The sequence below is a fragment of the Muntiacus reevesi genome, chromosome 9 (genome assembly GCF_963930625.1).
Source record: "Muntiacus reevesi chromosome 9, mMunRee1.1, whole genome shotgun sequence".
NCBI classification, from domain to species: Eukaryota; Metazoa; Chordata; class Mammalia; order Artiodactyla; family Cervidae; genus Muntiacus; species Muntiacus reevesi.
Window position 1 is genome coordinate 15,749,624 of NC_089257.1, and position 241,148 is coordinate 15,990,771.

Genomic DNA, 241,148 nt, shown 5'->3' on the forward strand with positions numbered 1-241,148 from the left:
AGTGACACAGGGAGCTCGGCTCCGGGCTCGGTGATGGGTCTTTCTGAAGTCTTCACCTGCTGCTGGGCAGAGCTGGGTTGCTGCGAGGACTGAATGAGGTCATCCGTGTAAGGCAGCCCAGTGTCTGACACACAAGAGTTGCCAGAGCGACCGCGGGGCCAGGCTGGGGCCGACCCTCCGCACTGCTCCCGCAGGTACGATGACTTCCTCAAGTCCACGCAGAAGAGCCCCGCGACGGCCCCCAAGCCCATGCCACCACGGCCGCCGCTGCCCAACCAGCAGTTCGGTGTGTCCTTACAGCAGTGAGTGCGGGAGAGGCGGGGTGGGGCGGGCATCCGGGGCCGGGCGGGCGCCGGCCCTCACGGCCTCGTGCCCACAGGCTCCGGGAGAAGAACCCAGAGCAGGAGCCCATCCCGCTCGTGCTGCGGGAGACCGTTGCCTACCTGCGGGCCCACGGTGAGTGCCGGGCGCCCTCCGCCCTCGGCGAGCTGCGGGGCAGGGCCGGGCGGGGTCGCACGCGCACCAGTACCCGCTCTGACCCAAATGGGAAGCCCAAGATGCGCGGAAGGGGTTGGGGGAGCCCACACGGCGTCCCAGAGCTCTGAGACTCACCGGGCCCGACCACCCTCAGCTCTCACCACGGAGGGGATTTTCCGGAGGTCGGCCAACACCCAGATTGTCCGGGAAGTGCAGCACAAGTACAACATGGGTGAGTGGCCCCCAGGGGTGTGCTGAACCCCGAAATCGTGTGGGGGGGCATGCGCGTGTGGGTGTGCGTGCGTGTCTGTGGTTTCTGTGGCATTTGGTATGGTTACACCCGTCTCACGCCTGCCTGCTTGTCCCAGACCTACTTCCTCCTAGATGAGGTTTCTGGAGGGAGGCGAGGAATAGCCGTGGTGCTTGTTCAGGGGTCCCTCTCCGCAGACGGCCTGGCCCTGTGCCCCTGTCTCGTGGGGGGCGGGGCTTGTGGCCAAGGGGGCGGTCAGGATTGGCTGCCGGCCTCCAGGCCCCGCCCAGCTCCTCTGCACCGCGCCCCGCCCTCGCCTCTCCAGGGCTGCCCGTGGACTTTGAGCAGTACAACGAGTTGCACCTGCCGGCAGTCATCCTCAAGACCTTTCTCCGGGAGCTTCCCGAGCCTCTGCTCACCTTTGACCTCTACTCCCACGTGGTGGGCTTCCTCAGTGAGTGCCCCCGGCTCCCCTCCCCGGCGTCCGCAGCGTGGGGTCGCAGCTGGCCTCAGAGCGAGCCTGTCCGCCCAGGAAAAGTCTGGTTGGGGGGTCTCCCTCGGGCCTGCTGACAGGGCTTCCCGTACCCGTGTGACCCGGCCCCCATTCCACACAGACGTTGACGAGAGTCAGAGAGTGGAGGCGACGCTGCAGGCCTTCGGAACACTGCCCGAGGAGAACTACCTGGTGCTGCGTTTCCTCACTGCCTTCCTGGTGCAGGTGAGACTCGGGGCGGGCCTCTTCCTCTCCCGCTCACCTGGAGTGGGGTGGGGGCCGCTGCTCCTGGACTCCGTTGCCGGGCGTGGGAGGCGGGGTCTGTGGTTTCCGGCTGCAGCGCCCCCTCCTCCCCCGCCGTTCCTCACACAGGTCTCGGCCCTCTCTGACCAGAACAAGATGACCAACACTAACCTGGCCGTCGTCTTCGGCCCTAACCTGCTGTGGGCCAAGGACGCCGCCATCACCCTCAAGGCTATTAATCCCATCAACACCTTCACTAAGTTCCTCCTGGATCACCAAGGAGAGTTGTTTCCTTGCCCCGACGCCAAGGGGCTCTGAGTGCCCACCCAGCCCGCCCCCTGCTCAGACAGCCCCCACTCTGGACTTTCCCTCCTGGCTCCAACCTTATGAGAGTCTGGGGCTCCTGCCCCGAAAAGGGGCCCTGAGTCCCCGGGAGAGGGAAGCTGAAGCCCGCCCCCGGGACAGCTCCTCCTCCCTTCCTGGCCGGCTCACCTGGCCGGCTCCAGTGGCCTCACTGTAACCACAAGACCTTCTCTCTTCGCCTTATACTTCTCACTGCCTCCTTGGGTCCCTGGCTCCTGCGAGGCTCTGCGGAGCTGGCTCTTCAGGCGGGAGGCCTGGCCCCGGCAACTGCTCCCCTGCTTCCTCCTGCCTGTGTCCCTGGCAACTGGAGATGCCAGAATCACTGCCGGCTGGGCTGGTAGCCGGGGCTGGTCCTCTCCCTTCTGCCTTCGGGGGAACGAAAGGCTGCGCTGGCTGGGCTGGCCCTGCCGAGGCTCCTCCCTGTCTGGGGGAAGGCTCGGTGGCAGGCACCCTGCTCCTGTCCTCTCCCCTCTGACGGCTCAGCCTTTGGCACTTCCACAGCGAACGGATGGCAGGCTGGAGTCCCACGCCTGCCTTCTCTTCCGTACATCCTAGGTCAGCCTTTCCCAGATGGTACTGCCCCCCGGGCATCCTCACACCCCTGGTTCTCCTGCCAGGACTGGGAGCTTGGGTGACGGGGCTGGGACCCTGCCTCTGTTCACAATAGACGCCCCACTCTCAGCCCTGACAGCCCCCTAGGGTCCACTTAGACCGGTGACCAGCAGCCCCCTGCCCACCCCCTGCCTTGCCTCTCCTTCCCCCCAACTTGGACACATCCTTGGCCTCGTCTGTCCTGGAGTCACAGGGGGCCCTGCCCCGGCCTGGCCTGACTCAGGGCCTCAGATGGGTGGTGGCTCCTTCCTCCAGTTGCAGACTCCTGGAGGGGCCAGGTAGAGACTTTGCTGATTAGATTGGCCCCTGCCAGGTAAGTTCTAGCAGGCTCCCCCTGGACCTGGTGATGGCGGAGGCCCCTCTTTCCAGCTGTCCCTTCCTGGTGAACCTCCTTCCTGAGGCCTCGGCCGGAGCTCACACCGTAGAGGCCTCTCTGACCAGCCCTGCCCCATCTGCGAGCTCTGTCCCCAGGACACTGATGTGTCAGGGCCCCCACGGGCGGATGTGGCTGCTGTCAGCCACTGTGTCTCCAGGCCAGGCCCAGGCTTCTGCTGTCTGCCTGCCTTGGTACATCAGGTGTTGCTCACCGTTCCATTTACTACGGAGCCTCGTGGATCTGTTAGGTCTCTCTCCTGTCCCCCTCCCCCCAGCCCTCACCGCTAGTCTTTACCTGGGGGCGCGGGGGACTTGTACTGTGAATCAAGTGTTCACATTCATACTTAATGACTTCCTTGGCACCAATCATGTATTTTACCTTTGCACTTTTTATATTTCAGTAAAAATCGAGATGGAAAACTTTGCATCTGGATGATCATAGAAGTGGGCATGGAGGCTCAGAACCGGGTGGGAAGTGCAGAGTGGTTGTGGAAGAGGGGCAGATAGGGCCACAGGAAGCCCCCGCCCCATTCGTCTGACCCCTTCCACATCCCGCTGGGATGAAGCCAGCTTTCTGAGCATCTTCCAGACTTAGAAGCATAAACAGTCACCTTCATTCCAGCTGGCCCCCAAGCGCTATATCCTATTAACCAGGACCTCCGTCCCCCAAACAGAGCGGACTGTGGCGGACCACGGCACGAGCTCTGGAGTCAGGCCAGGGTTTGAGTCCTGGTTCCATCACTCACAACCAGCTCTGACTGGTAATTGTCATCAGCTGGTCCCATCGCTGAGACTGTTGCTTTGTGTCTCAGAAGATCAGAACTACAGTTGTCCTTCCTAGATGTGGGGGATGTGTTCCAGCCACCCCCACCCCGAGATACAAAAATCCAAGGGTGCTCGAGTCCCGTATATAAAGTGGCGCAGTATTTGCAATATAACCTACATACATCTTTAAATTATTTCTAGATCACTTAGAATACCTAATAAAATGTAAACGCCATGTAAATAGTTGCCAACATGCAGCAGATACACATTTTGCTTCTTGAAACTCCCTGGAATTTCCTTTTTCCAAATATTTCTCTATCCAAGTTTGGGGGAGCTCTCAGATGTGGAGCCCACAGGTGCAGGGGCCAACCATAATGTACACACAGGATAACAGAATGAGTGCCCAGTGGAAACGGGAATGCTGGCCATGTCACAGATGAATGAAGTGACAGTCCCAACCTCTGGTAGCAGCCAGGGCTGGAGCCCTCAACTCCTGACCATTGCGGTCCTGCCCATACTTCCCTCAGCCAGAGAGCTTGGCTGTTTCCTCCTGCTACCCAGTCACGTGGAGGCTATGAAAGATCCAGCTTTCCTCTTTTGAGCGGGTTTGGCTTTGCTTTCAAGGTTAAGATAGGGACTTCCCGTGCTCCAATAGCTAAGACTTCATACTCCCAACACAGGGGGCTTGGGTTCAATCTCTTGTCAGGGTACTAGATCCTACCTGCCGCAACTGAGTTCACACTCCGTAACTAAAAGATCCCATGTGCCACAACTAAGACCTGGTGCTGCAAAATTAATATTTTAAAAAAACAATAAAGGTTAAGATGGTAAAACTTATGTGTATTTTAACACATCTAAAAAAACGTGGTATGTCACAGGGACCACCGGCCGGAGTTTCACTTGGCACAGTGGCCAAGCTCCAGCTGTTGGCTGCTTGCCGGCCGATTGCCATCAGGAGGGTACGGTGGTCTCCGTCAGGCCTGTTTTTTTAAATCTCCTTATTGCTTGATTTGGTGGAGGAAGGCAGGCCAAAGCTGTACGGTCAAGGCAATGGTTATAAACGTTGAGGCGCTGAGCTCCAGGAAGCCAGTCCCCCTCAGCCCACCCCCTCTGTCCAGGTAGCTCACACAGAAGGTGCCTGCTGCCTGTCTCCCTGGGTCTGCTCAACTCTAAGCTGGGGGACTATTTGGAACAGAGGGGCGGTGACCCAAGGAAACGATGAGGCAGGCGGTCGGGAGACAGCTGTTGGTTTGGGTTGGCCTCTGGCAGGGGCCTCTGCTGAGTGACTCAAAAGCCAGTTTACCCCTGCCTTGGCAGCGGTGGGTCTCTAGGGGCAGAGCGTAGGGACGTGCTTTAAAGGGGCAGGACGCTACCAGACGTGGGGCAGTTGAATACTTTGCTTTCCGGGGCGGGGGGTGGGGGGACCCCACTTGAAAGTGAGGACTCCAAGGACAGTCTTAAGCACCATTTCTGACCCTGGGGTGGGACGCCTGTGTGGTCAGGTGTCATGGGCAGCGTCACATGCAGTTCGCTAACAAGAGAGGGCTCTAGGGCTCAAAGTGGCAGCGGTGGGCGGGCCCATCCTTTTCAGCCCCTTGGAGCTGAATTTAGAATTTTCTAACCTGCTCTTTTCTCCCCTGGGGCCTGGCTTCAGCCTGAGGGGCGTGGGAGGCAACCAAGACAGCACTCGCCTGGGTTTGTTGGCAGCTCCTCCTGCTGCTCCCTCTCCTACCCCGGGCAAGGCAGAGGAAGGAGCTGGCGGCTCCCAGGGGGCCAGGCAGTAGTAACACCCGCAGGGCTCTTCTCCTCTGCCCTGGGGCCAGCTGTGCGTCAGATCGGGGCAGTGCAACATGAGTACCTGGGCCCTGGACTTCACTCAGCCCCTCTCCTCCCGTCTGGTTTGCTCAGCCATGACCCCTCACACCAGATCGGCAAACATCCCGGTGGTTTGGGGGGTCCCCCGCCCCCGGCCTGGTCTCTCTGGAAACAGGACAAGAGCACTGCCAGCTGTCTTTTGCTGTCTTTCCCTCTGAGCCAAAGGCTGGCACCTGGGGTGAGTGGGGAGCTTTGCCGCAGGGAGCCGGTGAGGTCGGCAGGAGCTGAAGATGACAGCCTGCCGTCCCGAGGGCTTTGCTTCACACGCATGTCTGCGTCACACCCGTCACCTCACTGAACACGTGTCTCACGATGCTCACACACAACCCCTGAAATGGGAACATTACAGACAAGGAAAACGAAGCTCTAAGAGGAGCTTCCTGGGACCTCCCTGGTGATCCGGTGGTTAAGACAACCAGCTCCTACTGCAGGGGGGGGGCATGGATTCAACCCCCAGGCAGGGGAACTGAGATCTTTCGTGCCCCACGGTGCAACCAAAAAAAGAGAATGAGCGAGACTTCCAGAGCAGCCCAGGACCCCTAGCAGCCGGTCAGGCTCTGAACACTTGCATGCCTCACGGGGCACTTCTCTTCCCTCCCTAGAGCCTGTCAGCAACATGGGGCTGTGTGACGCGGGAGGAGGCGGGCTAGGTTTTCTGACAACTTGCAGGACAGGAAGCGATAAAGTACAGAAAAAGTTTATTGGAAATCTCTTGAATACATTTTAAAGTAATAGCTTAGTATTTCCAAACAGAGTCGGCTGGAGGCGCGGAGGGGCTCTCCCCCGGAGATGCGACTGGTCCCAGCCCTGTCTGGGGGATGCTGTGGAAGTCAGTCTGGGGCTCATACCTGCCGTTGCACAGGGCTGAGGGACAAGGGCCGGCCTTGACAGTTGCTCTGCTCCTCCCAGGCTCGGCTCCAAGTCTGGGCTCAGCCTCCCTGGCCTCCCACTGAAGGGGTCCTGAAGAAAGGCTGCTGCCTGCAGAGGCCAACAATTCAGAGTCAAAGAGGACAGCGGCTCAGAGGTCTTCCCCTGCTCGGCCTTGGAAGGAGGGCTGAGAGGCTGGGTGAGGTGGGAGTGGGGGGCATCAATAACTTACCGGGGCCTCCATCCCTCTCAGTGCTGGGGCCCTGGGGGGTAAACCGGGATTGGCGTGGCAGGCCACAGGTGCGCTCAGCCCCACACCAGGAGGGCCAGCTGGATGCCACGAGGAACGCGCCTTTGTGGCAACAGCAGGTGTGCACGAGGCTGGGCTCAGCCCCATGGAGGCGGGGACAGAGCAGAGCCCAGCCCTGAGATCAGCCTCGCAGGTGGGACACCGCCCCCTGCACCCGCTAACAAGCAACGGAGGGCCGCCTGTTCTGTTGCAGAACAGCTTCTGCCAACGAACACCCAGGTGGCCACAGTGGGGAGGCGTGCCTAGTTTTCCTCAGATGGGGCTACAGGTGAGGTGATGAGGAACAGTCGATCAGGGAGTGAGGCTGGGCCCTTGGCCGACTCAATAACACCTGAAGGGTTAAGTCAACTGAATGCCCAGCTTTGGTTTCTCAACAAGGAATCGATCCAACTAGTAAAGCTCAGGGCAGTGTACAGACCCTGGGATTAAAGAGAGCTGGTGGCCAGGCCCAGGTGGAAAGGGGAAAAGGCCCATGACCCCGCCCCGAGAAACCGGAACAAGTTAACAGGAGAAGGGGGCTGCCCAGCCTTCCCCAGGGCCACAGCGGGGGACACACACAGCACCCCGTGGGTACTACCAGTGGCATGACCCTGGTAAGTCATCACATTTTGAATCCAAGACTTCCTGGGCTGCCAGGACAGGGCTTCTGTCTCTCTGCAGGAGCAGGGAGATTGAAGCTTCTCCCCAGGAATATGCACGTGTCTAAGAGTCTGTGGTCAGTTGTCAGTTCAAATGCAGCAATTCTGGGAGGCTCTGTGGCCCCCCCGGCCACATTCTGGGATCCCACCTTCTACGTCTGGGAAGGAAGATCTGAGAGCAGCAGCCCCAAGTCTGAGGAGCTTCTAGAGGAAGAGGCGCTGCCCCGGGTGCCCTCCAACCTTCCCAAGTGAAGACGTCTAACCTCAAACATGTTCTCTCTATAAAGAATCTGATTTCTCTGAAAGTAATAAATAGTGACTGTGTCCTGTAACAGGAGGAGAGGGTAGGAGAAAGGAGAACCTGTGCTGTGACTCCAGTGACAACTCCTAGAGATGCAGGACTCTGCTTCCACACGGCTGGGCACAGGCAGCCGCCAGGGCTGCCTGGATGGGTGGGCACAGCTGACGTTACAGTTCTCATCGCCAGGGGCGGGAAGCCCGCCACACTGCCGAAAACACAGGCCCGGGACAGAGGCGGGAGAGAGAGAGAGAGCGGAAGAAGATACCAGAACTAAGAGGAAAAGACCCTGGAGGAGAGCGTCCTGCCTCCCTCCTCCCAGCCTGGTCTCCTTCCTCCTCCTGCCTCCGCTCCAGTCTCAGGGCTACCAGCTGGAATGTTGAAGGCGGATGGCCACGGCAGGCCGGCAAGGGGCCAGCTGCTGGGCAGACCCAGGCTGGGGGGCTGGCAGGAGAGGCAGGAGGACGGCCTCTGTGAGGCCGCTGCTGCGGGTGGCGTGAGCAGAAGGCCCGCAGAGGGCGGGCAGATGAGGAGTCCTCTCGGATGCCGTTGCGAGCCTTCACTGCTGCCACCGGTCTCCGGGAGGTGCCAGAGCAGGGACTTCCGGGTCCCCCGAGGGGACCAGCCTCCCCGCCGCCAGGCCTGGAGCAGGACAAGGGGTGGGAGCAGCTGACAAGGGGGAGGCGCTCTGTCTCCTGGGACCACAAGAAGGGGATGCTGCTGGGACTCAAGGACACCAACTTTTACTGCAGGGTTTCTACAAAGGCATCAAACTCTCGGACATTCTTCTCGTGCGCAGCCAGCTTCTCTGGTAGTGAGTCCTGTGCAGGGAGGGGAGACAAGAGCTGCTTACTCAGTAGGCCGGGAAGCCAGCCGTCAGCCGGGGCCGCAGGCAGCTCCGCAGGGCTGGGTTGTGGAGCAGCTGAGCAGGCACTGGCCAGTGGGGGCTGCGGAGGGGGACAGAGAGCCTAGAGAACCAGGTTGGTCACACACACGATGAGACGGAAAAGGGCCACGCCCACAGCGGGACAACACGGAGAAATCCAATGTGAAATATCTTTGGCACAGATTAGACTGCCATTAGACTAAGTGGGTTTAGAGCCCCACAGGTTCAGAAAGCGAGCGCTATCTTCACAGCCCGCGCTGGGCCAGCAGCAGAGTCCGGCGGGGGCACACACACCAGGCTGTCCCAGCCACACTCTCAGGAGGTTCTGACCCGGCAGGTCGGTGGCCAGGCCTGGGAGTCTGCATCCTTACACCAGCTGAGAAGGGGATGGGGTGGGGGGCGCTGAGAGAGAACAATGAAAATGGGACAGAAACAGGAGTTAAGTGTAACTGTCCGCAGGCACCAACCGCTAACGAAAACCTGGCCCTAATCAGGCGGTCTGGCTCCACTGCGCAGCGCATCGGCAGGGTCCACCCTCCACAGAGGATGCCCTGCAGGCGGGGCAGCTGGCGCCGCAGCATTTTGGAAGCTGCACAGGCACGCTGGCTGCCCAGGTGGGTTCGGGGGGCCGGGGCAATGGCCAGGGTCGGCTGCAACTTCATCTTAAGAGCTTTAGGACTCTGGCTCCTTCCAAGCAAATTTCAAATGAGTCAATTAAAAGCCTAAAATCAGAAGCCCCACTCTCAGGGGTCAAACATTTGTTTTACTGGCTCAGCATAATCAACAGCAAGTTATTTGTTTCCAACATCATTCTTCTCATCTGTAAACTAGGATAATAAGAAAACCTACCTCTTGGGGTCACTGAAGATTCATGGAAAGCACTTAAAAAATGTTTGGCACCTAGAAAGCTTCAATAAATGTTAATAATGACATTTTTGCTATATTATTATTACCGAGCAGGCTTTTCTGTTTAAGGCAAATCAAGGGCAGCTGAGCCAAGATGCCTATTCCTAAAGCCACTCCTGATTTCAGTATAGGAGGTGGTATTTCCACCTCAGGCAGGCGGACCCTGACATCTCGTGGCATGGGGCACCCTGGATCTGTGGCTGGGCCAGGCACTCATCTGCCCGTTGAGGACAGGAAATAGAAAACAACCTAAACAGAGATGTGGTCATTACAGTCAGTATCAGGACATCTGGCTGAACACGGGAACAAGGCGATGAGTGATGAAAGGGCAAGAACACCACCACTCGGTCCTTCTGCTGCTTCTGCCCTGTATCCCTGGCACCTGCCTGGCAAGCTGAACAGCTGATGGCAAGAGCTGCTGAGGAAGGCTGGCTGAGTGGCATCAGCGAGTGGAGGACATCAGGCAAACAATAGGAGAGTGTGAGAACTGCTGGGATGGGAGTGCAGAGAAAAGGAGGAAATGAGGGCAAGCAAATTCAAGATAATGACCGCAGGGCGCAATGCAAATCTCAAGTGTGAAGGCAGGAAGGTAATGGTTTAACAGCAGGGTTTAACCGTCTTCTCCTGTGACCGCAAGGTGGGAGGTGTGGGCGTGGGGGAGTAGCTGGAAGAAATCTCCAGGCCTGTGGAGCAGGAATGACCATGGAAGGAGGAAGGGAGGCCAGAGGACAAGGTGTGGTGGGGCAAGGGGTTTCCGTACCAAGTCCTCCGCCATGGACTGGGCCCCGATATCGATGGAGAGGCTGCTCAGCTGAGGGGGGTTCTGAAATTCACGATAGAAGGTCCCCAAGTCCATCGGAAGAATGTCGTCTTTAGAAAAAGCTGGTTTCTTGGGGAAAAAAAAAAAAAGAGACCGACTCAAGTTTAGCTTGCCTTAAACCACAGCAGAAAATCAGAGGGGCTTAGCTATCAACAACCCTCTTTCCTTTCAGTGATTAGAAAATAAAGGGCTCCTCCAGGCTGACCCTTGTGGAATCTTTACAGTTTTCTCTTCTGGGCAGCTAAATGCATCCTGGGGATGACCTCCCTCTACCCTGGGGAAATCTCTGTCCCCTTCCTTCACATTCCTGTCTTTAGCAAAGGACTATCCATTCATGAATAGGATCTGTGCAGGTCCCACTGGACAATCCAATCCCATTTCGAGGTGAATTTCAAAGACGCAGCACAAAATGCCTTGCTGCTCACAGGCTTCCACATGTCTCCCCAAGCGGTGTGTAAGGGCACCCACGTAAAGTGCATAGCCGGCACCCACAGTGCCTTCCCTCTGCCTGGACCGGCCCATCTGATCCCCGAAGGCCTATGTAAGTGCAACAGAGGCTTCCAGGTTTACTGCCCCTGAAGCACCAACTGGCAACGAAGGTGCTGGCAACTTACGAAGTCGATCATGACGAAGTCGTCCTGGGTATGGCCGCTGCTGCCCCCGCTGGAGCCGTCAGAGTGCAGGCTGCCCTGGAGAGGAGACGTAGTCTCTGGGGAATCTGGCGGATTCACCTGTTTCAGAACGAGCAGGAGGCAGGGGCTGGTCCTGGGCACTGGCTGTAAACCATGAGCCAGGGGCGTGGCTAACAGTCCGCGGGGGAACAGTGAGCAGCCCACCCAGAAGGACGACCACTGTGGCGCTGACTCCCTGCAAACGTCACTCAGCGACGGACTCACCATGGGATCCGCATCCTCCAGCTCCAGGTTCTTGGGAGCAAACATGGCAAAAGGTATGTCCAAACTGGTCAGAGTCACCTGGAGACGCGGGAGAAAGTATTAGTGCTCCCCCTTCCCTCAGCTCGTCCGCTTCCTCGGGGGCTGCCAGAAGATGGGTGGGGGAGGGGCGTCCAGCAGGGTCACACACCTCAGCTGACCATGCCACCCTCAGGCTCCTGTCTTGCTGGAGCCCCCTCCAGTCTGCCCTGCTTCCCACCACGTGCCCACAGCATCCACAGGACCCTGGAGTTCAGCTCTGGAAGCCTGACCCACAGCAGTTCAGTAACAAGTGTTCCTCACTGGCAGAGCTGAGGAGGACCTTCCTGCCTCAAGTGAGGCTGAGGCGATGACACTGCAGTGCAGCCAAAGTGTGTGCTAAATAGCGTGGTCTCCTCTCCTATGAGACCACAGAGCAATGGTTCTTAACTTCTCTGGAGTGATGTCACAGGCTATTAGTCCTCTCCATAGAAAATTCACACCCACACCCACACCATTCTGCGTGTGATTTCAGTGGTTCCACAGGCCCCAGGTAAGACTTCACCCTAGGGCTCACACAGCCTCACAGGTTGCAGGGGCAGAAAAATCACCTGGTTGATGGGCTTGTTGACAAAAGCCCCCACTTTCCGGACAAAGATGGTCTCCAAGACGTCGTGGGGGGAGGCCCGTCCCTCGCTGCTGTTTGATACAGTTTCAGTGTCCTCGCTGGAGAAGAAAGGTCATGTCGGCTCTCCTTCTCAAACCACAGCAGAGCCTCCTGGGTGCCCCATAAACCCACCAGCTTGTGAGGCCACAGCCCAGGAAGGAGCTGCCCCCACCAGCCCAGGCGTGTGGGAAACGGCAGTGTAAAGCCTGCCTGGGGCCCCTGTAACCCTCACTTTTGAGAGCAGAGGACTGCATTTCCTGGAAGAGCTAAAAATATGCATATGTGAATGAAACTCGGTGTTACAATTGCACAAAGCTTCCATAAAATTTACCCTGTCATACTAGGGATAAGCATCAGTCACTGTGCATCCAGCTCTCATACATGAAGGCAAGCAGCTCTCATAAACAACTAATTTTAATGTCAATCTAGTTACAGAGCCAGACTCAAGATTTTACATTTTCCCCTTCCTCGTTTTTTTGTTTTGTTATCTGAAGCGCCACACCACGTCTTCTCCCCTCTCCTTGCCCCGAGTCCTCCCTCTGTTCAGCAGGGTCTTTCAACAACACATCCATCTGGCTGCCCCCTCCCTCTCCTCCCAGGTGGTGCAGTGACAAAGAATCCGCCTGCCAACGCAGGAGGTGCGAGTTCGATTCCTGGGTCAAGAACATCCCCTGGAGAAGGGAACAGCTACCCAGTCCAGTATTCCTGCCTGGAGAACTCCAGGGACAGAAGAGCCTGGTGGGCTACAGTCCAGGGGGTCACAGAGTTGGACACGACGGAAGCAACTGAACAACTGCCCCCCTCCCTCCAGACTGATGCTGAGTCCCGAAAGGTGGGGGACGCCAAGCAGAAGAAACAGGAGCTCAGACTGTCAGCCACAGCCCTGCAAGAAGCCGGGGACGGAAAAGCCCCAAAGCAGGGGCTCAAGATGGGGAGAACTATGCCGTCCAAGTGGCTCCTGGACTCCAGACACCAGGGACGACCAGCATTTGGGAACCCCCTACACAGGGTCCTCTGTCTTCAGTTACTCCAGGTCATACCCCAGGAATCTAGGCTCAGAATATGTGAGTGTAAAACGACTACAATGGGGCTTCCCTGGCTGTCCAGTGGTTAAGACTCTGTGCTCCCACTGCAGGGCACACAGGTTCAACCTCTGGTAAGAGATCTAAGACCCTGCATGCTGCAAGGTGTGGCCAAAAAAACCAAAAAACAACACTAAAAGGATCCCCCTTTGATTATCTAATAAGAGGAAGGATAAGAGGTGGAATTTGAGGGGCCAGGCATGAAAGTAATTATTTTTCCTGATGGATGGCATGGAAAGATCCTTCCAAATAAACCCCCTCCCCCAACTCCACTGTGGGAATGGAAAAAAAACCCAGGAATTTCTAATATCTGAAAGTGCATTTAAGATGTGATGGGGCAATTGACGTCATTATCTCTGGGGCCTTCCAGTTAAGAGAGGGCAGTGCAGGTCAAGACAGGCCCAGCTTCCCACAGAACTCTGGGTGAAATGGAAAGAGGAAGTCTGGGCTCCACAATCCGAGAAGCCAGGCCTGTGCCTGGCCATTCTGTGAGCTAACTGCTCTCTTAGGCCAATCACTTAACCCTTCTCAGATCCTGTCACCTTTTAAAAGGAGGTAACGTGGTGATTTCTGCAGGGTGGGATTATGAGAACTTTCCACCCAATCCATGTCTTCAAAATTTGACCTACAGACTGTATCACTTCTGCAATCAGAAAAGACAAAGATTTCTTTTTGTATTCTAGTAAGGAAAAACGGTTGTTTCTACAGGATCTCCAGGAGGCACTAACACAGTAGAAAAAGAAAATGGATCCTAACTCCTACCGCAGATACACCATGACTCTGACGTCACGGTGTGGTTAGCACCACCCTGCTCTGGTCTCAGGAAATACTGAGGACGCCCAGGGAATCCACCTCAGGGGACGAGAAGAACATCTCAAAACACCTTCCCTGCCTCAGGGTGAGGCGTGCCAAGCCCGGCTGCCTGCTGTCAGAAGCCAGTAGTGGTGCCCCGGGCAAGCCCCCCTCACACACCAGCTGCAATGCAAGATTCTTATTGGGCATTTGAAGGATTCCACATTTTCCCTGCAAATGCCAAGCCTGAGCCAATGCTGAAAGCTACTCTTTACTTGCTGATACCAAATAAGCAGATGTGTTGGAGGACAGGCCCCTGGCTGGTCTGAAGACCGGCCGAGCCAAGACGTGAACTCACCTGCTGGATGGCGTGGCGGCGCAGTGGGCCCCATCGGAAGGGGTGTAGGTTGCCAGTCTCTCCTGGTCAGCCTGAGCACCGTGGGCAGGCTGGTTGGGACCAAGGGGTACCCCACCTTCCTTCCCGGGGACCATTAGCTTCGGGGAAAAACAAAAAAATTCAGTGAATCACGGCAACGTCAGGCAGGAGGGGAGAGTTGCTGCCTAGCGTGATGGCATCGGCTTTCCAGCTTTCCCATCACCAGTGCTCCCACCAAGTGGGCAGGAAACCCTGGAAATCTTGATCCTTTCTGGGACTCGCTCAGTTAATGGAACACATGCACGGAAGTGACTACAGAGGGAAAGAGAGGGGGGGAAAAAACTCGGGAAGCTCTTCTTTTCTGAAGTGTAAGAGGCAGCCTCTCAGAATCATCTTAGTCCTCCGAAGTTACAGAAGAGCTTTGGTTCGGAACACTTAGAACATTGGTGTCTCAAGAGGCCCCTCGAGTGTGTCTGGGCAGGGGAGGCAGCACAGGAACCCCTAGTGTCCTCCCCATCTTTAAAGATACCTGGTGAGGGTGTGTGGCATTTAAGCCAGCAGCAAACACTACTGGATAAGCCAGGTCAGCAGATCCAACGCCCAGGGCAGCAGGCTGATAGGAAAGGCGAGAGCTGGAGAGCTAAGCAAGAGAAAAACAAAGAGGGGCAGAGGAAAGGAGGAGGGAAAAACAGGCACTCCTAGAGTATGACCAATGATCCAGGTCAGGAGAGTAAGGAATGGATCCCAGCCCGCAGTCTCAGTGTGTGCATTGCAGGGGAGGGCCTGATGTGAGGGTTAAAGACAGACCAGGCCACTACTCTCTAAGTAAGAAAACAGACTGATCTGCGGTGGGACTGACAGTCTCAGCTCTGTGCCTTCCAAAGGCCTCAGATGAGTTGCCTGCTCCCCCTTCTCCCAGGGGTTCAGCTAACTGGTTCAGTTTCCAGCCCAGCAGATCTGTGGAGTACCGTCTGGGCAGAACTGGGAGGCAGACCATCAGTTTTCCCAGGTCATTCTAGTCTCTTCTTTGACCTTGAGGTCCCTTTGAAACACAAGGCATCTTCTTTAATCACACCCTCCATTACCATTGGTTTTGGGAGGGTTCCTATTTATAGTGAAAAAGAAAGAAAACCACTCTTGGAAGGTTTATCTGGGGAAAAAAAAAGATCTAAACAACTCCATGTACTTTTCACATCAATGGTAGGAGGAGGGGTGAATGATGAATCCTATTTTGGGCTGCTGTGCAATGGCTGCATCCTGTTAAAAATCAACTACCGCACCTCAGAATAACCCACAGAACACTTGGGGATATTTAAATAACTATACCCTGTGCTTTATTTATAGTTTTCAAATAAAAAGAAACCATCTGATAATATCCCCTTCTTCCCAGTATGGACTCACTTGATGGGAAAAGGCCAGTCCTGCCGTGGGGACCCTCAGAGTGTCCGTCACCACAGGAGTAGGGGTCTGAAAAAGTGCCTTTGTGACAGTAAACACACACTGGGCACAGATACACACAGACAGGAGGACAGAGAAGAGAAAAGAAAAGGGCTTGAGAAAGACGTGAAAAAACTCTGCAAAGGGCAGTAGCAATAGAGGCTGAAATGTACAGTGAAGTCAGGAGGGAAGCAGGGAGAAAGCCGTATGACTGCCTTCTGAAGAGGACCTCTTGGAAAGGTATGAAGAAGAGAGTTTATCCCTGGTGTTCTCCCTGACGGGCAGGTGGAAAGCAAAGTGGAGTTGAGTGGCTATGACTTAGTGAAACCTGAATCAAGCATTAGCCTGCCTTTAGTCAAAAGAGGGTCTCTTTTAGAAAACTTCCAATAGGAGGGTCCTGAGAACGGACACAGGGTATGCTAAACAGGAATGAGGATGCTAAGACTAAGATATTAGACTGAAAGCCTTTTCCTGGGGACTCAGAATCTACAGGCTCAGGTTTAAACAGTTGATGTTTGATGGCTGCACTTTTAAAATGCTCAGGTAACCCAGCGGCGAACTTTCCTGCATCAGCTCAGGGAAGATGAGGCGGTGTGCAGGTGTAGGCATCAGGGTGTGTGTGAGCACACCCTCACAGTCCCTGAGGGTGTAGAAGAACTGAATGGGGTAAAGGCTGGGGTATTTTCAAAACTCAGGATTTCAAAGCTAATTATAGGCAAGATGATTGTTTTGGGTCTTGCTGTTCCATCTTTAAGTCTTGCCAATTACCTAATTAATTAATGCCTAGAATTGGAGGTAGGGCCTCAAGATAACCGTATAGGTTCTGAGTCACAACTATTTCTTAACTCAGCTCTGTGGCCAAATGATAAAATGATCCTTACTTTACTAGAAAAACAAAACCAAACCAGCCCATTCACAGGTATTTACTGGATCACAGCAAGAGCTCAAACAAATTGTTGAACTATTATGCGATTCCCTAGATTAAACCAAAGAAGAAACTGTTTCAGTATTTACAGGAATGAAGAGACCAGGTGGTAAATGATTTTTCTCTCTCTGTTCTACCATCAAGCTTCAAAATGAGTGTGTCTGCACCAAACTATAGTCTTGACTACAGGTTCTCAGGGAGCAGTGCCAAGGCTCACCCACTGGGTGCTCTCTCTGATGGAATCTTGACGGGATCTACTTTTAAACCGTAACAAGACACAATAGGCAACTGATAACACGAAACATACAGGCTCTCCTTACACAGGTTAATGAACCCTTCTGCAAAGCTCAGCTACAGAAACGACTGAACTTCCATTTACCTTTGGGATCAGGCTGAATTTCCACTGTACCAGAGAAAAAGAAAAACTGATGTGTTAAAGCCCCCAGCTCACCATCCCTAACATCGCCCAAGTTTACATATTGTTTATGAGTTTATCAGTTGTTAAATGAGCATTAAATGACATATGCATATTTTGATGATTTAAAAAACCATCAACTCATGAATGTGCACTAGTAAGAAAGTGAGCTTTCCTCCTTTTTTGGGTCAGTATTGCTCCCTGTCAGCAAGCATACCAGAAGCCACCCTCTTCCAGAGCAACAGCAAAATGTATGCCTATATATATAAATGGGGAGGGGGGAAGAATAACAATTCCTACACCCCCAAACCAAACTGAAACAATTTCACAAGAATCTCTTAAACTTTAAATTGTCACATTAGAAATAGCAGTGATCCACGGATTTCTGTAAAGTCCTTCATACATACGTTAGCTTTTGTGCTTAACCCCTGCTTTTAAAACAAATTAGAACCATGATTTTAATTTAGTATTTAAAAGCATAGGATGGAATAAATTAAATTTTTTTCTTAATGAAGAAAATATAGAGGATAAATATGTATGCATAGCTAATTAATTTGTTGGGTCCCACTCCCCCAAGTAAGATGGTGAAAAAGGATAATTGGGGGCTAATTTAGGCTTCCCAGGCGGCACTAGTGGTAAAGAACCCACCTGCCAATGCAGGAAATGTAAGAGACGTGGGTTTGATCCCTGGGTTGGGAAGATTCCCTAGAGAAGGGCTCCAGTAATCGCTTCTCGGTCTTTTGGCTAAGATCAAGTGAGAAGGGCTCCAGTATTCTTGCCTGGAGAATCCCATGGACAAAGGAGCCTAGCAGGTTATAGTCCATAGGGTCACACAGAAACAGAGTTGGACACAACTGAAGTGACTTAGCATGCACACATGCATGGGTCTAATTTAAAGGAAAGTAGAATTCACCTAGGGAACCATCTAATATGAAAGAAAAGAGGAGGGAAAAAATAGAGATGATGCGCAGGCAACAGGTAGACGATGAACAATTTGGGGTGGAAGAGAAGAAACGTGCCCTAAAATTCAGTAAGCTGGAAAAAAATGACTCCTTATCTGAAGCAGTCTAAGAACCACATGTATATCATACAACACTTCTTTGGGGAAAGTGTTCATATTGCTTGGAGCCTGTGTTTTACTGAAACTGGCTGTGACACTGAAGATGGATCCTAGTGGAAAAGTTAATGGTTAATCATGTTCAGAGAGGGAATGCAGACAAGCAGATATCTACGTAACTATTAAGGAAAACTACATAGCTGGGGTCTTAATGGCATTTTATGCTAAATGATCACTGGCTCCTTTTTTGCTCCTTCCATTATCAGGAACCATATTTAGGAACCACTTCAAAGAAGCAGCAGCTACTGGGACTTCCCTGGTTGTCCGGTGGTTAAGACTCCATGCTTTCATCATGGGGGCACGGGTTCGATCCCTAGTCAGGGAATGAAGATCCCAGATCTCACGTACCACTGGGTTCGGCAAAAAAAAAGAAAAAGAAGAAGAAGAAGAAGTAGCTACTAGTCCGAACAAGTGTAGGTTTCAGTGCCTCTCTGGTACCAGAACACAATTCTGATTTTGTAGGGGCTTTCTGTGACTGATTTTCTAGGGAATTTTAAGATGTCGCCAGGGAGGTAAAAGTTACATGGAATCTTGCATGTTAAGATTACAGACTAGAAATACTACAGTATTATCTGCTGGGTAAGAAGGTTCTCCTTTACTCCTCAAAATAACCCCTTGAAATAATCACCACCACCACCACCACCAGAAGAGACTGTTATCTAAATTTTCACATGAAATTTTCATTTCATAAGGCCCATCTATGTACCCAATAACAATCGCCACGCCAGAACCTGTTCCCCCTACCTGGGAGGGAGGCGAGGTGGAAAAGGAGGTGGTGCACACTTCTTGAGAATCTTCCACAGAAGGATATGCTACTCCAGTGTCCTCACCGGCAGTTCTGCAGTGAGGGGGAAAGAAATCATGACCTGACTGGTGGCAGTCAGCTTCAGCGAGGACCCAAAGAGAGCGGAGATAGGGATGCAAGTTGTGAGAAGAATTCTTTCTAGCAGTTCCTAATGTCAAGCGAGGTGTATTGAGTCCTTGATAATTTCAAACATGTTCAGAAAGCAGCATCTAGAGGTTGACAATGGCTTTTTTTTTTTACTCCAAACACTGCATCTGATATATCATTTGACAGCATTTTTTTTTAAGCCTGGCCAGTATAGGGTCAAAGAACCATCAGCAACAGAGAATGCAGTGAAATAAAAATCTAGACTCCAAAGACAAAAACCAATCCAACTTCATGAGTCTGTCACAGAAAGGTAGCATCTTTGGAATAGGTGGCATTGGAATAGGTACAGACCTATTCCAATCTCTCAACAATTCTGTTTTCTGGGATCTAGGCCTGGAGATGTTTGATTCTGAGGAATAAAACTGAATTGTGCCAATGGTGACCTGAAAACCACCTAATTTGCAAAGGACATTCTCCACATTACTGCCACTCTCAGAGTTTCTAAGTAAAATCAAACCAAAAGTCAATCAGTACTGTCTAGGTCAAAATATCCACGGATTTTCTGAGACGTGGTCTACCTTTAGTCCTGGGGTACCTGACAGGCAGCAGCAAGGACACAGCCAGCCACTCCACTTCCCTCCCCGTGGGGTCTCCATCCGTGTGCCCTGTCTTTCGGTGAGTGTGGATAAAGGTGCTCTACGGGCCTGGGCGAGATGGATGTTTCCGCTAGCCAGTCTGGAAAAGAGTTTTCCACATTCCTCACCTGTAATTGCAAGGGTGCATGGGCGAGGAGCTGGGATAGGGACGGTCCACAAAGTGATCAATAATAATGCCCATGATAGGTGGGGTCCTCTCAAAGTGCCTGTAATGCAGTAAGCAGATTGCCCCATTTGTTAGAATGCCTTGTCACGCCCCCTGAAGCCCTCAGAGATCCCTTTGCCTCTTATCTATCGGAAGGAACCACAGAACCTCAACTCCTGCATCCCTGAAAATAAACCATCACTTCTATGTTGGCTCTGTGACACTCAGCTTCTCCAATCTGGAAACTGGGTTCTCTCAGTTCAGCAATGGCAACGCTGAACTCTAGGCCTAGCTGAGGGGAGGAGGAGGAGAGGTTGGAAGAAAAACAACTTTAATATCTTTGGAAGAGTTCCTTTTTTTTTTGAAAGAGTTCTGTTGGATTCCAAGGTTCTTTCCTCACCTGGTGGACATGAATGCCAAGTTAATTCTGTAAGCACAGGAAAGAGTGATGGTGCCCACGGGGGTACCCACTGTCCCAACACGAACTGTCTGGAAACCTAGGAAAAGAGATAAATAATTAGCTTTTTTCCAGACAGTGCTGACACTACCATCAGTACGTCTTTCCCTGAACCATTCAGCCACTTGTACAACCTTTGGCATGACCCACTGAGCTACCTTGAATGCAGCAGACAATCGTATGAAGGATAACAAAGAACTCTGAGTTCCTAGAACTTTTGGGAAAATTATTCAGTCATTCGCTGGTGGCTCTCCAGACCTCCTACCTGTCTTCTCCTTATCTGTCCTCTCCTTACTTATCTTCTCCTTACTTATCTGTCCTCTCCTTACTTATCTGTCCTCTCCGTACTTGTATCACACACACTAAAATCACAAGCTATGTATTATCACAGGCAGCATCCAAGCACGTCTCTGAGGTCAGGAGAACACTCAGCAACACTACAAATGCTTTTAACCTTGACACATACCTTCCCCTAAGCCAGTCAGCTGGACGTCCCCAAAATATATCCTGTAGGGAAGACAGAAAAATATGTTACTTGATTCTTTATTCTAAGGGCCTGCACACTAAACACCTAGAAACAGAACCAACAAAACCAACCCTTCTTTTCTTATCTGCATGAACATCTCTCCGAATGGAGCAGTATTGCTACTACTTGATTAAGCTGTGGGCATGAGGACAGTTATGGAGAGACTGGTTAAAAAATTAGAAAAATAAAAATTAAGTGTGACTTGCAGTTTAAGTTTCTTATTCCTGCTTCTGCAGCATATTTGTAAAGTTATATATGCATGCATGCATGCTAAGTTGCTTCAGCTGTGTCCAACTCTTTGTGACTCCATGGACTATAGCCTGCCAGGCTCCTCTGTCCATGGGATTCTCCAGGCAAGAATGCTGGAGTGGGTTGCCATGCCCTTTTCCAAGGGATCTTCCTGACCCAGGGATTGAACCCGCATCTCTTATGTCTCCTGCATTGGCAGGTGAGTTTTTTACTACTAGCACCACCTGGGAGCCCTTTGTAAAGTATACCTACTGGGAAATAGAGAATATACAAACAAAATTGGCAGATAGTTCTATTAGAAGATATAAGATATAATATATCTATTAGAAGATAGAACTTCTATTAGAAGATATAAGACTTTTTTTTTAGAATTGACCTATAATTGACACACAACATTGTATTAGTTTCAAGGATATATAATGATTCAATATTTGTACACATTGCAAAACAATCACCACACTAAGTCTGGTTAACATCCGTCATCATTCACAGTAACAGAATTTTTTTTTTCTTGTGATGAGAACTGTTAAGGTCCACTTTCCTAGCAACTTTCAAATATGGAATAGAAGTCACTAGATCTTGAAGTGTGATCTTCATTCAAAGTGGGCTCACTCTGCTTATCAAAAGTCATTCCATCATTCCAAAGTAAACTGACTAAGAAATTAGACTATCTTTTCCACCACTGAATAAATAGGCAAGACTATTCTAAAACTATAAAAATCTAAACACAGTAGAACCTTTCCATGAATCTCCCTGGGAAGGTCAGTCTATATTAGCAAAAAGTCTGAATTATAAAATGCTTACAATGTATTTTTATATTTTTCAAGTAATACTGTTGAAAATTATACACATACATGGGTTTGTTCAATAAAAACTAAGCTCTGACAATCTACAAAGCCCTATGGTTAGATGTTAGGGATGAGATAAAGATAAACTAGGGACAAGCCCTAGGATGAACCTGAATCCTAGGTCTCACAGATTACAGTCTGGAATGGAAGAAAAGAAACGTATATACATATCTGAAATACATGCACAAAAGTGATAGATACCATAAAACAGGGGTTAGCCAACTTTTGTCTAAAGGATCAGTTAGTAAATATTTTAGACTTGTGGGACATATAGTCTAGGGCATCTACTCAGCTCTGCTCTCATACTACAAAAATAGCCACTGATAATAAGTAAATGAATGGGGTGGCTATGTTGTAAAATAATTTTATTTATAAAAACAAGCAGATGGGGGAAGAATTCCCTGGTGGTCCAGTGGTTAGGACTCTCTGCTTCCACTGTCAGGGGCCCAGGTTCAATCCCTTGCTGGGGAGAACTAAGATCCTGCAAGTTCTACAACTTGGCCGAAAGAAAAAAAAGGCCTTGAAAAGTAAACACATGTAGGGTTGCTAGATGACTTCAACAGAACTAGTTAATTCTCTAATCCGTGGTCCTTCCATCCTGTTATACCAATTCTTTACAAAATCAGCTCTTTGCATGTAAGCCAAAGGCCAATACCCATGCTCCTCATTAACATGAAACAGAGTCCCAGCCGATTTGGGAACCCTGACTTTCTAGGCTCTGCTCTCACACTTGGCTACATATCCTCTTCACCACCACTCTGGTCCAGTCAACAGCCTGTATCAGTTCAGTCGCTCAGTCGTGTCCAACTCTTTGTGACCCCATGGACTGCAACACGGCAGGCTTCCCTGTCCACCACCAACTCCCGGAGCTTCCGCAAACTCACATCCAACTTGGTGATGCCATCACTTCATGGCAAATAGGTGGGGAAAGAGTGAGAGACTTTCTTTTTTTGAGCTCCAAAATCACTATAGATGGTGACTGCAGCCATGAAATTAAAAGACTCTTGCTCCTTGGAAGAAAAACTATGACCAACCTAGACAGCATATTAAAAAGCAGAGACATTACTTTGCCAACAAAGGTCCGTCTAGTCAAAGTTATGGTTTTTCCAGTAGTCATGTATGGATGTGAAAGTTGGACTATAAAGAAAGCTGAGCGCTAGAGAATTGATGCTTTTGAACTGTGGTGTTGGAGAAGACTCTTGAGAGTCCTTCGGACTGCAAAGAGATCCACCCAGTCCATCCTAAAGGAAATCAGTCCTGAATATTCATTGGAAGGACTGATACTGAATTTGAAACTTAATACTTTGGTCACCTGATGCAAAGAACTGACTCACTAGAAAAGACCCTGATGCTGGGAAAGATTGAAGGCGGAAGGAAAAGGGGACGACAGAGTATGAGATGGGTGGATGGCATCACCGACTTGATACACATGAGTTTGAGTAAGCTCCAGGAGTTGGTGATGGACAAGGAAGCCTGGTGTGCCGCAGTCCATGGGGTTGCTAAGAGTTGGACACAACTGAGCGACCAAACTGACTGAGGATTTAAAAATCCTTTCCACAGCAATCAAGACTGTGTATAAACAAAAGGATAAAGAACTTGGTTGCTTTGGAAAAAGCTGAGGTTCCTAAAGGAGAATAGATAGGCAATCACAGTAAAGGTATAGCATCAACCATCCAAACATCTGTCCAAAAATTAATTATGGAATACCTGAATGCTGGTCAGACAACGTGCAAATTGTTGAGTCCAAAGTGTGAATCATGGAGGTGAGCTGTTTACCTGTATAAGATGACATATTCATGGCCTTGCTTCCTGGAGAGTCGGTACGCTGGAGTCACCCTAGTTATGGCGAGCAGAGACTTCAGCAGCAAGGACAATCGGTTGTACACGGCATAGGAGACTTTGATTTCTTTATCGCACCTGAGGAGCAAAGACACATCAGCGCTCTCCTACTTGGCTAACACAAAACAAAGAACAAAGACGCAACGGATAGAGACATTAGCTATGTTCCATGGAGTGACTGACATTATTTGTCAGCATTAGGATACATAACTGAACAACCTTACTGTACACTAGAAACTAATACGACATTAAAAATCACCTTAATACTTCAATTTTAAAAAGTCTTAAAAAAATCTGTTGGCATTATTTATAAATTCTGATAGAATATAACCTGATTTGCAGCCTAAATAACATTGTACAGAGTATTACAGTCAAAAGAGATAGTTGCTAATTAAATGCTGGAACTGTATAAGATTAAATTTATAATTAAAACATCTTCTGAACTAAATTTGTAATTAGAGTGCTCTGTCAGTTTATCAACAAATTGTTGATGTTAACCAAAGTTTTACTTTCCCATGCACCAAAGTCAGGTGGGCAACAAAAGGTCTCCAATATATTTTTTTCTAGCTGTGAAGCAGTTATCTTTCTAAAAATAAAGCAGAACACTTAAAAACAGTTAATTCAACATTGCAGTTGTATTACTGAAAGTACAAACATAATTTCAGTGTACTATCTTACATCAGTCTACTACCATACATCTAATAGGAAATCTGGAGAAGTGCTTGGTACAAAAATTTTGGACTATAACCTGGCAATTGCTTCTTATTTAAGAAAGAAAAATAATAATACGAGTACCTACACCATTCATACTTATTAAAAAGTTTTTTTTTAATGTGTCGCTATTTCCTCAATTTTCCTATATATTCTTCTTGAATTTCGAGCAGGAATTCAGCTAATCTGCCCTGAAAAAAGAAAATGGAGGGGAAAATAACAGGCATTCCCAGTCCGTGACCAACACAGCATGTCTGAAGGAGTGGTGAGGGGAAATCTCATTGGATGTCTGCCACACAGAAATAGACAAAACAGAGTAGTCATGTTACAAGAGCTCAAGGGATTGAATCAGAGAACTATGTGTACTCTGGGAAAACAACAAATCCTTTTTCAGCCTTCTCTCTGCTCCTCTCCCTGGGTTGTCTGAGTCTCTCTGGACCGACACTCCTTCTGAAGGTCATTGCTGTGCCTGGGCAGGAAGCCAACCATGAAGCCAACTGTAGCAAAGACCTACCGGCTTTGTTAAGTGGTCAGAACACTCTCCATGACTGATACAAGCCCTGCTTTTCATGCGCTGTCGTGCACTTTATCCTCAGCAACCACAACTAAGGATTCTAAGAGCACTTACATATTTTAAAAATTTATTTATTTTTAATTGAAGGATAACTGCCTTATAATACTGTATTGGTTTCTGCCATGCATCAACATGAGTCAACCATAGGTATACATATGTCCCCTCCCTCTTGAACCTTCCTCCCATGTCCCACCCCATCCCACCCTACTTGGTTGTCACAGAACATCAGTTTGAGCTTCCTAGAGCACTTACTTTTCATTCATTTCCAGACACCAGATTTCTAGCTCCATGGAATCTCCCTGTAAATGGGACAATAAAAGGTATTGTCAAGATATTATTAAAAGATATTTCAGTTTTGTTTTTGATAATCTTTTTTCTTATTATAAATCACAATACAGCCACTATAAAAATATTACAAAGTATAAATAAGCAAAAAGAAGACATCACTTATAATACAATCAATGATTTTTCTAAATAAAAGTAAGCTCATACCATATGTTCTATTCTTTATCTTTTTTTGTTTTGTTTTGTTTGAATATACTATTTTTATCACTTTTTTTGTGCTTTTGAACTGTTGGAGAAGACTCATGACAGTCCTTTGACTGAAAGATCAAACCAGTCCATCCTAAAGGAAATCAGTCCTAAATGTTCACTGGAAGGACTGATGCTGAAGCTGAAACTCCAATACTTTGGCCATCTAATGTGAAAAACTGACTCCTTGGAAAAGACCCTGATGCTGGGAAAGAATGAAGGCAGGAGGAGAAGGGGACAACAGAGGATGAGATGGTTGGATGGCATCACCCACTCGATGGACATGAGTTTGAGCAAGCTCTGGGGAGTTGGTGATGGACAGGGAAGCCTGGTGTGCTGCAGTTCATAGGGTTGCAAAGAGTTGGACATGACTAAGCGACTGAACTGAACTGATCACTTTTTAATTAATAAGTACAACATGGAATTCTCCTTAAAATTAAAATTTGTACATTATTTTTAATGGCCGCATAGTACTCTACCAGGGCTTTCCAGTGGCTCAGGAGCAAAGAATCTGCCTGCAATGCAGGAGAGCCAGGCTCTATGTGAGGGCAATTCTTTGGTTGCAGAAAGCGAGGACTAGTCTGAAGTTGAGGTGCCTGGGCTTCTCGCTGTGGTGCTTCTCTTGTTGCGGAGCACAGGATCCAGAGCACAGACTCAACAGTTGCTCCGCAGCGTGTGAGATCTTCCTGAATCAGGGGTAGAACCTGTGTCTCCTGCACTGGCAGGCAGATTAGCACTGAGCCACCAGGGAAGTTCAATGACAACAGTTTAGAATCTGATTTCACAGATGCCTGAGAGAGGAGAGAGTTCTTCCTTTTGGACTCCCTAAGGATCACTAAGGAAAATAATTCACAGTATACACTGGTAATTCAATAAAGAGAATAGGATGTTTTGTTTTACCTAGTACTAAGATTTCCACAGAATAAGTACTGACATCATTCATACAATGAAAAACTGAGAGCCTACTATGTGCCATCCCAGGCACTGTGATAGGTGCAGAGATGATTATTTATTATATCCTGCCTCGTTTCAAAAAGAATTGAAGAACTATACAGATAAACAAGATGTGGCATAGCTGCTGACCTCAAGAATAAAAGTGTAAAGTATCAACAGGAACATGTAATAATTGCCTGCCATATTTTATTTATGTACTTTACAAATAAGAATTAAATGAAGAAGTATAGCCCCACAAGACTGTGAAGTGTGGTGGTGGAAGAGGTGGGGCTAAGTAATTTGGCCAGAGTTGCTCAGCTAGGCTCTGAATTTGGGTCTGTATAGCTCCAAACTCCATTAGCCTTTTATTATTCCATGCAGCCTCACAATCCTGTAGTGGAAACAGGTTAATAAACATACAAAAAAATATATCTGCATCATGGAAAAAGGTGGAAAAACACATTAAAAAAAATCACATTCCAGCAAGTTATACTCTAAGAAACAAATATAAACAAAGCACACGGGAAGTCTCGAGAGGGGCTAGAAAGGGAGATCTTTAGAGCATACGAGTGTTGAAGGATAAGTAGAAACACATCACTTACAGATGATATATGAAGATGGGAGTGAAGAGTCTACTTCAAGTGGTTGGAAGAATAAGTACAAAAACCATGACCTCCTTGGAGAACCATGAGACAATCAGAGAGGGAAAGCGCAGGAACAAGGCTGAGTTGGAACCAGAGTGTCAAGTGCTTCGGGTGCTGAGTTAAGACCCTGTCCTGGCCATAACCTTACCTCGGAAGTCTTGAGTGAGATCTCCACACACATGGACCTCCCAACAGCAGGCAGCTGCCCTGCCAGGGCCTTCTTTGCCTCATGTGTAACCTCTGGGATGTCTTTGATCGCTAAATTGAACTAGAAAACAAGAAGAACTTTGTGTTAAACACTCGCAAGGAACATTATGGAATCAAAGTAGTAAGACTGAATGCTGAACAACATAGGCCTTGCCCTTGACTGATTAAGGACAGTCATTCACTTCTCCTTTCTCCTTAAGAGATGTTTTGTACCAAGGCCCCAAAACTCAGGTTGATAAGTTTTCACTCATCACAGAGGAAAACCAAAAAACATCCAGGACTAACATTCAATGAAGAACATACTTTGCAAGAGAATGGATCAAACAGAATTAGGCATTTTAATGTTATGACTTAGTAATACTAGAAATATTATTATTAATTACTACACCATGATTCCTTGTGACAAACATCACAGTATATCCCTCAGCAAAGAATAGGAATTTTACCCAGTCTGAACCCGTTGGGGAAGAAGATGAACGAGTACAAATCTTCTCTCCCAGTCGAGCCTGGACAATCACTTGGACAGTCTAAAAAAAATGAAACAAACAAAAAAATCAAAGATGAAAAGTTTCAACAAACTGATTTGGCTCCTAATCAGGATTAACACCCTCTCAATGCAGGGTTAAAAAATGCCAATGACCATAACTATACTTCAGGAAAGGATAAGATTTAAAACCATCAAGAACAGAAAAAACATGGCACAAAAATAATACTGTAAATATTCCTGAGGACCTAGTGTCAACCAATTAAGAGAAACCACAGTTTGAGGCTTGTAATCTATAATACACTCACATGGCAGAAGGAGAGCTGCACATGGCGGCTCTGACTTTCATAAAGAAACAAGTCCAATTGTAGGTTTAAATATTCACTGCCATACACTTATGTAATCATAGTAGATTTAAACCAAGGAAGCCACAATTATTCATATGACTTGGCCCATATGGCAAAAGTCTTCCGGCTAATTTTACAACCAGAATCTACTGCATGGCTTGTTCTTACATAGCAATGGTTGAGAGGAAGGAGAGATAGAGGTGGAAATGATTTTTAGATTTAGGAAAATATGCCTTCTAAAGCACTCAAAATCCAAGTTTTAATTTTTCATTTACACAGAAGGGGACAATAAGTGAAAAGTGAGACACTTCAGAGGTAGTTAGTTGATGCTTAGGGAAAGATGCCTGAACTGTTGTTGTCCATTCTAGTCCCGTCTTTGTTCTCACCCCAAGGGAACATACTGTGCCAATAACCTGGCATAACAAGTATGACATTTCTGCAAACAGGCTTGCAAAAAAAAAATGTTATTTTTTTTTTAACAAGTAGCTTCGGAAAATTGGAAGCTTTTTAGTTACACCCCCAGTACCGCCCCCAAATTTCACAGTTTGGTTTACAACAGACAGAAGTATCCCTTAAAATGGGCAAGCTGCAAGCTGTTATGCTGTATTTCCAAAAAGGGAGAGGCATGAAAGTTATTTCTAACAGTTCTAGGCTCAAGAGAACGGATATATTACCTTGAGGGCAAAAAACTTAATGAACTTGTCCAGGTCCTTTCTGTCCTGGGAATTAAGATCAGTTTCCATTGCCTATAGGAATCTAAAACAGAAAAAAAAAAAAAAAGTGTTGAATAACGTGACTGTGTTTTAAAAGGGATTGCTACAACAAAGCATACAGAGATGTCACTGTCTACTAGCTGTATGAATAGTCTTGTAGGAGGTAAAACCTCCCCTCCCCTCGACTAAAGACACCAACATGAAAAACAGAAGATACTATCTTTTGAGGAAAATAAACTCTAAATCTACAGACCCAGAAAAAAGATGAGACAAGCCATTTTACCTGCATATGAAACTTTGAGCTTTTAAACTTATTCATTAAAAAAGTTTTATTACCCAGCATATGGAAGACTAAGTTTTAATGAGGTGAAAACTTTATTAAAACATAAAATAAATTAACATCCCTTCAACCAATCCAGGGATCAAACCTGTGTCTCTTAGGTCTCCTGCATTGGCAGGCAGGTTCCTTATCACTAGCGCCACCTGGGAAGCCCAACATTCCTTCAAAAGACCACTAAATCAATTTAACTTTGGGCAGGAGTAGGGTGGGGGAGGGTTGAGAAGAGGCTGGTAAGAAGAAAGCATTTAGGGGAGAGAAGAGCATGAACAAAGGCATATAAGCCACAGGAGAAAAATGGGCTTGGAACTCTTAAGTACTCCAATTTTCCAGCGATTGGGTATGGCTGGTTTGGGCCAGAGCACGAGCGTCTCAAATCCAGTGCTAGAGACTGACGCCAGAAAGGGGAGCGCCCTCAAGGCTTTTGAGAAGAGGAAGCAGCACAGTCCAGACGGTGCTTTAGAAAGAGAGCACTGTAGGCACACTGCAGAATAGTTCTGAGTACGCAAAGCAAGGAAATCAATTAGGCCCTTGGCAATAATTCAGGCTTGTGGTCAGGGCTAAAAGTCCAATAGAGACATGATTTGGAGATATGGATGGGAGGTGTTTTAAAGGAAGAGCTGACAGGATTCAAGGACTGAGTGCAAGAAGTTTAAGTGGGTTTCAGTTAACAAAAAAGAAAGTGAGAGGGAAAGCTAGTTTTAAGAAAAGGATAGAGTTGAAGCAGGAAATCATAAGTACAAGTTAAAACAACACTATTCTTTATTGAGGTGTGAACTTACACGCGGTTAAATGTACAAATCTTTAGTGTACAGCTCAATAATTATTTTATATGTAAACACTCATACAATGACAACCCAGATAGGAGTTATAGAACATTTCCTATAAGCCAGAGGCTCCATTGTGTCCCCTTGGTCAATAAACCCACAGAGAAGTAACCATTATTCTAAACTCTATCACCATAGATTAGCTTTGTCTGTTTTGAATTTCTCATAAATAAATGGAATCAAATAGTATGAACTCTCCTGTTATGTAGCTTCCTATATTCAGTAAGATTCATTTAGAATGCTGCATGTATCAGTTGATTCTTTTTCATTGCTATGTAGCATTCCATTTTATGAATATACCACAATCTATAAATTCTACTGTTGATGAGCATTTGGGTTGTTTCCTGCTTTCAGCTATTATACTCTTACATGAGATTTTTGGTGAATAAAAACCCTCACTGGTATCAGATGTAAAGCCAAGAGCGCTGATTTTGGGTCAGCAGGAATACCTTGTTTAATTGCACCTCACTTTACTGTGCTTCACAGATACTGCTTCCCCCTTTTTTAAACAAATTGAAGGTTTGTGTCAACCTTGTGTTGAACGAGTCTATCAGCGCAATTTTGTGTCTTGGGTGTCGTATTTTAGTAATTCTTGAAATATTTCAAACCTTCCCCACCAAAAAGATTACAATTCACTGGAGGCTCAGGTGATGGTTAGCATTTTTTAGCAATACTCTTTTTTTTTTTTTTTTTGGCTGTGCTGGGTCTTTGTTGCCGTGTGGGCTTTCCTCTAGTTGCAGCAAAGTGGGGGCTACCCTCCAGTTGTGGTGTGAGGGCTGCTCTCGTTGTGGAGGACAGGCTATGGGGCGTGCAGGCTTCAGTAGCTGCAGCATGTGGGCTCAGGAGTTGCAGCTCCCGGGCTCTAGGGCACAGGCTCAACAGCTGTAGTGCATGGGCTTAGTTGCTCTGCAGCCTGTGGGATCTTCCCAGATCAGGGATTGAACACATGTCTCCCGCACTTGCAGGTATATTCTTTACAAGTGAGACACCAGGGAAGCCCTAAAGTATTCTTAAATGAAGTTTTGTACATTTGTTGTTGTTGTTTTTCTAAGGCTATACTGTGGGGCATGTGGGATCTTAGTTCCCCAATCAGGGATTAACCCGTGCCCCTGCACTGGGATCACTGGGCTGCCAGGGAAGTTCCTGCATGTTGTGTTTTAAAAACATAATGCTATTTTACTCTTAATAGTTTATAGTTTAAACACAACTTTTATATGCACAGGGAAACCAAAAAATTTCATATAATTCACTTTATCACAGTGATCCGGAACCAACCCACAATACATCCAAGGTCTGCCTGTGTTTAGCTTTGACAATTACTGCCAAATGGTTTTCCAGGGTCTGTACCAGTTTACATCACCACCACAAACACACCGGGGCTCCTGCGGATCCACAGCCACATCACCACTTGGAGCTGCTGGTTCTTTCATTTTAGCCATCCTGGTAGGAGTGTGGTGGTATCTCATTTAATCTGCACTGAATGACTGATGATTCAATTAAATGCCTTTTTATTTTTTTTTTATTAGTTGGAGGCTAATTATTTCACAACATTTCAGTGGGTTTTGTCATACATTGACATGAATCAGCCATAGAGTTACACGTATTCCCCATCCCGATCCCCCCTCCCACCTCCCTCTCCACCCGACTCCTCTGGGTCCTCCCAGTGCACCAGGCCCGAGCACTTGTCTCATGCATCCCACCTGGGCTGGTGATCTGTTTCACCATAGATAATATACATGCTGTTCTTTCAAAACATCCCACCCTCACCTTCTCCCACAGAGTTCAAAAGTCTGTTCTGTACTTCTGTGTCTCTTTTTCTGTTTTGCATATAGGGTTATCTTACCATCCTTCTAAATTCCATATATATGTGTTAGTATGCTGTAATGTTCTTTATCTTTCTGGCTTAGTTCACTCTGTATAATGGGCTCCAGTTTCATCCATCTCATTAGAACTGATTCAAATAAATTATTTTTAATGGCTGAGTAATATTCCATGGTGTATATGTACCACAACTTCCTTATCCATTCACCTGCTGATGGGCATCTAGGTTGCTTCCATGTCCTGGTTATTATAAACAGTGCTGTGATGAACATTGGGGTGCACGTGTCTTTCAGATCTGGTTTCCTCAGTGTGTATACCCAGAAGTGGTATTGCTGGGTCATATGGCAGTTCTATTTCCAGTTTTTTAAGAAATCTCCACACTGTTTTCCATAGTGGCTGTACTAATTTGCATTCCCACCAACAGTGTAAGAGGGTTCCCTTTTCTCCACACCCTCTCCAGCATTAAATGCCTTTTTAAAGGCACTAACTTAATGCTTAAATGATGACGGCCTTTCCGCTACTGGCACTTTTTTCATGTTATTTCGTTATTTCATGTTATTTCATGTCATTTCGTTAGACATTTGGATATCCTCCTCTTTTACAAAGTGCTAATTCAAGCCTCTTGCCCACTTAAACAAATATTAAAGTAAAAATAAAAAGACCTTTTAAAGCTTTAAACAGCCTCAAGGCCCTGAATCAACCCAGCCATAGACCTGAGGTAAGAATAGTGCTGGAGGACTGTGCTGCCCCTAAAGTGGGGAAGTGTTCCTACTATCAGAGAATCTACCGATGGAAACACTATAATGGCATGACTCTTTTGACATTTTGTACCACTGGAAGCACCAGAAGGATTATCCAATAACTAGAATTAGTTATTGACCCCGAAGTGGCGGGGGGTGGGGGGCGGCGGGTTGTCTCCACAGAGAGAAAGACACCAGCACTTATTGTCTCCTTAGGCCTAGGATACCAAGGATGTTAATTCATCCTCTACAATATACACGTAATAGGTAGTTTACCTTTGCTTTGCTCTTAGAAAATTCCTTCTTTGAGGGCTCCCAAGATTATAAAGGGAAATTTGGTACAAACATTAAAGAGAGATCCACAGTTGAACTTTTTTCCCTGTCCTTTACTATGCTAACCAATTACCAAATCCTTCAAACTTTTGCTTATATAAAAGCCTTTATATTTGCGGCGTTTTCATTTCCATAGATAACCACCTTAATTCAAGCCTCATTTCTTATCTGGAAGAGACACCGGATCTCACTTTACCTTTGAAGAGGATCAGGCTATGCCATTCTAAAATATGCTACTTTGGCATAAAGATTATTTTAAGCTAAAGACATTTGAGATTTAACAGATGTAGAAAACCTTTTCAGCGCTTCCCTTATCTGACTAAAAGCAGAAACTTCTAAGAAATGAGGACTGCCATAAATTCTCATTTCAGGTTGGCGTCTACTCCCAGGAGAGACCAAGAGTAAACCTAATATAAATCCCCCATCTGGGGGAGTTTCATGGTCATGAAAAAGATAAAAGACCATTTGCATCCACAGAAGCAAATATTATCACCAACTTTCTTATCTCCCATTTGTTTTCCTAAACATTCGTGTTTCCTAAAGAAACTTGTTTCCTCTTCCCATAAAAGCCTATTCCCCCTCTCTTTCTTCTACTAAGTTAGGCATAGAAATTCCAAATTTTTACCACTTCTTTGAACTATTCATCATTGAGCAATCCTCTGGTATAAACTGTACAGGCTTTAATAAACTCTTTTCTCTTGCTAATCTCGTTTGTTAGTTTAATTTGCACACACCGAACTACGAACATAAGAGGGTACAGGAAAAGTTATTCCCCAACCCTCTAGATTATATGGCAAACCTCAGGTAACCACTCAACGGTTAGACTAGTACAGCACTGTGTTGTCATATTGCTCCTATGTGCCAGAATTTTGGCTAAACTCCTCAGTCTGATCTTTAAGATACCACATGCAAAATCAGTAGGGAAAACAGGGAAGTGATTTTTGAAAAGGTAATTGGAAGCCTGTTGGCACTTTCAGGAAAGATACTGGACACTGAAACTAGCAAATAAAGGATGATCCTGGCCCAGGGTCTAGTGCTTGGATGTACATGCTCAAAAAGAAACTAATTTTATTAGTTCAGTCAAGGTTTGGGGGGACTTCAGTTACAGGAGGGAGAAGGCAATGGCACCCCACTCCAGTACTGTTGCCTGGAAAATCCCATGGACGGAGGAGCCTGGTGGGCTGCAGTCCATGGAGTCACTAAGAGTCGGACACGACTGAGCGACTTCACTTTCACTTTTCACTTTCAGGCACTGGAGAAGGAAATGGCAACCCACTCCTGTGTTCTTGTCTGGAGGATCCCAGGGACTGGGGAGCCTGGTGGGCTGCTGTCTATGGGGTCGCAGAGTTGGACATGACTGAGGCGACTTAGCAGCAGTAGCAGCAGCAGCAGCAGCAGTTACAGGAGACAGTTTATATACATAAATGCAATTTATGCAATTTATTAATTGAGAAATAAAACTGCTAAATAGATAGAAAGGAAGCATCAAGTGATTGACATGTCGCCTTTCTTAAAAGGAGACCATTCTGGGGAAACTAAAATTCTATCAATCCACAATTAGCTTCATATAGCTTTCACCACCTTGGGGGCATGTTGGAATTCTGACACCAAGAGGCTAGAGAGGGTCTTCTTGGCTGACAAGGCACAGATTTGATTTTTCTCTTTCTTTCTCTTTTTTTGACTTTTTCTTTACAGACAAGTACCCATATTAGTCACTGTTACCAACGTGTTATAATTGCCAAAATAACTATCTACATTAAGACCCCTGATGGGACAGGTTTTAAGAAAAATACGCTGCTAAGTCGCTTCAGTCTTGTCTGACTCTTTGTGACTCTATGGATGATAGCCCGCAAGGCTCCTCTGTCCATGGGATTCTCCAGGAAAGAATATTGGAGTGGGTTGCCATGCCCTTCTCCAGGGGATGTTCCCGACCCAGGGATCAAATCTGTCTCTCTTAGTCTCCTGCACTGACAGGAGGGTTCTTTACCGCGAGTGCCACCTGGGAAGCCTAAGAAAATATATCGGCTTCTAGAGGACTAAGCCACAGTAGGGCTTTTAGGTCTGTTGTTGTTCTTTGCAATCCCATGGGCTGCAGCACAAAAGGGTTCCCTGTCCTCCACCATCTCCCGGAGTTAGCTCACTCATGTCCATTGACTCAGAGGTGCCCTCCCACCACCTCATCCACTGCTGCCCCTTCTCCTTTGGCTTTCAATCCTTCCCAGCATCAGGGTCTTTTCCCAATGAGCTGGCTCTTCAAAACAGCTGGCTAAGGTATTGGAGCTTCAGCATCAGTCCTTCCAATGAATACTCAGGGTTGATTTCCTTTAGGATTGACTGGTTTGATCTTCTTGTAGTCCAAGGGACTCTCTAGAGTCTTCTCCATAACCACAATTCAAAAGCATCAATTCTTCAGCACTCAACCTTCTTTATGGTTCAACTCTCACATCCATACATGACTAATGGAAAAACCATAGCTCTGACTATATGGACCTTTGTCAGTAAAGTGATACCTCTGCTTTTTAATACCGTACCTGGGTTTGTCATAGTTTTCCTTCCAAGGAGCAAGTGTCTTTTAATTTCATGACTGTAGTCACTGTCCACAGTTATTGTGGAGCCCAAGAAAAGAAAATCTGTCAGGGTTTCCACTTTTTCACTTTCTCTTTCCACTTTTCCTCTTTCTATTTGCCATGAAGTGATGGGACCAGATGCCATGACCTTAGTTTTTTAATGTTGAGTTTCAAGCCAGCTTCTTCACTCTCCTCTTTCATCCTTAGCCAGAGGCTCCTTAGTTCCTCTTCACTTTCTGCCATTAGAGTGATATGTGCATATCTGAGGTTACTGATATTTCTCCTAGCAATCTTGATTTCAGCTTGTGATCCATCCAGACCGGCATTTCATACAACGTACACTGCACGGAAGTTAAACAAGCAGGGTGACAATATATGGCCTCGTCATACTTCTTTCCCAAGTTTGAACCAGTCTGTTGGTCCATGTCCAGTTCCAACTGTTGCTTCTTAACCTGTTTACAGATTTCTCAGGAGACAGGTAAGGTGGTCTGGTATTCCCATCTTTTTATGGATTTTTAAGAATTCCCTTGCTTTCTCCATGATCCAATGAATACTGGCAATTTGATCTCTGGTTCCTCTGACTTTTCTAAACCCAACTTAAACACCTGAAAGTTCTCAGTTCACCTATGCCGAAACCTGAGAAATCTGTATGCAGGTCAAGAAGCAACAGTTAGAAATGGACATGGAACAACGGACTGGTTCAAAATTGGGAAAGTAGTACATCAAGGCTGTATATTGTCACCCTGCTTATTTAACTTATATGCATAGCACACTGTGCAAAATGCTGGGCTGGAAGAAGCACAAGCTGGAATCAAGATTGCTGGGAGAAATAGCAACAACCTCAGATATGCACACGACACCATCCTACGGCAGAAAGCGAACAGGAACTGAAGAGCCTCTTGATGAAAGTGAAAGAGGAGAGTAAAAAACCTGGCTTAAAACTCAACAGTCAAAAAATGAAGATCATGGCATCTGGTCCCATCACTTCATGGCAAATAGATGGGGAAACAAAGGAAACAGTGGCAGACTTTATCTTCTTGGGCTCCAAAATCACTGCAGATAATGACTGCAGCCATGGAATTAAAAGACGTTTACTCCTCGGAAGAAAAGCTATGACCAACCTAGACAGCATGTTAAAAAGCAGAGACATTACTTTGCTGACAAAGGTCCGTCTAGTCAAAACTTTGGTTTTTCCAGTGGTCATGTATGGATGTGACAGTTGGACTAAAAACAAAGCTGAGCGCCGAAGAATTGATGCTTTTGAACTGTGGTGTTGGAGAAGACTCTTGAGAATCTCTTGACTGCAAGGAGAACAACCAGTCAATCCTAAAGGAAATCAGTCCTGAATATTCATTGGAAGGACTGATGATGAAGCTGAAACTCCAATACTTCGGCCACCTGATGCAAAGAACTAACTCACTGGAAAAAGACCCTGATGCTGGGAAAGACTGAAGGCAGGAGGAGAAGGGGACGACAGAGGATGAGATGGTTGGATGGCATCATCAACTCGATGCACATGTATTTCAGCAAGCTCTGGGAGTTGGTGATGGACAGGGAAGACTGGCATGCTGCAGTCCATGGGGCTGCAAAGAGCCAGACACAACTGAAGTGAACTGAAACATAGCTTGAAGGATTTTGAGCATAACCTTACAAGCTTGTGAAATGAGTGCAACTGTATAGTAGTCTGAATATTCTTTGGCATTGCCCATCTTTGGGACTGGAATGAAAACTGACCTTTTCCAGTCCTGTGGCCACTGGTGAATTTTTCAAATCTGCTAACATACTGAAGGCAGCTCTTTAACAGCATCATCTTTTATGATTTTAAGTAGCTCAGCTGGAATTCCATCACCTCCACTAGCTTTGTTTGTAGTAATCCTTCCTAAGGCCCACTGACTTTACGCTCCAGGATGTCTAGCTCTAGGTGAGTGACTACACTATCATGGTTACCCAGGTCATTAAGATCTTTTTTGTATAGTTCCTCTGTGTATTCTTGCCATCTCTTAACTTCTTCTGCTTCTGTTAGGTCCATACCATTAATATCCTTTATCATGACCATCCTTGCAGGAAATCTTCCCTTGATATCTTCAATTTTCTTAAAGAGATCTCTAGTCTTTTCCATTCTATTGTTTTCCTCTATTCCTTTGCATTGTTCATTGAAGAAGGCCATCTTATCTCTCCTTACTATTCTCTGGAACTCAGCATTCAGTTGGTTATATCTTTTCCTTTCTCCCTTGTCTTCTGGTTCTTTTTTCCTATTAGGTTGGTACAAAAGTAATTTTGGTTTTGCATTGTTGAACTTTGCCATTTGATACTGGAATACATTTTTAAATAAAGGTGACTATGTTACACATTATTATAATGCACATTTCTTGCTTTATGTGTTTTTGCTAATGACATCACTTGCTGTTTACTTTTATTTTAGATTATAGAAATGATGTTATAGACAAAAAGCAAATTTGAGTGACTTTTTTATTGGAGTTAAAAATGGGTAGTAAAGCAACAGAGACAACTCACAACATCAACAACGCATTTGGCCCAGGAACTGCTACGGGACATACAGTGCAGTGGTGGTTCAAGAAGTTTTGCAAAGGAGATGAGACCCTTGAAGATGAGGAATGTAGTGGCTGGCCACTGGAAGTTGACGACCAACTGAGGACAATCATTGCAGTTGATCCTCTCACAAGTGCACGAGAAGTTGCTGAAGAACTCAACACTGACCATTCTATACTCATTTGGCATTTGAAGCAAACTGGAAAGGTGAAAAAGGTTGATAAGTGGTGCCTCATGAGTTGACTGAAAATCAAAAAAAATTGTTGTTTTGAAGTGTCGTCTTCTCTTATTCTATGCAACAACAAACAATTTCTTGATCAGATTCTGACGTGTGACAAAAAGTAGATTTTATACAGCAATCAGCGATGATCAGATCAATTGATGGACTGATAAGCTCCAAAGCACTTTCCAAGGCCAAACTTGCACCAAAAAAAGTCATGGTCACTGTTTGGTGGTCTGCTGTCTGTCTGATCCACTACAGCTTTCTGAATCTCAGTAAAACCATTACATCTGAGATGTATGTTCAGCAAAACAATGAGATGCACCAAAAACTGCAATACCTGCACCCACTACTGGTCAACAGAATGGGCCCTATTTTTCTGCAAGACAACATCCGACTGCATGTCGCTAACCAAGACTTCAAAAGTTGAGTGAATTGGGCTATGAAGTTTTACCTCATCTGCCATATTCACTTGACCTCTTGCCAACTGATTACCACTTCTTCAAGTATCTCAACAACTTTTTGCAGGGAAAGTACTTCCATAACCAGCAGGAGGTAGAAAATACTTTCCCAAACCAGATCTGAAAGAGACACATGTACTCCAATGTTCATCGCCGCAGCACTGTTTATAATAGCCAGGACATGGAAGTAACCTAGATGCCCATCAGCAGATGAATGGATAAGAAAGCTATGGTACATATACACAATGGAATATTACTCAGCCATTAAAAAGAAAACATTTGAATCAGTTCTAATGTGATAGATGAAACTGGAGCCCATTATACAGAGCGAAGTAAGCCAGAGAGATAAACACCAATATAGTATACTAACGCATATATATGGAATTTAAAAAGCTGGTTACGATAGCCCTATATACAGGACAGAAAAAGAGACACAGATGTATAGACCAAACTTCTGGACTCTGTGGGAGAAGGCGAAGGTGGGATGATCTGAGAGAATAGCATTGAAACATGTATATTATCAAGTGTGAAACAGATCACCAGCCCAGGCTGGATGCATGAGACAAGTGCTCAGGGCTGGTGCACTGGGAAGACCCAGAGGGATGGGATGGGGAGGGAGGTGGGAGGGGGGATCGGGATGGGGAACACATGTAAATCCATGACTGATTCATGTCAATGTATGGCAAAAACCACTACAATACTGTAAAGTAATTAGCCTCCAACTAATAAAAATAAATGAAAAAATAAATTAAAAAAAAAAGAAAGAAAGAAAATGCTTTCCAAGAGCTCGTCAAATCCTAAAGCACAGATTTTTATGCTATGGAAATGAACAAACTTATTCTCATTGGCAAAAATGCGCTGACTGAATGGTTCCTATTTTGATTAATAAGTATGTGTTTGAGCCTAGTTATAAGGATTTAAAATTCATGGTCCAAAACTGTATTTACTTTTGTACCAACCTAATATCTGTAAAGCCTCCTCAGATAACCACTTTGCCTCCTTGCATTTCTTTTTCTTTGGGATGGTTTTGGTCACTGCCTCCTGTATAATATTATGAACCCCTGTCCACAGTTCTCAGGCACTCTGTCTACCAGATCTAATCCTTTGAATTTATTCATCCCCTCCATTGTATAATCATAGGGGTTGACTTTGATCACACCTGAATGGCCTAATGGTTTTCCCTACTTTCTTCAATTTAAGCCTGAATTTTGCAATAAAGAACTCATGATCTGAGCCACAATCAGCTCACAGCGTTGCTTTTCTTGACTGTATAAAGCTTTTCCCTCTTCATCTGTAAAGAATATACTCATTCTGATTTTGGTATTGACCATCTGGTGATGTCCAAGTGTAGAATCATCTCTTCGGTTGTTGAAAGGGTGTTTCCTTTGACCGCCGTGTTCTCTTGACAAAACTGTTAGCCTTTACCCTGCTTTATCTTGTACTCCAAGGCCAAACTTGCCAGTTACTCCAGGTATCTCCTGACTTCCTACTTCTGCATTTCAACTCCCTATGATGAAAAGGCCATCTTTTTTTGGTGTTACTTCTAGAAGGTCTTGCAGGTCTTCATAGAACTGGTCAATTTCAACTTCTTCGTCATCAGTGGTTGGGGCACAGACCTGGGTTACTATGATGTTGAATGGTTTCCTTTGGAAATGAACCAAGATCAATCTGTAGTTTTTCAGGGTGTACCCAAGTACTGTATTTTGGACTCTTGTTGATTGTGAGGGCTACTCCACTTTTCTAAGGAATTATGGCCCACAATAGTAGATATAATGGTCATCTAAAATAAATTTACCTATTGTCATCCATTTTAGTTCACTGATTCCTAAGATGCTGATGTTCCGTCTTGCCATCTCCTGCTTGACTGTGTCCAATTTACCTTGATTCATGGACCTAACATTCCAGGTTCCTATGCAATACTGTTCTTCACAGCATCGGACTTTACTTTCACTACCAGACACACCCATGACTGAGTGACGTTTCTGCTTTGGCCCAGCCACTTCATTCTTACTAGAGTTTTAAGCAATTGCCCTCCACTCTTCCCAAGTAGCATACTGGACACCTTCCGACCTAGGGGGCTCATCTTCCAGTGTCATATCTTTGTGCCTTTTTATAATGTTAATGGGGTTCTCAAGGCAAAGATACTGGAGTGGAGTGGGTTGCCATTTCCTCATCCAGCGGACCACATTTTGTCAGACCCCTTCACTACGACTCGTCTGACTTGAGTGTTGGCTTTGTATGGCATGGCTCATAGCTTCATTGAGTTACACAAGCCCCCATGCCATGACAAGACTGTGATCCACGAAGGGGAAGGCTTTCAGGTTACCACTCAGTTTAAGTCAAGGTCATTTTGCCTCTTAACAGTCTAGTCTCTCAACTATGTAGCAAACTCTTTTGTAAACATTCAAATTTCTTTTCCCTTTCTTGTTAATATGCTGAAAGAGTAAATTCATCGGAGTTACTTAATACCTTCTTTGTTAAATTTTTTCACCTTAGGGACATGACCCAGTTACTATGTATAATTTTGGATATTTACAAGAAGTTCTATGTGGTTCCCACCCACATATATTTGATTAAATTTATCAGCTGTCACCTTTCCTGAAATGGGTTAATTAGGTCAAAAGTATACTTATGAATCATAAAACTCCTACAAATACTGCTGTCCCTTCAAGCTTCATCAACGCCTATTTTCCCAGACTTGCAAATACCTCATTTAATTAAGGCTTAACACATTCAACAAATAACAAAAACTATTTACTGGACCTTGATTAACAATTTCAATTTCAATTTAGCAACATTCTCTATATATCATTTTCATTTCATTAACAGAAGTTTGCTACAACCAGTAAGTCTGTCAGCTTGCCATAGTGTTTGTACAATACTGAAGTCTTTAAATAATTATCTGAAAATATAATGGATAAGCAAAATGTGGTATATACATACAATGAAATATTAGCCTGCCATAAAAAGGAAAGAAAATTTGACCATGCTACAACATGGATGAACCTTGAGGACACCATGCTAAGTGAAATAAGTCAGTCACAAAAAGACAAATATTGCAAGATTCCACTTATATGAAGTACTTAAAAGTCAAAACTGCAGAGACAGAAAGTATAATGGTGGTTTCCAGGAGCTGGGGATAAGACAGAATGGGGAGTTACTGTGTAGTAGGTCAACTTTGCGTCACAAGATGAAACGTTATGAGGATGTAGAGTAGAGAAGGATGAACAACTGTGTGCACATATTTAACACTGCTGAACTGCACAATCACTAATGGTTAAGACGGTAAATTTTAGGTGAATTGTATTTTAATGCACACACAAAGATGCCATTAAATAAATAAAGTTTCCCACTGTTATGCAATGGATTTAGATAAGTACCAACATCCAAATACTAGACAGAGATTCTACAACATGACTTAACTGCAAATAATATAATCAGCTAAGCACACTTATTGGGTAGAGAGGTTTCCCAGATCTTTTACTTATGTTCACACTTAAAAGCTAATTTTAGCATTTTAAATAAATGTTTTATAAATAGTAAATCTTTTAAATGAACAGATAGAAACCATTCATCTCACTATTTTACCAATCCTGAATTGAAAGTACAGAAATACAAAAGCTATAAAGCCAGAAGAGGAAATAACAATGAAAGATGTCAACAAAATACTGGGGAGAGGCAAACAGACTGGTTAAGGATAAACGTTTTAATGTTTCTATTTTGTTCTACTCACTTCTAAAAAACAAAGAGTGAGGAACTTAAAAAGCATACACACAGACAAGAGATAACAGCATCAAAGTCAAAGAAAGTAGGACAAACAGATAACTGAATAAGCCAAGCATAGCTGATATCCAAGCCAGCAGCAGGAGAAACCCTAAGCAAAGAAAGCTCATCTGAACCAAATAACCTGAGAAAGGCTAAGGAATTAGTTACCAGATAGCTCCTAAAGTAGGGTGGCAGATGGGGCTGAAAACAGGATTGAAAACCCCAGAAGAAGCAGTTAGAACCCACTCTACGGGGTACTCTTTTGCCCCCTTCTGATGCCTATATCAGAAGCTTTCTCTATCTCCTTTATACTTTAATAAAACTTTATTACACAAAAGCTCTGAGCGATCCAGCCTCGTCTCTGGCCCCGGATTGAATTCGTCTCCTCCGGAGGCCAAGAATCCCGCGTCTTATCGTTCAGCAACAACCTTTCATCTTGAGGGCTCGTCCGGGATCCTTCAGGACAAGGTAAGGATGCTTGGAGCTCTACTTCTTTGTTCTCCTAGCGAACACGTTTTCCGCTGTTCTTTACTAACTCTAAGGTGTGCTTGTGTGAATGAATGAAAGGCCCTGCTCTGCGCTTCCTCGGCGACCTCATAAGGCTTATGGCAGAAACTTGTCGGGGGTTTATACCGACCTGCCAATGCCAAGAGGCAACCAGTGTCCCCTTTGGGAGCCGACCAGAAACGGGCAAAGCATGTGGACCGAACTCTTTTTTCTCGGTCAAACTTTTCGGTCTCTGACCATTTCATAACTCCTTGGGAATTAAAAGTACTAACCTTATCTCTCGGATCTTAGGCTTTCAAGAGACTTGTAACCTATGTTGCTACTCTATTGTGGTCTAGGTCTCAAACTTGGCCTAATCTATGTAAACGAAACTATTTGTTGGTACAAGGTGCAAGTCAATAGTTTTATGGCCTGGGATGAATTATCTGGTGCCATTCTAGATTTTATGACATTCCTTTCTTTTCATTAACGGACTGTGAGTGACCATATACCATACAGCTAAAGACTAGGAGGGGGGTACTCTTTTGCCCCCTTCTGATGCCTATGTCAGAAGCTTTCTCTATCTCCTTTATACTTTAATAAAACTTTATTCCACAAAAAAAAAAAAAAAAGAACCCACTCTACACCCTGTAAGTGTTTCCCCCCTAATGTCAGAAAACTGGCCTTTGGGAGGTCCTAAGGTACTGGAATAGGAAGACTCTGAGCTCACATCCTCTCACAAGCACCAAAATTACAATTATTTATAGAATAATTATTGAGGAAAAAGACCAGAACCTACCAGAAAAGATCTTCCACAACTAAAGATAGAAAGAAGGAATCACAACGTGATGGGTAGGAGTGGGGAGTCCTAATACAGTCAAGACCCATGACTCTAGTTGAGGAACCTATAAACAGAAAGATTGTTACAGTATATTTTCCCTCTGAGGGAATTTCTCCAAAGAAGCCCCCAGTCTCCTGCTGAAAACATGTTTTCAACTCCTTTTAGTGAGGAATGGGCATGCAACTGTTGGATAATATGGTAAGAGTATGTTTATTCTGTAAGAAAGCATCAAATGGTCTTCCAAAGTGGCTAAACCATTTTGCATTTCAACCAGCAATGAGAGAGAATTCCTGTTGCTCCATGATCTCTCCAGCATTTGGTGCTGTCAGTGTTCTTGGATTTTGGCCATTCTAATAGGTGTGAGATGGCAACTCAATGTTATCTTAAAAGATATGCCATTTGCAAATATTTTCTCCCAGTCTGTAGTTTCTTCTTTTTAAAAAAGATTTATTTATTTATTAGATTGACTGTCCTGGGTCTTAGTTTTTGCACACGGGCTTTTTCTAGTTGCAGTGAGCAGGGGCTACTCTTCATTTCGGTGTACAGGCTTCTCATTGCGATGACTTCCCTTACTGCAGAGCACGAGCTCTCGGCGTGAGGGCTTCAGCAGTTGTGGCTCGTGAGCTCTAGAGAGGAGGCTCAGTAGTTGTGGCTTAGGGGCTTAGTTGATTCGCGACACGTGGGATCTTCCTGGACCAGGGATCAAACCTGTGTCCCCAGCATTGGTAAATGGATTCTTAACCACTGGACCACCAGGGAAGCCCCTGTAGCTTATCTTCTAATTCTCTTAGACAACTTGAGCTTTTTTTTTTTAAAGCATATTTATATATTGAACTACTCTAACATTTAAGAGTTAAAGTTTCCTTGATTTAAGGATGAATGTTATTAAGCTAATGCCATTGTTTTGAGTAACATCTCCTGGCATATTATCAATACCGCTTTCACATTTCTTTAATGCCTATTTCTATTCACAATACTCTACAAAATATTAACTTCAAAACTATTACGGAGATAACAGGATACTTTTCCTTTAACTAAAAAAATTTTTTTTTGGCTGACAAACGCTTAGCACAAACATTTTCAAGATTGATAAGTATTTAAAAAACACTCTGTACCATCAAGTGTTTTTAAACTCATGTTTATCATGCAGTATGTAAATCTGGGGAACACTGAAATTGAAACTGACAATTTTACATTTGCTTCTTCCACTAACAGTGGAAGAGCAGAGATAATCTTTTCTTGCCATAGTCATTATTATATACCAAGAATTTTCGTATTTTCTCCAACACTGGTTTCAAAGGCAATTATATAATAAATGGGGGCAAAAAAAAAATTCTTCCCTGTAAACTGCCAAGTAGTAAATGTATAAGAAATAAAAATTATTAGAAAAATCACCCATTTTGCAACCACTGCAGGACTAACTGGTTCAAGCAAATCACCAGTGAATGATAAATTCATGGCTTGAAAGTGTGTCTGTCGGCAAATGGTATATTAACAGTCTTCCTGCGGATGATTACTAATTTCAGAGTCATCAGTGAACACAATCTTAATAAAGTAATCAGAGAAATATACCAACAACTGAAAAACTGACATTATATTCTCTTGATGTGATATAGTGAAAATGACCTGACACGGCGCTTTTCTAGTCAATTGTATAATCCAAATCTAACCACAAGGAAGCAATCAGATGAGCTTATATTGCAAGACAGGAACTTTTACATAATCAGGGGCTTTTACCCTTCAAAAATGTCAATCTTAACGTGAGAAAAAGTCTGAAGAACTGTTACAGAACAAAGGCAATAGAAGAGGTATGACAACTAAATGCAATGCTTGATCCCGGACTTTTTTTTTAAACTTGCTATAATGGACAGTATGAAAACTATTTGGCAACATTTGAATACTGACAATACACTACTAAAGGCATTGCATCAATATTAAATTTCTTGAATTTGATACAATTATACTTTGGTCATGTTCTTATTCTAAAGAGATACAAGTAACTTTTCTCAAGAGTCCAGGAAAAAAAAAGAAATTGTGTATTACTCTGTTATACACTGTGTGATATTGACAGAGAAAAGTAAAGCAGTGTGGCCAAGAGAGAACCATATGTGAACCAAGCTGAAGAGTATATGAACGCTCACTGTTATATTTTCACAATTTTTCTGTATTTCTTTCATTTTTTAAAAAAAATTTAAATTCAGAAACAAAATTCATTCTCATCAAATGGGCTATAGTAGGCTAAAGATCTTAACTAACTTTCACCCAGCATAGAAGTTTTCTATCTCCTTGTAGATCTACTGCAAATACAAGTTTTCAAACATTGGAATGACTGCTCTAGCTGTACTTCTAAGATCCCATCAAAGGATATCCTTGCCTTGAGAGTAAATGAGACAAAGAGTTTAATGCACTGCACCATGACAGACATGAACTTGAAATCTCTGAGGAGGAGGTCTGACAGCAATATGGACTGAACTGATGTTATCAGTCGCCCCTACCACCTGTCACTACAAGCACATACAAATGCAGATAAAATATGAAAATAAAAAAGGTCTTGATACATAGCTAAACTAAAAAGATTGAAAAATTCCAGGTTCCAGAGGAAAGGTGAGTTAACGCCATAAATACAAGGGAAAACTGATGACAGGGAGCTGAGGCCTATGGGGAGCAAGCTCAGGTTCTTGTAATGAACACATGAGAACAAGACTGCAGGGGGTGGAAATCGTATCTCAAGCTTATAAGCAGGTAGAAACCTATTGCATAAAACCCCAGAGTCAAGTGCTCCATGATCAGAGGCCAGAAGAACCCTAGAGAAGCAATGAACAGGTTTGCCATCTATCAGGGCAAGGTTCAGAGGCAGAGAAGTCACTATAAAACTTCAAAACCATAAGTCAGTAAGGTACAAAGATATAAGATCCAAAATTTACATCACCTACGTGAATCGTAAGGAAACAAAAAGCCGAGAAACTAACCTAAAAACTTGTCTAGAACCACCGAAACCCCTAGAAACAGGCAGAAGAGAGTTTGAAGCAGCCCTTGAGAGAAGCTTTCACAGATCTGGATCGTTGATAGCCAGGCCACTTATAACCCTTCCCTCCAACTTTTAGCTAGATGATTTCAGAATTTTAAAACTTATGGATTACACATGGAAATAAAACACCAAGAACTCAAAAGAACAAGAAAGTGTAATAGCCTACACATCTGAGGTAGCAGATTCGGCACCCTAGGAGAAAATATGCTTATTTGTGAACAAACATGCTGATTTAGAATGCTGAGAAAGGTGGTGGGTCAAAATTTTTTAAAGAATCACTTTATATAACTTTTCTTAACTGAGTTATAACTCACACACCATAAAATTCAGTGTTTTATAATTTACAGTTCAGTGTTTTTTAGTATATTCACAAGGATGTGCAACCATCCCCACATTTTTATCACACTGAAAAGAATTCCACATCTGTTATCTGTCATTCCCCTTCTCATTCTCCTTGGCAACCACTAGTATACTTTATATCTATGGACTTGCTTATTCTGGAATTTTCTCATAAAGAAAATGTGACCTGCTTCCTTCACTTAGCATGTTCTCAAGGTTCGTACATCATTCCTTTTTATGGCTGAATAATATTCCACGGAATGGACAGATTACATTGTGCTAACTGACTCATCAAGTGATGGACATTTAAGTTGCCTCCCCCTTTTAGCTATTGTGAATAATACTGCTAAGAACACTCATTGGCAAGTTTTTGTGTTAACATATGATTCTCTTGTATTTCCTTGTTACTCTTTTCCCTTTTAACCCATAATAAATAACCCAGATAAAAAGGCTGTTGTTGTATTTAACTTTTTTTTTTTTTAATTTCCAAAAACAGTGGATAGTAGTTCTCTCAGAAAACCAATGTAGTTGTAATTAGTATGACTTCAAGCTAATTTTTTTTAAGTTTTATTATGAAAGTTTTTTCACTAAAGTAAGCTTTTTAATTGAAAATATACACCCAGAGAAGTGTACATATCATTAGATTGCAACCTGATAAATTTCCACAAGCCAATCCCACCAGTGCAACTGGCACACAGATAAGGTACAGCACAACATCATTACCCAAGACTCCCCGAGTGTCTCCTTTCAGGCACTTACCTCCCAACAGAAGCCACTGTTCTTACTCAGTCACCAGATTGGCTTTACCTGTTTTAAAATTTCATATAAATGGTTTTGTCTGATTTATTTAATTTACTATTAACATTATATTTGTGAGCATCACTGATAATAGTTGCATATAGCTGTAGTTCACTTGTGTGTGAAAAATTTCAAACATCATCCAGCTTCAACAGTGTTGAATAAGGTGGGCCCTTAGCCTCTGACAAAAGCAAAGGTAATTTCTTGCTAAAAGAAAATTATGTTATCCTAGCCCACAAATTATCTCTATAATTTTTCATATACAATTTCTGGCATATGTTAAAGTGAATTAGGCACTCATGGAGATAAACACGAATGACCAAAATCCAAAAGACATTAGAAACATTAACAGCTACCAACACAGACCTCAAAATTACTATGCAATATGTTCAATTAAATGAAGGACAAAATTGAGAATTTGGATAGAGAACAAAAATCTATAAAAAGAACCAAACAGAGATTCTAGAACTAAAAAATAAAACACTAATTTAAGAACTCAATGGTTGAGTCTAATAGCAGATCAGATCGGCAGAAGATACAAATATTGAAAGGAAATATAGACTGAAAGAAAATATCCAGAACAAAGCAGAGAGAGACAAAAGGATGGGAGATACGGAAAAGTGTATGAGAGATACGGAGTAACCACAAACTTTGGGGATACTTTTGAGTGTGAAAGGGCACTATTTAAGGTGTTTAGTTATATCATGACAGTAGGTACAAAATGATACGTGAGGTTATCTAAGATACTGAGGACACAGGGAAAGGTCTAACATATGTGTAACTGGAATCCCAGAGGGGAGAGGAAAAAGAAGAGGGGAGAAGCAAATTAGGAACTATACAGCTGAGAATTTTCATGTAAAGAGATAAAGTAAAATAAATTAGGTAAGTACAATCAGTCCAGATTAGTAGGGAGACATAAAAGTGGGCAAAAGAGACTAACAGTATATCAGGGAGTCAATGGAAATTCTTCTACAGGTAACAATTTAAGGACATTAATCTGACTACAGTAATTACTTCCATAATCCAGATGAGAGTTGGTGATAACACTGGATTAAGGTGAGGCAGTCAATAAAGAAAGGAAGAGGCAAATAATTTCAAAGCAACAGCTGAATAATTTGGTATGACACCATACAAAAATAATCCCAGATAATATCTCTAGCCCTTAAAACTGGGAAAAGTTAACACTGATCACTGAAAAAATAACTTCTATGTTTTATAATTTTTAACATAGAGTTTTTGTTTTGATTTTATTAAAAAAAAATTTTTTAGGCCGCTCGGTGTGGCATGAAGGATCTCAGTTCAAGGGACACCATAAGTTGATCATGTTCTTGACCATCTAAAAAATTTTCTTTCCAAGCAAACTAGAAACATAATAAAAAGTTAACTATGTATACATTAGAAAGATTTTTATAATAAATATTGAAATAAAAACCAGTTACAAATGATCCAGAAATTAACAAAATGAAGAATACATGATAACAAATGAGACAAAGAAGTCAGAAGAAAATGCCTTAAATGCATTTATAACTAAAAAAACAAAAGCCTCAAATAAGTATTCAATTTAAGAAACCAGAGTAAAATAAACCAACAGAAAATAGGAGGTGGCGATAAAGATAAAAGCTGTGTCTGAGTAATTATGAACAATTTAAAAACTAGTCTAAAGAATAAATAAGGCCAATATCTGATTTCTTGAAAAATCCAACAGAAATAGATTAAAGGATTAAAAACCCCCTTAAGCTCATACTTAAAACAAGACTTCTAAACCTCTACAAGTATTTCTCAATATAATATCTTCTAATGACCTAACAGCTGTGGGCAATACAGAAGGAATGTGAGGGTGGGGACAAACCTTAAGCCTGAAAGGTATAATATGATTTTTAACTTTCTTTCTTTTATATTTGTATCAATCAAAAGTCGAAAATGAAAGCAGTATTTTCCAAAACAAGAATACTGGGTTATAACTTCTATAAATTCCTTTTTTTAATTTACATAATACTTTTAAATGTTATTTATTTATAATTGGAGGACAATTTATTTTTAATTGGAGGATAGTTGCTTTACAATGTTGTGTTGGTTTCTGCCATAAAACAACATGAATCAGTCATAGGTATACACATTTCCTCTCCCTCTTGAACCTCCCCCTCCCACCTCCCACTCCATCCCACCTCTCAGGTCATCACAAAGCACCAGGCTAAGCTCTGTGTTATAAAGCAACTTTCCATTATCTGTCTATTTTACACATGGTAATGCCTATATTTCAACACTACTCTCTCAATTCATCCAGGTCCTCCCCTCACTGTATTCATAAGTCTGTTCTTGATGTCTAAGCCTCTCTTTCTGCCCTGCAAACAGGTTCATCAGTACCACTTTTCTACACTCCATTTATATACATTAATACATATTTGTTTTTCTGACTTATTTCACTCTGTATAACAGGCTCCAGGTTCATTCACCTCACTAGAACTAACTCAGATTAATTCCTTTTTATGGCTGAGTAATATTCCATTGTATATATGTACCACAACTACTTTATCCACTCATCTGTTGGTGGACATCTAGGTTGCTTATAAACTCTTTATTTACCTTTACTTTTACTAAGATACTATTGACAGATTAACTATTCAACGTTAATTTAGTTGTTTTTCTATGTAATGGTGATTCACAGTCTTATCCTTTCTCTTATTAATTTTTCTGGGCTGTGTCAGGGCATGCAGGATCTTAGTTTCCTGACCAGGGATGAAACCCATGCCCCCTGCAGTGGAAGCTCAGTCTAACCACTGGACCACCGGGGAAATTCCCTCTTATCCTCTTATCCCATCGCTTGTAACCAAGGGCATATGGGGGACACCACCAGGGCAAAAACAAATTTCTGGTGCCACTTACTCTGGCATTTCGGGGATTTTGCTAGTAAACTGGCCCACATTTACTCTATAGTTTAACACAATTAAAAACTAATTTTAAGTCATTTTAAGGGATTTAAAATCCTTTTAAGATTTAAAATCTAAATTTTTAAGTTTCTTTTTTTTTGTCTGTCTGCTGCATGGCATGAGGGATCTTAGTTCCTCCACTAGGGCCAGAACCAATGGCTCCTACAGGGGAAGTTCAGAGTCCTAACCACTGGACTAATAGACAATTCTCAAGAAAACTTTCTCTATTCCCCTTGGTCACAGAGGACTAGCTAGCCTTCTTTGTATTCTCCCTGGCTACACTGCCTTTATACCATCAGTGACTACTTGCCATTTTTACTGTTGTCTATGATTTAACAAAGAGGAGGCAAAGATCAAAACTCCATGAACCCTCTCCTCTATTAAATTCATGCAAGAAAAGATGGTGCCCTATGGAAATTCACCTTATTCTACTCATCACCAAAAATTGGAAATTACTTCTAAATCATCCACACATAAAGTTTAGGTAAGCTTTTTCTAAGAATAAACTTTTAGTATACATATTTTAAGACTCTCAAGTCAACAAACATGTCAAAAGAGTCTTAAACAATATGGCAATTCAAATATTACCCGAATAGCTTGTATTTCTTATCAGTGAGTTACTGTACCTTTTTTCCATTAAAAAAGAAAAACACTTAAGTTGAATAATAAAGGGTCATAACTGAGGAATTTTTTAGGTGTACTCTTCATTCTCTGTGATCTAAGCGGTGCTTCAACCATAGTGTTATGATGTCATTTTCATCTCTTCTATAATAAAGTAAAAAATGTTTAAAAAGTAAAATACTTAAAAATAAAGTTTTAGGGATTTTCAGGTATAACTAAGATTCCCTCCAGATAAAAATTTCAAAATAAATAACTTCCACTACAACTGGAACAAAATGTAACTGCAGAACATCAGTAATGAACCTTATCAAGTGAAAGCAATAAGTTCTACAGTGGTTGCATTTTCTGATTAGTCAAAATTATCTTTGAAAACTCACTCATGTATAATTAGGTCTTTGGAAGCTCAATATTAATGTCTTAGGCTTCTTTTTGCATTTAGACTATGGACACTCTGTTCTGGGTCATGGAGGTCATAAGCTTAAGGCAGTTGGGTAGAGGCAAGCAGCTAAGACAATGGAAAAAAAGAGATTATTGCCCTCTACCTCTATACAGTACAATCCTAGGATGTGTATATAGTAAGACTGAACTGTGTCCAGCTGATTCCTAGGCTTTAAATAAAAAAAATATGTAATTTGTATTGTTTAATAGTTGCAGACCTGCAGTTTTTGCAGATCTTAATAACAACCCAAGGAAAAAAAATACAAATATACAATAGGAACTGTTAGGTCTAAGTACAGTAGTTGCAACTTTCGTGAAATGTAAATCTCAAAAGTTGCCATAGCAGTCATAACTTTAGACCCAAAGGGGTACAATTTGAAAACAGCAAGAGAATTAACCACACACATTCTACTGTACAGATCAGTATATATGACACTTGCTTCAGCACTTATTCATCGTCCACTAGGTATTAAAAATACTAACTCAGGATTCCATTCCACAAGCGTTTAACAAGACTTCTGCTCAGCTGAAAAATGCAGTTGAAAGAAACAAAGAAAAACTTATAATTTAGTTGGAGCCACAATATTCACACATTTTTTTAAAAGGTCTAACACATAAAACAACACACAATAACCTGAAGCTAATTTAGTGTAAAGAAAGGATCTGTTGCTTCTTATTATATTACTGCACATCTCCCACTGAAGGTGTTCAATAAATTCTACCACCTTAGGAGATGTCTTTTAAACTTATTAAACTAATTATAATGAAGAAATAGGTACTTTTGTTCCTCATATATTCAGTTAGTTCGTATCTCCCCCCCCACCCCACCGCCCCACCTTCCACCCTTTCTCTCTGGCTGTGGGATGGCCAGAAGAGGAAGAAATACTAAAAGTGAAACGCTACCTCAATTGATAAGGAAAACTTGGTAAATAACTGACTGGGAATGTCAAGTTAGTGATGAATCCCAAGAAGGTGCTTGGCCACTTACCCAGAGATTTATTTAATGAGAATGGATCGCAGGTTTCCACAGGTCGTTCCACTGCCAGTAAGAGAGTCGTGAACCTTGGGTCCCTTTTTTCACTAGTCAACAGTCTCCCTCACCTACACGCGGAGTACATATTTGGCACTCAACAAATCTTGATTGACTGAAAACCTATGTTTTTCATACTGGTACCCAACCACAGAGGTATGGCCCCACAAATTCCCTCCAGAAAAGCCTTACGATTTAACCCAAAGAACTGAGAAAGTAGTCAAAAGCTCTGGGGATCTTGGTAAGGACTGGGAATGATCAAGGGCCAATGGGGCCTACACTGACCGAACTTCCCAAAGAAAGCTCAGGGGACTGACCTACAGCTAGCAGGCTTTGGCTTCGCCAGGAGATACCCGACAGGCCGCAGGCCGCAGGCCGCAGATCCACAGCCTCCCACCCGGGGGCGCTGAGAGACCCGGGGGGGTATTTCCTCCTTAAGTTAGTACCTGTGAAGCTGCGACACAGAGTGTGGCTCGGGGCTCTCATTACGGAGGCCGGGGCCTGGGGCCGGCCAGCTGCGCCTCCTGGCTGAGGGCTCCGCGCTCCGGAGCTGCAGTGACAGCACGGGTCGCAGATAATACCTCACACCTCGGGAGCCTCGTGGCTCGCAGGCCCCGGGAGTTTCGTTCCCAAGACTGCGCGAGTCGTCGCACTCACGTCTACAAGGCGCTCTTCAAGGCTTCCCTCACAGCTCAAGCGATCACTCCTGCCTTAAGCCCAGCTACCGGTCGCTTCCCGGTGCCGCCATCGTCAGTGTTTGTTTTCATCCGCTTCGGTGACGGCCGGGGGAGGAAGAGGGCTACGGGGGAAGTACAGCTACCTAACATCAGTCGCACTTTCGCTACAAAGTGGGTGCCCTACTTAATCTTCTTCCTCTTTAATGTGCCCGTAAAAACTGGTTTCCTTACCATACAAGTCTGACTCCCCAGTCTCTTCAAGCGTCTGAGAAAAGAAAGGCGTAAACAGAGACGAGGGGAGGAAGGGTTGGAAGAGCGCGAAAGTTAGGGCCGTGTGTAGAATGTGCGCTAACGAATCGCAGTTCACGGCGGCGGCAGCAGTGAGGACGCGGCTTGGGGCGGGCGCTGACGCGGAGGGGCGGGGCCTATACTGAGCGCCGTGGCGGCTCGTCTTCGGCCGCCGGTTCCGGAGGCGGGCCCGGTGGATGGGTGGGGAGTGTGACGGGTAACCTGGCAGCCGCGGAGAGGTGGGTGAGCGGCCTCGGCTGACTTGGGCTGGGACCATCACACTTTCGTTTCCACTTCTAAATCAGCTTTTCAAAGCCTTTGAGGTGGAGTCGCCTGTCAGCCCCTAGCTCTCCCAGCCTCCTCTTCTGCGCCTTCCTTCCCACCTGCCTGGTCTGTGCTTCCTAGCCCTCAGCCCCACGACTTGGGTTTCTTGGGGTGAGGGGAAAGCCTTTTGTTAAGAGCACGTAATCTGCCTCGACAAGCCTGGGTCGTGGGAGGGTTTGTTTTTTTTTTTTTTTTTCCCCTTCCTTGTTACACGGGTTTGAACCGCCCCCCCCTCCCCGCCCCGCGTCTCTTTACCCCTTACTTATCCTGTGGAGCCAGAGGGGTTTGTGTCATGAATCCCGCCGTGACTAATCTCTGTCCTGAGTAATTATGACTTCTGTCATAACTTCCAGAAGTTATGACTTCTGTCAGCTGCTTCGTGGCCTGTCTACTTAGGAGCAGACCTCTTACTTTGTGAATAATTCTGTCATCACCTCCATTAACCTTTTGCTCTTCCCAGTTCAAGTTGTGGTGGTTCAGTCGCTAAGTCATGTCCGACTCTTGTGACCCCATGGACTGTAGCCTGCCAGGCTTCTCTGTCCATAGGATTCTCCAGGCAAGAATACTGGAGTGGGTTGCCAGTTCCTTCTCCAGAGGATCTTCCCAACCCAGGAGTTGAACCTGGGTCTCCTACGTTGCAGGCAGATTATTTACCAACTGAGCTAGGAGGGAAGCAGTTCAAGAGCCAGGCAGGCACTAAATGAGCCACTGATACTCAACTCCCATTCTCCTCCAAGCCAAAGCAAGCCCATCCTGTGGTCTTGAGTTAGTGGAGAAAAACCCAGAGTTATAGCACCTTTTGCTTGAACAAAATGGGAATTTGAGAAAAGAATCTGTCGTGGCCTTTGAATCACTTTAAAGTCTTTTGTGGATTTCTAATATCTTGATTTTTTTTTTTGTTGTGTTGTTGTTTAACCTTTACAGAGAGAAGATTATAAATGCTGCAGCCACTTAAATGAAGGTTAGCCGTTGAATTCTGATACTTCCTTAAATACTTTCTTTCATCAGCATCTTCACTGGGAAGAGTTCAGGAAAAGTAGCAGAGGGAAAGAGACAACATTTACATGTACCATGGCTATACCAATAACAGTACTTGACTGTGATCTCTTGCTATATGGCCGAGGTCACCGGACATTGGACCGCTTTAAGCTGGATGATGTAACGGATGAATACTTGATGTCCATGTATGGGTTTCCACGACAGTTCATTTATTACTTAGTGGAGCTCTTGGGGGCGAGCCTTTCTAGACCTACTCAGAGATCCAGGGCTATTAGCCCAGAGACACAGATCCTTGCAGCACTGGGCTTCTATACCTCAGGTTCCTTCCAGACTCGGATGGGAGACGCTATTGGAATCAGTCAGGCATCTATGAGTCGATGTGTTGCCAACGTCACCGAAGCGCTTGTGGAAAGAGCTTCACAGTTCATCCACTTTCCAGCTGATGAAGCCTCTGTGCAGGCTCTAAAGGATGAATTCTACGGGTTGGCAGGGATACCAGGGGTCATAGGGGTAGTTGACTGTATGCATGTAGCAATCAAGGCACCAAATGCTGAAGACCTTTCCTATGTGAACCGTAAAGGTCTTCATTCTTTAAATTGCCTGATGGTGTGTGACATCAGAGGGGCACTGATGACTGTGGAGACAAGCTGGCCAGGAAGCCTCCAAGACTGTGTGGTGCTACAGCAGTCTACTCTGAGCAGTCAGTTTGAAGCTGGGATGCACAAAGAGAGCTGGCTTCTTGGTAAGTCTGAGGTATAAATGCTTCATTCTGTAGATAGTGAAAAGATCCTTGGGGAAAAAAAAAAAAGGAAAGATGCTTGGGACAGTAGGATGAAATATGAATGTCTATAGACCTGAGTCTCAGTCCTGTTCTCTTTTCAACATGACCTCGGATGAGAACTCTCTGAGCCTTAATTTTTTAAAGTCAACATTTAAAAGACACTTATTAACATGAAAAAATATTTATTTGGCTGTGTGGGGTCTTTTTTTTTTGTGTGTGGGGGTCTTAGTTGGGGCACACAGGCTCTTCCTTGCAGTGTGAGGGCTTCTCTAGGCACAGGGCCTTCTCTGGAGTTGCTGCACATGGGCTTAGTTGCCCCTCTGCACGTGAGATCTTAGTTTCTGGACCAGGGATCGAGCCTGAGTTCCCAGCATTGGAAGGTGGATTCTTAACCACTGGACCACCAGGGAAGTCCCAAAAGACACTTACTAACATTTAAAAACATGATTTGACACAGTTCTTCTAAGAATTTATCTTGGAGGTACATGTTCAGAAATACGTAAAACAAAATTACACACAGGAACTTGTATCACAACAGTATTTTGTAGTCACAAACAACAGTAGCAGCAACAACACCAACACCAACAAAAATTCCCCTTAAATAAAGCCAAAGTACTTATCAGTGCAGATACAATTGAGCCTTAACTTTTTAGAGTTTATTTGGCTGCACCAGTCTTAGTTGCAGTACATGGAATCCTTGTTGAGGCGTGTGGGATCTAGTTGCCCGACCAGGGATTGAACCTGGGTCCTGTGCATTGGGAGCATGGAGTGTTAACCCCTGGACCACCAGGGAAGTCCCAGAGCCTTCATTTTTATCATCTGTAAAATAGTGAAAGTAATGTTAAGGGCAGTAATATCTATTGTTAGGATTAGGGAATATATATGGAAGTTCACTCTGAAGTATTGTGCAAATGTATTCTTTTTGCCATCGGTGACTGTCACCATGATGTCTATAGGAAAATGATAGTAGACAGTGCATTTACACAGTTCTTATGGAAACTCACTTCATAGATCTGCCTGCCTAAGTGCCCTCAGAAAGCCAGGCTTAATGATCTGAGTAGAACAAGAACCCATTCAGTACGAAGCAGTGCAAACCAATGTGACTGTAGGGCTGAGAGGAATACAGTTAGTTAGCACTGATGAAACCCTCAAGCCTGGCAGATTTCTTTTTTGTTTTATTTTTAAAGCACTGCTTTTTTCTGAGCAACAAGATGGGTTATCTTGTATACAACATATGTAAGAGGTGAAGGAGCATATTAAGCATCAGAAGGCCTCGCTTTCAAGACCATGAATCTTAACCTGGTTTATTACGGCCAATCTGCACTGCACATGCTCATTACACAGTGTTTCACATGTAATGGATGCTCAGGAGTTTTTTTTTCTTTAATGTGCTTACTGACAGTTAAAAACCTCCACTTGGGACTTTCCCAGAAGTCCAGTGGTTAAGATTCTGTGCTTCCAATGTGTGGGATTCAGGTTTGATCCCTGGTCGGAGAAATAAGATCCCACATGCCTGACAAGGTGGTCCAAAGAAGAAAAAGAACCTTTTCCCCCCTTCCAGGTGAAAAGAGACTGCTGTCACACTGACTGGTTTAGAGCTGCCAGGGCACCGTGGTGACATCTTGGGACTTAACTGATTCTCTTCAGGTTGCTCCTACACACTGTTGTCAGTACATCACCTTCTCATTGCCCTGCTGGCTGTTTGTCTTAATCCTGCCTTTTGCCTACTCTGAATTTTTAAATTCTGTTTTCATACAACTCGTACCAAGAAGAGAAGGAAAGACTGTGCAAATGTCTCGTCCAGCTTCTTCTTCCACAGCTGGGGAAGTACTTGGGTTCCAAGCTGATTTCTTATGACATCACCTGGGTACCCTAACTCTAAAGCCAGCTAGAAATGACTGAGCACTTCCAAGTTAGTCAGGCAATCTTGTAAGTACTTTGCCTTGGATTATCTCACTTAATCCTTATAAAAACTTGTAAGGAGTTATATACTAATGTCAACATTTTCACAGAAGAGGAAATTAAGGCACAGAACATCTGTGCCAGTTGTGTTTATTTTTTTAGAATGAATCATATGAGGAGTTACTCTATTTGGCAGATTGTCTTTTTGCTAGGACTTCAAGGTCATGTACCAATTACTGATTTTATTTTCCTTCATAATTGGGGACCCCAGATTCAATTGGAATTATGGCTTAAAGTAGTTTTTTAGTTGTTTACAGGACATAGTTGAAAATAAGAAACAATTTGGACAAATTTTTATGTGTTTTTCTGATTCCCCTCTTGACAGAAATGGAAACATTGCAACCACACTTAGCAAATGTTTATTAAGGCCAGTTTTGGTACCAGGCCACATGCTAGACACTAATGATGCAAGGAAAGTATACCCACAGAAGTTGATGATATGGAAATTAATTCCTTTAGTATCCTCAGTTCTAACACAGACCCTTTGAAAAGCTTCCATGAGCTGCAACAGGCAAACTAGTTTGAAAACATGTGAACTAGTGTAGTGTTTCACAAATTTTCCAGATCAAAAAGAGTTTTATTTATTTTTGACTGCGTCAAGTCTTAGTTGAGGCACAGGGCACATGGGCTCTACTCTAGTGGTGGAGTGTGGGCTCCAGATTACCGGCTGAATAGTAACAGTGCACAGGCTGCCCCTCAGCATGTGGGATCTTAGTTCCCTGACCAGGGATCGAGCCCTTATCCCCGGCATTGCAAGGTGAATTCTTAGCCACTGGACCACCAGGGAAGTCCCCTATCTGGGAAATTTGTTTAAAATAAAGGGACCCACTTCAAACTTCAGAAATGAGATTCTTCAAGAAAAGAATCCGATCATCATTTTTAACAGGTGCCCCAAATTATTTGTAATGAATAGACATTTGGAAAACACTGGTCTGGACATGTAGGGAAAACTGGCAGGATTCTGAGGAATGATGAGATGTTAAAAAAAAAAAAAAGATAAGATGACTGATTGTATCTTAAGTACACCATCAGATTTGTAGAGTGGCTTTTTGCTAAACCTAGAACTAGCTGTGATTTCCCCTTGGGTTTTTTGTTTGTTTTTTGAGCATATTTTCACCTTGGGTGTCATCTCTTCACGTCCTCATTCTTGTCTGCCCCTTCAGAGGGCAACAGCTAATTCCTCTTCTCTAAATGTACCTGTTCCTACATACAATTCAGCCTGAGTTATTCCTTCAGCTCTTGACCTAGTCCTGTTAAGCAGCTTCGGGTAAGCTCTGCCAGAATGTCTCTTGGATGACTGATCATATAAGCAACTATAATCTGTTTAGCAATTCTGATCCTAATCCCCTCCTGAGTGTCTATCTTTCTGGATTATAACCAGTTAGTGGTAATGGTCTGTTTTATAAAAGGTCACCACTAACTAGCTGGTCTTGTATGTTTACCCAATTAAAGCTCATACTGTTTCTTAGAGTGACATTTAACAAATATTTAGCATCTCTGTGTTTTCACATTCATCTTTTTATTTATTTATTTATTTGTTGTACACGAGGCATGTGGGATCTTAGTGCCCTGACCAGGGATCAAACCCACACTCCCCCAGCCTTGGAAACACAGAGTCCTAACCACTGGGCTGCCAGGGAAGTCTCTCGACATCCATCTTAAATTTTTTTAAATTGTCTCTTGCAGCATTATACCATTGTTTTAGTGACTCTGAGTCTGACATTATTAGTGTTTAGTTGACTAGCTCCTTCCTCTTCCTATGCCTGACAGATCATAGGATGGTCGACATATATTTTTATTTTCTCATTTATAAAGTGAGTTCAGTAATATCTGCCTGTCAGAGCTGGGATTGGAAAAGAGATAATACGATGCCTGCTACATAGTAGGTATTCAGTGTCATAGATATTATTTTCATTATGACTTACAACATCAGTTTCTTATATACAGTATTTAGTAGGGACAAGTTCAATTAAAGACGGTTGTACTTAGAAGGAAAAAAGTCAGCTAAATATACAATTTGAAAATATTTGCTATCTCAGATACTTAAAGTTAATCCAGGGGCTTCCCTGGTGGCTCAGTGGTAAAGAAATCCAGCTGCCAACGTAGGAAACATGGGTTTGATCCCTAATCCAGGAAAACTGCACATGCCACAGAGCAACTAAACCCGCATGACACAAGTATTGAGCCTATGCCCTAGAGCCCGGGAACCACAACTGCTGAAGCCCTTGTGCCTAGAGCCAGGGCTTCGCAACAAGAGAAGCCACTGCAGTGAGAAGCTCATAGGCCGCAACTAGAGAGGAGCCTCTGCTCACCAGGCCTAGACAAAGCTGGCGCACAGCAATGAGGACCCAGTGCAGCCATAAATAAATTAAAAAAACTAATACAGTGTTATATGTCAATATCTCAGTTAAAAAACTGCATTTAAAGTTAACCCAGTTCTTGGAAATGTAAGCGCCTAAAAGAAAAGAGTTCTATATATTTGGAACAGTGCCTAGCACTCTCTGAACAGTCCATAACTATTTACTGAAATTGATGGTGGGTGAGGAACACAGCAATTATGCAAACTGGTATTCCTTAGGTCTATTTGTCTCAAATTTCTAAGGGTTTGTTCTTGTATCTGAGACATTTCACCTTCCAAGTTTAGTGAATCAAGACAATTAAACATTGTAGAAACATTGTGCTATTGTAATGGAACACTGCACACCAGTTTTGTTTTTAGTGCTTCCCAGAATCGTTGATATAGAAGTCATTTAAAGGAAATGCCTTGTGTATATTATTTTAATTGACTTCTGATTTTATCTCCCTATCCCTGACTGTTACTATTTGCATCATTATATTTATGCTTCCTTGTTAATGTGAGATTCTACCAGTTCCTCTGTTACAAAGGTGTGGTTCTAATGAGTATAATTTCTAGACTGGCAGAACACCTGAGTTCTGATCTTTGCTGGCACTTTTATTCTTCTTAGCACTGGAAGAATGAATGATTATTGTCTATAAAATCCTCTGAAATCCCCTAGTAGTGCCTTCAGACCTGACATTTTAATGGTAGAGTTAGAGATTTTTTTCCTCACAAATGTTTCGAGGTCTTCTGGCAGAACTTCCTATTTCTCTCTTGCACTCTTGCTCTTTAGAGATTTTATTTTATTTTTAAATATTTATTTATTTATTTGGCTGCTCTGGGTCTTAGTTGCAGCTCGGGGGATCTTTAGTTGTGGCATACAAACTCTTAGTCGTGGCATGTGGGATCTAGTTCCCTGACCAAGGATTGAACCCGGACCCCCTGCATTGGGAATGCAGCGTCTTAGTCACTGGACCACCAGGGAAGCCCCTGGAGATTTTAAAGACTGGCTTGCTATGTGATAATTTCTACTAACTTTTTATTAAAGAACAATATCTCTGAATTTAGAAAATCCTGGAATTGCCTGGCCAGTCCAATTGCCTGGACTCTGTGCTTCTGCTGCTGGGGGCCCAGGCTCACTCTCCGGTAGGGGAACTAGGATCTCGTAAGCCACATACCACGGCCAAAAAAAGAAGGAAAGAATTTCACTTGCCCTAGTGCTTTCACCTCCACCCCCATTCCGTCAGACTTCGCTTTCTTTAGCCATGCCAGCTTTTTTCCCTGTTGGTTTTAACCGAGGGTATTCCCAGCCAAGACGCCTGTCTTTCTGCTCATGACATGGGCATGCCTTCACTATGCCACAGCATTTCCTTCTCTGTTTCCCTGCTCTGCTTTGGCTCCAGAAACAGTTACATATTCTTGTCCATTCTCTGTATATGCACCTGGATTTATTTATTTATTTTTTTTGTATTCTAGTTATAAACGCCTGTGATTTCTCTGGGCCTTCCCCACAGGTGACAGTTCCTTCTTTCTCCGCACCTGGCTAATGACCCCACTTCACATTCCTGAAACTCCAGCTGAATATCGCTATAACATGGCCCATTCTGCAACTCACAGTGTGATTGAGAAGACCTTCCGAACACTCTGCTCCCGATTCCGCTGCCTGGATGGATCCAAGGGGGCACTGCAGTACTCCCCGGAGAAGTCCAGCCACATCATCCTGGCCTGCTGTGTCCTCCACAACATCTCCCTGGAGCACGGGATGGATGTGTGGTCCTCTCCAGTGACTGGCCCGGTGGAACAGCCCCCTGAGGAGGATTATGAGCACATGGAGTCCTTGGACCTGGAGGCTGATCGCATCCGTCAAGAGCTGATGCTCACTCACTTCAGCTAATGTGGAAGGTGGGGAGGAGGGAGGCTTTCCAGGAGCTGTGACAAACTTCCCCTCTCAGTACCCCCTCCACAGTCCCGTCGTCTAGCATGACTGAGTGTGTGGACACTTGTCACAAACTGATATATAATCTGCGTGTTTTAGAAGGGTTTGGTCAACACCAGAATATCTTGATTCATTTGCAAATTTATTAACTAAACAGAAACCCCCAAGACCAACAGTTCCCTGCTATGCACTGAACACCAGGTTAGCACCATTCACTCATTTGAAAGTTCCTTGGTTGTAGACATTTATATCATGCTTACAGAATCAAAGAGGAAAACAGCATCTAGCCAGACAGAATGCTTTGTTTGTTGCAGTTATCTAGAGATTTCAAAAGAAAGCAATATTTGTCCTGAATTATTTGAATGGTATTTTTAGCTTTTCTAATTTCCTACCTATGTAGACATAATCTGAGGCAAGCGTGAATAGTGAATTTCAGCTGGGGAGTGGTCTTCTGACAAAAGTAAATGGCTATTAATCTGAGTTTGCACTGTGCATTTTTAAGAGGATGTGAGGGGCAGTCTGAAACCTCCATCTTAATCTGTCTGCAGTAATTGAGCTGACTTGGACCTAGCTCCCAGGGAGAATATCTGGACTCCAATCTCCTACTTCCAACCCTGAGTAGGCGCTAAAGGCTAAATGGGTTTAGGAATTCAATCAGCTTAAAAAAGACAAGTCAAATAGAGATAAAACAGAAAGCTTACACTTTTACAGAGGGTCTAAAGACCCTGATAGATGGATGGCAAAGGAGATTCACCCAGGTTTAGACAGTTCCCATCTAAATGGATCACATTTCTTATGGTCAGGATGTTAGAATGTCCGTTTGGCCATTCTGCTTTGAAATTCCTTGTTCAAAAGGAAAGTTTAGGAATAAAGGCGTGAAAGTATTAAGAAAAAAAGAGAGGTCAAAGGGATATAATTTCTTGGTTTGAAATTAATTTTGAAGTTAGATCTATTTGAATATCTTGTGTGCAAAGTGATGGACAGAATTTCTCAGGAAATAAATAATCCCCCACCAAATCTTATTCTAAAATTATACTGATATAAAAATAACCCGATTGTAATAATGAAAGTGTGAATTAGGTTCACACATTGGTGCCTTTGCCGGGACGAAAAAGAGACTTTCCTGAGGTTTGTTTTGTTCCCGGTTTCTCAGCCACTCACCATGTGATCGCTCTGAATTGTCCTCTTGGATCTTTTCCTACCTGCCTCTGGCAGTGTTAATCTGGTGATTTTCAAAGTAAAGAAATGAACAGCTGATGACAGAAGAAATTTGGAAATAAATCGAGGTTGACTCATCCTCAAGATTAAAAACAATTATGGATTATTATCTGCTGTTTATTTCTACTCCAAATGCTATTTCCCATCACCATCCTACTCTATAAAGAGTGGGACCATTTGGCAGGAGGTGGAGCTTGACAAGTATAGTGAGACCATTGAGCTGGGAGTGGACAAAAAAGAGGAAACTGGCAACTTTAGTTCTATTCATTATGAAATAGAGGTGCCTGGTTATGTTTGTTTTCTTTTTTTTTTCTTTGTGAGGTTTTAACTTGTGACCCAGGCTTGCTTTGTCCCTTAAAATAAGACAATATTTTAACTCTCACAGTCTTTCCAAGTTTCCTGAGATGGGTATTTTTCCCTATAAAGTTTTGGTTCCATTATGAATATTGCAAGAGGAAAGGCTTACTGCCACCTGTGCATGTTAAATGGCAAGGTGGAGTGTAATCTTGAAAAATGTCTAGACTTTTAGCCTTCAAAAACTACATTAAAGGAAAATTGGGGTTTTTACAACTTAACTTATTAGTTGATGACAGGAAGCCTCAATGGGAAGGACAGTCAGAGTGAATTTCATTAGCAATTTCAAGTCTGTTACTTGCACAACAAAGATAATTTCTGAGTGCTAAAAAGACAACATTGGCTGGCAGTGTTTTTCCCCAGGAGCATTTCATTTCCTAATAATTCCACCGAGTAACTGTTCAAATCTATTCCTTTAATTTCCTTTGGATATGGATTTCTATAGGCCAGGGTTTTTTTTCAGTCCATAGTTATACTTTACCCAAAATGATCTAGGGGCGGGATCAGGATCTGTATTTCCACATTACCAAGGGTTTGCTCATAGGAGCTTTTTATAAGTGCCTGAGAAGTCTTCTCTTGAGGGCCTTATTGTGGATATATAGTATCTTCGTGGTATAGCTTTGGGAAAGAGTCAAGGATTTTGTTCGTCTTATGTAAGCTTCATCTTCCCATAGATGATTCCATCTGGCCAGTCTGAGAGTCTTCCAGATTTGCCCTTAGCTGTTCCAAAACAGTAGAAGTCTCTGGTTATACTAAGGAAAAACTGCAGTATTGGGTTACCATCGGTTTACCAGTTCCAAATGATACAGACGAGGGAACATAAACATATGCTTAGTTTAACATGAACTGAGCAGAGATGGAGCTCCCTTCCTGGACTATAGAGGATCTATAGCAAGTTCATCTAATTTAGGGACAAAGAAACAAGTCACAATCTTAATGGGATCAGATATGAAATAGTATAAGAGATGAGGAGTAGAATAGAGCCTAGATAGAGAATAAACATACTATGATAGTATCCCTACCTGAAATAATAAACTGAAAACTCAAGAACTAAGCTTAACTGTTGATTTCCCTAGCGAATGGAGGGGAAGTTAAGAGGAAGTTAAGAAAATCAGAAAACAGGGGTTTTAACCACTGTGCATGCACATATCCTCAGGGCTCTTTTTTTCCCCCTAGATCCCACCTAGATTTTACAAAATTGTGAGTACGAGAGATCATGGACTCAGCACTAAGTAAGAATGATAGTGCAGAAAGGAAGAGAAAATATGAGTTGAAGGCTGGGGACACCCCAGGTATCTAACACATAAAGTTCACAGGCTTTTTTTTTTTTTTTTTTAATGTGGCTACCATCTAAGATCCCACTTTGTGATAAACAAATAGAAAATATGAGATCCCCTGATATTATATGATGCAAGCAAAGTAGGCCTTGAAATCATAGGATGGTAAATTTCAAAGTCCTTTGGAAAGGAATCTCCATGTATGCCCAGCAAAACATTCAGTTTCATACTGTTGAGACTCCTAGCCCTTACATATACAGCTGTCTTTATAGAAGGACTGAGTTTGGTGCCATTTTAGAATCTTAAAATGTTCATATGTTTCAATCCATTGACTAAATTCCACTACTAGAAATTGATCCTAGATAAATAATCCCAGATATTGTTCTGTGAATGGTTAGTTGCTGTTCTGGGAGCTCTCCTGTTCGCTGGCAGCTCCTCTATCGCTATACTTCTTCTACCTTTACTGTTCAGCTTGAAGTGTGTACATTATCCCAAGGTGCCATGAGACCAGATGACAAAAGAACAGAATAAAATTGCAACCGCAGAGCCTCCAACTGGCTCATCATTTTGACCCAGGAATCTAAACTGCATCTCCTACTTGGCAGGCAGATTCTTTACCACTGACCAACCTGGGAAGTCCCCTCTTCCTGGGCTTCCTATTAAGATAACTCGTGGTACAGCTACAGAGTTATCTCACCCTAGCTTCAGACTTGATTCCTAACCCAGTGTGTTAAATTTCTGAGTCCACAGCAAAATAAGGAACAGTCTCCTCCCCTTCTTTCCTGTCTCTTCCCTTCACCCTTTATCACAAGCAATTCCCCCAGGTCAATAAATCCCAGGCCTCATTCCTGCTTTAGTCTTTCCAAATTTTTCCATACGATTGACAGCGGCTTGGTTTATTCTTAGGGTGACCAACTCTCCTGGTTTGCCCTCCGCTGTCTCAGTTTTAGCGCTGAAAGTGCTGTGTCCTGGGAAACTCTTTAGTCCTTAGCAAACTGGGACAGTTGGTCACCCTACTTCAGGGGAAGCCTCCTCTTATTTTCAAGGGGGTGACTCCTCCAGAAGACTCCTACCAGGATACAATAATGAACAATCAACAAGATAATGAGTCACTAAGTTTTTTAACACCAAGTTGAAGGTGTCTGTTATGTATCTCAGGATGATCTGGCTTCTTTTTTCAGGTCTCCCTCCATCGTGAGAAGATTTCTGTAGGTTTGAGGGTTTCAGCCCCTGCTCTTTTGTTATCTTCTCTTCTGCCCCAATAGACTTGATAAGAATAAGTAAGGTTTATTGTCACACTTGAAACAGTTTCTCTAACAAAATTTTTCTGTAAAGATGCAACTCTGCCTGCAGAATAAAAACCGTTTCCCTGGTTTCACAGAGCAGTCTAGCCTCAGCTCCTCAAACATCTGCATTTTCAGATGTGGATTTTAGATTTATATTTGCATAGCCTTCAAGTGTTTCTCCCAAAATAAAAGTCTTCAGATTCAAAAAACCAAAAGCTTCCTATTGCCTTGAAGTTAGTTTGTTTAGTTTTCCTCATTGAAATAAACGTTTCAAAGTAAAGTCATTGCATAGGTCAAGTTTGAGTGTGGGCTGTAGCTTTAGATACTTAAGCCCCACAAGCCTCTCCAAGAAAGAAGCTTCTCTAAAGCATGTATTCTAGGGGTAGAAGCCCAGCCCTGATATAACAGCAAAACAAGGTTAATTTGCCTGCTACTCAACTTGCTCCAGGAACTTGGCAGAGACTGCTTATTGTTGTTTAGTTGCTAAGTCGAGTCCAACTCTTTTGCGACCCTATGGAGTGTAACCCGTCAGGGTCCTCTGTCCATAGGATTTTCCAGGCAAGAATACTGGAGTGGGTTGTCATTTTCTCCTCCAGAGTCCTCTTGCCCCTGACTTTTCATGGGTACATGGCTTCCCAGGGTAAAGACAAATTCCTCGTTAGGTGTGGCTATGTGACTCTATTTTGGCCAGTGGAATGTAAGTGGAAATGTCCTGTGCTATTTTCAAGATGTGTCCTTATGGCTAGGAGACATGCCTTTCCTCTTTGAGCTTCCTGCTGCTTGGAATGTAGACATGATAACTAGAGCTTGCGCAGCTGTCTTGGACCTAAGATGAAAACCACTTATTGACGATGTCACAGCAACACGATGTAAGCCTGATCCCTGATGCTGAGTGGCCGCACCTTACCATAGGCTGTGCATCTCTGGATTTCTTTTACATGACAGAGAAATAAACCTCTGCCTTGTTTCCTTTCTCTTTTTGTTTATGTGTAGTAGGTCCTAATCATAAATAATAAGATTAAAACTGCCTCTTTGCAGGAGCTGCAATTACAGGGAATATGTTGGAAGTAACATACATATTCAAAATGGGGAGCATGGTCAGTAAATCTTCTCAACAGGATATTGTGCAATCATTTAAAGTAACAACTGTTAAAGGCTTTAGGAGGGAAATGATACAATGCAAAACAATAATGCTATTGTATCTCTGCTTAAATTAAACAAAAATTATGTAGAGGAATTCCCTGGCCCTCTAGTGGTTAGGACTCTGCACTTTCACCACCATGGCTTGGGTTCAGTCCCAGATTGAGGAACTAAGATCCCTCCAACCACATAGAAAGTGAAGAAGTGAAGGTGCTCAGTTGTGTCTCTCTGTGACCCTGTGGACTGTAGCCTACCAGGCTCCTCCGTCCATGGGATTCTCCAGGCAAGAATACTGGAGTGGGTTGCCATTTCCTTCTCCAGGGGATCTTCCTGACCCAAGGATCAAACCCTGGTCTCCTGCATTGCAGGCAGACACTTTAACCTCTGAGCTACCACAGAAGCCCATAGTGAGGTCAAAAAAAAAAAAAAAGAAAATAAAAAATTATTGTAGGATATATCCAAGAACTTCATGGGAATATGAATAAATTAAAACATTGTGTTTTGGAAGATGGTTACATTCTTTTGTTTTAGGCCTTTATACATGTTGCTATAATGGTTCCTCATTTGAAAAGTCCTCTAAAACAATGATAGACAATAAAGCGTTTTGTCCTCATATTTTGGATGCTGGTCTTATCCTGCATTTTATATATATATATATATGAATTGCCCCTTAAATAGTTTCATGCATTTAAAGGATTTTTTAAAAATTACAGAAAATTGTAAATTGTAAATAATTGTAAATAAAGCTAATGCTGTAAGTATGTGGGCTTTCACTTTGGATTATATACTCTTTATTAAAGGGCTGGGGCTATCTTTTCTTTTTTACACCTAAGGAGGGTAAGATAAACTTATTGCTCACAGTTGGTAATCCATACTGGGGTGATCTACATGATTTATTAAATTATGCTTGGGATGAACATATTATCATATTTGTGCTGACCATATGACCATATTATCATATTTGTGTGGATCGTATTTTTGCTGACCATGTGCAGTCTGTCTACTAAGAGAGTTCAATAAAAGGCCATAGTTGTGACGATAACACACTTTGTTGAGTTTAGAACCCAAAGAGACTATTGGTTATTATGTATTATTAAGAAGCACACCTGTGGTTCTAGGCCTTTGGAATAAAATAAAAGCAGTATGTGTATTATATTTCCTGCCTTAAGATCAGACTGCATAACCCTGAACGTTCCCAGCTTTTCTCTGCTATGCTTATGGGAGCTATTTGGAGATTGAATAGATATTATTTGTTCCTCAGCCTGGATTCTCTCTGTGCCTCTGTTATATCTTTATCTATCTACCTATCTTTTTTAAAATTCACCTCACTGAGCCAATAAGGTCAAATGGGCTCAGGTGGAATAAACACTGTCGAGAGTCCATAATGCAGTCGCTGAATTACAGTTAAATAACAAAGTGTTATTATACTATAACTTGATCTTCAACATTCTCAAGAGAAATTCTGGTTCTCTAAACAATTTAGACAGCCCGCACTCGACACAGAAAATGGCAGAAGCCCAGTCTACTCTGACTCCACGGCTTATGATCTGGGTTCGTTTGTTTATGCCTTGGACAGGAGCCGGACCCGGAGTTGGAGCGAAGCTGTTTCTCGACGATCGACTGCGGTTCCCTGAACGATTGCTTGGGCGCTCCTCCTTTGAGGTCTGGGGCGTTCGTCTATTCGGTGATCTCCTGCGCCGTCTTCTCGCTTGATGTCTCCCGAGCGGCGGCGGCGGCGGCGGCGGCGGCGCCGGGTCGAAGGCTGTCTCGTCCGCGAGGCCCCCGCGCTCAAGCTGCTTTCTCCCGCCGGTCGGCGGAGCGGACCCCTCGCTTCCTTCTTGCCTCTCCTTCTAGTGCGCGGCTCAGTCCACCCGTTGGACTGCAAACCGAGCCCCCGCCCGCCTCGCAGGTAGGCCCGGGAGGAGCCTGGGAGGCCCGGGCCCGGCATCCTTCCGCCGCCGGGTTCGGAAGACCTTGGCGCCAGCGGGCCGGTCGGCCGCGGAGACTCAGGCAAAGGAGGAGCTACACGGCGGCGGCGTTCGGGGGCGCGGTCGGAGAGGCGGCGGGCAGCGGAGGGAGAAGCCGGAAGGAGGGAGGGATGCCGGGGCTGCCTCCTGGAGTGGTCCGGGAGGGAGGGTTCGTTGGGTCCGGGTAGGGTGTCGGTACCCCCAGTGTTTGGGGGAAGCCGCTTTCCAGGAACGGATAGAGCTTTGCGCGCTTTGACCTCCCGCCCCCCAAAGGCTCCGGGTGTCACGACTCAGTTGCACTGGGGACAGTCTCCGAGTTCGGTCTTCGAAGGGACCCTTGATTAGGTGGAGGCTTGCGGCCGCAGGGCCCTCCGGTTCCTCTGAGCCAAGTGTCACATTCTCGCCTTTTTTTGGGTAGGGAAACTGAGGTTGATCTGGGACGTGACTTTCCCCCGTATCCAGCACAAATCATTAAATGCACCGTGAGTTCATTTTTTCGTTGTTTACCAGTTCACTGTGTGCCTCCCCCGCCCCCCGCCCCATACTTCACCAGTTATTTTATCCACATAGTGATTTGTTGTTTGATTGTCTCTCTTAAGCCCCTCCTTCCGAGGAATATAGGTAGATTCCGTCCCTGGAGACTTCAGAAGTAAAGGGAACACGCAGTCTTGGGGCTGGTTTTGCTTTGAAAGTCTGTATCATTTTAGCGGGAGGAGTCATGACAATTTCTTTCTGTTTCTTGATAGAAAATTTTGCTCGCTGTCTGGTTTGCTTTCGGGTTGATACTTTCTGTCTCCTCCTTCCCTGTTTCTCATTGGAAGTCTTTCAACTGTGGTGTTAAGGACTTAATGTCCTGAAGACGATGGTCAAGATTTTGAAGTCAGACATTTGTCCTGAGAGACTGCTTTCTAGGAAGAATCCAAATAAAACCCAATGAGTCGCTTTTGTGCCAGGGTTGTGGTATTTCATTAGTGACTTAGTTACTGCATGTACTAGAGTTAAAAAGGCTATGTGTAGAAATCACTCAAATATTGACATATTTAAATTGAAAGTTTAAATATGGGAACTCATTATCTTTTCCTTTTCTCTCCTAGCCCGGAAACTTTGGAGACTAAATGTTCTTCCTCGTTTTATTTTCATTGGATTTAGTGGCGTGATTCTAATTTGTGTAATTTCTTTGTTGAAAAAGATAATCAACCTAGGGGTCATTCTAGGTTGAATAAGTATTTCCATAGTACAAATTTAGAATCAGTAGGAGTTGGGTTTTCTTAAGGGAGAAGGGACTAAATTTGTAGTCCTTGGAGGGAGACTATACAAGTCTATGTACTTTAACAAATTTAGACTTCTCACTTGAGTTTTGGAAGGGTTATTGTTTTTTCTTTGTATTATTATTATGATCATCATTTTAGTGAGGTCAGCAGGATTTAAATGTAGGGCCCTTGATCTTGAGTGATTTCCTAATTGCCAGATCCTGAGTGCTCCCAGGAAGAGATTAATGAAGAGTCACTAGTCTGTCTTTATGGAGAATCTATATTGGGAAGTTAGGCTAATGTGTGTTCTCTGAAAAAGTTTCTATGACAGAAGAGAATTTAATATCAGAGAAAAGAATTTAGAGGGCTTCCCCAGTTCTATCCCTGGTCTGGGAAGAACATCTGGAGAAGGAAATGGCAACCCACTCCCATACTCTTGCCTGGGAAATCCCGTGGACTGAGGAGTCTGGCAGGCTGCAGTCTATGGGGTTGCAAAAGAGACACAACTTACTGAACAGTGACAACAGCTAAGAATTTAGAAAAGGGAGGGACATATTCCCCTGGAGATTGATAGGTTCTGCATAGAATTAGGAGTTAGTGGCTCCTAATTAATGCTAAATAGGAAATGAAATTCGCTCTGAGTGTCAGGAAGAAATGTTAGGAGTATTTTGTTATGCTTCCGTGGAAAATATTTAGCAGAGGTTTAAGTTGAATTGAAGAGGACAAGAAATTTGGTTGTGGTGTAAAGGGGTAGAACTTCTTATCAGCTCCCCCCTGCTTTGTGGTAGACATTCACTCAACTTTTACCTTCCTGGGTTAAATCTTGTGTTCTGCTAATGTCTGGCCTTTCTTTTCAGAATTTACAAATTCCGAATGTGAGTGAATTATTCTGTCTTCTCTTTTAGTAAGAAAGTTCTTGGGGATTGTTAAAGATGTGAACTTCTTTGAATGTCTTTTAGAATTTATCCTGAAAGGAGTTATGTATACCACTTGAAAAAGATTAGTTATATATATCACTTGAAAGCAGTTGGTTATTTTTATTAACAGAATAATAGCTTAGTTTTATACTGTATAATTTTCAAAATATTTTCAACTTGTGTTAGGTTACTTATGAAACTTTTATCCTTTTGATCATGCTCCTTTATGCTGTTTATTAATATTGAATCCCAAACAAACATTTATGGTCTTCAAGGATCTTCATGAATGTTGACAATTTACATTGGTGGTTTATCTTCACTCTTCCCATTTACCGACCTCTTAAAAGACTTGGAAGAAAAAGTTTGTTGTTAGCACACTGCGGTCTCTTTTTTTAAAGAGACTTCTCAGCCCTGATCGAGATATTTTGGAATGGGATGCAAATCTTTTTGCCCAGTGGTTTGGTTTACCAAAAAAAAAAAAAGAACCTAAGGTTTTTTTAAGTTCCTTTAATCATAGCCATGCTCGTTTCTTTCTCCAATTGTTCCTCATAAACCCAGAGAGAACTGTCTGTTTCTTGTCATATTTTTCTGTTTGTACGGAAGTGCTGTGGTACCTCCTCTGCTGCGGCTTGGGGATATAATTTATGTTTTATATTTTCAAACCCCTCCTCCCCCCAAGTTAATTAGATCAGGGTTTTTTTTTTTTTTTTTGGTCCCTTTTTCTCAAAGCTAAATTTAGTTACTGATAGATAAAAATTTTGTGATCAGTTATTGTCAATTTATTTATGTGTCAGTAGTATGCGGCATTCTGCCAAAGCGATGTGGCTGGAAGAAAACAGATTAAGGAATCAGGCGGCCTGGGTTTAAGTCCTAGGTTTACCATCTTACTAGCGGAGAAACCTTGTAGGAACTATTGAAGGAGGCCATAGGGAAGGTTGCTCTCCTTTATTAAGCTAAATTTACTGTGTCGTGTTCTCTGCAAGTGTTAATCTCACTTAATGCTCAGAACAGTTCTTTAAGGTGCATATCATTTTTCCCCATGGATACTCAGATCACAGAGAAGTGAATAATTTGTCCAAGATCACACAGCACTTAAGTAGCAGAGGTAGAGTTCAAATTCAAGGCTTAGAGCACTTTTGTGTGTAAAGAAGGGGAAAGATAATGCTGTTATTGTAATGACTTCTGTTGAGAAAAAGAAAATACCCGCAGCTGCTTTGAAAAGATAAGGTGCTCTTCTATGTTATCTTGCAGCAACAATGAATTGATGTCATCTGGGTTCTTGGTCCATTTGCTTCTTTGAAGGCAGCATTGTGTCTGACAGTCGCGGAAAATAGAAGTGACGAACGTTCAGTGCCCTGGAGAAGCTCACTAGCGTGTTGGTGTCAAGGAGTGTGTCCTTGGACGTGCTAGGGAAAGAGGCTTTAGGTGCTGCCTGTTATCCCTCTATTCTAGTTAGTCCTGGCTTGTTTGTGGAGAAGTCTTTTCTAGCTTTTGTTCTCTGTCTCTTCCTTTGCTCTTAGGGTTGATGATCTTCACTTCTTCACCTAAACTTTCTCCTTTCTTCACTGAGCATTGTTGTGGTACTATATTTTTGTCCTGAGTTATGAAATACTCCAGTCAGACCTTTTGGAACTCTTTCTTGATTGTAACTATATGTTTCAACCCTTACCTTTTCAGATTTTGTTCATCTAACAAATAATTATGGAAGGTTCATTAGATGCTGGGGTACAAAAGTAAGATATGAGTGTTCCTGACTTGATGGAATTAATTCAAGTGGGGAGCAGAATTGACCAGGTATCTGATAGATTTAAATTTAGGCTGTGCTGTTAAGGAAACAGAGAAGGGCTGAGAGAGAGAGAGAGAGAGAGAGAGAGATGAAGGCATGAGGAATGCACTGGGCATTTGTGGGAGTTGACACTAAGTCTCCTAAAAAGTTGCAATCACAATATACCATGATTCAGTGATTTAAAGTTCTGTTGCCATTACAATGGAAGTCTTCATCTAAGATTGCTGTATGTAATGTTTGTCTGTTACTTAATGTATGATGACACTGGATTTGGCTTAGTAAAGGATAACCGTGACTTAATAAATATCCTGCATGCCTGACTAACGAATTTAATTTTTACTTCTTATAGTTTCCATTTATTAGTTTTTTCCCTGAAAAAGCTATTCTTTGGAAGTTGAGTTCAGTGAATTTGAAAACTGCGTACGAGTCCTCATATGTTCATAGCAGGGAATAAACGGAAGTATTTAGCTTTATGTAAAGGGAGAGACTTGGGGTTTCCCTGATAACGCAGGAGTAGAGAATCCGCCTGTAATTCGGGAGCAGCAGGAGGCTCAGGTTCCGTCCCTGGGTCAGGAAGATCCCCTGGAGGAGGATATGGCAACCCACTCCAGTATTCTTGCCTGGAGAATCCCAGGCACAGAGGAGCCTGGTGGGCTACAATCTATGGGGTCGCATAAGTGTTGGACATGACTGAAGCGACTTGGCATGCTCGCAAAGGGAGAGACTGAGGGGAATTGTGAAATTAGGAGAAGGAAAATGTAGCCTGCTGTTGAGTGTATGTGTTAATAATAACACAATCTTCTTTGGTACTTTTCCTTCAAGAAATTAAAAGCATTTTGCAAACATTTTTTTCAGCTACTCACTGGAATCATATTTATGTCTGCAGAATTAACTCAGGCAAATTTCACAGTTCATGATTTCATTGTTTGTTTATTTCTACTTCCCAGGATAGAACATACATTCTCCCATGAACCAAAATTATGTTGCTTTAGGTATATATGCCAGTGATATAATGAAACATCTGAAATTTTGCCGAGTTGGAGAGGATTCGTATGTGTTCTTGATTTGGGGGAGAGAATCAGAGTATTTCAATCTAGCTGACCTGTGAAAACAAGGCAGAAAAACATGTCTTGCCAAACTCTTGAAATAATAGCATAATGGTCCTGACTCTGAAGGCAGGCAGTCTGGGTCCAAATCACAGTGCCAGTACTTACTAGCTCTGTGACTCGGGCAAGTTATTTAACCTCTCTGTGCCTCTTCTCATCTGTAGAATACCAGACGGTTGTTGTGAGAATTAAATGAGTCGACATATGTAAAGCATTTAGAATAGCACATTGCACTATATACTCCAGCTGTCAAATTGTTTTCAATGTTATTTTTTTTCTTTTTGTTTTCAATATTATTATAGCAAGCTAAAGATTATATGCTTTTCAAGAGCAGAACAGATAATAGTGATGTGGAGATTGAAGTTTAGGGTCTCTTGAGAAAGCTTGAATAAGAAGTAGGAATAAGGGGCAAGCACGTAATTGCCCCTCCTTCCCCTCAGTGTCCTTCCGAGTAACTTAGAGTCAGAGGAGGAACCTTTGCTGCAAAGGAGGAAACCTCCAAAGCAACAGTGTCTGAAAGGATTCCAGATACAAGGTAGATGGCAAAGCTTGGAGGGTTTTGTAATATATGTAGCAAAACAGTCCAGAGCTATTTTAGGAACAGAAAAACACTTCTTTGCAAAACAGGTAGACAATATTAGTATCTAATATTTCTACTAATATTAGTATCTGCTAAAGTTAGATGAATTTTACCATCTATTTAGACTGCGGTTAGTGCTTGAAGGATCTTGAAGAAAATGATTAAAGTTGTGGAAGAGGGTGATACTTTATGGAAAAGTCAAAGCTACCAAGTCTCCTTGGGTAAACTTCTGGAAAAGTGAACTGTTTTTTTTTTTTGCTTAGCTATGAAGACTGAGCATCCTGTTGAGTTAGTTTTTTTTATTACTCTTATCCCTTTATGCCATTATAAACTGTGGGTTGCTTCACTCTTTGCATTAACTGTTTGTGTTTTTATCTCCAAATCTCTATAATATTCCTGCTTTATCATTTACAAAAGCCTATTTAAAGATTATGGTAAAGCCTTTTTTCCCAGTCATGCATCCAGTGAGTGTCTGTGGAATGCCTCTGTGGTAGGTGGTGAGGATGCTCTAGTAAGAGCCGATCAGGACCAGTGTTGACTGACGTGTTCTGCGCCAGGGGCTGTTCTCAGTGTTTTCATCACTGATTCTTTCCATCCTTAGAGCAGCCTCATGGTGTAGGGACTTTGGTTCTCCCCATTTTACAGATGCGGAAATGGTGGCACAGAGAGGTTAAGCAGTTTGCTCAAGGTCCTGGAGCTTGTAAGTGGCAGAACCAGGATTTGAATCCAAGCAGCCTGGCCTCCCTGCTCCTAATCCCTAAATTATACTGATTCTGAACTACATTAAACAATTCTAAACTCTCTAAATTACTGCTACTATACCAGGACTACAGTAGGGGGGGTGGGGATCATATTGTTTATGCCCTTATGGAGAGAGTGATCCAGAGGGAGAGAGAGACAGTAAACAAAAATACGCAAGTATATAATTAGATAGTGTGCAAAGTTTTATGATGGAAAAGTAAAAAGGATTTTAGTGGGGGGGGGGGCATGAATTGTATTGGAGCTTCAGGGGAGATTTCTATGCAGAAGTGAGGTTTGGGCAGACGTGAGAAGGACAAAAGGGGAACTGAAAGGAATAGCATGTGTGAAAGCCTTGGGGTGGGAAAGAGCTTGGCACATTTGAGAACCCTGAAGACGCCTGGTGTGGTTTGAATACAGTGAGCAGGAGGGAGGATGGGGGCAGAGGGAGGAGAGAGAGACTGAGGCAGGACTGTGTCAAGGATTCTGTATTTCCCCCAGTATAATTGGAAGCCTTTGAAGGTTTTAAGAATGAGTGTTGTGACCTAACATATGATTTTTTAAAAATTATCCTGGTTATGTTGTGGAAATTTTTGGAAATCTTTGAGGGAAAAAATTGGAAATTGTGGAAAATCTGGAAGAAGAGGAAGTTGGGGCACGTATAGAAGTTAGGGTGGTTTATAGTGGTCCAGGGGCTTCCCATGTGGTGCTAGTGGTAAAGAACTAGTGGTAGTTCTTCCCAGTGGTAAAGAACCCACCTGCCAATGCAGGACACACCTGAGACGCCGGTTAGATCTCTGGTTGGGAAGATCCCCTGGAGGAGGGCTTGCCAATCCACTCCAGTATTCTTGCCTGGAGAATCTCATAGACAGAGGAGCCTGGCAGGGTATAGTCCATGGGGTCGCAGAGTTGGAAGCAACTGAAGCAACTTAGCACGCATGCACACACAGTGGTCCAGCAAAAGATGATGATGGTTTGGGTTAGGCAGTAGGCATAGCAGATGGAGGAAGGTAGAAAGATACAGTAGATATTTTAGAATGAGAACAGGAAGACTTAATGATGGATTGGCTGTGTGGGAAGGGAGAGGTGTCAGGTATGATTCCCAGATTTCTGGTGTGAGTATCTAGTAGATTAAATTGCTAGTTCTGAGATGGAAGCATTGGAGGAGGAGTAGATTCCAGCTCACGTTGGGAAGGCCTCAATTTCAGTCGTGCTGAGTGTGGGTTATCTGTGAAATAATACAAATGGAGGCATCAGGTAAGCTGTTACTGAGCTCATGCTCAGAAGTGGTGCTGGAAATAAATCTGGATGCCTGTGGTACATAGGTAGTATTTACAGCCAAGGAAAATGGATGCGTTTACCCAGACGAAAGGTGTCCAAGACTAGGATTAGAAGGTCGCTCAGGACCAAGCTCCAAGGAATTTTGGAGAAAATCTCAGAAACTGAGAGAGGAGCATGTTTCAAAGAGGAAGTGACTCCCTGTATTTTGTTTGATTTAGCAAAACAGAGATCACTGATGATCATAGCAAGAACAGCGTTGAAGAAGTGAAAAGGGAGGAAGTGGAGATGGTTGGTGTGTTTTGATGATTAGCATGTCTGTCTTCCCATAAGAAGTAAGACTGTGGGACTTCCCTGGTGGCCTAGTGGTTAAGACTCTGGGCTCCCAATGCAGGGGGCCTGGGTTTGATCCCTGGTCAGGGAACTAGGTCCCTCATGCCACATCTAAGACCTGATGCAGTCAGATAAATAATTTTTTTTTTTTTTTAAGTAAGACTTTAAGAAGAAGAAGTAATATTAGAAGGCTTGGGAACGTAGGAACCATACCATTTCATTTTGGTGTCCTTGGCTGCCTTAACCTTGGTGTCTTGCAGAAAAGTTGTATTAAAGCAGAAAGGGGAGAGGGAATGAGGATATTCACAATGATGAGATAAAGATTCTCATAGTCTTTATATGTGGCCTCAGAGTTTAAGGCTTAGGTACTTTTCAGCTTTGCTATCATTAGCCTTTCTGTCTTACTCCCTAACTAGTGGGTCTTTTTTACTTCAGTATTGGTTCTTAAAGCTCATTCCATAGCTAATTAGCTGATATGCTTGGTTATTTATTTTACTTCTCTTTATTCATTCACCTGTTTATTGACTCTTCTTTCTATGTAGGATACTGTGTAATTATGACTGTAGACTTTATTTCAGTTTCTATTTTGTTTGCCTTTTACACACTCTTTACTCAAAGTCTAATTGGGTATATTGAGGTAATATTAAACATTTTGGCTACTATTCTACGTAGAATTTTGTATGATGACTCTCCTGGGAAAGGCTAAGGATTTTATGGTAATTGGGCCCATTAGTTCTCCTAGCAGTTTTTTTTTTTTTTTTTTTTCTTTAAAAATAATTTATTGAGGTAAAATTCACATAACACATAATTAACCATTTTAAAGTGAACAGTTCAGTGGCATTTGCATAATATTGTGCAACCGCTACCTCTGTCTAGTTTCAAAACATTTCCATCATTCCAAAGTAAATCCTCTTCCCAATTGAGCAGTTTTTAGAAATTTTTCCTCCCCCTGAAATGCAGCAGTCTGCATTCTGTCTCTGTGGATTGATATATTCTAAACAGTTCATGTAAGTGGAATCGTCCAATATGTAACCTTTGGTGTATACACACACACACACACACACACACCATGACTTGTTGACCCATTCATCTGTTAACAAACCTTTGGGCTGGCTCCCCCTTGGGATATTATGTTGTGCTACTGTAAACATCAGAGTGTGTGTGCTAGTTCTCAGCTGTTTTGGGTTGTACCTAGGAGTGGAATTGCAGAGTCCTATGCTAATGTAATTGTTAATGATTCTTTCTGAAATGTACAGATCAAAGCCAACACCTGCGGTTTCTGTAGAGAGTGTGTGATTTGTGAGTTGTTGGCTTAGATTGGGATTGAGACTCTCTTTCCTGTATGTATAACTTTTTCAGGAACTGAGTTCTCGTTTACTGGTTTTATTCTTTGCATTTTACTGATGGCATAATTGAGGTACAGCATCTGCGTGGTTTTAACTTCCTATCATCTTCAGAGCAAGTCAGTGTGGAACTGGTAGTTTAAGGCTCTTAATTATGTCCTTTGTCTAGGTGACCCATTTAAAGCCATGTTGCATTTACATGAAATCATTTGAAATAGGCTTCCTATGTTTTATAATCTCTTGAAGGGATGTTGTTCAGGTGGTGGTAAGCAGATGTTCTTTTTCCATAGTGGACAAGACAAGAGGAGATGTGTTTTAATTGCAACAGAAGGGGTATAGGTTACAAATTAGAAAGAACTTCCTGACTACAAGATACTTAAATGTTAACCAAGGAAGGTTGTGAAATATCTTTCCCAAAGACTTCCTAAAGATCTTTCTAGGGTGATGTCGGTGTGGGCTTGTTAAGAAATGAGGGAAATGACAAAGATGACTTGCTGAGGTCCCTCTTAATCCCAGGAAATAGTAGTGTGATGGTTAATCAAGCAGTGTTGCTGGCATTTTAATGAGTATATTTTCATCCTTATGAAGAAATCATCATTACAGAGTAGGTGAATTGCTCAAGGTCTCCTGGTGAAATAGAAGATGAGCATTCTGAACCTTCTTGGCTCCCATGTTGAATGCTTAGGGGTGTGTTCTTTATTATAAACGAGTCTTTTCATGACGGTATGATGTATTATTATTGTGATTCTTCCTAAGCTGTAGGGATCAAAGCCAACACCTGCAGTTTCCATAAGGTTGGTGATTTGAGAATTGTTGTTGGTTGGGTTTAGATTGGGAGTGAGAACCTATTTCCTGCGAAAATGGACAGTCTCCTGTTACATTTACAGAAAAGGGAGCACATTTTCAGTAGCAGGCTAAGATAATAGATTCTTTTTTAAAATGTATTTTTAATTGGAGGATAATTGCTTTACAATGCTGTGTTGGTTTCTGTGAACAGCAGCGTGAACCAGCCGTGAGTATACCCATATATCACCTCCCTCCGGAGCCGCCCTCCCACCCCCCATCCCACCTCTCCAGGTCACCGCAGGGCGCAGGGCTGAGCTCTCTGTTGTGTAGCAACCCCCCACTAGCTGTCTGTCTGACACATTGTAACATATGTAATCCCCACTAGCTGGCTGTTTGACACATTATAACCCATGTGGTTCCTGCAACTTTCTCTCAGTCCATCCCTGCCCCACCTTGTCCGCAAGTCCTTTCTCTACCTCTTTGTCTCTACTCCTGCCCTGCAAATGGGTTCATCCACAAGGTGGCAGATTCTTAGTGATGAGTTTAGGAAGGGCCAGGTTACTGTTGCCTGGGTGAAGGTGCACATGAGATCAGCACATTTTTGGTTTATAGTGCTTGGAGGAATAGAAGCCAGAAGATGGGCAAAATGAACATTAGATTCTGTTGTAGAACATAAGCATAAAATTACTCATTAAGTGCAGTATTAAGTTGCCAGTTTATATGCTCAGCTCAGGAAGTGCCAAATTTAAGGTGCTTAGAACAACACTAACACATTCGTGTGACACTTTTGGTCTGCATTATGGTGCCTCATGAGGTATCTCAGGTCTGCTGGGAAAGGTGTGCTCTGAGATCCGTGGGTCATTGGAAACTCGGCTGGGAGGAGCGTGACCAGTGGTCTCCTTAATGAAGGGTTTGCTCGGCTGTTTATTTTAGTTGAGCTACGGGGGCATTTACTCGTTTATGTCTCTGCTACTGAAAATACCATCAAACTGAGCTTTCTTGAATTGGCAGCAACTATTACCTCTGCAGGATAGAAGAGAGGGGAGCCAACTTTTGAATATTTACATATTCTGGGAAGTTTATATTTGTTCTTTCACCAGTTGTTGTAAGAAACCTATAAGGTGGATGGCAACATCTCTGTTGTAAAGGATAAGAAGCAGTGATGCCTCATGAGGGATCTCAGGGCTCTCATGAAAATCGTGTGGTGAGGTCCATTGGTTCTCATATGAGTGTGTGTGTGTGTGTATGTGTGTGCCCAGTCATGTCTGACTCTTTGGGACCCCACGGACTGAAGCCTGCCAGGCTCCTCTGTCCATGGAATTTCCGAGTTAAGAATACTGGATGGAGAAGGAAATGGCAACCCACTCCAGTATTCTTGCCCGGAAAAGTCCATGGACAGAGGAGCCTGGCGGGCTGCAGTCCATGGGGTTACATGACTGAGCACGTGTGCATGAGAGTGGAGGGAGTTGGGTTGGTAGCAATAAAGTGGTAGAACTAAAAAAAAAAAAAAATACTGGAGCAGGTTGGCGTTTCATATGGTATTTTTATATTTTATGTTTTATATTTTATACTTGGTTTGATCTGTTTTATATTTTAGTGTTTTCACCTAAGGTCATTTGGACAAAGGATTTTGCTTCTTAAAAAAAAAAGGAAAACGTGGAAGACCACCAAGGAATCATGAAAGAAAATTAGTTAAGACAACCTGAAGATTGAAAAGATGGTTAAATTACATAATTGCCACTCAAGAAATAATGTCAAAGTTTGAGGCGACTTGATGTCACAGCCACATGTACAGACAGGGCAGATATTCTCTTCCTAGGGAGCATGGGGTGGGAAAAGAGCATGGACTCTATAGAGTTTAAATTCTAGCCCGGCCCCTGGGCAGCTGTGGGGTTTGGGGATTCTTCTTTAAACCTGGTGTGCACCAATATACATGAAAATGTAACACCTTTTTCAAGAGTGGATAAGGATATATATCTAAGTAAGGATAAGGAATAGGATGTAAATACTCTTGAGTAAATGGCTCATAGTATCAATAGATATCCCTCCAGTACTAGCTATTGCTAATGATGACATATGTGGATGATGGCAATTTTTTAGTGTATTAACATCTGCCTCCCAAATGCCTGAAGAGCTCCTTCCATATCAAGGGTAGACAGGGTGGAAGTAAAGGGTCTCCTTTCCCTGTGTGTGTGTATCCCATGGGTGCCTAGCATTCCTGTTTGTGACAAAGCTTGTCTTTAAACTGCACGTGGTTCATGAATGCATCTATCATTGATGAAATGAGAAAAACTTGAACATCACTAAGTTTGTTTTCATTGGCCATAAAGAAGAAAGGGTGGAAAGAAACGCCATACGATGAGTTGAGAGACCTGGGCTTTTTGTCTGAGAGCAGCCCTTGTGAGTCTTATAAAAATGGGCAAGTGGGTTTATACCTTTTTAGGACTCTGTATTCAAAGTGATGTCTAAGTCACATTTAACTCTGCACATCCATGATTTGACTAAAAACATCCATTTCTTTTCATTGCCAAAATTTCAAAGCATTACATACAGCATTAGGGAACTTTCTGCTACTTTGAGCTGGCAAGCTTCCGTTCACACTGAGCATGTCTGGGGCAGTGTTTTGTGCAGAAGGCCACTGCACACCTTTTGCCAAGGATCACAGAGAGAAACGTGTGACTTGTAGAATATCCGAATGGAACTGAAACTAAGAACAGTTGTAAGGAAGCTAATGTGAGAGAGTGTCTTGCTTTGGGGCTGATGGTTGGATTTTTCAAACCCACAGCACTTTGTATAACACTTGCCATGTTTCAGTATGGTAGTTACAGTTCCAGTATACTGCAGCTGCCTTCAGAAAACTCTGATGTTGGAGACCTTTTTCTGTGTTGTATTTGTTGGGTTTTTCATCTCTCTGTCACTGTCACCTATAATAGGTCCTGGCACATATATAGTCCCCCCAGTCATGCTAAATGGAAAAGCATCTGATAAAGTGGAAAAAACACCTTTAGCTTTGAATGCCATCTTCACCACGTACTGGCGTTTGATCATGGGTGAGTAATTTCACATTAAGCCAGATTTTGGTCTGTAAAATGGCAAAGGGGTAGCAAGGGGCTCTAGAGATGAAGTACATAAAACGTGAAGCACTTAATAGTGGTAGTCTTCACTGTTATCAACAAGATATTTTGTACTGCTGCCTGAAGGGGGACTATATTTTCAGGGAAGTTGGTTTGCTGTGGCTTCGGTATGTGGGAGAATTATCTGCTGTTGCAAGTTTTTGCTCAAAAGAAATCATTTAGCATTTCTTCCTCTGTGGGCCCATAAGGATAGTTACTTGGAGGAAGCAGAGAAGGGGGCAGGATCCTGGAAGAGCTGCCGCAGACCTTGCATTTCTGCAGCTCTCTTTAGAACGCCACTTCTGTCTTGTGCTCTCCCTGAAGGCACCTGACTCAGCGATGGCACGCGAGCATTAGAAACACTTGTCCAATTTGCCCCAGTCAGAAAACATTCTATACCTGCCATCCTGCTTGGCACTTAAAGATTTCTTTTTCTCCCCGCAGCTCTCTATGATATAGTGATTAAAAAAAAAAGAAAGAAAATTGGCCATGTGGCATGTAGGATGTTACTTCCTCAATCAGGGGTTGAATCCACACCCCCTACAGTGGAAACACAGAGTCCCGGCCACTGGCCTGCCAGGGGAGTGCTTGTGTGACAGGTGAAGAAGGTAGGCTTTAGGTTCATGTATAGTACCTGTGATCCCATTTTGATACAGAAAACAAAAGCTGTGGACCACAGACTGTTGTTTTACTTGTTGCAAGAGGCATGTGTTACCTTCCCCCCTCCCTTTTTTTTCTGATGAGACTTTGTTTACAGATAATCACAGGTTTCCATGCAGCCTTGAGAAATGCCAGTGAGATCAGTCCTGTGTGGCCTGTACCCAGTTTCCCCCGTGGCGGCGGTGGCATCTTAGAAACTTCAGCACGCTGTCACGGCCTGGGTGCCGCACGGACACAGTCAGGACACCAGACATCCCCCTCCCGCAGGGCCTTTCCTGACGCCCTCTCACCGTGAGGTGACAGTGCAGTGGATAAAGCTGCAGGAAAGGCTTTGTGCAGAGTCTAGAGAACATATCTTCTGGGGAAGACGGCCAGTGTCTCGCTCCCCCAGCTCTCTAATCCCACAAATCTTCCTTTGTCATTTCAAGAACGTCACGTAAGTAGAATCATATACTATGTAACCTTTTTTTTTAATTAAAATTTTTTTGTTGGGGGGGGCCGCTCCATCCGTTGTGGGATCTCAGTTTCTAGACCAGGAATTGAACGTGGCCCAGGCAGTGAAAAGTACTGAGTGCTAACCATTGGACCGCCAGGGAATTCCCAGAATGTAGCCTTTTGGATTGTTTTTTTTTTTTGGTCGGGGCAATGTAATTCCTTGGAGTGTCATCCAAGTTGCATGTGTCAATAGTATCTTTCTTTTTAATTGCTGGGTAGTATTCCCAAGTTTGGATATGCTTTAATTTTGTTTAGTGACTTGCCCATTGAAGAACTTCTGAGTTTTTCCCCAGTTCTTGACTGTTATAGATAAAGCTGCTGTGAACATTTATGTGCAGTTTTTTTGTGTGAATGTATGTTCTCTGGATAAATGCCCAAGAGTGCAACTGCTGGGTCATATGGTATGTATTGCTTTAATAAATTTTTTTTAAAGGAAAAAAATTAGAGGTAAAACAACTCGCTACATGATTCCTGACCCCTACATTTCTCTTTTTTTTTTTAAATCCTGGCTGCACCAGCTCTTAGTTGCGGCACATGGGATCTCCAGTCTTCCTTGTGGGGTGTGAAACCTTTAGTTGTGGCGTGCAGACTCTTCAGTTGCAGCATGTGGGGTCTAGTTCCCTGACCAGGAATCAAACCGTGGCCCCCTGCATTGAGAGCACAGAGTCTCAGCCACTGGACCACCGTGGGGGGGGGGGGTCCCTCAAACCCTGCATTCTTGGTGCACATAATTTACTTACATCGATTTCTGGTGTTTTGCTTTAGCGTCAAGGCAGTAATAATCATAGCACTGTCGTTTTCCTTGTCTCTTTCAACGGCTGATCTGCGTATATATCACAAGTAATAATGAACACAGCCTACCAGGGGCAAGTCGTGGTTAGCGCTGGTGAGGTTAGCTCCGTTATAGATAGGAGGTTAAGTTGTGGATCTTGTGGGATTACGGTTGTAGCACTGTGTCCTGACTTGGAGTCGTTCAGATTTATTCCTTTTCTGTCTCCTGAATTAGCTCTCTGTGACATAGGTGTGAGCGCATGAAAAAGGTTTTTTTTTTCTGTATCTGAGGCTTAGTGCTGGTTCTGTAGAAGCAGTATAGCATAATGGTGAGCGCATCTACTTTGGCATCTGATGGAATTTGAGTCTCCCCTGCAGGTGGGCAGACCGTTTAACCTTTCTGAGCCTCAGTCTCGTGCCTTGTAAATGGGGATAACGATGGTGCATGTCTTCATGGTGTCCCTGAGCAGTAAATGAGGTCATGTGCAGGAAAGGGCCTGGTTGGCCGCGTCAGGTACGCTGGGACACGCAGTGAGTGCTCCGTAAAAGCGTCGTCTTAAATGCGTGTTACGTTCTGCCGCGCGTCCGTGCCGGTCAGCGGGTGATCAGCACTGGGGTCTTACTGCCATATGCGTAAAGCTTGCTGTGACTTTTGAGGGAAGGATGTGGCCTTTGAAGGCTATTTCAAATTCAGTCTTATATATGTAGTCATTTAAAAATAGGAAGTGATGTTGGATTATATTGTAGTATTAATTTGAATGAAAGTATTTTAACGTTTCTCCTTATTCATATTTTCTCAGGCTCATGGTAATCGAAAAATAGAAATGATTCTGAATTCTTGACTTCCTCCCTGTAATCTGTCCCCTCTAGACAACATTACTTTTTATATATTCTTCCTAGCATTTATCAGTACTTGAAACTGTCACTCTTTTATTGCATAAATAATCTCATAAGCTCCTTGAGGGCAGGAATGTTCTCGTTGGCTCTAGTATCCTCAGTGCCTAGAATAGTGCTGAGGGCGTAGATATCCAGTAAACACTTGCTGGCTGTAATTGCTTTTGCATTTTTCTTGTCCCCCTTAAGTGTTTTTTGTTTGGAAAGTTGGGGAAATGCAATCCAACTTCCAGTCAGAGCTTAAAACAACCAGTTTCTTAAAATCCAGTGCCTTATTTTGATTGGCTGAGGAATGTTATTGGCGAGGTAGAAGGGCATCTGGACCTTTTAGCATAAGAGCTCTGCGTTTAATAATTTGACTTCTCCTTTTCCTGAAGCCTTGAGGGAAATTTTTCCTTCCCCTATTCTAGTCAGCCAAGAACCTGACCTGGGCTGACTCTAACTCTGGAGAACACTGAACACAGTATCTGCTGAGCCAGGGACTGGGAGTCAAGCTCTGATATTGTCTGGAGGGAAAGCCTGAATTCAAATCCTGCTTTGCCTACTGACTCAGCTTGCAAACCTAGATGAATTTCTTAGTCTCTTCCAGGTTTAAATTTTCTTATTTGCCTGGGGAGTAATCCTATCTGTGCGGGCTCGTGAGGACACCTGAGGTAGTGTCCGCAAAGCTTTTTTACAGTGCTGTCGCTGTGGCTACAGGGGTGTCCAGGAGCGATGAGGGGCAGTGAGGTACCTGAGAGAGGAGAGCTGGACGCTCGTGTCCCCGCAGACTATGCAGAAAACAGAAAGACGTGATCCTTTGTGACTTGAAAGCGCTTCCACTTCAGCCTTGTAATGTTGTTTGTGGATGAGAGGTATGTTGTTGCCAAAGCCGTTAGGCCTGCGTGCCTGAAGCAGCTGGGGTCCGTTCTCAATTCTGGGGTTAAGCTGTTTTTGTCTCTGTGAAATTTCTTCCCTCAAAAGCTACTCTTTTTTCTTTCTTTCTCTTTTGCTTGCTAGTAGGAAGTCTCTTGCCATTTTTGTGCACTTAGCAGTAGCCTTCCTGGTCCTGTTGATAGCTTGCAACTCAAACATTGAGCTTCAGTTTCTTCTTGGTTCAGTGATTTCTTTTGAGTTCTTCCTTGTGTTCTTCCAAGAACCTGAAGGCGTTCTTATGGTTTCAGCTCACTCTTTGCCCCAGAAGAGTTTGCAGGTAAAAACTTCTTTTCTTTTCATTCTTCTGAGGTGAGAATAAGGAAGATTGTCAGTCTCAAATTTGGGTCTTACAGCTCTCTGTTTCCAGTTTTGATCATATTTTGTTTTTGAGCATACTTTCCTGTGTTGCAGTCGTTAGGTTACATCCTTGTGAGTTACTTTTGGAAGCTCTAGTCAGCAAAATCTGTAGCAGAAAAGCTGCTGTTTTCTCCCTCCCCTTTATTATGATAAAAAATCACTCGAATTTATTTAGTTTCGTATCTTCAAAGCATTTTGAAACTTGTCAGCTTATTTGTGCTTTACCCTTAGCGGTCTGCCTTACACTGAGTTTATGTATTTAAAAAGCTTGTTGAGGGGTGTGGATATAAGAAAAAGAGGTCACATTGCTTGCTTATCTCTTGGTAAATTTGGGCTGACAACCTTTGTACAGGTATTTGATTCATTATAACCTCTTAGCCTCACTTTCTAGAAGCAGACTGATTGTATTTTAGAGTGTTTGTTATTCTGAACATAAATGCTGTGCATGTCTGCATTACAGGTGCAGGTCATTTAAAAAAATTATTTAGTTTATTTGGCTGTGTTGGGTCTTGGTTGCAGCAAGCGGAATCTTTGTTGCGTCATGCATGATCTTTCATCGCGGTGGGCCGACTCTCTAGTTGAGGAGGCGGGCTTAGTTGCTCCTTGACATGTGGGATCTTAATTCTCTGACAGTGGATTGGACCCATGTCCTCTGCGTTGCAAGGTGAATTCTTAACCACTGAACCACCAGAGAAGTCCTCTATTAGCATTTTACTAATATTTCTGGTCTTTGGCTGCTTATAAAGTGACTTTGTGTAATTTTGATTATATAGGTCTTGATTCCATCAAATTAGTTGCTTTTAGTATGTGAGGTGATTAATTACAGGTAGGTACTCTCTGATTCTACTTCATAGCCAGTGTAGTTTCCTTCGCACTTGTGGAGCTGCATGCGCCAGACTTCTTTGTGCAAAGTCCTGTTATTGTGTATTCTGGTTATTGTTGGTTCCTAACTTGACTTTTACTTTGAAAAGTTGTAATCTTGCCTTGAGCTTTTTGTAACTCCTGAGATATTCCAGAGATATTATTCCTTAAGGTGGGAAGAGAGGGTGTTATAACTTTCAGGGTGTTATTACATTTTATATGTAGAGTGTGATTTGTCCAAGATTATGTAACACCTCAGTGGTAGAACTCAGTCATTGAAGCTTCTTACCTCTTAGTCTTATCTTTATCCATTAAATCACATTACTTTTATATTCAGCACTCTTAAGCTAGGAATATACAATAGCCCATGTTCCCAACCCTGCTCTCAGAAAATCCTGCTTCTGTATTTTGTTATGAATGTGCCATGTTTCAAATGTGAGTGTAAAGAAGCATTGTTACATGACTAAAAATTATAGAAGACTCCTGTCCTCTCTGGGGTATATAGTTTTTAGGTTTAAGTCCCACCCTCATTCCCCCCAGTTAGGAGTGGTGGGGATAGATTTGACCTGTGCATACTCTGTTGCCTGGCCATCTCCTGATTCATGACATGTGCATGATAAAATGACTGGCTGAGATTAGTTAATGGTATAAAGTTTTCTCGTTTTGGAGATATTTGACTTGTGGAAATTGAATTGATGACCTTGAACCATCAGCACCACCTGTAAGTGGCCATTTTTTTCCACCTAAGTGTTGCTCTTTATGAGTTTAGAGTTTGCTTTGGGCTTCCCTCATAGCTGGATATAAATATACACACATATTCATTCTCTTCTGCACTAGGCGCTGGGCTGAGTACTGGACCAGGATAGACATGTCCCAGAGCTTGTAGTCTAGTGAGGAAGAAAGAGCCCTAACAAGGAATTAGGTGCACTGGATATTAGGTAGGTAGTAGTGTTTTAGTTACCTGTTGCTATGGAAAAACCACTTCAGTGGGGGTGTTTTTTCCAAAACTGGCAAGCATTTCTCCAAATCTCAGCAGCCACTGACTGGGTGTTCTACAGATTTAACCAGTCCTGACACCTTCTACCTGGAGATAGCATCTGATCCCACAAGTTTAAGGGCTCAGTCCCACAGAACTGTACCACCTGAGCTGATTGCAGGTCCAGGTTGTCACCTGTGCTTCTGGTGGATGGTTTATAGGTGGGAGGTAACCCTCACTTTGAGTTGGACTAATTTGATGGAGTGATTCACAGAACTCAAGCTTACACTTAACAGTTTGTTGTAAAGGATTCAGATGAACAACCAGATGAAGAGGTACAAAGAGCCAGATCTGGAAGGGTCTGAAACGTAGGAGCTTCTGTCCTCATAGAACTGGGGTATATCACCCTCCTGGTATGTAAATGTGTTCACCAATCTGTAAGGTAATCAAATCTTGTTCAATAGTTTTTAGAGTGCTTGATATCCTGGCCCATATAATATAACTCCTATTCCCTTTCTTTTCCCCCTAATCACTTGGTTTTTCTGGCGACCAGCCCCATCCTGAGGCTTTTTCTAAGGGTACCACCCCTAAGTCAACCTATAAGTTTAAAGGAAGCTCCTTATAAATGACAGAAGATGTCTCTCACTCAGGAAATTTCAAAGGTTTTAGGAAATCTGTGCCAAAGGTGGGGACAAAGACCACATGTGTATTTCTTATTATAAATCATAGTCTCACACCACCTCCACATTTGTGGCTTAGGACGATGATGATTTGTTGCTTCTCACCGCCCTGTGGGTTAGGGGCTTGGGCAGGGCTCTTCTGGCCGGCTCTTCTGCTCTGTGTCACATCTGTGGGGGTCACTCCTTTGTCTGTTTCCAGCTGGTCTCTGGGCTGGGTTAGACAGGACAGCAGAGTTGCAACTCTTAGTCTGGGACCTTGATAGTCTTCAGTGTGGCCTCTCTCTGAGCAGTGTCTTATCATCCAGGGTGTCTCTATATGGCCTCTCTCTCCAGTGTGATGTCTTGAATTTCCTTGCAGCCTGGTGATTGGTTTCCAAGGGTAAAAGTGGATGTTGCCAGGCCTGGAATTGGCATGTCATCACTTCTGCCACGTTCTGTGGTCAAAGCAAATCACGTGGTCAGCCCAGGTTCAGGGATGTGTTCTTTTTTTTTTTTTAATTTTTAATTTATTTATTTATGGCTCTACTGGGTCCTCGCTGCTGCTCGGGCTTTGCTCTAGTTGCCGTGTGAGGGCTTCTCATTTCTGCGGCTTCTTGCGTTGCCGGGCACAGGCTCCAGGCACTCGGGCCCCAGCAGTTGTGCATGTGCGCTCAGGCTCACGTAACTCCCTCACTGGGAGTCACGGCGCCCAGGCTCTAGAGCACCGGCTCTGTAGCTGCGGTACATGGGCTTAATGGCTCCATGGCATGTGGGATCTTACCAGACCAGGAATTGAACCCATGTCTCCTTCATTGGCAGATGGACTCTTTACCACTGAGCCACCTGGGAAGCCCAGGGATGTGTTCTTATTTCTTGATGGGTAGGGCAGCATGGGAATAGGGTAGAAGAGACTGATGGAGATTGCCCCTGGAGAGGGTCTGTCACAGGCAGGTAGACTATGATATGGAGAATCCTGACTGGCAGTGCAGGGAGGTCACTAGCATATGTCTCTGCTCTGTGGGTGAGAACGGGCTGGTACGGAGCTCTGCGTGCAGACTCCCCGCGTCCTTCTGCCAGGTGTGTTGATGTCATATTTCATGTTGGATGAAGGGATATGCACAGACATGACAGAGTTTGCTCAGTCACATTCTTTGTTGACTATGTTTTTTTTGAGATTTATGTTCTATTCTGTTTGCCATGCAAAAGTAAGTTTACTGTGGCATCGATCTCTATTTCCTGATAGGTAATTTTTCTTACTTGGATGGAGTTGGTAGGTTTGTAGGATAAATACATAGTAACTGAATTTCATGATGTAGTTTTATTTGGTACTTTATCAAATTCAGAGTTATTTCTGGTTGAAGGTTTTAAAGTCCCCCTTCCTCCCCAAAACTATGTAAATAAATTGCTATAAAGGAAGGAGTGAGAATTTTTTTTTTCATTTTTCTTCAACATCATTTTTTTTTTTTTTTTGGCTATACACTGTAGCTTGTGAGATCTTAGTTCCCCAACTGGGTTTTGAACCTGTGCCCTTGGGAGTGACAGTGAGGTCTAGTCTAACCACAAGACCACTGGGGAATTCCCCTCAGCATGACTCTTCAATTTCTTGACCTTTGGGGAAATGAGCATTGAAAATACAAAGTAGGCTTATTTCCAGTTGATATGGTAAGACAGTGAAACATTGATGGAGGGCCTGCTATATGTGAGACTAGCCCATGAAGTAGGAGAGACCTCATAGGAGGTTTTGTGTCAGGTAGTAAGGAGTGTTCTGTAATAATGAAGCATGTACGCTGGAGCCAGACTGCCTGGGTTTGGATTCTGAACCCACCGCTGACAGTGAGACTTGTTCTTTTAGGGTCTCGTGTATCTGAGGATTATAAGTGAGTTACTTTTTATGTAAAATGCTGAGGACAGTGGGAATGAATAAGATGATGAAAGTGTTGTTATTATCTTAACCACTATCTTGAGATTTTCTTATTTTTTTAAAGGTGACAGTAGTGAGATATCTTTAATACAAAATGGGTTGGATACCTTTGCGGTGGACAGTCTCAATTTGCTTAGGATAATTTTCTTTAATTTGGCTGATTCTTTTTTTTTTTTAGAATTGCATATGTATTTATTCATTTATTTTTGGCTGCGCCATGCAGCATTGAGGATCTTCCCTGACCAGGGGTTGAACCAGGGATCAAATCAGCATCCCTTGCATTGGGAACATAGAGTCTTAACCAGTGGACTGCCAGGGAAGTCCCTGGCTGATTGTTTATAGGACTTTGTGGCCTTAAATATATTTTTCTTATTGCCATTCTGCAGTTCTTCATTATAGAAAGAAGGTATTATTTGGTACAAGCACTGGAATTATATAATAGCAAGCACTTTTCATTTGGTAAATCTGTTAATGCTAGTGATAATCCTATCATATATACATTGCCTTTACAGATGATGAAACTGGAGTACCAGGAAGTTAAGTAACTATTCCAAGAAACTGTCCTATACGGAGAAAATGGGATTCTCTGGTGGCTCCGGCGGTGTAGAATCTGCCTGCAGTGCAGGAGACCCAGGTTCAGCCTCCGGGTCGGAAGATTCCCTGGAGAAGGGAATGGCTGCCCAGTCCAGTATTCTTGTCTGGAGAATCCCATGGACAGAGGAGCCTGACGAGCTACACGCAGTCCGTGGGGTCACAGAGAGTTTGACACGACTGTGTCGGACACTTTCACTGAGAAAATGACAGAGCTGGATTCAGTCAGCTGTCTGTCAGGACCCATATTATCAATCTACTACACTGTCTCTTATTTAGAAATTATGGATAAAAGGATTAAACACTAAAGTTTCTCTCTCTAGACTTAAGCCACAGTTAGCAGTTTGGTATATCCTAGGATCTCCTTTAGCAGCCTGCACACAAGTCAAGTAATAGTTGAAACGTTTGTGTCTCCAGATACGTCTGCCTTCAGAATTTGTTACCTGTTTTACAGTTCTAGATCTGTGATGCTTTGCGCCAAATCTCCTGCCCCTCTCCCAGGTTGAGTCTACTCCAAGAGTCAGGCAGGCGCTGTGTAGGGGCAGAGATGGCTGCTGCTCTGGCGCTTACATTTTGGACTTGGATCGTATGTGGTGTCCTAAGGGTCCTGAAAAGCCCTTTAGAAAGTCCTATTAATGCAAACAAAACCGCTAGTTTTTGAAGTTTTTTAGAAAACCCTTTAGAAAAACCCTGTGTATTTCCACCCACATGGAGTTTCTAAAGAGTACTTGGACACTTGTAGGCCTCTATTAAAGGTCTGACATTTTGTAGTTAATTTTCCAGTTGTTGGGAGACCTTCCTGATCCTAGATTGAGTAAAGGATTTTTTTTTTTTTCCTTTTAAACAGTTAACCTTGGGTTGAATTCTGATTTTTTTTTTTTTTTTTGGATATACATTGGCATCACATGGCTGATTTGACTCTTTTTTTTTTTTTTTTTTAAACATTTATTTATTTGGCTGTCTCCAGGTCTCTGTTGTGGCACGTGGGATTTAGTTCCCTGACCTGGGATAGAACCCAGGTCCCCTGCATTGGGAGCTGGGTATCTTACCCACTGGACCACTAGGGAAGTCCCTGATTTGACTCTTAAACTTTGCCTACATGGGCACAGTGAAGTGGGGAGAGATGCAGTTACTCAAATAAATGAGGTCATTGGCCTGCATTCTCACAGTCGCTTCCAGGCCTAATAACTTTCTGATTCATACCCTTGGAATGCTATTGGTAAGGAGGATTTGGGGTATGAATTATTGGCCAGGTTTTACAGATACAGCTCAAAGTTGCTGAATCTTTTTTTTTTAAATTCATTTTTTATGTATAAGTAGCCCAAATCTCATTTAATTATGTTTTGCCACAAAGATGAATACTTTTCCTTTAATTTGTTGTCTGGTAACAGCCTTTGAAATGTTTCTTAACAATCTGCTTCTCTTGGGAATCATGGCATCACAGGTCTCGGGTTTTATTGATAGTTGGGCACACTGTTTGGTGAGGGAAACCATGGTAAACCCCAAAGAGGATTCAGTAATAAGAACGACAGTAATGGCAACGGTCTCAATGCTCTACCGTGCTTTTCTTAGAGCCTCACACCAACTGAATTAGGCCAGTAGCATGATTCCTGTTTACAGAGGAGGCAGCCAAGTCTCAAAAGAGCTTAGACAATTTGTCCAAAGTCATATTGCTAGAAGAGGGAATGAAATTGCTAGCATAATAAGGTGATCAAATTGCAAGGGGAAGGGGCTTCCCTGGTGGCCTTGTGGTGAAGAATCCACCAGTGCAGGAAGGTCCCAGTCCAGGAGGATCCCACAGGCTGCAGAGCTGCTGAGCCTGTGCTCTAGAGCCCGGGAGCTGCCACCCCTGAAGCCTGAGCTCCCTAGAGCCCGTGTTCTGCAGCAGGAGAAACCCCCGCAGTGGGGAGGCTCTGTGTTGCTACTGGGGAGTAGTCCCCGATTGCCGAAACTGGAAAAGCCCACGCAGCACTGGCGACCCGGCACAGCCACACATAAATAAAATTTTTTTTAATTGCAAGGGGAACCTGTAAGTCTAACTTTAGTTTCCACTGGGTTGTGCATAATCTTAGTGACTTTTTTTTGGGGGGGGGGGGCGTGCCATGTGGCATGTGTGATCTTAGTTCCCCACTCAGGGATCGAACTCACGCCCCCAGCATTGGAAGCACAGAATCGTGACCGCTGGACCACCAGAGAAGTCCCCTCTAGGTGATTTTTATTAGTGGTTATTAAGTATAATTTATGTCCTAGAATTAAGCAGAGAAGACCTTTCAAGGTTTTCTTCCCATCTTTGTAGGGTGATCGGTCATGTTATGGGGGAAGTGGTTGGGGGCAGGGGCGGGGGCGCAGATCTTGGCACTTGTGTTGCATACATATCCTAATCGTGTCCTTCTGGTTGTACGTGCACAAGGCTTTCAGTGGTTGAGAATTGACTTGGGGGACTGTGTAAATGGTGTCACAAAGACTGTTCTTGGCACCTTTTGTCCCAATCTGGTTTAAGGGACAGGTCGGGAACCTTGTTTTTTTCTCCTTTTTAAAGAGAGGAATGAAAAACACATTTGACTGGGACTTCCTCAGCCACAGGCCCGCCCAGCTGCAGTTTGATTCAGCTCCTGTCCTTTATAGAGAACAAAGTAAAGTCTCTTCTCAGGTGGCTGTTAGGAGTGTATCAGGAGAAGGCCCCTTATCCTTTTAAAGAAACAGAGCAAATATTTTTCTTCCGATGAAAGAGAGACTGTGAGGGTGTTTTAGTCCCTTTGACTTCATGCAGTCCCCCAGACTTCTCTGCTTTTTGTTTTTTTTTTCAGACTTCTCTTCTTTGAACCGTTGGTGTGTTTAGGTCTCTGGGAAGTGGTAGACAAGCTCTGCGGTAATCCTGAGCTTTAGTTTTTGAGCTTTCTTGATAACTGGTATTTGCAGCAGCTCTTCCTTGTCCTTCTGGTTCATGTACGAACTTAAGATTGCATCACAGTTTTCTGAATCACCCGATGTCTATGACCTATATTTTCTTCTTCCTCTTGAGTTACATGAGGTCAGAAGGTCAGGTTTTTGTTTTTTGTTTTTTTTTTAGGAATTGGATCGTTGCTGTTTTTACCACATTGTAAGATTATCAATGGTTTAAATACGTTTCTCTCAAAGTACTTTTAATGTTGCACCATAGGACACCACGGGGTTTCCCTGGTGGCTCAGATGGTAAAAAATCTGCCTGCAGTGCAGGAGACCTGGGTTCGATTCCTGGGTGGGGAAGATCCCCTGGAGGAGGGCATGGCAACCCACTCCAGTATTCTTGCCTGGAGAATCCCATGGACAGAGGAGCCTGGCGGGCTACGGTCCATGGGGTCGCAAAGAGTTGGACACGACTGAGCGACTCGGCACAGCACGCAGCGTTAGGAACCCTCAGAACTCATTTCTGCTGAAGACCTCCAAATTAGGTAAAAGAACGATTGGCTCTAAGAAAAATTGCAGTTTGAATAAATGGATGGGAACTATATTTCTGCCATCCTCCTGGTTAGTAATTATTCAGCTTTGTGGCAGTTTCACTTCCAGACTTTTGGTTTTGAACCATGAGTTGTCACAGTCACCAAGGAGATGATTTCCTTTCCGTCAGTTTATGCGGGAGGCTGGCCTGCACCGTGTCGGCACAGTCCGTGTGTGCATCCGCTCATTTGCGTGCTGCTGGCGGACGAGAACTGTACGACGAGGATATAGGCTGGAGTTTGCTCCTTACTCACTCCTGACGAACCTTCTGCCATATGCACCTAGGAACTCAGAGTTAGATCTTTCTGTAGATTCCTTCCGACTTTTTCTATTTTAATATTCCAAAGAGAAATCTCATTTCAGCACAGGCATTAAGTATTTTCCCTTCTGTATTTGGATGCGTCTTACTGTGTACTTTTTAGATTGCAACCTTTCATGAAATGTAAGGAGTTTATTATTGTTTGACTTTTTACAATAAGCAATTATTGCTTTTTAAATTTAAAAAATGAATAGTGCCTTTTCTGATGATGAAGTCACCTATAATCCTACCACCCAAAGAGAACCATGGTTTAATGCTTTTTTATAATTTTTTTGTATCATTATTTTTAAAGTTTTTTTAAAAACAAAATTGAGATCACACTGCATATATATAAATTTTGTGTTTTGTCTTTATCATTTAACATTTTATTCACATCATTAAATATTTTAAGAATAAATTTTGAATAGGTAATTTAAAAAATGAAAATGACATAAAATGGAAGCACTGAGAAGTCCAGCTTCCATCTTTGTCTCTGATCACCTTGTCCCTTCAGTCTCTAATAAATGGCCATTAGTTTCTCCTCTTTTTCAAAAGGTAGCCTTGCTATATATATTGTTCTGCTGCTTGCTTTTTCCCCCTCTGAACAATGTATCTTGGAGATCTTTTGTTATCAGTACTCAGAGAATCTTCCTTACTGTAGGTTAGTCATCTTGTCCCCTTTAGATGGGCACTTGGGTTGTCCCCAATTTTTACTATTGCAGATATTAAGTAGTAATTAAAGGGAAAAAGTTAAACATTTACTCTACTTCAGTTATTAAGGGAAATTCTTTCCGAAAGAATGCCAGTAATGTAGAAATAATGATGGAATTGGAAAAATCAACGTATTCCAGCCCCCAAATGAAATAATTTGTGAGGGAGTCATCAGTAACTGCTAAACTATTAAGCAAAAGGTTGAGGAGGAACGGTATTCACAGGGTGCCAAATGTTAGCCACAGGTTGCTTACTGTAAAGGAGGAAATATGCCTTCTATGAAGAGCTCTGGCTGCTACAGGCTCGACCAAGTGATCATGTTTTGCCAGATGACCACATAGTTTACCAGATCTCCCTGAGTGGGGCCGTCTAAGAACTGCATTGTGACGTACGTAGGTAGCATCACCTATGAAGCATTCTTTCCCAAACCTCTCAACCTCGATCTAGTCAGTGTTTACAGGAGGTGTTAGGGATAGAGAGGCAAGCTGAATGGCACTGTGAGGAAAGAATCAGACATAACTGAGATGTAACAGTCAACTACAAGTCATCAAGTCAACTGTTCTGGTCTTTTTAGAAAGCTTGTGTTGTAAACAAACAGACCATGAACAGAATCAAGCAGAATAAAACTTGGAGGCCATTCTAGAATAAAAGAGACTGAAGAGACATCATCCAAATTCATTTCTTGAGCCTTGATTGGGTTCTGGATTTTTTTTTTTTTAAACCACTATTAAAGACGCTTTTTGGAGTATTTGGTATATTAAAGGCACAAATGATAATGGGTGTGGTAATAGTGTTGTAGCTATGAAGCTAAATGTCCTCATTCTTAAGAAATGCACAGTGAGGTGTATAGGGTTAGACTGTCTCCATGCCTGCTCAAATGGTTCACAGGAAAATTAAAAGTGACCCTTCTATATCTATCCATTGAGACAAATGAGGCAAATTTGACTATATATTAACAGTTCGTGAGTCTAAGTAATGAGCAGTATGTATTTATTCTACTGTGTTCTCAACTTTTTTATTTGAATTTTTTCATAGCAGAGTTGAAGAAACAGTGCCGCAATGAGTAACAATTATATATGTATTTTCAAATTTCTTTAATTTTCATATTTGTGTGTGTTTTGCTGCTAGTTGACATTTTAGTGGAATTTGTGTTTATTTTGTGACAGTTTTATACTGTTAAGCCTTGCGGTGGATGATTAAAAAGGAAATGAAATTTTTTCTTCTCTTTCTTCCTCTATCCTTTATTCTGGAACTTGAGTGGGAGATGAGAAAAAGAGAATGAAAGGTACCTCAGAGTAGCTCTGTACTCTTGCTTTTAGGTAGGAAACAGAACCGAAGCCAGTACATAAGAACCATACCTCAAGTAATACCTTTTAAATCAGTAACCCATCTTTTGCTTTGGAGGCTGTCCAAGTGATCAGGAGGGGTCTAGCAGTTAGGCAAGACGCATGGCACAGAGGAAGGAGTGCAAATATTGTGTTGTGATTTGTCTTGTTTGACAGGGTTTTAAACCTTTTGGTTAGTAGTAAAAGTTCTTAGTTGCCTGATAAAAAGAATAACTCCTTTTGACAATGTTCTGTTTTTTAAAATTCTGTTTATTTATTTGGCTACACTGGGTCTTAGTTGTGGCATATGGGATCTAGTTCGCCAACCAGGGATCAGACCCGAGTCCCTTGTGCTGAAAGTCTGGAATCTTAGCCACTGGGCCACCAGAGAAGTCTGGTTCTGTTCTTTAGATATAAGGCTGAGCTATGGAGGATAGAAGAGGAACTTAAGGGTGAAATATTCTTGGATGAAAAGTTATAGAAGAAGCGGCTTTTCTGAGAAGGTGTCATTACATATGAAGAGACTAGTACTTTCATCTCTCAACTAGAGTCGTATTTGAGGTGGGAACTTGCTCTGATCGCAGAATAGATGCTCTTTGACATTAAATGTCTTACCTTAGATTTCCATGAAGACACCTTCCGAGGATCTGCATGGCCTCAGTTTAGCTGCTTCGGTGTGTGGAGCTGTGGCTCGCTCCCCCTCCCGTGCCTGGTGTGACTGTGCCTGCTGAGCGCCATGAAGGTTGTTCCAGAGAAGAATGCTGTCCGGATCCTCTGGGGGCGAGAACGGGGCACTCGGACCTTTGGGGCTCAGCGACTTCTGCAGGAGCTGGTTGAAGATAAAACCCGGTGTATGAAATGGGAGGGCAAGGTAAGAAACCTGGTTGTTTTTCACATAGAATTTGTAGGGATGACAGCAGAATGAGGCCTTAGAATGAGTTAGTGACTTAGAGTTGGCACACAATTTATTTTGTGTAGCAGAATTGATATATCTAACTTAGGTTTCTTTGTTGTTTTGGGGTGTTGTGTTTTTGTTTTTACAAATATGGAAACATTAATGGGCTAGAAATATCTTTTTTCTTTGGAGCTAGATTTCCTGAAGGTAATTTAGATTTCAGTTCAGTTGCTCAGTCGTGTCTGACTCTTTGCGACCCCATGAACTGCAGCACGCCAGGCCTCCCTGTCCATCACCAACTCCCAGAGTCCACCCAAACCCATGTCCATCGAGTTGGTGACGCCATCCAACCATCTCATCCTCTGTCGTCCCCTTCTCCTCCTGTCTTCAATCTTTCCCAGCATCAGGGTCTTTTCCAATGAGTCAGCTCTCTTCGCATCAGGTGGCCAAAGGATTGGAGTTTCAGCTTCAACATCAGTCCTTCCATTGAACACCCAGGACTGATCTCCTTTAGGATGGACTGGTTGAACCTCCTTGCAGTCCAAGGGACTCTCAAGAGTCTTCTCCAACACCACAGTTCAAAAGCATCGATTTAGATTTATCTCTTTCAATTTGTAGCTTGATCGTTGTCTCCAGTTTTTCAGCTTATACTGTAAATACTAATCTATGTAGAATAGTGCATTTGAGATAGAGTGAACCATAGTTTATAAGTAATGTATTTTAACTTTTGTTTGTTTATCTCTCAGAGAGTAGAACTGCCGGATAGTCCACGCTCCACCTTTTTATTGGCTTTTAGCCCAGACAGGTACGTAGTTCTTGCCTAAACTCTACCTGAGACTTGGTTTCTGTGTATTTTGGTAGTGTTGGTTTCTGTGTATTTTGCTGAGCTTCATCCAAGTGAAATCCGTAAAGACTTTTTGAGGCACTGAATGAACAGAACTTTGCCAGTGTTATCAGAAAGAGGGGAAATAGATGACCAGTGCTAACCATTAAAATAATGGGAATAAGCAAAGGAACCTGTGAACATTGAGGATCAAAACTTGGAAAGTTTCTCAGTCCTTTGCCGGTGTGATATAGGCCACTAATAGCATAATAATTTTCCCTGCTGGAAAAAGTATTCTCTGAAGGGGTTATGTGTCATTTGGGGGCAGAATGGAGAAGCCAGGAGCTTTAAAAGATGAGAATGTTTCTGTTGTTAGTAAAGCCCAAGGTGTAGTTTTTTCCCTGTTGGGATGGGGAATGAGTTTCAATTTTCTCTGTTGTCCAAAGCTGATAGTTTGCTAACCCTCCCACGTGCTGTACTTTGACTTCCTCCTCTTTGGTTCCCTAGGACTCTCTTGGCTTCCACTCACGTAAACCATAACATCTACATCACGGAAGTGAAGACGGGGAAGTGTGTTCACTCTCTGATTGGACACCGCCGCACACCATGGTGTGTCACTTTTCATCCCACCATCTCAGGCCTCATCGCTTCTGGCTGCTTAGATGGGGAAGTTCGGATCTGGGATTTGCACGTAAGTGTTTCCTTTTCTTTGGTACTCTAGGTGCAGAGACTTATTTACCCTTGCATTCTTCACTCTGAAGGAGGGACTGGCCGTGTTCCAGGACCGTACCTGAGTACTTCGTAGTTATTGCTTACTTACTGAGAGGGAGTCTAGCCCACAGTGCTCCATTTCAAGTGCACCCTGTTTAACTATCTGCCCATTTGGCAAGGTAACAGGACCTGCTGAGACATCTTCAGGATGGATTTCTCTTTTCTGAGATCAAGGATTGAACTGTTATTCTGATCACGATCGTCAAGCAGTGTCCGCCTTGTCCTGGAGACTGGCTAGTGGGTTGTTGTGTACCATGTTACGCACCAAAGCTTGAGTTTTCACAGACTGTGGAAACAAGTGCTCATTGCTTATAGATTGTAGATGACAGAACTGAATTGACAGTAGTGTTTTTCTAGTAAATTTGGTGGCATTGCCAGATCACTGATTTTGTATCTGGTTTTCAGAAGACATATTTAAAGTAGGCCCTACAAGTAGTCATTTTACCCCACCTGGACCGTTTTGTTGAAGTAAACGTAGTTCGCGGGCAGCTTGTAACTTGAGAATGCCTGGGATTTGTTCATTCACAGGGTGGCAGTGAAAGCTGGTTCACAGATAGCAACAATGCCATTGCCTCCCTGGCTTTCCACCCCACGGCTCAGCTCCTGCTCATTGCCACTGCCAATGAGATCCACTTCTGGGACTGGAGTCGCCGGGAACCGTTTGCCGTGGTGAAGACAGCTAGCGAGATGGAACGGGTCCGGTGAGCGCTCTGGGCACCAGCAGTGTCTGGCGTAGGATTAACATGCGGAGAACGTTTAACGGTGCTCTCACCCCAAGAGACAGACAGTTCTCTCTGTATTGTCCCAGCTCAGGGCAGGGTGTTACCCTGGGGCTCTTCATGCTTTCTAAGCTGTTGGCCAGTCAGCCAGGAAGTGGTGCGTGTTGTTCATTTCAGCTGTTCCTTATTGGCCTCATCTTCACATCCTTGTTGATGAAGGCCTTTAGAATCTTTTTTAGGTTCAAAGCTATCTGGTTTGGGATAAAGACTTGATTTTTTTGAACCTTAAAAGGTGTTCAGGTGGTGGGTAACTTGGTGGGTAAATTGCTCATCCCTGGTTTTCTGTTTTTCAAAATGGAAAGTGGAGATGTAGATAGGTATCAAGTCTGCTAATATTTACACATGTAGCCTTCAGTGTCAGTGCACATACCGCCTGAATTGAAGTCAATGCACTGTTTCCCTTTGGTCCTCTTGGTATTGCCATTGGATCTTCACTGATTTTCTAGCCTCAGGTGGGTCGCTCGACACTGGGACTGTTCCTTGTCCCCAGCCCTCACGCCTCTCGCCAGGGTAGCAGCTGTGCGAGGGGAGGCGCGAACCTGCGGCAGAGTGTGGAAGCGTCCTCTGCTTTACCATCATGACGGCCTCTTGGCCACGAGCGGCTGTGTACTCAATGTAGCTGCTTCCTGGGATGCAAGCCCAGGGGTGTTCTTGAAATTATTTTTGTGAAATGTATTCCCTTACTCTGGCAGATGTGAGGACGCAACAAGTGGAGTGAGCTTTATTATTTTAATCGGTTTGAAAGTTTTGGAAGTCTCTAGCAATTAGGTGGATGCCTGGATAAATCCCACAGTTTTCAATAACGATCGCTAGAAATTTTCTCACGGATTTCCTTTCCTCAGTTAACAGAATTTCTCTCTCCGTGTCTCTGTCCGTTTCTTCTGTGTTTTCAGTCTGGTGAGATTTGATCCCCTTGGACACTACTTACTCACAGCAATTGTTAACCCCTCTAATCAGCAGGTAAGTTAGTCAGCAGGTCCAGCTCCATCTAAACTGTGGGTTGTTTGCTCAAGTAGTGCTCGGATTCTGATGGTATTGGACTTTAATTTTCAATGTCCAAGTGTTTCTTTCCAGTCAAGATTTAAAACTAGCTGCAGACCATATTCAAAGTTAGAGCCGTAGGTCTTGACGGGGGAGCCCATCCTGAAACCCCTGAGTGGTCGTCCTGGTAGAAGTAACCAGACTGCGTCGGATAACTTGTCATTCAGGTGCCTTTGGCTGGCTGACGTCTTGCTTCCCCTCACAGCCTCCGTGTCGTGGAAATGCCTATTGTAAGAGAATTGGGTGCCAGCTGAACTCGTTGAGAAATGTTGCTAGTTGCAAGTGAATGATTTAATACTGATGATTCCGAATCTGGACCCAGTTAGTTCTCAGTGCTTCAAGGGTGGCGTTGTTGCCTCTCTAGAATGAGTGTTGTCCTTGGATGATTATCAGTAATTTCTCTGGATTTACCTGGAAGTTCTACCTAACTGCCTGGCTCTGCCCCTGCCCCGCCTTGGTCCACGTTGCAGGGTGATGACGACCCAGAGATCCCCATAGACGGAGCAGAACTGTCGCACTACCGTCAGCGGGCCCTCCTGCAATCTCAGCCAGTGCGCCGGACGCCTCTCCTCCACAATTTCCTGCACATGCTGTCCTCCCGCTCCTCTGGCATCCAGGTGGGAGAGCAAAGCACAGTGCAAGAGCCTGCCACCCCCTCACCCCCACCGCCTCCCCCTCAGCCCTCCACGGAGCGCCCCAGGACTTCCGCTTACATCCGGCTCCGACAGCGGGTCAGTTACCCCACAGCCGAGTGCTGCCAGCACCTTGGGATCCTGTGCCTTTGCAGCCGCTGCTCGGGCACTCGAGTTCCTTCCCTCTTGCCACACCAGGACAGTGTCCCCCCTGCTTCTGCCAGGGCTACTACCCCTTCCTTTTCTTTTGTGCAGACCGAGCCCTTCCATCCCCCGGAGCAGGCCTCGTCAGCGCCGCACGACCCGGGCCTCCTGAGCCGGCCGTCTGCCTTCAGTACAGTCCAGAGCAGCACCGCCGGCAACACGCTCCGCAACCTCAGCCTGGGTCCCCCCCGGCGCTCCCTGGGAGGCCCTCTGTCTGGCCACCCTTCCAGGTACCACCGGGACATAGCCCCCGGGCTGACGGGATCCGAGTGGACCCGGACAGTGCTCAGTCTGAACTCTCGCTCCGAGGCGGAGTCCATGCCCCCGCCCAGGACCAGCGCCTCTTCGGTGAGTCTGCTCTCTGTGCTGCGACAGCAGGAAGGTGGCTCGCAAGCCTCTGTGTACACTTCAGCCACAGAAGGGAGGGGTTTTCCAGCCTCGGGGTTGGCAGCTGAGTCAGATGGAGGGAACGGCTCCAGCCAAAACAACCCGGGCAGCATCCGCCATGAGCTTCAGTGTGACCTGAGACGCTTCTTTCTGGAGTACGACCGGCTTCAGGAGCTGGACCAGAGCCTCAGCGGGGAAGCCCCCCAGGCCCAACAGGCCCAGGAAATGCTCAACAATAACCTTGAATCCGAGCGGCCAGGGCCGTCCCACCAGCCCACCCCGCACAGCAGCGAGAACAATTCCAACCTGTCCCGGGGCCACCTGAACCGCTGCCGCGCGTGCCACAATCTGCTGACTTTCAACAACGACACCCTGCGCTGGGAAAGAAGCGCACCGAACTACTCCTCTGGTGAGGCCAGCTCCTCCTGGCAGGTCCCCGGTCCCTTTGAGGGCATGGCCACGAGCGGCAGCCAGCTGCCCCCGCTCGAGCGGACTGAGGGCCAGACGGCCAGCTCCAGCAGGCTGGAGTTGGGCAGCGCTGCTAGCCCGCAGGAGGAGAGGACTGTGGGGGTGGCCTTCAACCAGGAGACGGGCCACTGGGAACGCATTTACACCCAGGCCAGCCGATCTGGAACTGTGTCACAGGAGGCCTTACACCAGGATCTGCCGGAGGAGAGCTCTGAGGAGGATTCTCTCAGGAGGTAAGCAGGTACTTCCTTGTCTCCTCCCGCGTCCCTTCCTTTTCTCCTGATGCTTCAGCCCTGTGGGTCTTGGTGGCTGGATCTGGAGTATCTGGGACCCATGCATCTGGTTCTGATCTCCCTAGCTTCCATTGCATCTTTGTGGAAAATCTTGCTGTGGTGGCGGAAAGAGGATAAGGCCTGGCAGCCTGAGTCCAGTGACTCTGCTCGCTCATGTGACTCTGGCTTGGCTCACGTGTCGTTTAGCCTTAAAGGAGAGTTGTGGGTGAGGTTCGAGAGGCGTGACGAGGTAGAACCACGAACTTCCTCTGCTCTGCTTTTTGGCCTCCTTAAAGGATTGTCTGTGTGGGACTGGTTATCGTTAAACAACAAAACATCCCAGAGAGGCTAGGGGAAAAAAAAATTTCTAATAGTAATAGAGAACCCTGCTTGGGACAGATGAGTGTACTAGGTCTTTGTATTGCTTTGGACAAGTTCTTAAACCTCATCTTTTGGAACACTGCAACTTGACAAAAGGAGAAGAAAATAGTATATATATATATATGTCGAGGACGATTTTTTTTTCCTGTAGATATGTATATGTGTATATTTTTTTTGGACAGTAAGGACAGGGAGGCCTGGCGTGCTGCAATTCATGGGGTTGCAAAGAGTCGGACACGACTGAGCGACTGAACTGAAGTTACTTAAGAGTTTTTTTGAGTAGCTCTTTCCAGAGGGACATCACCTGCAGGTGGGGAAGAAGAGATTCATAGAAGGAAGGCCTCTTCATACTTGGCTCGGCATCCCAGGCGACTCTTTCACAGAAGACACAGTGTGGGTGTGGTTGATCGCCCACCGCATGTTCCGTGTATGGCTGCGTGTGCATCTTTCTTGATTTATTAGGGACTTCTTTCTGTAATTCTGTAAAGGTCAGATCTAGCGTAATCACCGACTCCCAGAATATGCCTGTTGGATTTAAGCAGCACATTTCTCTGCATTGCATCCTCTGTTGAAGCAACTGAAATTTCTGACATAAGCTTCTAACAAGGGTGGGAATATGGATTGTGCACACCGTGTGCTTGTTATTTTAGGAGGATGCTTCAGTGAGTGAGTGGCCCGGTTAATAAGTCTTGCTGAGTTACATTTTCCCCAGCACTGTGCTGGGCACTGTCAGGAATACAAAGGAAGCTTGGTACCTGGTCTTGGCCCACTGCAGTGTAGAGTGTTGCTGTAGAGGCAAGACTTATTTACATGTAATTATATAAAAAATGTAAATGAGCCAAATGCTTCATTGTATGGTACTGAGACTCAGTGTGGTCTAATTTCAGAGAAAGGGAAGTATCATCAAAGAAGGCGTTGCGAAATCAAGCCTTGAAAGAGGGCTAGGATCTGGAAAGGGAAAGACCTTTTTATTTTAGGGGAATAGCACATGCTGAGGAAGAGAAGAGTGCAGTGAATTCTAGATAAAAGCGGTTACTTAAGGGCAGTTACTATCTGAGAACACAGCCTTGGTCACGATAGGAAAGATAGGTGAAATGACTGAGGCTGATAGTATGCCTGTATGGTTGAGGCCACTTCTGGATTAACACTGCCGTCTTTGTAATATTTTGCTTTGTATCAGGAGCCGGAGACTCTGTTCTTGCTTTTTGTCAAGAGGTAAGACGGAGAAGGAAACAGCAACCCGCTCCAGTGTTCTTGCCTAGAAAATCCCGTGAACGGAGGAGCCTGGTGGGCTGTAGTCCACGGGGTCGCAGAGTCAGGCGCGACTGAGCTCCCGAGCACGTGCGGTGGTAGCAAGCGTGGTGCCTGACATGCAGTAGGCATTCAGGAAGTGTTTACAGGCAACCAGAGAGGACTGTCTGCAGTTCCTGCTCTGGAAGTCTCCCAGAACCTGGTGCACTGGCGCCAGGGGGCTTGTGCTTAGCCTTTGTTCATTCTGTTCTAGCAGAGCACTCTGCCTGTGTTGCTCTGCTGAGAAATACCTGAGTCATTTAAAGCAAACTCTACTGTTTGATAATAGTTAGAGATACCGATTACTGAGAGCCTGCTCCTGTGTTCTAGCCTTGCATTATTTCTAATTTCTAGAGTAACTCTGTGCAAAGCAGCTATTAAATTTCCCATCTTTAAGTTGAGGAAAGAGAGGCTCAGCGAAGTCAAGTTTCTTGTTAAAGGTCACACAGTAGGTTGCTGAATGGAAATTTGAACTCTGGTGTGCATAAAAAAGATTTTTCCAAGTTGCTCTCCATGGTGTATTTCTTAAAGTGATAATCTCATTTTTAGGTGAACCATTTTTATGTTTTCTTTCTTTTAATTTTTTGATTACAGAAATCTTCAAACATATAAAAATAGAAAAGTAAAAAAAAAAAAAATAGAAAAGTAGTATAAACTCCCATAATATGCTTATCACCTGACTCCAGAAATTTTCAACACTTTTGTCTGTACCTCCTACCCTTCCTTTCCATCTAGACATCATATAATTTTGTTTGAAAATACTCCAATGTGTTTCTAGACTAGTGCTGTCTAATAAAATTTTCTGTATCTGTGCCATCAAGTTTAGTATCTACCAGCCACATATGACTGTTGAGCATTTGAAATGTGACAAGTGTGATCTGAGGAACTACATAGGTAACCACATGTGACTAAGATATTAATAGTCACTCCTTAATAATGTATGCCATTTAAAACCCTGAAACTATTATTAAGGATCTATCAAAATTTTTTGTAGACAAGAGGTAGTATGTATTTGTGGTTTAAATAAAAAGAGTTCAAGCATTTAGAAAATGTATGATGCAGAAGATGAAACCCCTTGTCATATTGCTGTAAATAATTTTATATATGCTTTTTTTTTTATATGCTTTTTAAATTCAAAATATACAGATGCATAGTTCTCGTTGTAAAATAGTGTATTAATACAGTGGTTGGATACATTATTTATGGAGTTGCTTCTTTTCAGATGAGCTTCAGTGAGATGAGGGTGTGTACCATGAAGGTTGACAGCCTACTCAAAAGTGAGGTATATTATAAAATATTCTAAGCGCACACCCATTAAAGAAGGGCCACCACTTCCTCATACACTGAGAGCTTGCATTTTGGTGTAAATGATTGCTACGTGTGAAGCGGCAGCTCCTCCTGCCTCCCGGAAGTCCCACGCTCTCTGGCTGTCGAGTGGCCTTGAGTTTCCCCAGCAGGTGTCACTGTTGGGCTGTTGCTGCCGCTGGGCTGGCAGGGACGAGAAGGTATAATTGCTGTGTGCGCACGTCTGCTTGAAGGGAGGGGGTTTCTTCTTCAGCTTTGTAGTAGGAGATAGTCTAAGGAGGCATGTTTTGATCCTTGCCTCTGCTGATACAATCTATAGTATTTTCAGAAAGTGAGAATGTGAAACAAAAGCATGTGTATTTCAGTATAGCGCTGTGTTACTTAACAGTGATAACCAGCTCACAGTTTATCTCCTTTTACCTGTGGGCAGTGGAAAGCGACTCTCTCTATAGTCTTGATTCCAGATTACAGTTTATAACTTGGATGGCAGGCCCTTTGCTTCACCACCAAGAGAAGCTACTTTTGGGGTCTGATCGCCTTTGAGCTAGCAGGAGAAGATGAGGGTACTGTGGCTTCTTGCAGCAGGAGTCCCTGTGGCCCTGAAAGGCTGGTATTAAGGAAAAGAGAAAATTATTTTAAATGGCATCTTAAAACTGGAGACAGTGTAGACTTTATGTAGCCCAGCCTCTGTCTCTCTCTCTCTCTCTCTCTCTTTTTCTAATTGATAAGGAAACTTAGATACAGTGAGGGGAAGTGACTTACTGAGGTGCCTGTAGCAAAGATGGGAGTCAGAACTCCTGGGTCCTCAAGAGGGCACTCTTTCCTCCTCTTCATTTGAAATGAATGCTTTCACTGTCAGTTTTCTCTGTGAAAACCTCTGTTGCTCCTGTAGATCATTGCCTGAGGGGCTCTTCAGTAGACTTTGCTTTGTAAGAAATTGGAGCTCTGATAGCCCATTTGTAATTATTGTCACTGGGTAAATCAACATGATGTTTATAGGGACATGGGAGAAACACTGTTTTAGTTATTTGCCACAGAACTGCGTTGATTAGTTCTTTTATTTATTTAAAAATATATTTTTAAAATTTATTTAAAAAATATTTTTAGTTTTATTTACCTGGCTGTGCCGGGCCTTAGTTGCTGCACTGGGCATCTTCAGTCTGGGATCTTTAGTTGCAGTATGCAAACGCTTAGTTGCAGCACATGGGATCTAGTCCCCTGACCAGCAGTTGGACCCAGGCCCTCCTGCATTGGGGGTGTGGAGTCTTAGCCACTGGACCACAAAGAAGTCCCTTTTTAAATATAATTTTGTTTATTTATTTTTGGCGGTGCTGGGTCTTCGTTGCTGCGCGGGCTTTCTTTAGTTGTGGCAAGCAGGGGCTCCTCTCTTGTTGCAGTGCGCAGGCTTCTCATTGCAGTGGCTTCTTTAGTTGCAGAGCTCGGGCCCTACGGCGCTTGGGCTTCGTAAGTTGCGGCTCCTGGGCTGTAGAGAACAGGTTCAGTAGTTGTGGCTCACAGGCTCAGTTGCTCCACAGCATGTGGGATCCTCTCAGATCAGGGATTGATCCCATGTCTCCTGCATTGGCAGGAGAATTCTTTACCGCTGAGTCACCAGGGAAGACCCCAGGTTTTTTTTCTTGGCTGCACAGCATGTGGGATCTTAGTCCCCCAACCAGGTTTCAGACTGGCATCCATTGCATTGGAAGCAAGAGTCGTAACCACTCAACTGCCAGGAAGTCCTCGTTATTCCTTTTAAAGTGATTCCGTTAGGGAAGTTCACTTTTAAAATCTCAACAACTGGGGAATCAGATTTGGGCTAAATCTTCCCTAGCTGAAATCCCTGCATTTCTTCTCCAGATAGGTAACAAGGCCTTTTGTGGTTCAGTTGCTCAGTCGTGTCCAGCTCTTTTCAACCCATGGACCGCAGCACGCCAGGCTTCCCTGCCCTTCACTGTCTTCCGGAGTTTGCTCAAAGTCCTATCCATTGAATCGGTGATGCCATAGGTCTGAAATATTTACTATAAAGTTGTGTGTGTTCTGAGAACAGGTGTGTTTTGATCTGTACTTTTTCCTTATGATAGACGAAGATTGGGGGAAGACATTCATGGTTATAAGCATAGAATTTGACCCAGACCCTGGAAGGTTAGCATTGAAAGTCTTCATTAGATTTGTCTTTTTTTTTTTTTTTTTTAAGACTTTTGTGAGGGGGTTGCTTTGTTGGAGCAGCCTGAAACCTGTTGAGGCTTCATGAGCCAACAACTTGCTTAACCCCTTATTCTCTCAGCACTAGTCACATGGAGATTCTCCTTGGAGCTGCAGCAGAATGTCATTGATGGAGGGAAGTACATGAATGGCCATGTTCATGGGGGTAGTCCCGGGTCCACAAGAGGGAGGAGGCAGATGAGAAATTAGGAAAGTACCTGTCTGCTCAGCATGATTGTAATATATGCAGGGGTCCATCTCACGTAGTTCTGTGCCACTGACTTGGGTCTGCAGGGTTTTATATATCTAAAATCAAGAGTCAGACTTAGCAACTGAACAACAACAGACTCAGCTTATTATTCAGAATCTAACCCAGCGGCCCCTTTTCCTTTGGGAAACCTTGTCTGCCCCAGATAATCACTTTCTCCTCTTTGCTGTTTGTGTCCGGACATAGATCCTTCCTTGTCGTGTCATGGCCATGACAGAGAAGCATGTCAGCGAGCTCCCTGAAGGCGGTGATTGTGCCTATATTCCTTACTGTACCTAGAATAGTGTCTGGCATATAGTAGGTGCTCAGTAAATTGAATTCAAGTTGTCGAATAGAAGTTACATCCTCTGTGATTCAGTATGCAGTGTATATCCTTTTTGGCTTTTGTTAGTTAAAGGAGAATTTAAAAAAATCATTATATCACATCCTTAGTCTCCTGGAGAGTCGTTGGCTCAGTGAGTGCTTGTTGAATAAACCAAGTGGCGGGACTGGAGTTGTGCCTGGTGAAGCCTCCGTCTCTAACTTGAGCCCGGGTGACCTAGAGTTTGTTCTCCGCTGCTGCACCCCTGAGCCGTGTCTCTGGCCCGTGTGTGGCCTGTGCCGGGGCCTGTTGTCAGCCTTTTGCAGCCCGTCCGCTGCCCTTCAGACCGGCCCGTGCGGACGTCCCCGGGTCTGCACGCCCAGTGCAGTACTCGAGCCCCTCCTGAGCCCGTGTTGTGGGAATCGGCTCGGCATCTCAGCGATATTGGTGTCTCCGCCAGTCGGTGCTTGTGTTTTGTTTTTCTCCTTAAATGCTCTCTACAGTCTCAGAGATGAAATACTTGATCTTGATCAAGTTCAAATTAGATGTGAATAAACCAAATTAGATGTGCAGGCTCTGTTTCCCATATTTGCTTTATGTTTCTCTTAGTTTTCTGTTGAAAGCTTGCAGTGGTTTTGCTTGGAAATTGGATATTTGGGGATTGAAGAAAATAGGTTCTCTCATCTTTTTTTTTTTTTTTTTTCCCCATTTTGAGGCATCTGAGCATTATTAAACTAAATCCTTTTTTTTTCTTTTTTTTTTAGTTTTGAAATGAGTTTAGGTTTTGTGTTGTTTCCTGGGGGCAGAGTCCTTATATTAAGAAAGAGTTTTGCTTTATCTCTGTGATTATGCCCTTAAAAATTTGGTGGACTTGTCGTGTTTGATAGTCAAATTAAAATAAGCCCTTCCTAACTTTTGAGTTCTTACTCAGAAGTTTAGGATTTGAGGACAAAGAAGAGAGGAGAATTCTTGACCAAGGGGAATTTAATATCTGGGTGGGCAAATCTTGACTTGGTCCTTCCGAGAAAAGAGAACCAGGTATTGAGAAATCAAAAAAGCTGATGGTAGAATTAAGCAGCTTAGTGTTAAGAGAATAAGGGACGCTAAGGGAAGATAAACCCAGGCCCTAAAGGAGGCGGCTCCTGTGAGGGAGCGTGGGTCTTTCTATATAGCCCTGGGTTGGTGAAATAATTACTCTGGTCAATTTGTTCATTCATAAATTGGCAAATATTTGCCAAGTATCTGCGGGCTGTACTATATATTATTTAAACACCAGCATCAAGTCTCTTATTCTAATGGAAGAAAGAAAATAAACACATAAATAAGATATCTAGTGCACCAGGTGGTGGTAAATTCTATGGAGAAAAATATTTTTAAATGTAGGGGTTTCTAGGGTGGAAATTTGCAATGTTAAATGGGGTCATCAGAGGGAGTCTGGTAAGGTGACGTTGGAGCAGACACCTCTTCCTTCAGGCAAGCAAGGGAGAAGCCTCTGTAGAGTTGGGGCAAGGACGTTCTCGGCAGAGAAGGACAGGTCAGGTTCCCTGAAACGCTTGGCTGGAGCACAGCGAAGGACGGTGTGACAGAGGTGAAGTCAGAGAGGTGATGGGCCCAGATTATGCAGGCCTTCTAAGCCATTTAAGGGATTTCACGTCTCACTCTGAGAGATTTGGGAAGCCTCGGGGAGTGGAGTTGCATGATCTTATGTTTTAAAAGGATCACTGTGGCTGTGATTGACAATAGACTGAAGAGGCTCTGCTAAATAGGGTAAATTAAAGTTAGGCCAAAGCACATACTTTTGGATTAATTTGTGTCTGGATTCTGTGGTGAAAACCTGAAGGCGGGAGTCAGTGATCGTGTCAGAAGAAGAAGGACCTTAAATGTGTGGATGAGAGTTGCCAAATAAATAAAGAAATAAAACCCCTTGGCAGGCGTGTTATCTGCACCGCCTCACCCCCATCCCCCAGCCGTGACAGCATGTTATTAAAACTGAGAAAGGGAGAGCCTGAAAACTTCACAGTGAACAAGGGATCATAAATGGAAATTGTGAGATGCCTGTTTTTGTTTTTTTTCTCTCACAAAACTAATAACGAATTCGTTTGTAACGATTCAAACATAGAAACATGTGATTTATCTATCTATAGTACATGTCCTCTGCAGTGCTAGCCACTGTTAATAACTTGTGTGTAAACTTCAGAATTTTTTTCTATGCAAATGAAAGCACATTTTTCTTTATTTATAAAAATGGGATCATACTAAGTCTACTGTTCCACCATTTCCATATTTCACTTAGTATGTCACGGACATTTTTCCATGTTGGTGTGTATGGATGTGCTGCGTTCTTCCTTAACGGTGGTATAGTATTCCCACAATTGAATCCGCCCCAGTTAAGTCCTCTGTTGATAGAATCTGCATTGTTTCTGGTTTTTGTGCACAGAGACAGCGCACACATCTTTGGGTGCCTCTAGAGGACAATGCATTTTCAGAACTTCCGTCTCTGGGGCCGCGGACATTGTTAATGGTAATTGAAAATTATTTCTGTTCATTACTACTAATTTAAAACATATAAAATAACATTTTTTATCTTAGTGAACATAATTTCGTAGTTATGCATAAATTTATAGATTAGGAGTTTTAATCCTGTGTCCCGCACCCCCACATAAAGTCTTAAGTTTCTCAGTAGTAAATCCTACCACTGGGTTTTTCAGGAATCTGATCCTCCAAGTTGACAGTGACTTCTGCGTTTTGTTTTCTTTCTGTTCTAAACATCTGCCACCTGGAGGTGTTCCTATACTTTTCTTCTCCAACAGCCGTGTATGAGGGAGACATAACCTTGGTTTCATCTTTGACGTTCCCTTGACTTACTGGCTTTGGGTCACCTAGTCCTCCTGGCCTTGCTAAATGATGTAAAGAATCTGGATATCTGTTGACCCATCATGAGGCGGTAGCATGTAGGTATTTATTTGTTTTCAGGCATGGTTAAAACCCATTTTTCTCTTTGGCAATTGGAGGGTGAGGATAGAGTAGACGAGATGGTGGCCATTGCTGTTAATCTTCTCCCCCTTCTCTGCTCTCCTGCCCAACCAAGTCACATGGTATTTGAGCCTCTGAATTTGCAGTGATTCCTGGTTGTATCTTCTATATCAGGGATTGAGACTTCTTCTGTGCAGGGCAAGCTTTCAGGCTTTGCGTAGGCCATGTGGTCTCTGTCGCAAATGCTGAACTTTGCCATTGCAGCACGAGAGCAGCCCCAGACAGTGTGGAAGTGAATGAGTGTGGCTCCACGCCGATAAAAGCTTCACTTATGGACACAAACGCGAGTTTTATATAATTTTCACATGTCATGAAATAGTCTTCCTTTGATGTTTTCCAGCTATTTAAAAATATAAAAGCCATTCTTAGCACACGGGCTGTACAAAAGCAGGCAGCAGGCCAGATTTGGCCGGCAGGCTGTGGCTTGCCAGTCCCCTGCTTATGTGAACATGACTTGGAATGGAAGAGAGTCAGGTGCTCTGGTAATAAAAGGCGTTATGATAATGAGAGTCCCGGAGGTAGGTCGCGGGCTCTTGCACTTGTTCCCTCTGTCTGTACTTTGGACTGTATGTCCTAAGTACTTGCTCTTTTGAGATTTCTTTGACGGTGAAGAGCAGGCTTAAGCAGGAAGAATGTCTTTGTTTCCTCTGCTTTCTGCCCAGAAGCAAGGTTTTCTAACCTTGCTCCATATCTATCTTGGGACTGTTGGCAAGTGAGGAGGCTTGCCCTGGTGTTGGGGAGGGTGTGAGCCTCCAGGTCCTCCAGACAGAGTCGGCTCCACAGACAGCCCCTCCCCCAGTGTAAGTCAGATCAGCACCTGTTGGGGTGATGTAAATTATCCCCCATATCACTCTCTCTGGGGCTGAGCGGTGGAGAGCAGGCTGTGTGCTTTGTAGATACACATGGAAAACTTGAGATGTAATCGCTTCTGTCAGCTCAGAGTGTTGGAGTGCTGCAGGGACTGCGGTGGGATCTATATGTGTACTGCAAAACACATTTGGAGCAATTTCCCATGTACTCATTTACCCCCTTCAGGTCCCTTTCTCTACTGGATCTGTTCAGAGTAGTGCTCTAAAGGATGCGTTGGAGGTTTTGCTGAAGACGATAACACCAGGTGTATGGGGTTCTGTTTGCATAATATATTTTGCTTATTGTAATCGGTCCCAGCCCGTTAGAGCTGTGCAGGTAGCTTCTCCCCCTCCTCTTGGATTTTATATATTTGTGGGGTGGAGCTGGGGGGAGTTCCAGTTACGTCTTCTGCTCCTTCTTGGAAGCAGCTGACAGTCTGTTCACATGAGCACATTTGGCTCTAGTGGGTGGGTCTGTAACATTCGCCCAGAGACTGCAGAATGGCCTTCAGATACATTTGTTTGGCACTCACACTATTACTAAAAATTTCATTTTTTTCTACATAAATCTAGATTTCTGGATTCTATAGGGAAAAAAAACACAAAAATGGACCTCATCCATTTCCATTTCCTGCTTATTTCCAATTTTGTGTTGGTTCCTATTGCATTCATTGACTAAAGCAAGTCTTCCTAAGTTCCCTACCACTTAGCTCCACCAGGGGGAGGCACTGGACGTGGCAGGACTCTCTCCTCTACCCCACCCCTCCTGCCTAACTCACCCACCAAGGGCGCCCCTGCTGGATGTAGGCTGACAAGCCGACAACCTCCTCACCTGAGAAGCTGCCTGACTTTTTAAAATAGCAACAATTAATAAACTCCTCCTCTGTTTCCAAAGAGGGAAAGTGGGGGTGCCAAGCTCGTTTGCTGGCTGGGACACAGTTGAGTACGCGGATCTCTGTCATGTAAGCTTATGCAGTATGAAAGTAACCTTCCTTTAATGATGGACTTGTGTAAAGTCTTGGACAAGACTGCACCTCTCCCTCTGAGCAGAGCGCCTTGGACAGAGGCCTGGGTTTCAGTGGAAAGGTCGGTTGATTTGAATGTCAACCTGCCAGAAAATTAAAATCAAGTTAGGAGCAGGAGTAGAAGATTGCAATAATAAAGGAGTCAAAGGCTGAGAGTACGAGCGTGTCACAGGAGAGTTGCAGCTTGTTAACGCTGTGCCCTTTTCCTTTGCTGCATCATAGAGTATGACTTTGAATCTTTTTGCCTCTTGGACTCTTTTCCTCCCCTCCACGTGTTCATACACGTTTCTCAGTTTCCCTCTATCTCCCTGCTGTCTGCTTGGTCACTTTCACCTCTTCTTTTCTTTGTTCTGATGGCAAATGTAACCTATTTTGGGGGTCTGTTTTCTTACTGTGATTTAAAAAAAATAGCGTAAGTTTACCCTATTAATTTTTTAATGTGCAGTCTTGCTGAGTCTTTGCACAGAGTTGTGCAGCCGACCTCTAGAACTGTTTTGCCCTGCAAGAGTGAAATGATCATTGAACAGTTCTCATCTCCCTCCCACCATTCCCTGGCAACCACAATTCAGTTTTCTTTTTCTTGAGTTTGATTGCTTTAGATCCGCGTATAAGTGGGCTCATGCAGCAGTTTGTCTTTTTGTGATTGGCTTATTTCACTTCGCATAATGTCTTCAAGGTTCTTCCATGTTGTAGCATATGACAGGATTTCCTCCTTTTAAGTAGCTGAATAACACTCAGTTGTGTATATATACCACATTTGCTTTTATCCATTCATCTACGGGTGGACCTTTAGGTTGCTTCCACACCTTGGCTGTGTGAATAATTCTGCAATGAACACGGGTGTTCAAATGTCTCTTTGAGATTCTGCTTTCAGTTCCTGTGGATATGTACTCAGAAGTGATACTGCTCGGTTATATGGTAGTTATATTCTCAATTTTTTGAGGAACTGCAATACTGTTTGTCATAGCAACTGCACAGTTTTAGAGTTCTACCAACAGTGTGCAAGAGTTCCTGTTTCTACATATCCTCGTCAGAACTGGTATTTCTGTTTTGGGTTTTTTGTTTTGTTTTGTTTTGTTTTTGGAGAGTTTTATCTTAACATTCATGAGATGATGTCATTGTGGGTTATTTGCATTTCCCTGATGATAAATGATGTTGAGCATCTTTTCATATGTTTGCTGATCATTTGTATATATTCTTTGCATAAATGTCTATTCTAGTCCTTGGCCCATTTTTTTAAATTGGGGTTTTGGTTGTTTTTAACTTATTAGAGTTCTTTATGTACTCTGCATATTAACCCTTTATCTGATAAATAGCTTACAAACAGTTTGTCCTGTTGTGTCGTTTGCCTTTCTATTCTGTTGTTTCCTTTGCTTAAGTTTTAAAAAGTTGATGCAGTCCCAGTTGTCTGTTTTTACTTTTATTACCAGTGTTTTTTGTGTGTGTGTCATATCTAAGAAATCATGGCTCATTCCAGTGTTATAAAACTTTCCCCCTATATTTTCTTCTGTGAGTTTTGTAGTTTTAGGTCATATCTTTAGGTTTTTAGTCCATTTTGAGTTAATTTTTACCTGTGGCATAAAATAAGGGTTCATCTTTATTCTTTTGCATGTAGATAGACAGTTTTCTCAGTACCATTTGTAAAGACTTTCCTGCCCTCATTGTCAAACATCATTTGACCATATACACAAAGGTTTATATCTGGGTTCTCTATTCTATTCCATTGGTCTATATGTCTATCTTTATGCCAGTACCATACTGTTTTAATTATTGTAGCTTTGCAGTATGATTTGAAACCAGGAAGTGTTAGGCTTCCAGCTAGGTTCCTCTTTCACAAGATTATTTGACTAGTCAGAACTCTTTTTGAAATTCCATATGAATTTTAGGATTTTTTTTTTTCTGCAAAAAAAAAGCTATTGGGATTTTGATAGAGATTTCATTGAATCTGTAGATTGCTTTGGGTATTATGGACATTTAAACAATATTAAGTCTTCTAATCCATAAACATGGGATGTCTTTCTATTGTTTTGTTAACTTTTTTCAGTGGTGGTTTATAGTTTTCAGTGTATAAATCTTCTACCTCTTTGGTTAAATTTATTCCTATGTATTTTATTTGTTTTGTTGCTATTATTAGTAGGAGTTTTTTCTTAATTTCCCTTTTAGCGGATGTAAATCTTTAAAATTAAAATAAAAAGGAGCTCTTTGTTTTTTTTCTTGTTTAACTTCAGAAGTGTGTTTTCCCAGAAGTACAGCACTTTTCTGCATGCTTTTCTAATTCCTTTTCATACCGTCTCTTGTGAGTTCTCAAAATTGAGACAGAAGCTTGACTGATCATTTTCTGTTACTTCTTGAAGGCAAAGGACCATTGCTATAATGGTCGTCCTAACAGAATTACTGAATTTTTTTTTTTTTTTAGTTTTTATTTAATTTTTTTTATTTTAATTTTTTAATTGAAATATAGTTGATTCACAAAAAGTTGCTGAATTTTTAGACCTTCTAGAGCAACTGAATTTGACAGCTGTGTTAGATGGTACTGTCTTGGATGTGATAAGATCGGGGGTGAGAGAGGTGTCCGTATATGGGCATGTGTCTGTTGTGCGGTCTTTGGCTGGGGGTCCTCACAGTGTGGTCCTCAGGCCAGGAACATCAGCAACTCCTGCCGATGTTAGAAATGTGAGTTTCTGGGCTCATCCCAGATCTACTGAATCGGAAAGTGGGGGTGGGAGGCATGCAGTCTGTGTTTTTAACAAGTTCTCCAGATGATTTTTTTTTAAATTTGACTTTATTTTTTTACCATTTATTTTTATTAGTTGGAGGCTAATTACTTTACAATATTGTAGTGGTTTTTTTGCCATACATTGACATGCATCAGCCATGGATTTGCATGTATTCCCCACCCCATCCCTCTGGGTCTTCCCAATGCACCAGCCCCGAGCACTTGTCTCATGCATCCAACCTGGGCTGGTGATCTGTTTCACCCTCGATAATATACATGTTTTGATGCTGTTCTCTCGAAACATCCCACCCTCGCCTTCTCCCACAGAGTCCAAAAGTCTGTTCTGTACATCTGTGTCTCTTTTTCTATTTTGCATATAGGGTTATTGTTACCATCTTTCTAAATTCCATATATATGTGTTAGTATACTGTATTGGTCTTTATCTTTCTGGCTTACTTCACTCTGTATAATGGGCTCCAGTTTCATCCATCTCATTAGAACTGATTCAAATGAATTCTTTTTAATGGCTGAGTAATATTCCACAGTGTTTATGTACCACAGCTTCCTTATCCATTCATCTGCTGATGGGCATCTAGGTTGCTTCCGTGTCCTGGCTATTATAAACAGTGCTGCGATGAACATTGGGGTGCACGTGTCTCTTTCAGATCTGGTTTTCTCAGTGTGTATGCCCAGAAGTGGTATTGCTGGGTCATATGGCAGTTCTATTTCCAGTTTTTAAAGAAATCTCCACACTGTTCTCCATAGTGGCTGTACTAGTTTTCATTCCCACCAGCAGTGTAAGAGGGTTCCCTTTTCTCCACACCCTCTCCAGCATTTATTGCTTGTAGACTTTTGGATAGCAGCCATCCTGGCCGGCGTGTAATGGTATCTCATTGTGGTTTTGATTTGCATTTCTCTGATAATGAGTGGTGTTGAGCATCTTTTCATGTGTTTGTTAGCCATCTCCAGATGATTTTGTTATGCACCAAGTTAGAGAACACTGTTTTAGACCATCTAGGAACTCTGATTATTTATTAATTTATTTTTATAATTTTTTTTCTTTGTTTTTGGCTACACTGGATCTTCGTTGCTGCACAGGTTTTCTCCGGGTGTGCTGCAGCGTGAGGGCTTCTCATTGCGATGCCCTCTCTTGTTGCAGTGCACAGGCTCTAGGCACTCAGGCTTCAGTCGTTGCAGCGCGCCAGCTCACGAGTTGTGGCACAAAGGCTTAGTTGCTCTTCAGCACGTGGAATTGTCCCGGACCGCGGAGTGAACCCATGTCCCTTACATTGGCAGGCGGATTCTTAACCACTGGACCATCCGGAAAGTCCTAGACCACCTAGAAACTCTACCACCATGTCATATCACTGCCACCCTCTCACCCCTGAATCTCTGTGGTGTACTGAACTTCCTCTGCACGGTCTGTCACCTTTGTTTTTCCTTTCCCTCCTGGCCCATGTGTGATGCTGTGTTGCTTTACCTCATAATCTCCTTATGTTCCCTCTCTTTTCTCGCAGTATATTCTAATAGAAGAGACTGAATTTGCGTAACCTTGGATTCAAATTCTGGCCCTATTCTGTGATCCTGAGGAGGTTAAGGATCCTCTTTGAACCTCAGTTTCCTCAATTTTAAAGTTGTTGTGATACAGGTTAAATGAGTTAAGCATCAGTTGCTTTTACATATTTAGATGCTCGAGAAATGCCAGCTCTTCGCTCTTTTCTGTGTTATCACTCTGCTCAAAAAACAAACAGAATTTAAAAAAGCCCCTAAACAACAGCAAAAAAGCTGCTTTTGCTGTGACATATTTCCTACAGGTCATTTTCTTTTCTGTGTTAGTATCCTTCCCCCCCCCCCTCCCCGCCAAGACTTCAACCTTCATGGTGTGTTTGTGAAATCTCACCATATAAAATTGAAGTAAACCAAGTACCTAAAAAAGCGAGGTGCCATATAAAGAGGATAAGGAACGGCTGTTGTGATCGCACTGGTGCTAGTTACTCCCATTAGTCACTTGCAGCAGAGACAATGAGGTTCTATTTTAGAAGGTGCAATAATACAGAAAGTGGTCTGGTTCATAGCAGAGGAATGGGATGTTATCTTCACTTTCCCTGCACTCTGTTATAATGATGCGTGCAAAAGAAACTGGTTCTGCCTCTTGATAAGAGAAGGAGGACAAACAGCCTTAATTTCCCAAGTTCCGAGGGCGCCTTCAGTACTGAGAGCGAGCCATCCAGGGCAGAAGTGTGTTCAGAAGGGAGCCTGACTGGGACAGGTAGAAAAGAGCAGAAAGTCTTTCTTTCGACATTGACCCTTTTGACCAGAACCAAGACCTCATGCTTTGGATGCAGTGAGCAAGTTTGCCCTGAGTTTTATTGTTTAAGGTCTGTTTCCAAATGTCTTGCTTAGTGTTCTGTTTTGATAGCTGAAGTTCCCTTGAGTACCAATGTGATTAATTTAGGTTTTTAAGCTAACTTTTCTTTCTTTCTTTTTTTATTTTTTATTTCCCCGCCCACCTGCCCCTCCACACACTCTGTAAGCTAACTTTTATGCTGCTGTTGTAGCTAGCTTGAAGTTCTAGAAGATCAGACCTGTTTCCTTCATCTACTAATGCATAACCAGAAAACAAAAAAACCTAGTGGCTTAAAATAGCAGTTTTGTTATCTTTCATTGTTCTTTGGGTGGAAGGGATGTCAGTTGGGAAGTTCTGCTGATCTTGCTTGGGGTCTCTCTCAAGTCAACCGGAAGCGCATTTAGAACAGCCAGGCCTCTCAAGGACTCCTCTTTCCTTGTGGCCTCTCCAGCAGAGTAGCCAGACTTTTAATGTAGCAGCTTAGGGCTTCCAAAAGTGACAGTTCCACGAGGGAGGAAAGGGAAGCTGTCAGTTCTCTTCAAGGCTTAGACCCGGAACTCTCCGCGTTCTCTTGATTAAAGCAAATAGCAGGCTAGTCTCCGTTCAGCGCAAGAGACCACACAAGGGCAAGAATACCAAGAAGTACCGTGCTTTGGTCCCTCCTCAGGTACTGGCTACTACTATATATGGACCATGTCCATTTTACAGACTACTGTATACCCAATAATAAAACACTCAATAATTATTTGTTGTTTGAAGCAGTGGTTGGATGGACTAACAGCCAGTTTGGTGGGTGGTTGATTGGCTGCTCTTGTTGGTTTATTTGGGTGAGGCTCATGCGACTCTTAGGGCTGAGATACTCGTGTTTATGCCTTTACAGAACTGGTCCTTCCTCAACACATGTCCTTCTAGGAAACCAACTTTTTAGGAGTAGTGACTGGGTGGCCATGTGTTCCCTGCATATACTTTTGAAACTTGTCATCCAGCTAAGAAAAAAAAATCACTATTTATTAGGCTGTGTACTGGCTACTAATGTTCTTACTTAATCATAACAACCCTGTGAAATAGGCATTTCCCGTTAAATTTGGACGCTGAGGATAATGAACTTGCCAGGGGTCACACAACTAGTAACTGACCCAAGATCATGAGTTAAACTGCAATTTGTTTCTAAAGCTAAAGCATTGACTTGCCTCACATATTAGTTATTCAGAGCTTCCCTTCATTAATCTCAGAGTATTAAGATATATCAGAGGGTTTCTTAAAAGCAGCACCATCAACATTTCAAGCCGGATAATTCTTTGTGGGGGGGTTGGGGAAGAATGTCCTCTGCATCTTAGGATACAACACCCTGGCCTTTACCCGCTAGGTACCAGTGTACTCCCCCTACCCAGTTTCAGCTTCCAAAAATGTTTCTAGATATGGGTCTCCTGCGGGATACCCCCTCCCATTGAAAACCATTGATAAGGTATTTCATGATTTTCTGTCCTTTGACCGTGGCTGTTTTTTGATACTGTATTTCACAAAGGGCTTGCAGTGGCTTCAAACTGTCTTATTTTTATAATTGTTATAATCATGCTGCCTGGTTCTGATACTCTTGAGTCCTGCCTTTCTCTCATTGCCTCTCTCCTTTTTCGCCTTGTCTTTTTGCTTTTGTCTGATTCTGCTAAATAAAATGCAGCTGGATCAAGTGTTTGTAAGGACTTTTTACACAGGTATCGATTCTGCAGGCATTCACATCTCTGAGATTATAACCATTAGTGCTAGTGGAAAGAAGCCAATTTACATCTTCTAATTATAGTGGAGGGGATGGGGGATGCATAATATTTAGCACGTTGGGAATTAAATGGCTACCAGCCTCCATGGAGTTAATCTTCATGGAAGAGTTGATTGATGTGCATGTGCAGTTCTTTTGGAAAACGGGGGTGGAGAGTGGAAATTGCAGTTTTTCTCCTAATTGTACTTTAGGTGTCATTTATGACAATTTCGTGTTGTCTAGACAGGGAAATGGTAGAGAGATTATTCCAGTGGAGTCAAATGCTCAGTCCAGAGGGAATCAGGAAGGTTGCTGAAGTCAGGATCAGGGTGGAAGGGCAAGTATTATACTCCCAGAGGCGAATCAGTGAAAATCGAATGTCACTAAGAGAAGCAGTTCAGTGTGAACCTAGGATATAAGAAAAGTGATTGTACTCTGAGCTTCGGGTTAGCTCCAGGGCTAACAGTGGATTGTTTGGGGGCCCAGCTGGAATCTCTGCCCTCTTTTCTATTTCTATAGACTCCAGAAACCTCATTACTTGAACAGACATGCGCCAGGAAGGCTGCCTCTTGGCCTCTGGTTAATAATGCTCCAGCCCACTGTGCAATCCTTTTTTCTTCATTCTCTTGTTAGGCTTCATTTACTAACTTCTCTTTGCCATGCTGATGTTGACCCTAAGGTTTTACTTCATATTATAGAGTACAGTGTTTGCAGTTTACCCAGGTCAGTAGAACAAACGACCCTCGTTGAGGGTTTTTAAAATTTCAGATCAGGAATGTGAATGTGAAAAATTGAGAAGAAATGTACAAGGTTTGCTGTTACTGAAGCCGTCAATGATTATATCCTGCAGCCTTTGTAGTATTAGTAGATCTAGAGATAGACTTTTTTTTGGAATTATCTGTTATTCTGAATAAAATTAGCCGAGAATTCCAGGATTATTGAATTGTGTAAATGTCTTCTTGATTTGGGGGGAAACCAGTCAAGTAGGATTCACTGCCTCTTAATTAAAAGTCCACACTTGCATGTCATGGCTGCTATTTGTTAGTACATGTGCATGTGAATATCAGGACCAGCTGTGGAACTTGTCATTGATATGATCCTACTTATCCTTTGGTGAAAAGCCTCTGGTCTAAATTCCTAGTTTAAAAATGTCTGATCTGTGGGCCCACCTCCCAAGTCTCCCAAAGAAAGAATTGGGGGCAGCATAAACATGTCCATGTAGATGACCTTGGACCTTTGAGTTCAGATGCTGACAAAACTGAATTTTTATTGTAAATGGAAGGTTCATACCTATAGTGTGATGTGTGGAGGATACACAGGAGCTAAGTATAGGACTAACCAATCTTTTTACAAATGTATTAAAAATAACCCACCAACTATGTTCCAATATAGAATAAAATATATTTAAAAATAAAAAAATTAAAATATCTGTGGGCCTCACAGTCAGCGGAGGGTCAGGTGTCTCCAGAGGGGTCTAGCTGGCTTTTCGGGCAGGACTTTTGTGCAGCTGGACGCACAGTCGCACGTCCCATGTGAAATTGTTCCAGCTTCTTCCCTCTTGGTGTCTGTGACTATGCTGTGCTTATGTTTTGCCATCTATTGCTCACTGCAGAGAGACATTGAGGAATATGTTAATGTTTTGTAGAGATGTTTTCAAGCTTTTCTGGTAAAAAGCCTTTATTTTGAGCCCTGTGAATTGTTTATGCTTGATGGTGGTAAAATAAGGCTGAGCCACACAACAGGCGCTGTGCGCTCTTTCTGTCGCGTGCCTGTTTTTTCCCTGAGGTTAGCCTTCTAGCAGCGCCGCCTTGCCTGGGTCTGCCCCACAGCAGGGGCAGGAATCGCCTGGCGGGCCCTGCTGGCAGCTGCATCATGTGCCATAGCGCACCCCCTAGAACTCGGGGGCCCTGCAGGGATCAGATGAGTGCCTATCGTTGGATAACTTAAATGATAATTGCCACTGTGTGAAATGGGGAGGCTTGGGTGCCTCCGCTGTAAAGCAGAGATGTCAATTTGGAAATCATAATAGAGGTGTCGTTTCAGAACACACAATTATTTTTTACAAAGAATAAGGGCTTGTCATCTTCCAGCCCTGGCATGCACTGAGGCAGAGATCTGGGGCTTGCAGAGCAGGATGCAGAAGGGAAGAAGGCAGCGGTGTATCCAAGTTTCTTTGGCCTCCCACCCCTTCACTGCCCCTGAAAACACTCTCCCCTGTGAGCTCTCTTTTGGCAATAAGCTGTCGGGGAGCATCAGTGGTAGTTTCCCAGGCAAGTAGCCAGCCTCTGACTTTATGATTTAATAAGCCTCCCAGGGACCAGGCTGCACCGTGTTTATCAGGACAAAACATGTCAGCACTTTAACCTGAGCGGCTGAAGCGACCCGAGGGGTGAAGACTGAGGTCAGCAGTTTCTGAGAAACTAGTTCCTTCAGGGATTTCTGTGTGGGGTGTTGGACATCCAGAAACCTTGTCTGAAAGGCACGGGGTCAGTGACGGGCAATCAGATATGTCGTTTTGCTTATTTTTCCAGATCTGCTTGGTCTTGCTGATTTACTGTCCTTGGATATTTACTGGCTTCCTCTTGTGTGTTCACTAGGATATGAGTTTTAATGGGGATAAAAAATGACTTGGATCCAGTACTTGCTTCCATGTAGCTTATAGTCTGGTGGTAGAAACAAGAAGACGTAAGAAACTGCAGTACCAAGTGACTGGGGGAAGGCCTTTTAAGAGAGGGTTCAACTGCTCTGGGGGATCAGGGAAGCGAGGGTGAGCTTCTGACTGGAGGAGTGAGACATTGGAGCTTTGAAAGATTTTTATAGGTAGGGGAAGAACTTTCCAGAAAGAAGGAATGGCCAAACTAAAAACAGGGGTGAAATGGGGGGGGTGTTTAGTGTAGCTGGAGTAGTAGTTCTCGAAGTGTGGCCTGGGGCCCCTGAAGTCAAAACTGTCTTTATAACAATGCTGAGGTATTCTTTGTCTTTTTCGCTCTTTGTGCTTGTGTAGTCTATTTTTCTCAGTTTTAATCTCAAGTGTAGTACATATTGGTAGATAAAACCCATATAAGCAAAAGCGCTTTGGGATCCTCAATAAAATAGGTAACTAATTAAGGCCCTACTGTGTATCACAGGGAACTCGACTCAGTACTCTGTAATGGCCTATATGGGCTAAGAATCAGAGAAAGGATGGATATATGTATAACTGATTCACTTTGCTGTATACCCTGAAACTGTACAACATCGGAGATCAACTTTACTCCAATAAAAATTTTTGTTTTACGTGTCAAAGGAACTCTGAGACCAGAAAGTTTGAAAACCACTGGACCAGAGCAGGTAGTATGTTCAGAAGGAATGAGAAATTGCACTGCCCAGCTGAGGAGTTTGGAGTTTATTCCCTAAGCAAAAGGGAGTTACTCCTTTGAATTTGGCTCCCCTGAACTGGACTAGCAGATGTCACCCACACACCAGAGCCAGACTGGGAGACTACTCTTTAGGTGTGGGGCACCAGGGGCATCTTATTAGTAGCTCCTAGGAGCAGTTGTCCTTAACAGTATATAAGAGTTTTGACAGTTGATTGTCTCTAGTGTTGGAGAAGTTAGTACATGTTTGTTGACTTGAGCTTGTTGCTTTTTCTGTGTGATCCGACAGCCAGTTAAAAAGCATATCTTTAGGATATAGTTGTTTATTAAGGAAGAGTTGTCACTGGCTTGTTTATTCTGTCTAGACTGTTACCCAGACTTCCTGCTTCTCAATCCTAATATCCAGTGAATTTGAAAGAAAGTTTCTCTCCTTTTGGATGACCCATCTCATCTGCCCTGACAACTTTGTTCTTTTCCAGCACTTTCTTCTACTACTATTTTTTATTGTTTTCTTAGTCATCAAAGGGTACAGCTGATCTACGGAACCCTTGTACAGATTCAGGGTATTAATTAAGGTAGGAAGAAATAGTTGTATTCATATAAAATGTTAGGAATTTTGTAGCTTAAATTGTCTTCCTGTTGACTTATGATTTTTAGTACAGTATAATAACTCTGGGAGTTGGTGATGGACAGGGAGGCCTGGCTTGCTGCGATTCATGGGGTCCCAAAGAGTCAGACACGACTGAACTGAACTGAATGTTAATTTTTGATGACTTACTGTAGTGTGTAATACTTTGATTTTAAGTTTTTCTGTTCCTTTGCATACTAACTCCACCTTCTCTTTCAAGGGATTTTATATAAGCAAATACTTTAGAGCATGAATGGGCAGATTTTTTTTTTTCTGTAAAGGGCTAGGCAGTATGTATTAGAGGCTTATTATAGGCCTATTCCTATCTAGACTACTCAGCTCTGCCTTCCTAGCTCCAAAGCAGTCACAGACAATATTTAAATGAATGGTTGTGGCTGTGTTTGGATAAAACTTTATTTATAAAAACAGGCAGCTGGCCGAGTGCCTGTAGTTTGCCAAACCTGCTTTTTAGAAGCAATTTGCTATTTTGAAGAAAGTCTTTTTAAGAAGTGAGTAATTCTTTTGCAAATGAGTAGTTTTCTCTTTAGTTTTCAGTGGTTTACTTTTAGATTTTGTATATTTGATGTTTTGAATTTTGCAGTAATTTCAGACTTGCGGAAAAGTTGCAAAAATAGTGCAAAGAATTCCCGTTATACTCTTCACTCACATTCACTGTATGTTAACATTTTACCACATTTTCTGTATTATTTTCTCTCTTGCTGTATCTACATATGAATATGATTATACTTTTATTTGTTTAGTTTTAATATTTTATGTTTGTGATTGTGTTAAATATTGAATTTCATTAAAGTAGTGTGTAGTTTGATAGAACAGTGGCCTTTAGACTTAAAAAGAAACACTTCTGTTAGTAAAATGCTTTTGAGCACTTGTGCTTCTGTGTATGTGTGTGTGTGTGTGTGATACACATTATGGTTATACATTTAAATCAGATGTTCTGATATTTTCTTCCTGTTCTCCAGTGGATCAAAATAGCACAGCCCGTGGTGAACCTCACTTGAACACCACTGGCATAGAGAATGAACTAGGCAAACTTATAAAGAAAAGTTTCTTTTCCTCTGTCGTAGCTTCAGAGACTCTTTAATCTAACTGGAGTTAACAGGTCAGAATGAAGTGGTACCTTCAGACTTCAGCCAACTTGTCTGAGCCCTCCTAAGTCCTGCCTGATTTCATATTACTGAACTGCTTGATTAACCATTGAGTCAAGTGAAATTTGTAGTGGCCAGAGCAGAAGGCATTCTGCTGCCATTCTGTTCCATTCTCTTGTATCATTTCCCCATTGGTGGCTCTTGGCAAGAAGCTAACTGTGGGAGAGAAAGGTCTTTCTTTGAGTTTCCTAGGAGTGGTGGTGATATTTACTTGTCTAGTCACTCTAGTTCTTTCTTTATTCAACACCAATTATAACAGTCTTTTTTAATCCTTCAGATAGTGTTTGTGTTGTAACTGTAGAGAGCTTAATGTTTCATCAGTGATACATGTTTGGGGGTACTCCAGAGTAATTGGCTCTCCTGATTTTGTGTATTAGAGTTAAAATTCCATGTATGTATGACTTGCCAGTCCACTGTATTGCCTGGGAGCAAATGGTGCCAACAGATTCTAGTAAGTAGGCATAGGGGGTATATGTTCTAAAAGAACCTCATCAGGGACTCCCCAGAGACAAAACTTAACATTTTGGTGTAACTCTGTTTTAAGAAGTTGTCCTAATTAAGATTGGAATTTAGGGTGGGGAGTAGAGTTTGTGGGATTGTAAAATAGAACCAGTAAAATTGAAATGACCTAACCCAAGCTCTTCTGGCTCAAGAATCTTCTTTACAGCATGCTTAAAAACTCATCTAATTTCTCTGAGGCTGTCACTGCCTTGGCAGAGTAGGGGGTAACATTGGCCTCCTAAATTGGCAGGGTCATTTTAAAGAAGGATATACTCTGGTTTACTCCGGAAGATGCCCCTTGTCAAAGCGCCTCTGCTTATGAAGCAGCCATTTGGGGGGTAACACGACAGGGCTCAGTGATACTCAAAACTCAGTCCAGAACCCATTGGGATAGAACAAGCTTCTGGCTGTTCCAGGGCAGTCAGCTGCTCCCAGATCATACTTCTGTTCTTCAGCTCCCACCTAATTCCTGTAGCACAAATTTATTAGTAGTGAACATGCATGCATGCTCAGTCGCTTCAGTCATGTCCAACTCTCTGCTACCCTGTGGACTGTAACCCGCCAGGCTCCTTTGTCCATGGGATTCTCCAGGCAAGAACACTGGAGTGGGTTGCTGTGCCCTCCCCTAGGGGATCTTCCCGACCCAGGGATCGAACCCACGTCTCTTGTGTCTCCAGCATTGGCAGGGATGTTCTTTACCACTAGCACCACCTTATATGATGGCCTAAATGGATCCTCTTCTCAAAATTCCACTTTTCTTCTTCGAGTCTGTGTACCTCTCACTATCCCCTCCTCAGAAACATCCCATATTTCAAGATTCAAAGACATGCTGTTATCTTAAGTGCACCTATGAAAGAAAAAAAATCCTGCCAATTAAACTGCATCAACAATTATAAGATGCATCCCTATTTCACACATGTTAAAATGTGGGGGGGGGGGAGCATGTCTTACAATTGATGAAACACAGAATGTCTGCTACTGTAAACAGTGATATCATTGAAGATTCAGGTTTTCAACCACAGAGAAGTGTTGTATTGCTTTCTTCTCTTCCTCATTGGTTTCACTGTGTTCTCTCCCTTCAGGGATGGGATTGTTTAACTTGTTTTAAGCATGGGGATAATAAGCCGTGTGTAGATCAAAAACATGATGTAACACTTGGCTGTCCTGGGTGGGAAGGGTAGCAAGCCAGGCTGACAGGCCTCTGCTGTTCTCTCTTCCCCAGACTGTCAGGGAAGATGCTCCGGTGAGCCAGTCGCTGGGATAAAGTGACTGCACACGACTCTACCTAAAGCCAGCTGGTTTTAATAACAGTGAATTGAATTAACTCAATTGGAAAAGATTGGTAGCTGCTGTCCTTACCCTACAGATCTGCTTTAAAGAAGAGTCTGGCAGGGAGCCGGAGACCTGCTCCTGGGAGAGCCAGGCAAGATGCTGCCAGAGGGGAACAGTGTGCATTTCTTCCTGAGACCTCTTCCCTGGAAACGTGTTCCGTGGCAGGAGCTTGATTGGCCGCCAAGGCACACTGGAGTTGGGAAGCAGTGTGGCAGACATGGCAAGCTGGGGGACCCCGAGCCATGTTTATCAAATGTGTTTTCACTGGCCCTTCCCATACGAAAAGGAAGAAAAATGTTCTAGTAAAACTTAACAGGAGACTTCATGCAAAGGTCCAAATTTCTGGCGTCCCTTTAAAAAATAGAAAGAGCCAGTGATCCTGGATCCACATTCTAGTTTGGACTCACAGTGGACTCGTGTGCGTAGTCATTTGAGGCATCCTGGAGTTGGCAGGCCTTCCCTGGGGCCCTGGTGCGCGCTCTCAGCAGTGGTGTGCTGCCGTGCGATGCACCTCACTCCTTGGCCCGTTGATCTCCTTGTTGTGTCGTAATGCTTACCTTTCCAGGCTGCGCTGAGGTTAAAGGAAGTACATGTGAAGAGCTTAGGATTGCCTGGCACTAAAAAATGCTCAGTAAATTAACACATATGATCATTGAACGGATGGCTGGGCTAGATTATATAATTGAAGATTTTTTTTTTATCAGTTGTTAAGAAGGAAATGGCAACCCTCTCCAGTATTCTTGCCTGGAGAATTCCATGGACAGAGGAGCCTGGAGGACTTAAGAGTCCATGGGATCAGAATCGGACACAACTTAGCGACTAAGCCACTAAGAAAGCCCTGGAGGGTACTCACACAAAGGGTGTGGGCAGAGCAGAATGCCCAGAAGATAATGGGATGTGGATGAGGATAACATGGGGGAGCTGAACACCAAAATAAAATGTTGGCACTCCATGTTAATCTGTAGGTATGCCTCTTTTTCCTCTCTCATGTTGATCCCAACCTCCTGTTTGTCTGCTGGAGGTACTGCAAATAAAAATAAGATCGTGTCTCTAAAGCACTTGTTCATTTCTCACAGAAGAGCAGTATTCAGGATCATACAGTGGCCTTATCCAGTGTGGGCGCTCTGGAGCGCTTCATATCATTACGCCTCTAAGTGCTGGTAGGAAGGATGCGAGCCCAGACAGGAGGTGTCAGCTAGCCGCAAAGGGGGATGTTATTTATCTCTCTCCCCCATTTTTCCTAATGAATGACCTCTGAGTTGGTAATTGACAGGGATTATTGCCATTTTTTTAATCTCTGCTAGGAGGCTGCTGGAGTCTTCCCTCATTTCATTATCCCGTTATGATGGAGCAGGATCCAGAGAGCACCCAATTTACCCAGACCCAGCGAGGTAAGGCTAAAGTGAGCAAGGGCACCAGGTGGGGGGAGGGGCTGCCCTTGGGGGTGCCGAGCTGGTGGGCGCCCCGGTCCGTGCCTCTCTGGTCCTGGTGCTCTTTGCCTCTTCAGTTACAGTTCTGAGACAGGTGGTTGAGGTGATGGGGAAGTGTTACAGGTAAGTGAACAGCGCCTCTGGTGGCAGAGGGCTACGACTAAGCCCTGACCCTCTGGGGCTCCCTGGCAGACTCATAGGATATTTCTTTTCTGCCATTACTGTTCAGATGGACAGCCAAAAGGGAAACGACAGTTTTTATTAATAGGGAAATCACTTAGAAATTAAAAACAAGCCAAAACAATCCTCATTTGAGAGAATTTAGAACGTCAGAAGGCAGAAATCAGGGTCATTCAGATGCTGACTTTTTGGAGACTGCGTGAAGAGAGAGATGACTGACAAGGGGTAACTGGATAAAATAAGCTATGAAAGAGTCACAAAGAGCTTGCCTCACACTGATGAGCAGACATCTGAAAGGATCTTGAAGAGATTAAAAAACAAGTTTGATGAGTTTAAGGCCCACCTTCATACTGGTAGCTCAGGACCAAGGATGGGGTGTTGAGTTGATGTATAATGTTTATTTCTGGTGAGCAGCCCTTTGGGGATGTCACAGCTGGACTTAATAATTCTGTTCATGATCCAAAAGGGGGATAACTTGCACATTCTTTAAGCAACTCCAGAAGATACACTGTGAAGCTTTGCCAGAAGAAGAGGGTAGTTTGTAATGGTGGGGTTGAGGTAACAGTGTGGGTCAGAAAAGGCTCAGTGAGCTTTGCTGTAGATCAAGAATTTCAAGTCAGGATTGGAACCTTTAGAACAAGTTCATTTTAAGGATATTGAATGATTTTGTTGTTACCAGAGTTAGTTCATGATTTTGAGCATTCTTTCTAAGACCCTAATGAAAATATTTCCCATCATCCTATTACTTCCTTTTCCATACCCCACAGATAGCCAATCCAAGGATCAAGGAACCAGGGATTCATGATTTTAAAACGGGTGGGCAACTCTGATGAAGACTGAAACAAGGAAGTTAGTCTGTAGTCATATTTGAAAATAATAAGCCCTCAGTAAGAGAAGGAATTGTTTTGCATAAATCAATTTCTTTGAAACACTCAGAGAACTTCTTGCTGTGAGACAGTTTTGTTTTGGGTTTTTTTAGGACAGTAATGGGAAAGTCAACCCCAGAATTTTTAACCTGACAAAGTTTAACAGTGGTTCATAAAGACCATTACTTGTCCTCCTTTCATGTAATGAACTTGTTGTCTATTCCTACTCAGGTCTTTATCACAGAAACGCCAGGCTTTATGGTGTTTGTATTTTTACACTTTCCCTTTAAATGCATAGGAGGGTTTTTTTTTTTCCGAGGGGGGTAGTATTTTTCCTTGAAGAAAACTTGAGTTATTTAAAATATTCACTTGGAACACTTTTAGAGTTTGATAATTATCAAGCTCTCTAGTAGGAGGATGATTGTTACCTCATTACTGGCTTTTTAATTTCTTTTTCCTCTTAGACTTACCCGGCATAATATGTATAGGTCAAAACCTTTATGAGACATCTCAGCATTCAGATCCTTAACTTCCCTCGGATACCTAAAAAGACAAGACTAGGATATACTTCTACTTAAGAATTGTGCCAAGAATACATTTTTCTTTACCACTGATGCATAGTTTTATAGCTTAGGGAATTTCCTGTTCAATGGTGAAATTAAACAATTGAGGTTACCTAGTGCTGAATTTTTACCCCTACATAAAAGGGCAGTCTTTATTTAATTATAGTTAGCATCAACATTATTTCTACCTCTCTCACCTTAATATGATTTTTCCATTAGGGTAGGCTGTCAACTGAGGAACAAGTGTTTTTGTGGTCACTTCTCAGTATCATTTCTAAAAAAATAATCAATCTTCATTCTCCTCTTAAAACTTTATTTTTTCTTTAAACTTCCATTTTTCATTCCTTTCTAGTCTGATTAACTTGAGAATTTAACCAACAGCAGTTGATTTCTGCTGGAAGATTTCTGTGTATTTGGTAGAGACAGTATTGACTTCTGTCTGTTGAAAATTTAGGGTTCTTGATTCGTCCTCACCAAATGCATGGGACCAAGTGCCCAAAGAGACAATGAATGTCCCGCAAGTTGAGACGTTCATTCTTACACTCTGATGATCTTGGCCAAGGCCTTTGTACCTTCCATGCCCACCTAGTGTATAAAGATAATTTATACACTAGGAATCAGAGGCACCAAAGGCAGCATATTGTTCCATAACACAGATTTCTGAGTTCCAAAGATTGTGTCCTGGCCTCCTTGGAAAGTCTATTGGATGGTTGGTCAAAAGGACGCTACCTGTGATGACAGTCATTTCAGAGGCAGCCTTATTTCGTGTTAACTGCAGGATCTTCTTTGGTCTGAGTGAGTAGATTTACTGAGAATTTGCCCAGAGTCTTACTTTGTCCAGGAGTAATGAAAGATCAGGCAGCAAGATGTTTGTAAGTACTTTTCCTACCATTTGGATATAAGTATTTCTTTTTCCATTCTCAGTCAGTTTTTCCAGAGTTCTATTTAAAAAAAAGATGCTTTTTTCCTTTTATATTGAAGCGTTGTAGAAGTTAAGGTCCCTGGGAATCCTCATCAGGATTGCTGTGTTTTATTTTTTGTTCTAATTACAGAAATATATATACACATGTATCATACATAGCATTCTTTAATTTTCCCCCACTTAAATTTTTATTTTAGAGGGCTTTTGTTGTGCATATGTAGGGATAACTTTTTCTTTTCAACTGTTACATAGTGTTTCTTTGTATAGGTATAATTTCTTTAATCTGTTGATGGACATTTGAGGTGTTTCTAGTTTTTCATTAGTGCCAGCAATTTATATATTTATCTTCATATCTGCCTTGTGTGTTTCTGTAGGATAAAATCACTAATAGAATTGCTGAATCAAAGTGTATGCCTTGGGCAGGTTTTAAGTCTTGAAATTACTTAGTATCTACTTAATATATATATAAAGCATGTTTCTGTTTTTGGTCTACTCTCACTTTCTCAGTTCACAGCCTCAAGCTATATGTGTTGTGAAAGACGGAAGAAAATCTTGAGAAAGAAGGGACTATGCAAATTGTATAGGACATGGATATTTTCATGGAGTGTGAAGATACTGAACCATAGTCAGAATACAGGTCTATCCAGATTAATTGCTTATGAGAGCAGCCGTTGTAAGGGAGAAGAGTGACTGTTGTCTTCTGTGTTGTTCAGTGTCCATGTAGCCTCTGATGCTTTGTCTTAAGAAATAGACAAATCTTTCAGATTTTCTGTTTCTTCTGAGTATATTGTGCTCTGTCTCTATCCTGAATATCTTCTCTCTGTTAAAATATCTGAATAATCTGTAAAGGAGAGATAAGAAGTTCAAAGAGATAATCTTAAGGAACTAGGACAGTTCTGGAACTGTAGATATTTGTTGGAGAAGAAAGGAGTCCTGGTGAAGGTGATGCCTGAAGATGCCTTCTTCAGTCATCCTGGTTTCACCATCTTTCAGTCTATTTTCTCATCTGGAAAGAGAAAGAAGCTGCGGCCCCTTCCATGTCTTATATTTTGAGTATGGACGATTAGGGGAAAGCTGCGAATCTTTATAAAGGGCACCCTGAGAAGTTTAAAAGAGGTCCCTTGAGAAACTAAAAAAGAAAAGTCCAGTGTTAAACTCGTGGGAGGGGGCAGCTGTTGATCAGATGATGACTGATTAAACAGCCTCTTTAACCACCAGTATTTCTGTTCCGAGATCAGGCACTCTGATAAGCACGTTGCGCAGCCCAAACCTCCTGGTGAGTTAAATGGCCTTTATTTTTCATGTCTCCGGAGCTCGCCTCGGCAGGGAGATGTGATGGGAGAGCTGGATTTACTGTCTTCCCCAGTATTCCCCACATCAGTGCTAGTTTGTGTTTGTTCCTCTCTGTCTCTCTCAGGTTATCTCCTGCTGCATACTATGCCCAGAGAATGATCCAGTACCTGTCCCGGAGAGACAGTATCCGCCAGCGTTCCATGCGCTACCAACAGAACCGCCTCCGTTCTTCCACCTCCTCCTCTTCCTCAGACAACCAGGGTCCGTCCGTGGAGGGAGCCGACTTGGAGTTTGAGGACTTTGAGTAAGTATCTGTTCAGCTTGCCTTCTCCCTGCTCCTCCCCAGTCGGGAGTACTTCCAGGTTAGCCACTGTCCGAGCAACAGTGGTTGACGTTCTGGCTTCAGACCCCTAAGTTATTACTTAGGAGCAGTGGCATGGGGTGAGGGACAGAGGGCTAAAATGCCCAGGGCTCGCCCCAACTCTGGCCGTCGCACTGCTGATTCCCTGGCGCCTGGGGAAGAGACGGCCCAGCGGGCCCAGGCCAGGCTGGGAGGAGAGGGCCGCTGTCCTTCAGGCGACATTTTTACTTCCCTTTTGGGTGAACACTCACTGTGGAAATGCTTCATGTGGACTGTCTTCACACCATCCAGGAGGCAGGAGGGTTGGTGTTTTTCTCTAAGAAAAAGTGGATATAGAGATTAAAAATAAAAGACTTGAATTTCCCGAGGAGACAGAATTCTCTTACAGCCTCGATCACACTGCTTCTCTGAGATCCTGGTCCCTTGCCTCTCAGCGTCATCAGTCTCCCCCCACCCCCAGTCAGGATCCTTGGAGATGGCCTGTCAGATTACTATGGGGGTTGAGAGGTGTTTCCGTCTTCTAGCCTCTTCGAGTGGTCAGCTGGGTTACAGGGTTGGACTGAAGGAGCAACGTCAGCCCCGGGCCGTGGGGTCAAGCTTCCCAGTGTGGCTGCCGGGTTTTACAACCTCTCAGCTGCCGCGCCTGACCTTTCTAGCCACCTCTTATGTTTCTTTCCGTCCTGAAGCTGAGTTTTCCTGGCTTGTATCAAATTGGACATTTGGCTCTTGCTTTGATTCCTACATTTTGATTTCCTCAAAACATGCAGAATACGAAAGAGAGAAGGATGGTTGAGCATTCCCCCCCCCCCGCCCCATCTCTTTTGCTGCCAGTACTGGAGTAGGACAGCCTGTCAGTCATCTTTCTTTTTCTTCCCGTTCATCTTGACATGGCCTGGTCAAGTCTGGGATCTTAAGAGTTCCTGCCTCCCTTCCGCCTTCTTTCGTGAGCTGAATGGATAGTTCCCCAGGAGCCATCTTGCAGTGGAGCTTTAAGGCGTTTGAGAAATATCTTTGCTCCCGAGGACCAAGAAGATGAGGACACCCATCATAGCAATTTGCCCTCCTGATTCAATCGTTAAACACGCAAACAACTGTGTACTTAGAGGCAGAAGGAACACTCAGTGGGAGATTCATTTGTCTGAGGGAGATGGAAATGTGAAGGAGATGCAAGGATGCCCTGAAACAGCTGTGCTGTGGCAAATGGAGGAGTGCTGGTGTGGGGAGAAGGGCCAGCTGCTCTGGGACGCTCGGCATGTGTCCTCCTGCCTTAGGTCCCTGCTGGGGGAGGGTGGCTGTGGGCCCGGCAGTGAAGGGAGAGTCTCCAGTCCGTCTTTAGCCAGGCAGACCCCTGTAGGGAGATCTGGTCCCTTGCCGAAATGATTGTTTTTCCAGCCCCAGGGACTGTTCCGCAACGCAGTCTCAGCGTACAGTGCCAGAGCTGCCGGGACTCAGGGCTGCTGGGAAGCCTCAGTAATCCCGCGGAGCCCTGGAGTCGGTGCAGACTGCAGAGCCCCTTCTGCACGCGTGTGTGGAAGGCTGTTCTCTCTTCGCTGTGGTGAAACGTGGGGCTCGTGCCTTTGAGCTGTATCTTGCCTCGTGACTTGTCCTTCACAATGGAGTTCTGGGTTAGTTTAAAATGTTCTGTTCTCATCTTACCTTCTCTTTCTTCTGTTCCCACCTCCTCCCTTTCCCCTTCCTTCCCCCTCCATTTTCCTGTGTCAAACTGCCTCCTCTCTGTGCTCCCCACGGCCCACCTGTGCTCGCCGCCCCCTGGCTTCAGCGAGACCTGAATTTACATCGCCGTCTCCCCTTCCATGCACTGACTTAGCCGTTGTTTTTTCCCTGGGGTCTTGCGTGGCTCCCTGGTTAGGGACAGTGGCCTGGTTTCTCTCTGGCCCCTCCCAGAGTCCCTCCCCTGGGTGTCTGCCTTCCTCTGGGGGCTGGAGCAGACCATAATCTTGTTTTTTAAGAGCAGCTGTGGCTCAGTCACCTCCGTGTTAGCTGTCCAGGCCGTCTTGTGCAGGATACTGCTGGCTGCCCGAGGCCCAGGCACAGTCTGCTGGTGCTTTCTCTCTTCCCCCGCCCTCCTCCCCCTGCTGTGAACCAAGGGCTGCGCGAGGTTGCCCTCTGTTAGTTTCGAGGGGCTCTGAGAGGAGACAGTGAGAAATTTAGGGACTGTACCAGCTCCTTTTAATTTCCTTCCCCAATCCTTTTCCTCAACCAGAATGGAAGTTACAGGCCGTGCACTTGTAATTTATAGTTCCTTCAAGTACAGAGACGCAGGTAAGTTAGATGTGGCCTGGGATCCTCCTGACACTTAGAATGCCATTAAGAGACCCTGCTCTGCTGGGCTTCTCGCCTTCCCAGCACAGTGCGTTCCTGCCTCTGCCCCTCCAGCACGGCCTCTGCTCTCTCCTTCGTTTACAGAGTCGGAGATCATTTTGCCTTTCTCCAGCTTGTCCCATCCAGGTGTATAGTGGCCTCAGAAAACAAAGGGAGCCATTACCCACATCCCTTCTGTTTTGGTTTTCTTTAATCTTCCATCGAATGAAAGGGATCAGCTACCATATTTTTCATGTACACTAATTAATAACAGACACAACATTGTATATTTAAAAATCTAGTTTACTTGTTATAATAACCCTTTGAGATAGTTGTTCCTTTCAGTGTGGTTTTTTTAAAGTAAGGATACTGAAGCTTGACCAAAATCAGGCATATCTAAGATTAGAGATCAGGAGCAAACATATCTAGTGTCTGACTTTATTGTCCTGCAGATTTAAAACGCTTTAAGAATGATGTACAACCGTATTTGAGTCCTAGCTCCATGAGCTTGCTGGGGGAACAAGACTGTAGATTTAGCACTCGTGGGGGATAACTTTGAAGGCTGGTCATCGGGTTAAATTTTCCATTCTTTGTCATCTGGATTGATGAGCGTCTTCCCAGGCGGGCACCTTCTCTTACCATTCGTCTCTCTCTGCGGCAAGGATGGAGACTGCAGGGGCCCCGTGTCTGTCAGAACGCACGAGCAGGACGCCCGGAAACCTGCTGTCAGGAGGTCTGTCCTGACGCCCTCAGCGTCCGTCTCTGCATAAAGGAGCTCACTAGCAGGGCAAGATGCGGCTGCCCCTGACCCCGCTGTCTGCCTGCTTCTGAGCGGAGGCCACCCACTAGAATGTAGATGGCAAAGAAGCCGAGGGAAAACTCGCATTTCTATTTTCACCATCCCTTTGGAAAAAGACGAGAGAGGCTTTTATGAAGCCCAGGTTGAGTGCTGTGTGCCCATAGTTCCTAAGTCCTGCAAAAGAGGTGGTGTCTGTGACTTTATGACTGTCGTTTTAACTATCCTCACCCCCCTTCCTCATTTTATCTGTTACTCTAAACGTAATTACAATCCCAGAATCATCTTCCGATCATCTTGCCTCTCTTTGTAACTACTTTGCCTTGCAGGGCAAAGATAAAGATACCCTGTGCTAATGACAGTCAGAACTGGAGAAGCTTCAGATTAGATCAGTCACAAATATCTCCCAACACTGGGAAATTATATTCAACTTCTTAAAAACTGCTGCCAGCACAGAGAGAAATAGTCCTTCATTCACAGTTGTGACACTGGGCTATACTTTGGGCAAGCATCTCAGGGAGAAATCCTAGTCTTTCAGCCTTAAGATGAAGTCTCCTTAAGTCTGTTGCATGTATTTTATTAACTCTTCCGATATATCTGGTTGTATTTGGTCTCCTTTTACCTAGAAACCCATGTTGTGAGCAAACCCGCCAGTCCGTTTCATTGTGAAGTGATTGGCAGTCGTTTCTGAGAGCCTAGGATGGGTGCTGGATCCTCAGCTTGGCGTGATGTGTTTGTCGCCGTACCACATGCATTCGTGCAAAGGAGCCTCAACCAGCGGGCTTTCGTGTTCCCCTGGCCAGACGTGGGGAAGTTCTGGCAAGGAGGTCATCGAGAGGCCTTCTTGGTATCTAATATAGCTGAGGAGGGTTCTGAAGGCTGTCACTCAGCTCTGCCGTCTGATTGGGTGTGGCGTAGGAGAAGTTACTTGCCGGAATTTAATCTTCTTCATCTGCCCTTTTGCCGTGACTACAATTTAATTAGGTCACACCAGGAAAATATGTTAGAAAACCAGTAGTGGTGCTCTTACCATCCGTCTGTGGGTGAAGTCCTGACAGGTTTGTATGACCCACGTGCTTGGGTCAGGTTCTCAGGGCTCTTCGGTCGGGTGAAGCCACACGTCCTCGGCAGTGGCTGTGCCCCCGTGCTGTCTGCTGTATGCCCAGTCTCCAGGACCCCGTGGGAGTCGGTGACTGCTGACAGCTAATGCGTTACTTGTAGCCGAGAAAGGCGAGGGTAAGCCTTCAGCGGGAAAGGCTGTCTCTTCGTTTTGAAATGAGACTGCTTTTACTCTCCCTTTGACTTACAGACTGTAAACGCTTTGCTATCAGAGGTGCAGGAGAAGCTGTGAGGGAGCGCGCTGTAGAGTGACTGTTCTCTTTACTGACTGGGACCTGCCAAGGCAGCCACGTCAGGCACCCTCGTACACTTACCCAGTGGTGGTGTTTCGTGGAAGCAGTCCTTAAACTGAGATGAGATAAGAAACTGTTCACTTCCTTTTTCACCAGAGTGTTAAATAATTTCACATAATTGATTTTTGTGATGGTTGCTTGTTTTTACAGGGTGGGTTTATAAAAGAGAAAGTATATGTCTTTTTTTTTTTTCTTTTTTTAGTGTATGTCTTAAAATAGGACTTTCCCTCCAGATATGCTTAGAAGAAAGGCAAATAGATGCATAGTCATACAAACATGAAACATTCTGGAGTCTGTCAGGAGTTCCCTTGTTGCCAAGTATGGTCAGGTTGTCAAGTCCAAGATACGACAGAAGATGAGCCCGGGACTTAGAGTGGCACCAGATCTTGGGAAGTCTCGGGTGCCTTGCAAACGAGGTGACCTTTACCCTGAAGGTGAGAGGGAGCCACTGAAGACTTTTAAGCCGTAGAATAACGTGATCAGATCTTTACATAGTATCTCATAACAGACTGTAATAAGGTACTCCTGAAGTACAGGACAGCATTGTGTGAAGGCAGCTGTGCTCACCACGATACCACCAACGCACGTGGAGAGGGTGCTAGGGGAGATGTGAGAAGGCTTCGTGGATTTCAGCTGGGTGTGGAGACGGCCGAGGACTCTGACGGACTGAGGTGGAGGATGGGAGTAGGGAAGGAGATTCTGGACAAAGGAGTAGCTTCAGCAAAAACCTAAACATGGAAGCGTAATAGGCTTTGTTTGGAGACTCTGCAGAGATCTGTGGCTAGAGCAGTGGAAGCAATAGGTTGCTCCCTGATGGCTCAGTTGGTAAAGAATCCACCTGCATTACAGGAGACCCTGGTTTGATCCCTGGGTTGGGAAGATTCCCCTGGAGAAGGGAAAGGCTACCTCCTCCAGTATTCTGACCTGGAGAATTCCAATGGGGTCGAAAAGAGTCAAACAGGACTGAGCGACTTTCACTTTCACGCTTCAGAGCAATGAAGTGTTCGAGCGAGAAGGTCAGAAAGACTTGGGCTGTGGAGGGCCTGGAATGCCTGGCTGAGAAGTTTGACCTCATTTTTATCTGAGGGAAACCATTATTCAATATGTGTTTTAGGCAGTGAATTCTGACAGCGCTGGCTAGGCAAGTGGCAAGTGTACGGACGCAGGAAAACCAGTTAGGAAGCAGTGGGCGGGATCCACACGAGAGCATGTGAGGACTGCGTGTTGAGTGCTGGGTGTGAGAGGCCTTGGTGTTCTCGAAGAGCGGGGCCTATTTGTGAATGTTCCTGGGGAGACGAGCCGCGTGAGAGCTGAGCTGTCTCACTTCCTACTTCTCCACTCAAAATGTTGCCCAAGTCCTTTTTTACTCTGACTGGAACTGATTTTGAACTAAGTGTATAAAAGTAGCAAGTGACTCCCAGCGCAGCGGTGAGTGGAGCCAGGTTCTCTTGTGTGATCCCGCCGGTTCCCAGAGCCTGACACCTATCGTCTAGGAACTCCTGTGATTTGTCATTTGATCTTTGGCAAGTGCCTGTCCTACCCCAGGCCTCAATGTCTGATCTTGTAAAGTCAGATTAGATAATCTCTGAAGTTTATTTCAGCCCTAAAGCTCTTGGATCTTTCTTGGACCTAACTAACTGTCTTAGAAGAATTTTCCTTGTACTCAGCAGACGTAGAGTAATAAGTCTCAGCCAAGTGGGGAGACTTCCTCCTGAGGATTATGAAGGTGTTAGTCACTCAGTCGTGTCTGACTCTTTGCGACCCCATGGACTGTAACCCGCCAGGCTCCTCTGTCCATGGGATTCTCCAGGCAAGAATACTCAAGTGGGTAGCTATTCCTTTCTCCAGAGGATCTTCCTGACCCAGGGATCGAACCCAGGTCTCCTGCCTTTCAGGAAGGATTCTCTATCATCTGAACCACCAGGGTTCAGATTCCCTTCCTGAGGATTAGGAATAGGATATCTGGTACCTATGGAGCCCCAGCATATTTATAAAATATGTGCCTGCCTGAATGCCAGCTCTTTCCTGAGGATTCCAGCTCTTTCCTATTGCTTAGAAATACATAATATTATTGCTTGGCAGCTTTAGAATTAGTATTCTTTCTGTGCAAGTAAAATACATATGAATATTTATTATAAAGAATGCTAGGGGAAGAGAAAGAAAAATGGAATATGTCTGGGTTTAAAGAATTAAACAGCCAAGAGGGAGGAGAGGGAAAGGAGGGTAACTATCACTTAGAGATATGTATTTATTTTTTAATATAAAATGCACAATAGGAATATGGATTTGCATAATGTATGCAGATGAAATTAAAGGTAGAATAAGAGAGGAGAAGAATTTGTAAGTGGTAATTATCTGTTATATTACTATTCCTTGGAGAAGAATTAAGGCTCTGCATTTCCAAGAGACCTCTGCTATTAGGTATCCCCTATGAATAATCCCAGCTGGGCCTGTGCCTCCCTCCCCGAAATCTCGCCCTGGCGCACACACACAGTCCTTCAAAATAGGGACCAGAGCCTCACGAATGGCACCCCAGTAAAGAAAGGACTTAGCTAAGATCTCTGTGCCTCCAGGGGCAGGAGTGATGGAGTACGCCCTCTATTGTCTGGAGATGGAGTAGAAACCGAAGAGCTCGGGGGAAACAGGTATTTTTTTTAATAGTCTGATTTTCAGCCGAGTCAACTGTGTGTTGTCAAGAAGACAATGGCCTTTTGAGCTCTGTGCTGCCAGAGCTGCCTTGACAAAGGCCCGAGTCAGAGCTGTTTGTCAAGAGCGGTGATGGCAGCCCGACTGTCTGGTCAGGACTCAGACGGCAGCCTGTAGGTGTGTTTTCCATTCCTTTAAATTACAGCCTCTCTCTGAGGCAATTAATCCCAGGCATTTAGCAAGGGTAGCTGCTGTGTTTCTCCCTTGTTCCAGAGATTGCATTTTCTTGAATTTGGCACTCGTCTTAGACGCTTAATTGTTTGATGGGTGTTTTTTTCCTTATAAAATGTTTTATAAGAAAGTCTGATTTTTTTTTTCCTCTCTCCTTCCCAAATACCCCTCTGAGAGTTAATCAGAGATGCACAGAGTTCAACAGCTGGGAAAGCCATTAATAACTCAGCCAGCTTCTGTCCCGCTGACTTAAAGGCAGCTTCTGACTGATGAAATTGATGAGGATTTCTCAGGTGTTTCCCTGAAAAGGATTCTGGTGAGAAAGAGTCCTCCAGTGATAGAGGAGCAGTGCCAGCATGTTTGCATACTCGGGTCTTCACTGTGTTTGTTTTTTTAAGTTCCTCCCCACCCCCTTGAAAAGGGCATGGTCTATGTTACATTGTTGTCCTTATTCTTCTTGTTTAGTGCCAAGTCATGTCCCACTGTGTTGTGACCCCATAGACTAGTCCATCCACCAGGCTCCTCTGTCCATGGAATTCTGTAGGCAAGAATTCTGGACTGGGTTGCCATTTCCTTCTCCAGGGGATCTTCCTGACCCAGGGGTTGAACCCGCATCTTCCGCATGGGCAGGCGAATTCTGAGCCACCAGGGAAGCCCTTGTGTTGTGTTATGTTGGCCTCCAGTATGTAGCACCCTCCATTACTGCTCTGTGAACTGCCTCTGGCTCTACCTTTCACCCTCTGCTCGTCGGGCAAACATTTTCTAACCTTCAGTCTCGGCCTAGATTTGCCTCCTTTGTCTCGTGGAGTCTTGCTCTGTGTTGATCTTGTATCAGCACTGGAGTGAGGGGCAGAGTCTGTGTAGTTTTCTGAATTGAACGTGTTAAGTTTTTTTTTTAATTTTTTTGTCCGTTCTTAACACCCTTACCACTCCTCCTCTCTCCCCTCACTTCTGTCCACCCCCTCTGCCGAGCCTTTGCAGATATGCTTCACATTGAAATATGGTTCCCCATCTCAGCTCCTTATTTTGAACTTTCTCTCCTTTCTAGACTATAGGAGAATAGCAGCCAGAGTCATGAGTTGCTGTCTTCCCCTCTTGCTTGTTGGAGCCACGCCTTTAGTCAGGGATTTTTGTGTGCCAGCAGGAAAACCTGGGTCTTTTGCCCTGTTCTTGCTTAACTTGTCCACTGGTTGGGCCTTCTGGCCTGTGCCTCCTTGCTCATTTATGTTTTCAAGTTTTTTCCAGTCAGGAAATGTTTGAGTTACTACTGTTACAGGCTATTTTCTCCCAGATGCCTTTGGTTTTTTTTTCCCTAGAGGCAGCATCTTGTTTGTGTGTTCACCATGGTCCACTTTTCCAAATCAGTCTGTCAGTTCGGTTATTTCTGCTTCTTTGTTAGTGTGCCCAACAATTTGAATTTGAAGTCTTCTCTACATTTTATTGAAATGCTGTTTAACTCCGACTTCCCTATCATTAATCAAAATGTTAGATACATCTCCAGTCACTTAATATATTACCTCTTTTGTGGTTCCTAATGTAACAGTCAGTCTGAGACTGCTTGTATCTGAGCCAGCTGATTTTCCTGTATATGTATCTTATTTTCCTCTCTCTCTCCCTATATATATATATATATAAAGGGAGATTGTTATGATATGTTACTCAGAGTTTACCGGAAGATATAGCTATATATAGATACATCTGTATATATCTTCCAGTAATCTCTAAGTAACATAAAACCATTATCTCTGACCATGTTTTGTCCTCCTTCCTCCCTTCTTTTTTTAAATGGGAGGAGAAATTGAATCAGAAGGAAGTTAATTGTTTTTAGGTTTTAATAACAATGAAAAGAGCCATAGGAAATATGTCCCAGGAGCCCAGATTCTCTCCCAGTCGTGGTGTTTGTCCACTTCTCTGAGTTACCTTCCTATGTCCCGTCACCCAGCTCTGTGTCATGTTTGGGTTCTGGCAACTGCTGTTTAGCACTGTCTCCTGTGGGCTTCCCGGTGGGTCAGTGGTGAAGAATCTGCCTGCCAGTGCAGGAGATGCAGGTTCCACCCCCGGGTCAGGAAGTTCCCTTAGAGAAGGGACTGGCTACCCGCTCCAGTATTCGAGCCTGGGAAATCCCCACGGACAGAGGAGCCTGGCAGGCTATGGTCCATCAGGTCGCAAAAGAGTGAGACGTGACTTAGCGATTAAGCAACTGTCTCCTGCTCTGCCCCCGCTCCCCTTTCCTGCTCTCCAAGTCTGCTCATGCCAGAGAGAGTGCTGTTTATTGTCCAGAGGGAGAGGGCTCTTTGGCCCTTGTTCAGAAGTAAATTGTCAGCTCCACATTGTGATTCTGGGAAGACCAGCTCTCTCTTATAGCTGTAGAATAAAGTAATTGGATTTGTCCCATGATGCTGCTTTCCGTAACTTAATTTTCGACTGTTTTGAGGCCTAGGACCCTTTTCCCCCCTCAGAACCCTTTTTAACTTCAACATATTTTCTAACTCCTCTCATGATAATTAGTTGCACTTTTAGTGCCCATTGATAAGTAGAATATATGAAGAGCTGTCATGAATTCACCTGTACTTTTAACTGAATTTGTACTTTGATCACAACTTGAATCTACATATTGAAAAATAATAATATACTTAATTTGGGAGCTGCCTTTTTTTGTTTGATGATCAGCTACTCCTTGTAATAATTTGGTGGGTTCCCCAGAGTTGCAGTCTACTGGTCAGGAACTTCTGATCTCGTTCTTTATAATCCCCTTTTCACTTTCCATATGGTCTTATCTTTCTTTCCTTGCATCTCCCTTCACCTGTAGAGTTTCAAGTCAAAGAAATTTGCTATGTTAAAGAAAACAGAGATATGCTGTCTCTTCTGGGAAGATAAAAACCAAGTACTGACTTTTAATGGATCAACTTCCAATATCCCTGATATTGATTTGTCTCTAAATGCTCAGCATCCAATTCCACCAAGATACAAAAATTTTCCTAGGCTTTCATTTCTGGTTTGTAAGGCTCTTAGTAGTGCCCTTGAAAGCCAAAGTGTTGTCTTTGATTCCAGGGCCAGTTTGAAGATTATCTCATTAAATTGAAGATAATCCAAAGGAAGAATTTAGAAAATATCCCAAATCAAACTCTCAAGAGGTTCATTTATTTTGTAGAGTTGGTTGAGCAGTTAATTAACTACTCTGTCCAGCCGTGCCCTTTGGCTTATTGTTCCTTTCATGCATTGGAAGCTAAGCCACGTGACGCCTGTCTTCTCTTTTCTTGTAGGAAGCAGTGAAGTGTAGTGAAAAGAGCCAGGGCTTTAGAGTCAGACGGATCTTCCTTGAATCTTATCTCAACCACTTACTAGTTGTATGACCTTGGGCATTTGTCTCTCTGGTCCTTAGTCCCTTACTCTGTAAAACACATCTAATGATACTTGATGGAAAGATTAAATGAGATAACATTAATTAATAACCTTTGTATTAGGACTTAGTAGCTATTTAATAATGGTGGTTATTACTGTTATTCTAACAGACCATAAAGAAAACACTAAACATTTTTTCTTTTTACTAAAATGACCTAGATTGCATTGTCTGATCATCTTCATCATTGTTAATTTTTCAGTCTCTAAAAGAAAGGACTGCCTAGTCTTTTTCTTGTGTTGTTTTTCTTTCACATATCAATGATTTTTCCATACCAAGGACCTAAACCAATGTATTTAAAGATAATCTTTCTTTCCTTCATGGATCCTCTAAAGCCAAAGTTTCTCTTATCTTTCGATCTAGAAAAAAGAAAAAGTTTACATGTATCCATTCTAAATCCCTTTAGAAGATCCAAACTTGGTTTCAGTTTCAGATGCTGCAGAGTTCAGAGACCACATTAACTCAAGAAAAAGCTTCCTTCTTACTGAACTGTTAGTAAATGCTCAAAAATTTTTTAATCAGGTTCTCCAGAAATGCAGTATATGAATGTACCATTCAAGTTAGTAAGCAACCGGGATGACTGATTTCTCCGGGGCCTTCACCTAAGGGTAGGACTTTAGTTTGGGACATATCTTGTCTTTGGGGCTGGTGTCTGATTCTGCTTTAGTGACTCTCTCACGTGCAGCCTTTTTCTTTTTCTCCAGGGACAATGGTGACAGATCCCGGCACCGAGCTCCACGCAACGCCCGGATGTCTGCACCTTCGCTTGGACGCTTTGTCCCAAGGTAAGAACCGGGTAGTCAGCTCTTAGAAGAGGCTTTTCTAAGGAAGCCTTTACAAGAGACTGGGATTTTTAAACCTACTTCCTGATCTGGATTGTCCATATCTGGAATTATGTCCTAGGGAGCCTACAGTCAAGCCCTGCCACCTAAAAACTTCCCAGGAGATGATTAACCACAATGAAAAGGCATAGAAAAGTGGCATTTGGAGCATCCTGTTCAAGAATAGGAGCCCCCCCCCCCCCCCAATAAAAAAGCCTTGGGAAGCCTTAGAAGCACAATCGGGAAGAAGATAGATGTGTGTGAAGGGATGTGTCCTAGGAATTTCACTCTGCTCTAGGTTTCTGTGGATTCCTAGGCTTAGTGGAGCCCTTATCTTTTTTTTTTTTTTTTTTTTTTGTAGATTATATAGTATTTTTTTTCATTTATTTTTATTAGTTGGAGGCTAATTACTTTACAATATTGTAGTGGGTTTTGTCATACATTGACATGAATCAGCCATGGTTGTACATGTATTCCCCATCCCGATCCCCCCTCCCACCTCCCTCTCTACCCAATCCCTCTAGGTCTTCCCAGTGCACCGGGCCCAAGCACTGCCTCATGCATCCAACCTGTGAGCTCTTATCTTTGATTGTGGGTTGGTAGATGGTGTATCTCCTTTGTATTAAGATAGTAGGCTTTTAACACGCGATTCCTTCTTACAGGCGTTTCTTGCTGCCTGAGTACTTGCCTTATGCTGGAATTTTTCATGAACGTGGACAGCCTGGCTTGGCTACTCACTCTTCTGTTAACAGGGTCCTGGCAGGTAAGGAGGAGTTGTTTCTTCGTCTTTTGGAATTTTAAAAGGAGGAGTCAAGGGGAGCTCTCCCTTTCTCTACCTGCGTTGTTACGACGGCATCTTGGCATCTGGCGGAAAGTCTCATACTCAGACGCCTTACTTCAGGGCAGGAAGCTCCTGATTCAGGGAAGCTGCTGCTTTTTGTCCATCCCCTCTTCCTTCAGACATCTTTTTTTATTTGTTTGTTTAAACCGCTTGTTTCTTAATCCAGCAAATAGACTTTTTTTTTTTTTTACTTTTTTAAATGGAATGATAAAGGTGCCTTGCTCATGTTTTATTGGCAAGGAACTCATGAGCCAGATCCTGTGATTTAATTAGGAGCTGAAGGCACACCTCTCCGACCCTTGTCTGCTGCCAGCACATGGAGTTCCCAGGCCCTATGGAGTCTTCAGAGGAAGCAAAGAGACCCATGGAGGAGCCGGCTTAAAAATTTCCACAGAACAGAAAGTGGGCTGGACAAGCCAGCCGAGGCAGTTATATGGTGGTTGAATAACAGTGACCAGTGTTTGGGGCCTAAGAGGTATGACGTGACTGGGCTGAGACACAGGGGTACTGCTGCTTCTGGGCAGTCTCTGGAGAAGGAGACAAAGCAGATGCATTTTTTTTTTTCCTGACAAAAGGTTTTTCTCTTTCCTCTCCTTCTCCCCCCGCTCACCTTCCACTGCCAACTTGTAAATTTATGTACGTAAAGGCATTAAAAACTATAAAAATCAAGCCACATCTTGGTGTATCTTTAATAAGCATCTTTATTTAAAAAATTCAAATGACAATATGTTTTGGAAAATCTGGGCCATGTGGTGGTTCCAGGTAGAGAGGGATCTGTGTGAGGCGGTGGCGCCATGGAGCTGCAGGAAGGTGATTTCTGACCGAGCTGTGGTGATAGCTGGTGGGTGGGCCGTGGGACCTGGAGTCCTTTAGGTAGCGGTATTCTTGAGCTGGCGCCAAGGCCGAGAGAGCACCAGGGCTCCGTAGGCCCGGGCTTGGTGGGCGAGCAGACTGCCCCGTGGTGTCCTGACCGCCTCCACCCAGGAGGGTTGTGGCCCGCGCTGGTGAGCAGACCCCGCGGCTCTGCGCCTCGCCTTGCCGGGCACTTCTGTGTGGTGTGGCTGACGGCACGTGGAAGGTCCTCACTAGCAGATGGCCACTTGCTGCCAGACAGTACCACAGAGCTCCCCTCCACCCTCCTTGTTCAGACTTCTGCCTCCACCAGCGGCTCTTGCCCCCCTACTGCTGGGAAGGCTGTTTCCTTGGCATTTCGTTGTTGGTTTTTTGTTTTTCTTTTGGAACAGCTCTATGTTGTTTTTTGTCTCCTTTGATCTAATAACTCTTGACCTCCATTTCTTCTTCCCTTCTTTATGTCCAGAGGTCTGACCCCAAATGGCTCCTTTCACTTACGGGTAGTTTTGAATATAGGGGTTATATTCCAGCAGGCAGTTGTTTACAAGTATGAAATCTATTGAGAAAACTTCTCTAACAGAAGCTGCAAAGTACCCTAAGGATAAGGAAGTCGAGACTCTCGGAGAAGTTCCCTCTTGAGTTAGATTAGTGGATGGTTTCCATTCACATTTAAGCTCATTTCTTTCATTTTCTCAAGATAGCAGTTAGAAAGTGTCCATTGGTCTTTTTCATCTCGTTATTGTTGATTTTACAGCGTTGTGTTAATTTCTACAGTATAGCTGCGTGACTCAGTTATACACATAGGTATACATCATATGTGTATTTTTATTGTGGTTTATCCCAGCATATTGAATATAGTTCCCCGTTCTATACAATAGGACGACCTTGTTGTTTATCCACCCTGTGTGTAATAGTCTGCATCTATCCTACTGTTTGTTTTTTTTTTTTAATTGGAAGATAATTGCTTTACCACATTATGTTGGTTTCTGCCGTACATCAGCAGGAATCAGCCCTAAGTATACATATGTCCCCTCCCCCTTGAACCTCCCTCGCACCTCCCACCACATCCTACCCCTCCCTCTGCATTGTCACAAAAGAACCGGATTTGAGCTGTCTGCGTCATGCAGCAAATTCCCACTGGCTCTCTATTTTACGTATGGTAGTGTTTCTGTTTCAGCGCTGCTCTCCCAGTTCGTCCCATCCTCTCCTTCCCTTGCCATGTCCACCGGTCCGTTCACTATGTCTGCGTTTCCACTGCTTGCATGCAAATAGGTTCATCCACACCATCTTTCTAGATTCCCTGTATATATGTGTGTTAATATACATTTGCGTTTCTCTTTCCATCGGGCCTTTCTTAAATGCCCTCATGATTTGTAGATATTTGGGTGTCCCTCCAGACTCTGTGACAGTTGTGCTTCTCTTTTCCTTCTCTTGAGAAAAGCTCCAATAATAATAATAATAGCAACAAGAAAAGCTTAACACTGATTGAGCATTTGCTGTGTGCTGGAGAGCGTTCTAAGTGCTCTTCCTTGTCTCATTGCATCTCTTTCTCACAGTAATCCTGTGAGATGGGTGCTGTTTTCTAATTAACAGTGGTAGAAACTGAAGCCCAGGAGGCTAACTTGCCCAGGGTGATGGAACTAGAAGTAAAGGAGCCAGAACTGAACCAGGCAGTGGGACTTGAGTTTCCTAGTCTGCCTGTTCTCCCCACAGCTATTTTTAAGTGCGAAGCATCAAAATAGTCTTCTTCTTGTAGGTCCTTAATCTCGAAGAGGGAAAGAGGTCCCAGGGAACTTGGCTGATCTTCAGGGGATTTTCCTGTTTGTTTTAGTGCCTCCATTTTAAGTGGATTCTAGACATAGATTTTTATGACCTGGTGCTGCTTGCTCAGGAAAATCTTATTATATAACAACCCTTTCCCCGAGCCTTCGTGCCCTCCTGGACACAGATGCTTTGCTTTTTATTAAACTTACTTGTGATCATATAATAGAGCTGCTGTAATAATGGCTTTCTAAGTGAAGACAAATTCCGTTTTAGCAGTAAGCACTCTGAGTTTTCCTGGAAAGGCGCTTTTCCCAGATATGATTGGAATGAGGTTGTGATGGTCTCAGAACAGTTACATTCAGAGGGGTTTGTTCCGTACCTGTGTGCCAGGCAGTGTTATAGGCTACTAGAGTGAATAAGACAGACATAATAAGACAGAATGAGATTAGTGAATAAGATCCCTACATTTCTGTAGCTCAGAGTCTATGTGGTTGGCCATACCTTAATCATGCTTTTTGGTTCTTAGCTCCAAACATAAGGCAAAACCCTTTGTATGGCGAGTGGCTGTTTGTAGGGGTGAAGCATGGAAATGTAGCAGATCTGGAGGGACAGAGCATATCCACACACCTGCAGTTTTCAGAGACATGATCAGTGGCAAATGAGTTTTCAATGGACCCTAGCCAAAACCATTCAGAATCATCAGCAAAAATGGATTTGCAGAAAATTAAGATCCATTCTGCCCACTTCCTCCCACAAGAGCCTGAAAGCAGTAATATAAAACAGAAGCTGCTACAGAGAAGTGTTTTGCTAGTCTGTTAATCTTCATCTCTTCCGCCTTATCTTGTTGCCTTCCCTACAATTCTGTAGGTTCCTGGTGGCTGCCAGTCACCCATCAACCCACACCAAGCCCCTTCTTCAGCAACACAAATCCTAAACCTGTACTTAAAGAGATATAACTACATTTAAAACTGCAACTGCAACTTTGACAGGTATATTTTTGGGGAGACCTGCAAAAGTCTGGGGAACTCCCTCTGCTGAGCTTTTAGAAGACAACTCTATCTCTGTGTAGTAACAGCAGTCCATAACAGAGAAGGAAATGAAGTTAATGACTGGCCACTATGGGCCAGGTACAGCCCAAAGTGGTTTCCCATACATTATCTCCTTAAATGGTTCTGACAACCCTCTGAAGTAGATGGTGTGTTTTCCATTCTGCAGGGGAGAAAGCTGAGGCTCAGAGAAGTAAATGTCACATGCCCAGGTCTGTCAGCTTTACTCATAATAACTCTGTCCTGTTCAAGTAGGGAGTATCTGCCAAAAGGTTCTTCAGCCTGTAATGTTTCTCTGCATGCTTGAGGCCTCATACAAGTGAAATGAGAGGCCCTGCATTTGACATCTTCCTGGTAATTACTGGAAGGAAAACTTCTGAGGGATGGGGACCTGGGTAATGCAGGGTATTAGTTATCTGTTCTGCCTAATCTTTTTGACTTTCATCCTAATGAGCATCTGCTCCCAGCAGATGTCAGCCTGATGTATTTAATTTAGTATTTTGATTAAAATCAATGGGAAGTGTCAGGGATTTTTTTTTTTTTTTTTTTTTTTTTGCTTCTAGCCACAGGTCACTGGGGCCTGGTTGAGTGTCATGGGCTAGAGATGGCCTTGTGCCCAGTCATCCTAATTTCTCTTAGGATTTCTTCTTTGAGCCATTAGATTAGAAGTGTGTTCTTCAATTTTCACAAATTTCTTTTTGTTGTTGCTTTCTTATTTAATTTCACTGTGATCTAAGAACGTGCTTTGTATTATTTCAGTTACTTTAAATTTATTGAGACTTGTTTTATGGGTTAGCATATGGTCTATTCTGGAGAATGTTACCCGTGTGCATGGGAAAACTGTGTTTTCTTCTGTCGCTTTGTGAGAGGTTCTATAGATGACAGGGAGGTCTGCTTGGCTGACAGTGTTCTTCAAGTTTTGTGTGCCCTTGCTGATTTTCTGTCCAGTTGTTCTATCCATCATTAAGAGTAGAATATTGAAATTTTTACTCATTATTCCTGAATTGTATACTTCGCCGTTCAATTTTGTCAGTTGTTGCCTCAAATATTCTGGGACCTTATTATTAGGTACATATATGTTTGTAATTGTTTTGCCTTCCTCATGAAGCAACTTTTTCGTTATAAAATGTCCCTCTGTTCATGTAGTGATTGTCTTTTTTTTTTTTTTTTTTTCTGGTATAGATGATATACAATGTTAACTAAGTTTCAAATATACAAGATAGTGATTCACAATTTTTACAGGTTATATTCTCTAATAATATTGTCTTTAGTCTAGTTTTCCTTGTATCATTATAGCTACTCCAGCTCTTTTATGGATTGTTGACTGCATATATATTTTTTCCCATCCTTTTACTTTAAACCTATTTATATCTTATAGTATGTCTCCTATAGAAACCATGCAGTTGGATCTTATTTTTTATCTAGCCTGACAATCTTTGCCTTTTGATTAGATTGTTTAGTCCATTCACATTTAATGTTATTGATGTAGTTAGATTTTGCCTGCCATTTTGCTGCTTGTTTTCTGTCTTTCTGATGACTTTTTTTATTACTCTGTTTCTCCTTTACTGACTTCTTTTGTGTTGAGTGGATAGCTTCTAATGTGCTATTTTAATTACTTTCTTGATTTTAAACTATATCAGGATCTACTTCAGACTTACACAAACTTAATTCTGGTGAAATATAGAAACCTTGTTCCATTATAGCTACATTCTTATGCCCCTCCTTTATGCTATTATTGTTATATATATTATGTCTATATTTATATGTTATAAAACCAATGGTGCAGTGTTATAACTATTGCTATAGTTGTTATAACTATTGTTATCATTTTAACTATTGTTTTATGTTATTTCATGTTCCGGGCATCCTTCTGCTTATTGTGTGTTGTGGGTACAACTGAGATACATCTTTTACAAGAATTTACTTTTCTTTTCTTGTTAACTTTATTTTTGGTTGTTTTCTGCCTCTCATCTTTTTTAGAAAACACTGGTTTGAAAACACAGGTCCACTTTCCTAGGTATTTCCCACTTTCCTGGTATGTTAGGATATTACTTTTAGGAGCCCTGTCTAGTCTAGTTTGGCCAACTAAGTGGATATCTGGGTGGTTGGCTGTGCTGACATTTAAAAAATAGTTTAATTTCTCAACTTGATATAGTTGCCTAGTACAACAGCTTAATTACTATATACCATATCTTCACTTGAATTGGCAAATCTGGGAAAGATTAAAAGTAGTGAATGTAGTTGAAGGCTATCATGGTACACTTACATGAGTATGAACAGAAATGAAGGATCATTCTGGTGTTAGACCCTTTATCTGCTTGGCTGGTCCATTCTCCATGTTCTTGACCTCTCCAGTAGCCAGGCTGATAAAGTGAGTGGCACATTCCAGCTCAACATCAATTAAGATAGCTGTTTGTAAATCCCAGATAAATGGACAATTAGTGGTGGTGGTACTAGCTAGGACCGCTTTAATAATTAACCCAATTACCTTTCATTCTGCTCCAGTGATGAAAGTAAAGGCGATAAGGGGCTGGCTTGGTTGCCTGGGAAATGGAGAAATAAAAGCAGCACTCCTCCCAGAGAACCCAGCTTTCACAGATGCCTTTCAGCACCAAGGGCCTTGTACTTATTTGGCTTCCATCAGTCACTGAGCATCCATGCTGTCTCTACCCCAGCCTTTTATTGCATCTCCTTTATCCACTAGCGAGACGTGTGCTTGTCAAGAACATAGGTTCTAGTTTCTAAGCTGAACTGTCTGTTGCTTCTTCAGGCTTTTCTAGAGGAAAATATCAGCGCTTGTCAATGAACTTTTCTCTTTTATAATGTGTGACTGAGTTTTTCTGTGCCTCCATCTCTCTCTGCCCTGGGAAATTTCCTCTTGATCGCCCCCCCCCCCCCCCCCCCGCTGACGCTTTACACCCGTGCTCTGTCTGTACCCTGTCACTTTGAGATGTACATACCACTTTCTAAAAGCTTAGCGTTTTCCAGAGCACTTTGAGTCTTTTAAAAGATTTTAATGGTTCTGCCCTTACAGAGTTTACTGTCTGGCCAAGGAGTAGCCTGGTTTTCTATATTGTTATTGTTTGTGTGGGTTTATTTTGGGGGGGGTGGCTGTATTAAAAATTTAATAATTCCCCTGAGACTTTTGATTGCCAATCCTGATAGACTCTGTGTGTGTGTGTGTGTGTGTGTGTGTGTGTGTGTGTGTGTAACTCAAACCTGCCTGGGCTTGAACCAGGAATTTGAGTTTTGATGGAGTTTGAGGTAACTGGGAGTGTGTCCCCATTTCTCTTTTGCATGGGTCTGGGAGCCTGGGGGGAGCTCGGGAGAGACAGCTGCTACTTGCCTTGTAGGGTTGGCCTGAGAGGCAGCGGAGCAAAGCATTCAGGAGTTTGGGCTCCGGAGCGAGACTGTCTAGGTTCAGATATTCATGCTGCTTCCTCACAGTGTAATTTTGGTTAATTTAATCTTTTCTTGGGATTCAGTTTCTTCATCTGTAAAATGGGCATAAGAATAGTATTTCGCTCAGAGAATTGTTTTGAGGATTAAATAAGCTAATATTAAGCACTTAGCATGTTTGGGTGTTTTTTTTTTTTTGGCACACAGTAAGTGTTCAGTAGACTTTAGCTTTTGTCATTAGGATTTTGACTGTAAGACTTTGGGGCCAGCATTGAGCTAGAGCTGTGCTAGTCTCCCCACTGATTACAGCCTTGCTGATCCCACTGTTCTTCTGTCTTCCTCAACAGTGCACTTCCTGGGTCCCAGGCAGTGCTTTCTCCCCTTTGCTCTGGTCAGTGAGTTGAAAAAACTGGGAACTTGTGCTCTAAGACACCAACAGATGGTAACCTGAAGTTCCCTATGTTGATAGTTTGACAACCTAATGTGTCCATTGTTGCCTGTAGTCATGTCAACCAAGAGGGTTCGATTAGAGGAGTCACAGAGTTTGCATTTGAGTAACCCTTTTCTGTCTCTAATCAGAACTTGCTCTCATGAAATAAGCATCTACTCTCCAGACCAAGTACTTGCTCCTGTGTAACCATGGCAATATAGGATTCTCAAAGTGGACCAATAGCATCAGCGTCATTTGGGATCTTGTTCCAAATGCTTCTTGATCCCTACCTCAGATACACTGAAGCAGAAATTCTGGTTGTGGGCTTAGGAATTTGTGTTTTAAATGGTCTTCTAGGTGATCCTGGTGCACTTGAAAAATTGAGAACTACTGCTCTAGATTAACTAATTAAAGCAAGGGACAGAGGCAGAGAGGAAGAAATGGGAAGAGACGACTTACTAACACATTAAGGAGTGTGCGTGCCCAGAGTCTCAGATGCGTTGGTCCTGGTGAGCCCCTGGTTTATAAGTCTTCTTTTTCTGGAGCTATGAGTAATGGGGCGGAGGGCGGGGTGGGAAATGAATGAATTTGTCATTGCCTGCAGAGTGCTCAGCTGGTATATAAGCAATTTTTACTTGATAAACATGTATTGAGCTTCTGGGTTTTTTGGTGGCACCGTGTTAGGTATATGATAGTATGCAGATGAAGAAGACATGATCTCTGCTTTCCATACACTTTCCACCTACTGTGTAAGCCCATCATGCTCAGAAACGGCTAGAGGATAGTATGTCTTGTGCTAAATGCTAAGGTAGAAGTGTACACAAAAAACTGGCCATGAGAGTGCAGAACCTGCCAGCGTCTCTATAGCGGAAAATAGGAGTCTCTTAAGCTTTTTTGATGGGACCACAGGTTCTTGTCGACTCTGCTAGGAGTTTTCTTCCTAGGCAAAATTGACCTATAGCCTTTCTTCCAACTTCTTAACCAATCTCCTGTCAATTCCCCTTCTTCCTCCTGAAATAGAAAGGTGGGCATGAAGATATTTGGGCTGAGACCCTGCTGTGTAACTTGTCCTGTAAGTTCTCTGTACCTGGGGCTTCCCTAGACCTAGAGGTCTCAGCGTTTGAGTCCTGTGGCTTCTGCACATCTTAGAAATGCTTCTCATTTTGCAGATGCAACTGAAGATGCTCTCTCATCTCCCAAGGACCCACTGTAATGCCAGAACCCTTCTATTTCTGTCTTCTTAGATTATGATTAGTACATGCTTTGATATGTTTTATAACCCCTCAGAACACATGATACAATACAGAAAGCTATGGAGGAGATGTGAGGAAAGAATAAGCGAAATATGAGGTCAAAGCCCCCCTTTTTTTCCAGTGGAGGCAGTAGCCAGTCTTCTCTTTGTTTGAGATTAGAGATCTTATACACACTCTGGAAAGACTTGAAATAGTCTTCATTGCTATCCCATCTACTCCATTCTTTTTTACCTGAGTCCTTGGTAGGAATGCTAACCCGCCACCTCCTTCTTTTTAAAACTCTGATCTCATATTAGCTTTTCTTTCCCTTTCTCAGTTCATGTCCTCAGGCAGTCTCATTTATTCCAAACTGGCTGGAAATGCCATGGGAGCTGGCAGACAGCACCTCTCACCCTCTCTACCAAAGTAGAGCCAACCTGTGGGTGTTAATTTCCTTTCTTTAACACCTGCTGATCCACAAGGCTGGCTCTTCCCCCAGGGCCCTTGTGGCACTCAGCTGGAAGCCCAGGGCAAGCGCAGATAGATATCTTGGTGTAAGTGGTGAGGTAGAAGTAGGCACCTGCACATGGGTGACCAGGGGCCTTTTGAAGCGTTGAGAGTCTTCGGGGGTGTTTGTTTTGGTCGGGTGTTTAGTGTCATCTCAGGGCAGAAAGCTGTCCTGTAGTGACACACTCCAGCCTGTAAAAGCAGTGTCTCGTGTTACAGGGCGACCGTCACGAACCCCTGCATTTGCCTGAAGCCCAGCTCAGGGCAGGTGTGTGCCATGCAGAAGGGCCCAGCTTCACTGCTGGTGCCTTGAGCTGTGGGGTCGTATTCTTTGGAATTGCTTGGCAAGCACACTCATGATTCATACTCTGATGGCTCATGGCTGGTGAAGCACAAGCCCCAGAATGCTCTTCCTAGGCAGAGAGTTTAACTGGTCCAGGCTGCAAAGGAACAGGGGAAAACCAGACAGGACGTCAAAGGTCTAGGTTCCCAGTGGCAGGTCAGGGAGGTCGGATGTGCTGGAGGCATGTGAAGAAAAATAACAGCATTGATTTTCATGAATAAATCTGTCTAAGAAGGTGAGTTTTCTTCAGAATGTGCCATGCTGCCAGTGGCAGCCTTGGTAGTACTTGCTCATTCTTCCGATAGGAAGCTCACAGCAGTGTCTTTATTGTAATTTCCCTGGACTAGTAAACAAATGAAAAGGAGTGACATGGAAACATCTAGTAACTCTTACTCAATAGAGTGAATAGCTTAGAGACTGACAGTTCTATAGCAGCATTTAAAGTATTCCAAAGCGTTTCTCTTCATGCTGAACTGGAAAAGCGTTGTGGACAGAGATAGTGCAGTAGGTTAAGCCTAGTACCTTGAGCCAAGGTGGCAGAGTGGTACAGAATCTGCCTGCCAATGCAGGAGATGCGGGAGACATGGGTTCACTCGCTGAGTCGGGAAGATCCCCCTGGAGGAGGAAATGGCAACCCACTGTAGTGTTTTTGCCTGAAAAATCCCATGGACAGAGGAGCCTGGCGGGCTGCAGTCCATGGGGTTACAGAGTCGGACACAACTGAGCACGATGTTAGATCATATTTGCAAAATGCGGTGACTGCGGTGGAATGCATTGCTTCAGATGTGCTGAAAACAGACCCTAGAGCACTTCCTTATGCCAGGTAGAGCTCTAAGCACTGCTCACATATTATTTCACTTAGTCTTCACAGTATTCTAGTGATGCCTTGTTAGTACTCCTGTTTGCAAATAAGGAAACTGAGGCATAAGCAGATGAAGTAATTTGCGCACGACCACAGGTCCTACTTGACAGAGTAGGAATCAGAACTCAGGCTGTCTAGCTTTAGGTTGGGACTTCTCAAACAGAACCATCATGGGGTATAGGGTGATTCCTTGTTGGCAGAAAAACAGGCTGAAAAGTTAAACTCTGGCTTTACTGTAAGAAAACAAAAAATAATTTGTTCAGCCTACGAAACCGCTACTGGGGAGTGGGCTACAAATTCTCTTATATTCTTGTTGCAGCTCCTCTCCCCTCGAAAGAGCCCTGTAGAAGAAATACATTCCCAAACAATGACTCCTGAAGCGGTAATTACACTGTTGCCGTCCCATCGGGAAGAAGGCTGGGGCGGTGATTACATTCCCAAACAAAGCTGCTCCAGTATAATTGCACTGTGCTGCTCTTATCAGTCTGGGGAAGGCAGGCCTCTGGTCTCCATCCTCATTCGTTTTGAGATGGAATCCGAATAGCATTCAATTAATAGGCCAGGCCCAGGCACAGGGAAGTCGGCCAAAAGAGCCAAGAGGACATTAACTTGCGCTTAGCGTTTTCCTCCCACTGCTCTCCAGACCTTTAAGTATCAGCAGATTTGAGGACGAGCCCATCTGAAGAAATGGATTTGACTAATGAAGAGTTAGAGACCCCTGCTTAGAAGGTGTGCCCCCAAGCCCTCGTGGGTCTTTGTACTTGAAGAAGAGGCGGTTAGGTAGCAGTGAAATTCCCCTGTCATCCCCAGCAGCTTTTGCTCTATCAGAGATTGGTCCTTCCTTCAAATCTTCCCCCCACATTTCAAGTGTGAATGTGTATATATCTATTTATATATTTTTGGTATGTGTAGTTTCTAGTTGTGGATCAGGAAGCCCCTCTCTGGTTCTGTTGAGATTACAAGGCTGTCTTTTGTGAAATCTCAGCAGTCATCCCTAGATCTGGATTGAAAGAAGACATAACCTAATTTAATGGTTTTGTTTTATGATTCAGAGGACAGAAAACGGCCTGTGACCTCTTGGGCATGCTTGTTGAACCAGAGCAGAGAAACGGAAAGAGTGTCTGTTATCAGGTTGAGGGGTGCACAGACCCCTCGGGAGGGGTGTAGCCTTGGCCACACAAACCACCCCAAAATACACTGGCTTTAAAAAAGTGTTGGTTGTTCCTCACAGTTCCGTGGGTCCAGGGTGCGTTTCTCTGATCTGAGCGAGCTTGGCGGCTCTGTGTCTGGTGATGGCTTGGCTGGGCATGGGTGGTCGTGGTTGATGTAACAGGACGGTGGCCTGCCGAAGATCACCACATCACTCATTCTTGGGAGCCCGTGAGTGCATTACTTTACCTGGCAGAAGGAACTTCGCACGTGTGATTGAGATTTTGGGATCGGGAGATAACACTGAATTATCTGTGTGGACCCAGTCTAATCACATGAGCCTTTGAAAGCAGAGGAGAAAGGCAGACAGGTCAGTCAGCGAGATGCAGTTGTAGAAGATGGGAGTTGTTTGGTGCTCAGCCACCAGTCAGCAAGAAAACCAGAACTCAGTCCTAAAACTGCAAGGAACTGAACTCTGCCAAAACAAATGAGCAAGGAAGCAAACCCTTCCCAAGAGCCTCCAGAAAAATAGTGTAATCCTGCCACCACCTTGATTTTAGCCCAAGACACTCGTTGGACTTCTGACCTGCAGCAATGAAAAATAGTACATTTATGTTAAGCCACTAAGTTTGTGGTTATTTGTGACTGTAGCCCCTGCAGACCGGTGCAGATGGCTTCGCGTGTCGCTGGCCTCAGCTCGTGGCTTGTCTCTTCTCGCTTCACGAGGTTTTCCTCATGAAGTCTCTCAGGCTTCCAGAGAGGAATGAGCCGTCAGGCCCCAACGCAATGAGCACTCGGCGAGTCTCTGCTTTTTCACTTCTGTTATTGTCCCATCAGCTAACAAAAGCCACTTGGCTGACCCCAGAGTCAGAGAGGGGACTGTCTCTATAAGCGCATGGTTTCAGAGGAGAGGCTTGAATCATGAGGGATCATTACAGGAAAATACCACAATGAAGTCAGTTTTTGAGATCTGAGGTAGCCTAGTAACTCACTGTCAACAAACTGCTTTTTAAAGTGTCCTTACATATACGTGGAAGGAAAGTTTCAGCATACCAAGGGTTATTGATGTATAGATTTTGAATTCCAGAGAAATATCTTGATTTTTCATTATTTAAATGGTTTAAATCATCATTTGGTTTATTCAGACAGACATGCATTTGGAAATGACATCCGAACGGAGAACTAGATGCTGGTTTTCTAGACAGAGCATTTCAGAAAAACTTATCTTTTTTCTCTGTTTTCTGGGATGTAGCCGTCTATTTCTGTGTGCGGGAGGGTAGATGTGCAGAAGAGCTCTGTGGGTGGTTGGGCCCCTTGGGGCCACATGTATTTCTGTGTGGGAGGAAGACTGACAGGATTAACTGTGCGAGCACTTACTAAATTGGCTGTAAGTGAACCTGCGCCCATGGCATCGTTTATAACCCGCAGCTTCTTTAACAGGAGCAGATTGGAAGAAGAGTCCCTAAAAACTAAGGCAAAGGATCTTCGCATGGCCAGTGACTGGGGCACATTATGCTTTCTTAGAGCAGTTGTTGGGAGAAGCTAGAATTCAGTTCTTCTCAAGCATAGGAGTTAGCTTTTGCTTGGCCTTATTGATGAGACTGGTTAGAAACTTATTTTATGGGCTTCAAATACGAGGGCACAGATTGGGCCTCAGGCATGTCGAGACAAATGTCATATTCACGAGTCATTCCTTTAGAACAAGCTTGACGTTCAGAGCCATCTCCATAACTTGGTGGGACGCAAGCTGTGCTGTTAGTGAGCTTGGAATTTTGCACTGGGCAGTTGGGTTCAAAATAGGATGGCCTGTGTACAAGAAAGGTGTGTGCTTCTCATTGGAGATTTCAGCTGGCTCTCTCAAGAACTTCGTCCAGCTCAGCAGGGCACCCTGCGGTTTAGTGTGTTCCCTGAGCATCTCTCTGCTCTGCCTCAGAGCTCAGCCAGGATTCGTGAAATGACTGTGAGGCAGGCAGGGAGCTGCTGCCGCAGCTCGCGATGCATGTGCGTGGCCATGTCTGCTCCTAGAAAGTGAAGAGAAGCAGCTTGGCCCGCACTGGGGAAGATTCCACTCGCAAGAGGAAACAGAGCGGCGGTATGTCTTTGGAGGAAGAACAGTGCTGAGAATGGAAATGTACAGACTGTTTGAAGAGGCAGAGACGCTTGCCAAGCCAAATAAAATTAGAGCTTATCTCTTATCTCCTGATAAGAAGTTAGAATGTATAGTGACGGGATTCAGCCAGTATCCTTCCTTTCTTCTGCCTTTGCTTTTTGGGTCCCCATCCCCTCCTACCTTTAGACCTTTATCCATCATGGGTCACCAAATTTAAACTTGATATTCTTTACAGCAAAGCAAATAGAGCTAACATAAGATGTAATTGAGAGCTTATAAAAGTCACAAAGTGTTTCTTGGCCTAAATATTTTCATTAATTCTGCTGAAGTGAGGTGACTGGGGAAAAGTGGTAAAATGTTAAATTGCTTCTTAGGAAACTAATTAAAACTGAACATATCAATGCAAAGCTTGAAATAAGTTGTTTCAAATACCCCAGTTTCTGCACTCCCATGTTCCAGATAGAGAGAGTGCGGGGACAGCTTAAGAACACCTGATGTGAAGAACTTTCCAGCTGTTGTAATCTTTGTCTTACCGAGGAAGAACTCTTAAGGTCCTGTGGGACAGAAGCAGCCAGCACCAAGAGTTAGCTTGGGAGTCGTTAATACCCCTCTGTTGCCATCAAGCAAGCCAGACCACCCTTGAAAGTAATACCATCTAGGTGAAAACAGTGAGCTTGCTCTCCTGGCAGCTTTAAGACCTAACTGTCCCCACTTCACCTATTGAACTGCCAACTCTCAGACTCATTTATAGAGTTTCTCAAGCTGCCACTGGATGGAAGTACTAGGGGAATTGGCCATAGAATTTGGAGGTGATAGCTGTGAAGGAAATGTTTAGCGTCAGGTTTACCTTTATTCCCATTCTAACATAATTTCTAAGTACACCATGTTTTAGTTCTGTTGTTGTTATAGTTGTTCAGTCACTAAGTCATGTCTGACTCTTTGCTACCCCCATGGACTGCAGCATGCCAGACTTCCTTGACCTTCATTATTTCCCGGAGCTTGCTCAGACTCAAGTCTGTTGAGTTTGTGATGCCATCCAACCATCTCATCTTCTGCCTCCCCCTTCTCCTTTTGCCTTCAGTCTTTTCCAGCATCAGGGTCTTTTCCAGTGAGTCACCTCTCCATATCAGGTGGCTAAAGTATTGGAGCTTCAGCTTCATCATCAGTCCCTCCAGTGAATATTCAGAGTTGATTTCCTTTAGGATTGACTGGTTTGATCTCCTTGCAGTCCAGAGGACTCTCAAGAGTCTTCTTCAGCACCATAGTTTGAAAGCATCAATTCTTTGGTGCTCAGCATTTCTTTATGGTCCAGCTTTCACATCCATACATGACTACTGGAAAAACCATGGCCTGGCTATACGGACCTTGGTTAGTGTGGACTTACTGTTAGTCTTCATTTTCAGGCATGAAGTACAGCTGCCTACCTTTTCCCTTGTGTTATTACCATCTCTCCTACATGTGAGAGGGACTTTTTTCCTGAAAGGCTAATGCACTGTGGAGAGAGACAGTTCTCTTTTTTAACACCTGCAGAAAATTTGTTAAGAGTATAGAAATCTTGAAAAAAAATCATCTTAGTCTTGGTATCTGGGGATCTCCTTTATTTAAAGGTACCTGCTAGGAATTCCCTGGCAGTCCAGTGGTTAGGACTCCAACCTTTCCCTGTCACAGGCCAGGGTTCAATCCCTGGTCAGGGAACAAAGATCCCGTAAGCCACACAGCATGGTAAACAAAAAATAAATAAATAAATAAATAAACACACCTGCTTCCTTTGTCCTCCTCATTTTTGGACGCTAGACTTCCCTCTTCTACCTCTCTCCTGTTCTGAGACCTTAAAGTTAAGAGTGAAAACGATACGGCAAGAAATTACAGGATTCTTATAGCAATAACTAAGCAGTATTGGTTACAAGTTGACTGTTTCACATTTTACAATTTTACATGACTCATAAATTTTGTGTGGGGAGTATAACTGAAACAAACTATCAAACTTGAAGTGGCCTCCGGGCCCTGTCTCTGAAGGGAAATGTTGAAAAGAGTTCTTAGACCTAATTTTGACAAATTGAATCATACTCAGAGCTGCTCTGAAATCTTTTTTGTTTGTTTCTTAATTGGGCAGTCTGTGATGGGAGGGGGTTTTTTGTGTGTGTGCATATAGATAGACTCAGTCAGAGAATATTGCAAACAAAGACAGACAAGATTAAGATCTAGTCTACTTCCCAGAGAAATCCATGCCCCATTCCTTTTTCAACCTAGGACTTTTACATTAAACGTGAATATTTCACTTATGTTTTCCCTTGGCTCCGGTATTCATAAGTGGTGAACATTAGGAGCTACCAAGAAGTCACCCATAGCTGCTTTCTCGTGAGAAGCCGAAGGTTTGGATTCTTCTTTTAATCATAACTAAGCTTTTGTATTCCAAATCATGCCTAGCACCGGGCCTTGGAGGCTGCCTGCCATTTAAGCTGGCCAGGACTAAAAACTAGTTGGGTCCACTTTCAGAAGGACCTAAAATACTTTATTTGTTATAAAATTTTTGCTACTGATGAGACTTTTCTTCCATTTAAAACTGTATTCAGTCCCCCTCACTCGTTTTCTTTTCTCCTCACCTTCCCTCCAGGTGCTCAGGTTGATCCTGTGGGAACATAGCGTGACCACCCTCATTCTGTAGGTACCTGTGCACCTTCTCAAGCTGAACCTTACAATTTCCATTTCTCAGCTACACTCTGTGTCACTTCTCTTCTGGCTTTCTTGACTTCCGATCCCCACCCCCATCTCTCTTGCTCTAAAGACCGTGCCCAGCATCTCCTTAGACGACAGATAGTGATTAGATGTCCTTGGCGCACCAGTGCAATACTTCTCTCCTTGAGCCTCACTTTATCTGCTCGGCGTGGGGAAATCTAGAATGAGTACGAGCCCTTTGTGGGTTTCCCCCCACTCTATCCAGTAGTCAGCAGAGCTACATGAGAACAGAGAGGAGGATTTAGGGTCTCTCCCTGCACATGAGAAGGATGTGAGTGATCTCTTCTGTTTGTGTCGGCCTTATACCTCAGAACAGTTATTTGTTCATTTATTCCCTTATTCCTTGAAAACTATTTGCCTCTGGTGGTTCTATATATATTAACTTCATCATGAAAATAATCAACCAAGAAAAATACCAAAACCGACCGATTTTACTACTTCTCTCATTGCCATTCAGACAGATAATACAGTCCTGTTCTTAAGTTTGTGTGTTATGAATTCAGTGGCTCTTAGTTGCCCAGCTGGGAATCAAACTTGCAACCCCAGCATTGATAGTGTAAAACTTTAACCACTGGACTATAAGGGAAGTCTCTGGAATATACTTCTTGAGTGCTATAACTTGCCAGGCCCAGTGTAAGTGCTGGGGATTTTTGCTAGAAAAAAATAGATTAACTTTCAGGTTCAATTACTATTTTCATGCTTTTTCAAAAGTGTTTTAAATTACTGTATCCAGAAGTCCTAGATTTTATCTGATTCCTTACTCCTAATTATTATATCAGAGTGGCTGTCATTCTGATGTGATACAGGAGGATGTAGGTTTTAATGAATGTCTTTGGCACTGACCGTTAATTGCTGATTTCCTGGTGATGTTGCAATAAAGTATTAATTAGCCACTAAATCCAAGTTGACCTCTTAGTCAAAGAGACAGCTTTGTTTTCCTGAAGGGAGACTGGGCTTTTTGTGTACTGCCTAACACACTGGTAACCCACCAGGTTTTGACTGGTGGGTGCAATGCAGTTTTGCTAAATAAAATCATGCTTGCAGTGTAAGCTTAACTTTGGTCCTGTGAAGTTGCACCTGTGTTTCAGAGTAGGCTACAAGTTGGTAGGAGTAAGAGGTAAGAGGCTGGTGTTGAAGACAGAGCCCGCGCTCCCTAGAGCGCGAGAGGTTGGCGTGGTGAGTGAGCAGTCAGAGCAGCACCAAGGCCCTCAGGTGGGCACGGCGGGTCATTGTCTCATTAAACCGGTGCTGGCGTTTTCATGGTTGAAAATGGCTTTACTGCTGGCCTGTGTTTTCTAATCACATCAAAAATAGTGCTACCCACAATCTCGTACCCAAACAGTACATTATGGACACAAAAGCACCGGGAGCTACTGATCTGGTGTGTTAGAAACTGCACTAGGCATTGACGGCCAGGTCGCTGTCATTCTGGCTCCTTCAATAATTCACAGTGTAATTTGAGTGAGTCACTCGGTCTCTTTGTCTCCTTGACAGGTGAGGATGAGGTTAGCCTTACCTCCATGTTCCTTCCAGGGATTAAGTTGGGTGGGGCGGGGGGAATGGTAAAGCACTCCTACTTTTTTGAAAAATATATTACCTGAAATTAAAAGGAGTAAAAGTAGATATCTGCCTTAGCACCCAGGTTATTTGCAGTACCTGAATTACTTGGCACAAGCCGAGATCACCAACTTCAGATGTTCTAGTGACAGGAACACCTCGATGCTAACAGAGAGGCTCAGGTGGCCGTAAAGAACCCATCTCGGCCTAATAAACGGAGTTGCTGAAGCACATCTGAGTTGTGCTAGGCACCCTTGGGACAGAAAAGAGGTACTTCTTGATGAACTAAACAGAGGTGGTCACAGTAACAGATAGAGGAAGCAGAACTTGCTTAGGGTTTGTGCATAATCTTCTCAGAGACTGAATGTAGTTTGTCAAGTGTCCTTTGACTCTCCTTGACTAATTATTGTTGGGATCTCTTGGCAGTTTTTCCAGGAATGTAAAGCCAACCAGAGATCTTCAGTCATTCTCTACTCTCTTTGCAAAAGTTAGTGTAGATGTGAAATAAGGCATCAAATCCTGAAAATACAAAGTTATTTCTTAACCCTTTTGGGAGGCTAAAAATGCAAACATAATCTTAAAGAAATACTCTGATGAAGCAAACCTAGATGAATGAATTTATTGCTGATTTGAGGAGAGGCCATAGAGCTTAATACTAAGGACAACTGAACTCAAATTTCATCTCACTTCTTACTAACTGGGTAACCATGAGAGAGGTGTTCAGCTTATCTCAGCCTCAGCATCCTTGTCTGTAGAAGAGGGGCTCTGTAAGGTCTTTGAGTGACTGCCCTATTGAAAACTGCCAGTACTTTGCCCTCGGTACTTTCCATTCCTCTTCTGTGTTTTACATTTCTCTGTGACACTGAACATAATTTTAACATGCTGTGTGAACTCATGTCTTTGTTATATAGCTTTTCCTCCTCCCCCTCTGCAGAATGTAATTCCCATGAAGGCAGGAATTTTTATCTGTTTTGTTCACTGTCTGGCATGTAGTAGAAACTCACTATATATTTGTCTAATGAATAAACAGACTTCCTGTAGGGTAACTGTGAAGATTGAATGGGAACATTTATTAAATAAGAACTTAATGTGTCCCTTGGTACAAGATAAATGCTTAGAAAATAGTAGCAATTATTGCACATGAAGTGTCTTGCTACATATTTTTGAAAAATGAACAAAACCCATAGTGTTGTGTTATCAGAATGCCACATGTGGATATTAGGTGGGGCTCCCCTGTGGCTCAGACAGTAAAGAATCCGCCTGCGATGCGGGAGACCTGGGTTCCATCCCTGGGTTGGGAAGATCCCCTGGAGGAGGGCATGGCAACCCACTCCAGGATTCTTGCCTGGAGAATCCCCATGGACAGAGGAACCTGGCGGGCTCCAGTCCATGGGGTCGCAAACAGTTGGACACGACTGAACAGCTAAACACACGGCTTAAAAATACGAAATATAAACTATTGCTGTGTTGTCTTCTATAATGTTATTTAGTTTTTTATTTTTGGCTGTGCTGCGTCGTCGTCGTTGGATGAGCTTTTCTCTGGTTGCGGTGAGCAGGGGCTACTCTAGTTGCAATGCAGTCTTCTCGCTGTAGGAGCTTCTCCTGTTGCGGAGCACAGGCTGTTGGGTGTGCAGGCTTCACTGGTTGCAGAGTTTTGGTTCCCAGGCTTTAGAGCATGGGTTCCGTAGCTGTGGTGCCCAGGTTTAGTTGTTGCAGCGTGTGGGATCCTCCCAGGCCAGGGATTGGACCCATGTCCCCGCGCTGGCTGGTGGGCCCTTTGCCACCGAGCCACCAGGGGGCCCCTTGCTGCTGTGTTTCAGTTTACTCTCAAGGTAACTTCTGTTCACGTTGGACCTGGGGTGTATAGTGTATTTACAGTTTTACAATATTTTTCCTTGTATTCCCACATTTGTATGCAAGTTTTGTGTCTCTCTCTAAAATTATTAGTTTCCTCAAGTCAAAAACCTTTTTTTTGTTTTTTTTCATATTTGTAGTCCCCAGTGCTTCTGTTAAGCCTATTTTGTGGTAATGCAAGGGTTATATTCCTAAGACACTCAGTGTAATGAAACAAATCCTGTTATAAAAACAGTTTTGGGGAATTTTCCAGCAGTGCAGTGGAATTCCTCCATTTCTCTGCCAAGGGCACAGGTTCAGTCCCTGGTCAGAGAACTAAGATACTGCAAGCCTCACAGTATGACCACAAAATAAAAGAAACAAACAGTAGTTTCATTTGGAGGAGGGAGGTTTCTAAGAGTTAGAGAGTTCAACATACAACAACACATGAGGCATTTTCAGTTAAAATGTATTACAGCTGTATGAATATCAATATAAACCAAATCTAACATTTGATTACATCTTCATTTTCCTTAAGAGTGATGCCTAGGCCACTTAAAAAAAAAAAGAAAAAAACTACCAGCACACATTGCGTATTACACATTCTTATCACTTTTTTTAAAAACCATTTTTTAAAATTGAAGTGTAGTTAATTTATAATGTTTTGTCTCAGGTACACAGAAAAGCTATTCAGTTATGAATAAATTTAAAAATGCATATGTATATATGTGTGTGTGAGTGTATTCTTCAGATTCTTTCCTATTATAGGCTGTTGGTGGTGGTAATCACTAAGTCGTGTCCAACTTTTGTGACCTCATGGACTGTAGCCCATCAGGCTCCTCTGTCCGTGGGATTTCCCAGGCAAGAATACTAGAGTGGGTTGCCATTTCCTTCTCCAGGAATTATAAGCTATTACCAAGACCTGTATTCAATAAATATAGGTCCCTGTGCTATATAGTAGGTCCCCCCCACCCATCCACTTTATATATAGTAATGTGTATATGCCAATCCCAAACTCCCCGTTCATCCATCTCATGGGGAAAGGAGGGTTATGACTGGCAAATTATGACAGGAACATTTCTTCTCCAGAAGAAGCAAAATTGTATGTAAAAGGAAATATAAATTTATTATGCTGTTTTTGTATGTTGTGAATATTTATATGGTCAAATTACTGTAAATAATTAACATTATTTAATCTAAAATTGGGGTATAACTTCTTTGGAAGGGTGGGGAAGAAAAGGGCAGGAGAAATCGTCTCCCATCTTAGGAAGCCAGAAGATAATTGTGAAAATTGAAAAATTAGTAACAGCAGAAATATGACAGTTAATTATCAGAAGAAAAATAGATAAAAGATTTAAAAAGCAATTGCTTCTGGAGAGCAGAAATCAAGGAAGAGGATAGGGCAGGAGGCTGCTATTTAACTTTATTAGCCTTATAATACTCTTTAACTTTTAAAATTGTGTGTATGTAGTACTTTGATAAAAATTAAAATTTAAAAGCACTCCATTTTGTAATTCCCTTACTCACAAAATTTCAAAGGATTTCTGTTTCTTGCTGTACATGTGACACAAATTCCTTGTCTTTTTTTTCAGCCTGATTTTATTTATTTTATTTTATTTTTTTCAGCCTGATTTTATATTCTGCCTTTGCTTCCCACTGAACTGATATTAGCCCTTGAACCCTGAGGCACCTTGAGCAGTTAGAGCCTCTTTTGACTTGAACCATTCTCTTCCTCTCCATTCTCTTCCTTTCCAAATCCATTTGCTCCTTCCTTTAAGCCTTAGCTTCTATTTCTTCCCTAAGCTTTCCTGGCTTCCCCTCCCCAAGTCCAGTGACCTTTCCTAAACAGTTGTGCCTTTCATTAGACACTTAAGTTGCTTTTCTTGTTTGTAATGTTTTGGACAGAAGTCTTATCTCCCCAACTGGATTATTGACTCCAACCAAGCAAAAAGGACATCTTATTACCATTATATACATATCTTCCACTGTGCTGTGTTTGATAGATATCTGTTTAATATTCAATTCTCATTCAGCCATCAAAAAGCTCTCTGGTTTGAGTTCACTACTCTTTATTCTGGGCATGTCTCAAGACTCTGTACTTTGGCCTGAAAAATCTCTCTATCTCCGTCAGCCTTAGTGAGACTGAAGGCCAAAAGGTTCATCTCTTTGCGGATGATACTGCTTTTGATCATCACAGTGAGCCTGTTGTTTTTAACAAAACATAACATGGACAATCCCTAATCTCCCCAACCCTTTGGGTGCTTAACCATTTCAGATGTTTTGTATAATTTGAGAGAAATGCTAATTTATCATTACTGTCACCCCTCTGGGAACTTGTGAACCTTTTCCCTTTAAACTCCCATGTCTCACGATTCTCTGTCCTGCAGAGAGCCAGGAAAAACAGAAACAAAGCCCTCTGCAATCTCCATTGCTTTCTCTTTGCACTCTGTAAAAGAACAGCCACCTGGCTTTTATAGGTGCCCTCAAGAGCTTCATCAGTGATATATTCTCATCCACTGAGCTAGAGCCCCAGAGTGACCTGAAATACTAGTTCTTAATCTCCTGGAGGACAGTGACCTCTATAAGAATGTGTGTTAAAAGCTTGGACTCTCCCCTCAGACATAAAGGTGTATACAAAACTGTAATAAAGAGTAACCTGGATTTTGGTTTTATTCAGATACAATAAGGCCAGCAGATGAAAAAGATAGTTTGTTGAAAAGATAGTTCATTACTTACAGTTCCTGAGAGTAGGGGGACACACCGGGCCATGCAGGGCCACGTGGGGTAGTATCAGGGTCAGCCAGGAGGCAGAAGGAGCTGAGGGGAATGCCTGAGCCCGAGCCCTTCTCCGTATTCTCAGAGGCAAGAGTGGGTGAGGCAAGGTAAGTGTGCTGAATAAATCCAGGATCAGATAGTTCGCATGTTGACAGACCCCAGGGTGGTCCCTAGTTGTTTGTACCTGGCTCTGGAGTGGTTTCAGCCAGAGGATATATTGATCAGGAGGGGTATGGGATCTGGATGGGTTGGTTTGCATGCTTGTAGGCAGTTGTCTGCTATCTCTGGGAATTAGCTAACCCGGAGAGGGGCAGTCTGTCAGTCCACAAGGACCCCAAATATCAAAGCACCGTAAGATATAGAAAATCAAAAGTGGCCTCATACAATGACACACACATACACACAATTTAATTTGCAGTTTCAGTGGTTTCTTGGGGCTTCAAAAGGCCATCTGTAGACCCACGCAAGGTTTAAAACCCTGTGTGGGCCTGGGCGCTCTGTGCCTTTGAATATAGTAGTTGAGTTTAGACTACTCTCTTCACAAGAAGATCTGTATTTAATTATCTATTTAGGCAAGAAAGTTGTAGCGACTGCTTGGTTTTTTATGGTAAAGCTTTTCTTTCTATGTTCTTTTGACTTTTCCCCTAGGAGCTTATTTGTGGGTATTTCGTGCCAGGAAGGATAAGCCTGCATCCAGTAATTGCTGCCTCAAGTCTGTGCTCACAGGGTGTCCTGATGACATTTTAAATACATGGAAAATTTTAGATGCATGAACTGTCTGGTGCTGAGTCTCTGCTGCATTTCTGCTCTGGCACCTGCTCCTCTCTTCTTGGAGTTTATCCCGTTGCCTAATTCTGCACATTGTCTCCAAGCCTTTCATTAAGCATTGTTGGAAATTTTGCTTTTTAACCTCAGCATCCCCGCTTATCTTTTCAACAGAAACAGAACCGGCTCTGTCTACTAGGCATTTCCTCGAATGAAAAGCTCCTCATCTCGCCTTTTCTGACTTTTCAGAGCATGAAATGGCTGTGCTAATCCTGCTGGCCTCAAGGCAAGAACCTTGCAGAGGCTGACAAAGGGGACAGCGTGCTCCCAGCTTGCATTCTCCAGAGGCCAGAAGGAGAAACTTTTTAACCTTATACCAACTTGCAGTCAAAAATTTGCCCACCCCTGCTTTGTTTTGGCTGCAGTTAAGAAGGAAGTGAATTCTTGGAGTGTTTCCCCCGCATGTAACCGTCAATTTCTTAGTGCCCTGAGCATACTGTCTTTTGTAGAGTCCAGAGGTTGGGGAGTTTCCTAGAGTTCAGAAATCAGACACATGTTTTCGGCATTCTGGTTGCATGGGTGTTTCTCAGAGCCGGAGGTACTGGGGCTCCAAGGCAGCGAACTGAGTTGCAACTGTGAGCTTTGTGCAGGGTCCAAGGACGGTCCTTAAGTCTCGCCGAGGGATTTAAGACAGTCCTTACTCCTAAACAGTTAACAATTGAGTAGTAAGAGTCTGCGCATATTAAGGAAATGCTTTGTTTCTGTTTAGTATGGACTTACCGCACAGCTTCTGTGGCAGAGTATCAAGATATTTCATATAAAGATGAGCAAATCATATATTTCCTTCCCATCAAAAGAGCCTATTTGTAGGAATTTCCTGGTGGTCCAGTGGTTAAGACTCAGTACTTTTACTTCCAGGGGCCCAGGTTTGATCCCTTGTTGGGAAATGAAGATCTTGCAAGCCGCACGACAAGGCCAAAACAAGAAAAAGAACCTATTGATAATTGGACTGTATGGATTGAGGTTCAGGGGAAGGTATTGAGCAGGAACAGAGCAAGTATATACTTAACTTCTAGATTTTGAGTTGGACCTCTGGTGGACTGAGTTTTGTACTTGTCTTCAAGTGGACTGAGTAACGACAAGAGTCCTGCCTGGACTGGAAGGCAGGAGATGGAGCAGAAGGAATATGACAGAATAAGAGAGAGAAACAAAATGCTATGGGGCTTCTGAAGAGAGGACCATGTCAGGTTAACGAGATCAGAAACGACTTCTTGTAAAAAGGGATTGAGAAAGTCCTTGACTGGGGGCAAGGATTGGGGGATTTTAGGAAGCATTTGTTAGAGGAGAGAGGAAGGAGCCTAGATTGTAGGAACGGTATGAACCAAAGTACAAAAGTGGAGATCTGTTTAAAGCATATTTCCAGAAACGTGAATAATGCGGGAGATAAGCACAGATAAGCACTGTCTGGATGGCAGACAGACTGTTGAGGGCCTTGAATCACAAAGCAAGGGATCTAGTTTAGTTTCGGCAGGAAGGAGCCGTTAGAGACTTGTGAGCAGATGAGTGCCACAATCAAAACTTGCTTTTAAAAATAATCAGTCTGGTATTGGAAGAAGGATTGGCGTGAGGACAGTGGAGAGGAAGGAAGGTGGTTTTGTAAAAGACGAGGACCCATAGCTTAGTGATAACGGCAAGATTCTTTCATGATGTTACTTGTTGTTGTTCAGTCGCTCAATTGTGTCCGATTCTTTGTGACCCCATGGACTGCAGCGCACCAGGCTTCCTTGTCCTTCACCATCTCCCAGAGCTTGCTCAAACTCATGTCCATTGAATCGGTGATGCCATCCAACCATCTCATCCTCTGTCATCCCCTTTTCCTCCTGCCTTCAATCTTTCCCAGCATCAGGGTCTTTTCCAGTGAGTCGGCTCTTTGCATCAGGTGGCCAGAGTGTTGGAGCTTCAGCCTCAGAATCACTCCCTCTAATGACTGTTCAGAATTGATTTCCTTTAGGATTGACTAGTTTGACCTCCTTACTGTTACTTACCCACACCCTCAGCAGCCTATCAAGAAGTTTGCAGGTTGTCATGCATTCTTTATGACGGCTAGAGACAGAGTTTGCCTTTAAAAGTACCACCATGCTCAGTGGTTTTCAGGCATTCCTGAAGAGTGATAGCAGACCCAGTGTTTCCTTAGGAGTGCATCTAGCCTCTCTGGCAGAAAGGAAGACACTAAAACGTATCTTAAAACTCCTTTTGCTTTCCCTTGTGAAATATCTCTTTCAAAACCTAGAGCTCTGCCACAGGCCTTTCTCAGAAATTTATCTAACCTGACGTTAAAAATAAACCTTTCTTTTCTTCAAGATAAGATGTTTTAAGGTGCTGTCTAAGAGAAAAACTTGGGGCATCTGTGTGTTTCGTCTGTGCAGACAGACTTCCTAGTGTGAACCCAGGAAGCCTGTGGCCTTAAGAACCTCTGCTTTTGCTGAGCGCAAAGTTTGTGTGACCGTGTGCCGTTGATAGCTGTCTGCTGGCTGGTTCCACCAGTGCAGTAGCTCAGGCTTTCCATGGTATAAACTTGATCCACGGAGACTCAGGATATGTTTCTGTGGGAGAAATCTTCTGTCAAGAATTCCGAGTAACCAGTATGGCCGCCTCTGCCCGCCTGTGGAGTGTGCTGGGACTCCCTATCCCAGAGTGCTTCACTTCAGCCAGTGACTGTCCCACCCGAATGTGCTGGAGAAGGCCTGAGATTGTGGGGAAACACGAAAGGTCCTCACCTGTGTCTGCAGCTTCTTGTCTCTTTCCTCCCTATCCCTTTTGCCGTTTCAATAGTGAGAAAAGTTAATATAAGAAAGTATAAATACATCTATACAGGCACACACATCTGTATATACAACAAGCCTCTGTGCCTCCGCAACCAGCGTGTAATAGTCGTTAGCAGTTTGCCCCTGCTTGCCTCAGTTCTGTTTTTTGGCAGCCTCGTGGCTTGCAGGATCTTGGTTCCTCTGCAGTGAAATCGCGGAGCCATAAGCAGTGGACCATGGAGGAGTTCCTCCTTCAGTTCTTGAAAATAAGAACCTTTCCAGATAAAGTCAGAGTTCCCTTTGACCTCCATAATTGTATTTCCCATTCTACACAGAGGAAGCCCTTGTCATGAATTTGGTTTATATAGTTGCGGTCTATTTTTTTATAATTTAATGTGTTAGTAAAATGTCATTGCTTTGTGTTTTAAGAGTTGCGTTTTAATAAATGATACCGTATGTATCATTTTTACAGCTTTTGAAATTCAGTGTTACCTGGTTTCATCAGTCCACAATGACATAGTTTGATTTGGTTTGCTCCTTTTAATTGTCACCTAGTATTCATTCGTGGGCTTCCCATGTAGCTCAATGGTAAAGGCTCTGCCTGCCAATGCAGGAGTGACCGGAGACTCGGGTTCAGTCTCTGGGTTAGAAAGAGCCCCTGGAGGAGGAAATGGCAAACCATTCCAGTATTCTTGCCAGGATAATCCCATGGACAGAGGAGCCTGGCAGACTATAGTCTATGGGGTCGTAAAGAGATGGACACGACTGAGCTACTAACACAGATTGATTTATACACATAATCTATTCCCTATTGATGAACATGAAACTTTCTAGGTTTTTACTATATCATTGTGCCTTGAATTTTCTTGACGTATGTCTTTGTGAACATCTGCAGCATTTTTTTTATAAGATGTTTACCCAGAGATAGAATTGTTTTGGCTCCTTTTTTAGTCAAGTAGCACAGATTTATTGGCTACCAAAGACATAAGCCTCTTCTTAGATGCTTGAAGGGCATCTCAGAGTATCATCCTGACTGGCACTTTGTAAAAATGGAAAACTTAGGATTTATGATTTTTATTGCAAACCCAGGATCAAGGAGTTTTTCTCAAGGAGTTTTTTCAAGGCTTTTCTCAAACTAGCTATGTGGAATAAATGTATATGTTGAATATAGGGAATATTAAATAATAAAATGCAGAATTTTGCCATAAATCATTAAAAAGCTAACTTCTCGCTCTTCGTGTTTTTCCTTTTATATTTTGTTTTTAAAACTGATTTATTGTAAGTAATTCAGACAGTGTCAAAATAGATACTATAAAATGCTTAAGTCTCTCCTCATCACTCTTATCCTCAGTCTCACTCCCTGAAGGGAATTTTAAGTGCTGCAGTTGTATAGTATTTAAAATTTAAGTGAAAGTTTAACTCTCAGTGAGTTCACTATCTTTGGAATGTGTCTTTCCAAATCATTCTCTATGCCTAATCGCACACATATGTATATTTTTATATTTACATAGTTTTTTTTGTTTTTAATAGAGATAGGCTCATAGGGAACAATATATATGAAGGCCATCTTTCTATATCAGTACAAACGGACTTCCCTGGTGGCTCAGATGGTAAAGCGTCTGCCTACAATGAGGGAGACCCGGGTTTGATCCCTGGGTGGGGAAGATTCTCTGGAGAAGGAAATGGCAACCCACTCCAGTACTCTTGCCTGGAAAATCCCATGGGAGAAGCCTGGTAGGCTACAGTCCATGGGGTCGCAAAGAGTCGGACACGACTGAGTGACTTCACAAACAGATCTACTTTATTCTTTTTACTGGCTGCTTGGCATTGCATAGTATTGTTGATTATAGTTTGTTAGGCTGTTTTTTTCCTTGATGGATGTTTATGTTTATAATTAAAGATAGGCTCCTTTTGCAAACTGTGTTGCTTGTTCCTATGCCTGGATGTAATTACTGGACTGAAAATTAACATGTGATTTGGTTCTTTATAATTCAGCCTGTCCCTGTTATGGATAATAGATAGTAAGGACTGTCTAGGGCATATCTTCTTGCTTGTGGAAGAGAACTTCCTAAGACTGGCAGTGACCTTTCTTATTGTTCTCATTGGAGTTCCTCACCTTTTGTAACTGTATGAATAGCAAAATTCTAAGTCATTAATCTATAGTGTTTACTCAAGAAATCAAAATTGAAAAAGACACTTGTATCCCATTATTCATTGCAGCACTATTTACAATAGCTAGAACATGGAAGCAACCTAGATGTCCATTGACAGATGAATGGATAAAGAAGTTGTGGTGTATATATACACAATAGAATATTACTCAGCCATAAAAGGAACGCATTTGAGTCAGTTCTAATGAGGTGGATGAACTTAGAGCCTATTATACAGAGTGAAGTAAGTCAGAAAGAGAAAGATAAATATCGTATACTAACCCATATATGCAGAACCTAGAAAAGTAGTACTGAAGAATTTATTTGCGGGCAGCAGTGGAGAAACAGGCATAGAGATGGACTTATGGACACGGGGAGAGGGGAGGAGAGGGTGAGATGTATGGAGAGAGTAACATGGAAGCTTACATCACCATCTGTAAAATAGACAGCCAACGGGAATCTGCTGTTTGTCTGAGGAAACCCAAACAGGGGCTCTGTAGCAACCTAGAGGGGTGGGATGAGGAGGGAGAGGGGAGGGAGGTTCAAAAGGGAGGGCGTATCTGTTTACCTCTGGCTGATTCGTGTTGAGGTTTGACAGAAAACAGCAAAATTCTGTAAAGGAATTACCCTTCAATTAAAAACTATATAAATTTTTAAAAAAATCTGTAGTATTTAGATACTATACTTATACTGTATAGTATCTAAAATTTAAGTGAAAAGTTGATTCCTTCTCTCGAGAAGTTCAGTATCTTAAAGGAGGAAAGAGACCAGGCAATACCAACTGAAAATCAATGGTTAAGTGTACTCAGAGGCATAAGCGCTTGAACTCACTGCAGATTTGATGAGCTTAGAGCCAGGTAACCTACAAGATGACAGATGTTTTGTGTTATGGAAATGGCTAATCGTGTGTGGGCAGGGATTTCTCTTTCGTTCTGAGACGCTTCCAGGAGGAGGTGAGAATTTATTTAGATTTTACCCGGATTATAGACAACAACGTGAGTGCATCCTTCTAAGCAGTTGTCTCAGTGTGGGGCTTGTTAATAATGCTTTCCTACTTTGTGCCTGATATTAATGCCTGAACAGTGAATTTAATTAGAAACTATTTCAAATTAGCTGTTTCCATGTGACAGGTATTGTTTTCCCAGGATCTCAGAGCACAGGCGTGGGCTCTGGGGACTACTCACATTTCTAAGCAGTTTGTGGTTTGAAACAGACCCATTTACCAAGCTCTGTCCCACTTATTTCTGCTCCACACTTTCCACTAGTTGGTGCCTGCACTCTAGAACAAAGGGCTCAGATCTTTTCTTTCCACTTCAGGATCTGAAGGAAACCAGCCTGGCTGGGCCAGGAGGGCAGAATGTCTTTTTTAATACCTTAAAGAATCTAGTTACTAAGATTTTTGTCAGGTTCACTTTTATCAGAATCAGGATGTAGTTTTGACAGAATGCTCAACCATCTTCCCATAAGCAACTGCACTACATGGATTAGGAATTACTAACCTTTTAACCTTCCTTAAAAAACCCTTTTGTTGTTGTTCATTCACTAAGCTGTGTCTGACTCTTTGCAACCCCTTGGGCTGCAGCACGTCGGGCTTCCCTGTCTTTCACTATCTCCCACAGTTTGCTCAGATTCATGTCCATTGAGTCAGTGATGCTATCTAACCATCTCATCCTCTGCCGCCCCCTTCTCCTTTTGCCCTCAGTCTTTGCCAGCATCAGGGTCTTTTCTAATGAGTAGACTCTTAGCATCAGGTGGCCAAAGTACTGAAGCTTCAGGTTCAGCATCAGTCCTTGCAGTGAGTAATCAGAGTTGATTTTCTTTAGGATTAACTAGTTTGATCTCTTTGCTATCCAAGGGACTCTAAAAAGTCTTCTCCAGCAACACAATTCAAAAACATCAGTTCTTTGGTACTCAGCCTTCTTTATGGTCCAGCTCTCACATCTATACTTGAATATTGGAAAAACCATAGCTTTGACCATAGGAACCTTTGTCGGCAAAGAGTTGTCTGCTTTTTAATACACTGTCTAGATTTGTCATAGCTTTCCTTCCAAGGAGCAAGTGTCTTTTAGTTTCCTGTCTGCAGTCACTGTCCACAGTGATTTTGGAGCCCAAGAAAATAAAATCTGTCACTGTTTCTACTTTTTCCTCTTCTATTGACCATGAAGTGCTAGCATGTGAAATGAGCACAATTGTACAGTAGTTTGAACATTCTTTGGCATTGCCCTTCTTTGATATTGGAATGAAAATTGACCTTTTCCAGTCCTTGGCCACTGCTGAGTTTTCCAAATTTGCTGACACTTTGAGTGCAGCACTTTAACAGCATCATCTTTTATGATTTTAAATAGCTCAGTTAGAATTCCATCACCTACCCTAGCTTTGTTTGTAGTAATACTTCCTAAGACCCACTTGACTTCACACTCCAGGATGTCTGGCTCTAGGTGAGTGACCACACCACTGTGGTTGTCCGGGCCATTAAGACCGTTTTTTGTTTTTTTCTTTTTAATAGTTCTTCTGGATATTTTTGCTACCTCTTCTTAATCTCTTCTGCTTGGTCATCCCTAGTCCCTTAACAAAACCTAAGTCGCCTGGATGCTTTTTCTCAGCGTCACAAGTCCTAAAATAGGCAGTATTTCCCTTGGACCTACTTGTGGGAAATCCGTAAGGTCATCCACCTTATAGATGTTTCCCGTGCTGCAAAGTGATTGTGAAGTTGGCAGTCCAGACTGAGTGTGGTCTTCTATATCCACAGATACAGACCAGACATCACCGTTGCCCTCCAAGGCCATGGGCATCTTTGTTGGCCCTCAGAGCTTACTCAGCCTTTCTGTCCCCGGGTAGATAGTGATGTGGCAGTGATTAAACTGAAGTGACGCCATGCTCTCCTTGGAGCTCCAGCATCTCCTGTAGCTCGAGTGAGCCAGGCTTGAGATAGACAGTATCACAGGCTCGGGACCTCTGCGCCCTCGCCTCTGGGAGCAGCCTGGCCTCTTTCTCACACGTTGGCCCCACCTGACTCAGCCCAGCAGTGCTGTACCCTAAAGTGTACAGGTGTGATTTGACAGGAGCCTTTCACCCTTTACAGACTGGGCCCCCTGATGAGAATGTGGGCTCATAGAGCAACAATTCACGTGTAGGTGGCCTGTAAGGAAAGTTTTAACAAAAGAGTTGGTTAAGAAGCCGATTTATTTTCCTGCTGTAAGTCTCTTGTCATGTGCTGAGTGGAGGCGGAAGAGTAGGGGAGGGTGGGGACTGGTGCTGCTGAAAGCATTTATCTTCATTTCTGCCATCTCCCAGTGTTTATTACCCTGTGATCGACAGATGAGGAAAGCTGCCAGTCAAACCCACGTTCGGCACATTTCCATTTCCCTTCATTGCAGATTTTAGGCTTTTGAAATCTGCATCGTCTTTGCAGCAGTAAAGGTTGTTCTCCCCCTGCTGCTGCCAAGCCCCAGACCCTCTGGTCCCATCCCTCTCACTTGTCTGTCTCGCACACAATCAAGGCCGCAGGACCTCAGCGGTCTGAGACCGGTGATGGGTGAGAGCCTGGCAGTGCTGGCGTCCGTCATCGCTCTCTTTACCTTTCTCTCTCACCGCTTTCTCCTGGAGCCCTTTCCCCGCCCTGTGTCCCCCGTCCCTGCCCACCCTCTGCTGCCCAGGCGCCTCGGTCAGCAGCCCCGTCTGCAGCAGTGAGAGGATGTCTGCTTTCCAGACGCCCTTCCTGACTTCTCTCGGGGCCCGACCTGACCCAGTGTCCTCCCAGGCACAGAGGTTGCTGGGTCCTACAGATGAAGTGCCAGGCTGTGGGGGTGTGAAGGTGCAGGTCCAGTGATCATCATGCTCCCACCTGCATGTCTTCTGTCAGAGTAGAGGCTTTGAGGAAATTCCTGCCTGCAGGGAGTGAATGCAGGGAATTTTGTTTTTGTTTGGGGGCTGTTGGGCTTTGTTTTTTTCGTCTCTGTTTCTCCTGAACACGTCGGGGTTTGAATGCTGCTCCTAATCTTTCAGTTGCATGTGTTCTTATGAGCTTATTTGTTTTTGTTTTCAATAATGTCTGTGGGTAGAAGAAAGGTAATGATATTCATTTCTTTGAAAATGGATGTTCTGCTTTCATAATTACTTGTCCCAGTTACATCATTAGTATAAGTGTAGATAATTGCTTCATTAGGACATATATATCGAAGAAGGGCCGGTCTGCAGAGTGGGGATGAGAAGAACAGTCCTTGGCATCTTTATCTACCCACACGGGAGCACTTTAGCTTGACATCAGAGAGCTGGGAGGTGCCAGTCACTCTGCCGACAGTCAGGATTAGTCCTGGGTTTTAATGTGAATGGGAGGATGGAGTGAGGACCCAATGGAGAGCAGCCTACTCCTTTGCTTTGGGGTGGCGGTGCATCGCTAACTCCCGCTGACACTGGTACCACTGAGGCAGCATGATTGAATCGTTGCCCATCTCTGAATTGGGAAGCAAAGTAGCCTGATGGCAGCCCCCCGACCTCTGAACTTTCTGAAGCTCTCTGTGTCTAATGGCATGAGCCCTGTGCCCTGTTTGACCTCTTCGAATGGTTTTTAAGGGAAAATACCCGTGCCAGGCCTAGAAGTTACATTGCCCCATCAGACCTAATGACCTCCTGTAGGTTTGAATATGACTATGATTTCACACCATCTCTGTGAAAGACTTGTGTGCATTCTCTCTTTTAAGACACATTAAAGACTAATTCCAGGGCCTCCCTGGTGCTCCGGTGGTTAGGACCCAGCGCTTCCAAGGTCGTGGATTCAGTCTCTGGTCAGGGAACTGAGATCCTGCATGCCACATGGTGTGGCCAAAATATATATATATGTAATAGTAATACCGATACCACACACTTCCACTTACAGAATGTAGAATTGTGGCTGCCAGGGTCTGGGGAGGGAGTAACAGGGGAAGTTGTTGTTTAATGGGTAGAGTTTCAGGTTTGTAAGATGAAAAATTTCTGGAAATCGGTTTCACAACAATGTGAATATACTTAAAGCTACTGAACTGTACACTGAAAAGTGGCTAAGATGCTAAACTTTATGTTGTATGCTTTTTGCCACAATTTTTAAAAAAGATAATATCAGATTCTTTGTGCTGCTTACTCCAGATTGGAAGGTTCTCTCCACGGCTCTGGCCTTGACCATCTGGTTAAATTTCTCTTCCTTCTCTCAGCCTGTTATAAAGCTGACTCTGCTATGGCCACATAATCCTGGTTTGAATTGTTGTTTTGAGAGAAATTTTGATGACACTGTGATATGTAGAAATCTTTCACAGCTGTTCCTTTTCCCTTCCTTGCATAGTATCTGTGTTCTAGGCCTTACTAATATCCTTGTTGAGTTCACAGACTATAATTTATTACTTTGTTGGCTTCATCTAATGCCTTTGACCACAACAGTATCTTTCTTGGGTCTGCTTCTAAAGTTCAGGATTTGTGTGTGGACTAATGCTACCCTTGTTTTTTATGAGCAGGAGCTTTAGAGCCTTTAGATGTTTACTGGACAATAAAATTATGTTGGTTTAGGGGCCCAGTTCCTACTAAGAACACATATAGTCAGGAATTCCCTGGCAGTCCAACGGTTAAGACTGCCTGCTCTCACTGCCAAGATCCTGGATTCGATCCTGGTCGGGGAGCTAAAAATCCCAAAAGCCACAGGGTACAGCCAAAGAAGAAGCACATATAGTCAATGACATCTGTATCTACTAAATATTTACCCTTTAATTGAAGTTAAATGTGTTTCAAATCAAGGAATTCCCCGGTGCTCCATTGGTTAGGGCTTCATGCTTCCACTGCTGAGGACACAGGATCAGTCCCTGGTTGGGGAACTTAGATCCCATGTGCTGAACACGCGAGGGGAAAAAATGTGTGTGTGTGTGTATAACCTTTATTGTATAATGAATGATCTCAGCATCAGTTTCAGTGACCAGTTAGAGCAGGTACCAAGCAGTCTAAATCTGAAAGACCACATACCTTACTGAGAATATTTCCTGTGTTGTAATTATAGTCACCCACGTGATATTTTTGAGGCCCTTATTTTGTTTTATTTTTTATTGAGCTAACATTGGTTTTTAATATTATGTAAGTCACGTGTGGAATATTAAAAAAATACAAAAATATAATGTCTTTATAGAAAATTATGTCCCTAATACGCCTCTTATTTTTTAGCCTCAGGAAAAGTGAAGATTTGTTTCAGCTATAGGTGATATGTTCAGAATTGCTCTTTGAAAGCCTACTTTTTCCTTCCAAAGGAAATAAATGTTTCCCTCAGCACTTTCATGATTTCATGGTTCCATGCAGTGTGTTTCTTATAAATAAAAACTCTTATCTTATTCTCATGCAAATGTGTGGTTCATTTATAAAAGCATACATGCAATGGAATGTTCAGCCATGAAAAGGAATGAAATACCAGTACATGCTAAAAGAAGGATGCACTTTGAAAACATTATGCTAAATGAAAGAAACCAGAAACAGGCAGCCACTTATCATATAATTCCATTTATATGAGATGTCCATGAGAAGCAAAATTATGTAGACAAAAAAATAGATCCACTGATCTCTTCCCTTGCTTTGGAAAAAGGAGCAAGTGGGGCAGGGTGGAGGGGAGTAGCTGCTAATGGGTAAGGTATTTTGGAAGGTGGGGAATGATGATAATGTCCCCGTTATCTAATGATGAAATTAGATAGTCGTGATGGTTGTTGTAAATTTGATTTTGATAATGGTTGCACAACTATGAGCTACCCTAAAACCACTTACATACTTTAAGTAGATAAATCGTATGGTATGTGAATTGTATCATAATAAAGCTGTTACTTATAAACAAACTGCTTATAGTCTGGCCATTCTCCTTGGTGTCACAACCATAAATGAGAACTAAAAGCAATCTCTACTTTGGAGAACTTATCATCTGCCACCAGGAACTCTGCCCACGTCCCCAGGCTGTAGAATAATTGACTTTGGTCTTAGATGAGGTCTTTTTAAATGGTGATAATGTGATAAAGTGAGTGTTACAGAGTGCTTCCTTGTATACTCCTTCAGAGAACAAGTTAAAGACTGCATTTAAATAAAGCTTTCTGCAAAGAAGTATTCTTCCTAGAATGCTATTCAGTATATACTTAGGAAGCATACTTTCTATGTCCAAATAATCCTGTGTTGTATTGCTGTAAGTTATTTTTCATGGACAGAAACCAATTTATTAATTTACGAAGAACTCAGACAATCTATTAAAAAAAAAAAACTTAAAAATAACCAAACATAAAAAAACACAAAAGATATGTGGGTAGGCAGCTCACACTAAAAGAAATACAATGAGCCAGTAAACAAATATGGCACAAAGAAATGCTCATCAAGACTCTTAAATTATAAAAGAAGTGCAAAGGGATACCAAAAATGGAATTGCCTTATTTTATTTCATAAAGTGACCAAAATTTATATTGAATAGTATTTTTAATAATAGCCATGTTGAGATGTAATTCACATACCATATAGTTTACCTGCGTAAAGTACATAGTTCAGTAGTTTTAATATATTCACAGAGTTGTGCAGTCATTGCCGCTATCTTTGTATTTCAGAACATTTTATCACCTTGTAAAACAACCCCATACCCATTAGCAGTCACTTCCCCCTTCCCCCTCCAATTCTGCTGCCCACTCCAGCCCTAGGCGATTTCTAATCTACTTTTTGACTGTTGCTTTGCCTATTCTAGACATTTCATGTAAATGGAATCATACAATGTGTGGTCTTTTGTGGCTGGATTTCTAAGAAGAATTTTGAAAAGTTGATTAGTTGTTTAGTTGGATCTGCCTTGGGGTGTTTAGTGTCAGTTCTACTGACCAATTAGCAAGCTGGCTCTCAACCTCATATCACAACCAAGCAGAAGGAGAGTAATTGTGCTTCCAGGCTGATGGGTGTTTGCGCCCCCAGCCTCATTCTTATTCTGTCTTCCCAGCAGCAGCATACTCAGAGACAGCCGTTCTGAATTAGGCAGCCTCAAATGCAGCAATTTTATAGGACTGAAATATAATTTAATCGTTTCCTTCTTTGTAACTTGCCCTTCTCTACCCTCCCGAATTAGCTTTTCTGATAGATTTGCTAATGATTCCTATTGTTCCATATTTTCACTGTACTGTTGAATCATACTCTTCATATTCCTGCTTCTAGAACAGATCTTGGAGAGAGGCTAAAAAGCTGTTTATCAGGGAAGCAAAAGGTCCCTAATTTTCCTTTCCAAGCAACAGGAGAGAAGAGTCTGAGAGAAGCAGAGGCAAAGATGCATGTAGGCTGTCAGACTGTTCACCTCCCATATGACTGTCATGACTGTTAAGATTTTATCCCTAAGACACATTCCTGAGGCTTCCAGCCTGACTCAGAATGAGACTTGGCAGCTTCATTTTTGCCATGGTTGTTTTCTGATGGTTGGCCAGGATCACTGGATTAAAGTTTCTTTTTCCTTTAATGTTATCTCTCATCAGAATAATCCTCATTTACTCATTTGCTCTTGAGGTTCTGGAAGAAGAATTCTGTGGTTGTAACAGAACGTGGTCTGCTGTGACTTAGCAGTATGCTTATGGACAGCTGCTCTTTCCACAGTTTCCTAGAACATGAATGAGAATCTTGGGGGCTCTTTCTCTCTCTCTTTTTCAAATAATAGACTTTTCTTTTTTAGAGTAGTTTCAGGTATACAGATTTACGTGGAAAGCACAGACAGTTCCCATATACTTTCTTCCTTCCCCACACACCCATAACCTTCCCCACCATCAACATCCTGCCCCAGAGTGGTACATTTGTTATAATCCATGAACCAACATCATCACCCAAAGTCTGTAGTCTACATTAGGACTCACTGTTAGTGTTGTAAGTTCTGTGGGTTTTGCCAAATAAATGATGACATGATCCACCATTATAGTACCATACAAAATACTTTCACTGCCCCCAAAAAGTTTCCTCATGCTCTACCTATACATTCCTCTCTCCCGCCAGACTCCTGGTAGCTGTTGATTTTTACTGTGTCCATAGTTTTGACTTTTCCAGAATGACATATAGTTTAGAATCATATGAAATACAACTTTTTTATTCTTTCATTTAGTATTATATGCTTTCTTCCATGTTTTTTCATGGTGTGGTAGCTCATTTCCTTTTATAAGTGAGTAATATTCCATTGTATGGATGTACCACAATTTACTTATCCATTCTTCTATTAAGGGACATCTTGGTTGATTCCAAGTTTTGACAGTTATGAGTAAAGTTGCTGTAAACATCTCTCTGTAGGTTTTGTGTGGACATACGCTTTCAGCTCATTTGGGTAAATACCAAAGAGCATGATTCCTGAATCATATGGTAAGAGTATGTCTAATTTTGCAAGAAACTCCCAAACTGTTTTCCAAAGTGACTATACCACTTTGCATTCCCACCAGCAAGGAATGACGAGTTCCTGTTGTTTCACATCCTGTTCAGCATTTGGTGTTATCAGAGTTTTGGATTTCAGCCATTCTGGGAAGTGTGTGGTGGTTTCTCATTGTTGTTTTAATTTGCAGTTTTCTAATGAGGAATGGTTTTGAGCATCTTTTCATATGCTTATGTGCCATCTGTATATCTTCTTTGGTGAGGTATCTGTTCAGATCCTTTGCACATTTTTTAATTGTTTTTTTTTTTTAAATTGTTGAGTTTTAAGAGTTCTTTGCATATTTTGGATACCAGTCCTTTATCAGTTAAGTGTTTTGCAAAGATCTTTTCCTAGTTTGTTGTCTTTTCATTCTCTGTAACAGTGTCTTTTACAGAACAAAAGTTTTTAATTTTAATAAAGTAAAATTTATCAGTTTTTCTTTTCATGGACTGTATCCTGAAAGTCTTTGCCAAGCTCAAGGTCACATCGATTATCTCTTATATTATCTCCTACGAGTTAGAATTTTGTGTTTTACATCTAGGTCTATCCAATTTGAGTTAATTTTCTTTTTTTGAGAAGTGTAAGGTTTGTGTCTGTCTACCTTGTAGATGGATATCCAGTTGTTTCAGTACTGTTTCTGAAGAGATTTGATTCTCTATTGAATTGCCTTTTCTTCTTTGTCAAAGATCAGTTTACTGTGTTTATGTGAGTTATTTCTGGTCTCTTTTTTCTGTTCCATTGATCTAGATAAACATCTAGAATAGACATATTCTTTTGCCAGTGCCACACTATCTTGACTGTAGATTTATAGTAAGTCCTCCAAATTTGGGTTCGTTCTTTGTGTATTGTGTTGGCTATTCTAGATCTTTTGCCTTTCCTTATAAACTTTAGAATCAGTTTTTTAATATTTACAAAGTCATGTTCTAGGATTTTGACTGGGATTGTATTGATTCTCTAGATCCGGTTGGGAAGAATAGACAGTCTTAACCGTACAGTTAACAGTATTTAACAGTACTAAGTATTCCTATCCATGAACATGGAATATCTCTCCCATATTTTTAAAGATCTTTTGTGATTTCTTTCATCAGATAGATCTTGTACATGTTTTGTTAGATTTATACCTAAAGTTTTCTCTTTTTTTTGGTGCTAATGTAAATGGTATTATATTTTTAACTTCAAATTCCAATTCGATTTATTCATTGCTGGCATATAGGAAAGCAGTTGACTTTTTGTGTATCACCCTTATATCCTGCTACCTTAATAGTTCCAGGAATTTTTTGTTTTGTTTTTGCTTGTTTTTTATTCTTTGAGATTTTCTACATAAACAATTCATGAGGTTTTCACGGCAAGTATACTGGGGTGGTTTGCCATTTCCTCCTCCAGTGAATCATGTTTTGTCAGAACTCTCTGCTGTGACCCGTCTTGTCTTGGGTGGCCCCGCATGGCATGGCTCGTAGCTTCATTCAGTTATGCAAGCCCCTTCACCACGACAAGGCAGTGATCCATGAAGGGGATTTGTGGATGATACCACTCTAATGGCAGAAAGTGAAGAGGAAGTCAAGAACCTTTTGAAGAGGGTGAAGGAGGAGAGTGAAAGAGCCAGCTTAAGACTAAGTATCCAAAAAAACTAAGATCATGGCATCCGGCCCTATTACTACGTGGCAAATAGAAGGGGAAAATATAGAAGTAGTGACAGATTTTCTCTTCTTGGGCTCCAAAATCACTGCAGACAGTGACTGCAGCCATGAACTCAGAAGACAGTTGCTTCATGGCAAGAGAGCACTGACATACTTAGATAGCGTGTTGAAAGGCAGAGACATTATTCTGCCAACAAAGGTCTGTATAGTCAAGGCAATGGTGGTCTTCCCAGTGGTCACATGTGGTTGTGAGAGCTGGACCATAAGAAAAGCAGAACGCCAAAGAATTGATGCCTTCAAACTGTGGTGCTGGAGAAGACTCCTGAGAGTCCCTTGGACAGCAAGGAGATCAAACCGGTCAATCTTAGGGGAGATCAACCCTGAATATTCACTGGAAGGACTATGCTGAAGCTGAAGCTCCAGTATTTTGGTCATCTGATGCAAACAGATGACTCATTGGAAAAGTCCCTGATGCTCGGAAAGATTGAGGGCAGAAGAAAAGGAGGACATCAGAGGATGAGATGGCTGGACAGCATCACTGATGCGACCAACATGAATTTTGGCAAACTCCGGGAGATGGTAAGGGACAGGGAGGCCTGGCATGCTGCAGTCCATGAGGTTGCAAAGAGTCGGACTTGACTGGGCAACTGAACAATGACAACCACAACATAAACAATTATGTCACCTGTGAACAAAGAAAGTTTTATTTCTTCCTCTCCTATCAGTATACCTCTTATGTGCTTTCCTTGTCTTATTGCATTTAGTAGGCTTCCAGTACAGTGCTGAAGGGGAAGGGTGAAAGGTGCTTGTTCCCAGTCTTAGGGAGAAAGCATATACAATTGACTCTGGAACAGTGTGAAGGATAAGGACTCTGACCCCCTCACAGTTGAAAATCCATGTATAACTTTCAAGTTGATTCTCCATACCTGTTCTTCCATACCCTTGGATTCAACTACCTGCAAATCATGTAGTACTGTAGTACATATTTGTTGAAAAAAATCTCTGTGTGTGTTGGACTCTTATGATTCAAACTCAGATTTTTCGAGGGTCAGGCTGTCTTTCCTTACCTTTAAATGTAGCTACAGGTTTTTTGTAGACATTGTTTATCAAATCAAGAAATATCCCACTCTTCCTGGTGTGATGATAGTTTTTGTCAAAAATAGGTGTTGGATTTTGTCGGATGTCTTTTCTGCATCTATTGATATGATCATACAATTTTTCCTCTTTATCAAGTTGATGTGATAGATTATATTAACTGATTTTGTTTTCTTTTTTCTTTTTTTTTTCTTTTCTTTTATTAACTGATTTTGAAATGTTTAACCAGCCTTGCATACCTGGGATAAATTCCCCTTTGTATAACTCTTTTATGTACATTATTGTATTTTATTTGCCAACATTTTGTTGAGAATTTTTACTTCTGTGTTCGTAAAAAATATTAGACTGTAGCTTTTCTTTCTTCATTGTCTTTGGTTTTGGTATTGGGGTAATACTGACCTCAGAAGCACTCCCACTTCTGTTTTTCTGAAAGAGATTATAGAGATTTGGTGTAATTTCTTCCTTCGATGTCTGGTAGAATTTACCAGTGAACCCACATGAGCCTGGCACTTTCTGTTTTAAGAGCCTTCTAATGATTGATTCAGTGTATTAGATACAGGCCTATTCAGGTTATCTATTTCTTCTTGTGTAAATTTTGGTAGACTGTCTCTCAAGGAACTGGTCCATTTCACCTAGGTTATCAAACTTGTGGACATTGAGTTACTTGTAAAGTTTTTTACTGCCCTCCTAGTGTCCATGGTATCAGTGGCGATAGCCTCTCTTTCATTTCTGATATTAATAGTTTGTGTCTGCTCTCTTTTTTGCCTTAGTTAGCCTGGCTAAAGGTTTGTTGATTTTATTGATCTTTTCAAAGAACCAGCTTTTGGTTTCATTGATTTTTTTTTCCCCCCCTCTATTGATTTCCTGTTTTCAGTCTCATTGATTCCTACTCTAATTTTGATTATTTCTTTTCTTCTGCTTACTCTGGATTTAATTAGCTCTTTTTCTTATTTCATAAAGTAGATATTTAAATTATTGATTTTAGATCTTATTTTCTAGGGTATGCATTCAAAGCAGTAATATTCCATCTAAGCACTGCTTTTGCTACATTCCACAAGTTTTAATAAGCTGTATTTTCATTTTCATTTAGTTCAAAATATTTTAAAGTTTCTCTTGAGATGTCTTCTCTGAGCCATGTGTTATTTAAAGTGTGTTGCTTAATCTCCAAGTATTTTGGAATTTACCAGTTGTCTTTCCATTACTGATTTCTAGTTTAATTTCCTTGTTTTCTGACAGCATGTTTTGAATGATTTCAGTTCTTTTAAATTCATCACAGTGTGTTTTGCAGACCAGTATGTGGACTGACTTTGCCTGAGCTGTCTTTCAAGGAGAATGTTCCTAAGGAATCTAGGTCCTACGCATTTGTTCTTAATTCTAAAATGAAGCACTTTCCTTTCTTGGTCCTGGCACACTATTTGGACCCGTCTCTTACACAAGAACCTCTGTCTCTGAGCTGTTGCTTACAGAGCTATACCTATAGGGGAAGAGCATATAGAGATTGGTATAAATAATTAAAATAATTTTAATGGCAGTCATTTATTAGATGGGTTCCCTGGTGGCTCAGTGGTAAAGAATCTTTCTGGCCAATGCAGGAGACGTAGGTTCCATCCCTGGGTTGGAAAGATTCCCTAGAGAAGGAAATGGCAACCCACTCTAGTATTTTTGCCTTTGAAATCTCATGGACAGAGGAACCTGGCAGGCTACAGTCTGTGGGGTTGCGAAAGAGTCAGACCCAACTTAGCCACTCAACAACAATAATAACATTTATTAGACACTTATTGTTTGCCATCACTTTACATGTATTTTTTTCAACGAGTTTTCCAAATAGCCCTGTAAATTGAAAGGATTTTTATTTACTTTTTACAGCTAAGGCAACTGAGATTCAGAGAGATTAATTTACAGTGGCATACAAATATAGGTACTAGCAGGAAGTGTCAAAATCAGATCCATCTGATTCTGAAGCCCATATTCTCAGAAATCATGTTAAAAACAGGTAACTCATAAGATCCCAGTTCAAGGCAGGCTGTAATCCGTGGCCAAAACGGGAGACTGGAAGTTTGCTAGAGGAATATTTGTGTAATGGTGTGCCTTTCATTAGTTTCTCTCCAAAATCGGTATTGCTGACGGTTCTGGTGCCTTTAGCAGTGAGTGAGCATCCCAGTAGTACTGCTTTCTCAGAACGCTGATCTTGAAGTTAAAATGCAGGCTGTGTCTCATCTAACTTGGAGTTTCCCAGCCAGGAGTGATTCTGATCTCCAGGGAACATTGTTGGTGGTCACAGCTGGGTGTGAAGGGGTGGTGTGCTCCTGGCAATCCAGCAGGAGGCGACCGGGGCCACTGCTGACCATCCCAGCACGCACAAGACCCACCCCATCCCCTAAAGGAAGGCTTACCCGACCCAAAATACCAGCTGTGGAGGTTGAGAAACCCTGAGTCCTTAGCTCCTTCCATTCTGCTGTGACTGAGAAAACCTTGAGCCCTCACCCTCAACGTTCTGTCAGGGTTTGGTTACCAAGGCTAAGTGCCTCCTCTGTAAATACTTTGTTGTAACTCCGTCCATTAACTCACTCTGGCACCTTTCCTATACCTTTAGCTTAGCGGCCGGAGGCCTGTTAAATGGTTGGGTGTTTTTTTGTTGTTTTTTTTTTAATAAGGTGATATGTTTTCTTCCTGATGTTTCCAAGAGACAGGCTCAGTTGGCCTGCAGTTCTTACAGAAGGGAACCTGGTGACGATACTCTGACCTGTTGCTGGCATCTTTCGCTCCCTAATCTGTGTTTACACGGCCCTGAAAATCAACTCTCCAGGTGCCAGGCTCTGTTCCACCTCAGCACTCTGGCACCACTGGCAGAGAACACTTCCCCAGTCTCCTCCACACAGTCTGACCATGCATAATGATTTTATTGCCCAGCTATTCTCCAGAAGACGTCTCTTGAGGCATGGACGTGCGGGGTACTTCTGGAGCTGTGGGTTGGAGTCTCAGGCGTTTGCGTTCCAGTTGCAGATAGAGCCACAGTGCTCTTAAAGCATCTGGTATTTTCTGTAACTGTTTTCCTGTTTGTAGCACTCGTCCTCTCCCCCAGATTTTAAGCTCCTACAGTATGGGGTTTGTTTCTTTAGGTTTTTTTTTTCCCCCCCTGTTCTCTTAGCAACTAGCATTTCTTTCATCATATACCAAGAAAATCAACTCTCCTTCTTCCATTTTGCTTGTCTGATAAAAGTTGGAGGAAATTTTAAGGAACTAAAGTAATTTGAGAGAGACTAGTGGTCAGAGGTTGATGTCAACCAAACCACAGGAACAATTCATAAACTCAGTGGAATTGAGCGTGGGTCCAAGTGAAAGTAAGTAATTCTTTCCTGGGAAGTGGACCTTGGAATTTTAAGAATTATTTTCATTGTCAAGGAAGCCTGGAGAAATCAACAAAATTCCTATTAAGAAAGTCCTATAGGTAGCTTACCCTCCTCGTGACCCAGAGGTTCAGCAAAATTTCCCAAGTCAGATACCATCATTATAGAATTTTCTATAAAGTTTAAAAGCAAAGGCCTGTGTTTACCTCATTGAAGTGATACGCCCCAGGGCCCTCAGTAGGGGTTTGAGGTCAGTGGGCTCTTTGACAGACCACTCAAATGCTGTCTTGCTTAGGCCTTTGGAGAAATCATGACCATTTTGGACTATGTCTTTGAATCTGCAGGATTTTAAGGAATGTATTATTTTGATGGTGTTGGCTTATCTAGAACAGTATTTCTCAACCTTTATTTTATCATTACCCTCCGAAGAAGCCTTTTTAGACCCTTTTCCCCTAATCAGTCCCTCCCATGAAATTTTAATATCACAGATTTGCTGCATATCTGCTCAGATACTGCAGTACTTTGATGGGATCCTGGGGATTATACTCTCTCAAGATTTTCCCCCTACCCCAAGCTAGTTTTCGCCCCCATAGGGGCAGGACTGCGCATATTGAGGATATGTTAATCCATCAATAGAAGTATCATCATCTTGGAAATGAATTGTTGTTTGTGCCTTTCTTAACAAATTGAAACAGGGACAAGGAGTCTACCAATACACTAATGTTAGAAAGAGTTCTCATGCAGTGGCCTGCAGTTCCTGGGGGAGAGTGAGCAGAGTACTGTTCTCATTCTTCATGACTTGTATGGAGATCATCTTCTCTCTGAACAGTCTTGACCATCTGAGGAAAGAATAGGGAAATACCAAGAGGAGCAGAGGAATAAATGAAGCTCTCTAAAAGGAGAAGGGAAAAAAAAAACAAAAAACTGTTGCAGTGACGTGCATAGGAGGAGGGTGGAAGAATATGGAAGAATCTGGGTGTAGAGTTGTCCATTGTTCCAAGGCCAGTCAGCTCTAACAAGTTCAGTTTCTCAAAATCGGAGTTGATTTCCAGTAGAAAACACCGTTTAGGTTGTATAGCATATACGAACGTTCTATTCTCCCAAGAGGGTTTGGCTCTGTCTGATCAGAAGGGTGGTTGTGTATGAAACACACCTCAGAAGGAGGAGGAGGAAGAAATGACATGTTCATGTAAAATGAAATACAACTGCAAATTAAAGTGTCACCCTGTTTTAAAAAAAAAAAAAAATCCATTTTTTGTTTAATTGGTTACCAAGGAAAAAAATGTCATACAGAGTGTATATCTCAGGGAAAGTTAAACCGTGAGATTTTACAAGTGAATCTGGATTCAAGGAAGTTCTCCTGGAGCGGGGGTGGGGCAGGGCAGGAGGGCTATAAAATATTGCCTTAATAAAAATATTCTGATGTGGAAAAGCTAAGCTCATAAATTTCTGTTGTGTTATATGCCAGGGGTCCAGAAAAAATGAACAAATATTACCTCATTTGTTCTTTACTGTCTTTGTCTATCCAATCAGCTGAATGCTAGCTGCCTGTTCCCTGGAGGAAGCCTCTCCTTTTGAGATGTTTTCCTGGGAGGAAGGTCATATGCAAAGGAGATGCTTTCTCCCGAAGAGCACCGCTCACCACAGAGACATCCAGGGACTGAACGCTTTTCTGTGGGGCCTTTCTGTGTTCACGGTGTCCTCTCATTTTTCATGTTTCTTTCCCAACATTTTATGAAAACATTTGTCTTTTCAGATTGTCTCTTTAAGCCTACCAGACAGTACGTTGCCACTTTGGTGGCACTCAGTCAGTGTTAAGTAATAGTGGAAAGGGAGGCTGATTAATATAACATAACGTAATATGGGATTATATTTACAAGCAGAATTGTCCTTGAGAAATATGTCTGGTTTCTCTTTGAGAGAGAGACTTGACAGATAGGACTTGTCAGCTGTCTTCAGCCTTCAGCGTCTGCCTTTGCTCCCTCTCCTGCTGACCCCAGTTTTGCCTCATGTTTGACGTGGAAACACGAAGATAGATCTATAACGTGCTCTCCTTGTCTTCTCCCCCACCCAGGGGCAGTGATTGGTGATGGACAGTCTGCTGTGGCCAGTAACATTGCCAATACTACCTACCGGCTCCAGTGGTGGGACTTCACTAAGTTTGACCTCCCAGAAATCAGTAATGGTAAGCCAAAGGAGAACTGGGGATACTGGTGGAAAGTCTGTCTGTTAACTGGTGAGCCAGCTCTCAGAGATCCGCAACAGCACTGGATTTTTCATCACCTCATTGAGTAGCTGACGGCTCCATGCCATTTCTGCAGCTCTTCTCCGGCTCTCACTAAGCAATTCAGCAAATGTCTATTGAGCACCCACCCTGAGCAGTGAACAGTACTGAAGTGGACCCCAAAATGAAGATTTCTGCCCCAGGACTTTACCAATTAGCATTCATTGTCTCACGCCTAGAAGTTGGGTGGAACTGAGAGAAAGAGAAGGTGAAGGGAGTATAAGAGCTGAGAGCTAGACCCTTGAGGAAAGACTGCAGTGATGATAAACTGATTTATTTATTCATCTACATCCGAATGGAACAGAGGGAGGGGCCTGATTGATGTGTGATTTGCAGAATGTCTGTCTGACAGTCTGTTTCCCAGCTTCTAAAGGAGTCCACAATCCCATGTCCCAGTAGTTCAGTTGGAATCACAGCATCTTAGACATCTCATTTCATTTTCTGTCTAATGATGCACTCTCACACATTCCTGAGAAGTGGAGGTTCAGCCTCTGCTTGAACACTTGGAGTGATAGGTCACTGTCTGGTGAGTTAACTCTAGCCCGTCACTGCTCAGTTCCTTTTCAGATGTTTTTTCTTATATGCAGCCACCATCTCCCTTGCTGTCACTCCCTCCCATTGGTCCTGGGTCTACCTCTGAACCTCTACAGAATAAGTGTGATGATGTCTCTTCTGACTGACAGTCTACCAGCTGTTTGAAGATAAACTGCCACTTCCCTTTAAATTGTTCTTTTTAGGCCAGAATTCCTGAGGTTCCTTTTAAGATCTGGTTTTCAAATCCTTGACAGTTCTGCTCATTTCCCTTCTTACATTTGAGGAGGGGCAGAACGAAGTAGAACTCTCCAGACGAGAGCTGTCCAGAACAGAGCACGGTGATGGTTTGGACAGTATTGGTTCAGCCTGAGTTTTCAGCAACCTTTTCTGAAGCCACTGTTGGGTTTGCAGCCACTTATAATTCCTTGATAATTGTTAATACCAGAACTCTACCATCGTATACTTACTTGTGCAGTTCGATGTTTTAAAAACTAAAGGAGTTACATTTGTTTCTGTTAAGCTTTATCTTAACAGTGTACTAATAATCGTACTTCTTAGTTCCTGCCTCTCAACATCTTTTCAAACTTTGATTCAGTCCTTTTTTCCCAACCTTGTTTACACCATCTTCTAATTTGATAGACATGCTTCCTCTGTCTTACTTTGGATTGCCAGCAAAAGTGGTGCGTCAGGACTTTGCACCAAGCCTGGCGGTATGTTCCTGTGGACTTCCTTTGTGTTGATTTTGGTTCATGAATTTGCACCTGGGCTTGGTTGGTCACTCGTGAAAGCCATATTTTTCACCGTGTCTATAGGGCATTGGGAGAGTTTGTCAGACACTTTGAAACACTCAAGATAGCCTCTGTTTGTGGCGTTTCCCAGCATGCCAGTCTTGGTATCCTTATGAGACCATAAAAATGAGGTCAGTTTTTCATATCCTGCTGTTAGTGCAACCTCAGTAGCAATCATTTTCTTCCCAAGTGCTTTTAAGCCACATGTTCAATAATCTATTCTTTAACTCCACTAGAAATCAAATGCACTCTACCTTTTCCCTTGTTAAATACGGTTAGCTTGTTTACCTCTCTCTTTCTGGCCTGAATCTTATTTGCCGTAATTTTCCCCAGATACTTTGTTTCTTCATTCTGTTTGCTTTATTTTTTTTATTACAATCTGAAATATATTTACCAAAGATTTTTAAAATATAAAAGGATATACAGTGAGAAGTTTCCCAACCCTGCTCCCAGCTACACACCTCTCCACCCCATAGGCACAGTTAGCAGTTTCCTGTTTATCTTTTCAAAGATATTATATATATGTATATGCAAATTATGTTTTTCCACCTCTATCTAAGCTAAGTGGTAGCATATTATACCCTTTGGAAGGAAAACTGTGACAAACCTAGACAGCATATTAAAAAGCAGAGACATCACTTTGCTGACAAAGGTCCATGTGTAGTCAAAGCTATGGTTTTTCCAGTAGTCATGTACTGATGTTGAAGTTGGACCATAAAGAAAGCTGAGGGCTGAAGAATTGACAGTTTTGAATTGTAGTGCTGGAGAAGACTCTTGAGAGTCCGTTGGACAGCAAGGAGATCAAACTAGTCAATCCTAAAGGAAAGCAACCTGAATATTCATTGAAAGGACCGAAGCTGAAGCTCCAATACTTCAGCCACCTGATGCAAAGAGCTGACTCATTGGAAAAGACCCTTATGCTGGGAAAGAGTGAAGGCAAAAGAAGAAGGGGTTGGCAGAGGATGAAATGTTTAGTTAGCATCACCGAGTCAATGGACGTGAATCTGAGCAAACCCTGGGAGACAGTGAGGGACGGGGAGCCTGTGTGCTGCAGTCCATGGGGTCGCAAGGAGTTGAAGAGCGCTTAGTGACTGAACAACAGCAACAAAGCATGTTATACGTACTTTTCTCTCTGTACTTTGCTTTCTTTATATCTTGATGATCTTTCTGTATCAGTATGTCGTTTATTCATTCTTTATTGACTGCCTAGCATCCCACCGCCCAAGTGAAATCTCTGGATTACTTTCTGTTGTTGTTGCACTGGGTGTTCGTTGCGGTGTGGGCTCCTCTCTAGTTGCAGAGAGCAGGGGCTCCTCTCTTGCGGTGCGCAGGCTTCTCACTGCAGCGGCCTCTCTTGCTGTGGAGCAGAGGCTCTCGGCACGTGGGCTCGGTAGTTGCGGCTCCCTGGGCTCTAGTGAAGCAGCTTCGTAGCTGTGGCTCGGGAGCTTAGTCGCTCCAGAACTTGCGGGATCTTCCCGGATCAGGAGTCACACCCATATCTCCTGCATTGGTAGGCAGATCACTGGAACCAGCAGGAACCCCCACTGGAACCAGCAGGGAAGTCCCACTAGATTCCATTTTTTAACCAGTGTTCTGCTGAGGAACTTTTAAGCTGTTTCAGTCTTACACTGTGCAAACTGTGTCGCAGTTTGTCATTTTGCACATGTGCAAGAATATAATAGGATAAATTCCTAGAAATGGAATTGTAGGGAGGAAGAATATGTGGATTCGTGATTTGGGTAGGTACTGCTAAACCACCCTCTGTGGAGAGAGCGTACCAATCGACATTCTCACCTGCGGTTCATGAGCGTGCATGTTTCCTTAAACTCTTGTTTTCAGATTGCTCTGTCATATTTTAGAGTATTTGCAGCTCTGATAGTAAAAATAGTATGTAAGTGGGAACTCTCTGTCGATCCAGTCGTTAGGGCTCTGAACTTCCACTGTGGGGAGTACAGGTTCAATCCTTAGTTGGGGAACTAGGATCCTGCAAGTCATGTGGTGTGGCCAAAAAATATGTATATAGTATGTTGATATTTTAAATTCGTATTTCTCGCATTATAAGCCAGGTTGTATGGCTCTTCATACATTTAGCCACATGTGTTTCCTTTTCTCGGCTTGTTCGTGGGCTCACCTCTGTGTGTGTGTGTGTGTGCGCATTGTGTGTGTCTGTGTGTCTGTGTGTGTTTGTGTGTGTGTGTGCTATGTGTGTGTGTGTGTGTGTGCTATGTGTCTCTGTGTGTGTCTGTGTGTGCGTGTGTTTGTGTTTGTGTGTGCTGTGTGTGTGTCTGTGTGTGTGTGTGGTGTGTGTGTGTATGTGGTTTGTGTGCGTGTGTCTGTATGTTTGTGTGTGTGTCTCTGTGTGTGTTTGTGTGTGTGTCTGTGTTTGTGTCTGTCTGTGTGTGTGTGTGTGTGTGTGTGCGCGCGCGCGCATGCGTTGCTGCTCTTTTCCTTATCAGTTCTACAGGAGCTGTTTATAAATCAGAAAATTAACTCATAGGAGGAGTTTCCTGGTTGTCACTTGTCTTTTGTCTCTGCTGAAGGTTATTTTTGTCATAGGACTTATTTTAAGTAGTCAGAATTATCCAACTTTCCTTTTATGGTTCCTAGATTTTGCGGCAGCATCCAGAAGATCAGATAGTACTTTTATATTTTAATTTTTTCTTTAAATCTTTGATTCATCAGAAGGTTAACCCAATCCAAAATAAACAGAGTATGACCCAACTTTTCCCCCATGTGGCTGCTCATTTGTCCCAACCAGTATACAAAATGATTCATTTGTCCCCATTGATTTGGGATGTCACTTTCATCCTATTAGTATCCTGTGAGTATATAGATATATTTCTCCTGTCTTTTCTGCCCCAGGAATCTGTCTGATTATTCATGTAACAGTGTCACATTGGTTTAAGTTTGAGGCTCTGTCTTTTAGTATCTGGTAGGACTGGTCTCCTTTTGTTGTTTTTTAATCCAAAATTTCCTGCCTGCTTGAACGTTTTGGTCGTCTGTATGGACTTTAAAACTACCTCGCTTCTTTCCTTCACCGCCCTGAAAAAATCCTGTCAGTGTAATTAATGTGATCCCATTAAATATATAAAATAACTTAAGGAGACTCAGTATTTTTGTGGTATCTTATTATGTAAGAACATGGCATGATTTTCTGTCTCTCCAAGTCTCTCTTATGTTCTTAAAGTTTTCTTCATGTAATTTTATACATTTTCAAAGTTTATTGTTAAAAGCTTTTTTAAAAATTCTGCTCTTTTACTGCATTTGTTTATTAATTATAGTTGTTATTCAGTTCAGTCTCTGGGTATGTTATCGGTAAATGGTATTAATTTTACCTTCTCCATTTCAAGTTGTACACCTGTGATTTCTTCTTCTTGTCTAACTGTATTGGCTGCTACAATCAGAACAGTGTTAAATAATAGCAGGCATCCTCATATCATTCCTGATTTCAGTAGGAAACATCTAGCTTTTTCCCAGTATGCATAGTTAACTTTTGGGCTAAACCAGAACTAGTTTATCATTTTAAGGAAGACATCTATCCTTGTATATGTGTGCGTGCTAAGTCGCTTTAATCGTGTCCAACTCTTTGCAACCAAATGGACTGTAGCCTGCCAGGGTCCTCTGTCCATATGATTCTCCAGGCAGGAATACTGGAGTGGATTGCCATGCCCTCCTCCAGGGGATCTTCCCAACCCAGGGATCAAACCCGCATCTCCTACAACTCCAGCATTGCAGGCAGATTCTTTACCGTTGAGCCACCAGGGAAGCCTCTATTTATTCATATTTTATTGTTAATTTTTATCAAGAATAGAGACTGGGAATTCCCTGGTGGTCCAGTGGTTAGGACTTAATGCTTTCACTTCCTGAAGCCCAGGTTCAACCCCTGGTTGGGGAACTAAGATCCTATAAGCTGCGTAACCAAAAAAAAGAGAGATTAGATATTAAATTCACTCATGTCTTATCATCTTCTATGATGATAACTAAATGTTTTTTTCTTTCCTTTGACCTAATAATATGATCATTATGTTAATAGATTCTATAATATTGAACCCCTCCTTACCTCCCTTGAATAAACCCTACCCGGTTCATGGTATGTTCTTTAGCATTAAATTCTTTCCACATAGCTTACTGATAATTTACTTCAAGAGGTTTTTCCTTGAAATCTGTGAGTTTTGGTATCAATGTTATGCTTGTGTTGCAAATATAATTTGAAAGTTTTTCATTGTCTAGAACAGTTTAAGTACTCTTATAATTACTTGTACTTTTTTATAATTTTAAGGTCTGAGCTGGTTGCTTTGTTCTTTCCTGTCTTTTTCCCACAAACATAGGGAGAGGTCGTTCTTTGGTAACGTTCTGTCAACTGCCTTATGTTGATTAAGCAAATGAACTCTTGAGCCACCTGTCTGGGTTCAGATCTGCGCAGCCACCTTCTAACAGTGTAACCTTGGTTAATTAATCTCTCTGCACCTTAGTTTCCTTGTCTATAAAATGAGGGTTATAATAGTGCCAACTTCATGTGACTGTTATGAGAATTAAATTAGTTAGTACACATCAAGCACTCTGAACAACATCTGGCACCTACTGTAGTAAATGGTCAATGAATGTTAGCTCTTTTTATCATGTCTTTTTCTTGAAAATTACACCGTGATTCTTTGAGAGTATGGCCATAATTCTAAAGTCACCCCTGCTCTGTTTTCAGTACTCCAAGAGGTACCTCTGGAGAGTGATGTTCATGTAAAGAAGATAGTTCTGTCTTAACCTGTTGGCTCATCTGTAATTGGCTTCTGATCCAACATTCTGAAGCATGTTGTTTTCTCCCCAGTGGGAGACAATTTTCTTTGAAAGAAAAACCAATTCTGAAGAATACAGGCACTGGACGTGCTGCTGGCACAGTCTTTTTGGTTGTCCTTAACATTCTCTGTACAAGCCTCCAGTTGTTCTGACTGCAGCTTCCTGTCATTCTCCTTCTCTGTTCCTTCCTGCTTCCTTTGATCATGGGTATTGTAAACCCTGAACTGATCAAAGAGCATTATGGTACAGCTAGATCGACTTATTTACCTTGGCTCACCTTTCCCCCTCATTTAGGTCCTGTGTAGTGGTAGAATTCTGCTTCTTAAAAGTGCCCTATTTTACTCAAGAGTTACTTAGGAGGAAAACTTGGCATTCTAGGAGTTTAGGGTTCGTTGGTGGCCGACGTTTCTTGCCATGGTCTTACCCTCTAGAATGCCAGTCACTTTTACCTGAGGTTCCTGTCATTAACTCTGCTTTTCCTGGTTGGCCTAAATAAAGTCTCGTTACAGTTTTGATAGATTGAGTTGTCGGCAGAGTTAAGTTGGGGGTCTGCTTTGCATTTGTTTCTGGACCTTGCCTGCTTCCCAGAGGAGGGTAGCGTTTGGCTTGGGCCCAGCATGTGCCTGGGAGCCACTGGCCCTCAGTTTTACTCATGTGTGGTCAGCACCCTCTGTGTTGCTGTGTCATCTGACTTAATCTGAATTGAATTCAACCCTTTTCTAGAATTAGGCTAAAGAATCTCACCACCTATTTCTCTTAGTTGAGATGTAGGATTAATGGATTTCTATCTGTAAAGAGTTAAGAAGTTTGTGGGTAAGGCCTCGTATAACAGATAATTTTGAAACTGCTGTCATGGAAAAAAAAAAAAAGCTCATTAGATGTACTGTGTGTTTAAAGAGTAAGCTCTTATGGGTGAGTAGCATTGATCACCAGGGTGTCCCGGTGACCTGAAGAAACCCAGAGGCTGAACGGTGTGGGGCACACACACACATCCACAGAGGATGTTGTGATTGCCGCTGTTGGGCATATTTACATAGTGTCATCTGGAGCTCTGTGCAGGAGGTCTTATTCTGAAATCTGAGGGCTCAGAGATAGCCAAAAGGAAATTTTCCTGCTGATTTAAACCCCTTTGGGTTTCCAAATCAGGATCTAATGCATTTGCAAAAGCACTGCAGCCACCAATCGCTCCTGTGGCCTCATCTGGCCAGCCAGCAACAGGCTGCAAATCGATCTTTGTACGCGGTGTTTGTTTATAATTTATGGAGCTGATAGGAAGGCAGAGCCATCTGCTCCTCCAGGCATCAGTATTTCTTACCCCTCCCATTCCCTGCTAGGGCATTTTGACTTGGAAATCGTTTATAATTAGGAGGCGATTACACTGCAAAGTCTGGAACATGGCTTCCTGCTGGCTCCTGCATCGTTCTCACTCCCCCTGGAGCTGCCCCGCTGAAGCTCTGAAGCGGTTCTGATTTGAAAAATCCTTGCTTTCCTAGCCCTCATTTCCATCCTCAGCTTCCCAGCTAACTGCTCCATCATCATTCCCCGCATGTGTCTGGCCTTTCTGTGCAGGACTGTTTGCTGGAACTCCAGCTCAGGGATCAAGGGGTGTTTGGTGAGGCAGCAGTTTTCAAGTGTGTTCCTAGATCAGCAATATCGGAGACACCTGGGAACTCACTCGAAATACAGATTCTCAGGCCTCACCCCAGCAATCAATCCAGGTGATTCCGGTGCATGCTGACACCTGAGAACCACTGTAGTAAGGCAAGGCAGGAAGCAGAACAAAGATTTCTGGTGGCCTGCGGGTTGCCACTACCCCAGGCTGTATTTCACTTCACCGTTTTCTCCACCTGATTACATTATTGCCGAGTCCAAAAAAGGATGAGCTGTCCTTGTCATTAGTGCACTACTTTCCTATGGCCTGAGAAAACAAGTAAGGGGACCAGGAAACCTCTCCCTGTGTAAATTAACTCATCAAAATTTCAGCCTTCTGAGAAGACTGCACGAATGAATTGAAACAGTGACCACTCACCATTGTAACTGAAGATTTCCATTTCCATGTGGGAAATTAATAGACAACAAGCAGCAAATGTAAATTGCTAATTGGAGCTCTGAAATATTAATGAAACTGTAAACACACCACCCAGTGCTTGCTGAAGCTACCAAATCACTCTTTGCCTACCATGTCCCCGTCACTAGGGGAGAAGTAAAACCCTGGATCCCTAGCTACACACCAAATTGAGCCTGCTGCTGGAGAAACTCCACTTTAATTCCAGCATTCTCTTTTCATGTGTTATTTGCATCTCTGTCTGAGGTCACTGCACGAACTGGGAGCAGTTGTGAAATTGGGTGGGGTTGAGGGGAGGGGACAGAATTTGGGGGCTGGCCATTGAATTGGAATCATCCTTATACAGTACAGACACAGACGCAGTGGCTTGGATTTGGGGTCTCACAAAATGCTTTTTGTCTATATGCCCAGTTTTTCAGTCAGTTAGAGCCAAACTTCTCAGAAGAAGGAAAACCTTATTTGTAATTTCCTCCCCACCCCCAGCCCACCTTAGAGATTAATCTGGAAGTTGGATAGCATTGCTGACTCAACGGACATGAGTTTGAGCAAACTCCAGGAGATAGTGAAGGACAGGGAAGCCTGGCAATGCCGCAGTCAGCGGGGTTACAGAGGGTCGGACACGACTTGGTGATGGAACTGCAACAATCTAGCAGTGCTTTTCTCATGGTGGTGGTGAGTTTTGAGGGTCATTGTAGGCTTCTGTATGTTTAAACTGCAGGTTAACACATAGGAACTAGAACTCTAACAGCAAGGTAGAAAAGCCTCCTTTCATAAAATACATGCATCTTTGAGACATTAAATGTAGGTAGGATGGAAGCCGTGCAGAGCTGTCTTAGAGCCCACTGAGTCCCTTTCCTTCTGTGTTTATTTTCATGTCCTACTTCATATTTGTGATTTACTTTTTCTCTCCACCTTGGATGGTCAGTTTCTTTTTACCTTTCTGAGAACTGTGCCAACATCAAGGTTAGAAAACGAAGATGGACTCACTCTTAAAGCTCCCCCAGTTCCTTTGACTCTGTATCCCCAGCTGTAATGCTGTGCCTATTCAGGGAAGGGAGGAGATTGTTATCTTTCTGGCAACAGGTTTGGGACCCTGAGTAAGGAGCAGACGGTCTCAGCGCTAACTAGATCGATCTAGCCACACAGTCCCGAGCAGATGGTGGGTTGGAAGTTGAGCAGCACAGAGCCCTAATGGTGATAGCACTGAGTATTTGGCTGTCATTATTTTATTAGTTAGCAAACAGAACCATCCTTGTGGTCCCTTCTCGGTGCTACGTGTGATGGTGCGGTCCGTGTCAGCCCCCAGGAATTGGCACCGTAGCCAGTCACTGTGTTCCGATGTCTTTTTTGATCTACTCTGTCATCTGTGTGGCTTCATTAACAACACACAGAGAGAGGGAGATGAATATAGAGCTTTAGAAGTCACTCCCAAGTTCCTGATAAACCTCAACAGTCCCTCCACCCGCCCCTAGAAAGCAGTTCTTTGTTTTCTTTTCCTTAGGGTACTTTCCTGAGGAAACTCGCCCTTGACATTGGCTCCTGGAGTAGCTCACCTAGAATCTGGTGAGGGCTCTTGAGCTTGCCTGTTGGTTTGTTTTAACTATAATGCCTCTGCCAGTGGCTGTTTAAGTAATCTTGCAGTAAGAGAAAGAGGGACTTCCCTGGAGGTCCCACGGTTTACGACTCTGCATTTCCAGTGCAGGGAGCACAGGTTCAATCCCTGGTCGGGGAACTAAGATCCCACATCCTCATGGTGCAGCCAAGAAGAATTTTTACGAGAGAGAGAAAGAGTAAACCAGTCTCTTTGCACATGCACATAAGGCGGATCTGAAGGAGACAGAGCCCAGAGGCGCTTGGACGTGCTGTGGTCTGTTCCCTTTGGATGTGTTGTGCTGTCCCGCTCATGCCCGTCCTGCAGGCACCCTGGTTCCAGGCTCACATCGAGGGTAGACCACTTCCATAGATGTGCACAGTGGGCCTCAGAGAGGGGTTCAAATGGGAACTGAGACCAGGTATGCAGGCCCAGTCCCGGAGCTGGCTCACATCGCTTAGGTTGTCAGGTGGAATGGATTCTCCCCACCAACACCGACCTCCGCCCCGCCCCGCCCCGCCCCGCCCAAACCCTCATGCTGAGCCGGCCTGCCTCCTGGCTGACCGTGCATAATTCTCATAAGTGCTAAGTGCAGACTGGAGCTGTCCATGGTCATGGGCTTCTGGCAAGGGTGGAGGGACCCACCCTCCCAAGCAGAGTGAAAAGTTCCAGCCCTCCAAGCAGGGCTGGGCTTTCTCTTTATCCTCTCTTGTGGAATTAGGAATTAGTATCAGCAAGGAGCTGTCCAGAAGACTGAAGTCTCTAAATGCTCCAGTTTTCTTAAAGGAGAAAATAAGACACAAATTTGTGAAATGATTTCCTTCTCCAAGGTCACATAGAGGTGGAGAGTAGCATTCTCACCCCCAAGCAAGTTTTACCTGTATCACCTTTTTCTTGGAATCAGTGGGTTTACATTTTCTTTCATCTCAGTTTTGATCTTTTGGACAATAACAGCTGTTGAGTGGCTCTTCAGGGTCAATTTTTAATAACTTTCTCCTTATCTCTCAAATGTTGTCTCTTGAGTGTGAGCTAGGACTCAGTAGGTGGTTGTGGTGTATTGACTGTAGTTTCCTATTACAGGGGTAGAAGAGATATCTTTTCAGTGTCTTGTGTGGCTTGTTTCGTGACATTTTAGTAGGATAAGGCAGCCTTCAGTATTTCTGGAGAGGGTTCGGATTCAGGCCCTTAGGGAGACACCCCCGAATGTCTTGACCCAGCATTTTTCACACCATTAACTCCAGACTTCCTTACCCTCTTTTCTTTCTTTGTCTGATGCAGCCTCCGTGAATGTGCTGGTGCAGAACTGCAAAATCTACAATGATGCCAGCTGTGACATTTCTGCAGATGGCCAGCTCCTGGCAGCGTTCATCCCTAGCAGTCAGAGGGGCTTTCCTGACGAAGGCATCCTGGCAGTGTACTCCCTGGCCCCCCATAACCTGGGCGAGATGCTCTACACCAAGCGGTTTGGTAAGGGATGGGAAGCCCAGCATAGCGACACGTGGTACCTCGGCCTGGCATTCCCTGGTGAGGCACCACTTAGGTGGGAGTGATGGTCACATGCTGCCCCCTGCTTCACAGGCACAGGTCAGAGGAAGATGCTCTGTCCTAGCTGGTAGCGTTGCAGGAGAGTCCCAGAATGAGAGTCCTCCCCACCACCGTGGCATCACCAGCATACTCCCGTTGTGAGGGGCGAGAGTGGGGGAGGAGCTCTGTTCTCGGTCATGGCTCGGGGAAGTGGGCACGCTCACACACTGCAAGCCAGTCTGGCATTGTGTAGATTTATGTACAAGGGTGTTCACAGCGGTATTATTTGTCACAGAGAAAAATGTCAAATTCTGAAGAGTTGCTTAAATAAATGATGGTGCATTGACAAGACAGAATACCATTTGGCCTTTAAAATGCTCTTACAGAGGAATGTTTAATGGTGAAAAATGTTTGTAATGTATGAAGTGAAAAAAATGGATTTCAAAATAGCAGTTAGAGTACGATGATAATTTTTAAATGTGATTCTGTGCTAATACAGGTTAGCATTCCTTAAGTACTCTTTATATGTCAAGAGCTAGACGTAGTACTTTACACACCTTCTCATTGTACTCCTCACTGCCGTCCTGTGAGATTAACCCCAGGATGACCAAACAGAGATGAAGAGCAGGGAGAGAGAAGAAAGACTACAGAAAGATGATTTGTTGGTAATCGCGAGAGCTCTAGGGAACACCTCTCTGCTTCTGGCCCTCAGGTCCCAACGCCATCTCGGTGAGCCTGTCCCCGATGGGCCGGTACGTGATGGTGGGCTTGGCCTCGCGGAGGATCCTGCTGCACCCCTCCACGGAGCACATGGTGGCCCAGGTCTTCCGGCTACAGCAGGCGCACGGTGGCGAGACCTCCATGAGGGTGAGTGCCTTGCTCGTGGCTTCACCGCGTGGTGGTTCTCCTAGGCCTGGCCGGCAGAGAGTGCAGGCCAGAGGTGTGGTCCCCCAGCCAGGACCAGAGGCGTCGCGCCCATAAGGAGCCAGGAAGGACTCTAGTCCGGCCCAGTCGTGACCAGCCAGCCTCACTGTTGGATGCTCTGGGCCACTAAAAGGCAGTCTTTCTCATACCCTAAATCACAAGCTGGGGCCCCAGAGGCCTGAAAGGATCTTGGGATAGAGACCAAACTGAATACTTCCTTTCAACTTGAGACCTGTAGTCTGGAGATACATAAGGAACCCAATGAAATATTTATGTCTTTTTGTTTTTTAATTTTTGAGGAGGCAGGCTATAAAAAGAGATAGATAGTATACTATGAAATGTTCCCTTCCCGAGGCTGTAATCACAGCGGGAGATGCGGACTCTGCGGAGCTGCCGTGCTCCTGTCCCGTCCATCCACCAGCAGGGAAAGGTTGGTGTTTAGGACCTGCTCTTGTCTGAAGCCGTCCTTTGTGTATCGCCATAAAAGCCTCTGGGCGTCATGGGGTTAGTGGCCTCCTGGACTCAACCAGTCTAGCTTCTGACTGAGATTCTCACATCCCACGGGGGCTCATTTGGCCAGGGTTTTGTCAAGGGGAATTGAGCATTTGAACAGTTCTCTAATTAGATGGTATTTAAGCTCTGTCTCGAGCTAGGAACCTGTGAATTCCCCTAGCACTGTGTGCTGTGCCACTTATGGTTTTATGCTCTTGCTTATGTGTTGTTTCCTGTTTTCTTTAGCTGTGTGGTATGTCTGTTTAATCCACCCAATTAGGTTCACTGTAAGCTCCGTAGGGGCATATCCCCCAGGGCCGCTCATTTAGTGCCACACATGTAAATGCTTGTGGAATTCAGGCTGGAATCTGAAGCATTGGTTTAAAGAAAAAGCCTGAAGACAGGACCCATGATACGCAGAGCAGTGGAAAGCAGGTGGCCAGGTGTGGCATCTCCAGCGTCTTCTCACTCCAGTTCTGCAGGGAAGAAGCCCTGCTCTGTTGAGCCAGTTTCCAAGCCCCTGGAACGCATAAGGCCTTCTCCTGCCTGAGTGCCTTTATCTGGAGTGTCCTCTTCTCCCCGAAACCCAACTGCGTGCAGGCTGCTTCCCTGCTGTGGCATCTTCGAATCCGGGTTGATCACTCCCCTGTATGGAGCACACTGTCTGTGTTAACACTCGTCACACCAAACTGCCATTCCGTATCTCCGTGTCATTCTCCTCTCTTGGCCCAGGAGCTCGTTGAGAATAGAGACCCTGTCTGTTTCATCTTTGTAAAGTCCAAGTACCTAATGAGGAACCTGATACTTAGGAGAAGCTGCGGGAATAAAAGAGAATCTTAAGAAAAGCATCCTTATCATTTCCAGCTTGTCACTAGCAGGACTAGTGAAGGGCGACTTCATGTGCCAGCATGCCTCTGGCAAGGGTAGAAACGAGGCATTGTCTGCTCTTGACATCATAATGACAGGAAAGTTCTGATTCTTGAATTCCGTGTGACTGGAAATGTTTGACATTGAGTGATTGGGAGGGGACTTCGCAGAAGTTCATCAAGCCTGTTTTCTTACCTAGAGAAATGAGGATGGAAGGTGAACTTTAAATATTCTTATGTTAAGCAGATTTGGTTGGTAAAAGTACCTGGTGTCTGCTTTTCACCACCTCGAGTCTTGGTCCTTGCTGTTCTTCTTACCCTTCCTGCCTGACTATGGAGTAATGGTTTCTAATCACTAAGAGACAGGAGCAGTAATGGACATCTGCAGCCTCTTCCAGAAGCCAGGGCTCCTGCCCAACTTTTGGGCACAGCCTGCCATCCTAGCAAGGTTCCTCTCTTCCATAAGTAACCAGAAACACCTGGCTGAAGGCAGACAGCTCCAGAGTGGAAGCCAAGATGCTGTCACAGATGGGGCCCGCCGCGTAGGGGGTGCAGTTGGAGAAGTCTGCTGTGGAGATGAGGGGCGCAGGGCACCTAGCCAGCTGCTGCGTGCATGACAAGAGCTGCTTGTCAGGCCTCCCAGGCTTGTCAGGCTTTTGATTCTCAACAGGCCCCACCTTCTGCTTAGCAGGGGCTTCCCAGGTGATTCAGTGTTAAAGAATCCACCCACCCATGCAGGAGACGTGGGTTCCATGCCTGGGTTAGGAAACTCCCCAGAGTGGGAAATGGCAATCCACTCCAGAATTCTTGCCTGGAAAATTCCGTAGACAGGGGAGCCTGGTGGGCTACAGTCCATGGGGTCGCAAAAGAGTTGGACACGACTGAGGACGCCCACACCACTTAGGAGAGGAGCTAAGTAATTTGAAAGTTCTCATTTGGGAAGTGTTTCTCTCACATAGGAGGCAGGATCTGGGCTTCTCAGCCAAGTTTTTGCTCACCCTGTGTCCACCCAGTCTGACTTTAAGCCCCCGTGCTAGAGAAAGATTTCTGGTTTTCCAGGTCTCGGTTGCGCCTTATGACCGAAGACAGCAAAGCACTCAGCACATGTCCCTGAATTCAGTACCCGGTGGGAGGGAAGACACCAGCTTTTTTGGATAGCTGTGCTGTACCACCATTTAAGGCAAGCAGTGCCATTTTTGTCTGAGAACAGGGAGCAAGGGTTTAATGGGACAGTAGAGCCTCGCCCTCTTTGCACAGGTAAGTGTAGATGAGTGTCTGCATCCGTCATGTCCAGCTCTGTCCATGAAGGGATTGTGGGCACTGGGCCTGTCCTAGAGCTCCTCTATCAGGTCCCCCTTCTCCGTGGTGTTAGCTCTTGGAATTCACTGTGTTAACGTTGAGAGGTGAAATTGTTGGGCCAACAGATGTTCCTTGGAGAACATCCCCAAGAGCATTGACTTACGCTAATTCCCACTGAGGGACCCTCTCTCCTCAAGAGATGATCCCTTACCCAATCGCATATGAAAACTCTGAAAATGAATTGCTAATTGCTCTTAGCCTGGGTGCACTTATTAACAGCAAGTTCTTCAGACCTGTGGATCAGTGCTTCTCAAACTGTGCTCCTTGGACAACCTGCATTAGAATGCACGGGGTCCTGGTTAAAATACAGGCTCTACTGCAGACCTAAAATCAATAAGAATTGGACGGGGAGGGGACCAGGTATTTGTATCTGTCAAACAAGCTTCCAGATGATCTCATATGCACTTGAGTTTGAGAACTGCTGTTCTTAATGACTGCTTTCTTCATTTTGGGTTTCTGCCTCTTCAGCAAGGCAGAGCCAGCCTCAGGTTCCCGTCTTACTGTGGGTTTGTGCATGGCGCTTGATCCTTTGCTGATTTTGTTGGAGGCACAGTGGTGTTTGTGTTCTGTTTCCTGTCAGACTCTTAGCTGTTTGACTGTCCATGCTTCACCTCCCATCTTTTCTCAGCTGTAATTGCTTTCCAGGGTTCTCCCTTGAATATCTCTGTGTGCTGAATTCTTTTCTTCCCCATGTTGAGTTTAATTATTATCCTTGTTTCTAGGATCTAGGGTCCTCAGACATTTGCCTTCTCTGCTTAATAAGGCTAGGCATGGTCTTCCCAATCTTAGGATCATTGGCAAATCAGGAGAAATAAGACTGGACGCCTGTTTTGTCTGTCCCTTCCCTCTGTCCATTTGAGGCCCCTCCAGGCTGGATATGCTGTTGTCCATGCTTCAGGGCCTCACTTGCCGCCTGACGCCCTCACACTTGAGCCAGTGGGGCTTTTTGTTAATTTCTGTTTTGTTTCTAAGTTAGGCATTTAGGGATTGCTGAGCTGAAGTTTTGCTGAATTCTCAAAACACTCAACAGCCTGAGTTCCCTCTCTGCTTTCATTTCCTAATTGGAAGAAAGCACAATGTTGTAACTGAAAACAGCGATTAATTTTCTAAAATTGTGGCAACTTGCACAGAGTAATAACTTTGGTTGTAACCAAGTGAAAGCATAAAATAACAAGAATATAAAGTTACTAAGGAACCCAGAAATAGTCATATAGCAAACTGCTCTTCCAGTTTGCATGGGTAACGGAGTGCTGCTTTACCTGGGAATGGGGGCAAGAGTCAGCGGTGGCCGGCGGGGGAGGCGTGCTGGGGCGGTTGGAGCTAGAGAGCAAGAATGTGTCGTGGTTTCCACAGAGGAATTAGCAGGTGTTATGCTTCTCCTCCCAGATGCACAGACCACCCCCTCCCCATAGCAGGTGGGGTGGTAGGCATGTAAGTGGTTTAATGAGAACGGACAGGGCTTCTCATCCCATAACCCCTGCTTCTCCCAGAGGCAGTGGCCGCCTGGCTCTCACCAGCGCCGGTTTGCTTTTGTCTCTTATCGCTTTTGGGGGGGTGGCAGGAGTGACAGACGAGGGGCTTGAGAGGGAGAAGTGAGCCCTGGGACGGAGAGCTCTCCTTTCTGCCTGAAACAGCGCCGTGCTCTGTAAGGCAAAGCCTCCAATAACTTACGGGCCAGTTTTATTGAAAGCTTTTTCTTTGTGGCCATGTGGTGAATCTGTATTCAAGGGTTGAGCATCCATTACCCAGACAGATGGTTAGTTTGGAGGGGGTGTTGGGAAGAGAGAGCCTGCCCTTCCCTCCCTTCACCCCCGTCTCTCTCCCTTCCTCCTGCTTCTCCCCTACTCGCCGCTTTCCCTCTGCTCTCCCACCGCCCCAGGCTGCTTCTTGACCCTGCGAGTTCTACTCTTCTGTGCTGGACTGTCCCCGGGTGTACTCTCTCCCTCGAGCGCGCCAGCTCCACACATACATACCCCCCAGGACTTTGCTGGTGCTCCAGTGGTGAGGACTCCATGCTTCCACTGCAGAGGGCTTTGGAACTAAGATCCCACATGCCTCAGAGTGTTACCAAGGAAAAAAACACAAAAAGATATGCACCCCCCCCCCCCTTCATCCTCAGTAGTTCCTAGGCAGCAAAAAAGGCAGGCAGGCTTTTTAGACCTGCAGCCTACTCATATCTAACTGGGCAGTGGGTCTCAGTGTGTATTCCCAGGACTGAGTCCGCATCATCAGGGAGCTTCACAGAAGCACAGCTTCTCAGTCCCATCCCAGACCTACTGAATCCGAAGCTCTGAGGGTGGAGCCCAGCCATCCTTGTTTTACCAAGCCCTCCAGTCGAGTGTGCGTGCCGAGTCAAGATTGAGAACCAGCCATCAGCTGCATAGGGTTTCTAGTTAGACCTGTCAGTTTAGCTGTGTTCTTTTCTCTTTTGCTGTCACTTATGTCTCTTACTGTCTCTGAAACCTCGTCTGGTTTATTTCTGTGGCTCCTTTAACCAGATCTCTCAGGTACTGTCAAGAAATTGAAAAATTGATGAGGACCTCCTGCCCCTCAGCATTTCTGGATCCTGCTGGCATCCCAGTGATGGCACTTGAAGGACTAAGGCTGTGGCGCCTTCTTCCCAGTTCTGATTAAGATTCTTACCTGCCCACAGCTGACTCCACTCAGGCCCATGCCTTTTGGCCTGCGTGCTATACAGGGATTCCTGGGCTTATGACGTGAGAAGCAGCAGCTTTATCTTTCTCTCTAGGACCTTCCCCATCTGCAGGAGCAGTTCTTGAAGTCCTTTCTCCAGCGTGGACTTGCTGCTGTCCTTGGATGGGCGGTGCCGCTGATGCCCATTAGCGGCTGTCTTGGTTCGCCTTGCTCATGAAGAGATATTCGCTGACTTTGTTTCATGCCATTTCATGCCATCTTCACAGAATAGCCTGGGGATGACTGATGATAATGATTGTTACCATAGGTTCATTAAAATGAACCACAAAAAAAAACTTGGCGTGCAGAGTACTCCGATGAGTCATAACTAAACTGGAGCTGAGACCCTGGGTCAGGATGGGTGGCTGTCCGCACTTGACCAGCATTATGTGACTAACTATCTTTAGGCTCTTTTGGCCTGTCCTTGCTCCAGTCTTCAACGTATACCCTTTACCATGGCTTCCTCCTTGCCCTGAATTTAGCCTGTGATCGCATCCAATCATGTGCACTTACTTAGATTCTAAAAGTCTGATATTCAGACTTGACTCAATCCAGAGTATTCTCCAGAAATCTTAAGAGAACTGAGCCTCTTAATCTTGTCTGGCCTTGGGAGTGGCAGACACCGAAAATAAAGAGATTTTATTTTTGTATCCTGGAAGGGTACTATTTCTTCAAGGAGAGATGGGGATAAAAGAGAGACAGCTTTGTTGTCAGAAATGATTTACTCCTTCCTAAGATTTTTGTCCTCATTAATTTTCTTAAAGCTGCTTGTCAGTTGATTAAAAGCCGCTTCCGCTGCAATTATCTTAAAGTTGACTTCAGAGATGTGGTTACAAAGCATCCATCCTCAGAAAGTTTCTTTCTTCAGCACGTGGTAGGAAAAGGGGAGGGGGTGTGGGAGAAGTCAGTGGTGTCTCTGATGCGATTTGTCAGAGTAGGGAGGGGGCAAGATAAAAAATTAGAAATAACGTTAGAGCTGCAATCAAAGCCATTCGTTTAGGCGAATTTTTTCCATGACAGATTCCTTCGACTTTGACAGTTTTTTTTTTTTTTCCTTCCATGACTTCTTCATAGAGCATAGCCTGTGCTGCATTTTATTCTTTCCACTCAAAATCTTACTGAGCCCTGCCCTGGGCTGGATACTTGGGTCTGGGAGTACAGTGAACAGAATGGATCTCATCCCTGCTGTCCCAGCGCACACACGCGCAACATCTGGCCTCCTAACGGCCTTTCACTGCGGCGTCCCCAGCCTTCTCTGTGTCCGGCAAAGAGGCAGTCCGCGTTCGTCCTGGGAAGCGATGTCGCTCTGAAGTCCTGTGTGCCGTTTGTGCCCTGCGCATGTGTGAACACACACCCTACTCACCGCGCCTGGCGTGTGCCTCACGAGATGGTAATCGAACATAAGTGTTAGGTGTAATCCTCGTGTAAATGGGGTGTCTTGCTGCTCTCCACAGTTCTGCCCGGCATCACCGAGCCTCTCAGGGCTCCAGTCCCAGCCCTGAGACATGCTGAGAGGTTCCCAGTGGATGTTTCAGAAGTGAAAGACGAAACACTTTTTTTAAGAATAGGTTGGATCCTTTTGTAGTTCATGAGCGTGATGATTGGGTGTTCACGCTGCCGCGTGACATGTGCCTCCCTCCAAACCTTGTTACGACATCGGCACATTACCTGTCTGACGTGAAAAAAAAAAAAGAATTCGTTGGAGAACCAACTTTTCCATTTCTAGAAGCCAAAAGTATTTTAACGTTACCCCCATCTTGAACTTTCTTCTTTCAAAAAAGTATGGAATAAGTAAAATAGATGAGGGTTTCCCTGGTGGCTCAGTGATAAAGAATCCGCCTGTGATGCAGGAGACACAGGTTAGATCCCTGGGTTGGAAAGATCCCCTGGAGGAGGTCAGTGGCAATCCACTCCAGTATTCTCGCCTAGAGAACCGCATAGACAGAGGAGCCTGGCAGGCTGTGGTCTATAGGGTCGCAAACTTAGCAAAGTTTATGGATATATTTGAAAGACTCCCTTATCTGAGCTGAACATCTAGAACAGCTTACACATTTGACCATTTCCTTTGAGACTTAGAAAACTGAAGAAAAGTTTAAGAACTTGTGCTGTACACAGAGGTGTGGGCACAGGAGGCAGTAATTATTTTTTAACTTCTGGAAGTTCCAGGAGTCTTGCGCGCCTTGGTATTTGATTCAGCACAAAACGGGATTCCTCAGCTGAAGTCATCTCTGTGCTTCAGTCCTAATGGCGAGGATGATCTTTGGAAAACATCAGGCTGACTGAAAGAGAAAATTCTTGTTCTCTGACTGTCCTTGGGATCCCTTTGAGAGGAACGGGTGAATAAGACAAAGTCTGTAGGTCTCTGCAAATCACAGGAGATTGGCTGGAAATGACTTCAAGACTCCAGGTTATCAGGAGCAGAGGGCAACAGGTTGCCAAGAGTTAAGAAAAGGAGCTGTTTGCTCTTCTTTTCTGCTAGGAGAACTTTGGTTTAAACACGGGTGATCTGGGAGATTTGTTTTCTGCTTCACTTGAGTAAAGAGGAAAGAGTAAATGACTTGGTATTCTGATTTTTATTCTTAAATAACTGCTTCAAAACCAATATTCTCTGAGTTCTAAACTCCAAAGTAGTATATAAAGAAGGCTTGGAGACAGTCAAAGAAATGAAAGTTTCTGAAAAGCAGTCATATTTTCCCTGGGATGAAGAAACTTCGTAATACATGTGTCTAAAGCAAATCAGCAGCCCAACAGAGAGAAGAGGTGACTGTAGTATCCCTCCCCTGGCCTCCTTTGGGATGTGTGCATTTCTCAGCCTGTGACTAGATGTGTAGCCATCCATTTCCATTGAAGAGTCAGCTGTCTCTTAGCATCTGCTTTCCATTGATTTTTCTTCCTCTTCCCAGAGAGTTAATTCTCTTCTAGGAACCCTCTCTAAGAGCTTAAAGCCTCCCTTGACTCCTGTCGCCACCCAGAAGGCATTTCTCCTCCTCACAGTTCTTTCTGCCCCAAAGCCCCTTTGGCTCGGCAGCTCCTCCCATGGCCTTTCCGCCGTGGTTTCTGGTTGTCCCCTTCCTTCAACCAGCCTTCCCTGTCTTAGTTAAAAACAAGGGCGACCTGCCGGCAGTTCTTGACCCCTTGCCGTCACGGTCCCAGCACTCAGGATGGTGAGATACCCAAATGTAAGCTAGATAAGCTCAGAGTTCTGTTCTTGGCTGATCTGAGCAGTACGGTTTGCTGCTTGGACTAATGATCTGAGCTTTATTGACACGCATTGGAAAAGAAAGCCTGTTGTTGAGGGCAGCAATTCATTTTTCCTCTAAATTTTAAAAGGATGAAGAGGAAGGTTTCCCACTGCACTCCTCTGGCTGCCTCTCGTTCTTTTCCTGTCTGTCTTTGAAGAAGAAACAGGACCCTTTTAGTTTTCATCCTGTAACTGTTTCCTTTTATTCCTACTTCCTGTTAGTTAAGAGGATTTGAGGGATGGAGAGGCGAGTGGCACAAGAGACCATCTTGGGCCCCAGAAGTAGAAGAATCCTCGTCTTCTCCCACTCCCTCAGAACTATAAAGATCCTGGCGACCTGACTCATCCCCTGTTGACATGCTGAGACTGCACTGACTGAAATATGTGTTCCTTCTGGCTTATTGATTCCAATTCCGCTCATAGATGTTAGAATAGAGAACAGCCTCCTTGGGGAGGCAGGGGGTCCTCTCAGCATTTGTCGTCTAGCAGGGAACAGCTGTAGCGGAGACAGGTTAAAACCAGGGCTCTTCAAGCATGACTCAGCAGCTGGGTTTCATGTCCAGCCCCCGAGAGGGACCCCAGGACCTGATCATCCTCCTCCAGTATATAATGGAAGTCGGCGTTGTAGCTTCTCTTTCATCAGAGACGGGGAGGAATTTTTGGCAGGCCCCCGGCTTTGTCCTTAGCATCCAGCAGGGAGTTTCTGGACACCTGACTAGTGTTAAGGAAGGCTCTACTGGAGATATATTTGGGGTGCCTTAAAATAAAGGCCAGAGCTTCCTTTGAGCTACCTCGAATCTTCTCTCTCGTTGGTGCTGTTAGACTTCGGGTTTGCAGAGCTAGTGCCAAGCCCTAGTGTGGGAGGAGAACCCACAGATCACCCAGTCACAGGGTTGGAAAGACTGATGGCTGGAACCATAAATGATCAGGGAGTAGCCAGAGCTACCCAACCATCTGTCAGCATCGGGGAACTTGCTGCCCAGGTATTTGATTGTCTGGGGCCGACGGTGAGGAGTTATCCCCGGCCCTTGAGATTCTTTGAGCTGTTAAACTGCATCCAGGGAAAAGAATGGAAACCCCACCTCCGGGTGGTTTTCCATGCGGAGCAGATGCACATTCCTTGAGGGTCCTTTAGTTCCAGGCATGTGTGAAACAGGAGCACTGGATCTGATGGCTGCTCAGAACCTGTGCAGCAGGGATCCTGCCTCCTCCCTGCCCTCACCCCCCTTGTCTTTCTGCCCTCATCTCCCTCCTTCCCATCCCCACATTAGAGTGTGATAAGTAAGCAAGTGCTTATCAGGAATTCTCGAGGCTGCTGATCTTCACGTGGCATTTTCTGGCTTCCTGCCAGAAGGCAGGATTTAGCCTAATACCCAAACGCTGGAGGAGATGGGCTCTTGGGAACTGCCCTTTCAACACTGTTTAAGGACTTGGGGGTGGGGGGGTGCCATAACCAGAGGACAGATTGATGCCCCGTGACTCCTACAGCCATGGAGGTTGTGAGCAGCCGTGCAGCAGGGCCCCGGGGCCTCAGCCTCTAACGACTTCTCTGCGGTCGCTCTGACCTTGTCACACCTGAGCTGGTCACCCGTCATACTGGCTTCTTGAGAGTTTTGTCCCCAGAGCAGGTTCCTGTACTTGAAAGCAGATTGATAGCATTTGCTTGTTAATCCCTCTGCAGTAGCAGACCATAAAAGCCAAATTTGTGACATGTGAGGTGTTTGTTGGCTTCTTTATTAGTCAGGAACATTTCTAGAAGAGAGTCCCCTTATTCTTATGAGCCCTTGGTCAAAACACTCAGCACGACCTTAAAGCATTTGATTTCCGAGCCATATTGTCCCCCTTCTTGCAAGACCAGTTTCCCTGGCCCTTCTGCCCCATTGCCTGCAATAATGAATCGTTAACGATTTTAGGGGAGACTCTTGTGAGGCTCAATAGAGCTGCCACAGGTGAAAAATGAATTTCCCTCATCCAGCCACTGAAATGAACACATCCCTTCTGAACTCCGGGTGTATCCCCACCTTAAATTATCTGACCTTTGGAGAAGGAAACTTGAATGCTTAAGAGATCCCAGCCACAGTTGCCTGATCGCAACCACTTTGTCCTTTGGGTTTGGATACTGAGTCATATTTAACCAGAGAGCCGATAGGTTGGACAGAAATTATTGATTATTGTTTGGAAAAGGGAAAACCTCTGTGAGAAAGGTTGAAGGCACCTCACCCATCCTCTGACTTGATGGAGAACAGCTGCTTAGGTGCAAAGGGCAGCACGCTGGCCCTGCCATCACATGGGCAGTCAGCCAGTGAGGCTGGTGGAGAGGAGTAGCCGTGAATTCCTTCCCGGCTCCTACCAGACATGTACATGCAAGGAAGAGATTACCCTAAGGTAATGACTCATTTAGAAACTCATAGACTCCACTGGGCCCTTTTTCAGTAGTTGCCTCAGACCAAAAATTTCAGGAGCCCTGGCTAATTCTTATATCTGTAATTAAGTGAGGTAGGGGGTGCATAGGAGGCTCTTAATGCAGCAGCAGCCACAGGGTGGCCGATCTCAGGCCTCAAGCCAGAGCCGGTTCCTCATCTGTTAAGACCCGCTCAACCTCAGGACCACAGCAGCGCTGTTCCAGCAGGTGCTGCTGGCTGCCCAGCACATTCCTCAGCACCACAGGAGCCGGAGAAGGTCTGCAGCAGGATTCTGTGTGTGTGCGCGACACCTCGAGCGCACATGCCACTGAATTCTCCTGTCGAGAGACTGTCCCGTTAAAGACCTTTCAGGTGGACCCCCAAGGCACAGGAACACGTGTTCCCAAGTGCAGGGCTTCTTGTCACTGGATTTCTGCAAATGGTGTGGACCCTTAGCTCAACATTTAACTTTTGAGGGGGTGGGGTCTCTCATCAGGATAATGAGAAAAGCAATTGTTACTATACTGCCCTAAATTCATTTTTTAATATTGCTTTCTGAATCATGCTCTCCTTTGTTCTCTCATTGTTCCCTCATTGTTCCCCCTTCCGTCAACCCTTAGCGATAGGTAAAGGCAGATGAAGTTCATCCTTATTTTATAAAAAACCTAAAAGAGGCTAAAAGAAAAAACTTTATATCAACTAAAACTCTAGTGTATAAATTTTCAGTTTCATGTCCTTTTCATAGGTCCTGATGACTTTTTTTTGAAGCCCCAGATGCTGGTTCCTAGAAATATTGTAATAACCAGAGTTACCATTTCTGAGCCTGCACCAGGCATTTTATATACATCGTTTCTTTTCATCTGCTCCATTGTTTGAGTGGTGGTGCTGTCTGTGTTGAAACAGAGATCCAGAGACATTGTTAATGCAGGGATGTCAGGTCTCAGACCCAGGTCTTTCTAACTCTAAAATGTTGCCCTTCACTCTTCCACTGCCTGGCCCCTGTCTCTGACTGAAGTTGATTCTGGAACATTGTGTCAATCAGTAGCCAGATCTCACCTTCAGCCCAACCTGAGACAGAGCTAAGCTGCCCCCTGAGAAAATAGTAGCTTTGGAAAGATGCAGACTGATGAAAGGAGATTCCCTTTGAGAACCGGTCTGTTTAATGGTGATTTTATATACGCTAGAAAGAACTCGTGTACCTGTGTTTTCAAGGGCTCCCTTCTGCCTTGCTTCCTGCATCTTACTGCACCTTTTAGTTTTCCTTAAGAATAGCAGTTTTAACATTGCTCTTAATTAGATGAATTAAGAATGTTCTCTGATGTGGTCACCCCCTCCCGCCCCCCCATCACCCTCAGTTCCCCACTGCCGGGAGAGTGCTGTGGTTTCTGTGGTAACAGGGCTGCCGGGGGGAGCTCGGCTTTCCCTGGTTTGTCTGGTCAGAGGGAAGTTCGGGCAGCGCTTCCTGGTACGCTGGGCTCTGCATGGGGCTCTCCAGCGGGTTGAGTGAAAGCGATGCAGTGAGACACATTAGTGGCTGTGAGGTGAGCACAGCGAAGCTTCAGAGAAGTTCACATGTGCCCTATGATTTCCTGACCAGTCCTCAGCCCTCCCCTCAGGTAAGAGGGTCCCGCCCTCCCCTGTGCGTCCCGGGCTCTCAGATACATTCCCAGTCTAACCGTTTCCTTTCTTCCCTGCGGTTCACTGGCTTCAGGCCATAGGAGGGACTTGGTTTCCCCCTGGATTTTGTTACTCTTGGTAACAGACTGTTTCTCCTCCCATTCTCTTTTCTGCCCTCTCTCCCCCACCCAGAGAGTTTTCAACGTCCTTTACCCCATGCCTGCTGACCAGCGGAGACACGTCAGCATCAATTCTGCCCGGTGGCTGCCCGAGCCAGGGCTCGGCCTGGCCTACGGCACCAACAAAGGAGACCTGGTGATCTGCCGACCGGAGTGAGTGGCTCTCGGGGGCCGGGGGAGGGTGTGCAGGGGGCGAATGGGCGGAGGCCAGCAGGGGCGTCTGCGGAGGACTGGAGTCAGCAGCATTCACCTGTGGGTCTGGCTGGTGAGGTGGGGTCTTCCAGAGGGGAAATCCGAGCCTTGCTAGAGCCTGCCTCATTCTCGGCATCACTCCTTAAAGGGTCCTTTCTGCCTCGGGAACGGTAACTCTCCATTCTGAAAATATTCAGAAGATTGGTGTAGTTACCAAGTGCTCTTAAATCTAAGGCAGTATTGTTTTTTTCTGTTTTCCCTTGTTCTCTGGTTTCCTAGTGATAGTCAAGTTTCCCTGCAGGCAGAACCATAGATATTAGTGATTCTTTTCTAAACCCTTTTTGAAAAATTCAGCAGGTGGTCTTGGGCTTGTGTAAATGCCTTAGACCCTAACTTAAGAAATAAAACCAAGATAATAGCATTAAAGCCCTAATTTGTCAAGCCACTGATCTCTGACAGCCTGGCTCTATCTGTGTCCTGCCTGTTTTCCTTTCTGCTTGGGCCTCCATCTCATAACAAAGAAGGCAGATCGAAAAGCTCAGTTTAAAATGAAAATGATAATTCACTGGTCTTGATTGAAGGAGAGGGTGGGGAGGCGGCGGGGAACCAGGGCATTGCTATCTTACGTCCTTAGGTACCTCCTTCCCCCTCCTCTGTTTTTCTGGGGCAGAGAGGTCCGTTCAGGCATCCTGTCACTCAGGGCCCTGGGAGTCCTGCAGGTCTGCCATCAGTTTCCAGAGCCAGCCAGGTGGGGAGACGCGAACTCTGTGCTTCAGTGTAGACCAGGCCGAGGGCTGCGGGGGCCACCTCAGGGATCCAGCCAATTAAGAGCCACATCTGCCTCCAGGCCCGCCCCACTCGGCGCAGTCTTGTCCAAGGGGAGCCTGCAGAGCGCAGAGCAGGCACGACCTGGCTGGTCTGCTAGGGTCTCTGGCTGTTGGGCGTGTCCATGTTGCCTTTCTCTTGGGCCCTTGGTGATTTTTCCTAAAATGTGTGTTTGGGTCATTTCTGGTGGTCCAGGAAGGGACAGGTGGCTGAGCCCTGGTCAGCCAAGCTAGGTCAGTGGCCCAGGAGAAAGACCGTCTGCTTCTGGCGACAGCTCTTTGATCCCACCTAGAATTTTCAGAGCCCCTTCCACAGGGAGGCGGTCATCTCAGCCCAACCTAGTCAGGCCGCTCCAGGCGCCGGAGGCTTCTTGGTTCAGCGGGCCACACTCTCCTGGACTCTGTGACTACAGAGCCGGCCCTTTCACGAGCTTCTGGTGCCTCTCCAGAACACAGCCTGCCTCTGCATGATGGTGCCGCTGTTAGTCCAGGCGCTGGGTCTGTCCGTTTCTGCCCTCCCCCCAGCCGGTCCATAGTCCTGGATCTGTCCGCCCTGAAGGATTTTACTCTACGTGCTGCCTTTCCCCAAAGCACAGGGCGCTGGTTGTCTAACTCCTCCTCCTCTCTTGGTCATTCACGAAAGGGCTCTAACCAGGCACCTTTCCCAAAACTGGACGCGCGCTCTGGGCTGTGGTCTCGCTCTCACTGGCCCTGAGGTCACGGGCCCTCCTTCCCCTCCTCCTGCAGGGCGCCCTTTCCAGCACTCTTGTCGTGTCTCTGGCTCCAGCTGCTCAGCTCGTCCCACCCAGGCTCCCAGCCCCCCTCTCCCAACAGTGGTCTGCTCTGAGCAGAGGCAGGATCTCTACTCCCAGTTTGTCGTGGCCCCACAGAGGCTTTTACATCTGAAACCCCAGCCTACACACTCGGTGTGAGTCACAGACTCCTCAGCCAGACATGAAGCTGGCTTTGGCCTCTCTCTCTCCCCATATGTCGTCTTCAGCATCCGGCGTCTCCGCGAGCGGGAGCCATCTTGGGCTGCCTGGGGAGCTCTCTTGTTTGTTTTTCTTTAGTCGCTCCGTCGGGCCTGACTCTCTGCGACCCCATGGACTGTAGCCCACCAGGCTCCTCCGTCCACAGGATTCTCTCAGCAAGAATACTGGAGTGGGTCGCCATTTTCTCCTCCAGGAGATCTTCCCAACTCGGGTTCAACCCGTGTCTCCTGCGTTGCAGGCGGATTCTTCACCACCGAGCCACGAGGGAAGCCTGAGGGGCTCTCTTCCCTACCAGCAACTCCAGTCTCCTCCGTGACAGGAGAGCAGTCATGTTTGACACGAGCCGCGCCCCGTCACAGACCTAGTTGTGGTGGACTCAGGGCGAGTTGGGCCTGCCTTTCTGGTGCTGGTCTGTGCTCCTGATGTCTTGGGTCATGTGGGTCAGAGCCCCATACCTTAGGGCCGATATTTCAGGGTAAACGAGGATGGGCGAGACTGTCCGTCACCTCTGTCTAAAGGCTCTCCAGGTCTCCGCCACCTTCGCTTCTGTACTTCAGGCAGGAAGTGCCGTGAGCAGTATTCAGGTAGGGAAGTTAAGGCCCACCGCAGGTCTCCTGGCGGGTCAGTGACAGAACGGGGTTTCCTGAGTTTGCCATCCATAACTCTTTCCCGTGGCTGATTCTTAACCTTTTTTTCAGTTAAAAACCGCTTTAGAATTCCAGCAAAAGCAACATACTCTCTTCCACAGAAAAATATACCACTTGCAGTTCTGTAACTCTCTTAAGACCTCAGGTGAAGAAAGCACCTCTCGATCACCTTGAGGCGTTTAAGTGGGTCAGGTGACTGAGGCAGTGGGAAATGGGTGAGGATAAGCGAGACCATGGACTTCTTTTTTTTTTTTAGTATTTTATTTATTTGTTTGGCACCACCAGCCCTTTGCTGTGGCATGCGAGATCTTTAGTTGTGGTATGTGGGATCTAGTCCCCTGACCAGGGATTGAACCCCAGCCCCCTGCATTGGGAGCAGGAGTCTTAGCCAGTGGGCCACCAGGAAATGTACACCTTTTGAACACACTCTCAGTGGTCTCCAGCCCAGGATGAGGAGAACAAATGTGAAAGTAGAAGCTCGGCATTGTCGCCTGCTGCCTGGCCCCGCGTGACACAGCTCCCTGGCACCCCCATCCCCAGGGGCACAGCCAGCCAGCCAGCTGGGCCAGGATGACCGCCCTCCCTCCCAAACAGGTGGTTGTCTGCCTTCGTCTCAGGTTCAGGCAGCTGCACCACGTCATGTGCTTTCAGCCCTGTTCTTGAGTTCCCCTCCACTGTCTTAGCCTTGACACGCTCTCCGAGCACTAAGACAGAGGTAACAAGCTTCTTGGGCATCTCTTGATGGGTTTTAAAAACCCACTTGACAGTAGGCGAAAAAAGCCTCAGGTAACACTCCGTCTCTCCAGGCGCAGCAATTCCTGGGACAGGTGAGGAGACGAGCCACTGTCCCTTCAGCCTGCACACAGAGCCCTTTCTGTGGCCGATAGCCCGGCTGCCCGCCCCCCTCCTCCCCTTCCTAGTGGTGAGGTGCTCCTTTCTCCTTTGCTTCACCCCCTGCTTCTCCCAAGCCATTCCTGTGCCTCTAGCTGACCACCAGCCCAGCCGACACCCCACCAATAACTGCAGTGGGTGTGGAGTGCCAGATAGGCATGAGGCACTGCTTGCTCATTTCCGGCTTCATAGGTCAGCCCTACAAATGGGGGGTGGGGAGGTGCATCTGGGAAGACCACTGCATGTCAGAGTCCGCTCAGAAGGCAGAAGTCAGAGACTCGTGTCAGGAGAAAAGGAGGTCGGGGGGAATCCTCTGGTGTTCCAGCGGTTGTTACTCAGCGCTTCCACTGCCGAGGGCCCGGGTTCAGATCCTGCTCGGGGAACTGACCTCCCACAGGCTGCATGGCACGACTGCGCCCCGCTCCCCCCCCAAAAAGACCTTCTTTCCAAGGAGAAAGCTGTGTGGAGCTTTCCAGGCCTCCACTGAGAGATGAAAGAATGTCCTCAAAGGGAATATACCCTAGAAGTTGGGAGGTTCGGAGCCAGAGTCCTGTGTGAGAGCAGCTTGAGGGGTCGTTGGGCCAGGCCCAGAAGCACCGTTCACAGAGACTTGCTAGACGCAAGTCTGTTGAAACAGCTGACCCGACTGGCCTTCCCGTGCCTCTCCATCCCTCTTTGTCCAGCTTCCAGGAAGGACCCAGAGCAGACAGTGGTGACTCACTCATCGTCCCTAAGAACCAAGGAGAAAGGAGAAGGTTGGCACCGTTCTTCAGCTTAGAGGTGGAAATAAGTGACATTGAGCATTGACTGGGGTTTCCATGGCCAGAGGGTTATCTTCAACCCTGTTCCCTGGTCCAGTGCCTGGCCTTTCGGCCACATGCACGAGCTTGTCTTAGTCAAGCTGGTCTGACCCCAGAAGGTAGAACAAAGCGTGGCTCGCACTGGACGTCTTGGTGAGGAGCAGAGGGGATTGGGGTCGGGGGAAGAAGGGAGCTGCACGTTGACAGTCCGCATGGCCCCTGGTCTGCTTGGCAGGTGACATCCTCAGTAAACGGCCACAGTTTGCAGCTTGGGGCTGAGAACGCAGGCTGCCGGACGGGAAGTGTCTGAGGGGCTCTGGCTTGGCGTCCTGTTGGCAGTCGCCGCTCAGGGAGTGCCTTCAGGAGGCCTTTCCCCCGAGACGGGAAGGAAGGGGCCTGGTCACCGTGGACGTGGTTCAGTGTGGGCTCCGTGTGAGCAGTTTGTCGTCACTCACCAGCCCGGGGTAGCAGGCGGTGCAGAGGAATTAGAGGGGAAGGACTTGGCGGGGACCCACATGGTAGCGCCGCTTGTCAATAAATCCTGACAAGTTTGTAAATCAGGCTCCCCGGCAGCTGGCTTCACATGGTGCCTCACACAGCCCAGATCTGCTCGTCAGAAGCTGTGGTGGTGGTTTCGTTTTCTGGGGGCCTCTGCTTGTGACTTCTGGCCTTGCCTCTTCCCTCAGGTCAGGTCATCTCTCTCACCCTTGCCCTCCACCGCCCTGTAGTTCTCAGACACACACAAAAGCGGCTGAGTATTTGGTGACTCAACTCCCTGCAACCTCGAGGAGAAACAGCCGCTGACTGAGACCCGGGAGCCCTGGCCCGCCGCGCCCTGTGTGTCTGGGGGGGTGGCCGGGTTCGGGTTGGGGTGTCCGGGCTCCGGGTGCTGGCCACAGTCCTGGCCTCCGGGCTGCTGCGAGAGGCAACTGCAGGTGTCACCGTTGTTTTCGTTTTAGTCACTCGGTCGTGTCCGACTCTTTGCCACCCCGTGGACTGTAGCCCACAAGACTCCTCTGTCTGTGGGATTCTCCAGGCAAGACTACTGGAGTGGGTTGCCATTTCCTTCTCCAGGGGATCTTCCCGACCCCAGGATTGAACCTGCGTCTCCTGCATTGCAGGCGGGTTCTTTACCACGGAGCCACCAGGGAAGCCCCAGGTGTCATTACCCTGAACTTTAATTCTTCTCTGATGTTCTTCTAGAAGGCGAGTCTGAAGATCACACCAGACCTGCCCTCTTAGTGGGGCTCGGGGCCGGGAGTGGTGGGGTGGGGTGAGATTAGTCCAGGGCAGAGAGAGGACGAGCCCTTTTGTGGCTGCGGCTCTTTCCCAGAGGTGACGCCTCATTCCCGGAACCTTAGTGGCCCTCTGGTGACGGGTTTGGGGCCCGCTCCCTCTCGCCTGGGTGGCATGGCCTCCTGACACGCAGTTGCTCAATATGCAGGCCCCATCGGGTCCCTGCTGTATCTAACCCTCACATTTAGGAAGCACTAACTCTGCGTCACCACCCCCCAAACTCATCTTCTCCTGGCTGATCCTCACGACCCTCTGACTTCCGTTTCTTTGCTCTTTACTGAAGAGTTGTGTTGTTATCGTTCAGGATGGTGACCTAAGCCTCTAGGCTTTCATTGGAGCTTTTCTTAGTTCGAGCTGCCATAACAGAATACCACAGACAGGGTGACTTAATCACCAGAAATTTATTTCCTCCCGTTCTGGAAGCTGGGAGTCTGAGATCAGGTGCCAGCACGGTTGAGCTCTGGTGAGGACTCCTTTCCTGGCTGGTCGACGACCCCCTTCTCTCTTCTCGCTGTGTCCTCACGTGATGGAAAAAAGAGTAAGATCTTTCTTTCTCTGTCCTTTATAAGGCCAGAGTCCTTTTGGATTAAGGTCCCAGTCTTATGACCTCATTTATTAACCTTAATTACCTTTTAAAGACACTCTGTCTCAGGGGTAGGGTTTCAACATGTGAATTTGAGGGAATTCCGTCTGCAGCAGACTGCGCTTTTCAAGCCCGTTGTGCGTGCCCTGACCCTCTGAGGAGCAGAGCTGGCCGTTTTGTCTCTTACAGTCTTCACGGACACCGGAGTGCTAATCACAGGGCTCAAAGACACCTCTTTCCCAACTCTTTACCCTCTCATTTCCTCACCACCAGCAGCACCCCACCCTGAGCCCTGTGACGGGTGTAGGTAGCATCTTTTTCAGTGGGGAATCTTTAAAATTAAAGTAAAGGCGTCTTGCGTCTTGGCACACACCGCTGACAGCCAGGCTTGCTGCCTGAGGAGGCACTTCAGTCTAGAAAAATAAGAGGCCCCCGCTTCCCTCCTAGCAGTTGTGCCTGGGTGAGAGTGTGATAAAGTGCCCGACACTCCACTGCAGGGAAAGAAGGAGCCAGGGCCAGGCCGGCAGCTGGGAGAACTTGATGGACAGAAACTTCTTTCTCTGCCATCAGCCGCCCAGCCTTTCGCCGCTGGAGTCCCTCTCCTCACCCCAGCTCCTGGAGAGGCTCGTGAGCCCTTCCAGGTCATCTTCAGCTCTCCCTGTTGCTTTTCCAGCCTCTACCTGGCAAAGGAGGCTCTCAGGCCAGAATAGAAAGAGATGTGGGCCTCTCTGGCTCAGCAGGAGCTTTTTCCTGTTAGCCTTCTGAGCTCCAGGCAAAATAAAAATGTCAGGGTGCCCTCACCTGCCTTTCTCCTGGCCCTGTGGCTGTAGGGGAGGCCCAGTGGTGAAAGCCTGCACTCACATCCTGAGCACTGAGCACACCCTTCAGACAGGCAGGCTGTGGCACTTGGCATCTCCAGGGCCGCCTTAGCCCCTGTCTTGTGTGGCTGAAGAATATGCGGAACTCGCTGCCTGTGACAGGCGTGGCTGTCTTTTTGCTTCTCTCAGCCCCCAAAAGGAGCCAGTTAGACTTTGGGTGATGGAAGAGGCTAAAGCCGCCACTCCAGGCATCGGGGCCGTTGGAGATACATGGGACTGCTCGGCGCTGAGCATCCTCATGGAGTGTCTCTTCCCAGCCTCAGCCCAGTACCAGGAGAGAGGAAGGAAGGAAAAGGAGCGAGGCGTTCTGGCCATTCTCTAATGTCTTCCACTCTGTCTCCTTCCCAACTGATTTCCAGGGCCTCAAACTCTGGTGTTGAGTACTACTGGGACCAGCTGAATGAGACGGTCTTCACTGTTCACTCCAGCAGCCGAAGCAGCGAGAGGCCTGGGTGAGTTTGTGAAGGAGGCAGCTGGCTGTCCCTCCTGCTCCATTGGGTTCGGAGCGGTGCCCTCACGCCTGACTCTGTGGGTGTCCCTTCTCAACGAGAGCAGCTCTCTTGCTCGGCTTCACACTTTGAGCTTTTGTACGTCGTTCTGTTTAAGAAAAGCGTTTCATGGTTAAGAAAAAGACCAAAACCTCTGCCCTCGGAGTCTCGACTGAAGACCAGCTAGGACCCCATCCAGCCCCCCGGTCCTGGCCGCGATGTCCGGGGAAGCTGCAGTGAAGAGAGCTCTGGAGAGGGATGCCCTCCCTAGGAAATTGCTCGAGGGCAGCCTCCCACGTGACCCAGGCCTCGGGGACCAAGCTGCCCAGAGCTGCAGCCCAGGGACAAACCCTCCCCAGGGGCCACTTAGTAGGAACCTGGTGCTGATCCTCCCATCATTTAATTCATTAATGGAGACGGAAACATTCTGAGAAAACAAAGCGCTGGGTCAGTGATAAAGCCAAAGCAGTCACTGCTTCCTCAAGGAAGTCCCGGGCGCAGCCCCCAGGAACAGTCACTGCTTCCTCGGGGGAGTCCCGGGGGCCCCCAGAAACAGTCACTGCTTCCTCGGGGAAGTCCTGGGCGCGGCCCCCAGGAACAGTCACTGCTTCCTCGGGGGAGTCCCGGGCGCGGCCCCCAGGAACAGTCACTGCTTCCTCGGGGGAGTCCCGGGGGCCCCCAGAAACAGTCACTGCTTCCTCGGGGAAGTCCTGGGCGCGGCCCCCAGGAACAGTCACTGCTTCCTCGGGGGAGTCCCGGGCGCGGCCCCCAGGAACAGTCACTGCTTCCTCGGGGGAGTCCCGGGGGCCCCCAGGAACAGTCACTGCTTCCTCGGGGGAGTCCCGGGCGCGGCCCCCAGGAACAGTCACTGCTTCCTCGGGGGAGTCCCGGGCGCGGCCCCCAGGAACAGTCACTGCTTCCTCGGGGGAGTCCCGGGCGCGGCCCCCAGGAACAGTCACTGCTTCCTCGGGGGAGTCCCGGGCGCGGCCCCCAGGAACAGTCACTGCTTCCTCGGGGGAGTCCCGGGCGCGGCCCCCAGGAACAGTCACTGCTTCCTCGGGGGAGTCCCGGGCGCGGCCCCCAGGAACAGTCACTGCTTCCTCGGGGAAGTCCCGGGCGCGGCCCCCAGGAACAGTCACTGCTTCCTCAGGGGAGTCCTGGGCGCGGCCCCCAGAAACAGTCACTGCTTCCTCGGGGAAGTCCTGGGCGTGGTCCCCAGGAACAGTCACTGCTTCCTCGGGGGAGTCCCGGGGGCCCCCAGAAACAGTCACTGCTTCCTCGGGAGAGTCCCGGGCACGGCCCCCAGAAACAGTCACTGCTTCCTCGGGGAAGTCCCGGGCACGGCCCGCAGAAACAGTCACTGCTTCCTCAGGGGAGTCCCGGGCGCGGCCCCCAGAAACAGTCACTGCTTCCTCGGGGAAGTCCCGGGGGCCCCCAGAAACAGTCACTGCTTCCTCAGGGGAGTCCCGGGCGCGGCCCCCAGAAACAGTCACTGCTTCCTCGAGGGAGTCCCGGGGGCCCCCAGAAACAGTCACTGCTTCCTCGAGGGAGTCCCGGGCGCGGCCCCCAGAAACAGTCACTGCTTCCTCGGGGGAGTCCCGGGGGCCCCCAGAAACAGTCCCTGCTTCCTCGAGGGAGTCCCGGGCGCGGCCCCCAGAAACAGTCACTGCTTCCTCGGGGGAGTCCCGGGTGCAGCCCCCAGAAACAGTCACTGCTTCCTCGGGGAAGTCCCGGGCGCGGCCCCCAGGAACAGTCACTGCTTCCTCGGGGGAGTCCCGGGCGCGGCCCCCAGAAACGGCTGCAGCCAGGACGGTTGGTGCCCGCCATGAATGCCGCGGGCCCCCTCCGCTGCCAGCTCTTGCCGCCCTGAGGGTCTGTGCCCAGGACTTGCCCAAGGAGGGGGGGCTTTGGGCCGGGCCTCACTCTCGGCAGCTCATGCTCCCTGCTTCTTAGGAGGACCCCCAAACAGCCGCAGTAGGCGTCCTGTGGAGTCCTATGGAGTGGAAGTTCCAAGAATTTAAACTGGAATCTTGTCAGCATGTCATTGGAAGGAGGAAAAGCTGAAGCGAGGGCCACTTGTGCTGCTCACCCTTGGTCCCAGGGCTTCTAGCCACTCAGCTGGTGGCTTCCTGAATCTTGAGTGTCTTTTAAGATCAGCCATCTCTGCCTCCCCAGAAAGGCCCTCATTGTTTGAGTGACTGGACCAGCCGTCTGCAAAAGATGGATGGTTCTGTCACTTTCTTTTCACCATCCCAGGACGTGGACTGATCTGGAGGAGGACACGTACAAGTTAACCGGCCGCGGGAGGCCGCTGTGGGAGTGGGCCTCAGCCTGCCGGCCCTGGTTCGGCCTGCGCCGTGAGTTCGGGCGCAGAGCAGGCAGGGCTCTGTGGGGCCGCTGTTCCCAGCCCTGCCCAACTCCCGTCTGCCTTTCTGTCCCTAGCACCAGCAGAGCCACGTGGAGGACAGACAGAGACATGGGCCTGATGAATGCCATCGGCCTGCAGCCCCGGAACCCCACCACGTCGGTGACGTCTCAGGGCACCCAGACTCTGGCCCTACAGCTGCAGAACGCGGAGACCCAGACGGAGCGGGAGATACAGGAGCCAGGGACGGCAGCTTCAGGTCCTGGTGAAGGTAGGAGCCGTGTAATGCTAGAGGGGAAAATAAGCCAGCGGGGAAGGGAGGTTGGTGGTTAGGACCATTCTTGCCCCCCCCCCCCCCCGAGGCTCCTGCCCCCTACGCAGACAGGTGGTGCTGGGAGCGTGACACGGCTGCCAGGGCGGGCACCCCTCCCACGGCCACAGCGCTCAGCGCCTCCTTGGACAGGAATGTCACTTCCCTGATACGGGCCACCTGTTACAGCCTCCCAGCTACTCTTAGAGCTTGGCCCAGCCCCCAGCAGGGACCCTGACCTCCTTATCCTCTAAAACTTGCAGAGCTCAGAGAGTCACAGAAAAGGCAAGAGGGACGCCCTGCTGCAAACTCACATGCCAGAGAACTGCCAGGGCCACCACCACCACCCCCTGCCCCCACCTGGGGTAGCTGTCTTCTCTCTCCAGCCTGGCCGATCGGGAGGCCCTTACACACACACGTCTTTCATGGCCGTTGGGGCTGCAGCCTGGCTCACGATCAGCCCCTTCCTCTCAACTGTGGCAGGCGTGGCTCGGCCGTGGCTCTGTGCTGGCTTCACGCTGCTGAGAACCAATTAGCACCTCCCTGTGTAGCGCTCGAGCCCCCTTTGGAGTGTGTCGGCAGCTGTGTTAAATAGGCTGTTCACACCCGGTCGGTCTCCTTGCCCCCCACCCCGGCCCCTGGCTGCTCCCAGCTCCAGACACGGCAGCCTCCAGACAGTCCTGTCATCTCTAGGTCTGTGGTAAGCCACCTGCTCAGGAGAGACCAGAAGACAGGTGTGCTTTGGGCAGAGGAGCAGATCGGCGTGTGTCCCGTCAGGGCACAGCTTCTATGCTGCAGCCTCGCTCCGGGCACTGTCCCTTGGCTGCCACAAGCTACCACGTCTTACAGCCACGTCCCTTTCCGTCTGTGGCCCGGGCGCTTCCTCCATTTGTTGGATGGAAACCCCGGTGTGGGCGGAGCGGCCGGAGCAGCCTGAGCCTCACCAAGGAGGAGAGCGCGCCAGCACCTCCCGCCAGCCCCGGGCGGATCCTGGTCTGGGCGGCCCCTCTGCCGTGTTCGCATGGCCCCTTCCTGTCCTCTGTGCATCAGCTGCTGCAGCTAGAGACAGGCCTTAGTGCTTCCCCGAGGAGCTGAAGTCTAGAGCAGGAGGCAGGCACCCAGCGGGTTGTAACTTCTCGTGATTAGGAGCTCGGGGCTGCAGAGGAGGGGGAGCCGCACCCCGGCTGTGGGGCTCGGGGAGGACTCCCGGAAGAGGCGACCCTGAGCTGCACCTTCCGGGATGAGGCGGAAAATGCCAGGCAAAGTGGGGTGTGGAGGAGGACAGGCACTGCTCGCAGAGGGGACGGCACCTGCAAGGGCACCATATGCTCAAAACCCACAGTCTGCACCAAGGACCTCTGGGGGGCTTTAGTTTGTGGCCGGTCAGCGCTTGTTGAGAACTGAGGCTGGACGCGCGGGGAGGGCAGGTTACAGGGAGCTGGTTCAGGAGGGAGGCCTCCGCCCTGAAGGTCGAGCGCAGGGGGGCTGCCCACCTGAGAAGAAGGGCATCCTCCCGTGTTTTCATCTGCCAAAGATGCCCTGGTTATTTCTTGACTCGCATCAGCTTGTTTCTGACCTCCAGTCAATTATGATTGTAAGTGCCTTTCCTCGTGGTTGGGGGTGGGGAGGATGAGCTGGCAGGAGGCAGAAGAGTCTCTCTTCCAGTTTCAGAAGCCAGAACTTCATTCTCTCCCAGTCTCCTCCCCGCAAAGCAGAGCGGTTGGTGGAGGACAAGCCCTTCAGAGGCCAGAGGTGCTTTTCAGGGGGCGTGGCCAAGCAGCTGAGATTGCTCACTGCATCTCTCTGTGGCCCGACCACCTTAGCCTGGAGCTTTGGACCTGTGGCTTTGAAAGGGACAGCGTCATAGTGCCTTGCAGAAAGCCCGTGCCTAGAGAGAAGGGGAGCAGATGTGTGGGGCATTGAGCAACGAGCCAGCCTCTTCTCTCCTGGGTCCGGGAGCCTCGTCCTGGGTTGCTTTGCCCTTGACCGCCATCCACTACTGCCGCTCTGGTAGGGGAAGCTGGAGTCAGGGTCTCCTCGGGCTCAGGCTTCCTCCCTGGTCTGCTTCCCCCATCTAGCAGGCAGGCACGGCAGCTTTCTCTGTCTCTCTCACTCGCACACACATTTCCCCTCCTCTCCCCCCAGCCTCCACCCCCAGTCAGCAAAGTAGTGGCCACATCTGCAGAAGCAGTAGAAGAGACTGCTCGTCAAGCTGGTTAACTCTTCCTCTGGGCTCAGCTAGAAAGTGGGCCCCGTGGGAGTACCCCTGTGCATCCCTCCACACGTCAGCGGCCCAGGCGCCTTAGGTGGGCAGTTGACTCCACGGCAGCAGTTGCCGTTCAGTGGCCCGTCTCTGAGCCCTGTCCCATTGGCTAGCACTGAAGGGTTCTCAGCTACTCCTCATGTTCATGTTGGATAGGAATTTTATTAAAATCCATTCAGTTCTGCCTAGGACTTCCCGGAGGAGCCCTCCATGGGGGGAGTTGGCAGGTGTTGACTTTTTTGCTGGTCCAGTTTTAAAGCTTCCCTGCCTGTCACTCCAAAAGCGAGGGGCGGCATCCCGGGCTCTGCGTTTGCTCCCAGCACTGACACCGTGCCTGCCTGGCTTGCAGTGGACCCTCCGCAAATGTGGAATGAATGAACTGACTCGAGGCAGGGCCCTGCCCCCAGCTTGGCTGTGCTGCACTATTCAGGAGCCCACGGCTGTGCCTCTGACCACTGGGAAAGGTTGCCTGGACCTTTCTGTTGTCTGGGGAAGACCATAGTACGGCTGCAGGAACCTGGGCTGTGGACCAGGGAAAAGCAACCGTGGGGGGAGGGGCAGGGTGCCCCTGAGGTCAGGACGGGCAGCTCCTCCCCTGACGCAGCCTGGCCCCCTCGTCCGGGCGGGGAAACCCCAGAACTGGCCATCACGGGAAGTTCCTGATGCCACCCTGGCCTCTGCATGCAGAACATACCTTGCCAAGGAAATGATCTCGTGTCAACACGAAATCAGTCTCCCATTTTTCAAAGACAAAAAGAAATGCTTTTGCTGCAGGGAAGGCGACAGCAAACTTAACTCCTGTGGCCGCCCCTGCTCCTGGAGCGTAGCTTGGATCCCTGACCACAGCTGCCACTCCCTGCGGGCCTCAGGGTGTTCCCCCCTGGAGGAGTGTGCTGGCGACCCACCTTGGCTGTTAGCCTTGGCTTAGAGCTCCCAAGAGGGAGGCCCTGCCCCCAGCTCTGGCTGAAGCTCCCCGCACCCAACCCTGAGGAAACCGTTAGTGTGTATATTTTAAACACTTCTGTCCAATCTTTATTGCGTACTTTAGTACTAGTGTTGTATTAGGTGCCAGGAATCCAGAGGGAATCAGATTGAGAGATGAAGCCACGTCTCTTCCCTCACACATTAAGTTCAGAAAGGAGACGGACGTGGAAGTGCACCCCCAGAGCAGAGGATAACACATGACCAGACTTTGTAGGTCTCCTGAAGGCCGGAGAAGGAAATGGCAATCCACTCCAGTATTCTTGCCTGGGAAATCCCATGGATGGAGGAGCCTGGTGGGCTACAGTCCATGGGGTCACAAAGAGTCAGACACGACTGAGCAACGTCACTTTCACTGAAGGCTGGAATGCCTGTAAGCGGTCTGGGAGCCCTCGAGTCACCCACACACTCATTTGACAGGTAGACTCCAAGTGCAAGCCCAAAGGGGATCACACCGTAGTCTGAGGCCATCAGGGAACTGGAGCCAAGAAAGGAGAGACTCTGCCGTGGAGAGGTGCGGGCCCTGCAGGGCTCAGAAAAGAGGCAGCGATGCCCAGCAGGGGCCGCGCCAGGGCGAGACAGGGGCAGGGCGGGCACTGGCCTGAGAACAAGCGGCCTTGGGCCATGGGGCAGCGGGCCGGTGTGTGACAGGGAAGATCCCCAGGAAGTGTGCAGGCAGTCTGGGGGTGGGAAGAGGAGTGGTCAGGGAAACAGCTCGGACCCAACCGGAGGCCCGTGAGCATCACAGCGAGCATCCGCGCTGCTTTGAGGACTCTCGGGATTGCTGGGTTTTGAAGAGCATAGACTCAACCAGAACCCAGTGGCTCCGAGCGGAATTAGGACGGCAGCAGTAACAGCACGGAGGCCGGGCGGAAGGGGAGAGACGCCCACAGACCCGTTCAGACAGACAGCTGCAGTGACAGACGGCTGGGACCGCAGGTACCGGTGAGCGGGATTAGACAGAAGGGCTCGGAGTCAGGCACCCAGAGCTGCGCTGGGGCCTGACTGACAGCTCCCTGAGGGCCCCCAGCGGCCCTGCCCGGCCCCCAGAATGAGCTTTGGGAAAAGAGTGTTCACCGAGCAGGGTGCCTGGCCAGGGAGCACCGATGCCAGCAGGCCAGGGGCCAGCCCGCTACTCACCCCGGGCCAGGCTGGGGAGCCCCGATGCATGGGGCGCTTGGAAAACCGTGGGGGTGGCAGTGAGTGCAAGGGTCCCCCGGGCCTTCCCCAGGCAGCCGTTTTTGGCTCACAGGGTAGACGCTCTGCTGGCAGCGAGGCCCTGGGTTGCCCATTCCTCTCACCCCTCACCCGCTGCTGGTGGCTTTTCCCCTGAGAGGAGTGCTCAGAGCCCTTCAAGTTCTCTCTCCCCTGCCCTTGGAGTTGGCCTGAGCTGCCTAAGGGGAAAGCGCCTAAAGCAGCTGTCTTGAAGGGTTGGAGGTGGGAGGATAGAATTTATCAGAAAGTCTGGAGAAAAGCAAGCAGCAAGCTGGATAGCAGCGAAAGCCTTGGCGGAGTCCCTGCTCAGTGCTGGGGAATGCTGTCTCCCCGAGGATGGACCGCCAGCACACGCCGCCATGCACCCGCCAGGACAGAGGGGGCTGCCGGGACATTGGCACAGCTGGGTTGCCCAGACGGTGCCTGGATGCCCAGCTCTGACCAGGCAAGCACGGGGACAAGGTGCTGGATGGTGCGGGAGCAAAGAAAGTCTTGCAAAGATAGCAACTGACAACAAATACTGCCAAAAAGTTCAAAACTCACTATCGAAGCCGCCCAAACTGCAAAGTCCCCAAGTGGCCAACAGACAGGCAAAGGAAACAAACCCGTCCATAGTTTGGTGGAGCAGCCCTGGCCGCCTGGGAGCCTTGATCATAGCTGCCCACAGTCTTAGACCACGCAACCTGCCAGTGAGGGCTGAGCACAAGATAGAGTAAGGCCCCGCGGGGCGGGGCTCTTCCTGCAGAGTCCGGGTTACAGCAGCCACCACGGAGCACCCGCTGTGGACAGATGCTTAATGGGCGTCATCTCATTCCCTCCGCCTGGCGCCATGCAGGCTGGATGTTTTCATCCCTGTTTTGCAAGTCAGAAAACTGAGGAAATGTGGGTGGCATGGGATTTATCCACGGTCACACAGCTAGTGAATGGCAGAACCAAGATCTGAGCCAGTGTCATCTACCCCCTTCAAGAAGATGCTCAGGCTCTTGGGGAAAGAGCAGGACCTTTTCTGTTCCTCCCTCGAGATGCAGACTGAAACGTCAGGCCAGGGCAGTTGGCTGCCCCCAGGGAAACATGAGGGTATCGGGCATCCGGCCCTGCGAGAACAGTACGTGGGGAATAACATGGGAAAGTGGGACATTAAGAGGAGACAGAATGCCTTCGAAGGAACACTTGAAAATCGTCTTCCTCGTGTGCATTTAGAAAGTGACATAAACAGAAGAATGATGGAGAGAGAGAACACAGCTTTGAAAAGGTGCCGAGCGGAATGTTTGTCTTCTAGACGCACCCTGTACAGTGCCCTTGCTTTCCAAACACCAGACATGGACCCTGGCCCAGGCCCAGGCCCAGGCCGTCTGAGACAGGGAGGGGCAGACAGCACCAGCTCTCTGGGCTGTCTCCATGGGATGCAAGACCAGCCTGCCTCTGGTGTCCAAGGGGTTGAAGGCAGACTCCCAGGTTCCAGGACTCGCTCTTAACCAGCTGAGCAGTCTCAGCGCCCTAGGCTGAAGTGTGAATTAGGATTGTTTGGGGCATCTTATCTAGCTTCCAAGTCTCTGACTGATTCTTCTTTTTTTTTTTTTCTGGCTGCACCATGCGGCCTGTGGGATCTTAGTTCCCAGGCCAGGGATCAAACCCGTACCCCACCCCCCTGCATTGGAAGCACAGAGTCTTAACCACTGGACCACCAGGGAAATTCACTTGATTGATTCTTGAAATCAGGGGTTGGCCACCGCATTGCTTCTGCCCATAGCTAGAATCCACCGGGTCCTCCTAGCTCTGGCCTGCCTGACTCAGGCCCAGGCCAGCGGCTGATTCCCTTCTGCCTTGTGCCTTCCAGGAGAGGGCTCGGACTACGGGGCCAGCGGGGAAGACGCGCTCAGCAGGATCCAGCGGCTGATGGCTGAAGGGGGCATGACGGCCGTGGTGCAGCGCGAGCAGAGCACCACCATGGCCTCCATGGGAGGCTTCGGCAACAACATCATCGTCAGCCACCGCATTCACCGCAGCTCCCAGACAGGCGCCGAGCCGGGGGCCGCGCGCACGCCCTCACCGCAGCCCTCCACCTCTCGGGGAATGCTCCCAGAAGCCGGGCAGCTGGCAGAGCGAGGCTTGAGCCCCCGGACAGCCTCCTGGGAGCGGCCCGCTACCCCTGGGCGGGAGCCCGCCCTGCCCCCCTCCTCCGCGGCCCCTCCTCCCGCCCCCCTCCCCAGCACCGAGGGACCAACCCCGCAGCGCTGCGGCCTGACCAACAGCAACCACCTTCCTGACCGCGGGGGCAGCGGCAGGGGGGAGGCCGCGGGCCCCAGCGGGGAGCCACGGAACAGGTAGAGACAGGCGTGCCCTGGTGCCTCCCCTTGAACCGCTGAGCAGAACCCGGACCTCATAGCTGACTGGGAACCGAGCGCGCAGAAGAGCCGTGGGCTGCGTCAGGGAACAGGAGCGCGAGGGTGGGGGTCAGGAGGGCGTCCATCCGGGGCAGCAGGGAGTGAGGCGGTGCAAGGGGCCAGGTTTGCCTCGGGGACTAGACCCTTCCAGGATCTGGGGCCCAGGGGTGTCCCAGACTGCCATGCTCCTTGTGAGTGGAGGAAGAAGTCGGTGTCCCTGCCACGCACCCTCCCCCCCCCCCCCCGCCCCCTAGAACCAAGGCTCAAGGGACTCAGCCCTGGGCAGAGAGCCCCCGGGAGGGTGAACAGTCTTCCAGATCTGGGCCCGACCGTCCTAGCCAGTGGCCAGCGGGGCAGCTTCTCCCTGTTCACCTGTCGTGCAGGCAGAGCCACCGGGAGCCCTAACGCAGGAGGAGTGGTCCGGTCCCCAGAAACCACCTCCATCTCAGCCTTCCAGAGCTTCAGCCCCTTGATTATCTTCCCCCACAGAGACCACAGTCAGGGGTCAGGCCCGGCTCCCGGACTCCTGAGCACGGGGACTTCTGCACCTACGGTGGGGGCCAACCATGGAGTGGGGGGCAGCCTGCTTGCCCGAGATGGGATGGAGTCAAGGGACAGTGGGCAGGTCCTCACTCAGGAGTGGGGGGTGTAGGCTGGCCAGCCCCCAGGGCTTGTCCACCAAGCTTCTCCTTCCCCACCACCCCCAAGGCCCTCAGAGCAGCACCTGTGGGTGTCAAGTGTTAGCTGAGCCTAGGCCAAAGCCAGCCCAAGGCTGGGGGAGGGGTGAGACTCCGGGTCAGAATGTGAGGTCTTGGTCTGTGATTTAAGGTGTTGCATGTGGAATCTTGAACTGTACGTGTAGTTTCTAGTGGAGAAATCAAGGCTCTGATTATTTTGTTTTTAGTATGAAAAATGTGATTACTTTTCTGTTTGTAACTCATCATAGAAACGTTGTGGAGGGAGGAGAGGGGATGGTCTGACTGCTAATGAGGGAAACACCAAAGATCTACATCATTAAAATGATGACATGCCCCTCGCCGGTCTCCTCTCTGTTTATTTCCACGGGGGATGGAGGGAGCGCGTAGTGGTGGGGGCAGGGGCCGTGGAGCTGGGCTGCCCCAGTTCTCCTGAGCACTGCCTCTGGTGCTGCTGTCCTTGGCGGGGAGCCCCGTGATGCCTCAGCAGAAGCCACTCAGGTAAGAGCTGCCACGCCTGCTTCATGCTGCACCCATGTCCCACCACTGCCTGCTTCTAGGAGCCCGCTAAGGTTTGGGGCATCCTTCACGGTAACAGTTGGGTAGGTAAGAATGCTGGGAGGTCACTCATCTTGGCTGCTTCCTACTCAGGATCATGGGCCTGGAGTGAAGAAATCACTGACCGGAAAGCTGGCTCCCCTGCAGTCCTGTAAAGCACGTGTCATGGGTGTCTGGGGTGGCCCGCAGGGAGCGGGCCTTACCTAGGGTATCCCCCCAAGATGCCATGTGCTGGGGCTTGGGTTTCCCTTTGCTTTGTGTCAGGGCAGTGGCCCAGGGGTCTGCTGTGGTCATGGGTCTTGGCCATGTGAATTTTAAACCAGTTGGCAAAAGAAGGATACTTATTCCCTCTCTCACAGGGGGGACACAGAGATCAGAGCCACCTCCAGGGCTATTTGCAGCAACAAGACTTCTCGAGTAACTTTTGTGTGTTCAACTCTGTCCCAGACACTGTGGGGCATACAGAAGTCTGCTCTGCCCCAGCAGAGATGGAACCGCAAGATTAAAGCAAATAATACGAGACCATGTGAAGAGTTATATGGTGAGGAGCACTAGAATTTTATTTAAAGTCTTATCATAGCACGCTCTGGACCAAGAGACACATCAACTAGCTGTGTGGCCTTGGGCAGGCTACTTGCCTTTTCTCTTGCTTCATTTTTCCGGATAGGAGGTTAGGGCTTATTCTCCGCAGCCGCCTAAAGTTACTTCCAGTTCTAAGAGCACTGGAGTGGTAGGAGGAGGCCTCCTTGGAGAAGTGAGATTTGAGTTACACTTAAAGGATGGAAGGAGAATGGCGCCCCCTGCAGTGCCTGCCCTCCACCCAGCCCTCCCCTCTGTGGGAGGGAGAATTGCGCGGTCTGAGTGGGGACTCTGAATTTGTTGATGGTAAAGCGTGTGCTGAGGATTCGGTGCTTATCATCTCAGACCTTTCCACAAACCCTCTGCAGTGGGTACACACCGCTCACTGGTGGAGCCAGGGTCTGAGCCCAGATGGGACCCTGATGTGCTCTGGGAAAAAGGGGTAGGAGGAGGCCTTGTGAATGAAGTGACCTAAATTCAGTCCTGCCTGGCCTTGCCTCTGTCCTTACTGGTCAAGCATGAACCCAGCCCCTATCTGTTGGGAGACCCCTGTCAACACCTCCCATCCCCACACCATCTCCTTGCCTTAGAAAGCCCTTGTCTGCATGGGTAGAGCCTCCATGGGCCCCCTTGCTTATCATGATAAGGTTGCAGGGTCAGTGGGGCAGAACTTGGCAATCCCAACTGGAGATGAGGCAACAGGTTCCCAGCAGTTCCGTGGACCCAAGATGGGCTTCCCTCATGGCTCAGTTGGTAAAGAATCCGCCTGCAATGCAGGAGGCCTGGGTTCATTCCCTGGGTTGGGAAGATCCCCTGGAGAAGGGAAAGGCTAGCCACTCCAGTATTCTGGCCTGGAGAATTCCATGGACTATAGTCCACAGGGTCCCCAAGAGTGGGACACGACTGAGCGACTTTCACTATCAAGATGCCTATGGACCCAGCTGGATCAAAGGTAGAGAGTGAAGACTAAACTAGGTCCCTTGGTTTCTGACTCTGCTCTCCACCATTCACTGTGGGGTCTGGGATTGGGGGATGCCCAAGGCCCTACCTACCCCACCATAGGCATTTTGGAAAAACGGGGGTAGCTTTGCCCAACAGCTTCTGGAAGAATTCAAGGGAGTAGTTGGAGACTTTTCTAGTTTCTGCGGCCTCCAGTGGCCTTGTTTGTTTCCTCTTCTGACAGTTCATCCCAACCTGCATGTCTGTGCAAACACACACTTTCACCCTCCTAGAAGGACCACCCTCTCCCAGGCCCTAGGAGGGATATGGAAAAGGGAAACTAGTGCAGACAGTTATCGATTCGTCACATGAACCAACCAGGCCTGTTTCCTCTTCTGTGAGATGAGGGCAAGAACAGCAGGGCCTTTTCCACCCTTTGGTTATGAGAATCATGGGAGACCAGATGGTTCAGGTAAAAGACGATGGCTTCTCACTCGTCCAGGCCGCCAGCTGCAGCCCTCAGGTTCACACGGAGGGCTCCACACGAAGAGCACCACGGGGCTGGCTCCTGCCTGAGTTCCCGCCCCTTTTCTGGCAGCTCCTGCTGCCTCCTCCGCTGGTACGCCCTCCACCTCCCCGCGCCCGGCACACACAGCCCCCCGCCCAACCCTTGGGGGAGGGTGGAGGTGGGGCGGGACTTGAATTGTTTTTCCAAGAAAAGAAACCATCCGTCTTAAGGTTTAATCGGATGTTCGCGCTCAGAGAGTTTGAGGTGCCAAGCCCCGGGGCCCGGGCGTTTGGGGGGTGGGGGGACCTTGGCCGGCCGCAGGAAGGATGGTCTCGGGGGAGACGGGAACGCTGGTGCCCGCAGGCCGAGCGGATCTGCCAAGGTCTGCGCCGAGGTGGCGCTCTCCGAGGTGCTGAAGCCTCCCAGCGCTCACCCCTCGAATGCCTCAGCCGGCCCTCCTGCTGGGGCAGGCGAGGCCCCGAGCCCCAGGGCTCCGGCCCGCGCGGTTCCCGGACACCTCAAGGAGACCAGCAGCTCTCTCCCTCGGGGGTCTCGCTCCGGGTTGCACCCCAGGTGACCTTGGGCACTCGGATTTTCCTCAGAGGCATCGGAGAACTTGCCCTCCAGGCTGGATGGGCGGCGCGTCCTGTCCCCGGGGCTGGAGAGAGGGTGCGCACCGGCTCCCCGGCTTGGAGCGCGGGAGCAGGAAGCCTGGCCGCAGGAATGAGGGTCGGACGGCGTTGCGTGCGATGAGCCGGTTCCTCTCTCCCTAGGGACCGTCGCCTAGCTTCTCTCTCCAGCGCCTTCCCAGGTCCCGACGGCGCCCCCTCTTCCCTGGCTGCCCGGCGGCCAATACTCCGCCTCGAGGCTCGAAACTGCCGGCCTTCGGCTCTCTGCCCCGACGGAACCCGGACGACCGAGAACGCACCCCACCCACCCACCCATAACCTCCTGTTAGGGTCAAACACTCGCGCCCCCGTGGTCGAGCTGCGAGCCGGGCAGTGTGAGGAGAGAGATCCGGGCGGGGCACGAGACCCCCTCCCAGTCCCCGGTGCTTGGTCAGAGCGGGGGCGGGAGCGCAGCCAGACGGGGCTGCCAGCTCCCTCCCCAGCCCGCGAGGGGGCGCCGCGTCCCCATGACAACGCGGACACCCCACCCCACCCCACCCCACCCCCAGGCTCCCGGGAGGGCAGCGCCCCCCGCCAAGCCGCGCTGGGGACCGCGGGCGGTGCCTCCCCACAGTGCCCGAGTGGAGAGCCGCCGGCCGGCTCCAGGGAGGGGCGCGCGTAGCGGGGGTCCCCGACGCCCGGGGTGGTGCCCCCCGCGCGTCCCCGTTGGGTGGCCGGCCCGGGGCGGGCGGCGCGGCCCCGCCAGGATTGGCTGCTTCCCCGTGACATCACGCGGCTCGGGGAAAAGTGCGAGCGTGAGCGCGAGTCTCAGCCACAGCGCCGGGAGCTGCGGGCGGAGCAGGGGCCGCCCCTCTGCACCCCGTCCCCGCCCCCGGCCCGCGGCCCGGCCGCGCGCCCCGCCCGCCGGCCCGCGGGGCCACCCCCCAGTCCCGCCGTCTGTCAGGTGCGAGGAGAACGGGGCGGAGGTGTCTGGTAAGTGACTCCGCGGCTGCGCGGGGGCGGGGGACTCGGTGGGCAGAGAGGGACGCGTGGCTCCCGGACCCTCGGAGGCTCCCCGAGGCGGGCCCGACTAGGACAGGGCCCCAGGCTTCTTCGCGGGCGAGCCCGGTGCTGGGAGGTGCAGAAGGCCTGGGGGGTGAGGGGCCCGCTGGAAGAAAGGCCCGGAGTGTGGCTCGGAGGCTTCTCCAGGTGCGCCTCCGGGAAGGAATGGACAGACAGTAGGTCGGGCGGTGGCGGCGGTGGTGATGGTGTGTGTGCCCGCCCGCAGCCCCTGAGGAGCCCGGGGCAGCCGTCGGGGGCGGGACCCCGCACTTCATCTTGCACTGGCAGCTCTTCCGGGCGCCGGGCGCTGGAGCCCCAAAGAGGCTTTTTCCCGCCCGTCTCCTCGCCACCCCGGCGCCGCCAGCCCACTCCAGTCCACCGAGTCCTCCATCAGCGACCTTGAACTCTGACGGGAAACACCCCTGCCCTCTCCTGGCGCCCCTCCCCCCTCCAAGACTCCCCTCCGTTGTCGCCCAGGCTCAGAGGCTGGGAGGTCCAGCGCCAAGCCCCGAGCCCCACGGCGGAAGTGTCACGCGCAATGTCGGTGCCAAATCCCCTGCGCCCCTTCTCCGTCCCCACAACTCCTAATCTCCTCTCCTGCCCCAGGGACACAGCGGAGACCACAGCCTTCCCGCAGCCCTAGCGTGAACGCCTAGGAATCGAGGACTCACCCCCAACCCCCTTTCACCACCACCGCCGCCCCCCGCCCTGGCGTACAGGGAACGCGAGCCCATCGCGCCTGGGAAAGGGGGGCTTCAGGACCCAGGAAAGCAAGGTGCCCACGCCCAGAGGCTGCAGGAACTGCGCTCCAGGGAGTTGGGGGAGGGTGGGGCACGGGGGAGCCAGGGCCCCTTCGGCCACCAGGGAGTCGCGGAGACGTGGTCTCCAGTTGGGCCCAGTAATAATTCCCAACGAGGCCCGCCCCAGTCCAGGGCTCGAGAGGCCGAGTGCCCACTCCAGCCGCTGGAGCCGGGCGGTGCCTCTTCGGCGGGGTTCGGGGTGAGGAATGTGAGATGGGGAAGAGTCTTACACACGCCTTACACAAGCCCCGGGCCGGGCCTCCCAGTTACGGAGGTGCTTCTCGCACCCTTCTGCCCCGCAGACTGGGCGCCCTTCGGCGACATCAGAGCCTAGTGTCCCTCAAGTCGGGTTGAGAGACTCTACCAGCACCCCCTCGAGAAAGTCCGTCCCACTGCGGGGCTCTGCACCTCAACGTTGGGGGCGCAGACACCGTGGCGCCCTGGGCTCAGACGACGCCCCCACGTCTGGGGTCTCCCTGGCAACTCAGATTGTAGTCGGGTCTTGCGGTGCAGCCGGGAACCCTTCCCCATACACCGGCGGGGAGCGATCTAGACCCGGGTTGTTGGCCGACCTTCTTACTCAGACAGCCTAAGTAAGGGCTGAGCCTCCGGGCAGGGCCGGGACCCACAGGACCCACGGTGTGCCCGGCATTTGCTCCTGCACACAGACTCACAGATGCAGGCACACCCGAACCGTGTGCATCCCTGGGCCGCAGCACTCCAGGCACACACAGACATTCACATGCACGTGTCCACACCGCGCGAGCGTGCTCACGCGCACACGGGCGCACTGGTATCCAGGCGTGGCTCAGCGCACACACACACAGCACATGCAGACAGCTACTAGCTTCTACGCGCGCTCCCCAGTGATCAC

The 241,148-nt window shown here is 45.4% G+C and overlaps 4 protein-coding genes and 1 non-coding gene across 21 annotated transcripts in view; 4 read left to right on the forward strand and 1 right to left on the reverse strand.

Annotated features, from left to right (window-relative positions):
• The window catches only part of ARHGAP1 (Rho GTPase activating protein 1), an 18,319-nt gene extending 16,250 nt beyond the window's left edge, over window positions 1–2,069 (forward strand). For both annotated transcript variants that reach the window (XM_065944728.1, XM_065944729.1), the window contains exons 8-13: window positions 195–302; window positions 380–456; window positions 632–709; window positions 1,053–1,181; window positions 1,342–1,445; window positions 1,593–2,069. In XM_065944728.1, coding sequence (XP_065800800.1) covers window positions 195–302; window positions 380–456; window positions 632–709; window positions 1,053–1,181; window positions 1,342–1,445; window positions 1,593–1,781 — 685 coding nt within the window. In that variant the 3' untranslated portion in view covers window positions 1,782–2,069. The remainder of the gene's footprint in view (window positions 1–194; window positions 303–379; window positions 457–631; window positions 710–1,052; window positions 1,182–1,341; window positions 1,446–1,592) is intronic.
• A 4,065-nt stretch (window positions 2,070–6,134) lies between these two features.
• ATG13 (autophagy related 13) lies at window positions 6,135–53,581 on the reverse strand. Of its 7 annotated transcripts, none has more exons than XM_065944039.1 (19): window positions 53,232–53,581; window positions 52,744–52,856; window positions 28,618–28,699; window positions 27,559–27,639; window positions 27,054–27,173; window positions 25,050–25,096; window positions 23,450–23,590; window positions 20,517–20,557; window positions 19,994–20,090; window positions 19,556–19,654; window positions 18,645–18,738; window positions 15,408–15,506; window positions 14,536–14,619; window positions 13,989–14,125; window positions 11,701–11,815; window positions 11,075–11,152; window positions 10,793–10,909; window positions 10,119–10,247; window positions 6,135–8,387 (listed from the first exon to the last, which is right to left on the reverse strand). In XM_065944039.1, the coding sequence occupies exons 3-19, from the start codon at window positions 28,684–28,686 to the stop codon at window positions 8,310–8,312; spliced, it is 1,626 nt and encodes a 541-aa protein (XP_065800111.1). In that variant the 5' UTR covers window positions 28,687–28,699; window positions 52,744–52,856; window positions 53,232–53,581; the 3' UTR covers window positions 6,135–8,309. The 7 variants fall into 7 exon arrangements, with proteins under 7 accessions (XP_065800111.1, XP_065800112.1, XP_065800108.1 ...); XM_065944040.1 differs by having other exon boundaries at window positions 10,793–10,867; window positions 14,536–14,646; XM_065944036.1 differs by having other exon boundaries at window positions 14,536–14,646.
• Window positions 53,582–53,886: 305 nt separating this feature from the next.
• On the forward strand, window positions 53,887–62,570 carry HARBI1 (harbinger transposase derived 1). Of its 3 annotated transcripts, none has more exons than XM_065944762.1 (3): window positions 53,887–53,989; window positions 54,999–55,815; window positions 61,669–62,570. In XM_065944762.1, the coding sequence occupies exons 2-3, from the start codon at window positions 55,146–55,148 to the stop codon at window positions 62,046–62,048; spliced, it is 1,050 nt and encodes a 349-aa protein (XP_065800834.1). In that variant the 5' UTR covers window positions 53,887–53,989; window positions 54,999–55,145; the 3' UTR covers window positions 62,049–62,570. The 3 variants fall into 3 exon arrangements, with proteins under 3 accessions (XP_065800834.1, XP_065800836.1, XP_065800835.1); XM_065944764.1 differs by having other exon boundaries at window positions 53,985–54,073; XM_065944763.1 differs by lacking the exon at window positions 53,887–53,989 and adding an exon at window positions 54,048–54,140.
• Window positions 62,571–69,050: 6,480 nt separating this feature from the next.
• Window positions 69,051–235,553, forward strand: AMBRA1 (autophagy and beclin 1 regulator 1). Of its 8 annotated transcripts, none has more exons than XR_010664376.1 (19): window positions 69,051–69,274; window positions 98,094–98,344; window positions 99,115–99,173; window positions 99,699–99,882; window positions 100,491–100,663; window positions 101,635–101,701; window positions 102,253–103,706; window positions 129,502–129,588; window positions 133,576–133,755; window positions 145,324–145,404; window positions 146,103–146,203; window positions 192,140–192,250; window positions 203,397–203,585; window positions 204,355–204,509; window positions 217,430–217,569; window positions 224,879–224,971; window positions 227,450–227,643; window positions 227,946–231,865; window positions 233,979–234,115. XR_010664376.1 is itself a non-coding variant. In XM_065943868.1 (19 exons), exons 3-19 carry the CDS (start codon window positions 98,210–98,212, stop codon window positions 234,467–234,469), a joined length of 3,894 nt encoding a protein of 1,297 aa, XP_065799940.1. In that variant the 5' UTR covers window positions 69,051–69,274; window positions 82,383–82,499; window positions 98,094–98,209; the 3' UTR covers window positions 234,470–235,553. The 8 variants fall into 8 exon arrangements, 7 of the variants coding, with proteins under 7 accessions (XP_065799940.1, XP_065799943.1, XP_065799938.1 ...); XM_065943868.1 differs by lacking the exon at window positions 227,946–231,865 and adding an exon at window positions 82,383–82,499 and having other exon boundaries at window positions 233,979–235,553; XM_065943871.1 differs by lacking the exon at window positions 227,946–231,865 and having other exon boundaries at window positions 102,253–102,399; window positions 102,670–103,706; window positions 233,979–235,553.
• LOC136176150 (small nucleolar RNA U13) lies at window positions 211,551–211,655 on the forward strand. The gene has a single exon (XR_010664525.1). It is a non-coding gene; the product is annotated as a small nucleolar RNA U13 (small nucleolar RNA).
• Window positions 235,554–241,148: the final 5,595 nt, after the last annotated feature.

What these genes read in the sequence shown, in the direction of transcription:
- HARBI1 (XM_065944762.1), top strand. Translation starts at nt 55,146, where the DNA reads ATGGCTATACCAATAACAGTACTTGACTGTGATCTCTTGCTATATGGC. An exon ending in CAAAGAGAGCTGGCTTCTTG is followed by an intron (nt 55,816 to 61,668) that starts GTAAGTCTGAGG and finishes CCTTCCCCACAG; the next exon opens with GTGACAGTTCCTTCTTTCTC.
- ATG13 (XM_065944037.1), bottom strand. Translation starts at nt 28,686, where the DNA reads ATGGAAACTGATCTTAATTCCCAGGACAGAAAGGACCTGGACAAGTTC. An exon ending in CCACCTCGCCTCCCTCCCAG is followed by an intron (nt 15,507 to 18,644) that starts GTAGGGGGAACA and finishes ATCTGTGCCCAG; the next exon opens with TGTGTGTTTACTGTCACAAA. An exon ending in TGGAGGATGCGGATCCCATG is followed by an intron (nt 10,910 to 11,074) that starts GTGAGTCCGTCG and finishes GTTCTGAAACAG; the next exon opens with GTGAATCCGCCAGATTCCCC.
- AMBRA1 (XM_065943868.1), top strand. Translation starts at nt 98,210, where the DNA reads ATGAAGGTTGTTCCAGAGAAGAATGCTGTCCGGATCCTCTGGGGGCGA. An exon ending in CGAAGCAGCGAGAGGCCTGG is followed by an intron (nt 224,972 to 227,449) that starts GTGAGTTTGTGA and finishes TTCTGTCCCTAG; the next exon opens with CACCAGCAGAGCCACGTGGA. An exon ending in AGCTTCAGGTCCTGGTGAAG is followed by an intron (nt 227,644 to 233,978) that starts GTAGGAGCCGTG and finishes TGTGCCTTCCAG; the next exon opens with GAGAGGGCTCGGACTACGGG.